Here is a 288,358-nt window from a genome sequence, read left to right on the forward strand (position 1 = left end):
ATAGGCTTCAAGTATTGTTGAGTTGTCTACAATTCTACGAATTAATTGCCGCCTGTAATTCTGCTTGAACACGGAGATGACCCCCTGATCTAGGGGCTGGATCTTGGATGTAGTGTTCTAGGGGAAGTAAGAAACTCAGATCTTTCTATCGCGGCTTACTAGGTTGGCAGCTGGCGGATGAGCGGGACAGTTGTCAAGCAAAAGAAGATCTTTGGATTCTAGCTTTTGCTTGCACAAATGAGCACGGACAGCAGGAACAAAAGTTTTGTGAAACCAATCCTCAAAGATGACACTTACTATCCAAGCATTGCTGCTGTGCATGACCTCGAATAAGAGCAAAGAACAAAGAGCAGCACAGCACAGGAAACAGGCCCTTCGGCCCTACAAGCCCACACTGCTCATTTTAACACTCAGTGAGTGCCTTATTCAAGTCTTTCGTCAATCGTTGACATTTTTGTCTATCTCTAGTGGAACTCCACAATAAAGCGGGTGCAAATTTAGGGAATTATATGTGCGTCAGATTAAGGGAGATCTAATTCAGGGACAATTTATTGACACCATTATTAAATAGTAATGATTTCATGTTGACATGGTGGAAACAGTGGGGCGAGCGAGATTTGCCAATCATGAGTGGTTTTAATTTATGTGTTCCAGTCTTGTTTACATAAAGCAACAACGTCACATGATCTTTGCGTTGCTTGAACCCCTCACGTCAGTGAAACCATTTAAACCGGTCTAGCCATCCATTGTTAGCTTTGAACTGTAAGGTTTCTCTGTTGATCTGCTTTAATTTAGTACAGGCTAAATGGTAGGACTCTGAAGAGTGCAATTAAACAGAGGGATCTGGGAATACAGGTACAGAATTCCCTAACAGTGATGTCACAGGTGGATAGGGTTGCAAAGAGTGCTTTTGGTATATTGGCCTTTATAAATCGGAGTATCGAGTATAAAAGTTGGAGTGTTATGGTAAGGTTATATAAGGCATTAGTGAGACCGAATTTAGAGTATTGTGTACAGTTTTGGTCATCTAGTTACAGGAAGGATGTAAATAAGGTTGAAAGAGTGCAGAGAAGGTTCACAAGAAAGCTGCTGGGACTTCAGAAGCTGAGTTACAGGGAGAGATTAAATAGGTTAGGACATTATTCCCTGGAGCGTAGAAGAATTAGGGGAGATTTGATGGAGGTGTGTAAGATTTTGATGGGTATAGATAAAGTGAATGCAAGCAGGCTTTTTCCACTGAGGTTAGGGGAGAAAAAAACCAGAGAGCATGGGATAAGGGTGAAAGGAGAAAAGTGTAAAGGGAATATTAGGGGAGCTTCTTCACGCAGAGAGTGGTGGGAGTGTGGAATGAGCTGCCAGATAAATGCGGGGTCACTTTTAACATTTAAGAAAAACTCCGATGGGTTCATGGATGAGAGGGGTGTGGAGAGATGTGGTCCAAGTGCAGGTCAGTGGAACTAGGCAAAAAATGGTTCAGCACTGACAAGAAGGGCCAAAAGGCCTGTTTCTGAGCTGTAATTTTCTATGTTTCTATGGTTCTATGCTTGTCAAACTTCTCGGCTTGAGCTTTGCGAATAGGACCGGAAATTGGAAGGCCTTCTGAGCGAGCTTGAACGAACCATTTGTACAGAGAGCCATCGAAGCTGACATCTTTGGCTGTCTTCAGGCATTTGGCTTTTAATCCTCCTTCTTCTTCAACTTTGCAAAGCAACGCGCATAACTTTTCTTCTTGAGATTTCCAGCCACCGAGTATTGACTCCGGTATCCCGAGGTCTCGTGCAACTTGAGTTTGACTTTTAGTCTTGATCACATCAAATGCGTGAAGCTTATCTTTCACAGAAAGGGATTTTCTTTTTCTAGCAGTTTGTTCCATTTTGATCTAAGAAAACACAAAATCAATTCACCAAAAACTTTTCAGTTCCCTGGAAAGAGTGAAAAAAGGGTCCGATGATTCATCACGTTATATTGGAATTCGCGCTGAATTGGGGCACGTAAAATCGGTGTTTCACTGTAGTTTAAGAAATTGCCTTGAAAATTTCTAGGACTTCTACTGACCTTTCTTGTTACGGGTCAACTATTTCAGAAACCCACATTACAATATAAAAGCTTCTTTAGTTGCCCCTTATTCACATATACAAAATGAATGGTAAATAAAGTAAGCCAGGAACACATTATCAGTATAAATATTCCAGCTTTTTAAAGTTTAGAATCAATTCTATTGACGATAGAAGATCTAGGGTAACACAAGTTGATCAGCATCCGAAAGACAATGATAGGGCATGACCCTTTATGATACCTGTCATAGGAACAAAGAGAGAAGGAGAAACAGCAGACAGAGGTCAAATTAATGCAGCAATGTTTGAGCAATTTATTTTCTAACTCCTAATAGTGGATTGCTCTGGTTGATAAGTTGAGTTTGAGAAGAACGGAATAGAATTACTTTGAAAGAAGGATCAATGAATTTTAGTGGGAAGGCTGTCTAATTAGCAGCACTTTAGCCAAAGATAATCTCAGAGGCTTTGTGAAAATTCAAGACTACTGACTGAGCTAATCTTTGAAGAACTTTACCAAATGCAACATAGTTCAACAGATATTTACTGATTCCAAAGCTTTTAATCTAGTTATATAAAGTTGCACTTTTCACTTCAGCTTCTTTTAGTAAAGGAAAATGCAATTCCATAAAATTGGTTTAATTTGGTGTTGACTGAAATTTATTTGAAAATGGAGGAATGCTAATATTACCACCATGTTGGACAAGACTGAAAATCACCCGTGAATGGGTTTGTGATGTTTCTTGTTTGTACGGTTAATCTTTTTAATTATTGCCATGCATCAATAACACCATCAGTGTAATCCTATCAATGTTCTTGGAAAGGTAAGTCTGTCTGGGAGATGGTTCAATTTTATTTTCAAGTATGTTTTTTTCTTGGCTTTTTTCAACTGCAGTGAAAGCTGGTGTGGAGCTGGGTTTACAGTTACTCACCGAGCAGTACGGGGCACATAAAACATGACAGTTGGTAGCCCTCTGTCTTCTCACCGATCCCCACGTTTATCCTCTTAAGAAGTGTGTAAAGCACCCAATAGTCCACCTGCTATTAGGCCTTCAAATGTCCCATTAAATAGCTATAAAGAGCCTCAATCTGCCATAATATGCTGGGCCATGGAAGGCAGGTAAGAGTGAGAAGGCTGTTTTTTCATCAAAGTTGGTGAAAAGACAACAAGGAAGAGGGGTGCATTCTTTGGGGTGTGCCCTGTGTGCAAAAGGGAGGTACTCCATTTGTGCCTCCTGGTTGGACACTACAAAAGCCCAGCACCCACCCACTCCACTCCCTTCCCTGGAATGTCCAATCCCTCTCTGTCCAAAACGTTATTTAGTTGAGTCCAGTCACCAGTGTGCTTCTTTGAGGAGGTGTTTGCAATTCCAGCAGTGCCCACTACTGAGTTCTGCCACTGCTGGGACCACAAGAGCTGCCGGCCAAAGAGACTGGCTGACAGCCTTCAAGAGAGGGACTTCTTTCCACTGAGGGTGGAAGTCCCACTCTTTGCTTGATAAGGCCACAGACAGCATCTGTGTCTGTGGGGCAGCCTTTCTTGAAGTTTGCATGGGCTGTGGTGGGCAAGTAATGCACCTTCCTCTCTGTAAAATCCGGTCCAGTCACAATGAGTTTTCCACATTGCAATCTGTACTGATAATGACATTGACATATCTTTTTGAGGCTTCCCTTCAAATATAATGTTTGTCAGCTGTGGCTCAATTGGTAGCAGCCTCTAAATTACAAGGTTCATGGTTCTAGTTCAGCTTCAGGTTTGTTCAGAAAAATGAAGGCTGATAATCCAGTACTAGATTGAGGGAGCACTGCACTGTTGGAAGTTCTGTCTTTTGAATGGAATGTTAAAGAGCAAGGCCCCACTTGCCTGCTTGTGTTGATCTAAGAGAACCCATGGCACTTAGAGCAGGGAAATTATCCCTGGTGTTCTGGCCAATATTTATCGCTCAATCAACATCACAGAGTTATGATGCGGAGATGTCGGCGTTGGACTGGAGTGGGCTCTGTAAGAAGTCTCGCAACACCAGGTTAAAGTCCTTCGCGCTTATTTGGGATCACAAGCTTTCAGAGCGCTGCTCCTTCCTGAGGTAAACCACTCACCCGGTGAAGGAGCAATGCTCCGAAAGGTCATGATTCCATATAAACTGTTGGATTTTAACCTGGCCTTGTGAGACTTCTTACTGAACATCACAAAGGCCAGATTATCTGGTCATGATCAAAGAGAAGAACAATATAGCACAGGAACAGGCCCTTCAGCTCACCAAACTTGAGCCGATATGCAGTTTCTATCCCTCTATTCACCTCCCATTCATGTGTCTATCAAGATATGCATGGAAAGTTGCTAATGTACCTACTTCCACCATCTCCACTGGCAGTGCGGTCCAGGCACCCACCACCCTCTGTGCAAAACTTTCCCCGCACATCTTCCCTAAATGTACCCCCTTCACCTTAAACCTGTGCCCTCATGTGGTTGACCTTTCCATCCTGGGAAAAAGCCTTTGACTATCCACCCTATCTATGCCTCTCATATTTTGTAGATCTCAATCAGGTTGCCCCTCAGCTTCCATCTTTCCAGTGAAAACAATCTGGGTTTATCCAACCTCTCCTCATACCTAAAACTCTCCAGACTAGACAGTGTCCAGGTAAACCTTCTTTGCATCCTCTCCAAAGCATTCATGTTCTTTTGGCATTGTGGTGACCAGAATTGCATGCAACATTCCAAGTGTGGCCTTACTAAAGTTATATACAGCTGTAACATAACATGCCAACTTTTATACTCACTGTCTAGCCTATGAAGGCATGCATGCTGTATATCTACTTGACTATTTTACGTACCTGTCTTACCACTTTCAAGGGTCTGTGGACCTGTATGCCCAGATCCCTCTGTATGTCAAAGCTCCTAAGGGTTCTGCCATTTAGTGCATAATTAGCATCTGAATTGGATCTTCCTAAATTCATCACCTTGCATTTGTCTGGATTAATCTCCATCTGCCATTTCTCTGCCCAAGTCTGTAATTTATCTATATCCTGCTGTATCCTTTGACAATCCTCATCACCATCTGTAACTCCACCAATTTTTGTGTTATCCGCAAACTTACTAATCAGGCTACCTACATTTTCCTCCAAACCATTTATACATACTACACATAACAAAGGTCCCAGCACTGATCCCCGTGGAACACGACTAGTTACTGATCTCCGTTCTGAAAAATATCCTTCCATTACTCACATTACTCTATGTGGGAGCTTGCTGTGCACATAATGACTGCACATAAAGTGCTTAATTGGCTGTAAAGCATTTTGAAGCATGCTGCGATCATGGAAAGCGCTATATGAATGCAACGCTTTTTTTGAACTGGGTCAGTAATTTACACAGTAAATGGACCATTTACACAGTAAAGCTCCCACAATCAATCCCTGAAATCTGCTGAATTATCTGATTTTACTTTGGGCAGTAAAATAAGAGTTACAATTAGCCTTTTATTAGGGAGAGGAACATTGATTCAGGTTCCCATTATTGATTACCTAGTAACACCTGCTGATAATGTATGTCCATGAATGTTGGTTCAGTGCAGGATTTCAAATCATAGAATCCATTCAATACAGAAGGAGGCCATTCAGTCCTTCAAGACTATACTTACCACATCTTACCTGGCTCTATTCCTGTAATCCCGCACATTTACCCTGCTAATCTCCCTAATGCTAAGGTCAATTTAGCACGGCCAATCAACCTAACCCGCACATCTTTGGACTGTGGGAAGAAACCAGGGCACACAAATGAAACCCACACAGACACGGGGAGAATATGCAAACTTCTCACAGGCGATTGGGCTTGATTGTGATAATTTATGTCGTTGAATAGCTTGCATGAAGAATGAGCATCATAGTTTGACTACCATGTAAGTCACCTTGCTATCACATTCCTTTTTATTCTTTTCAATGAGATATTTAAAGCTTTATTTTACTACATTGACAATAGACACCATGCTACTCCCTTTGTTGGATTCCAAGATAGTAAAAACTACTCAATAAACTGTCTTTATATTTAATATTTCTGACAAAAATACACCATGTGAATGAGAATGGGTGGCAATGTTAAAATGCTACATCACTCTGTGTTGATAGTTGCTGATGTGTTCCTATTGTTCATTAACATTGAATTTAATGATGGTGAATCTAAAAATCTCAGTAGCTAAAGGGTTTGATTTGAATGCAGATTAACAAACATTTGCATCACTAATTGAATTTCTATTCATTTCTTCCTTTTATATCATTGAGTAGCATTGGGTTGATAATAATAAACCTCAGCAAGATTCATTTCCCTCTGTAAGATTAAAGGAGATCAAATAAACTTGATCAATTCTTCTAAACCTCAAACACAAATTAGAGGAAAATATTTCATTACAAAATTAACAAAGAGTTCTTATGGTAACTTTATCGTCTGGATTCCCATTTATTGACAGGTTGTTTTTTTATTTTTAATACAACACAGTGAAACAGTGATGCTGAATACATAAGATATATAATAGTATAAAAAAGATATTTAACCTTCCCGATAAAAGACACTTACAGCTGACATTAAGAACTGTCTGAAAATAAATATGAATCAATAAATACAAAACAATCACTGCACAGTCCTTAACTCTTTGATTGCTAGGGTTGTGTGGGGGCAAGGAATGCTTTGATTCAATGCTTGATGTGCATTTAATTGATTGTGACCACCCATAGCAGTCAAAGGGTTATAGCAAGTAAATAGAAACATGAATAATCCATTAAATGTGACCAGTTATGTCTGGAGTAACACTCTCCTCCTGCTTCCTTGACCTCTGTGTACCACCAGTTAAGAGGGAGAAATCAAAAGGTTCACTAATTAGAAGCAACTACAGGAAGAATTCTCTATCTTTGTTCAGTATGTTAATACTCATCAGAACCATGCATTAAGCTGAAGAAATAGCAACTGAGGAACCATAATATCTTGTATTTGTGGGAGAAATAGGTTATGTTTCCTTAATATGAACAAAGGACCTATCTGGGCCGGTTAATTGCAAAACCTTTTATGATCAAGGAAGCCATTTGTTTTAACAGTTTACTGAAGCCACATACAATGTCTGACTGGAGATACTGAAAAAAATAGGTGCAGTGGAATAAATCTAATTATGATGGACAGAATGTTTAAGATTGAACGAAAATCTCCTTTGAAGATGTTTTCAAATTGCATTTGGAGTACTCCAGCGTAATATCTCGACCATAGTCCTTATTAAAAAGGACAATTATGTTTAACTGTAGGTAATAACAGGAAACAATAGGTCAGGCCAATTATGTGAATTTAATTTCTTTTCCTGTTACTTAATTTCTTGGTAGTTAAAGGTCAGAAACAAGAGACAGGAAGAAAGAGGAAGCTCTTTAAGGTTGTGGAACAGTAATATTTTCTAAGTAAAGACATTAAAAAAATTCAGTAATTACAACATACTGAAAATGCATTGAGCAAAGTTAAAGGCAAATCTTTAGCTATTATAAAAGTCACTTATCACTCATGTTTCTATACAAAAAACAAGTTCTGATTTGTGAAAGTTAATCATTTTGGTGAAGTGGCTATTTGTTACATCAGTGCATAACTCAATGACAACTTGGCCCCAAGGGGAAGCAACTTTTAAAATGATTTCTGATAGCTGATGAGTTTTAAAATACTGAATTAAATAATCTATGCTGCAGTTTCATTTGAAGCCAGAACAAACCACAGTAGCTCTGTAATTAAAAGGTGAAAGCTGAAAGAAGCCCATCTCTGAAGATGAAGATTGGAGCATCCATGAGGAAAATTTTGAAGCAAGTTTCCATCCTCATGCTAATGAATAATCTCTGTTCTTCACTTGAGTTTCTGGTCTTCATAGCAGTAGAGACAATGCAGAGGTGAAAATGGGAGTTTTAATGCACAAACACCAATAACTGATCTCAAAGTTCAATGCAAAGACATACAGAACTTCAAACATGTTCTTTCAAATGTGGGTTCTACTAGCTTCTACCATGTTTGTAATATTTAACTTAGGGTTAATTATGGACCACTGTAACTTTATAAATTGTTAACTGTACATCTAATCCATGTAAAACTCCAATGTTTAACGGTGGCACCTTGGAACTGATGTTATAGTGGATCGCTAGTGCCTGTTGGTACCAGGCTTTATATAATAGCAATAACCAATGAGTATACATGGATTCACTGGCATTTAAGACATGCCAGATTCAATTTCTTATTCAATATCCCTACTTAAAAATATCATATGAACATTAAAATGCAATTGACTGAGAAATTAACCATATTTTGGAGTAGTCCATTAATGCGGATTTCTTCAACCAATCAGGAATTTAACCATGATATTATTCAAGATGTAGATTAATGCTGATGTGGCTGTGGCAACAATTTCAGGTAAAAGTCACACTTTGTTCAATATTTCCATTTCTGGCATTCTACTACAATTCCAAGCCTTCAAAGGTAATCCCTCTTGTTGGGTTCACAGAGGTTTGAACAGCCCTGTGTGTGTGTGTGTGTGTGTGTGTGTGTGTGGTAGCAGGAAAACCAATGTATAGGAACTCCCTTACTGTAATTCTATATTCCCATTACACAGCATTTAAATCTACATGGACAATAGCTATTGAAAGCTCCACACATTGACTTTGCTCAGAACTGCTTTAACATAACAAAAATGAACAACATATTTAAGGCTGTCAACAATATTGCAGATATTTTGGCCCCTGTTACTTAGTCACAGAACAGTCCAATTTTCTACGTTTTATAATCCTGGTCTCCTACTTAAAAGGAGCAAGTGCAGCAATATTTCCTTATTAGACAGATAGTGATCCTCTTTGGAAAATGAATGCAAAAGGAGAAGGGTCTCTCTAGTTCAGAAAAAAATGTCAGCAAAAGGATTCTCAATTAGATCCTCAAAATAGGGAAGAGACCAGGTTCATTAATGAGTTAAAATACCAGTCTTGATAAAGATTTTGAGAAGTATTTTCTTGCTTTTCCTTTTTGAAATCTGGATTCAAAAGTTCACTAGGGCATCAAGCGTGCAGCTAAAAGGCCTATACGGAATGGCGCACCAAAGAAAGACAAAGGACCGAAATACAGATGATACCGTGTATCATGAAAGCTTCCCCCTCATTTTATTATAATCTCCACTCATGCTCAGAACGAACGACTCTGAGAAAATCAGCCATGATTCACATGTCACAGGCAGAGAGAGATATGCCTGGTCATCGCTGGGTTCCAGCATTACAGCCCACTTGTTGAAATCTCCTGTTGCTTTGGCTACAATCACACCCATTCTTGCATGGACCGCTTGCAGTATAGTATGTGGCGTGGCGTTCCTTTCCTCTTAAATTGAACCACTGTGTAAATCAACACCAGAAAGCACAAGGCCAGCGTACAAGGGATAACAATGGCAATGGCATTCACAGTGCTGGAAGTGTTATCAATTTTAATCACTATGTCAACATCATCTTGAGTATCGTGCCTGTGCTTGTCTTTGGTCTTAGTTCGGTCACATCCCATCCATTCTTTAAGTATTGACCTTGGATAGTTAGGCTCCACCCTGAGTTTATGATTATTGAATTTCCAGTACTCCTTCCCTTTGTAAAAAAATGTGTACCCTGGAAATACAAAAACAAAATTATTCAGTCTCACGGCTTAACACAAGGAAAGGTAACTCAAATAATCTGAAACCGCTGAAAAGATAACATAGGGCAGGAGATGCTGTGGGTGGAAAGGCAACATGTCAGGCCAGTTGTTTGAGCAGAACAATCAAAGCAACAAGGAAGGCTCCTTGCAGGTGTGAAGTGTGTGAAGCTTCTGTTATTACGAGAGGACACAGGTTTAAGGTGCTGGGGAGTAGCTACAGAGGAATTGTTGGGGGTAAGTTTTTCACTCAGAGGGTGGTGGATGAGTGGAATCGGCTGCCGTCGGTGTTGGTGGAGGCGAACTTGCTGGGGTCTTTTAAGAGACTTCTGGATGAGTACATGGGATTTAATGGGATTGAGGGTTATAGATAGGCCTGATGGTAGGGATATGATCAGCGCAACTTGTGGGCCAAAGGGCCTGTTTGTGCTGTAGTGTTCTATGTTCTATTAAAACTTCAGTGGTCTGTTTAATTGAAATGTTTATAAGGTTGTAGGAATGCTAGTCTTGTTTTTAAAGAATTATGAATGGGCGTTCTTTTCTCTAAGCTGCTCCACAAATTGTTACTATAGGGTTCACTGATTCTGTACATGTCCTATACTGGATGAATGAGCATGGAAGGGCCAGAGTTGGCATGAAGACAATGAAAGACAATTAGGGATGAATGAGGGCAAGGGTTTGCATGGGGGCTACAGCAAGCCATGGGGATGGATGGGGAGGCATGGGTTGGCATGGAGGGGGCATGGGTAAGACTGATGATCATTCTCCAATAAAAACAGCTGCATTGGGGTAGATCAGGAACCAATCAGTGTTGTCAACCAGGCCCTTTGTAACTGAAGAACATATTTGTTTTCATTAGAAGAAAGATTGCTTTTCATTTTTTTGCTCACAATTCTTATGAGATCTGTCCACTGTGTGGTAAGTCATTAACTTAGAATCTGGTACATCTTTTGGGAGGTAACATTTAAAACATTATACAAACCCTTCCCCATTTTGGACACACTCTATCATTGTTCCAAAGCTGAACTGGACACTTACGCTTCAGATGGTGGAGACTGCAATTCCTACAGGAAAATGGGATTGGTCTTTCGTGGCAGTTACTGTCAGTGCAGACTCAATGGGCTGAAGGGCCTTTTCTGCACTGTTTGCCTCTATGACTTTCTCTATATGGTTAGGATTCCACCCAATTGGTGTTTGAAGAGCTAACTCACTCAGTGTTTCTTCTTCAAATTCTTCATCCATAACAGCAAAATGGACTATTATTTAAATGGTAAAAAATTACTCAAAACATTTCTTTCGTTTTAGTTCCCACCAAAGCTATGAAGGGGATGATTCCTATGAATGAATTCTCTCCCTTTGGGCAGGTTTTTCCACACAATTTGCAACACCCATCGTGCGATGAAATAAAGTTCTGAGGTGTCCATTGATGAATTCACCATTAAAAACAAATTTGCTGAATAAAATCATTGGGAGCGATTTTCCCAGCTCACTGTGCTGCTCTAGCTATTCAGTATGATCATGCCTGATCTAAACTTGGCCTCAACTCCACTTTCCAGCCCGTTCTTCCTAACTCTTCAACCAATTACTAAATAAAAATCTCCAATTCCTCCTTAATTTTATTCAATGTCCTGGCATCACTGCACTTTGGGGTCGTGAATTCTGCAGATTCACCACCCTTTGGGAAAAGTAATTTCACCTCATCTTGATCTTAAATCTGCTATCTTTTAGCTTGAAACTATGACTTCTTGTTCTAGGCTGCCCCACAAGATGAAACATCCTCTCCACATTTACCCTGTCAATCCCCTTATATACATAGAACATAGAACACTACAGCACCAACAGGCCCTTCGGCCCACAAGGTGCACCGATCATATCCATACCTACCAGGCCTATCTATAACTCTCAATCCCATTAAATCCCATGTACTCATCTCTTAAAAGGCCCCAGCGAGTTTGTCTCTACCACCACCGACGGCAGCCAATTCCACTCACTCACCACTCTCTGACTGGAAAACTTACCCCTGACATCTTCAAATCTTAAACATCTCAATTGGATCTCCCCTCATTGTTCTAAACTCAAGAGAGTATCGGCCTAAACTGCTCAACCCCTCTTCATAAGGAAAACCCTTCATCTCTGGAATCAATTCAGTGACCCTCCTCTGAACTGCCTCCAATGTAACTACATCCTTCCCCAAGTAAGGGGACCAAAACTGTGAAAAATACTCCAGGTGCGGTCTCACCAAAGCCTGGGGCATAGTGCCTTTAACATAGAAGTCTACAAGGGTTTGAAGTCAAGTGCAGACTCTAGTTTATGTTGATGAAAAACTCTTTTTAACATCATTGACTTGAAATTGATTTAATGCATTAAAATGTTTTAAGTGCTCTTACCACTTTCTTTGCTGACAAAGGCCCCTTGTGGAGACTTGGGAATTCCTTTCCATATTGAAATGGATTTGGGATAACCACTGTCTACAACGTGTGTTTCTTCATTGTACCTCCAGTACCTAGAGATAAAGAAACAACAGTGAACAATGTGATACTCTAAAGCTGATTCTAATAATATTCTCAGAGATTAGAGTCCTACTCAAATTTCAGAACTCTGTTACAGTCCCATTGCCAGGGACATAAATTGAAGTTCTCCTTGTGGAGCTCAGCGCAGCCAAGTTCAGTTTTCCTAGCAGAAAATAAAAACATGGAACACTGGGGATGCTCACAGGTATGGCATCACCTTTGAAGAGAAAGACCCTTTCATCAGTTCTGCGTGATAGCAAATGAACTTTTAGAAAAAACTGTTTCCACCTCTACTGTTCTTAATTTGAACAAAACCTCCATTGTTATCAGTTCCCTAGTACCAATTGCTTCTTCATCCCATCAAGTCCTAGGTGTACAAACTTCCAATTAGTTGATCAGATCAATTGGTTCATTCTCTCCTCTACCTAAGCAATCCAGCACTGTGGAGCAATCATGGGGAGCCAAGATAACTACACACTTCCTTTTCATATAGCACCTCGCTCCTTAAATTCCTTTTCCCATCCACTTACCTTGAACATCAAGTGCCAGGAGCTCATCCCGTTGGTTGAGAGTGTCAATTAAGCAGCTTCTCCCACTTACCTCTGCCTACTAAGCAAAACATTCTAGTCCTATCCCACTTTATCCATCTTATTTCTTCTGATTCTACCCCCATGCCTTTTATTCTTATCCTTGCTCTTTCAACACCATTTCCACTAAACTCTTGATCACCTTCTGGTTTTAGCTGAGAATGTAAATTGCTCCCTTAGATTAGCTCAGTTTCTGTCACTTTGAGTCAAATATTTGTGGAATCACGTCTCACTGGGAAACATGATTACATAATTCGAGATGGCATGTTAGTACAACACTGAGAATTTCTGTCTTTCAAATGATAAACCAAATCCCTGCCTGCCAATAAAACAATACGTGGTGCTCTTCAAAGGAAGGCAAGTAATTCTCCAGGGGCAAAAGCAGGAAATGCTGGAAAATCTCAGCAGGCCTGACGGCATGTGTGCAGAGAGAATACAGCCAAAGAATTGAGTCAAAGCTCTGACGAAGGGTCATCCAGACTTGAAATGTTGGCTGTATACTCTCTTCCCAGATGCTGTCAGACCTGCTGAGATTTTCCAGCATTTTTTGTTTTTGTTTCAGATTCTAGCATCTGCAGTATTTTGCTTTTATGCTAATTCTCCAGGGGTCCTGGTCAACATTCATCCTATCACAAAAGAAAGATCAACTGGTTATCTATCTCATTGCAGGGCCTTTTTTTTATATAAGATGGCTATCATGTCTGTATAAAATAATCAAGCACCGAAGAAAAAAGAAAACTAATGAAGTAGCTTGGGGTGAAATATCAGTAAGTAACGAGCAAAGAACTAGCTTTTGCAGAGCACACGAAGGTGAATGAATGGATTGCCTGAAAAACAACAATGCTTAACTTTAAATGTAATTGATTCGTTGTGAAATGTTTTGATTAGATCTCAGGCCGTTGGTTGATCGTGGACTTTTTTTCTTTTTAACAAATATAGTCCCCGGATATGATCCCTGGAAGTGTAGAGGGTTTTAATTCAGACGGGCAGCATGGTCAGTGAAGGCTTGGAGGGCCGAAGGGCCTGTTCCTCTGCTGTAATTTTATTTGTTCTTTGTTCTATTCTTGTGCTTTTTATCAGGGTGTAGTTTCCAGTCTCAAATTAGAACAATATATGTCCAACAGCAGAACCAAAGTTTACAGTTCACCACCAAAGGTTTCTCATTTATTTCCACTGTATCATTATGAACAGCTGGAACTCTCACCTGCTGGGTGAGCTATCAAAAATTTGGACAGTGTTATGTATTATAAAACAATGTATCTCTCTGTGATTAGTCACATGATATGCTGTCATGAAAGCAGAGGCATTCACATGTTTTTATTTCTCTTCCATGTTGGACTTCAATCAGGCAACAGCTCCTAAATAGATCAGCACTGAGTTGGTTCAAAATCCACAGCGTGGCACTTTTATCATCTTTTGTCTTGTTAGTAATACTGGTCAAAACATCTAAAATCTAATATAAAATATAACAGCTACTGTGCATGATTTTCTGACCGTTTCATATTAATGGGAGACGAATGATACCAAGTATGCCCCATGTTTTCAATCTGGAACATAAAATCGTCAAATCACCTCAAATTGGCCACCTTTGCCTACCATCCCATTTGAGTTGAAGCCCTATAATAGCTGACACCTTGCTGGATTATACACTTCTCTGATAAGTGCAGGTCTCTTGGCAAGCTTTCCATTTGCCAGCAGCCTACTCAACTCAGCAAAGTGAGTGCAAAGTATTCTCTGAGCTACTGGTGTGGATGAGCTTGCACCATCAGTCAGCTCGAACTCTGGTTGGGATTTTCCGGCTGCCCTCGCCCCAAAACCGGAAAATCCTGCCCGAGGTCAACGGACCTTTCCATGGTCTACCCCTTGCCCGCCCCAATTCCTGTGGCAGGCAGGATGGGAAAATTCACTCCTATTTGTGAAAAATCAGGATGCAATTATTGTCATGGTTACCTCGTAGCTTCAAACTGTCAAATTATCATTTTAATATCACATTTTTGTACACATTTTTTAATCTTCATTTATTTTCTGTTCACAATTTCTCAGGTTCTTATTAATGTCTTAAGTCCATTTGTCTGCATTGCATGTTTTCATTCTTCTTGGTTTTGCACTTATTCCTTTGTTTTGCCTCCTTTGGCCTTTCCTTTTTTAATGCATTTCCTTCTTAAATTATTTCCTTTATCCTTACTAATCTCATTTTCCTTTCTCTGGTCTGTTTTTACTTCAACTCAACTTTAACTATTTATGCATAACATTGCCTGATTCGCACAAAACTACAATATTAAAACAACACAACAGAGCAATAACCCAGAGCTTTTGCCTTCTTTTCAATATTGCTTTTCATAGTGAAACTGATGTGACAAAAAGGTTTATTAAAAAAAATCTAAAACCACAATGGTCTTTTGGTACGCTCAGAATCTTGAAGTAACATCTATATACAATCCAGGATGAATTAACATTCTTGAGTTAAAATTTCTCATGTTGATCATTTAACAATAATGTCAGGCCAAGTACAAAACGGGATATCCTGTTGTGTATTTACTGATTTTTTTCCCAGCAAACTTGCTGACAAGAAGAGTTTCTACCCTTTTGTTTCCAGTGATAAAGGAGAGCTGGATCAGGAAACAAAAAGAAATCAAATAACACAGCAAATTGGATTACTTTGTATTTGCCACAATAAATCCTGCATGTCCATGAAGTTAGAACAAAGAAAATATAGAGCAGGAATTTTCTCCCCTGCTTCTTCCCTTAATTTTCCCAGAAAACGCTGCTTGTCCATAAATGGGATTTCCGCTGCACCTCTGATGAAGGTATGGTGACAGACAGGAGCTGTGGTGGAATGTCTGGCTTGAATGCATTTTGTCGATTTGAAATTTATTTTATGAAGTAGTTGCCAAAGGGGTAGTGGTAGAAGTCTCTATCATATCCACTACAGCAATTCAATAGTGTGAAATAGCCAATTTGCCTCCTGCCCGTCTGCTTCTGATCAGATCAGCCTCTGGGTACAAAAGACAAATAAGGAACTGAGTTTCATTAGCAGATGGGCAAGGCACAAACGAAAACGAGGTTATAGTCTTGTTGCACATGCTTTGATCAGATTGCCAATTTGCATTCCATGTTCAGTTTGGGTCACCTGGCCAAAGCAAGGATATGATGACATTGGAGAAGGCATGGAAGAACAAGCAAATGATTCTGGTTCTCAGGAATTGATGTTATGAGGAAATGTTAAGTTGGTCATTTATTGGGAAAAGTGAAAAAAATTAGACAATAACAAAATGATCAACAGCTTGCACGTTTGCTACAATCTTACTAAAAAAGATGCTCTAACGCACTTTGCAGTGATGAGTCATAGAATCCCAATGGTGCAGAGGGAGGCTATTTGACTCATCGAGCCTGCACCAACAACAATCCTACCCAGGCATTATCCCCATAACCCCAAGTATTTATCCTGCAAATCCTCCGACACTAAGGGGCAATTTAGTATTGCCAATCAACCTAACCCGCTCATCTTTGGACTGATCAAATAAAATTGGACACCAAGCTACATGAAGAGATATTTGGAGAAGTGACCAAAAGCTTGGCAATGTGCTCAGCTGCAAAAGATCACCTGAGAGGCCCAAGTTGAACTGAAGCACATGTTTAGCCCACTTTAAATATAAGACAAAGGGGGCGATTCTCCCAAAAATATTCAAAGTGTCGAATTTGCATAAAGACTGGAATAAATCCCACTGGTTTTTCAGCAGGATTTTGAAAATGAAACTCCCACACTCTATGCACTGCAGAATGCAAGAGCATGAATCACGCTGAAAATCCAGAGGCAGGGCCTATTTCCACTGAAGAGGCCGGCAGCATAGCGCAGAATGGGTAACATCGCATGCGCCAATCTGTCAGCTTTGAGATCGGTGCATGCGCATTAACCCCGCACTGCCAGCATTCCAATCACTGGCCAGTTCATTTGCTAGCCAGCACACGAACCTCCCCCATCGCTGCGCCTCCGATCCCCCCATGGCCCGATCACTGGCCTCTCCCGGACGTGTCCAACCAGCCTCGCGGCACCACCACCACCCCCCCAATCTGTCCCCTCCCCCTCATCCCCTAAACCCCCACCACACAGCCCCAACACTCATGGCAGGCCGATCACCTCCCCCCGCCACTTGAAGGCCAGCCCTGACGGCTAGCCTCCCTCTCTCTGTCACCCAGCCCAAGTGCACACTGGCAACGGGACCTCCCACCCCCTCTGATCTCCTAATCTCCATTAAGACCCACCTCATTAGGCCTTGCCCCTTGGCACTGTCCAATGCATGGTAGGCAGTGCCAAGGTGCCCCCTTGACATTGCCATTTTGCACGTTGGGCAGTCCTCAGGACCAGGCTGGCACTGCCAAAATGGCAATGCCCAGGGAGCAATCCACCTTACTCCTGACCTCCTGGAGGTCCTCCATGGGAGTCCTTCACTCCAGCATGTGTTTAGGCTGCCAGCTCCCTGCAATTGGGGAGCTATTGTAAACCCCGCTGGAGTGAAATACCCCTGATGGGAGTGGAGACTCTAGCAGGCCCGGTGACTCTAGTCCTGGGCCCGCTAGTCATATGTTAAATTCAAATTAAGGCCAATCATGCTCTCTATCTGAGGAACAAACCAGCTCTAAGCTGACAAGACAAGACATTGCATCCCATCTTGGGCTCAATCAAACAAGATCCGAGCTGACAGGATGAAGCACTGTATCCCCTCCCAGGCTCAATCTAATGTTTCATCTTAGCCAAAAGGTCGAGATGGTTTTGAAAAATTGCATCAGCTATAGCCTCGGTTTGACCTCATTGGCTACACTGATCCTTTACTCCACCCTAGCTTAGACAAACAACCATTGCACATATCTGCACACCCCAAGTGCAATGGGCTAGCTTCACTCTCTACCTGATTATGGTTTCACCTCTGTCAGGTAAGTAGAGTTTTTTTCCCCAAACAATAGATTTATTTGTTGTGTAGATACACTGGTAGTTGATGCAGTGCTAGAGGAAGCCATTGTGGAATGCCTGGGCTTCGGGGTGGTCCCTTCACGGAATCTGGTTCTGAATACACCACATTCAGGAGCCTTACGTGGCCTCTACCAGTTGTGTTTCTCCTTTTGCCCTCAGCACTTCAGTTATACTTCCTCTTTCTCTTGGCAGGGTAGACACATTTATTGCAGGTTGATTTCTGCAGGTGAAATGCTTATGCCCCACATCACTGGCAGAGTGTGTGGGTCTTGTTCCGCCTATTACTAAATGACGATGTTCCTTTCGCCATTGTCACTGCGTTGAAGCCTACATTAGCAGCAGCTGCCTGCAAGCTCTTCAAGACTCTGATTGTCACTTAAAATGCCTTCTAGCATTCATTCAGGAGGCTACATGCTATTTTGATGGCAGTTGCTTGTCCTTATGCCCTCTACTCAGAGCAACAAGCTGCTTGCGAATAAACAAGTTGTTGATGTGGGTTACAAGTGCTATTTAAAGAAATACTTGCCACTTCATGTCCACTTATTGGAACTGTGAAAAGTACATTGGGAGACTTTCTAGGGTGCTTTGTCAAGACTTCATTAACACTTCATAACAATATTGTGAAGAATTTTCAAATGATAGTCACTGGTGAAATGATGGGACTGTAGCAGTCAGAAACTAAGTGCCAGCAGGCAACGATATCAGCAGGAGCAAGCTGAACAGCTGGTCAGACATCTGCTTTCCACATGGCCCCAATATGACTGCTCATCTAAGCTTCAAGGATGACTTTTAGACTCAGCCCAGTAGGGGGTTGCTCACACAGCAACAAATGGGAAATCGGTTTTCGTTTGAGTGACAGTTTTATGAGAATGTAAGAGAAGCAATTGTGTTCAAAGAGAATGTCACATGTCTGATTGTATTTCAAAGATTCATCAATGTTTGTTTTTGCTCCTTTGGTTGTGTACCTAATGGATACTGGAAAAGTGCTTCAAAGGCTAAGATGTAAGGAAATTAAATCAGGACGTTGTGGGAGGCTAGGGAGGAAATTGCGGGTCCCCTTCCTGAGATATTTGAATCATCGATAGTCATGGGTGAGATGCCTGAAGATTGGAGAGTGGCAAATGTTGTGCCTTTGTTTAAAAAGGGCTGTAGGGAAAAGCCTGGGAACTACAGGCCAGTGAGCTTCATATCTGTGGTGGGTAAATTGTTGGAAGGTATTTTGAGAGACAGGATCTACAGGCATTTAGAGATGCAAGGACTGATTAGGGATAGTCAGCATGGCTTTGTGACTGGAAAATCATGTCTCACAAATTTAATTGAATTTTTTTGAAGGGGTAACCAAGAAGGTAGATGAGGGCAGCGCAGGTGATGCTGTTTACATGGACTTTAGTCAGGCCTTTGACAAGGTACTGCATGGTAGGTTGTTACATAAAGTTAAATCTCACGGGAACCAGAGTGAGGTATCTAAATGGATACAAAATTGCCTTCCTGACAGAAACCAGAGCATGGTTGCTGAGAGTTGTTTTTCAAACTGGAGGCCTATGACCAGTGATGTGCCTCAGGGATCAGTGCTGGGCCCACTGTTATTTGTCATTTATATTAATGATTTGAATGAGAATATAGGAGACATGGTTAGTAAGTCTGCAGATGACACCAAGATTAGTGGCATGGTGGACAGTAAGGAAGGTTATCTCCAATTGCAGTGGGATCTTGATCAATTGGGCCAGTGGACTGACAAATGACAGATGGAGTTTAATTTAGACAAATGTGAGATAATGCATTTTGGTAGACTGAACCAGGGCAGGACTTACTCAGTTAATGGTAGGGCACTGGGGAGAGTTATAGAACAAAGAGATTTAGGGGTACATGTTCATAACTCCTTGAAAGCGGAGTCACAGATGGATAGAGTGGTGAAGAAGGCATTCGGCATGCTTGGTTTCATCGGCCAGAACATTGAATACAGGAGTGGGGATGTCTTGTTGAAGTTGTACAAGATATTGATAAGGCCACACTTGGAAGACTGTGTGCAATTCTGGTCACCCTATTATAGAAAGGATATTATTAAACTAGAAAGAGCTCAGAAGAGATTTACCAGGATGTACCAGGACTTGATGGATTGTGTTATAAGGAGAGGCTGAATAGACTGGAACTTTTTTCTCTGGAGTGTAAGAGGCTGAGGAGTGACCTTATAGAGGTCTATAAAATAATAAGGGGCATAGACAAGGTAGATAGTCAATATCTTTTCCCAAAGGTAGGGGAGTCTAAAACTAGAGGGCATAGGTTTAAGGTGAGAGGGGAGAAATACACAAGTGCCCAGAGGGGCAATTTTTTCACACAGTGGGTGGTGAGTGTCTGGAATAAGCTGCCAGAGGTAGCAGTAGAGGTGGGTATAATTTATCTTTTAAAAAGCATTTAGATATTACATGGGTACAATGGATATAGAGGGATATGGGCCAAATGCTGGCAACTGGGATTATCTTAGGGGTTTTAAAAAAACTAAGGGTGGCATGGACAAGTTCAGCTGAAGGGACTGTTTCCATGCTGTAGTCCTCTATGACCCTATGATTCTCGTATAAAAATCACACATTCATATCTAATTCTCTATGTTATAGAATGCAGAAGAGGCCTTTATCCATTGGAGAAAGGACTCTTACATATCTGAGCTCTTATATACGCCAATGTAATAGTCTTCTTTCTTTTAAGGACAGAGCTCTGTGAAACAATCATTGCATTGAAAACATACTTAGAGCCATACAGAAGCCTTAAAGTAATACTTAAGTACTTAGAAAATGCTGCATCATACACCATCTTAAACACCATTTAAACTTACCTGTCAAAAAGTAGCCCAACTCCAAATAAAAGTTCACCAATTGTTCTGACTCCTCTGAGGAACATTGAATCATGCCAGCTCGATTTCATCAAAATGCCCACCCTGGAATTCTTCATGCAGGCTCACTACCCACACCCTCTTGCATAAATTGCCAGGGAAAGGAATGGGGGCCCTTGATTCCTCATCCCTCATATTTCCTCATCCGCCAGCTACAATGCCTCAAATAACCTACCTGCAGAGGCATCTGTCTGAAGGAGTGTTCATACTTACACCCAGGTAAAACCTTGCAAACAATGGCAGATTCAGGTTATATACAATTATCATTCACACGTTAATCCAATGCCAGTTGTGAAGCCTACAGGCAACACTATGACCATTGCTGTCAGTTTGACAATTACCAATTCAGAAATTTTACATTACAAACATTTGTTGAGGCAAATTCGAACCAGGGCAGCTCTGGAATTATCTGCATAACGTAAATCATTCTCAAAATAAGCAGGTGGTGTGTCAAATAAAATATTTAACACTGACGATGGGAAGTCGCAATTTTTTAAACTTGTAAAGCCTGAATCAAACAACAATGATTGATATGGGTATGTGATGTGCTTGAGAATTCTCCAGTGTTTCATATCATAGCATAAGAGCTTGACAGGAGGAAGCCTGACAAGCACAAACAATACCTAAAGCAACTGCACATACTTGTACAGTGCAATTCCATGGGGATTCAGCTTTCACCAGAGCTCAGTCTGCGCACTGAATGATGAGTTCAATAGACAGAACTCTAAAGGGTAATAGATTGTTTAGGCACCATTTTACCAACAGTATAACTCAAACTTGCCTAATGGGTTTGTGCAAAATACTGGCATGCAAGGGGGACCTTCATCTTTACTCTCCTATTAAAGGCTTCTCACATATTTCATAAGTCATCTAGATCAACACTGAAAAAGCACATCAATCACTCTGATTTATCACACACAGACCACAGGCAGAGGCACTAACCTGTCTCCTTTGAAGAAGTAGGTTTTACCGACATCTTCCCACCACACTGCTGTGTCAATCCCCTGAGAAGGCACTCCACTTCCGAGTTCCACCACGTTCTGAGGATATCCTAACTCCAAGGTAGCTTCCTTAAACACCCAGTATTTATTCCCTTCAAGAAAATAATTGGTGACATTCTTAGTTTAGCTCTACTGAGTAAATGATTAAGCTAAACATACCAATCTCCTAGGTTAACTGTCTTATTAAAAGAGACGGCCTTCATTTTGCTGTGTGCCTGATTTATTCACAATCATATTAACTCATGCATTTTAAGCTCTAAAAGCTTAGGATAAACTTCCACTTCCTCATTGTAGCGTTTTCTAAACCACTATTAATACCTGAAAGAAGGGTGACTAATAGATATTTGTGTATAATCTGCATTTTTGTTTCCTATGTTATAGCAACAACACTTGACTGGAATAAAGACAAGTCAAATACCAATATGCAGAAAACAAATTGAATCTCGTGTAAGCTGTGTAGCTGATATCTGTCAGACTGGAGGAGATTGGTGATCATGAGATGCATAATGAGGCAATATCTTGCACAAGGTTTTTTTCCCAAAAGTAATTTGACAAATAACTAGGGAAGAATTGCAGCTTGGATCTTTTATTTTCCACCGTATTTATCGTATCTGGGCTGAAATTATGATGGCCTCATAAACACTATTTAACTCTTGGCATTATCATGCTATGGAAATGCCACCATTTGCTGGTATGAACATTGTTTACTTCAGGTCTTCTAAGTAGGATTCAGATTTTCAAATTACTTCACCTACTGTAATAGGTATGAAGGATCAGAAGAAACCAAAGTATCTCACTGAAACAAATGTTATAGGTATCAACACAGCTAACAAAACCAGTTATTCCATGAGCCAATTCTTTCATTGGGATGGGTCGTAGACTATCTTGACAATTAGTCAGGGTCCTGATGTGATCCCATCTTTTTCAGGCTTTTCCCAGGGTTGTGTTGTGGCAGTATCACAGCATGGGTGAACTGGAGGCCCAGGCTAATGCCCTGAGGACACAGACTCAAATTCTGCGATGGCAGGTAATGGATTTTAAGGCCACAATTCTCCCGAACTGAGGCTGGAATTTTATTGGCACGTCGCAATTCCGGAGGCATGCGAGACTCAGAGAATGGCATTCTCCATTGGCTTTGGGTGGGATCGTATGAACCTTGGGCGGATGTGCCGGTAAAATTCCACCCTAAGTGCCTACATCAGCAGGAAACCAAGACGACTCCCACTGGTGTTAACAGCAGCTATCAGGTAGGAGAATCCCACCTGATAGATGTGAATTTATTCATAGTGGATAACCCACCAGCCAGACCTGCTGTTCCAAGAGCTCTGGCGAAGGGTCATCCAGATTCAGAAAGTTGGCTTCTCCAGAGTCTTCAACATATCATTGATGAAGACAAACATCTCGCCAAGGCCATCCCCACACTCCTACTTCTTGCCTTCAAACAACCGCGCAACCTCAAACAGAGCATTGTCTGCAGCAAACTATCCAGCCTTCAGGAGACACTACACAACCCTGCCACAGCAACCTCTGCAAGACATGCTGGATCATCGACACAGATGTCATCATCTCACATGAGAACACCACCTATCAGGTACACGGTACATACTCTTACAACTCAGCCAACGTTGTCTACATGGTATGCTGCAGGAAAGGATGTCCCGAGGCTTGGTACATTGAGTAGACCGTGCAGACGCTATAATAATGGATGAATGAACACCACTCGACAATCACCCGGCAAGACTGTTCCCTTCCTGTTGGCGAACACTTTGGTGGTCGTGGATATTCGGCCTCTGATCTTTGGGTAAACGTTCTCCAATGTGGCCTTCATGACATATGACAACGCAGAGTCACTGAGCTGCAACAGATAGCCAAGTTCCACACACATGAGGACGGCCTCATGTGGGATCTTGAGTTCATGTCATACTATTGGAACTCTCATGACTTGCCTGGGCTTGCAACATTTCACTTACTGTCCGGTCTAGAGACAATACGTATCTCTTTAACCTATGCTTAATGCTATCTCCATTCACACTGTCTGCACCTTTAAGACTTGATTAGCTGTAAAGACTCGCATTCTGATCAGTATTCTATAAACTGAGTGTGTGCCTTTATAAGCCCTGTTTGTGATCAGAACGGCCCGCTCACCTGACGAAGGGGCAAAGCCCCGAAAGCCTGTTGGACTTTAACCTGGTGTTGTCAGACTTCCTACTGTGTTTACCCCAGTGCAATGCCGGCATCTCCACATCTATTCTCCCCCCACAGATGCTGCCAGACCTACTGAGATTCTCCACCATTTTCTGTTTTTGTTTCAGATTCTAGCATTCACTGCATTTATTTTTACCCTTAATTTTTAAATTAGGCATTGCCCTTTTAGATTGGAGATAGGGAGAATTTTTCCCTCAGACGGTTTTGCAATTTTGGAACCCTCTGCCTCAAAAGGCAGTGAAGGCAAGTTTATTGAGTATTGTCGAGATGGAAGTAGATGGAATACTGTTTGGAAAGATATCATTTTATCAGAGGGGAGAGCAGGCTCAAGAGGCCAAATGGCCAATTTCTGTTCCTATCTAGTATGTTCATATGTTTTCCCCAAGGCAATTCCTGTGTGCCTTTCAAACTAGCAGTATAGCAATGGGAAATGGCTTTGATCCCGTCCCAAATAACCCTGTAATAAGATTAATGTTATTATTTTCTGTTCTTGTTTCTTGACTTTGCACCATTGAATGTTTATTTCTTGCTGCTGGGTTTGAACTTTACTGTTCCAACCATTCAAAGACTTTTCCTGACATGAGCTAACCTGCTTGTCCCCTGGGCTTTCATCTTTTTCCTGATCTCCGCACAAGACAAGTACGAAACACTGTTGTCAACAGGAAGTGCGGACACCACTTTAAGAGATTACTAGCTTATGTCCCTTTGTTGAAGGTATCCAGACACACTGGCTCTTCCAGGGGACAACTGCACCACTTGTACTTAAATGAGGGGTCGTTGGAACAACTGGGGGAGTTTACACAGCGATAAAAACAGAAAGCACTGGTTAAACTCAGCAGGTTTGGCAGCACCGTGCATAGGCACAGCAAACTGTGCTGGGCAAAATGATCAGGTGCAACCACTTTGTGATCTCTTTGTCCAACTCTTAAGCTGCAGCTCAGAGATGTCTGAGACTAGTCCAAGGTGACTCACCGACTAATTTGCTCTCCTTCCCTTTTGCAACCCTGCTGCTATTCTCACAGCCTGATAAACTTCCTATGATGGCAGAGACCAGAGCAGAAAGTGATCCTGCTGTGTGGAGAATTGCTGTTTCCAGTTCTCAGTGCTACCAAGCATCACAATTTAATTGAGCTTATCAAGAAGGTGCAGTCAGTTACGCATATTTGTGACGTCACATAAGGCCACTTTCACAGATGCTGGGTAGATTTATCTTATCATTAGAATCTAAAAACACTTTTTCAGCCTTCATTAACAGATGTCAGAAATCGATCAAATGATATCATCAGGCATAGGTACGTCTCATGTCAAAGATCATAGAATCCTACAAGTGCAGAAGGAGGCCATTTGGCCCATTGAGTCTGCACCAACCACAATCCCACCCAGGCCCTATCCCCATAACCCTATGCATTTATCCCAGCTGGTACTCCTGACACTAAGGGCAATTTAGATGGCCAATGCACCAAACCTGCACCTCTTTTGGACTGTGGGAGGAAACTGGAGCATCTGGAGGAAACCCACGCAGACACAGGAAGATTGTGCAGACAGATAATGACCCAAGCTGGAAACTGAACCCAGGTCCCTGGTGCTGTGAGGCTGCAGCAATAACCGCTGTGTCAATGTGCTGCCCACTAGTCAACAAGTCAATCCTGACTCACGAGTTATATTTTTAAAGATCATTTGCGTGACATGGGTGCCGCTGTCTGGCCAGCATTTATTGCCTATCTCTAGTTGGCCTTGAGAAGGTGGTGGTGAGCTGCAGCTTCTTGAATCTCTGCAGTCCACGTACCGTGGGTTGACCCACAATGCCATTAGGGAGGGGATTATTAGGGATAGGATTTATAGTTATTTGGAGAGTAATGAATTGATTAGAGATAGTCAGCATGGTTTTGTAGCGGGAAGGTCGTGCCTTACTAACCTTATTGAGTTCTTTGAGAAGGTGACCAAAGAGGTGGATAGGGGTAAGGCAGTAGATGTGGTATATATGGATTTTAGTAAGGCGTTTGATAAGGTTCACCATGGTATGCTTCTGCAGAAAATGCAGATGTATGGGATTGGTGGTAATTTAGGTACTTGGATCAGGAATTGGTTAGCAGATAGGAGACAGAGGGTGGTGGTTGATGGTAATTATTCATCATGGAGTTCGGTTACGAGTGGTGTGCCTCAGGGATCTGTTTTGGGGCCACTGCTGTTTGTAATCTTTATTAATGATCTGGATGAGGGTATAGTTGGGTGGATTAGTAAGTTTGCTGATGACACCAAAGTCGGAGGTGTGGTAGATTGTGAGGAAGGGTGTCGAAGTTTGCAGGGTGACTTGGACAGGTTGCAGAGCTGGGCCGCGAGGTGGCGGATGGAGTTTAATGCGGAGAAGTGTGAGGTAATCCATTTCGGTAGGAATAACAGATGTGTTGAGTATAGGGCTAACGGGAGGACTTTGAATAGAGTGGAGGAGCAGAGGGATCTAGGTGTATGTGTACATAGATCCCTGAAAGTTGGGAATCAAGTAGATAAGGTTGTTAAGAAGGCGTACGGTGTCTTGGCGTTTATTGGTAGGGGGATTGAATTTAGGAGTCGCAGCGTCATGTTGCAACTGTACACAACTCTGGTGCGGCCGCACTTGGAGTACTGTGTGCAGTTCTGGTCCCCACATTACAGGAAGGATGTGGAGGCTTTGGAGAGGGTGCAGAGGAGGTTTACCAGGATGTTGCCTGGTATGCAGGGGAGGTCCTATGAGGAGAGACTGAGGGATTTGGGGTTGTTTTCACTGGAAAGAAGGCGGCTAAGAGGGGATCTTATAGAAACATATAAGATGATTAGAGGTTTAGATAGGGTGGATGGTGATAGCCTGTTTCCTCGGATGGAGAAATCTAGCACGAGGGGGCATGGCTTTAAATTAAGGGGGGGTAGTTATAGGACGGATGTCAGGGGTAGGTTCTTTACCCAGAGGGTGGTGAGGGACTGGAATGCCCTGCCTGCTGCAGTTGTAAATGCGCCTAGTTTGGGGGCGTTTAAGAGATTGGTGGATAGGTTTATGGACGAAAAGGGATTGGTTTAGATTAGTGGGTCAATGTTTTTTTTAAAAAAATAAGACTGGTTGGCGCAACATTGTGGGCCGAAGGGCCTGTTCCGCGCTGTAATGTTCTATGTTCTATTCCATGATTTTGACTGCAAAGGAACAGCGATATATTTATAACTCAGGATGGTGAGTGGCTTGGAGAGAAACTTGCGGATGATGGTGTTTGTCATGTTGGTCAAGGCTTGTAATTAGACGAAAGAAAACACAACGGAGTTTTCGAGGGGAATTTATTTCAGCCGCTAGAAGCAGCCAGAGCACGATCATTGAATGTTATGAAAAGCCCTCAAATATTTGGAAGGATTTTTTATATTTATCACCGCCCCATTCTGTTGGCAAGGCAGCTGTATGAGAAATAATCTTTTTAAAACATGCTGAACCGAGAAGGCAGTCCTGCAGGTATAAATACTGAAATAAAGCTCAATTGGGGGGAAAAAATATTACTTAGCTTGAAATAAATTCCTGTCAAAGCAATGTGAAAAGGCTGTAGAACTGAAGAGCCCAAGAGAAAAAAAACTGAATGTGTGGAATATAATTTAACAAATATATAAAATGCGAAGAACTAATAAACTCTGATTCAGTAGCTTCATGAAGCTTTGCAAAGGTTCATTTTTTTTTTAAAGGTTGGTTTATTGTCTGAAGCATTTTGGCTGAAGTTCCTACTGCGCTCTTACTCCTTTCAGTTTAGGACAGTTGTTTACAGACCACCCCATCTTCAAACCATTCACTGCTGGAACAGCCCCTTCATCAGTCACAGCTTCACTGTAACTCACAAAGTGCATCGGTGGACTTCAGCCATCTCTTCTCCCAGGGGCTTTCTGAGTTGCTGAGCTCTTCACGTCTCCTGGCATCAGCATAAATTGGATGTCTGACTGTTCCCCGTTAGCAGTTCCGCAAGGAATTTCCTGTCATTCTACCTGACTTTGCTCATACTCGCTCCAGCCCATTTGTTATACTGGGCGAGCTCTGGTTTCCTATTACAGGGGAAAGAGCTGCAGTATGTTTCCATTCTCTCCCACTCCTCCAGTACAAAGCAGTTGATTAATAGCTTAAAGCGGTTTTCTGTTTTGTCTAACAGACAAGACAAAAATTTCATAATATACTAACCTGTAACTTAGTAACAGGCTGTACTTCGAAGCCCCTTTATTGATGTATGAACATTATATCAAATGGTCTGTGTGGAGCTGCAGACCGCTCCGCAGCCTAATGGCCATTAAATTGGATGACTGATGTGAGTGGCAAACAACTTTCAGTCTCATTGAGGAAGCCTTGTTATGGAACGGATGCTGCCTAAAAAGGATAAACCCTTTCAGCAGCAGATTTGAAAATGGAGAATATAAGTAGTCAATCTATGGTAAATGTAAATGTGTGATAGAACAAAATAAATGCTGACTTTGGGCTCTTTTCAGTGCTCTTTCCAGCAATTTGCAGCAAAAGTGATTTATCGCGATGTTTCAAAATATATATATTAGTTTTTTTGTACCAGTCCCTTTACTTTTATATTGATGAATACTAATTACTTGGAGGCATGTTGCCATGGGTTACTATGTTGAAGCTTTGCAGATATGCAGTAAAGCTATTAGTGGAAAATGATACCATAGGGGTCTCAGCCTTTGTTAACTGTCCACTGGTTCTGGAGCAGAAATACCGCACTCACACAGATTACAATCCTTTAATATCTCTAACAATAGTAAGAAGAGTAGTGTATGACCCTACACACACAGTGAGATGCTATTCTGTATAAGTATAGAAATGTAGAATCCCTACAGTTCAGAAGGCGGCCATTTGGACCATTGAGCCTGCAGTGACAACAATCCGACCCAGGTCCTATCCCCAAAACTCCATGTATTTACCCTGCTAATCCCCCGATACTAAGCGGTAATTTAGCATGGCCAATCAAACTAACCTGCACATCTTTGGCGTGTGGGAGGAAACTGGAGCACTCAGAGGAAACCCACGCAGACATGGGGAGAATGTGCAAACCCCACACAGACAATGACCTGAGGCTACTTAACCCCCAGTTATTTAAAAAAAAAACTTGTTATTAAAAAGTTGTTAGTGTCAGTTTTAGTCTGAACACAGGCATTTAGGGGAAATGGAATTTAATTCAGGTTTTATTTCAGGAGTACCAATAGATGAATATTAGTGGAGAAAATGGACAAATACATATTTATATAATCCTGTTAAAATAATGAAACATCTCAATGTGCTAAACAGAAGCATTATTAAAGAAAATATAACACTGAGCAATACATTAGGTTAGAGGACGAATAGCTTGGTTAAGTATAGATATGGCCGTCAGGGCGGTCAGCTATGATCTCACCTGAGGCCTATAAACTCAGGCAGACCCTTTCATACTTATTCCCATGAGTATTGGAAAGAGTAACAGAGTGATAAGATAGAGAAAGGCCCTACCCAGAAAGGAAGGTGAGACAAGCCTCCCCCTATAGTCCGAAAGAAGAATTCCTGGAGGCCAGTGTGTTCTCATTGTGATAAAATAGGCCATTCCAGACCTGAATGCAGGTGATTGTGAGGCAAGCCAGGTGACCTAATAAGGCTTCACATGAGTAGTTCTCGCAAAGGATTCCCTAACGGGTAGTGCCACAGAACCTCTTGCTACAGAAATGTGCCCATTGAAGAACATGGCACAGTGCACATTTGATCCAGACAAACTCTCAGAGAGCTTCTGGAGTTTTGTCCCTTCAGGAATCGTGTCCACCTGTCTGACCCAAATGTGAGCAAGTCCATGGTGCTGCTCTGGGACATAGGGACCACTCAATCCTTATGCTAGAAGGAAACCTAATCCTCAGCTCCCATCCAATATCTCCACCCCCCCCCCCCCCGACTTACTGAGTCCTCACTGAAAGTCAAGTCCTGATAAATGGAGTGAGAGGAGGAGCATCAGTGTTTCACCCCTCCATAAGGTCCATCCAGAGTATAATCTTCTTTCAGGCCCTGTTACAGTAGGAGCTGTCTGTAAGCTATCCGTAGCAGGAACTGATTTCTTCTTTGGGAACAAGATGCCTGGGGCAGCCAGGTGCCAACAAGCAAAAAGGGAGGCCAAGACCAAGCAGCAGAAAGCTGCAGAGGGCCAGGAGGCTTGATATGGTCCACAGGCCCAAAACGGTGGATATCACCCATCCATCTTGATCAAGAGCTATTTAAGGGTGGAGGAGTCAATTACTAGGGGGCATAGGTTTAAGGTGCAAGGGGCAAGGTTTTAAAGAGATGTACGAGGCAGATTTTTTACACAGAGAGTAATGGGTGCCTGGGACTTGTTGCCAGGGGAGATAGTGGAGGCGGATACGGTAAAGACTTTTAAGGGGTGTCTTGATAAGTACATGAATAGGATGGGAATAGAGGGATATGGTCTCCGGAAAGGTAGAGGGTTTTAGTTAAGTCCGGCAGCATGGCCAGCGCAAGCTTGGAGGGCCGAAGGGCCTCTTCCTGTGCTGTAATTTTCTTTGTTCTTTGTTCGGTAGCAAGGCCAAAGCCAGGCAAGTAAAATTAAACACAGGGTCCAGACAAGGCCCCTACAGTTGGATATAAATTGTCTAAGTTAAATAGAGGCCAGAGAAGTCCTAATGCAGGGAAAGAAATAGTGACGGAGATGTCCCACGTAGCCAAAGAGCCTTAAATACGTCAGTTTATTAAGCCTGGGAAAGGCTTACCTGAAGTATCACTCGCAGAAACCCTCTTTCTGTCATTATATGGGCCAAAGGGAGTTCCCAAAGCACTAAGCCAAGAGGGAGGGAGATGCCTCCCATGTCAAAAATCCACCAGGGAGGGTATCTGGAGCTGCACTGCCACTTGAGGGCCGTGGTGCTCCGGAGGACATGAAACATGACAGGAGAGTGTCCCCTCCAATGCCAAAGGCCCCAGGCAGGAGTCCAGTGATTGATTTTGCTGACACTTCATGGCAAATCCAAATGTGAAGGAAAATAGTTCCCAAATTGGCCCAGGAGTGAGTGTGATGCCTCATGTAGTTGATAAGACACCTGAAAGCCTTCACAAGCTGACTGGTCCCCAAAGGGCAATAGTGGCCCAAAGACACTGAGCCTATCATGCAACTGGCCAAGAAAAGGGACCCCACCCTGTCTGGACCCCATGCCCATGCCACTATGCCAACTAACTGCACCTAGCACCAGAAGTTGGAACTCTCCAGTCTGCTAGCACCTGAGCCGGACCCTGAACTGGAATCCCCGAATGAGACTGAGGTCTCTTTAGAACACTCCACTCTCTTGAGTCTCAGCTGTATTCCAGTCTCTGGGCCCAAACACCTGAGCCCATAGGTTACCAAAGTGGACAGCCGGGAGCTAGGCTGGACAACAGCAGTTCAGTCCTATGATCCCAGGACATGGCACCCACAGAATGAGATGTCCAGCACTGCCTTATGAATCACGCAGAGCAGCTTAACCATCACTCACCCCTGAAAGCTAACTACCCTCTAAAACCTCCAGACCCTTTTTGAGGGTATTTAATCAAAAGGCTGCAAAGCCTGATCCCCAACAGAGGGAAATCAGAACTCTAGCACTGAATACACTTCCTCAAGCAGCGTGGAACTGTCACTCTCCTGCTTGCTGCTGTCTAATGTGCCAGTATGAATGAGAATGCAAGTATACTTTTGCATTTCCTATTCCTCCTTCCCTAAGACCACACAGAAATATGAAGTGACATCGAATTCATCTGATTTTTCTCCAATGGGGAGGTGTGTCCCATCCAGAAGACAGAAAGGAAAATATATATCTACTTCAACCTGGCTGCTTTATAACGTTATGATTTTATTTACAAAATGGACAAAGCCCCCGGACATCCCTGGCCAGCTACAAGTCACATCAGAGGAATTTCTAGTCTTCAGAAAACCAGCTAAAACCTTGTTATCTTTAAAGCGACACTAATGCCCCTGTGACTGCAAAAAATCAAGCTGGAAAGAATTATACCAATACCCTGCACATTTCCAAGGCAGAGGTCTGGCTATGGAGATGGTGGGTGGGATCTTATGGCCTTGTTCATCCCAAAACTGTAAAATCCTGCCCGAGGTCAACGGACCTTTCCAATGTCTGCCCTTTGCCCGCTCTGATTCCCGTGGCAGGCAATGCGGTAAAATTCCAGCTGGTGTATCTGCAAGGACAAAAGTGATCTTAACCCCTCTATTAAACCTCTCCAGCTTCCAAATCTGACAAAATCTTTTATCCAAAATCTTGGAGAAAATGTGGGAGGAAGTCCCATGACCTCCACCAAGTTTAGAACCTGTAATATAACTGATTGGAACTGAATCCAGGCAGTTTACCAATTTATCATCTGATAGGTAGCAGCAGAATGAGCTGTCCAGGTAAACTGCCTGGCCCTGAGCCACACTGTGTACATTGGAACTCCTGTATCAGTGCCTATAGGACTCAATCGTTTCTGTGTGCGTTCTTCTACCGTGGAAATCCTTGCTTCTGGAAAGGGGGACCATGCTGCACCAGTTTCAACCCACTAATCTTTGAAGGAATACACCACTGGACTTTTGATTCTGGATTCTGACCTCACATGAAACCAAAATTCTTTGTTGTGCTCTGCACGCCTTCCTTTCCCTTTATTTCTCTCTTATTGCATGAGTGCAAACTGGGTGCCGCATTATAAAATCCCTTCGTGTGTTGTGTGTATGGAGAATAAATCAATCCTCTTACTTTACCTTATCCTGAGTTGTTATCAGGGTTATTCATAAAGGAATCCTTCACTCCAAACTGAAGGGTTTGGGAAAATATGGCACTCCTTATAAAGGGGGAAATCAAAAATAATGTTGGTGGATTAATAATATAGGTGCATTAATTTGTAAAGATTAATCTTTACAAATTAAACCCTTGCCTGTCTGTAACACACTATATCAATATACAAATCATAGTCTTTTCAGATGAAGGAGCATGATTGGCAGGTTTAAAATATTAAAGGTATTATCAAGGACAGATAGGGAATTTTCCTTCATGGAGAAGGTGCAGATTCTTAGAATTCAAACAAAACAAACGAAAATTTTTGATACATTGTGTTGTGACAATGGAGAATGTACCGTGTCACAAGATAACAGATGCAAAATTACTGAAGGTATTTAAAGAGAAGCTAATTGCCTGGGCAGTAAGTGCATTAAGGGATTATGGGGAATAAAGAGTAAAATGGAATTAGCTTCCGTGACTAATAAAAATGACAGCCTGGGTTTATGGGCAGAATGGTCTGTAAACCTTTGTAAATTCCTCTGTAAATTCCTTTTAAATTCTTGTTAAAAAATGGGTTTGTGTTAAATTCAATTCACTAGATTATCTTGCTAAAGCTTCATATAGGCATTTGTGCAAATGTTACATTAAATGCCATTTAATAATTTTACAGGCTACCTTATGTGCACAGTCTCAATATTAACGTAACACAGCCAGTGGAATCCGGGAAGCTTTGGATCAGATGTCCTATTCATACCTGGACCGAATTTAAGCTCCATTGAAGCCAAAAAAGTGTAAAAATCAGATGGGCCTAAAATTGGCGTCTGACTCAAACACTGAATCAGGTGGGTTAGGTTGAAATTTGAATTTTTATTTAGGTAATTCTTGGAATCAGTGTTGAATTGCTTCTCTCTGCTCCGTTACCTTTGTGGTTTTCCTTCCGTGCCTATCTTGTCCAACCTTCTGACTCAGGCCAGGTGAGTTCCAGGTAGCGGAGCTGTCCCTGAGGCCCAGTGTTACAGTCCCTCTCCGTCAAAGTGAAGTGGGACACATCCCCATTTTTGAGCAGGAGTTGCCACCAACCAGATAAGTTAAAGGTCCCATTGAAATTGGCAGGCCAGCGAGTAGTCCACTTGAATAAGACTAGCTGGGGAGTTGGGACAGGTCAGGTGGGGATGGGGTCAGGCCTGAGTGAGGGTGTTGAACCTGTTTGGGGGAGGGCCACGCTGGGTTGAGCCCGCTGAAGGGGGTGCTGGGCCAGGTCCGGTGGGGTGTGGGGAGGAGTCCCATGAGGGTGGGAGAATCCTATTGGGAGCAAAGGGGGCAGGAATAGTTAGTTAGGGGATGGGTGCTGGGGGGAGTCCTGTGGGAGGCGGGGGGGAATTGCAGGGGCTGTTGGTCTGGGTCTTTACAATAGTTACCCACAAGTTAGAAGAGGTTTTAAATCTTCTAAGTCTTTGAGTAACTATAGGTGTAACCCTGGTGGAACCATCCGAAGTTTGCGATTTAACTCACATTTTTAGATGGTTCTCAGCACAAGACAATTGCCCAGATGAAAGTTGTGCTTCTGGGCAGTTGCCATGCAAACCTGAACATGTGAACATCTGAGAGAGATTTCCACACCCCTCGCAATGGCACACGGGGGGAATGTGGAGGCTATGGCCCTTTTTTTGTAGGCCTATCACAGACGTTTGCTCCCTTCAGTGAGTGAATTTATCCTATAGAGGAGCCAGATGCACACAACATGAAACTGGTTTTTTAAATTTCATTATATAACTATAACCTCATCAGGAAAACAAACTAAACTGGAAGGGGCAGAAAGAGATCTCCCATGTCTCTTCCTTTACCTCAGATTTCTTGCCTTTTTTCCTTAAAGTCTTCTGAGACTATATTCTACTGGCATTGGCAATCTTCTTGTGTTAGCCCAGACGATGGAAGTGATTTTCATGTCACAACCACCTTATTTGGACTACGGCAGTATTGGGATCAAGATAGAGTGACTTGTTGAAAAGCCAGGAATCTGAGACTTCTAAAGGTGTTGGAAGCAAGTGGGCTCGTAATTTCATAGAATCCCTACAGTACAGAAAGAGGCATTTGGCTCATCAAGCCTGCACTGACAACAAACTCATTGAGGCCCTATCCCCGTAACCCCATATATTTACCCTAATAATCCCCCCAAAACTAGGGGCAATTCAGCCTGGCCACTCAACCTAACCCACACATCTTTGGACTGTGGGAGGAAACCAGAGTACTCAGAGGAAACCCACACAAACACGGGGAGAATTTGCAAGCTCCACACAGACAGTGGCCCAAGCCAGGAATTGGGCCCAGGTCGCTGGCGCTGTGAGGCAGCCGTGCTAATCACTGTTAACCATGCAGCCAGCTGATGTGCCATTTTCCTACCACAATCCCAGACATATCTGGGCCATTTTGAAAAGCTCGCTCTGGACTGAATCACCTGCCTGTTGGCAAACATTAGCTAACCAATTAAGGCTAATTAAATTTAATTAATGGCCTATTTAGGTGCTCCCCAAATTAACCTGGGCATGGTCCATTCCAACATTGGAATGGACCATGCCCAGGTTAATTTGGGGAGGGGAGTCAGAATGATAGTGTGACGAGCACAATTGACCAAGAAAGGGGTCCACCAGCTAAAACCATTACAGCCTCTGATCCACAGTTTGCCCTTCCAGGATGATAATCAGGCAACTGTGGAAATTAAAGTTAACTTATCTGTTCTTGTGCCTCGGTGTCTGCAACCTCACAATGGCAGCTCTCACCTTTGTTTGATTTGATTTGATTATTGCCACGTGTATTAGTATACAGTGGAAAGTATTAACTCTTGCACAGTATACAGACAAAGTATACCGTACATAGTGTTATAATGTAACCAATTGAGTCCTATTTTATCACTTTGATTCTAAGTTCTGGCGGACTTGAAACTGGGAGTGTTTCAGATCTGACTTTTAGACCTGTTCTCAGGCACCACGATACGAACTCTGCCTGCAAACATATCAGTGATTCCACTTGCGCTGCAGAAGCCTGCGGGTGGAGCTTAACGCACCCAAAATCCAGCAGCTCCTATTGACGCCTCCAACTCTGCATGTGTAGAAAAAAAATGATAGAATGCTGCTCCCCTGCCATATCGCTCCCATGGTGGAAAATGCTCTCCCCTGGCCCCCACAGACACTGCCCCACGCCCACAACATTACTGACCCCCTTAACCCTCCCCACACTCATGACACTGAGACCGATCGTGGGCCCCTCCCCCCAAACTAATCCCAGACAGAGTGGCAGCAAAGCCCCCTTCCCCTCCGCTAATCACAGGTAGAGTGGCAGCGAAGCCCCCTTCCCCTCCACTAATCACAGGTAGAGTGGCAGCGGAACCCCTTCCTCTCCACTGGTCTCAGGCAGAGTGGCAGTGGACCACTCTGCCCCTCCACGAGTCTCAGACAGAGTGGCAGCGGACCCCACCTTCCCCCCCACCAATCTCAAGCAGAGTTCGAGCGGCCCCCTGTCTCCCCCACCAATCTCAAGCAAAATGGCAGCAGGCCCATCTCCCCTCCCCCCACCAATATCAGCAGAGAGCTGTCGGATGCTTGGCACCTACCTCCTCTCTAACTGGAGCGCCCAAATCGGACTTCTATGGAGCATGTCTGTTTCGCGTTGATTCTGAATGGGCAAATGCGGTGGTAAAGGGAGAAGTGCCAGTAAAGTTGGGTGTACAGCTTTTTCAGTCAATTTAAATGCATGCAAATGCAAAAACTTTAAAAGAGCTAAAATTAGAGGGCGGTGTCATTAAATTCCCAGCACTGGGAGACATGAAGCTAGTTGTGTCTAGTGATGCTTCACATGCTAATCTACCAGATGGACATTCAAGCAGTGCCGGATTCATAATATTCTTGGTAGGTAAGGAAGGAAAACGTTGGCCCTTGGCCTGGGAAGCAAAGAAAATAAAAACGACGGTCAAAAGTACATTGGCGGCTGAAACCTTGCATTAGTGAAGGCAGTAGGTATGGGGACATATCTTTCTGACACATTAATAGTGATTTTTTATGGCAACGTTGGGAAAGTAGGTACCAATTGAGTGTTATGTGGACAATGTTCATTTGACAGAAAAGCGACAGAATTGATTTGGCCAGTATTAAACAAATGCTGAAAAACAAGGAGGTTTCAAAGCTCAACAGGATTGGTGCAAATCTACAATTATCTGATTACTAAACGGGGTGCAGGTACTGGAAAGTTGTTAAGAATACCGGAGGACGGTTACTTAAAATTAATTTGAAAGGAGGTGAAAAGGAGAGTCAATTATAATGTAACCAATGGGAACTTGGTGTAAAGATCAGCTGACCCATTAGACAATGCAACCAATGGCAAAATGGTGTGGTGGTCAGCTGACCCAGTTTAAATAAAAAAGCGATGAGAATTGTGGGGAGCTAGAATGGCCCAGGGTGTGGCCTGAAGTGTTGGAGTAACTTTCTTTATTAAACCTTTTTAATAAGCCTTTTTCTTTGATTTACTTTTTGAAGTTAGTTCTTTTATCACTTGCAGTTGAAGTATCCCTACTGCCAGATGAATACATAGAGAAGTAAGCGAGAGAGTGCAGAACATAGCTGGGGGGTAGAGAAAGATGAACTTAATATGAGGTAGTCCCATTCAAAAGTCTGGTGGCAGCAGAGAAGAAGCTGTTCTTGAATCAGTTGCCTGTACAGCTGCCTATCAGAGTGTTGGAGGCCCCCCATTGACCATTCAGTGTATGGACCTTAATCCCTGATTGGATGACAAACTGGTTTTGTGGTTTTAATTGCCTGATGCATCGCAAATTGCAGTTGATGGGGAAGGTATTTAAAGGAGGCCATGTGGGATTGGGATCTGGAACTAGCCCACATGGCTGATTCCCAATCGCAAATGCTCCTGCCTCCTCCAATCTTTGGGAGATTTTGATCTGGATGGTTTAAGCTCTGTGCAGAAATAGGTCTGGGCTTGAAGTTAATAAGGGTGGAATGATATAATTACAAACAGCATCCCCTCCAGCCTGTACCTCACACAACATTCCTTTCATCTCTGCATATGAGGGGACTTTTCAGTGGTCAATATAGGCATCACTAGCTGTAGTCAAGCCAAGCCAGATACAGGGTCCCAGTTGCTCCCCCTCCAGGCTCCAGGATGACATAATGGACAGGATTTTGAGGCCTCACTCTTCCTGAAATTGTAAAATCCCGCCCAATGCCAAAGACCTTCCCACTGTCCGCCCCCTCGCACTCTCCAATTCACATGGTGATAAAATTCTAGCTATTCTTTTTGATACCTTCAAAATTAGGGCCAGAGTTCCACAAAGTTGGGCCAACTTCAGAGGTGGAGAAGAACAGCATGTGGGGCCTGAAGGACAAGTCAAGTCCCATATTCTGGCAAATTCCACTTTTGCTGATGGGGGAAGGAGTCAGAGCATGAAACACTCCAGTAAGAAATCTGATCTCAGCAAAGCCATGAAATTAGTGCTGACTACAAAACAGAACAAGCTTCCAGTGTTCCAAGGGTCTTTCCCACAACGTGGGAGTCATACATTTTATGGAGGAGGTAAAAATGCTTGTGATGAAAGGAAATCAGTTTATGTGTCATGGTTTGAAGTTATTTAAATCCCCCACCCTTCAGAAATAAGGATAGGCTGCAGCAGCCAGCTACAGTGAAAAGCAAACACCTGCTACTGGAGTGCATTGACTGGCCATCTGGTGTAGCTGAGAGAAAAAAATGCTGTCTGTTCCTGAAGTTTCAACAGACTTGTCATTTCCCAAGGGCTGTTATCACACCTGAGTTTATTATGAATGCTTGGCTATGTTTCAAAAGCTCCAGAAACACTTACCTCAGTAGCGGGGGTGCAGTTTCTATTTTGATTGACAGTTTTAAGAGGGCATTAAAGGATTAGTTGTCTTTAATGTAGTTGATGAATGGAAGTTTCTTTGTTTTTAATAACACTTGAGAGGACCTAAAATCTGTGAGTGGGTTTCATGAATTAGATTTTTTTCTACTATGAGTCAGAACTCTGTGTTAAAAATTCATTTTTTCCCCATATCCATCGGTTCTAGAGGTTTGCGGATATTCGGTGAATGAATATGGGAGAGGGGTATGAGAGTAATGGAGGTGACATGGGGTGAGAAAGAAGGGTAATATACACGACATGGGGATTGTGAACTGACATGAAGGTATGATGTTATATGGCAGTGAAATGGAGTCTATGAGGGGGCATGTAGGATACATGGGGGTGAGAGATGTGGGCTCTGGGACCTAACAGCCTCTTATACAAATAGATTGAAGTTACAGAGTACCAACCACCTGTTGGCACTCGGCCTCCTTTGTGGCTACCTCCAAACTCCAGAGGCGGCAGGCCTCACTTGATCAGATCCCCTGGAGTGTAAATCGTGCGTGCAGGGGTTAATTCCAAGGAGACAAGTCTGCTGAATTGGGAGATGTCCCAATTCCAGTATCTTGTTTCAATGACATAAGTATGGCCCTTAAAATCCTTGCTCTATATACATTGCAGAAATGTTCCTGAAAATGGTGATTCGTTTCACTAGCTTTGCTTCTACACACACATCCCTAGAAGGGATCATTTAAGGTCCTTCGCAAGTGGCTGCCTTCCAGGTGTCCTGTTGCCAGATGGGAACATTTCATGCTTCCAAGTTCCTCAATTCTTGGAAATGAGGCTTGGCTATGAAAATGGAAGAATATCAGCATCTTCTTTGAATAGTGTTGAGATCTTTTACTTTCACCTCAGAGAACAGATCTTAATTTAATGTCTATATCAGAAAGACGAGTGTATTGCACAATATCATCTGATTTCATGCATTAAGACACCGAGCCAACGCAAAAAAACTCATCATTTTTTCTGATTGTATCTTGCAGGACTCAATAAGATGATGCAGTACATTAGTTTTACGTAACGTTCAGTTCTGAATATAAATAAGTTTTGAAAGTAGCAATAAAGGACGACTCAAAGAATCAATAGTTTGATTGATTCCTCAGCTGGAATTTATCAACTGGCTGCAGTCTATTTGATTTATAAATACATTTCATCATATTCCTGTAGATGATCATCTTTTATGATAGCAGACCAAAGCTAATACAAATTTTGTTCAGCACATCTGTTAACTGAATTATGTTTCGCATATGTCATGTTTAAATTCCATCATCGAATAAAATGGGACTAATCCAAAATTAAATACTGAACAGATACTAGATAGGAAAATCTTTCTGGAGTCTGCAACATTTAAAAAGAAACACTTCCTTTGCATTGTAGAAGCACAATCATTTTTTTCTTTCTGCTGACAAAAATTCATACTTACCTTTAAAAAACACAAACTTCCCATCGGGCCGTTCATAGACTGCGTCAATGTTTGAAGGCAGACCTCTCCAGAAATAAGCAATTTGCATGGGGTAACCATCCAGAACTTTATTGTTTCGAACACGCCAAAACCAATGGTCCTGCAATTAGACAATTTGCTAATTAAATTTTCTTTAGAATTTCTATATACTATTTACATTTGTGTACATTTACACACAGGAAATTAAGATTGGAGTGGATGTTAAATAGGTGGTCTACCATAACACTGTAGCATATAGGGACAGGAGTAGGCCATTCTGACCACCGAGCCTGCTCTGCCATTCAATGAAATCACAACTAACCTGATATCATAAGCCCCAACTCCACTTTCCTGCCTCATCCCCATAACGCTTGATCCCCTTTTTAATAGACAATTAAAAATCTGTCTATCTCAACTTTAAATATACTTAACAACCTTGCGACCACAGCTCTCTGTGATAAAGAAATCTACAGATTCACTATCATCTGAGAGAAGAAATTCTCCCTCATCACTGCCTTTAATGAGTGACCCTTACTCTGAGATCATGCCTTCTGATCCCAGACTCTCCCATAAGGGGAAACAACCTCTCAGCATCTACTCTCAAGCCCCTTGTGAATTCTCTTTGTCTCAATATGATCACCTCTCATTCCTCTAAACTCCAATAAGTATAGGCCCAACCTACTTAACCTCTTTCCATAAGTAAATCCCTTCATACCTGCGATCAACCTAGTGAACCTTCAAAGCTTGTTGCTGGGGCAAGTTAGGTTAAAATCACCTGAAAAATAGGAAGTACTCGAAACACAGTTTTTAATTAAAGAATTGCAAGTTATTTAACATATTAGTTGCTTTCTGGGCACAGAATATCTCTCATAAAAAAATTGAAAGCGCTGGTTTGTTTCGCATCTGTGGAGAGACAGAAACAGAAGGTAACGATTTGGGTCGATGACTCTTAATAGAACTGAGGATATCTCATCTTTTCGCCTCTCTTCTTTCCACCACCCTTATTAAAATGCTGGATTATCTTTCAGTTTTCATTTTAGATGGGGCGGGGGGTGGTTTAGATTTGAAACATTAACAACCTTTACTCTTTCCAGAGTCTTTCTATACAATTCTACTATTCTATTTTTATGTCACTTTGACGAGAGTATTTTGCTTGTCACAAATCCTGACAAAAGATATGCCAATAATTTGTGCCAATTATGTAAGCATAAGTTGAAGCTCCAATGACAAATGACAGCTACTAAACTGTAATTTTGCGCCTTAATACCCTTTCACATTGACAAACTACAAGCAAGGTTCATGCTGAATTGAGAGGGATTTATATTCAAATTGGTGTTCTTTCAATACTTCAATTTTGACTTTGGGTGATAATGTAAAAACATGTATTATGGATTCAGTCCCACATTATATTATATTATATAGTTCTTCTGAGTTTCATTTCCATTAATGCCCCAATTTTACACAGTCAAAACTACCACCTTCAATTTTATGAAGCTTTGGCAGAATTTTGAAGATTTCTTAACTGAGATGTACAATTTGCAAGCAGAAGCTACATTTACAAAAGAACACAAACCACTTTTTAATATCAAATTCGGTCATTAATGGCTGATATGGAGTTTTTACAACTTATTTACTCATTTGCTACAACAAGACTAAATAGCCCTGCAGTATTATTTTAGTACTGCAAGTGATGATTTTATCATGCATTTTACCGTCCTTTCACAAGTTAGAATTTGCCACAAATCTTTCAAAAATGCTTTCACAGATTTGTTAATGAATTCCAATAGGCTCAAATTTTTTCTATTCCATAATTTATAACTGAATTCTTCTCTCTTATTTTTATCCACTGTAAGACAGTCACCACCACATTGCCTCCTTCAATGAAGAGAACAGGAAGGGCTGGGGAACCAACAGCTTAGTGGCCACTATCAAAGCTTTTTGGAGATGCACTTAAACCTAGTTGCCTGACTGTGGAATTGAGAAAATTCAACAAATACAATGGAACATATTTGTTGACATAACAGCACTTCAATAAGCACTATGCACATGATGGGTAGAATTTAATGCCACTCTCCGGAGCAGGCTTCGAGGTGGGGGGTTTGGGGAGACATAGAATAGGAAAGTTAGATGGTAAAGATGGAGTGCCTGATGCCTCCCTGACTCCCTCTGATTACAGTAAGAAGTCTCACAACACCAAGTTAAAGTCCAACAGGTTTATCTGGTAGCAAAAGCCACTAGCTTTCAAAGTGCAGCTCCTTCATCAGGTGAGACAGCATTCCTGTCCACAAGTCGCAGCTCTAAAGCAATCCGACTGAAGAGAGGAATTCCAAGTACAGATCATGGCCAACCTGGGAAAATCTTCACATATTCAACTCAATTCTAGGATAATAGGGTCAAATAAAATAATCTGTACTAGATTCCTGTGCCCAGTCCATTGGGTTTGAGCATCATTAACACCAGGTCCAGTTAAGTGCAAACAATGCTGACATACGTGATCTCCTGGAACAAAAATGAGTGTCCCTCATTGCCTGGCAGAACAACCCAAGGTCACACCTCAAGAAGGCAGCATTCTATCAGCAGTTCAAGGCTAACATCTATAGATAAAGGATATGCAGTGGGAAGAGAAAGCCCAAGAGATCCAACAATATGCTGATATTCATGAGCATTGCTTTTTTTTAAAGCTATTAGAGCCATCTATAGACCAAATGGACACAATTGTTCACATGATGGTGTTTCTCTTCTTAAGGATGACAATTCCACCTGTCAACACTGAAAAGGACATTATGAACAACCAGGAATCGATAGTGCCAGCTGATACTCACCACGTTTCCCCCAGTACTCTGAGGCAGAACCCGTCAGTGAACCACCAGTGAACCACTGCAAATAACAGTGAAACAGATGACAAATAACTAAGCCTGTGGCTCTGATGGTATTTCAGCAGAAGTCTTCAAAGCTGATGACGTTTTGCTCACATCAAGACTTCATGGACTTATCCTATGGATATGGGGGGAAAAAGACTCACCTCGATTTCAGGAATCAAAGATCAGCTCTCCTCTGATGCCAGAATTAAATACTGCCTAGTTGAAAAGCACTTTAATCTCAGAGGCCACCATGCCAAAATTAAACTGACCGCGTGTTGTAGGGGATAACATATAAGCGTGGACATAGGATTGGTTGGCTAACAGGAAATATTAGGGATAACTGGGTCTTTTTCTGATTGGCAAGCTGTAACGAGTAGAATGCCACAGTGATTAGGGCTGGGTCCTCAACTATTTACAATCTATAACTTGGATGAAGGGACCAAATGTATGCTAGCTCAATTTACTGATGACACCAAGATAGGTAGAAAAGTAAATCGTCAAGAGGAGGTGGCGAAGGGATATAGGCAGAGTAAGTGAGCGGACAAAACTTTGGCAGCTGGAGTATAACATAGGTAACTGTGAATTTATTCACTTTGGCAAGAAGAATAGAAAAGCAGTACATTATTTAAATACTGACATAAAGTGATGTAGGTATCCTGGTCCATGAATCATATAGCTTGAATGCAGATACAGTAAGTGATTAGGGAGGCAAATGGATTGTTGGTATATTTTGCAACAGGACTGGGATAGAAAAGCAGGGAAGTTTTACTGGAGTTGTACAAGGCCTTGAACTGTGTGCAGTTTTGGTCTCCTTATTAAAAAAATATATAATAGTTTTGAGTTAAGCAGTTCAGAGAAATGGACTCATTTCTGGGATGAAGAGTTTGTCTTATGAAGAAAAGTTGAACAGATTAGGCCTATACTCGTTGGAGTTTATAAGAATGTGAGCTGGTCTTATTGAAACATATAAGATCCTGAGAGGACTTGATAGGGTGGATACCCAGAGAAATTTCCTCTTGTGAATCACAACTAGGGGACATAGTTTAAAAATAAGCCTTATTTTTAAGACAGAGATGAGGAGGGTATTTTCTCCTAAAGGTTCATTGATATATGGAATTCTCTTCCCCAGTAAGCAATGGAAGCTGAGTTTCCAAATTATTCAAGATTGAATTGGATAGATTTTTGTTAGACAAGTGAGTTCGAGGGTTACAGGGAGCAGACATGAAAGTGGAGCTGAGACTACAACCAGATCAACCATTATCTTATTGGATGGTGGAGCAGGGTTGAAGGGCCAAATGGCCTACTCATGATTCTATGTTCTTACCACAGACATATATAATCTACAGTTTGCAGATGATGGCACTCTTTCCAACTCTGCAATTGGCGAGTCACTCTTCCATTCTGCACACGAGAAACATGCCTGTCCTTGAGTGTTGCCAAAACAAAATCCTTATCTACTCAGCCAAATATTCCACCTTTCTTATATTTTGAAGGGACTGTGGAAGAGATTGAGTGCTTCCTATTCCTTGGCAGCCGCCTTTCTCTGAGGCCACCATTGATCAGGAGGTTCAATACTGGATCAGCTACATCAGCTCAGCCTTCTACAAACTGCAGCATTTGACAACACAGATCTCAGCGCTGGAAATCCTAGTGTACAGAGCAGTTGTCATCACCATACTCCTGTACTGCAGTGAGACCCTGGACTGTGTATCAGTGGCACATAGGAGTGCCCGAAAACTTTCATCAACAATGCCTCCATTGCTGGGTTAAGGACTGGCCTTGGCAACAATATCCACATCCATAAAAATGATTCAACAAAAGAAATCCTCCGGAATCAATGGGGGGGATCATCGAACAAATGTTCGTATTCTCCTTGAAGCCAGCCGAATAAGCATTTCGGCGAGATTCCTGCTAAGACAACTTCAATGGGCTGGAGCCTGTGTCCAGGTGACTGGAAGCCTTCTTCCCTCACAGGTTCTGTTTACCAAACTCACAAATGGCCAGTGTTCTGGGGAAGGACAAAGAAAGCGCTTCAAAGACTCTCTAAAGTGTGGCCGCATTGATTAGCAATGATCGGGTGCAGCTTGTGGCCAATTTTTCAGAACGGTGACAACTTGTCTATCCAAGTGCATCGGGCTTTGCATCAAAATGTCTTAATGACGAGACAGAGCTGTGCAGAGAAGAAAAAGAAACCAATCGTGCGTTTCGGATCCCACTACCTCATGTGTCCAGAGTTCTGTGGGTCAGGAATCAGCCTGTTCAGTCACATGAATATCCATGGTAGAAACCTGTGACCCTGAGGAGACACTATCCTTAAATTGGGGGCACCTGACAATGTCTTATTGTGATGAAAGTGTACTCACTTTCACATTTATGAGGATAACTGGCTTTTATGATTTTTTGCCCTTTCATCAGCAGTCAAGTGTTCAACCATGCCCAGCCCTTATTCAAACACATTTTTCCGTATCACCGAGGAAATTCAGAAGGCGAGCCATTTCACTTACTGATTTCGACAACTACTTTGACTAACTGATGAAACATGAAAATTTCATGTAATCATGAAAGAATTTTCCTCAATGTTATAAAAGACGTTATGCAGAACAGCAAAATGGCATTGAATTTGTAATTGCATTACAATGGACTTTTCCCTCAACTCTTTAAGCTGTGGAGAAAACTTAATGTGGCGCTGCCAGTTTGCTTCCCAGTGCAAGCATTTAGAAAATCTGATGTGCAGAAAATCTTGTACTACATATCCCTCTAAATAATTCATCATCTTGCAAAATTTGCCACCTACGTGTTATGAAACCAGATACTGATGTCAGTTGATCCTGTAATCTCCAAAAACCTAAAAGGGTATCTTTCATAATATTTCCTACTTCAAATGCCAGTTGGAGCGGAGTTAAAATAAATATTCCGATTATAAATTGCATCTGCTCATTCACTTTGTCAGTAAATATCAATGTGTTTTGCTGTTACACAGATCACTCTCCCACAATCCAAAAGATGTAAACACTGTAATGAGGGTACAGTTTCAACATTAGACGCAAACTTGATGATATTTAATTCCATTGACAATACCGTTTCACTGATAGAAATTATGCCATGATCTCTATAGCTAGTCACACATTAGTTTTTATAATTCCAGAACTTTCCTAAAATGACTTCCACAGTTTCTGTTTAGTGTCAGGTTCTCAAAAACATATGGCACAAATTCTGAACAGCAGTTGAACAGCCAGGAACTCTGGGCGGAATCTTTGACCATTCATGCTGGTGGGATTTTCTGGTCCCGCTGCAGCGAATGGAGATTTGGCTGGGCACCAAATTCTCCATCCTCAGTGGCAGCAGAATGTAAACAGCCAGTAAGGTAGCGCTCTCTGGGTGGCAATCCTGTTCAATTCTTTTGGTTAAATGAATTCTAGTCTAAAATTTTAACTAGTTTCAAGTAAAATTAGAAAAAGAACAAATGTAAAGTATAAAATAAAAGGTTTGCTATGAAAGCAGAATAAAATGATTTTGATTTATTATTGTCACACGTATTAGCATATAGTGAAAAGTATTGTTTCTTGCGTGCTACACAGACAAAGCATAGTATACATAGGGAAGGAGAGAGTGCAGAATATGTTACAGTCATAGGGTATAGGAAAAGATCAACTTAATATAAGGTACGTCCTTTCATAAGTCTGATGGTACATGACCTCAGACTTTGTGTCTTTTTCCATGTGGAACAGAGTACGTCTAGTTTGCATGGGTCCCTTGATTATGCTGGCAGCTTTTCAGAGACAGCAGGAAGTGTAGACAGTATCAATGAATGGGAGGCTGGTTTGAGTGGTAAACTGGGCTTCACTCATGACCCTTTGTAAGTTTCTTGTGGTCTTGGGCAGAGCAGGAGCCATGCCAAGCTGTGATACAACCAGAAAGAACGTTTTCTACGGTGCATCTGTAAAAGCTGGTAAGATCTGCCGAAGGGATCTTCTGGTCCCACTGATAACAGCCCCCTCCCCCACTGCAGGTTCTCCTGTGGTGGAGTGTGCAAACAAAAAAACCCGTTGACAGCAGTGGAACTGGAAGTTCTTGCCTTCAGCCAATAGTGGGCCACCTCTGTAATTGCAAGAAACACTGTGGGGTTGGCGGGGGGAACAGGAAGTCCCACCCACTGGGCGCAATCTTAATCTAACAGATCTGCATATAGCAGGGAATGCTGGCAAATGGTTGGGAACCTGTTTGTAAATGAAACAGACTTAGGCACAGCTCTTTAACTCAGCTAAGGTCTTAGCATCCTGTTTCTGGGCTCCCCAATGGGCAGGCATGCCTCAATCCATCACATGAAGGGTTTCTAGGTAATGGAATTGTTGAACAGTACATTATTTGTTGAAGCAGAAATATTGTCCCCAAGAGACTTACTGAGGCAATTTTAATGCAAGATCTGAGGATTTAAGAATAGTTGTTGTTTCCAAAGGATGGGAGGAGTTGCAAGTAACATTCATGGGAAATGTGTGATCTCTTAGCAACAAGTTTGATTAATCTCGGCACTGTTATTTGTGACTCCTGTGTGGATTTATGTGTCATTAGTGAATCCTATTAATTGTTTTTCAATGGTGGCTTTCTTAATTTCTCAAAGTGCTGCTCAGTTTGTTCCTAATGGAGATTAGTCCCTGGAATTTCTCCATCACCAATGTCATTAATAAGTACTTTGCAGATGTTGCTGTAGATGTGGCGTCTGTGGGCTTTTTCCAATGACTGACATTTTGATCAGTGAGGAAACCTCCTCTGACCTAACCGGGGGAAGTCTCCCAAGAGCTACTGACAGTTAAACCTGGAAAGTCAACTGCTCCAGATGGAGTTCAGCCAAGCTTATTTGAGTCATTACCTACAAGCTTAGTGCTTTATTTTGCAATGTCTCAAATGGTTCCTTTGCTAAGGCAGTAGCTCCGTGTCAATGGAGGTAAGCAATTATTGTTACACCGCCAAAGCAACAAACAGCAACACTGGAGAAACAGCACCCCAGTTCCCTGGCTGACACTTTGCTAAGATTGCGGGGAAGTTGGTGACTAGGTAGTTATGATCAGGCATTCGTTCTCTACTTGACTGCCTGGTAACCAGGCTGGAGGATTGACAACCTACTGGCTGATTGATGTTGTAAACTTTCTTTGTTAAAATAAGCTGGCAATTACCTCAACAATAATTAGAACAGATTTTTCAAAGGCATTTGACAGGGTTGATCATACAGTTCTGGTTAAGAAGTTAATCAAGTTAAGTGACATGAGATTCTTGTTCAGTGGACTTCAAGCTTCCTCACTGACGGCACTCAAATGTATCAGTTACTGTGACTACCTATTCAAAAGTGTTTAATTAACTGTGGATGTGCCTCAGAGCACACAGCTGGAACCAATTCTTTGTCTAATCCTTATTAATGATGCTCTTTTCTAGTCTCAAATGCTGGAAATACATGGATGACCTGACAGTCATGAAATCAAAGCCACAGGGTCAGTGAGTTTCAGGGAACTCTCAACACCCTCAATGAATGGTGCAGGGAAACAGTGTGCACTTAAATGCAAATAGGTTTAGTGCCATGTGAGTGGATTTTGGTCAACATGAGCAGATGTTCCTTGAAGTTAGACAATTAAACCCTGGCAGAGATGAAAGCCTTGAAAATTTTGGGTATACACATTCCAGCTGACTCGAAGTGGGGTGGCCAAGAGGCCAGTACCAAAAAAAACAAATAAGCGGATGTTCATGCTAAGGTTCTTCATTCCATTCAGAATCCCTGTCTATGGCTTCTTGTTGATCTACACCGGCTACATTTATTAGAGAGGGGTGGCAACGGCATAGTAGTATTATCACCAGAGCAGTCATTCAGAAAACTAGGGTAAAGCTCTGAGGACACGGGTTCAAATCCCACCATGGCAGGTGTTGAAACTTGAATTCAATAAAATCTGAAACTGTTATAAAAAAAACCCATCTGGTTTGCTAATATCCTTTTAAGGAAGGAAATCTGCCATCCCCCTGCTCTGGTCCGACTTAGATATGACTCCAGGTGCATAGCAATGTGGTTGGCTCTTAACTGCCCACTGAAATGGGTCTAGCAGGCTTCTCAGTTCAAGGGCAATTGGGGATGGGCAATAAGTGCAGGGCCAGCCAACAATGCCCACGTCCCATGATTGAATTTTAAAAAACCGTCCCTTTGTCGAATCTGCTTTGCCTATGTGGCACTCTGGCCTCATGCCACACAAGCCACCTGTGTTGAAGGAATACAGATGTGCCCTGAGAGAGACTGAAGGCCCACAGTCATGCAACAATACCTTTGAAAATCTAGAAATGAAACAGGTGAAATTTGTACTAAGTTAAGAAAATCCATATGCAATCTAAACAATTTCAGAACTGTTTACCCAGACCAGAGCAATCAACTCAAAGGTTGACCTAAATTAACACTGTAAGATGCAGAACAGGAAGACATCAAAGTTGCCCTATTGTTTGCATGGTTCAGATCCTTAATTAAATTCTTAAATAATGAAATCTATTTGTATTTCAGTGCCTGCGATGTAGAAATGGTATATTGGATTGCAATTTTAATATAATTTTAATTCAATACTCCTTTCAATTTCTGTCCACCACTTCCTTTTTACCTACCGAATTGATCTATTTTTGTTATTGCATGAATGTCGCATGTATCATTGTTTATAATTTGATTTCTCAATCTATAAATGAATCTTTCAATGCAAGTTACACTGCAATTCAGCCTTTGGGCGGTGAATGTGTTTCCTGAATAAAATACCATTGTTACCATTAGTGTTGGGCAATCATCATCTTATCAAAGAGAAAGTCCAGCCATTTTCCCTTGACTCTCATGGAAACATAGAAGATTCATGGAATAGAAGGATATCACTAAACTAAAAGTGTCTGTGCCAGTGAAAAAGCCAAATCCCATTTCGCAACTGTTGATCAGATGGAAACACAGAGGATGGGGTTTTCCAGCTGCACTTGCCCCAAGGCTGGGAATTCCCACCCAAGGTCAATGAATCTTTGCATGGTCTGCTGAATTTTCTGTCCTGCTGCTACGATTCCCATAGCCAGCAGGATGGGAAAATTCCACCCAGAAAATTCAATGGCAGTACTATTGTCAAAGTTTTCTCCATCAGCATTGTGGGCTTAACATAGCCAGGAAATTAGCCGGACCAGCCACATAAATTGTGTGGCTGCAAGAGCAGGTCAGAGGCTAGATATTCTTCCGCTAATATCTAATCTCTTGACTCCCCAAAGCCTGTTCACTATCTACAAGGCACATGTCAAGAACATGATGGATCCATTTGCATGGATATGTGTTATTTGAACAACACTCAGGAAGTTCAACTTCTTCTAGGATAAAGCTGTCCACTTAACATCAACCACCACTTTAAACATTTACTTCCTTCGTCAATGACCCACAGGAACTGCAATGTGTTCCACTACAGGATGCACTGAAAAAACCCACCAGGATGTTTTGACAGCACCTTCGAAAGCCCCAACCCCTATCAGCTAAAAGACCAAGAACACTGGAATGCCACTATCAGCAAAGTTTCCTTCCTCTCCAAGCTACATACAATCCTGACTTGGAAATATGTTGGCCAGAATTCTCCTCAAAAAATTCGAAGCATCAAATTTGCTTGAAAATGGGAGAATTCAGAGAAGAATCTCCCACACTCTACACTGCAGAGGTCATTAGCGTGTATATCATAGAGCTGGGGATGGGGCCTATTCCCACTGGACAGGCTAGCTGTATTGCGTGGAGCAGGCCACTGCACATGCACTGATCTGTCAGCGCTGAGATCGGTGCATGTGCAATGGACCTACACTGCTGGCTTCCCGATTGCTGGCCAGCTCAATCACTGGCCAGCCCCACAACCCTCACGTTGCCGGCTCTCCTAGTCCCCTCACAGCCCAATCACAGCTCCCCCCAGCCATTCTCGGGCCTGCCCTGATCTCCAGCCCCGCTCCTACCCCCAGCACTGACCTCCTCACCTCCCTGTAGTGACACAACCCCCACCTCCCTCACCCAGCCCGCCCCGATCATTGGCCTCCTCCTTCCCCTACCGATCCAGACGGCAGAGTGGCAGCAGGGACCCCTCACCCCCACCAATCATTCCATGCCTGGTGGGCAGTGCCAAGGTGCCTGGGGTCCAGGTTGGCACTGCCAAGGTGACAATGACCAGGGTCATCCTCCGCCACACGACCCACTGGGGGGGGCCTAATTGCTCCCCCTTCACCCCAGCAGGGGCAGGTCCGCCAGTTCCCTAAAAATAGGGAGCTGCTGTAATCCCCACTGGAGTGATCCACTCTGGCGGTGAGGGAGATGCTAGTGGGCTGGAGATTTCAGTTCTGGGCCTGCTAATCTCATTTAAATTACATTCAAATCAGTATGAAAATAAGTTCCCCACCAATTACCGGTGTGCAGCTGATGCTGCCGGAAATCCGGCATTAAGAGACGCTATGGCGGCGGGAACGCCTGTGCGAATACAGCAAATCGGCTGACACGAGTATCTCCCAGCCCGCTGCACTAAATAAATTAGCACAGAGGGATGGGAGAATCGCAGCCATCACTGTTCCTTTATTGCCACTGAACCAAAGCCCTGAACCTCCCTAAGCTAACAGCACTATGAGAGTACCTTCACTATACAGACTACAGGCGTTTAAGGTGCTTGTTTCACCTCCATAATTGGGGTAATAAATACAGGCATTTCCAGTGAATCCCACATCCCATGAATGAATTTTCCAAAATGCTCAGGAAAATAACTTAACAACCTTATGTTTAAATACCCAAGCTATAGCATCCCACTGTCTCTAAACTGAAAGTACACAAACTCATATTGGCAGGACTTTCCATGCCTCCCCCATTCTAGTTTAGGGACATGCTTGTCTCTGAAACAGTGCTGGGCAGGTCCTGGTACAGGCTTGCAACCCTAACAAGCCTAGATCCATTAAAAGGCATTCCCAAAGACTGGAAAACCCAGGAATCATAGAATCATCCAGCATGGAACAGGCTCTTCAGCCCATTGAATCTGGTGTCGACAATACCTGAATCGGGTCTGGCAACCATTTTTAAAAGGCTCCAAGTCACCTTGACATGGTGAAAATACATACTGAAAATAAGGCTCTCCATTGAGTTTGGAAGGACCTGAAGGAAAGGCATTCTTACATAATACAGTCCCTACTGAGCTCTCTCACTGGCTCCAAGTTACTCTGGGGTCATGCTTTCTTATTAATATTCATGTAGCTTCATGTGCCATGAAGTACATCGCAGCTTTCACCCAGCTGATCACATTTGCAAAGCCGAAACAAGATCTTGAATGAACTCGTGCCATTTTGAGTGGGCTGATTTGGGAATTCACTGCCAGTTAGGGGTAGATAAGAAAATAATCACTCAGATTAACAAGAATTTGTTTAAACTGAAGAATTTTATGGGGATTAAACTGTCTTAAATATTTTAATGGAACTATCTTTTCAAATGCGTTGAGACTTGGGATGAAAACCTGCTTGTGTGAGATCAGCTTCGAGGGTAATTGTTACTGATGACAATTGAATTTAGCTTCTTTTGATCTTGAAGCTTGGAATCATTAAAATATTAACCAACACAGTTATCACAGCCAAAGTAAAAGTGGATTTTTTTTCTTTAATAAAAAGAATAGCTTATCTTTCTCTATATCATAAGCGATTACACTTCAGAACTCCAACACAAATCTTCTTCTTAAGGATTCCAAAGACTCATATTGGACTCGAACTATTATCCATTCTTCTCTCTCCACAGATGCATCGGACATGGGGCACTGCCAAGGAGGTGGGGTGATCGATGGGGGTGAGGGGTCCGTGCTGACACTCTGCAGTCAGGATCGGTAGGGGGAGGAGGAGGCCAATGATCAGGGTGGGCTGGGTGAGGGGTGGGGAGGTGGGGGTAACGTCATAGCAGTGAGTGGGGAGGTCAATGCTGCGGGTGGGGCGGGGGCTGGAGATCGGAGCAGGCCCAGGAATGGTCGGGGAGGCAGTGAGTGGACTGTGAGGGGGCTAGGAGAGCCGGCAATATGAGGGTTGTGGGGCTGGCCAGTGATTGAGCTGGCCAGCAATTGGGAAGCCTGCAGTGTAGGCCCACTGCACATGTGCCAATCTCAGCGCTGATAGACCAGTGCATGTGCAATGGCCTGTTCCACATAATATGCTGGCCTGTCGAGACCCGCTGAGGTTTCCAGCACTTACTGTTTTTATGCCAAGTTTCCAGCATCTGCAGTAATTTGCTTTTACAGTTGAAAAACTCATTGATTTGTCTGCTTTTTGAGACGTCAATGAGGCGAAAGGTGTTTTATAAATGCATGTTCTTCTTTTGAATCATTCAGCTATTATATATTATTACAACATCAATATTGTTTGTGAAATACAAGAATTATTCCCCTAGATTATAGTCATTTATGTCACTATCATTCGTACTTCAGTAATCTATACAGTCACCATTTGATTGGTGTAAATGGATTTGCGATTAAAGATAATGACATCTGCCCCAAGTAAACCTGCAAAGGCGTGAGTTCAAGATATATTACATGTAATGCCATCAATTTCTTTAAACAAAATGGCAATATATTTCTCCAGAAAAGTAATTTTCCCTCTGCCAAAACACTTCACCCATATAAATCATTATATGAAAATGCAAATCAAGTTTTATTAGTTAATTCTCTTCAGATATTTTAAAAATGTCAAAGAGACATACTGCAAATGCTCGTGCAGAAGTCAAATTTTTGAGTCTAAATTTTCGGTGAAATCTTGGTCAAAAATTTATGCCTTTTACACGGATAATGATATTGACATGCTTGCCTGAATTGGGACCAAGTGAGATCCAAAAAGGACTGTTACGGCAGAACAAAATAAAACCAAAACCATTAAAGAATTCAAATAATTATCATTCATAATGTGATCACTTCAATACTTTCAATAAGTAGAAACAAATCTTAAACATATAAATTTTATAAGCATTTATCTACCTATACTCATTTTCAGTAGTACTTATACTTTTTTTTTGTTTGTTCATGGGATGTGGGCATCGCTGGTTGGGCCAGCATTCATTGTTTATTCCTAATTGCCATTGTACTGAGTGGCTTGTTCAGCCATTTCAGAGGGGCATTTCTGTGGTTCTGGAGTCACATTAAGTCCAGACCATGTAAGGACAGCAGACTTCTTTTCCGAAAAGGATGTTACTGAAACAGACGGATTTTTACGACAATCGATTCATGGTCGTCATTGGACTTTAATTTCAGGTTTTTCCCAGATTCGAATTTCACCATCTGCCACAGTGGGATTCAAACCTGGGTTTCCAGGACATTAGCCTGGGTCTCTTGATTATTAGTTCTGTGACTATAACACTGTACAACCGCCTCCTAGTGGCAGGTGGCCATTTTGCTGAACTTTGTGAATTTATTTAGATAGACAGAGTACCACATTTGAGAGGTAAGGTATCCCTTTGGATATGGTCACGGGACACCTCTGGGAGTGATAAGGCACCATTTGGGATTGTTAAAAGTGAACATGATTTTACAGAAAAAAATCACAAACTCATTTGAAGGGTCAAATTTCATTGGAACTGACAGTTCTGTCAATGGATTTTGACTGTGCTGGGCTCTAAGTGAAAAGAAAACAGACTGGAGTTCAAAAAAATCGTTACTTGATATTTAATTTTGTCTATTGACGTAAGCCTGAGGACTATCATTATAGGATTTGTGTTGAAATGACTGATCTTATCAACTAACATTATCACAGAGGGGTGCTTGTTAATAGGGCAATTTCTTTGCCAACTACGAATTGTTACAGAATAAAAATTTTTGCTTTCTTTCATAATGGATCAGTTGAACAAATTAAAGTATTAAATGGTTGTTTTTGCATCAATGAGTGTTTTTTTGTTTCAAATAATGATGTAATCAATAGACATATAGCTTAATTTTATATCAGAATGGCTCCTAATGTCTGTTCATGGTGGATGTCAAGTGAGTTGGCATGGAAGGGGTAAGGGCAAAACATGGTGGATGGGAGCATAGGTAGGCATAAAGTTGGAATTTAGACTACAAGGAACTCATGGGGCTGTGGGGGGCATTGGGGATATGATGGGTCATGGGGTTGGGCAGAGCGTCATAGGTTGCCATGGGAATATGAGGGACCACGAGGTTGGATACAGGGGCATGTATTGGCACAGAGAGTGTGATGGACCATGGAAGGTGGGTGGGGGCATGAGGTGACATAGAATGGCACAAATGGAGCAGGGGGAATGTGTGTGGGGGTGATGTGGGTGAATGTTGGAGGGCTGTATTTTGTTTCAATAATTTTTAAAAATTTAACTCAATAAATTGTTGAAGTGCAGAGGCAGACTTGTTCTGGGGTGACAAGGGGACAATTATTTAGAAACATTTCTTCAGTCAAAGAGTTATGAATCTTTAGCATTCTCTACTTCAGATGTTTGAGAATGCACCATCACTGAATATTTGTAAGGCTAAGACAAACAGATTCTTTCAGGAATCTAGGGATAATAGGAACAGTTGGGAAAGTGAATTTGATATCCAAGAATGGTGAAGCATTCTCACAGGCTGCCTGCTCATCTTCTCCTGTTACTTATATTCTTAGTCATAGGCTCACAGAGATTTACAGCCTCAAAGAAACCCTTTGGCCCACAGTGTCTGTGCCAGCCATCAAACACCTATCCATTCTAATCCCATTTTCCACATTTGGTCCGTAGCCTTGTATGTGATGGCATTTCAATTGCTCTTCTAAATGCTTCTTAAATGCTGTGAGGGTTCCTGCCTCTATCACCCTACCAGGCAGTGAGTTCCAAATTTCCACCACCTTCAGGGTAAAAAAAGATTTCCCTCAAATCCTCTCTAAATCTCCTTACCTTAAATTTATACCCCTAGTTATTCATCCCTCTCCTAAGGGGAAAAGCTCCTTCCTATCTATCCTATTGATGTCCCTCACAGCTTTGTACACCTCAGTCAGATCCCCTCAGCCTTCTTTACTCTAAGGAAGACAATCTCAGCCTAACCAGCCTCTTCATAGCTGAGACATTCCAGCCCAGGCATTATCCTGGTGAATCTCCTCTGCACCCTTTCTAGTGAAATCACATCCTTCCTATAGTGTGGTGAATGGAACTGAGCACAGTACACTAGCCATGGCCTAACCAGTATTTTACACAGCTCCATCCCTGCTCTTCTTGTATATTATTTGGAAAACGATAATTGAAAGCAACTACTTTTTCATTTTAGGACATTTCCAATGCATCTGGGCATAATAAGATAGATCCCTGAATGCACCCATTTTCTGCACATTCCCAGGTTGGTGAGTCTGATTAAATTAATCAAATCCAGAAAACTATTAGAGATGATCGCTCAAGAGACCTCATGAGGAGTGGGCAGAGGACAGTTTGGAGTGGCAGATCATTGAGGTAAGTGGGTGCCCTGGCATACCAAGATTTGACATGGTTCTACTCTATTGGAAAAAGAAGTCACAGCCAACAATGGAAATAGGAGCCGAACAGTGAACAAATGGCTGCAGTTTTTCATGAAGAATAATACCCAAATCATAATATTCTGGCTGGAATTTTACTGCCTTGCCCGCCACAGAATCAGGGCACGTGAGGCTCGCAGAACAGTATTCTCCATTGGCCTCGGGTAGGATCTTACAAGACATGGGCCAGTGAAGTGGTAAAATTCCGGCATCTGTCTCAAACAATGATCATGTCTGGTGTGTTTTTCTTTGCCAATTTATTTTTTTTATACAGTTGAGCATGCAATGTGAAGTCCTGATTAGATCTGAAAGCAGCAGATTGTAAATAGCACCCCCCCTTCCCTTAACGTGTCAACATGTGAGCCTAAAAATACATATGTCTTCAAGATCTGTTATTTTGTTTGTGCAAGAAAGAAATGGCACGCAATAATACTTTCCCAGAAAAGATGGAGGAAGTGAACTCAAATCTCAAGAATGTTCAGAATTTATGTTGGAGGATGGAGCCTTACCGACAGTGAAAAGAAATGCGCATTTCTATATCACGTTACACTTCTAAATCCAATTTTTGGGTAACAATATCTTGTGATGAATGTCCAACTGTATCACTCCAGCCAGGCTCTGCATGCCTATGCTGCAGGCTACATTAGCACAGGGAAAGGCTGTTAAAACCAAACAGAATCTAATTCACAATTTTCCATCACGCGTCAGGGAGAGACTAGTAACTGCCAGCAAGTTAATAATTCCCAAAATTGTAAGTTAATTGGAGTGTGAGGAACTTAAATCACAACAAAATATGCAAATTTGTTCTGCAACATGAATTAGCACTTCGTAATAGATGGAAGGGAAGAAGTATTTCACTCGGGGATTCTGCACCCTCCATCAGAGATCAAAATTCACAAGTTATGCCAAATGCTTTTTTTTTGCAAACCATACAGGAGTTATTTTTAATGACAGATTCGCTCACATTAAATCATATTTTAAACTGGAATGTCAAACACGTGTCTAAATTTGATTGCTGCTGAACAAGTTTTTTCAAACATTGATTTCACAGAAGATATCATCCTACCCCACTCAGAGAAAGATTTTAATAATTAAAGTACCCACAAATCTACATGCTGAAATACTCAACGTGACTTTTTTTTAATAAAGTGTTTTGCAGTCCAAGTGGTATGAACCAATGCTCAATCGCTGGAATGGCCGATACCTAGTTATTTTGGAACCCTTGCTGTGTTAAATTCTTCCACAGCTTATACAGTCATTAATGCACAAATCTTGTTTTGCTTACTGGAGATATTCTGATGAATCTGCAGCCCTCCTGCTCCAGATGGGTCATTTACGTACAAGATGATGTGGAGATAATCTCATCACGTACACTACATTAAGAAAGGGCACTGAGACAATGTTTACAAATTCGATCCTGACCAGCTCTTAGAGATCACAGGTGGAATTTTTCATTCTGGTGACTAAATGCTGTGATAATGGGCAGGATAGTCAGTGTGATTTCTCAGTGTGGAGTGTCAAATTTATCCATCCGATTTTCTGCTTTACAGCTCACACATAATGCATCGAAAAAATTAAAAGTAAGGTTTATTTATTAGTGTCACATTAACACGCCAATGAAGTTACTGTGAAAATCCCCTAGTCGACACACTCCGCCTATTGGGGTACACTGAGGGAAAATTTAGCGTGGCCAATGCACCTAACCAACCCATCTTTCGAACTGTGGGAGGAAACCGGAGCACCTGGAGGAAATCCATGCAGACATGGGGAGGACATGCAGATATGCACAGGCAATGACCCAAGCCGGGAATTCAGCCCGGGTCCTTGAGGTAACCACTGTGCCATCGTGCTGCCCAATGAGGAGCTTGTCGCATGTTGGGACAGGGTAGGGATTCGCCTGCCTCCTCTGTTACCTCATGTGGCTGAAGATCCTGGCGCCATGTTTAAACAGCACCCACAGACGTTCACTCATCGCATCCCGAGTGTGTTTTGAGCTTCTGCATTACCACGGCACCCAAATGTACCAAACCTTCAGCTCCATGGTTTAGCAAGGCCAGAATGGTGATTCTGCCCCAATCCATCCAGGAAAGGCGGGAGGTCCTCTTTCCAAGAGATGGGAGCAGGAGGTGCACCTACTTAACTTAGCCACCTGGGAGGAAGTCACCAGAGAGGTCAGCACACTTGACTAGCAGAAAAGGACCACCCTGCAGTGCAAAAAGAGAATGAATAATTTTGCACGCTCCGTCAAGATAAGTGAACCTGCTCCTCACTCCAAACTCACATTGCCATAAGGGCATCAGAAGGTCTAAGGATTACAATCCACAGGGATGACATACACGACAAGCAGATGGGACATCAGCACTGATTGTCTGCCAGCCACTTTAAGCTCATCATCTCATATGAGACCCTACACAAAAGGCAGCTTAATCCCTAACGGGGGATGGCACAACAAACACAACAGGCATGTGTGCTTCTGAAATGCTCTTTTCATCTATCCTGCTCATCACAGTCAATCCATCTGTTTCTGTGCCGATTAGGACACTATTCTCCCACAAGGAGTAAGTGGCAGAGCTCATTGCCAAGGACAGAAATCACTCCAACATGGGGCAACATCAGCCTCCCCAACAAACTAGTGAGAGTCCATCCAGTCTTCCTCTGTCACATGTGGACAATGACTGTATGACTGTATCATAGCAGCCTCTCAAGTCAATCATTAATTATTGCTTCTCTCTATTCCAACCACCAGCGGGAAAATGTGGAGGAAGATCCTAAGCAAGTACCTCAGCCCCAGCCCTCAGAGCACCTCGGATGAGGCAGAAGAAACATTTGAGGAAGACCGGTCACAGCATTTACTTGTACCCTCCAGCGGTGCAGATACATGAAACTTGGTGGATCCTAGTTTTAGAACAGGGGTAAAGGCAGTGACAGCTGAGGTCTCTGACACTGGAGTCCAGTCTGGGTCCAAAGATGATTCTCTGGAATCTGCCCTAAGAAAAATGTTGGAGGAAGGGGAAAATAAGGCAGAATTGCCAGAATCCGTTACCAGACTGAAACAGAGGATGGAAGAGACCGTCTACATCCTGTCAGATGTTGTGACTCCAGCAATATCAGAAATCTGCATCAGAAGATTGGGGGTCACCTTGGAGTCCAAGTTCCCTCCGTTTCTGCTGTGTTTGTACTCGGAGCTGTACACGATCACTTTAACCATTGATGCATTCCAGCAGTGGCCAGGCAGGAGTGGGATCTTCTCTTCGAGGAATCAGGGAAGGGCCCTTAGACACTTAAAGGGAGGAAATCACCAGCCATTCTCCCTGAGAGCACCCACCCAGGACAGTCTAAGGGTGCCCTCCTATTCAAAATCCCCCCTGTTTGTGACCATAAGCTGAGGAGGGTGCACCTACCCCAGAGCATGAGACCTTTAGCAGGCCAGGACCATCTAGGTCTCAAGCCTCCTGGGGGCACCCACCATAGCTGTCTCAGACAATAGGGCATAGCAGTCAGCCAGCTGCCTCCACCTCTGCTATCTGGATGGCAGGGCTGCACTGAGATGTAGTGCTAGTGTTGTAAAATTAATAAGTTTTGAATGCACAATGATAGTTCAGGTGTTCATTCACTGTATATAATCTACAATATTGTAAATATATTTCACATTTATCTCTCGCCAAGTCTTCGGCATTGAATCGCTAATCCAGATGATGCAAAATCTCTTACCCCCTCAAGGGGATGAAACAGCTCACCCCCACAACTATCCTTTTGACCCTACATCCAACCTGATATATCCCTGTAAGGATCAGATGCCAATTAATGTCTTATGCAGCACAGTAACTAAACTGAATAGGTTGTTGCCTGAATGTACACCATTTATTCATTGTGCATTAGATCTGCAGGACAAACACTCAGCTGAACCCTGTTCCCTAATGTTCACAGTAAGAAGTCTCACAACACCACGTTAAAGTCCAACAGGTTTATTTGGCAGCACAATGTTTCGGAGCATTGTCCCTTCATCAGGTGAATGGGAGCTGTATTCACAAACAGGGCATATAAAGACACAAACTCAATTTACAAGATTATGGTTAGAATGTGAGTTTTTACAGGTAATCAAATCTTAAAGGCACAGACAATGTGAGTGGAGAGAGGGTTAAGCACAGGTTAAAGAGATGTGTATTGTGTCCAGCCAGGACAGTTAGTGAGATTTTGCAAGCCCAGGAAAATTGTGGGGGTTACAGATAGTGTGACATGAACCCAAGATACTGGTTGAGGCCGTCCTCATGTGTGTGGAACTTGGCTATCAGTCTCTGCTCAGCGACTCTGTGTTGTGTGTCGTAAAGGCCACCTTGGAGAACGCTTACCTGAAGATCAAAGGCTGAATGCCTGTGACTGCTGAACTGTTCCCCTACAGGAAGAGAACACTCCTGTCTGATGATTGTTGAGCGGTGTCCATTCATCTGTTGTTATAGCATCTGCATGGTCTCCTCAATGTACCATGCGTTGGGTAAGCGTTCTCCAAGGCGGCCTTCACGACACGCGACAATGCAGAATTGCTAAGCAGAAACTGATAGCCAAGTTCCGCTCACATGAGGATGGCCTCAACCAGGATCTTGGGTTCATGTCACACTATCTGTAACTGCCACGATTTGCCTGGGCTTACTGTCCTGATTAGTGAGAAAGAAATCCAAATGGAAGAGGCTTAACACAGCATTAGACTGCTATTAATAAAGTATTGATATTTCCATTTGAAAAGTTTTTAACTTTTAATCCAAGGTCTAAATTATATATAACATGGAAATGCTGGCATTGGACTAGGGTGAGCACAGTTAGAAGTGCCCTAGTGTTGTAAGACTTCTTACTAAATCATATAGGTCACGGAGACATATATCTAGTGCAAAGTAAGTTTGAGTGTCTTTATAGTATTTGGCAAGAAACGACCATCTATAATTGGGAGATATTTAATCAAATATCAACACTGAATGTCATTGTCGCGTGCTGAGCATTCCACTCAAGTTCTACTCAACTGGCTTCACAGCAAGCCAGATATATGACAGGGAGTGAAGTAAAATCTAACAACAGATTCTTTTGGCTTTAATCCATTTTTTGGAGACTTCAGGCTGTGAACAGTTGCTCCACCTGAAGTTCAGCACTTCCACCATCAGATCTACCCTCAACCCCTCAAAAAAAAATAGATTTACTTATGATTTACAAACAGTAACTGTGCAGTTGGAGGAATTAACAATTTTAGACCCATTTGGGCCCTCTGGGCTTGTTGCAAATTATAACGAGAATGGAATATTATTTGTTAAAACCAGGAAAGAATCAGTATTGGTGATTGTTTAACCAAGAGGGGTTTGGAAATCAAAATGGAGTTTTTATTCTTTGTTTAGATGACAGTGCTCAAATGAGCAGAAATACAGGTGGATTTAGATGATGTCAACTAGAGTACACTATTGTTGTGATCCACATTAGGCAATACTTATTTTCTTCTTGCTTCCGCAGGCAATTTTTAAAAAATCGTTTACTTAAGACACTTTCCTTTCATTGGCGCTACTACTTCTTAAGACACACCAAATGCTGCAGAATCCTTTGCATGCTCACCAAAGCCCAGTTTCTCTAAATGGACTTAAGACAGGGTCCTAACTAAGGTGCATATGGGCTAAGATTGTCAGTTTTAGTGGTTGTTAGGAACTTCTGAAGTGTGGCCTGGCACAATGGATGTTGGTCCAGAAATTGAGCCTTGTACATGTCTAAAGCCATCAAAAGTACAGTGTTCAATGATCCATGCATGTATGTTTATATGCAACTGCAGTAACTGGGGCACAGTGAGTGAATCAGCAACTAATGACTGAGCCAAGGAGCACTTGTTATAAATAAAGGCTAAAAGGATGATTATTCTGAATTTCCAGGTGGGCAGTCTCACCTGCCAGGCACACGTAGCAGAAACTCAGGCATGCACTGCACAACATTTCTATGCATTCATTTAAATTAATATATATTCCCGACAGGCAAGGCTGCCTGCCAGGGCTGCAAGGCCAGAAAATTACTCATTCAGAATTTGTTTGTAAAGCAGTGTGAATCCTGCAGAATGTTTAAACAAAAAACCAGCACATCATATAATATCAAGAAGTGATATAAAGCAGCAATGTGCCTAATAACTGGGGAAATGCAACCCTTGCCTGTTAGATTTATATTTCTAGGCACTTTATCCAACCTTCCAAGGACATTTTGAGGCACTTCTTCCACAACAAATTTATTGAAGTGCATCTCCTGGATGGGTGGCAGGGGAGGGCAAGCATATATTTATATATTCAGTCCATCGTGTCTGTGTTGATGTCAATTAATCCTATCTTTTGACCCATTCTTCATACATCTGTAAATTTTCTCTCTTCATTTCACCTCAGCTGGAATATTATTTACAGATCTGGATGCCACATTATAGGAAGGATGTGAACACATTGGAGAGAGTGCAGAAGAGGTTTACAAGAATGGATCCAGGGACGAGAAAGTTCAGTTATGAGGATAGATCGCACTGCTCTCCTTAGAGAGTAGATAAAATAGATAGGGAGAATCCACTTCCACTCTTAAAAGGATCAAGAATGAGAGGGCAGAGATTATGGGTGGGATCTTCCACCTGTGCTTGCTGCAAAACCGTAAAATCCCATCTGAGGTCAATGGACCACTGTGTGGTTCCCCCCCCCGTCGCTATGATTCCTACGGCGGGCTGGATGGAAAAACTCCCCTCCTTTATGTGATTTGTAAAAGAAGTCAACGTGAGTTGAGAAAAAACCTTTTCAGTCAATGAGTGGTTCAGGTCTGGAATGCACTGCCTGGAAGTATGGTGGAGGCAAGTTCTATCACTGAGGCATTCAAGAGGGCAAATGACGATTATTTGAATGTGCAGGGGTACGGAGAAAAGGCAGGGGAATAGTACTAAGTCATTTTGCTCTTTTGAAGAGCCAGTGCAGACATATAATGTGTAATTATTGTTCCCTCATATTACTTTGGGTGACTGTTATGCGATCTTCCAGTGTCTGCGTGGGTTTCCTCTAGCTGCTCCGGTTTCCTCTCACAGTCCAGAATATGTTGATAGGCCATGCTAAATTGCCCCCTGGTGTCCCAAGATGAGTAGGTTAGGGGGATTAGTGGGGTAAATGCACAGGGTTATGTGGATAAGACGGGGAGTGGCCTGGTTATGATGCTTTGTCAGGGAGTTGGTGTAGACTCGATGGGCTGAATGACCTCCTTCTGCACTGTCGGAATTCTATGATACCTCTGATTCTTTTGCCAATTACCTATTGTACTATCAGCTTTAGTTACTGACTCACCTGCCACTTATATTTGTCCTTATTTACTCTATGAAAATCAATTATGATTTTGAAATTTGCAGCAAATCTTCCCTTAAAATGTTCCCTGCTTTAAGGAAAATAATTTGAGTTTCTCTAGTCTCTCAGTGTAGGTGAAATCTTTCATCCCTGGTACCATTCCAGTAAATCTTCTCTGCACTCTCTCTTTGGCATTGACATTCTTTTCAAAGAGATGTTCAGAATTAGTGGCATTTCAGCAATCAGTGATTTATGGAGATTTAGCGTAGCATCCCTGCTTTTATACTTTAGATCTTTATTTATAAAGCCATGAATTCTGCCAGTCTTTCCAATAATCTCAACTTTGTACACTTGCAGCATCTTTGCAGTGCACAAATACCCTTAGATCTCTTTTTCTGTACCCTCTTTAAAATTGTACTATTTACATTCCTCCTATCAAAATACATTAATATTTCACTTCACATTTGCCACATAACTGCCAATTTCATCAATCCACGCTCCCCAAAAGACACCCTACCCCTCCTGTCTGAACAGTGACCACTCACCACTGCTCTCTGTTTCCTACCCTTTAGCCAATTATGTATCCACACAGTGACTGTCACGTTAATCTCACGAGTTTTGATTTTGCTAATAAGTCTATTATGTGATACTTTATCAAGCACCTTCACACAACATTACCTGTATTACTCTCATCATTTTTCCCCTGTTACTCTGTTAAATAACTCGATTAAATTAACCAAACTCTGTTTGCCTTGAGTAATTCTGAGATGTCTTTCATTTATTAACCCAGATTTTCCAGATGTTAATTAATTTTCTCCTGGATTGTTTGTTTCCCCACCACAGATGATCACGCTACCTGATCACGCCTGCCATTTTGAATAAGTGTGTAACATTGGCCATCCTCCGTCCTCTGGTACAACTTGCATATTGAAGGTGAATGATAGATTGAGGTGGAAGTTTTCCGGTTTCCATCTTTACTTCCCATAGTAACCTAAAATAATGCATCTCGCCCAGACCATATGGTTTTCTACTATGAATGCTACCACCTTTAATTGCCTCTATGTATCTATTTTTATTTTAGCAAATGTCTCCATTACCTTCTCCTTTACTGTCACATTAACAGACCTTTCTTCTTTAGTGGAGGCTGCAAAGTACACACTCATTACTTTAGATGTGCTCTCTGCCTCCAGAAGAAAATCTCCTTTTGGATCCAAATAGGCGCTAACCTTTCATTTGCTACCCTTTTGTATATGTTTACAAAATACTTTTTGTTTTGGTTTTATGTTACTCCTTAATCTATTCTAATTCACTCACTTTGCTCCTCTTTTCCTTTTTTTATGTCTTTTAATCAGTTTGGTTTTCTGCTCAAGCTACTTCATTTTAATCTCATCTCGGGAGTTTGAGTTTTGGGTGCCTTTCCTTTCCTCACTCATGGGAATGCATATCCAAGCCATCGCCTTTGTGAAAGTCCCACATTGCTCATTTGCTGCCTTACCTATAAATGACATGGTCTGGGCAGCAGGGGTGCTTCCTCAGAAAAATATATGAGCAGAGGTGGCAGACAGACTTCACAGAGGAGCACTCTGGGAGAAGTCGCTGCAGTCACCCTGATGGTATAGTGGATAGAGGAGGAGCGTGTGTCAAGGAGGAGTTAAAGCTGAAACACTACATTAGTGTTTCCCTCTCTCTTCTAACCAAAAAGAGGGCACTGTGAGGAGGATAAGCAAGGTAAAAGCAAGATGTGGTCTTGCCTTGCTGCAGTAGGAGAGGACACAAGGGAAAGAGCTGATTGGTAAGCAGAAACATCGGCTAAGTATTTAGTAGTTTATCACTTATAGTCTCAGAAGCAATTTCTATGGTTTATAGTTTATAAAGATTATATACGGTAATGAGGAACAGGAAAGGACGGCCCGAGAAAACTGGAAATAATCTGAAACAAACATCTTTCAAAAGATTAGTTTAAAGGGGAAAGACATGACAGGAGAGCTCTGAGCCGTGGTCTGCTCTTAGTGCTCCATGTGGGAGGTAGGGAACGATTCCAGTGCCCGGGGCCAGCATGTGTGCAGGAAGTGTCTCTGGTTGTAAACAATGATGGAAACCAAACATTGAGGGCTATTCAGTGTTTAGGAAGGACAGATGGACAGGAAAAGATGGTGGAGTTGCACTGTTGATTAAAGAAGATATTGATATGATATTGAGGAAAGATATTAGTGTAGATGATGTGGAATCTGTATAGGTTGAGTTAAAAAAACAAGGGGCAAAAACATTGGTGGGGGTGGTATACTGACCATCAAACTGTAGTGGTAATGTTGGGAAAAGCATTTGACAAGATGTCAGAGATACATGTGTTAAAGGAATATCTGTGATTATGGACTACTTTAATCTGCATATAGATTGGGAGAGTCAAATTAGTCATAGTACAATAAAGGAGGAATTTCTGGAGTGCATACAGGATAGTTTTCTGGAGCAATATGTTGAGGAACCAACATGGGAACAGATCATCTTGGATTGATGTTGTGCAAAGAGAAAAGATTAGTTGGAAATCTTGTTGTGAGAGAACCCTTGAGGAACGAGTGATCATAATATGGTAGAATTCTTTGTCAAGGTGGATGACGATGTAGTTGATTCTGAGACCAGGGTCTTGAATCTCAATAAGGGTAACTATGTTGGTATGTGGCATGAATTGCCATGATGGACCGCGAAACATTACTGAAGGGAAAGTCAGTGGACAGGCAATGACAAGCATATAAAGAATGAATAGATGAATTTCAGAACTTGTTTATTCCTGTTTGGTGCAAGAGTGTAAGGGAATTGTGGCCAAACCATGGCTTGCTAAGGAAATTAGAGATAATATCAGATTCAAGGACGAAGCATACAAATTGGCAAGAAAAAGCAATAGGCCTGAGGATTGGGAGCAGTTTAAATTCAGCAATGGAGGACAGAGGGATTGATTTAGAATGGCACAATAGAGTATGAAAGTAAGCTAGTGGGAAACATAAAAACTGACTGTGAAAGTTTCTATAGATATTTAAAGAAAAAAAATGGACAAAAACGTATGTGTGCTCCTTATAGTCAGAAACAGGAGAATTGATAATGGGGAATAAAGAAACGGCTGAGGAATTAAATTTGTACTTTGCTTCACCCTTCACAAAGGAAGACATGAATAATGTACCAGGAGTGCTGAGAAAAAATATGTTTTAGTAAGGAGTTGAAGGAAATCAGCATGAGTAGAGAAATAGTTTTAAAGAAATTGATGGGATTGAAGGTGGATAAACCTCCAGGTCCAGATAACCTTCATCCCAGAGTACTTAAGGATGTGGCCCAGGAAACAATAGATCCATTGGTGGTTATTTTCCAAAGTTCTTTGAACTATAGATCAGTCCCTTCAAATTGGAGGGCAGTTAATGTAATGCCCATTATTCAGAAAGGGAGATAGAAAGAAAACAGGGAACTATAGACTAGCGAGCCCAACATCAGTACTGGGGAAGTTGCTAGAGTCTATTATCAAGGATTTCATAATGTGGCATTTGGATGGCAGTGGCATAATCAAAGAAAGTCAGCATAGATTTACAAAAGGAAAATCATGTTTGATGAATCTATTGAAATTTTTTGAGAATGTAACTGGTAGAATTGACCGAGGAGAACAGTGGATGTGGTTTATTCAGCCATGATCAAAATGAGTGGCAGAGCAGGCTCAAAGGGCCAAATGGCCTACTCCTATGTTTCTATGTTTCTGGTTTCCTCTGGCTGCTGTGTGGGTTACTGTCAGGTCAATGAAGACTTTGAGATTTTTATTTAAATTGGCAATGTGACTCTGGCATGTCAGTTAAGCCCCTGGCTGGTGTGGGTGGCCTCCGCTGTATGTTTTCATAGAACAAAATCCCTACAGTGCAGAAAGAGGTCATTTGGCCCATCAAGTCTGCCCTGACAACAATCCAGCCCAGGTCCCATCCCCATATCCCCACATATTTACCCTGCTAATCTTCCTGACTCGAGGAAGCAATTGAGCACGGGCAATCAAGCTAACCCGCACATCTTCCAGTGTGGGAGGAAACTGGAGCACCTGAAGGAAACCCATGCAGACCTGGGGAATGTGCGCAAACTCCACACAGATAATGGCCTAAGGCCAGAATTGAACCTGGATCCCTGGCGCTATGAGGCAGCAGTGCTAACTACTGTGCCACTGTGCCACCCCTGTCAGTTAATTTGGTGGTGGAGGGCATGTACATTTCAGGAACATGATGCAACAATATGTAATCCACACCCTTCAACTAAATTGTAAACTCACACCTAATCAGGCCAGGCAGACAGGATTAAAATAAACCTTAACTTATAGATTTCTTTGGGATCTGTTTCTCCTCTAGTCTGTGACTAGACTACAAGAAATACTCCTCCATTTTCAGTACAGATGGTCTAAAGTCAATCATGAACCCAAACATGATGAATTTTGATTTTTCTGAAGTCTTCCGACTTGCCAAAGTTGTACGTTCACACAACCTCTTGATTAAGCACAGCAAAATCACTGCAAATTTCTGGAAAATGTTCTGGATTAAGAATTTAAACAATCTCATGAACCATTCAGATTGGCCTAGTAATCCTCTATACGTAATATATTCTCAAATCAAGCTCTGCTAACGGATTGATAGTGTGGCACGGTGGCAGTGGTTAGCACTGCTGTCTCATAGTGCCAGGGACTGAGCTTCTGGCCTTGGATGACTGCCTGTGGAGTTTGCACATTCTCCCTGTATCTGCGTGGGTTTCCTCCAGGTATTCAGATTTCCTCCCACAATCCAAAAATGTGCAGGTTAGATTGATTGGCCATGCTAAATTGCTCCTTAGTGTCAGGGGAATTAACAGCGTAACTATGTGGGGTAAAGGGACAGAGCTTGGGTGGGATTGTTGTTGATGCAGACTCAATAGGCTGAATATTCATAAGTTCATAAGATATAGGAGCAGAATTAGGCCATTTGGCCCATCGAGTCTGCTCTGCCATTCGATCACGACTGATATGATCTTCGTCCCTGATAGAGATGTATAAGATGTTGAGAGGAATAGATCAGATGGATTCTCAGAGGCTTTTTCCCAGGACTGAAATGGTTGCTATGAGTGGACACTGGTTTAAGGTGCTGGGGAGTAGGTACAGAGAAGATATCAGGGGTAAGTTTTTCACTCAGGGGGTGGTGGGTGAATGGAATCGGCTGCTGTCGGTGGTGGTGGAGGCAAATTTGACAGGGTCTTTTAAGAGACTTCTGGAGGAGTACGTGGGACTTAATAGGATTGAGGGTTATAGGTAAACCCAGTAGGTAGGGATATCATTGGCGCAACTTGTGGGCCAAAGGGCCTGTTTGTGCTGTTGTTTTCCTATGTTCTATCTCCATTTTCGTACCTTCTCCCCATAACCCTTCAACCCATTAACAATTAAAAATCTAACTCCTCCTTAAATATAATGGCCTCGTTTTGCACTGTTGCGATTCTATGGCTGACCCAGAAAACAGCATGTAGCATTGGAGAACTCCAATTCTGCAGGAGAACTCTGTTATGTTATTTGGTGAATTATTAAGAGCTGAAGAAAAATGAATAGCACAACAAAGTATTCCTGGACAGGCTGACAATGTATATCTCCTTTTTTTCAAACAGAAAGCTGGTTCTGTCAGTCTCTCATGTGGTTACACCTACACCTGAAAACATAGACATTGCATTCATAGAATTCAATACATCAGAGCTTATCCTTTCAACAGACTGTTGTGTCCCACTTCAGCACAGTTGGAGACATATTATATGAAGCAAGAATAATTAAATGAGCAAAGTTTTGTATAATAAAATAGTTAATTATGAAACTTATCTTTCTCCCAGCCATCTGGACCCAACTGTAATGATTTGTTGTATCAATATATTGTCCAGCAACAAAACCAGCAATCTATAAAATATGCACTCCTGCTGTTATTAATGTGAAAATTCAGCTTTATAACTTACAGAAGCTTGTGGAGCTACTTGAGTGGAAAAAATTTTTGATTTAACACTTAGAAGTTGTGCGCTCATTCTCTCTCTTCAGAATTGTCACTAAGTCACATTGGAACTAAGATACTGTGTGAAGAAAAATTAGCACACAACTGTTCATCACTTATGAAAATGGATTTAAAATATAAACAATAACAACAGCTTATTCATTGAGTGGCTAGTGTCATAGGTCTGGATTTTTGTGAAGTTGTGGAGAATCCACAAAATTGCAAATGAACCTGGATCCAGAAGTCCCAACTCTAAATCCAGCAGAAACCATTTTCTCCGGGGGAGAGAAGTAATCCTAAATGCTATCATAATGGTATTATTAATGATGACTACCTTTTGCAACCTATAATTATCACATTGGCGGGGGGGGGAGGGGAGGGACTGTAGATTCACAGTTCGATTGACAAATATGTTAAGAAAGGCTTAGCTATCTTTGATGAAGGATTATAAATGTTTGTTTTTAAGAAGGGATTAAGTACTTAAAGGGATTTAAATGTATTGAATAATGAATTTTACTTTAAATAATGAAATTTGTGATGGATATTTATATCTTTAATTTATTTAATCTCAGCATGATCCCTGAAATCTTCCCTAGTGAGTTAGCATGGAGCAATTAAGAGGTAAGGGTAGGTCAAAGGGGAGATCGTGGCATAATGGTATCATTACTAGATTTGTAATCCAGAGCTCCAAAAGCTCCTAATTCCACCACAGCAAGGATGGAAATTTGAACTCCATAAAAATATGGGATTGGAAAGCCTAATGATGAACGTGAAACCTTTGTCGATTGTTCAAAAAACCCATCTGGTTCACAAATGTCATTTGGGGAAGGAAATCTGCTGTCTGGCCTACATGTGATTTCAGATCCACAGCAACATGGTTGACTCTCAAATGTCCTCTGGAGGGAAATTAGGGATGAGCAATAAATGCTGGTCCAGCCAGCAATCCCAACATCCCACAAATGCAAAAAAAAGGCACTGATTTGGCATAGGGTCTATAAACAGATTGGGGTTGGGTAGGGTGATGTTTGTCCAGAGAGTATTAAAGACCATTGGGATTGTTAGGGGTAAAGGTTGGCATGAGTTGGCATATCTATGCATGGGGATTGAGTAATGGATGAGGGAATCTGAGGAGTGAAGGTTAGAGGGCCTAATGTTTAAGAAAACAAAGTCCTAGAGAACTGACATATGTCTTTTAACAAGCCTGCCCTAGCACTGGGCAGCCCTTACAGCCATCTCCGATTGGTATCTGGAGGTGCTGGGCCTGAATCCATCCCGCACCACACCCTCTCCCTCTAATAAAACCCTGAAATGAAGAGATCATCGATTGGGCACTTTTCACGAGGCACGTACCTATGAATATTGTGAGAAAAATTCATTCCTGCCAGTCAATCCCTTATACCAAAAGTTAACCAAACGTGCAGAGTCTCATTTTCTTCAGGTTTCAATTGTTGTTAGAGATTTTAAAAATATACGATTAAAAATGTGCTTTCCTCGTTCTTTCTGTTCCTTTTTCTCACTCACTTAATCCCAATTTTCTATCCTTCTTCTGCACCTGATTTGGTATTTGATTCTCTCACTCAACACTTCTTTCACCATCCTCATAGAATCAGAGAATGGTTAGCTAAGAAACATAGAAGCTGGAGTGGGCCATTCGGCCTTTGAGCCTGCTCCGCCAGTCATAACAAATTCCTCAGCTTCGCCACTCTCTGGATGAAGAAATTACTCTTCACCGCAATCCTAAAAGGTTTAAGGGTTGCAGCACAGAAGGAGACCATTTGGCCCATCATACCTGTGCTGGATCTCCAAAGGAACAGTTCATTTCCAAGTGAACAATTTCACAATTCTTCATTTTGATTGGTTAAGGAGGTTGAGAATAGCTTGCCCAGTTTACTCTGGTCCCCGATGCCCAGTTTCTATTCTTCCATCATCATTAGCTCGCTCTTTTAGCAAAAGATGTAAAGATCTAAACATGCAAAGGTAAGTTTAACTAATTACACTTGCGACGTGGCAGCAACCTAAGTGTTGGAAAATGGGATTAGAGTACTTAGGTGGTTGTTTTTGACTGGCGCCAATGCACTGGGCCAAAGGGTCTTCCCTGTGCTATGGACCTTGTAGATCATAGAAGAGTATAGAATCCCTACTGTGTATAAGGAGGCCATTTGGCCTGTTGAGTCTGCACTGACTCTCTGACAGAGCATCCCACTCAGGCCCTTTCTTGTGATCCCACATATTTACCCCATTAATCCCCCTAACCCACACATCTTGCGACCCTAAGGGGCAGTTTAACATGGCCAATCCCCCTAACTTACACATTTTGGGACCGTAAGGATCAATTTAGCATGGCTAATCCACTTAACCTGCACACCGTTGGACTGTAGGGGTGAGCATGAGCACCTGGAGGAGACCCATGCAGACATAGGGAGAATGTGCAGACTCCATACCTCTATGACTCGACATTTAATGTAAAATTTTTAAACCCAATCCCAAGTACTGACAAAAATAAATACTTTCTGAAAGGGGACATTGATTACTTGAGTCATAAATGACAGTGTCAAAGAAGGCCAGTATGCTCAGACGATTCTAGTCCCAGTTTTTACTGCACCATTTAGTTCTATTGCTTCCTCCACCCACTCTCTCTCGTAAAATTTTGAAAATTAACCAGCAAGTGAGTAACACGCTCTCCATGCATGTAAGCACTGAAGTATGAAGCTTCTTCGTCATTAATCTCAGTAGAAGGCAGAGTTGGCAGCGTAACTTGATGCTGCACATTGACTTTCTGCTACATACGCTGGCCCGAGGTTGATAGGTGCAGCATAATCACAACCCAGGGTCAAGAGAAGCTGCCTCTTCTGCTGAGGTTGCTTTGATCACTGAGTGGGAAATCTGTTGCTCTAGTCTAAAGCTTACATGTAAATATACCAGAGTATAAATTGAATGACTCTTACCTTGAAAACAAACATTTCACCCCGCAAGATAGCCAGCGTGTTGAAATTTCCATCACAGATGTTGGGCTTGACATCTGGAAAGGAAGGTTTATCCCTAGTCGGAGGTCGAGGAGGTCTTGGTTGTCTGTTAGGCTTTCTTGGATCGGATGGTGGATTGGAACGATGTGGTGGTATTGTTGGTAAGGGTTTGGTCGGATGTGTAATCTTATCTGGTGGACCTATTTAAAAATGTAGACAGACACCTATTCAATCAAGAATAATAGCTATTAACTTCCAGATATTAAAAATTTGGGTTAGATTTCCAACTTGCCACCTGAGTATAAAACTAGGATTAAAAACCATCGGGGTGGCAAGATGGCACAGTGGTTAGCACTGTTGCCTCTCAATGCCAGGGACCTGGGGTTCAATTCTGGCCTTGGATGATTGTGTGGAGTTTGCACATTCCCCCCGTGTCTATGTAGGTTTCCTCCGGGTGCTCCGATTTCCTCCCACGCTCCTAACAGGGTAAATACATGGGATTACTGGGATAAGGCTTGGCTGGGATTGTTGTCGGTGCAGGCTCGATGGGTCGAATTACCTCCTTGTGCACTGTAGGGATTCTATGATTCTTAATGTTACGGAGACCATTTAATTATCATTTCCACTGAAATCAATGGGCAACATCAGTTTTGTGCTGGGATGGCAAGCTGGAAGTGAAAGGCAACTACAAACCATATATCTTCTGGATGCCTTGTAAGTCATCTTGAGGAAGCTGGAAGTTTTCTGTATCCATATATTGGTAAAATGGGGCCATGATTGCACTGGGATCATTGGAATGTTCCAAGCCTAGTGCATGGCCAAGCTCATGAACGGCGACCAGAAATAGATCATTACCTGAAGAAAAGAGGAGAAAATATCTTAATTGAATGTAACGCTTCATTTGATAAAGGCAGATGCTGAATTTGAAACCAGAACAGAAAATGCTGGAAAATCTCAGCAGGTCTGACAGCATCTGCAAAGAAAGAAAAGAGGTGATGTTTCGAGTCCAGATGACCCTTTCTCAAAGCTAAAAGGCATTGAAAGTGGGAGATATTTATACTGCAGGGTGAGGGAATGAAAGATGACTCACAGCCACAGAAACCAGGGGAAAAGGCTGCGAATGGCAGTCCACAGACAGAATAAAAGTTGTGAATGGCCAAAAGCTGAAATCAGAGGATAAACTGTGACAGATGAAGATATAGGTTAGGGCAGGGCGGGGTGGGGGAATGGATGGGAGAGAGGTAAAATTTGAGAAAAAGGGGGAAAAAGGGAAGCAAAGTGGGAGAAAAGGTAAGGAAAGAGGGATAAAGTAGGGGGAAAGAGTGGGGTAAGAAAAATGAAGAAAGACAATAAAGAAATAAAAGTGAGAAAACAGCAAAAAATGAAATAAAACGAAAACAAAGAGATTGAGGTTGGGTCGAGCTTATCATTTGAAGTTGTTGAATTCAGCGTTGAGACCGGAAGACCGTCAAGTGCCTAGCTGGAAGATGAGATGCTGTTCTTCCAGTTTGCACTGAGCTTCACTGGAACATTGCAGCAGGCCATGGACAGACATGTGGGCATGGAAGCAGAATCGTGTGTTAAAATAGCATAGCAAACAATTGGAAGGTTAGGATCCTAACTGCACACAGACCAAAGGTGCTTCGCAAAGTGATCACCCAGTCTATACTTGGTCTCTCCATTATAGAGGAGACCACATTGGGAACAGTGAATGCAACACACCAAATTGAAAGAGGTGTAAGTGAAACGGTACTTAACCTGGAATGAATGTTTTGGATTTTGGATGGTAAACCTAGGAGAGATAAAGGGACAGGTGTTAAACCTTCTACGATTGCACGGGAAAGTGTCATGAGTGACAGGAGAGGTACTGGGTACAGTGAAGGAGTGGACTAGGTTATTCCGAAGAGAACGCTCTCTGCTGAATGCTGACAGAGTGAGTGAAGGGAAGATATGTTTGGTGGTGGCATCACTCTGGAAACTCAACCCAGAACGGAGGAACAGCATCTCATCTTCCAGCATGGCACCTGACATCTTTCCGGTCTCAACATCAAATTCTACAACTTCAGATGATTAGTTCTGCCCCACCTTTCCCCCTTTGTTTTCATTTTATTTAATTTTTTTTACTGTTCTCTTCTTTTATTTTGAAAGTTTAAAGTTCATGTATCAGTCAAAAGTAAGGCTTACCTTAATACTGCAGTGACCTTACTGTGAAATTTCCCTAGTCGCCATAGTTTGGCACCTGTTTGGGTCAGTGTACCTAACTAGCAGGTCTTTCAGAATGTGGGAGGAAACCAGAGCATCCGGAGGAAACCCATGCGGACACGGGGAGAATGAACAAACTCCACACAGACAATGACCCAAGCTGGAGAATCGAACCTGGGTCCCTGGTGCTGTGAAGAAGCAGTGCTAACCACTGTGCTACCATGCCGCCCCTTTATTTTTCTATTTCTTTATAATCTTTCTTCACTTTTCTTTCCCCCCCCACTCTCTCCCCATACTTTATTCATCCTTTCTTTATCTTTTCTCTCTCTTTGCTTCCCCTTCCCCCCCTTCCTCAATTTTACCTTTCTCCCATCCATTCCTTCCTCCCCTCCACATCTCCATCTGTCACAGCTTACCGTCTGATTTCAACTTCCCTGCCATTTGGCCTTTAACACCCTTTATTCTCTCTATGGGCTGCCATTAGCAGCCTTTTCCCTGGTTTCTGTGGCTGTGACTCATCTTTCATTCCCTCACCCTGCAGTATAAATATTTCCCACTTTCTATGCCTTTTAGCTTTGACAAAGGGTCATCTGGACTCGAAACATCAGCTCTTTTCTCTCCTTACAGATGCTGCCAGACCTGCTGAGATTTTCCAGCATTTTCTCTTTTGGTTTGTAATGCTTCATTGTTTCAAGGAAAAAGACAAGTTAAGTTGTGGTAATTTGTAGGAGAAAATGATACTAGTCAAGAGAAAAGGAAATAAGAGAAGTATCAAGAAGGATCTCTGTCATAAACACAGACATATTCGAAGGTTATTTCACATTTATTAAGCACATTTCAGAGGTGATTTAACATTCAAATTGGTCAGGAGTAACATTAGTAGAAGATGCACATGTCTCTTTGGAGAGTTTTGGTGGCATGGTAGCACAGTGGTTAGCACCGCTGCTTCACAGCACCAGAGACCTCGGTTCAATTCCTGGTTAGGTCACTATCTGTGTGGAGTTTGCACGTTCTCCCCATATCTGTGTGAGGTTCCACCGGGTACTCTGTTTCCTCCCACATTCTGAAAGGCGTGCTGGTTAGGTGCATTGACCCAAACAGGTGCAGGACTAGGGGAATTTCACAGTAACTTCATTTGAAAACATCACATTCCAAATATTTCACACAAACTTATTTAGAACGTTAAAATTTATCATATTAGTCCAGATAACGTAGGTATTTTCCGGCATAACTATGTTTAATTTTGCCTTTAGAATGTATAGCTGTGAGTGTCACATTTCAGCAATTTTGACCATATTTCCCTAAAAATATCGCAAATGAGAGCTACATACTTTGAATATTTGAATATTAGGACTAGAGGGCACAGCCTCAAGATAAAGGGGGGGTGGTTTAGAACAGAGTTGAGGAGGAACTTCTTCACTCAAAGGGTGGTGAATCTCTGGAATTCTCTGCCCGTTGAAGTGGTGGAGGCTGCCTCGCTAAATATTTTTAAGACGTGGGTGGATAGGTTTTTGATAGGCAAGGGGATTAAGGGTTATGGGGAAAGGGCGGGAATGTGGAACTGAGCCACAACAGATCAGCCATGATCTTATTGAATGGCGGGGCAGGCTCGAAGGGCTAGATGGCCGACTCCTGCTCCTATTTCTTATGTTCTTATGTAAGTAAAGTATATTTCCACAAGTTTTAAAAAACAGCACCTCAGCAAAAGATGATTAATATGGTAAATGGAAGTCATTCTCCTCACAGATTAAAACAAAAGTAATTCATTCCCTCACCGGTGGGTTTTCAGATAGGGACTCGGGACTCGGGGTGGGGTGGGGTGGGGAGGGAATGGTGAGAGAGAGAGTGAAAGGAACAGGATTCCCTCTGGTTTAGCACCCACCCCAATCCTGCAGTGATTTTTACACTGGTGCGGGTAAGGACTCAGACAGGACACAGGATAAAGTAATGTGGATAAATGCAAAGTTATCCACCCTGGACAGAGAAATAAAATGGCAGAGTATTATTTAAATGGTGACAGATTGGGAAACGTTAACATACAAAGGGGCCTCGGTGTCCTATGGTATGTTGGCCTTCATTGCAAGAAGACTTGAGTAAAGAAGTCTTACTGCACCTGTACAGGATCTTGGTGAGACAATACCTGGAGTAGTGTCATAGAATTCCTACACTGCAGAAGGAGGCCATTTGGCCCATCAAGTCTGCACCAAACTCAATTCCATCCCAGCCCTATTCCCGTAACTTCCCTGCTAATCTCTTGACACTAGGGCCAACTTAGCACCACCTATCAACCTAACCCGCACAGCTTTAGACTGTGGGAGGAAGTCAGAGCACCTGGAGGAAACCCACACAGAGACACAGGGAGAATGTGCAAACTTCAGACAGACAGTGACCCAAAGCCAGAACTGAACCCTAGCACTATGAGGCAGCAGTGCTAACCACTGTGCCACCATGCCGCCTGGAATATTGTGTGCAGTTTTGGGCTCCTTGGTCTCCTGTTCACTACATTGATTGCTGGGATGGCAGGATTGTCATATGAGGAGAGACTGGTTTGACTGAGCTTGTATTCATTGTTATTTAGAAGAATGACAGGGGATCTCACTGAAACGTATAACATTTTTGTCTCATTTGTTAAGCCTCAAAAGCTAACAATTCAAATGTCTGGAGGAAAATATTTGAAACCACCTCTCTTCTGGGAATTTTGAATAAGATTTGATTTGAGAAAATGCTTGGACTTTGAGTTCCATGACGATTGTTATTACTCCATTGCAATTTATTCTGTGTCATTACACAAAGATAACTTGCACTGGATTGTTGGATTGGAGGGTTATCTTAAAGATGGGCATTGGGCAATCCCTCTCTGAACTTCACAGGTAAGCAGTTACACAGCAATTGTCCAGAAGTGCAAACTTCCCTGCACTATGAAATGTTCAAAAAGTATGGGGGGGGGGGGGGGTGCAATTCTCTCCAAAAAATTCTAAGTGTCAAATTCGTGCAAAAACTGGAATAAATCATGCTGATTCTTTTCAGCAGGGTTTTCAAAATGAATGTCCCACACTCTGTACTCTAGCACGAATCACATTGAAAATCAGTGGGTTGATATTCCCACTGGTGAGGCTGACAGCATAAGCTGAGTGGGCCATTGTGCACGTGCCAATCTGTCAGCATCAAGATTGGCACATATGCAGCAGCCCCTCTTTGCTGGCCTCCTTATCACTGGCCAGCTCCGCAACTTCCACATTGCTGGTGCTCCCACCCCCCACGGCCCAATCACTGGTCCCCCGAACATGCCTGGGCCAGCCTCGAACACACCCCCCTCCCCCCACCCCAAACAACTGGTAGCCCTGATCATCCCTCCACCCTGATGGCCAGCCCTGATTGCTGGCCTCCCTCCCTCTGTCACTCAGCCCAAGTGCAGAGTGACAGCAGGATTCCCCCACCCCTCAACCACAGAGGCCCTGCCCCACCCATTAGGCCCAATCCTTTGGCATGACCCAATGCCTGGTGGGCAGTGCCAAGGTGCCCCTCCTTGACATTGGCACTTTGCTCATTGGGCATTGCCATGGGGCCCAAACTGGCACTGCAAGGTGGATATGCCCCCTGGTACCCAACACTCTGGGGGCCTTGACTACATCCCCCTTCACTCCAGGGATGCAGGCCACAGCTCTCTGCAAATGTGGCGCTACACTAAACTCTAGACAATCTGAGTGGGTGGCAGCTCTTCAGTCATAGAATCTGCAGTGAACAGGACTGAGGCCGCAAGCAGTCTCCAGAGTCAACATCCTGGGACTCTAGAACCAGATAAGTAAATAGTGGGGGAGTCTCAGGCTGGTGTGGGGAAGTGAGGCCACGGGGGTTGGGGGGGTGGGGCTTAGAGGTGGGTAGGGATGTTGGTGGAGAGGACGATGGTAATGGGGAACCACACAGGCCCAACATTTTGAGATAAAACACGGTGTTAAAAAGAGGCCATTGATGGGGCCACCCTGAAGCCTGAACAGGGTTACTTTTTGGACTTCCCTGAACCTTGAATTTCTCCTGCCAGCAAGAAAATTGTAGCTGGGTAGGAAATTGTGCTTAAGTTGTTATAAGTAGACTATTTAAGGGCCTCAGCTAGGGCAGGGATGGCAATAGGATTGACTCGCCCAGGCCTCACCTATCCAACATAAAGCTGCGGAGGAGTCACGGGAAGGGAGCTCAGTTGAAAGGCCATTCAAAGAATTCTATGGTGATTCTATCCCACCCCATCTCATTTGCACCCCCATCCTGTCCCCCAACTACAGACCACAATAAAATTACTCCTGTAAAATAGAACAGGTCAGCCAATCGTGTCAAACTCCACCTTGTCAAGTATTGGCTGTGTCCACCTTCAGGGAGGTTGAAGGGGGCATTTATGCAAAAGACACAAATATCTGTTTCAAATCATGAGGGGATGCTATTCCACCACTGTTCATATAGGGCAGTGTGGGTTAATTATTATATAAATTAATAAACTGAGATCACATAACTAAGTTTCATTCCAACCCCAAGAATGGCAGGGCTGAATTTGTTACAACGATGTTGATATTAATAGAACAAAGAAAATTACAGCACAGGAACAGGCCCTTCGGCCCTCCAAGCCTGCACTGACCATGCTACCAGACTAAACTTAAACCCCCTATGCTTCTGGGGACCATATCCCTCAATGTCCATCTCATTCATGTACTTGTCAGGACGCCCTTAAAAGTCACTACTGTAATCGCTTGCACTACCTCCCCCGGCAACGAGTTCCAGGCACTCACCACTCTCTGTGTAAAAATTTGCCTCGTACATCTCTTTTAAAACTTGCCCCTCACACCTTAAGCCTATGCCCCTTAGTAATTGACTCTTCCACCCTGGGAAAAAGCTTCTGACTATCCACTCTATCCATGCATCTCAATCTTGTAGACTTCTATCAGGTCTCCCCTCAACCTCTGTCGCTCTAGTGAGAACAAACCAAGTTTCTCCAACCTCTCCTCATAGCTAATGCCCTCCATACCAGGCAACATCCTGGTAAATCTTTTCTGTACCCTCTCCAAAGCCTCCACATCCTTCTGGTAGTGTGGCAACCAGAACTGAGCACTATATTCCAAATGCGGCTTCACTAAGGTTCTATAAAATGTCAACACGATCTGCCAATTTTTAAACTCAATACCCTGGCCGATGATGGCAAGCATGCCATATGCCTTCTTGACTACCTTCCCCACCTGCATTGTCACTTCCAGTGACCTGTGTACCTGAACACCCAGATCCCTTTGCCTATCAATACTCTTAAAGGTTCTGCCATTTACTGTATATTTCCTTTCTGTATTGGATCTTCCAAAATGCATTACCTCATATTTGTCCGGACCAAGATGCATTACCTCACATTTATCCGGAAAATGGTTACCATCATTGATTATCATTTCTCAAACCTAAAAAGTACTACACAACTGGCCACATATGTAATAATTTCCAAAATATATTGACTCTAGTTTTTGGTAAGAAAACAGTTGAGTGCTACTTGCTCATCCTGCAGTCATTACAACACAAATGTTAACCTTTGAGTGTTAAAGGCATGACTTACCAAGAACTAAGCACATTAATTTTACTACTCCACTGCTCGCAATCAATGCAGATACAACCCAGAAACAGAATTTATCAAAACCACATAAGTCCACAGCATGACCCTTGTGAAAAGAATAATGGTTGTGAGAGCAATTTAAGGTCCCCTTTGGGATTCGAAACCATGCACTTGCATGGTTTCATGTGTCACCAGAAGCCTATAATCAGAGTGATCACTCACTGGCAATCATTTCTTAGCATGATAAATATTTGGAATAAACAGACTGACAGTGTAGTAAAGGGAAAAGCATTTCATTGTTAAAAATACAATCGGCTGCTCTGATGGGAGTTACTGCACTCGCCAGATGAGCTTTGATGGGTTCAGAGGCCTTTTTCTCAGGCCTGAATTTTCTTACATTGTGTTCTCATCATTTCTAGCCATCCAGCATTCTTTTAACAGAGGAAATAGTCACCATTGTTTCGCAATGTGCTTAAATGTGAGATTCCTTTCTTCCACTGTATCAGAAGTGATCGTGAATTGAGTGCTTCATTATTTTGGGTGACAAATGGAATGAAAATATTTTGATATTTTCACTGCTAAATGAGCTACAGTAGAGGTTATTTTAGCATTATTAACCGTATCCAGACACTATGGAGTTTGGCCTGTTACTTGAATATAAATTAGTCTGTTTAAAATTTTAGAGATTTTGCTTCTATGGAACAGCAGCAATAAACTCTTTAAAGCTACTGTAACACAAAACTACTTTTGTCTGCATGTCGGGTGCACAGAGTTAGGAGAATTCCTAGCTCTATGAGCCTTAATTTTAACACCATCTGTCCATGTGTCAGATTTTTGTCTGTTGGGGGCAATATTGTGAATTGAGATGGGCAATCCTGGAATTAGGAAGAGATCAGAGGAGGTCTAGCATGGGCTGGGTGACTTAGGTTCATATAAAACGTGGACCTTCAGAAAGAGGTTGGCTGAGAGATTGTTTGTTCCTGGATAAATTGGTTTGTCTCAGAGGCAATGCCATTGTCTTGTCAGGTGAATGTGGATATTGTGCATGTTGTCCAACTGACCCTAGAACGGATGGTCCATCATGGGCATTCCCTCCGGGAGAACTGTCTTTATGCTGCCTCGTCAAAGTGTTCTCTACTGAACCACTGAAAGCATGGAGTGGATTCACAAGGCACTGCCATGGAGATGGCACCATCTTGCCATCACTACCTGGTACAAATATTCTGCAGTGATGTAGTTAGCTGTCAAGACTCAGTGAATGAATGGTGAACAAAACCATACTCATTATCCCATCCACTTGCCCTTTGCCACTCATCCATCAGGTTGCACCCACCCACACTGTTGACCCTTGACTAGGTGAGAAGAAATTTATTCACCTAGGGAGTGGTATATGTATTAAATTCACAACTACAGGAAGTAGTTGAGGCCAAAACATTGTGTGATTTCAAGAAGAATTTAGATATAATTCTTGGGCTAAAGGCTCAAGGGATATGAGGGGGAAGATGGAATCTGGGTATTGAATTTGATCATCAGCCATGATCATAATGAATGGTCGAAGGGCTGAATGTTGTTAGCGTGGTTATGATAGTGAGGGTTGCATCAATTTAAATGTGATTGACTCAAAGTCGAGCTTCCTCCGTTGTGGGGAATGGGCAATCCTTGGAGTAACTCTGATTTCCAGGGGATTTTCACAGAAACTTCATTGCAATATTACTATAAGCCTACTTGGTGACACCAATAAATAACCTTCTATGTACAAGGCTCTTTAGGTGGCAGTTGTTCACCAGGACTAGTTAATGGCAACTGTGAGATCAGAGGACCTTATACAAATCAATTTTGCACAAAGGTGAGTAGGGCAATTATCCCCTTTTACACTGAGTCAGCCTTGGCCACATGTCCATGTCTCCCAGCTTCTCTGCTCTTGGTGGTCTCCTCATGGGAGCCTGAATTGTTAGAATGGACAGGATTCCCTCCTCCTCATCATATTCCTCCTCCTCCGAGGTTGGAGCTTTGCCCATGGCCCATAATCAATGATTTGTAAGCCATTCCACTACACAATGTTATGCAGCAAGCAGCGTACCACGACTTTTCTTGATACTTTTGCTTAGGCATTTTGCAGGGCTCTACCTACGCAAGTAAGCATTTTTAAAATGCAAATGGCCCACACAGTTACTGTGCTTGTGACGATAGGGCTACTGCAGTAGTTGGGAATTATAGGCCAGTTAGTTTAACATCTGTTGTAGGAAAAATGCTTGAATCCGTAATTAAGGAGAAAATAGCGAGGCATCTTGAGGAGAATTGTTTGATAGAGCAGACGCAGCACGGTATCGTTAAGGGGAAGTCGTGTCTGATGAATTTATTGGAATTCTATGAGGATGTGTCTAGTGCGGTGGATAGAGGGGAACCAGTGGATATGGTGTTTCTCGATTTTCAAAAGGCGTTTGATAAGGTGCCCCACAAGAGGTTGTTACAGAAGGTTAGGGGGCATGAATTTGGAGGTAGGGTGTTAGCGTGGATAGAGGATTGGCTGTCAAATAGGAGGCAGAGAGTGGGGGTCAATGGGTGCTATTCGGGTTGGCGGTTGGTGACTAGTGGAGTGCCCCAGGGGTCGGTGCTGGGGCCTCAGCTATTTACCATTTATATAGATGATCTGGAGGAGGGAACCAAGTGTAAGGTGTCGAAATTTGCTGATGACACAAAGATTGGTGGAACGGCAAAGTGTGTGGAGGGTGTGGAAAGTCTGCAGAGGGATCTAGATAGGCTGAGCGAGTGGGCGAGGACCTGGCAGATGGAATACAATGTTGGCAAGTGTGAGGTGGTCCACTTTGGTAGGAATAATAGTAGGTAGGACTACTACTTACATGGCGAAAAGCTGCAGCATGCTACGGTGCAGAGGGACCTGGGGGTCCTTGTGCATGAGTCGCAAAACCCAGCCTGCAGGTGCAGCAGGTAGTCAGGAAGGCAAATGGGATGCTGGCCTTTATAGCGAGGGGGATTGAATATAAAAGTAGGGAGGTCTTGCTGCGGCTGTATAGGGCACTGGTGAAGCCGCAGCTGGAGTACTGTGTGCAGTTTTGGTCGCCGCACTTGCGCAAGGATATTTTGGCCTTGGAGGGAGTGCAGAGGAGGTTTACTAGGCTGATACCGGAATTGAGGGGGTTGAGCTATGAGGGGAGGCTGAATAAACTGGGCTTGCACTCATTAGAGTTTAGAAGGATGAGGGGAGATCTCATTGAGATGTACAAGATGATGAAAGGGATGGATAGGGTAGAGGTGGAGAGGTTCTTCCCGCTCAGAAAGGACAGCAGGACTAGAGGGCACAGCCTCAAGATAAGGGGGATGGGCAGTTTAGAACAGAGTTGAGGAGGACCTTCTTCACTCAAAGGGTGGTGAATCTCTGAAATTCTCTGTCCGTTGAAGTGGTGGAGGCTACCTCGCTAAATATATTTAAGACACGGGTAGATAGGTTTTTGGTAGGCAAGGGGATTAAGGGTTATGGAGACAAGGCGGGAAAGTGGAACTGAGCCACTTCAGATCAGCCATGATCTTATTGAATGGCGGGGCAGGCTCAAAGGGCTAGATGGCCTACTCCTGCTCCTATTTCTTATGTTCTTATGTTCACTCGGTCTCAGTTTGAGGACTCTTGAAGGGGCTCATTAGCCAGGTTCTTAGGGGTTCACCCTTGTCCCCTGGAAGCCAACAATGGACCTGTGAAAGTGACTGAAATAGCTGAGGGGGTCGGGAACTACTTAATGTAAAGGAGTGATGGCAGCTGCCAGGGAATTTTGCACACATATATAAAGGAAGATCGCATAGTGGTCACAAATCACTTAGGTATTGAGTGAGTGAAAGATATTCCAATTATCAAAGATGCTGAGGTGGGCCCTTTATAGCAACATGGGTCCAATCAATAACACCCTGTTCCTGAGGGAAGCCTGCTAGTTGGGCAAAGACCATGGTTCTCTGTGACTTATCTAAAGGGAAAGTAATTTACCCTCTGGGGATAAGTTTCCTGCTGGAGGCCTGGACAGATCCTGAGGCATAGAAGTTGAGAGCAATGGTTAACTTTACAATACAGCCATTGGCAGGGTGTGGGGGTTGATGGATTGTAGCTGAAGTTGCTGCTGGACCATGTGATATACGTCTGTCACTCATGGCTTAACTTCAGTCAACCTTGGCACTGGTTCTCTATCATGTTGAAGTAGGAAGTTCTAGGTCTGTTCACCCTTCCCATGGGTTAGTACTTGCTTATCATGTCTCTACTCTTCCTCCTTCCAGGTGCATGTGCAGCAGCCTTTTCCTCCTGACCTTCTGCAGTGCCTCTGGGTCCTCTCATTGATTGGCATCTATGGCCTCTATGTGCAAGGGTGTCATGCACATCTTCTACCTTCCTTCACACAAAGAGCACTGTACTTCTCCAGCACAATGTTCTTCCTGGTATCTGGATGCACCAGTCAGATGGAGCAAAAATAACTGTCCTGCAAGTCCACCAGGCCAAACATTTTACACCCTTGGCTTAAGACAAGACAGTTGGTATTGAGTTTATGCCAATTCTGGGGCAGCAAAGGCAAATTTAAAGCTAATTCCACAGGGGATTCCACCTGCAAAGCAACATAAGCTCAGGGGAAACCTCTGTTCCATGTCTCTGAAGTAAAAGGGGAAAATTTGGTTATGGTTTCCACTCTTAATCAGGGCTGCATATACAATGAACCCACGTGGACATTAAAGACATGGTTTGGCTCAGCTGCAATGTTCCTCATGGTCAAACCGTTGGCAGACATTCATTGCTTAGACTTAGATATGAAGAAAGGCCTGAGTGCCGAGGTTCTGAAGGGTACTCAGCATCCGCTGACCCATACCAAAGCATGAGTAACTGCCTTCAGGACAGACAGTGAGAAAATAAAATCAGGAATGTGCATGAGTGACCATGAATTACTCAGTGAACCATTATGAATATTTGTACAGAATCAGCCAGGATGCTTAATATTCATGAATCAACCAGGAAAATAAGTCATGCTCATTTCAGCCTGTAAGAGCCCTTGCCATTACAGATGTGCACACAATCCTTCACGCATACTCACACACGTATAGATATGTGAGGGATGCTTGAACAAATTCACACTGCTGCCTCTGAATGCACAAATCGAGGAAGCGTAAAATGTCAAAGTTCCAGGAACAGCTTAAACTGAAGAATCACAGACAAAGGCCACTCTCATTTAAACATAGTTCCAGGACATAACTTGACAGAGCAATGGAATAACAATAAACATTTCAAAAGACTGATAATGGCTGACGTTGTACAGAACTGAATAGGTGTATTAGAGCAGAGATTCAGTGGGCTTTCAAACAACCCATCTTTCGGATAGAAATTCATCTTAGGCAGAGAAAGATGTTATCAGATTGGTTATGGGTTAGTTGCAAAGCCTGATATTTCATTCCACTGCTTACGACAGAACTGAATATTAGGTGCTGCGTATAATATGTGACTGATTTGATACTACCCGTTCTGCAGCAACACTGAGGTGCAATTATTCCTCTTTACATTTCAAAAAAACTTAGCACATACATTTTCAGATTTTAGCATCCCACAGACCTAACAGGGTAGTAACGATGGCACAGTGGTTAGCACTGTTGCCTTACAGCACCAGAGACCCTGGTTAGATTCTCAGCTTGCGTTATTGACTGTATGAAGTTTGCACATTCACCCCGTGTCTGTGTGGGTTTCCTTCGGGTGCTCCGGTTTCCTCCCACAGTCCAAAGATGTGCAGGTTAGGTGGATTGGCCGTGCTAAGTTGCCCCTTAGTGTGAGGGGGTCTAGCTAGGGTAAATGCATGGAATTATGGGGATAGGGCCTGGGTAGAATTACTGTCAGTGCAGACTTGATGGGCCAAATGGCCTCCTTCTGCACTGTAGATTCTATTCTATAAAAGAAATTGACTGGCTTTACGATATTTTTTCCTCAAGTGTTCACTTTGGACTGAACGGGTGAAGTGCACATTGAGGTCCCATGGAGGTCAGAGTTACTTGTTTTGTTTTAGATAAATGACGTGGACTTGAGGTTCGGGAATACAGATTTGGAATGTGTGAATTCTACCAAACTTGACAATGCAGTAAACAGTGAGTGTGTAAGTAGCAGGTTACTTCAACAGATCATTGACAGACTGATGAAATGGGCAGACGCAATATAATGCAGTTAAACGTGAAGTTCTCAGCTTGGGAGAAACGATGGGTGAGATTTTCTGCCCCCTCCCCAAGGCAAGTCTCTCAGTGGCGGGAGGCAGCTTGCCATTGGCTAGCAGCGAGATCTTCTGGACCTGCCACTGTCAACAGATTCCCCATTGAATCTGCACCCTGTTGCTGGGAAACCCACGGTGAGGATGCATCATTGGCGGGGTCGCCCAGAAAATCTTGGCCATCATGGAGATGTAGTATAACCTAAATGGTACTGTTTTAAAGTGGAAGAGAGATCTGGGTGTAAATATTCACAAATTCTTGAAAGTGGCAAGGTTGGTTGATCAGGCAATTGATACTTAGTTTTGTAAATAGGACATGGTGAACATTAAAATATAGAAGTCTTGCTAAAACTTTATAAATCACTGATTGAGCCTCAGCTAGAGTTTTGCCCACAATTTTTTTTCATTAATTTATGGGATATGTGTGTTGCTGGCAAGGGCAGCATTTATTTACCATCCCTAATTGCCCTCAAAAAGTTTACAATGAGTTACCTTCTTGAACTGCTGCAGTCTAAGTGGTTTAGGTACACAGACTGTGTTGGTAGGTAGAGGGTCCCAGTCATGATTAAGGAATGGCAAGATATTTTTGAGTTAACATTGTGTGTAACCTGGAGGGGAACCTACAGTGGCTGTAGGTTTGAAAGATGAATATTGAGATTATTAGAATGATGAGGAGTCCAAGGAATCGGAGGAAGCTCAAGGGACCAGATGGCCTATTCCTGCTCCTGGTTCTTACGTTCTTATGAGATGAACAGGTTACTTTTTACTCTTTGGGCTTCATCATTGCCCCTGAACTCCTCTCACCAGCCTGAAAATTGATGCTGGATGGGAAATAGCCTTTAAGCAGTTAATAATTGACCACTTAAGCGATTCCACTGCAGCAAGGGTGGGTGGGCCAGCCTGGTCTCGCTCGTCCCATTATAAAATTGTGGCGAGGTCAGGTTGGGCAGGAACCTGGTGGGAAGGCCATCTGAAGAATTTTACAGCCAGCACCCACCTTACAGACCCATCATGGGAGAATATAAAATTCTGCCCACTTGTTGGGACCCTTGGTGAATTGCTGGAGCTCAGCTTGGGTTTTAGGGATGTTGTGAAGATTGCAGCAAGGTTGCAGAGAAGGTATATTTGGACAGTGAGTCACATCGACAGATTGGGATTAATTTCCTTAGCTGCAAAGAGGGCTAAGGGGAGACCTCATGGAGGTACTCAAAGTAGTGAGTGTTTTGATAGAATAAAGACGGAGAAACTTTACTCTGGCAGAGGCCATGGATTGGAAAGCATTGAAAAAAAAAGAGCTCTGGACTGAAAGGGTGGTGAATTAGATCACAACTTTCAAAAGGCAATTTGACATCAATTTGAAGGATTAATTTGTGGGTTGATAGAAAAGGTTAGCACGTGACCTAACTTTGACGAATCTTTCAAAAAACCAGCACAAGCATGATATGCCGAATGTCTCACTCCAATGCTGGAAGATTCTATGATATATTGTTGCACTGCAAGTAAAAACAAGGGGCAGAATTTTCCCGTCCCGCATAGTAGGACGGGACATTGATCATGCAAAGGTCCGTTGACCTTGGGGGGGATTTTCTGGTCTGGGGCGAGCGTGACTGGAAAGTCACACAGTGACACAGTTAAACAGCAGTAGAAGATTTCTACTGACCACTGGGTGCAGGGAAATTGTAACACTCCCTTTGCAAATGGATTTAAGATTTTGCTACGCCTAGGACAGAAACAAAATCTTTTCCCATTGATCCCAAAGCAAATGTTCTGCTTTAAACCCTGCCTGACCAAGCTGCTGCGGGCTACTGAAGAAGCAGGGCGTCGTTCCAGTGAGATATCAGCTTGTTGAAGAGTTTTCTCTCCATCCACACCAGGCACTTGCAATATAAAGTGGCAGCTGGAAAACTTACATCAGCCGTTTCCTGGGCCTTCCCCAGAGCTTTATAATAAATATCACTTTAATTAGAAGCTGCTAGCTTGAAAATCTCACTGTAAATTAGAATAGACTCATCAACCGAACTGCTCTCCATAGAATAATGAATAAGTAATATATTCCCAAATGTTTGTTTTTCCATTTTGGAGGGACTAATAAGTTCACTTCCCACAAGTAAAAATTCCTACAATGAAATGTGAAATAAAACATTTATGATTTAATAACATTAATATCAAAGTAGCCCCGGTAATGGGCTAATCAGCCAATTACCAGCCTTCTACTCCTGCTGTTCGAGAAGACTATGAAATGGTTTGTGACAGTGATACAAGGTAACTTGTGCACTGAATTTTCCCTGCTGTCTGTGTTATTCTTTGGCTTCCATCAATACTCCTCTTTCTTGCCTTGCCAAAATCACAGTAATATGAAATTGTGCAAACATTTTTTTTGCTTGTGAACAAATAATCTGGCTCTACTTTGTTGCAGGATCTCAGTGAAGCCACCCACTGTATCCCCACACACCCTACTAATCTTTACTTTAAGGGCACAATCCACCATGCAGATTGAAGGTTTGTCTCATCACTTATATGCCTGCTTAAAGCGACCTCTCCTGTATAAAGACATTATATGGGGACGATTCACTGGTTCCGCACGCTCGTGCTCATGAATTAAATAAACATACTAACAAACACCAGAACATGGAAGGTAATGGTTTTTTTAACTATAGTATTACAAACACGTAGAAAGTTGGAAAAGCTAAGCAGATCTGGCAGCAACCATCAGGAGGGAAAACAGCGTTAACATTTTGAGTTCACATGACCCTTCTTCCACACTAAAGAGAGGGAAAGCTGTACAAAAGGGTGCGGGGGGGGGGTGCGGTGTGGAACAACTAGAACAGTGATTAGTGGGAGCTGGGAGAGATTGCAACAAAATGTAAGAACAAGTGACAGTGACCCAGTGGGGGAGGAGGAGGGCAGGTTTCTTTGCATAGGAACAGAAAATATTTGGGATATAAAAGAAAAGGTTAAGATGCAGGAGAATCGGTCACAGTCTAAAACTGTTGAACTCAATATTGAGGGCTGTAACATGCCTGGTTGCAAGATGAAGATGGGAAGCAAGATGCTGAATTGAAATGGCAAGCAACAGGAAAGTTAGGGACGTCTTGTGCGCTAAGTTTGTGTTTACTCATCCCCATGTAGAGACGACTGCATAGTCTGGTCCAGGGTTCCTCCTAGTATCACAGTGCTTTGCTATATTTGTTTATTCTGTCTACAGCACCAGAAATAAATGCTGTAGCATATGGTAGCATAAACAACCTACAAAGATTCACCATTACACCTTTTAGGAAGCAATACTGTTGATGTAAAATATGACCCCACCCACCAAAGCTGAAGAAAGCAATTTAAAATACAAGTGGTACGTGATGACTGGAAAGTTGTAAAGTAGCTCTTTTCTGAAACGCTTGTCTTTCTCCATTCTCTGAAATTTTCTCACTCTAGGAGTTGATTTCTTGTACTCGAGGCCCCAAAGTTATTTGGCATTTCCCCGGATGTAAGTTGCCCTGAATAGGTTCAAAAAACAATGTTTTGCTCCAATGATGGTTCAGTGGGTTTACACAGTGGGCAGCTGTGCCACACAGACCAGGAATAAATATTCTGTTCGGTGTGGAGTCTGTGCAGTTAACGGACCTCAGCATGTGTGATGTTCTATAGTTCCTGCTCCTGACCACAGTCAAGGGAAATTTGCAGAATGTGTATATGTGGATGTTCAGTGACGACATGATCAGCTGTACTGTAATTCTTCCTCCAGTTAAACATCCCGCCAACACTCAAACCTGGATTTTAATTGCCACCTTCAAGGTGGCAAGTCAATTTTCAATCTCCTTGTGACGAAATGGGAGCTGGCCTACCATAATGATGGCTTCCTTCTTTCAGGAAAGGGGAAATCTGGGTAGAAGAGGCCTATGTTTTCCTTAGAGTAATAGAATCCCTACAGTGCACAAGGAGGCTTTTCAGTCCATCAAAACTGCACCCACAATCCCACCCAGGCCCTATCGCCATAACCCCAAGTACTTACCCTGCTCGTTCCCCGACACAATTTAACATGGCCATGCCATTTAACCCACATATCTTTGGAGCATAGGGGGAAACCGGAGCACCAGGAGGAAACCCACGCAAACACAAGGAGAACTTGCAAACTCCATACAACGTGTGGAGCCTGGAGTAATGGTTGTTTCTCCCTCTGATGCCACAAAGAAAAGCAGCATTTGTCAACGTTTTCTGAGGCTCCCTTTCAAATTATTGCTGCAGAGATTATCCAATCTGAATTAAGACTGCAGTCAGGTACCAGTGATGTCACGGAAACATGATATACATATGTAAAGCAGCGCACTTGCTTTCAGCAGGTGCCCTTGCCACCCGATCAGATGATCACGGACTCTGAGATCTTAGCAGCTTCATGGCATCATGTAACATGGGCCCTGTTTAATTATCTAGCTGCAGACTCCACCGGGCAAGTCAGATTAAGATCGCCTCCTCACTGTTGGATCACACTAAAGTAATATAAAAACATAAGATCATAGAAGTTAACAATAGGAGTAGGCCATTTAGCCCCATTGAGCTTGCTCTGCTTTTCAATAAGCTTGATAATTGATCTGATTGTGGGGTTCATTCCCCTTCCCTGCCTGCCCCCATAACCCTTCCTTGCCTCACGTGTAGATCAAAACCCGTTCTAACTCAGATTTGAATATATCCAATAGGCCAGGCTACACTACTCACCAAGGTAGAGAATTTCAAACATTAATGACTTATTGAGAGAGGAAATTCCTCCGCTTCTCCATCTTAAATAGAAGATACCTTGGATGGGATTTTCTAATCCTTCCCACCAGCAGGATTTCTGGTCTCACCCAAGGGAAACTCCCCCTCCCCACTGACCTGTGGTGGTGGGTTCCCTGCTGGCAGGATGGGTGAGCCATGCAAAATGATGTATCAATGGGTCTGGAAGAAGAACTACTGCAAATGTATTTCCATAGGCCTTCGATCCCACGTAGCCAGGCAACTTGGTACACGACCATCTTAGGCTTGTTAGGGTAGTGGCTGAGCGGCACAGTCTCCTCCTTGCCACAGATTAACCCTGCGTCCTTCAGTCACTTACACAAGTTCACTTTCTCCAAGGGCTTAGTTCAAGTTTCTCCTCTCAAATCATGATTTTGGTCTTTAATGCAAAGCCACATCCTGAGGTAAATGGAAATCCCCTGCGTAGGCTTTCTCTACACCTGTGTCTACCTGCCTTGGAAAAGAGCAGTTGGAGGCTTTTCTCTTTCATCACATGTCAGAAGATCCTAGGATAGGCAAAGATGAGGCACATTTTCTTCTAGGTGGCAAAGTCATTGGATCCGCCAGAGATTTCCAGATCAATGATGGGCACGAGTGTAACACTTCTCTCATTGATAATGTTTTATCAACTAATGAGTAGTTTAAATGGACAAGTTATGTACTATTCAAACTTTTTCTCTTTCTATTCACGCAACAAAATTGCCAAGAAACCCTGCAATCTCTCCACATATTTCTTGTCACTACAAACTGTTCTTAAATTTACCGAAATGATATTCTTAGAACCCTGCACTGCTGATTTAGATTACTGATAACTAAAAGGTAAATTGTGTGATTTTCATTAACAGCCTGGCACACACCAGAGGGAGCCCTTGATTCTTGCATCTGTCATTGAAGTCAGAGCCAGAGCCACATTCCCATAATAAATTTTATCATTTCATAACTTCATACATTACACTTCAGAAACTTACAGATGCTTCATACACCCAACACATCTTAGCACTCAGGCATATTCTACAACTGTATTGAATATGAAGCTTTAATGCACTTTTCTAGATACCCTATAATTAGTCAAGTTACTTAACCCCCCCATAACTACGCTGTAACTGTGTGCGGTAGGACCCTGTCCGAGCATATCCCTGTTTGGATGAAATTTCACATTGATCCTAAGCCCAGACCTTCCATCCCTGGTCTCGCATCCCACAGTTTGAGCTGCCTCATGGAAATGCTCCCCATGTCCTTTTCCAGTGTATGGAGGGATTTCCTGTATGGGCTGCTGCTGTATAACTCCCACTACCATGCCTTCACCTGTCACTTGTACACACCTTGGGAGGTGCCTTGTTGCTGCCAAGCGGCAGAGGTCCCTCTGCAGAGGGATCCTCTCCCAATATATTCGGGACCTGGGGTGTAGGCTAGTGCATGCAGCAGTTCCATACAACCTGTTCACAGGCTCCCCGGAAACTTGCCTTTTTTGTGACTTTGCGAAGTCTGTGGACTATGTCTGTGTTTTGTGTTATAGACTGCATTCCCTTTTCAGTTATTTGAAAAACTTCTAATTGATGTTTTGTTTGCACTTCTGTCTCACGCTCCTGATCTACGGGCACCCTATGTAGACGGGGGCGGGAAAGGCGGAGAACCTTGTCAAGAACCTGATCCTGGGCCTGGCCAAATTTACCATGAACAGGTCCAGGAGGTGGGCAACTGAGGGGGCCACCCGACCCAACTGTCTGCCCCTCTACTGCAGCTACATTCGCGGCCGGGTATCCCTGGAGAGGGAGCATGCGGAGTCCACGGGCACCATCGAGGCCTTACGTGTCTGTTGGGAACCGCAGGGGCTGGGGTGTATTACTGACCTTTTAATCACATTTTGGTTTGATGTTTTAAGTTTTCTTATGCTTTGTCTTTTGGTTTGGTTGGTTCCCTCATTTTTGGGTGACTTCTTGCTTTGACCCTGAGTATGATCGATTTAATTTATTGGTTTTGCATTAAAAGAATTGCAGAAGACTTATATTCAGCAATTGAGCTTTCAATTTGGCCATTAAACTTAGATATTGAAAATGATCACGTAACACCAAATACTTGAAAAATAAAAATGATTTCCAGGGCTTTGCTCACAAAATTGAACATATTCTTTGCTCTTTACAACCCCAACACTAGACTGACAAGAAACACACAATTCCTTAACAAACGGCTCATGGATGTATGTGTGCCTCCTGTCACATTGTCAGGGACACTGGCTGGTTTTTTACGACCTCGCTCGGGCGAGGCTAGTAAAATCTCGCCCGAGGCCTACGGAGAATTCCAATCCACAAGCCTCGGCCTGCCCTGATTTCGAGGCGGGCATGCCAGTAAAAGTTCTGTCCATCTCCATTTATCTTTGAGTTTATATCTATTTCACAGGAAATGGACAGATGATTTGTAACCTTCTCCTTGACTTTGGCCCAGGTTATCCAGTAATGCTGCAATATATTTTCAAAATCCTGCAAAACCTTTCACATTTGACAAATGCTATAGATTATTAAATGTAAATTCAGTTGGAGTTACGGAATCACCATAGCTCATGCAAATGTGTGACTCATAATCCAGCTGCCATGAGGGGTTGTTATGGTACAATCATTCTTCTGGATTTCCATTCTGTGTGACAATCTTGTGAAGGGTACAATTTTCAAACTTTGTTTTTGCACTTGCTGATATTGCTAGGCTTGGGACAGCAGCAATTCAGCTGTTATGCTTGTGGTGTAATTTGCATAGATATTTCAAAATTCCTTGAAGTGTTTCATTGAAGACACCCACACTATAAGCTCTTTCAGTGTGACAGATCACACAGTCTTTGAAAGTGTCTCTTTTTGTTCCATATCCAAAACTGTATTCACGTCAGGCTCAGTAGAGATTAGTTCCTTCAAACTTTGCTCTGAAATCTGTTTCTTTCAGTCAATGACAGAGAAATTTCAAATGTACCCAAAAATGTGAATACAAGGGGCACAGGTCCCTGCGTCTGAATGCCTAGGCCTGAGACATGTGTATTATCAGGACTTGGCCCTCATTCCCATCAGAACAGCTAGCTACAGGTAATTAATAAACATCTCCAGGAGGCCTGGGGAACTGCATTGTCAGCAGAGAGTCCTGAATGGGTACTGGAAAGGAAGATGACTGGGATAGAAGGCAGCAGTCATTATGACTGAGGATAGCAGAGACTGGGAAAGCCAAATGCTGTCCTGACTGAGCTGTGTATTACTCATTAATATAAAGATGTGTCTGCATGTTCCCAACTGTTTCCCTGTTCAGTTGCCAGGGCACAATTTCATCTGTGAAAATAGTCACAGCTGAGCACCTTACAATTGCTAAAATACGACCAATGAAGTAATGAAAAGCAAGAGGAGTAAACTGTTCCACACCCCGTCCCCATACAGCACAACACAATGCATAGCAATTAATCTCCAAACATATTAAAACAGAAACAAATGCTGAAGTATTGGATTGTGCTCCTGATCAAAAAAGTAAATATGATTGAGTGCTGTACACTGTTAAAATTGTTACATATTGCTTCTAATCAGATCTGATGTCCATGTTACATAACATCAAATCTACGAGTTTAGGAACAATTGTAGTTAAATATTTTACGTTTATCTTACAGGAATTCGTGCCCTTTATTAGAACATCTTTGATACTTGCCCTCAGTGTATTTCTGAAACATGTTATAATAATGATCCTGGATTTTCCTCTCCCATTTATGGAAGGCATCATGGTGAGTGGCAGTGGAAAATATCGCGAACGGGCCAAAAACTGGTTCTCTCTCATCATAAACTAGATCGTGTGCTCCAGTGGTAAGTGACAGGCCGTTTTCTCCCACTGTCAGGGAATGTCAGTTCAATATTTTTTCAAATCCTCACCAGAATCCGCCTTACGCTACATCTTTCGGGAATGTCGACTTGTAATTAGACAGATGTGTTTTACAACGGGATGTAAGTGGCCTACACCTGGTTGCCTGCACTTCACTCGTGACTCCGAGGTAGTTATCCTACCTGACATTGCATACTGCTCACAGTAATCAGTGCCAGGCCTCGCAGGCAGCACCGCATTTCTTTCAATGGCTTGTCTCAGGCAAGTCTCTACACACCGGACCAGCAGTGAGGCAGGAGTGGCTTTTAATGGGTTGCAGGGTGAGGACTCCACTGGGGAACATGGGAGACTGGTCTGCAACGGGAAAACAGGCAGAGTCAGGATCAGGCCTGTACTTGGGCCAATAGCCAAGCCTAAACAGACATGTGGCAGGAGTACAACGAGATCAAAGAATACAGGCAGGTGGATGAGCAGGTCGGTGCAGGAGGAAAACTCGAACCTGAATCTTCTCCTCCCCAGCCCCAGGGCTTGGCCCCCATCATCTGAAAAGTCCTGCCGATGCCTACAAACCTGCTGCCATTTTATGCTCCAATGGCTGTTGATTGGCAGAACACGGGACTTACATTCTCACCCGGAGGAAGGTTCTGCCTTGGTGAGCTGCTGACAAATCAAACTAGCCAGCAGCTCCCAGCCCCTCCATGCACAATACTGAGTGGTTTATCGACATCAACACTTACAAGCAGCAGAGAGGAAGGGGAAGATTGTAGCCGAGGCACCTAGCTCCTAAAGGTAGGAACAAGAACCACAAGACTAAGGGCTAGCAGGGCCCCTGCCGGACACAGGAGGTGAGGCTCACAGAAATGGCAGTATAGGCGGCTCTCAAGACTCAGATGTGTTGGCTTCAGATTCCTGCAAAGAGAAGATACAATGAGGATCACAGCACTAGCCAAGCACTGATGGAGCACACCACCTACAGATGTGATTTCAATGCTGAGACAGGCAGATCACTCCAGTACAGCTCCCAGATGGTTGTACGGAACATTGTGGCATGCCGTACATTGCACAATCTCTTTCTCCAAAGGGGGAAAGGATTTGCAAGAGCCTTGAAGAATATGAGAGGTGAGCTTGAGGAAGCTGTGGCTTTTTTTTAATTCACAGACATGGACGTCCCTGCTGGTCAGCATTTATTACTCATCCCTAATTACCCTTGTACTGAGTGGCTTGCTAGGCCAATTCAGAGGGCAGTTAAGAATCAGATTGCTGAAGCTCTGGAGTCACAAGTAGGTCAGACCAGGTAAGGATGGCAGATTTCTTTTCCTAAAGAGCATTAGTGAACCAGATGGGTTTTTCCAAAAATCGACAATGGTTTCATGGTCATCACTAGATTCCTAATTCCAGATTTTTTTTATTGAATTCATATTCCACCATCTTCCATGGCCAGATTTGAACCCGAGTCTCCAGAACATTAGCTGGGTTTCTGGATTAATAGTCTAGTGATAATACCACTCGGCCATCACCTACCCATGAGGCCATAGCACAGATCCAATGAGGCAGACCTGCACGGGAGGTCTTCATAGCCACCAGATTCCACCAGGAGGATGACAAGGTGTAGTCAGTTCCCTCTTGGACAAGAGTCTGCCATCATGGGCCAGCATGGCACCAGCATTGCCATTCCACCTGTTTCACCCATGCACTTATTCCAACATGAGTGCAAATAATTACACTCTATCCTCACACTGTCTCTTTGAAGGATGGTGAATCTTGGCAGTGTGTATCCTTACTGAGATGAAGTGCTAATGGAGGGAGTTCTAGCATCAGAGTGCTGCTCTTCAAACATCTCTCCAGCATCTCAGTCTGAGCGGCATCCTATAAGAACTAGGAAACCATGCTTTCAATGTGACAAGGCTTCTCTGAAGCAACAGACTAACGCACTCTGTGTAACACTGATGGTGAATTTGAAAATTCACACTTGGGACCCGGCAGCTGATGACGTTCCGCTGCTGTGAATCCATTTAGTGACGTTATCTGTGGTGTAATCTTCTAAATCACACTGACACCTACACACTCTAAAAGGAGTGTCTATAAGGGAGTCTAAAACTAGAGGGCATAGGTTTAAGGTGAGAGGCGAGAGAGAGAGACAAAAGGGTTCAGAAGGGCAATGTTTTCACTCAGAGGATGGTGAGTGTCTGGAACAAGCTGCCAGAGATAGTAGTAGAGGTGGATACAATTTTGTCTTTTAAAAGGCATTTAGGTAGTTACATGGGTAAGATTGTATACAGGAACATGGGCCAAATAAAGGCAATCAGGACTAGCTTAGTGATAAAAACTGGGTGGCATGGATAAGTTGGGTCGAAGGGCCTGTTTCCATGCTGTGAACCTCTATGACTCTGTGACTCTCAGATTGGGATCCTGGGCTGCAAAATGACACCCACCCACGTTCTCCCCCTCCCTCCACCCCTTTACGTATCTACAACGATGCCACCAAGGGCTACAGTCATGGAGTGCAGCTTCTGCAACTTCGACGTCCTAGATTGTATTCTCCATGAAGGTAGCAAGCTAGTGGTGTTAACCTTGATGTGTTGCCATGCCAGCATTCCGACCTTAGACTGAAGGTGGACAGATTCCTCCATTTGTCTGTTGTAATCTGAGGATGCAACTGACAACTGTTCCTGATATTCCTGACAACACTGCAGCAGTTCCAGCAACTGATTAAGGGCTGGGTCCGGAGGCTCATCTGACTCAGACTCAGCAGAATCTTGGGTATTCCTGCCTCTGCCTACTGTGGACCAGACTGTGACCCAGAATTAGGTCCTACTAGTTATGTATCTCTGTGTGGGTGGAGGGTGTAGGTGAGTGCTGTGACGTGTCTTCACAGATGCTGTCCTCAGATTCCTCTTTGGAGGTTTCCTCGGGGCTTGCCGAGGGGCTGGCTGGCTGAGGGTCTTGGGCCCTTGGCAGAGGTGCCTATGAAAGAGAGATTATTAGTGCATTGCAGCCAATTAAAAAACATGACCGTGCACTCACGGTTGACTGAGGGATGAGCTGGTGCAGGATCCACACGTGGATGTTTACCGCCAACCTCAGTATCGCCACAGGCGCAGTCCACACCCTCTCTGGTGAGTTCATGGCACGACTTTAAAGGGAGTTCTGAAACTCCATCCTGGTCTGGGATCTTTCCCTTCTGTTGTGTGCTAGCTGGTCCTGCATAAAGACAGATGGAAAGAGTTCAAGCGAGGTACGTCATCCCAGGGCAGATGATAAAGATGCCTGGCATGTGTGGGCGGTGAGTGCAGTCACAGGCCCAGCGAAGATTCAATCATCAGGGGAGATGAGGCCAGATGGAGATTTGAGTGTGTGTGTGTGACTGTGGGTAGCAATATCCCTCGAACTGGCAGTGAGTGTGAACCCTTGATTGTCTGATGAGATTGTGAGCGTGTGAGTTGAGAGTGACGCAGTGCTCGACTGACTCTGACAGCACAGATGAGACCAATCATTCTCTTCCTGCACAGGTTGGCTGTGACGTCTCACAGGGAGTGTTGGTGCTGACCACCACTGCATCCCAATCCGGCATGGTGAGGATGGTGGATATCCTGCAGCCATCATGGGGATAGAGGAAAACATGGCAGACTCCACAACGTCTAGCAGGTCCTCACTGAACTTAGGAGTTGCTGTCCTCTTCCCTTCGGGGCCAGCTGTGTGATGTGTAGCAGTTCTGGTCATCAGTGATTAACAAAGCTGGGCACGGGTGCCATTTAAATATGGTGCCCTAAGTGAGGGAGCGATGAATTGACGGCAGTGTGGGTGAATCAGAGTCCGGCCACCAGTGATCTGACATGTTTCCTGTGCATATGTAATTAACTAGGTGGGACAGGGGCGATATGGCACGAAAACCCACCATTGCAATCGGAAGGAAAGGAACAATTTTTTTTACGCTTGCTCCCACACTTTGTGCAATGGGGGCAAAATCCCGGCCAAAAGACCTACTGAGTTTGGAGATTAGAATCCAACTAGCATTGTGGATTGTGTATCAGTGCAGATGAGAAGGGAAAGTTGTTCTCACAGGCCCAGCTGTACACTTGATCCAAATTCCACGCTGCCCTTTTGTTGGGATACACGTCAGATACTGAAAACTTATGCCCTACACACTGAACCTGCTTACGTTTCAAGCCTGACTCTGATGAACAGTGAAAGCAAGCTGCAGGCAGGATTTGTGGAGAAGGACAATGTGCTTCAAGGCTTGCATCCTTTTCAGAGGAATTGCTTTGTAGTTATCAAAGGTAAACAAAAATGAAACCATTAGCCATGTCACCCAACAGTCTTGGGAGCAGTAGGGTGCCCTGTTCCACAGATGGGACAGTAAAAATGTTATTAGATTAAGTGTGCTGGAGGAGGTGGTTACCAGATGGTCATCTGGTGCCCTGAAGAGTAGATGATGGTGTATGACATGAGGTATTAATGCATGTCAATGGAAGCGGCCCTGCGTCTCTGCTGTGAGGCCGCAAGACATTTAACAACCTCAACAGCTGTGCCATGTGAAGACCCTACTGCGGCCTTATTTTAATGCAGTTTATTCACCATTCACAGCACGAGTAATTCCCTCCCACCCACACAGCCCTAAAGCATTTTGATAGCTTCTCATCATTGTTCATTATGCTCCAGGGTACATTTTTGCAACAGCTTTCTTCCACAACAGCAGTTCATTCCTTAACCATCATTTGTTTCCTAACAAACCCTTTCATCCACAGTAGCGCAATAGTGTGTGTTTCTCTCCTCTCAGTCTCTCTGGGCAGCTGGTGACTCCATGGGTATCCATGTCTGACCTCCTGCCAATGTGAACTGTAAAACCCTTTCTACTGTTTTTATTTGCAAGAGGCATCACACATAACTAAAGGAGAAGAGGCTGCATAGAAGGGTTTTTGGATAGACATCAAGTGTATATATCAGAGATGTTGCAGCAGGTAACAGACCACTTTGATAAAAGTGCCACATCATCTCTGGATAAGTTGAAGCTTTTAGGAGTAAGTAGACAGTGGTAGCAAGATCAAAGGTTGGCTAAGTGACAGGAAGCAGATAGTTATGGTGAAGGGCTATTTCTGGGCTCTTGGGATGATACACCGTGCAGTTCCTCAGTGTGAACATGAAGTCCAAAGCTATTTTTGGTATATATTAATGACTTGGGTACACAAGAAACCATTTCAACATTTACAGATGACATGAAACTTGGAAACATAGCGATATGTGTGCTTCCAGGCAAAGATCTTGGACTGCTGTGGAACCCATGCTACAAGTAAGTGAGGAGGGGGATATGATTTGCGGATTGAGGATTGAGCAGGTGAGGAGGGAGGGGAGTAGTTCAGCAGCAAGGGCACTGGGTGGCTTGTAGCAGACCCAATCCCCTTCCTGATGATAAGTCTCTCAATCAAACACTGAGTGTTGTTCAGCAAGGGATAACACCGCCGCCCCCCCACCCCCCAACCACCTCCAAGCCTCGGAAGTCCACAAGCATTCCAGTTCGCTTTTGGGTTTCCTATGTGGCGATTGCCCTGCCTGCTACTGCTTGACTATTAGCAGTGGTGAAACGAAGCCCTTAAGTGGGCTTCATCTGGGCCTCAATTGCTAGCATGGCAGGAAGGCCACTAGCTTTCACACCTCAAATTTAATTGGACAGAGACAGGAAGGCACTGTAGTCCTCATCTGCCCCACTGCCCCATTCCCAGCCCTGCCTCCAAATTTACCTTAGGGGAGGACACTAAATTCCAGCTTGCCTGCCATACCACTCCTGTCTTTTATTACTTTTAACTCTGATGGCGTCCTGTCTCAGAGGCCTTGACCTTTCAGCTTTAGTTCCTCAATTTAAAAACACAAGAGCAACTCTAGAGTATTATAATATTTCATTCTTTTTGTAGCTGCCCAGCAGAGATTGTACAGAAACCGCTGAATGCTTGAATAATTGCTGAACAGACCATGTGATATTTACATTGCATTTACCAAAGGAGAAGTCAGGGCTCTGCTCTCTCAATATTTCCTGCCTCTGGAACTAAGCAAGTGACAGAATGGATTGCTGTGTTGAGCAGACACATGTTAGTAACACCTCAGGCACTCCTCGATCTGCTTCTGTTGGTGGTTTCTAATCTCTCAATTCATTCGGCTGACCTACATAGGGTTTGATCAAAAACAAAAGGGATAATGACGGCCTCTCGAAACAACAAGGAGACTCTGTTAAAAGGATTCTTTTCTAGGCAAGTGGTAAACCTTTCTCCTTTTTAAACCCACAATGTAGACATGCAAACCATATTGAAGCACCAATGCAACAAGTTTTGAACATTTCCAGACAATGAATGTTTTTGCTGAGTACTTTATCATTAAGAAAACACTTCCAGAGGCATGCATTTTTCTGTTCTTACCGGTGGATTCCACTGATTATGGAAGTTTGAAGGGAAATTTACAATGTATTATTTTACCTAGTAAAGATCAAATGATGACACTCCAACACTATCCTACCTCTTGCTGGATAATGACTCCACTACTACAAGCCAGTGTGTTCTGGACTGTCACTTATCTCATCGCCTCTTGAGATCCTCTGATCCCAAAGACCCCCAACCCTGATCAGACGGCCTTTGCTGACCCGTTGTTTCAACCTGTTCCTGCTCCATTCAAGGTATTTCTTCCTGCCTTGAGTCTATGTTTCCTCCCCTTGTGCAGTCTGAATTCTGATTAAAAATCATTGAATTGAAATGTTAACTCTTGTTTCTCTCCGCAGAACAGGGATGCCTGCCCTGTTGAGTATTTCCAGGTTTTTTTTGTTTTTATTTCAGATCACCAGCATTACAGTTTTTGCTGTTGGATCAGTCAGTGGGCTAATTGCAGTTAGGTGTGACTTGGTATATCAGTCTCCATAGATTGCAAATAGAAACAAAGGGGTGAATTGTATCCCACTGACTGGATGGAAATGAGATGGGCATGCAGGTCTAGCCATGGAGAACCTCACCGCCCTATCCTTCCTCGATTCCCACCTGCCTGCCATCCTTTATCTCAGACAGCCTTGGGCCTGGCTTCAGCAGAAGGCCCATTAATATGTTCAAATTATTGTAATGTCATTAGGAACCTGATGGTATTTTCATGGCTGATTGAGCAGGGCACCTAATTTTAACTTTCAGGCTTTCTTCCCAATTTTTGTTAGCAAGTTGGTAAGTGATAGTTTAAAATAGACTTGGGCATTAAAATAGTCCTAGACCACCCACTGCCACTGCACTCTTGGCAACGCAGTCAGTGTCTGCAGAGCTGGGAGTTAAAATCTTCTGATTAATTTAACTCCCTGAAATGAAAATCAAAGCAATCTTTTTCTTCATTCAGTTACCCTTGTACTTGTTAATTGAATAGCATTTAATTCACTTTACCTGATACGCTCTGATTCCCCTGCAACACTGTACAAATTGCCTCACTGCTCCCAATCTTTATGAGTCTGGTGCTGTAGCTTATAACAGTTAATTTTGGCCATTCAACACCAGGCAGGTAATGGCAATGCAATGTTCAAACAACATGTGCTACATAACAACTTGGTGCTATCCGTCTTACTGGCAAGATGCTTCAGGCTTTATTAGGACTCCTCAGGCCGGAGTGAAAACCAGCTCTGTGTTGTTGCTCTGGTGGTTGTTGTGGGCAGAAAGGTGGATAGCGCATGTGGGGAAAGTAAACCTTTCCTACCTGACTGACCTAATTTATTTTTTGCATTGCGATTTTCAATCGATATTTATTCAGCATATCTGCTACAGGAGCAGGGATGTATTGTTGCAATTATACAGGGGCTTGGTGTGGTGACATCTAGAATGTTGTGTGCAGTTTTGGTCTCCCTACCTGAGGAAGGATGTTCTTGCTCGAGCGGGAGTTCAGCGAAGGTTTACCAGGCTGATTCCTGGGATGGTGGGGCTAAGTATGAGGACAGATTGAGTTGGTTAGGATTGTTTCCTGAAGTTGAGAGGAATTATGGGGTTCTCATTAAAACCCATGAAATTCTAACTGAATTAGACAGGGTTGATGCAGGGAGTGTGTTCCCAATGGTGCAGGTGTCTGGAACCAGGACGAGAGAGTCCAAGGATACAGGGTAAACCTTTTAGTTCCTTCATCCAGAGAGTGGTAAACTTGTGGAATTAGTTATCACAGAAAGCAGTTGAGGCCAAAATATTGTGGGGGCAAAATTATCATTGCGCCCCACCAGCCGATGGATGGGATGAACCAGGAGGGTCGTGGACAGCCGAGAAATCAGTTCACACCCATTTTCTTGCCTCTTGGGATCTTACCGGCACTGGACATCCAACAGGATCAGCTGCGAAGCTGAATAAATAATGTCAATTTAACCTCAATGTCATTTCAAAAGAATTAGTGAGCCTGGAACTCAATCGTCCAGTCTCACCTATGTGGCTCTGTTGGGGGAGGTTCCCTCTGGCAAGAATCTCAACTGGGCCCCAGCAACGGGCAACAGGCATGATGGCCTCGCCAGTAGAAGCAGAGGCATTGAGATCACCTGGGAGGTTGGGAGCAAGGGTGGCGTTCCCATTGGACAGTGCCAGCCTGGCACCTTGGCAGTGCCAGTGTGGCACCCACTGGACACCAGGCAGTGCTGGGGTGGGGCTGCCTGAGGGGACATGGATTACTGGGGGTGGAGCCAGACTGGAGACACCACCAACTGAGGGACGGAAGAGAGGGGGACCACTGCAAATCTGCAGTTGTGACTGGTGGGGAAGGAGTGGACTGTTGCCACTCTGCAGATGTGACCAGAGGGGGGCCTACTGCCATTGTGCAGTTGCGATCAATGGGCTGGGGGAGTGCAGGGTTCGACCGGTTCAGCTGAGGTGGGGCGGAGCAGGGATGGGGGAACTGGGCATCAATACGTCCAGCCGGGAGGGACTCATGATCAGATGTGCTGCCCCATGATAGTGTGAGAGGGGTGGATGTGTGCTATGTTTAGGCCACGGGGGTCAGCTAAAAGCAACAGAGGCTTTGTGACAGGTCTCTCTGTTGCTCAGAGTAGAGAGATCTGCACATGCGCAATGGTGCCCTCTGCTGCTATCAGCAAGCTTTTTGGCGACTTAAGTCCTGCCTACTCCCCGTACTGATGGAAATCCGATTTCAGGACTTTTCTATCTCAAAGTATATAAGATACCAGATTTGGACTTGCCCAAAAACCAGATGTGAAACTCTCCTGTTTTCACGCTCATTCTGCACTTAGAATTCTTTTTGGAAGATCTCCACCTGTACGTTTTCAATCAGTTAAATATAGCGTATAGGACAAAGAGGATCAAAGGATATGAGGGAAAGGCACGACAAGGCTATTGAGTTGAATCATCAATTTGGATCATAATGAATGCTGGAGCATCTTGAAGGACCAGATAGCTTACTCCTGCTCCTATTGTCTATACTTCTTTACTCTCAAAGGGTGATTTTTAAAAAAAAATCCTGTGGTCCATTATGAAGAGTTTCACAAAAAACTAAGTCAGGTGACTCATTCATTTTTTTAAGAGAAGATGGATGAGGTTAGAAAGATTGCTCACACAGTAAACGAACAATTACACAAGACTGCATAAACAACAACACCAACTTACCTTTATATAACATTGGTAAGATGGTAAAACATCAGAAGATGCTTTACAGAAATATTATCAAACAGAATGTGATGAGAAATATTAGGACAGGTAAGAGACAGATTTTATCGAATATCTGGCGAAGGGGAGGGTGGGAGGGGGGGTGCGGGGGAGGGGGCGATTTTTTGGCCCTGTTCTTCGTGGATGCAAATTCCGTTATGGCTGCTAACTCTGGTGAGATGCCAAAAATGGAATTCATATCAAGGGGAGCTTTGGGGCCTTCCTGCTGATGTAATCAAACTCACGCCCAAAGAGGACAAGAACCTGCTTTGAACCCATTTTAATCTCAGTAATGAGCTTAAAGTCAGATATTCCAGCCTCACTGAATTTTCCCAGCAACCAGAGGGATGTCACATGGGCAATAATTACTACTGCTCTCTAAAAATGTGAACGTTGTGCCATGGACTCCAGGAGGGAGGAAGGAGGCATATACAACTCTCCACTTAGTGCCAAGATGCACATAGGCAAAGTAACCACTAGCTGAGGGGAAGAGTCCTTCAAAGGAGCTGGGGGTTGCAGTTTGGGCTGGAGTTGAGCAAGGTTGGGGATTTCCCTTTGGATGGGGATTGCAATTGGTTTGTGTAGCCTTGAAGCCTGCTCTCTTTCAGGTTTCAAACCATGTAACAACCCTCAGCAAATCTGCAGCTTATATGTCCTAAAACCTTCTCACAGGACTTTGTTAGTCAACAACTTGTCCCTTGGGAAAGCATTTCACGCCCCATTAATTTTGAAGAGGTTCACAAATGTGGTCGGGCCTCATAGAAGCTCTTGAAGTTGTTTGTTTACAGAGCATTTTAAAAATTCATTCTAGAATCCATAGAATCCCTACAGTACAGAAGGAGGCCACAAGACGTCTACATCGCCAGCTGGGTCAGCATTTATTGGTCATCCCTAATTGCCCTTCATTTCAGAAAGCATTTGATAGTCAGCCACATTGCTGTCGAACTGGAGTGATGAAGACAGCAGATTTCCTTCCCTAAACGATATTAGTGAACCAGATGGGTTTTTACAACTATCAACAATGGTTTCATGACCCAGATTGCTATTGAATTCAGAAATTTCACTATCTGCCATGGTGAAATTTGAACTGTGACGCCCAGATCTTGCCCTGGATCTCTGTATTATTACTCTATTGACAATACCATTTCTGCACCTCTGCATCTCCACCCTCACCCTTACCATATTTCAAACCCCATAACTTTGAAAAGCCTCAGCGGTTACACACCTGTGGTCTGGCTTCATAGAACCGCTTGAGGTTGCTTGTTTACACAGACTTTCACACCCCATTAACTTTGAAGAGTCTCTGCAGGTACACACCTGCCTTCTAGCTTTTCTTGAATAAGGTTTTTTCCAACCAGCCTCATCCAAGCACTCAGAAATTCTGTGGAATAGGGTTTGGTTCAAATCAACAGCTGTCAGCCTTCAGAGATTAGTCTGAAAGGGTTCTTGTCTGAAAAGATTTTCACTGTCAATGTTGAATGTGAATTTTCTGGCTCTGCACCAAAGAAATGAGAAGAAGCTGATAGATATTGCCTGCTAATGGCCTGGGGGTCTGGTGGAGTGGGAATCATGATGTTGGTGGGGCGGGGGTGCGAAAAGGAGGCATCATATTGACTAAGAGACTGGCTACTTGACCCCCAGAAAGAGATGTAATGTTCAGGTTGTGGGGGAGTGGTGGTGAGAAATGGGAGGGAGAATGGGATACACCATAGTGCTTGAAGTAATTGGTAATGCAGTGGTGCCCAGGTGTCTTAAATGTAAAAGCATCATAGCAATTAAAGTTTATTTATTGACAAGTAGGCTTACATTAACACTGCAACGACATTACAGTGAAAATCCCCTAGTCTTAACACTCCAGCACCTGTTCAGGTACACTGAGGGAGAATTTAGCATAGCCAATCCACCTAACCTGCACATCTTTGGACTGTGGGAGGAAACCAGAGCACCCGAAGGAAACCCACGCAGGCACGGGGAAAATGTGCAGACTCTGCACACAGATTCCCAAGCCAGGACGCTGTGAGGCAGTTGTGCTAACCACTGTGACACCGTGCTATTCCATGCCATCCCAATTAAATCATGGGATGACAAAGCCAAAGTATTAATGGTACCTATTAGTGTTGTCTTTCTCTGCCTCAGAGAATACTTATGCCCTCTAGCATTCCTGAGCGTCTTGCTTCTCCAACAATTGGCTAAATTCACTTAACACTTACCAATGTCAGCCTCCACATTTATCAAATTAAAGCAATAGGTTGAATCTTAAAGTGTCAAGGATTGAAGCTGGGTACTGGGCATAGGCGGGACAGGGTAGCGCCTCTCAGCTGTGACAACTTCAGGATGCCCTCAAGATACACATGGGCATCCATCCGTCAGAACACATGATAAACTTCGCTGTCATTGATGTGAAGGGAGGAAGCAACCAGACAGGAGGTCATGGGTGACCATGAAGGGACATGGACAGTGATTGTTGCCAGTGAAGCAGTGTTGTGCGATGGGAAACGGAGAATTCAGATAGAGCTGGCCTGCCAGAGATGGCATACACTTATCAGCCTTCCGGATTATGTGGACAAGGGTGTTGGAAGGGACTGAGGGTCATGGAATAGATCACCTAACTGACCGTCTCTGTCTCTCTCTTTCTCCCTTTCGTCCCAAATTAGATTTATCTCGGTATGGAGCCAGTGCAGCTGGCAGTAATTCTGATTACAGTACTGGAGGAGAACAGATAATACTGACACCAAGAAGCTCAACCCAGGGAACAGCCTGCACCAGGAAAACAGGGGGCTACTGGTCAGGCTGAAGACTGGGCCACACATCAGGCCGAGGAGGGGTGGTGGGGTTGGGGGAGAAACTGGAGAAGGAGACCTTGGGCTTACAGGTCCTGCATTTCCATTCTGAAGCTGTCAGATTCCATGTGCAGCCAAAGACTCCGTCTGAGCAATGAGACAATGTGGCATCTCCGCCACTTCCTTGCAGAGTTAGCACCACATGGAGGAGGAGGAGGCAGCCATTCCCTGTGGTCAAGTGAATCAGGCGCCTGGTGAGTATGGAATGGTGTGGAGCTTCATGTGGGGGAGGGGGGGAATCATTGGGCTAAGAGGGATAAAATCATGATCTGTAACGCACTGCTGGCAAAAGCATACCGAATTTCACAACTAAAATAGCACTTAACAATGTTGAGGGAAAGTTCCATGCTGAAAAGGAGAGAGACACTTTGATTGCAGTAAACATATCAATGATCCACTCGTGATTTTTTAGAGCAACTTATATTTGTCATGAGGCCTAACTGATCCAAAGTTCATAATACCAAAATTGCATCCCTAGCCATAAGTGATTGCTGTTCAGTATCTTGAGGGCTGGAGTCATAGACAGGAAGGACATGTCTCTATGGCAATTGAAGGACTAAAGACAATCCATCTCTGAACAGTATAGTGCACAAAGCTGCAGATGCAGCAACTGCTACTGATTGAGAATCAATTTGACATTGCTCCATTCTCTCTTACACAGTATCCAAACTACATTCTTCATAATGTCACAGACATGTTGGGGATGAATTTCTACAGCAGCTTACCCACTCATTCAACACAGCCTCAGCAAATGAACCCCAGAAAAAAAAGGCATATACTTGAGCTGTAGTATACCTTGCAGAAATCCATCTCCTTAGAGTTGATTCAGAAAATGCTGGATTCAGTCCTTGCTTTGTGTGGGAAGTGACCATTCAGTCAATCATAGAATCCCTATAGTGCAGAAGGCGGCCATTTGACTCATTGAGCCTACACCAATGATAATTCCACCCCACCCTTACCCCTCGTAACTCCACGTATTTACCCTGTTAATGCCCCTAACACTAAGGGGCAATTTAGCATGGCCAATCAATTTCACCTACACATCTTTAGACAGTGGGAGGAATCCAGAGCACCCAAAGGAAACCCATGCAGACACAAGGAGAACGTCCAGACTTCACACAGTGACTCAAGGCCAAAATCGAATCCAGGTCCCTGGCACTGTGAGGCAGCAGTCCTAACCACTGTGCCAACATGCCATCCCAAATAAAGTGCCCAAAGAGGGATTTGAACTTGCACTCTCCAATTAGTCAATCTGATGTTCTCCTGACTGAGATACTGAGGCGATGAATGATAGACTGATACTAGCTATGGGAGTTGAAGATAGTTCTTGATGGTAATATGCATTCCAAAGCAAAATAAGTTGTGAATTGAATATTTTTGAACCTGTCTGATGACAGTTGAGAGATCTTTTCCCAAAGAAACCAGAGCTATAGATAGCAGTGGCATCAGTTCTCTCCCCCATCTCAGGCCTATGATTGTCTGCTTACTGCAAATCACTCAAAAAGGAATGTGCTTATTTATATACCAGAATATACTGCTGATTTTTTTCGACAATTATGTTGTCAAATGTAAATAGCACGTTTCAAAAAACATAAAATAGATTGGGTAATCACAATACGTTTAGGAGGAAGTTGGATAAGTACAGGAGGGTGAAAGAGATAGGATATGTTGATATGGTTAGATGACATGAGGTGGGCAGAGGTTTGTGTGGAGCATAAACACCAACAGAGACTAGTTGCATCGAATGGTTCGTGTGCTGTAAATTCTGTTACACTCTCTGATCCAAAAAACTAAGTAACCATACAAGATTTGTTCACTCGCATGAGATATGGCTCCTGCTCCCTGATTCAGAAAGTTGGGCACAGAGAGTTACCACGGCCAACCAAACCAAGGTTGTGTTATTATTTTTCATATGAACCCTTGAAACATGTCCAATGCCAAATGAACATGTTAACAAAATGTTTTATCATTTAAGTGGGTTTGTTCACACGCCAATTACCTGACATTGCGGGAGGTGGTGGAGTAATGTCACAAATCTGGTAATGGACTAGTAATCCAGAGGTCTAGGCTAATGCTTTGGGGTTCAAATCCCACCATGGTAGCTGACTGAATTTAAATTCCATTAAGGAAATATGGAATATAAAGTTAATTGCAGTTATGGTAACCATGACAGCTATCACCAATTGTTGTAAAAACCCATTTGGTTCACTGGCACCTTTTAGGGGAACAAAATATTCCATCCTCATTGTTATGCAATGAGGTGGGTAGAATTAGGGACCTTGTGGTGAAGGATCCTCTTGGGGAGAGTGATCATTGTATGGTGGAGTTTCTGGTGCAGATGGAGGAGGAGAAAGTGGGTTCCCGGACACGCGTCCTTTGTTTGAACAGAGGGGAGTACGGTAGGATGAGAGAAGAATTGGCAAATGTGGACTGGGGGAGCGCGTTGGAAGGTAGGTCTGCTGAGGAGCAGTGGAGGATCTTTAAGGAGATCTTTCTTGGTGCTCAGCGGAAATTTATTCCGATGGTCAAAAAGGACAGTAGGAGGAGAGGTAATAAGCCGTGGATACCGAAGGAGGTGAAGGAAAGTGTTAAATTAAAAGCAGAGGCGTTTAGAGTAGCTAAGAGTAGTGGGCGAGAAGAGGATTGGGAGAGGTTTAAATGTCAACAAAGATTGACAAAGAAGTTGATAAAGAAGGGTAGGAGAAACTATGAAGCTGAGCTAGCGCTTAATATAAAAAAGGATAGCAAGAGTTTTTATAAATATATAAAAAGGAAGAGGCTGGCTAGGGTGAACGTTGGTCCCTCAGAGGATGAGAAGGGGGACTTAGTGGTAGGGGATGGGGGTATGGCTGAGGTCTTAAATAACTTTTTTGTTTCTGTTTTCACGGAGGAGGACGTGAATAATTTGCTGGGTGTTAGAGATGGAAAGGTGGTAGGACTGGAGGGTCTTAATGACATTACTGTTACTAGAGAGGGGGTGCTCGACAGACTGGAGGGGCTGATTGTGGACAAGTCGCCAGGACCGGATGGAATGCATCCGAGGGTTCTGAAAGAAATGGCGGAGGTGATAGTGGATGCCTTGGTGGTTATTTTCCAGACGTCGCTGGATTCCGGGGAAGTGCCGGAAGATTGGAAAGCGGCTAATGTTACGCCATTGTTTAAGAAGGGTGCCAGGCAAAAGGCAGGGAATTATAGGCCGGTTAGTTTAACGTCTGTTGTAGGTAAAATGTTAGAATCAGTCATCAAGGAGGAAATAGCGAGGCATCTTGAAGGGAATTGCTTGATAGAGCAGACGCAGCACGGTTTCATTAAAGGGAAGTCGTGTCTGACAAATTTACTGCAGTTCTATGAGGATGTGTCTAGGGCGGTGGATAGAGGAGAGCTGGTGGATGTGGTCTTTCTTGATTTTCAGAAGGCATTTGACAAGGTACCTCACAAGAGGTTATTGCAGAAGGTCAGGGGACATGGAGTTGGGGGTAGGGTGTTAGCGTGGATAGAGGATTGGTTGTCAAATAGGAGGCAGAGAGTGGGGGTCAATGGGTGCTATTCGGATTGGCGGGTGGTGACTAGGGGTCAGTGCTGGGCCCTCAGCTATTTACCATTTATATAGATGATCTGAAGGAGGGAACCAAGTGTAGGGTGTCGAAATTTGCTGATGACACCAAGATTGGTGGAACGGCAAATTGTGCGGAGGGTGTGGAGAGTCTACAGAAGGATCTAGATAGGCTGGGCGAATGGGCCAGGAAATGGCAAATGGAATTTAATGTTGGCAAGTGCGAGGTGGTCCACTTTGGTAGGAATAATGGTAGGAAGGATTATTACTTACGTGGCGAAAAACTGCAGCAGGCGAGGGTGCAGAGGGACCTTGGGGTCCTTGTGCATGAGTCGCAAAAACCCAGCTTGCAGGTGCAGCAGGTGGTCAGGAAGGCGAATGGGATGCTGGCCTTCGTAGCGAGGGGGATTGAATATAAAAGTAGGGAGGTCTTGCTGCGGCTGTATAGGGCATTGGTGAGGCCGCAGCTGGAGTACTGTGTGCAGTTTTGGGCGCCGTACTTACGCAAGGATATTTTGGCCTTGGAGGGAGTGCAGAGAAGGTTTACTAGGCTGATGCCGGAGTTGAGGGGGTTGAGCTATGAGGACAGGCTGAATAAACTGGGCTTGTACTCGTTAGAGTTTAGAAGAATGAGGGGAGATCTCATTGAGACATATAAGATGATGAATGGGATGGATAGGATAGAGGTGGAGAGACTCTTCCTGCTCAGAAAGGATAGTAGGACTAGGGGGCACAGCCTCAAGATAAAGGGGGGGGGGTGGTTTAGAACGGAATTGAGGAGGAACTTCTTCACTCAAAGGGTGGTGAATCTCTGGAATTCTCTGCCTGTTGAAGTGGTGGAGGCTACCTCGTTAAATATTTTTAAGACGCGGGTTGATGGGTTTTTGATAAGAGAGGGGATTAAGGGTTATGGGGAGAGGGTGGGAATGTGGAACTGAGCCATGACAGATCAGCCATGATCTTATTGAATGGCGGGGCAGGCTCGAAGGGCTAGATGGCCTACTTCTGCTCCTATTTCTTATGTTCTTATGTTCTTATGACCTGTCCTACATGTGATCCCAGACCCACAGCACTGTGGTTGACTCTTAACTGCCCTTTGAAATGGTCCAGCAAGCCACTCAGTCCAAGGGGAATTAGGGATGGGCAACAAACGCTGGCCTTGCCAATGAAACCCAAATCTCATGAGAGTATTTTTAAAAATACTTTCTTCTGTTTGGTGCAGCCTTTCAAAATTAAAAGAAAATGTTGATCATGTAACACATAAATACATTCCAATCAACAGCATTCACTTTACTCTTGAAATCTTGTCTTTGCACATTAAATGTAAAGATTTACCAGACAGCCCTCTCTAACTGTCATGTAAAGGCAATCAATAGCTGACCTTTTCCTTCCAGTCAGAGGTCATCCATTTAGCACTGAAGTGAGAAGAAATCTCTTCATCCAGGGGCTTTTGAACCTTTAAAGTTTTCCACTCTGGAGGGCTCTTGCTATCCAATCAATGAATATATTCGAGACTGAGATCGATAGATATCGGGTCGCTAAAGGAATTAACAAACATGGGGATAGGCCTGGCAAGTGGAGATGAGACAGAAGATCATTTGGCAAGCTTGAGATGCATTATGACCTAATCCTGATCTTAATTCTTATGTTCTTATATCAGGAAGCTATATTACTTTAAAGCAGTTTCAAACCTTGCTCACACAAGCTAACACCTGACCTTAGTATTGTTACGACCTCAGTTGATAGCATAACTGGAGGGGAAGATCCCAGAATGGAATGCTGGCTTATAAGACCATAAATTTTACCCTGTATCAAGTATAGAGGAACAGATCACTGATTAGTTTTACCCACAAGGAAAGCATATTTATTAAGCATGAAAAGCTGGATTATTATATAATACTCCTTTACTCCCACTCATCTTAACAAATACATTCAGATTGTAAGATTAACACGGATGACAAAATACATCTGAAACTACAATGGCCTCATTGACACACACAAAATGCATGTGGTCAAACACACACTCCACCCTGAAACCCCAAGTGAATGTCAGTGGATGCCTCCTCAGAATTCCCCCAATTGATTGTCAAATTCCGTATTCTACACTTTAAAACCTTCTCTCGTAATCATGATTTCCATTAGTGGTTTGCATTCCATAATTAAGCCCACATTTTCCAAAAGACTCAGCTAAACGGAGCTTCCACTCCACTTTTACCAATGAAGCCAGTGCAGGATTTTACACCAATCCCTTTAGAATTCCTTTGTCTTTACTGACTTCCACTGTTATGCGAGCTGTGATATTCAGCTAATACTGTATCCTAATTACTTTAAAATTTGTTTCACAGACTATAGTAAGAAATTCCAAAGTTTAGGATTACTTTGGAAATCTTTAGAAATGTAACTTCTCACCAGTTGATTCCTTCTCAGCTTTGTTTGTGATGTCCATGAACAGTACACTGTTATATTTCCAGGTTTCTAGAACCAGCCATCTTTTAATCTCTCGGGCGATTGCTTTCTTGCACATCACTGCATTGTACAACTTTTCCTACTTCAAGCAGAACTGAGAGATATTTCCTCTCCCACTTTCTGCTTGCAACTGTTCTGGCTTTCAATTAAAAATACTGAGAACGAAGGGATGCTTTCTGTCTCTCTATGGAGTGGCCTCCTGTTGCTAAGCAACACCTTACTTCTATTTATTCTTCACACATGTAGCTCTCTCTCAGCATGATAGAATCCCAGTTAAAATTGAAGCCAGCTCCCACACATATAGAAACACCTTTGTCCAGCATAAAACTGGCTACAGGTCCTTTCCAGTCACAGAAACATTAAATTAACCCAACCTAAAGCTATACCTTATTTCTAATATTTACCTGAACAATTATAAATCCCTTAAAACTACCTTTGTTTTGGCAACAGTTGAGGCACAGCAGGAGCTAGCTCCCCATTTATAGTGCAGACTCACCAAGTTAACGATCACAAAAACATCTTAAATTTGTAGTGCTTTAACACAAGTCCCAAGTCGCCTCACAGAAGCATTATTAGGTCAAATTAGACACTGAACTACATAAAGTGAAACTAACAAAAGCTTAGTCAAACAGGGATGTGTAAAGGAGTGTCAAGGAAGAAAGGGAGGTAATGGCACAGAGATTTAGGGAGGGAATTCCAGATCTTAGGTCCTAAGCAGCTGAAGATATAGCCAGCAATGGGTAAAGCAATTATAATCACCGGTTCTCAAAAGGCCAGAATTCGATGAGCACAGATATCGCAGAAGCTTGTGGGGCTGCAGCAGAATACAGAAATAGGTAGTGGGGAGACCATGGAGAGATTTGAAAATACAGATAAGAATTTAAAAATCAAGGCTTTGCTTAATTGGAAGCCAATGCAGATGAGTGGGCACAGGGATGATGGGTAAATGGGACTTAATGTGATTAAAAATAAGAATAGCAGTTTTGGATTATCTCAGACAGAGATTGGAATGTGGGAGACCAGGCAAGACTGCATTGCAATCATTAAGTCTAGAAGTAATAAAGTAATGAATAACTGTGGCCTTAGAATACTTTTTCAGTTATTTTGGGATGTTGCTTCTTCATTCCACTGGCATTTGTAACAGGATTACACTTCCTGTGCCCCCTCCTCTGATGGGAATTTACAATATGAAGCACATATTCCACAGTAACATTGGAATGAAGTAGCATCCTCATGATCCCAGACAGCAGCAGTAGCAACATAAGTGCATATTTGATGGTTTTGCACTTAATTAAAGAGTAGGAATAAATGGATCTTTTTCTAAATGAAGGCAGTGACTAGTGAGGTACTGCAGGGATTGGTACTAGGACCCTAGCTAGTCACAGTACATGTTAATTACTTACACGACAGAACTAACTGCAATATCTACAAATTTGCAGATGACACAAAGTTGGGTGGGAGGATGAGCTGTGAGGAGGATGCAGCGAGGCTTCAGTGTCATTTGGACAAGCTGTGTGAGTGGGCAAATGCATGGCAGATCAGTGTAATGTGGATAAATGTGATGTGAGGTTATCCACTTTGGTAGCAAAAACAGGAAGGCAGATTATTATCTGAATGGGGATAAATTGAGAGAAGGGAATGTGCAATGAGACCTGGGTGTCTTTGTACACCAGTTGCTGAAGGTAAGCATGCAGGTGTAACTGACAGTAAAGAAGACAAACGGTGTGGTGGCTTTCATAGTGAGTGGATTTGAGTACAGGAGCAAAGATATTTTGCTTAATTATAGAGAGCCTTGTTATGGCTACACGTAGAATGATGTGTGCAATTTTGGTGTCCTTATCTGAGCAAGGATATTCTTGCTATAGAGGGAGTGCAGAGAATGCTTACCAGACTGATTCCTCGGATAATGGGCCTGACATATAAGTAGAGATTGAGTCGGTTAGGATTATATTCACTAGAATTCAAAACAATGAGGAGGAATCTCACAGAAACCTATAAAATTCTAACAGGACTAGACAGGGTAGATATGGGAAAGATGTTCCTGACTGGGGAGTCCAAAATCAGGGATCAAAGCTTAAGGAGATGGATAAACCTTTTGGATTGAGATGAGAAATTTCTTCACCCAGGAAGTGGTAAGTCTGGGGAATCCACTCCAAAGAAAGCAGATGAAGCCAAAGCATTGTATGTTTTCAAGAAGGAGTTAGATATTGCCCCTTTAGGCAAAGGGGATCAAAGGATAGGGGGAAGATGGGATCAGGCTATTTGGATGGTCAGCTTTGATGAAACTAAATGTCAGAACAGGCTTGAGGGGCTGAATGGCCTACACCTGCTCCTGTTTGCTATGTTTCTATGTAGACCCCTGGAGCAGCTCCACACATTTTCAGACTCAACGTGTGAAACAGCCATTCAATTAATTCCAACATTGGCTGTGCTTAAATGATTTTACTCAAACATTATCATTCCTTTTGTACTTAGCCACTCCTGACTGTCACCCTATCACAGATAGCCTGCTTTCGTCCTTGCCCCCCCTCTTCACAAGGCTCGATACCCATTTAAAAGCTGGTCTAACCTGATACGTTAATTCTATTTTTCTGCACAGATATTGACTTGCTGAGTGTTTCCAGCAGTTTCTCTTCATCTTATGAATAGATGGTATCTGTTCGGAGGTGGAGATACAGCAGCAGAAAGAACAGGAAGATGCCGAAAGTGGACTGCAACAAACAGGGAGAGGATGTGGGACGGTGAAGAAACAGAAATAAATACAGAGAGTAACGCTAAAGGCAGAAAAATATCCAGCCTTTCCTGATGGGGAAAATGCTTCACATGCCATGAACATTAAGTTGCTGTCTGAGTTACTGTCATTGTCAAATCCTTCGACATTTAAGAACCAAAGTTCTTCAATCTTCAAGGACAAAGACATTCAGTTCTCTCTTATTGATGCGACTGCATTAATACACATCAGACAGAGATTTATATCAGCAGCAAGAATGTCCATGACCTTGTGGCAGCAATGTGGTGCTGCTGGTTGAGAAATTGGTTTGTTAGTGGCTTCAAGTGCCCTTATAGAGCCCTATGCTATTTAAAAGGATTGTTAACTACTTACAGGTAAGTTGCTGGTTGATTTCTTCTAGCTGTTTGCTGCTTTCTATAGTCTAAAGTCTACAAGGAGTGGTGTGGCAGATGTTAAAGGACTTTCAAGGTTTATGCTTTCAAACTTCTGCACACTGATCAGGGTATACTCATAGGTATTTGTGCTAGGATACAGCACGACTTGGTGCATGACCAGAAGCCATGCAGAAAAGGATATGTTGCTGGAAAAGGGAGGTAGAGGAGGAGGAGAAACGTTCACAGTCTTAGGCCACATCCACCAAGGGGGTATCCAGAGTGCAATTCCCCAACCTGAAGCTTATTGAGGAACAATAGGATGAACTTTCCTGTTCCACTTGTCATGGGAATCATTGTGGTTGAGGGGTGGACCATGGAAAGATCTGTTGACCTCAGGGGCAGACTTTCCAGTTTTGGGATGAGTGCAGCCAGAAAATCCCACCCAATGTGTCTGATGTGTGCACTTCCCTACAAGTTCATCCTTTAAGCATCTCAGGCACTCCGCCAAGTATTATTCCTGCGTGTGACATGTCAGCGTTCTCATCAGTTCTAATTTTCCCTTTAGAAACTCACCTTTCGTACATGAAAATTGCTTCTCTATGCTGATCAGTTCTTGTTTAGCACGGCATAACTGCTCTGTGCTGTCCCTCACATTCTGTAATTGCACATCTGCCAATTGTTTTCTGAGACTCTTCTCGCTCTTTTGTTAGAGATTCTACTAGCTCTTGCCATTCTAGGTTCTTAATTTTCATCTCTTGTCACATATCTTTGGAAATGTAATGTTTTCCCAAATTTTCTTTCAAATATACAACCATTTTCTTAGCTGTGTGGTCTCTTTCTTGTGCCTTCTGGAATATAGAACATTCCCGGGTATTCTCTGCCAACCGGTTCTTCAGTCCTTTCAAAGCTGCAATTTTTTTGAGTTCCTTTGCTGGTGTGCCGTGCTGCATTTCTGGCTGAGTTTCCCCACTCCAACTTTAACTTGCCAACAATGGAATTCAGAGTTGTTATTTCCTCCTGGTACGTCATGTCACATGGAAATTTATTTCTTCAGATCTTGATCAGGTTGGTTCATTTAGTTTATTGTGTGTTTTTTAAAGTATATACTCAGCTTGAATTTTGTGTTTCAAATCTTACAACTCAGCTTTGATGCGAACATTTTTCAAATTTATTTTATTTTCCTTCTGCAGGAATTGTGTAGTTTGGACTTCATCAGATAGCTTTCTTTCATTCACAGTCAGCTGCTTGCTCTGCACTGCCACTTGCTATTGCAGCTTGGGTAATTTGTCGTGGTTTCCAAATGATATATTTTTGGGACTTCTAGTAAGTCCCTTCTACTGTACTTCTATGATTTTCTCAGGTAATATCATTTACCTTTCATTGCTTTCCTGAAGGTTTCTAACTCTCATTGTTTTGCCCTGTGCTCTCCATAACTTCATAGTTAAAGAATTTGACCTTTGTTTCGTCAAAGCTTGTTGAGGACTCACCAATGCACTGAATTAAGATTACTTTATCAGCAAGTGCTCCAATCTGCCTGTAAAGTTTTAATTTGAACTTTTTCTGACTCTCTACTCAGACCTGATTTACTCCAGTAGTGTAGGAATTCTCTTCTCTAGGATGCCCAACTTTTCATTCAATTTGACTCTCGGTTAAGTCCAAATTGCTCTGGTGTGGAATTCTGATCCACAGTTCATTTCTCTGAGCGCAGATTCTACTTTAAGAACTTTCTTAATTTTAAGATGGCATCACCGTTTACTTAGAGACGAAGGGATTTACCACTCTTGCTGGTTCTGTGGACCTCACTACAATAATGATACTTTAGTGACTGCAGCATGGCTGGTGGAAGGCTGCTGACTTCCAGTGTTGGAGATCTCACATGGTCTTGGAGGACAATGTTGAGCAGCTCTGGACTGCACTACCTTGGCATGGGCATTGGCAGTCTGAGCTGGCTGACTGACAATCAATAACAACACTGGCAGAGTGGCAGTGGCAGGAGGACAAATACTGTCAACATGAGAGGTCAGTGCACTTGTGCTCCAAGGAACCACTGCCACTCCTTTGAGACACACAGAGCATCAGGGTTCCTTGTAATCCATTGCAGGGCCATAGAATCACAGAATCCCTGCAGTGCAGAAGGAGGCCATTTGGTCCATCGAGTCTGCTCCAACAATAATCCCACCCAGGCCCTATACCCATAACTCGATGTATTTACCTGGCTAATTCCCTCTGACACTAAGGGGCAACTTAGCATGGCCAATCTACCTAACCTGCACATCTTTGGACAGTGGGAGGAAACCAGAGCACCCAGAGGAAACCCAAGCAGACATAGGGAAACTCCCAGCATTCCAAACAAGGGCAAACTAAATTTTTGAAATGTTTAAGCTACAGCAAGTCCTGAGAAATCTTTAAACAGTTCAGTTTGTAAAAAAAAACCATGACTAAAATCTGATTCTTAAGTCAGCGTTTGAACACAGATGGGTGGCATGGCAGCACAGTGGTTAGCACAGCTGCTTTACAGCACCAGGGACCTGGGTTCAATTCCTGGCTTGGGTTATACTATCTGTGTGGAGTTTGTATGTTTTCCCCGTGTCTGTGTGGTGTGCTCAGGTTTCCTCCCACATTCCGTAAGAAGTGCTGGTTAGGTGCATTGACCTGGACTGTGGTGACTAGAGGAATTTCACAGTAACTTCATTGCAGTGTTAATGTAAATCTACTTGTGACACTAATAAATAAACTTTAAACACGTGCCCTCTGTTTTTGTTCCATAACAGAGAAAAAAAAATGAACTGTCATTTCGTAGTACTCACACAGACAGTCACCCAAGGCTAGAATTGAACCTGAGTCCTGGCGCTGTGAGGCAGCAGTGCTTACTGCAATGCCACCATCTGCCTTCTTCTATAGGCAATCAATCTCCTCATCTGAGTCCTCTGCTGCAGATCCCATGTATGACCTCACATTTTTAGCACTTGCTCTAGTTATGAAGCACCTTTCCTTGCATTGCAACTAATGGGCTAGTTGACCATTGTGTCCGCACGCCTGTTTTCTGGGGATATCCAAATTATTTCTTTATTTACCATCATTGCCATACAGCACGACGCAAAAACACAATATAAAAAATAAGAACACTAACAACAACAGCGCTCTGACAAAGAATCGTCCAGATTTGAAACATTAGCTCTGTTTTCTCTCCTCAGATGCAGTCGGAACTGCTGAGATTTTCCAGCATTTCCTGTTTTTGTTTCAGATTCCAGCATCCGCAGTAATTTGCTTTTAACAGCAACAACAACATCAGACAATACAAGCGTAGAAATCATATTATGGATGGGATTTTATGGCCTCGCTCGTCCTGAAACTGTAAAATCCCACCTGAGGTCAATGAACCTTCTCCTAGCCCGTTCCGATTCCTGTGGAGGGCAGGGTGGTAAAATTCTGGCCTATGTTTCTGACAAATCTTATGAAAGTCACTACATTTTCAGCACTCACAACAAAATCAGGCCAAGTGTTCCAAACATCGATACTTGATGAGGAAGAAATTGTGAATATTAAGATGTGAAGTAAGTTTCTATAGTTTACACTGATGGTCAAAAGAAATACTGTAATTGCCCATAAAGAACTTTGCAGCCTTTCTGGTAGTAAGGCCAATCAACCCCCATTTACATGTATTTCAGTGAAAAACCATACAGCTGCAATTCAGAAATGCCAATGAACTTACAGGTGTGGATTTTTTTAAATGTAATGGCACCTCTGACTCTGCCACAACTGCAACCTCTTTTTTCTGAGCTAGGCTCGTTTTCCAATCACAGCACAATCCCAGCGAGTGCATAAACCAAAATGAAGGTGCCTGCTGGTTCCTTTTTAAACCTGGGCTCATCCACTCTGAACGGTCCTGAGATTAATGGTGGGAATGATGCATGACAGGGATACCTGCTGGGAATCAGGGTTGGCAGCAATTATATTACCACAAAGTGGGAAGGGATGGCCAACACTCTAATGCTGGGGATGGGTGAGGTTGGACAGGGTGCCGATGGTAAGCCACACACTTCCTCTTTTCCTAATTGCTCTCTCACCTGATCTCAGACCAATGGAGGAAAATCCAGTCCACATTTTTCTTTCATAAATAACGTGATGCGCAAGTACTCTGCTAAACTTTCTTTTTGTCTTTTCATATTACATTCAAGTGTAGTAGTAATACACACATGTTCCAGCACATTTGTATTACTCACAGTAATACAAGAACATTTCTTTTAAAGCTAATATAGCCCAAAGTCCAAGGATGTGCGGGTTAGGTGGATTGGCCATGCTAAATTGCCCATGATAAATAGTCCCTTAGTGTTGGGATGGGGTTCTGGGGATAGGGCCTGGGTGGGATTGCGGTCACTGTAGACTCAATGGGCCAAATGGCCTCCCTCTGCACTGTAGGATTCTATATATAAATAAAATCACCCAGGTTTTCAAGCCATCCAATCTTGGGCTGAAAATGAATTATATCTCCTGTCTTTTACATTGTAAAAAAATCCATTGCATTTCTCCAAGGCCTGATGAACACAGAAGCAGCTTTACTCCTTACAGTTAAAAAAAATGATTAACTGGCCGAGGAGTCGGAGAACATATTGGAGCTAATATTACAATTTACTGCAAGTAACAGGCAGCACTCCAGCTAGCAATCGTTTTAATTAGGAATGGCTGCATTATGTTATGCGCTAAAGCCATAAAAGTTGTTTGACATGGTCCAAGAGAATTCAAAATCTACTGGGTGCAATTGGTTTAGTGCATGTTTAACCAAGCCAGACAGATAAAAGACACTAGAGGCTTCAACACACTATAGCATCATTAGCAAGCTTCTACCGACTTAAGCTCATTAAGTGCACAACTCAGTGGTTTTACTACAGGTGTGATAGAAATGATTCGAAAGCAAAATATTACAGATGCTGGAAGTATGCAATAAAAACAGAAAATGCTGGAAAGACTTTCCCAGCCTACAATTACTGAGAATATTTATAACAAAAATTCTGGTATTTGACAAGTGATCTAATTTGTGACGGTCTGAATGAATTGATTGCTTTTGGCATTAACTGTGTTGCACAGGTTTGATATTGATTTTGATTTGATTTGATTTATTATTGTCACATGTATTAACATACAGTGAAAAAGTATTATTTCTTGCAAGCTATACAGACAAAACATACTGTTCATAGAGAAGGAATGAGAGAGTGCAGAATATAGTGTTACAGTCATAGTTAGGCTGTGGAGAAAGATCAACTGAACGCAAGGTAAGTCCATTCAAAAGTCTGACAGCAGCAGGGAAGAAGCTGTTCTTGAGTCAGTTGGTGTGTGATCTCAGACTTTTGTATCTTTTTCCCAAAGGAAGAAAGTGGAAGAGAGAATATCCGGGGTCAAAGGAGTGAATGAAAAAAAGACTTAGGCTGGGATTTCCAGTCCTTCCTGCCAGTTGTATCTTCCAGCCCTGCCAAAGTTGGTCCTCTGTGACAGGTTCCCCGGTGGTGTGGCTGGCGAGCAACATAAATGGCCATTGACTTTCACGGGACTGGAAAGTCCCACTGGCGGTCAGTGGCAAACCATCACCGCTGCCAGAAAACATGCCACAGGAGGCCGGATAATGAAGCATTGGATGACCACATCATGTCTCAAAGTATTTTATAATCAATGAAATGTGGTCACTATTGTCATAGGGGAAACACATCAGCGTAAGCTCCCACAGGCAGCAGCATCATAATGATCAGGTAATTTGTTCAGTTGGGGGATAAATGTTGTCCAACTCATCTGCTTGTCTTAAAATTAGTGCCATGGAATCTTTTACCTCTCCCCACTGGGGCATCTTATCCAAGACAACACTTCAAACAATACAGCATTTCCTCAGTACTACACTGGAGTTTTATGCTCAAGTTTTGCAGTGGGATATGAGGTCTTACGAAGAGCATGGGGGAGAGCCAGAACAAACCACAAACTCTGAATGAGTTGACTAAAGCCTTCGAGACCTTCGAAAAGAGTAAAACTCTTTAACATTTGTTTAACTGCATTGAAGCACCTCAGAGTGCAACATGATGCATGTAGAGAACCTGAATATTATTGTACTTGGTGTGACGGCAAATTTGAAATGTTTGTAATGTTCTTTCAGATATTTTATGAATAAAGTATATTTTTGCAATAAAGAAGAGCTCCATTTTCTGACTTGGATCTGAATGTGCTCTCAGCTAAGCCACAGTTAACAGTATAATACTCTAACTGAAAATTCACAGTAACCTTTCTTAAAATGGATATTTTTACAAAACTTTTGGCAGAGTCACCTTAATTAATTTGGTTCGGCCAGTTCCATTAATTTGGGGTTTTTCACCCATAGTTCAGATGTGATAAAGGTTCAATGAGGCAGTACATCATATCACATAAATGAACATTAAAAGTGATAGGTTTCTAAACATAATAAACAGAAATTTAGAATCATACAGTGCAGGAGCCCATTCAGCCCATTGAGTCTACGCCAACCACAATCCCACCCAGGCCCTACCCCCATAACCCCATGCATTTACCTTAGTGTCAAGGGGGCTAGCTAAGAGGCAATTTAGCATGGCCAATCCACTGACCTGCACGTCTTTGGACTATGGGAGGAAATCCACGCAGTCACGGGGAATTCCACACGGACAGTGACTCAAGCCGGGATTTGAACCTGGGACCCTGATGCTGTGAGACAGCAGTGAGAGTAAAGGAAACTCTGATTGCTTATTTTGAGAATGAAGCAGAATAAATTGAACAACACTCTTGAGAAGCAGTTGGGTACAGCATTCATTGACATCAGCATGATAGTGTTCATGAGCTGCAGGTTTTGATATTCAGAAAACAATATTGCCAGGTTCAAATATTGAGGCAAACTCCTTTGTAAACATTTTCAACAATGCTTCCTCTGACTTCCAGCGTGCTCCCTCCCATGGTCTTTATATAGAGTCAAACTTAATCATCTTAGTCAGTATCTGCAATACATTCAAGTCACCAGCAAAGTTAAAAAGGAATGAAACTTGACTGACCACACAGCATTGTACTAAGTGTTGGAAACTACAATGGCAAACCCAGCCCTGTCGACTGACGAAGAGTCATCCAGACTAGAAACTTTGGCTCTATTCTCTCTCCACAGATGCTGTCAGACCTGCTGAGTTTCTCTAGTATTTTCTGTTTTTGTTTCAGATTCCAGCATCCACAGTATTTTGCCTTTATGATATGACTTATTGATGTGTCTCCAATCAAATTCATAATGATACTGGCTTTGTTTATTATTATATACATATAATATGCACAATAGAGACTTAACATATACATGCAAAAACATACATATGAGCACACACACACATTGGGTGGGATTTTCTGGCTGCGCTTGTTCTGAAACTGGAAAATCTTGTCTGAGGTCAATGGACCTTGCCATGGTGCACCCCTCACCCGCTACGGTTCCCGTGGCAGGCGGAATGGGAAAATTCGTCCCATTATTTCTCATGATAAACATCTCCCTACCTTAGTATTTTTTTCACTTTTCTTCTGATATTTGCTTAGTGATTGAGAATTAGTTTCATATTTAACTAAAACAAACAAGGATTTCAGACTTATAATGAGATTAATAAAATCAATCAATTGAATGACATTGCAAATAAAACAATAAAAAAAACACTGGATTGAATAAACCTCAATAATATCTAACCTAACTATCCTTCTTTCCTGTAGCTACAAACAAAACTCACCAGGGGTCTGATTAATTTCAGGAACATGCTGAAGATCTAACTGAATGGTGGGACAGACTTCAAGGGCTACTGCAACTTCTGCTACCATCTTTCGAAATTTAATTTTTGAGCAATGAGAAACCTTATTGGGGAAATTCTTTGCCTTCTCTGATAATCTGGCACCCATTATACCCTGTTTTCATTCTGTTCATTACAAAGGAATAAAGTCTGGGTGAGCTCTATAATGTAGGATTAAATCTGACCCAAAAATGGCAAATTGTTGTCTCTAGTGAGAAGCCAGAGAAACAAGTTGTTTTACGCTCCAGATCTTATGACACTGCCAAAAAAAAATCAAAGGTGCGTGTTTCATGCCGTCATACAGAGAGGTGGGACCTGAACATGCCAGCAAAATCTGGTTGCACAGAGATCGGGATGCCATCTTTAAATGGCACCCCAATCATAACATGTATAAACCACCCCCAAGCCCACTATGGAGGCATCAGGGACTCCCTCTCCTCCAGATCATCAATCCCTTCTCTCACTCCCAGAGACTCAGCAGGACCCACATTCCCCCACTCTTGCTCCACAGTCTCAGCCAGCACCCACCTTCACCAAATTGGCATTGCCAGACTGGCATGGGCATGATGCCAATCTGGCAGTGCGAACCTGTGCTCCGGGACAGTGTCAGGGAGCATTGCCAGGGCACAACCTGGCCATGTCTCTCTCCCGTGAAGAGTATACTTACTTTTATGCCCTCAGGGAGACTACCATGGTAGATTTGTGTCTGTGTGAACCTGCTGTAAACCGAGCTGAGTGAAGTCACGTTGGCACAATGTCAATACATAGCAGAGGGTCACTATCTGGTGAGGGGGCGGATTAATAACGTTTAAACATATTCAAATGAATGTAAAGCAGGTCTATGCCCATTGTGGAAGTGAACCTGATGCTGCCGCCAGCGAGGGGCAGGGAAGATTTGAAATCGCATTCTCACTGGCAAGAACTACAACTTCTGGAGGTGCCACCAGCACTTGTAAGAACACCAAATGCAGGCTCAAGATCGCACCCCCCCCCCCGCCTACCCCCCCCCCCCGCCGCCGCCTCCCCCCCCCCCCCCCCCCCAATAGAAAGTGATTCTGTCAAATTTCTGGCCAAGTGGGGAAGATAGATATTGATGCCGTTATGTTTCTTCTGCTAGTATATTTTGTTCCGCATGTAAAATTATAGAAAAACAATTTTATTAAAGTATCATTAAAATCATTTTCAAAATTCACAATACATCCAAAGAATATGAAGTTGAATTTGCAAGGTTAGGATAGTGGGGGGGAATGGTGGTCTTCCGAACTTCCTGGGCAATGTAGTGAGAGAACCTTGGGCACTCACTAATCCCTTTTCTCTAGAATTCTCACTGATCATGCATCAAAGTTATGGCAGGCAACTGGAAGCTAGCGGAATGTGTCTTTAAACTTACACAGTGCAAAACTGTTTTAAGTACATGAATCGCTTTGAAAGTTGCACCTTAAAACATACAATTGTTTCCCGTGGCAGAGAATTCTAGAACCAGGAGACATAGATTCAAAATGAGTGGCAGTAAGTGTAGAGGGGACATGAGGAAGAACTTTTTTATGCAGAGAGTAATGGGTGTCTGGAATTTGCTGCCTGATTTGACGATGGAGGCAGAGATCCTAAACAGTTTCAAAATGATTATTTTAAAAAGTACCTTAAGTGCTGTAAGCTATAGGGCTATGGGCCTGGTGCAGGAACGTGGGGTTAGAAAGAGCACCTGGGTGGCTGACATGGACAAGGTGGGCTGAATGACCTCCTTCTGTGCTGTAACTTTTCTGTGCTTCCAAGATGTGTAAAATGAACAGTTTGTAATATTGCATCTGCAGTATTCTGCTTTTCAAACAGTTTATCAGACCTAACCCTTCATTGTTCGTTACAAATGAGTCGATACTTTGCACTTTGGGCCTTGGCCCTTCATCACTTTAAAAGCCTGGCTTTTATGTAGCACTCTTCACGACTAATGTTTTACACCAAATAACCTTTATTGAAATGTAGCCATTGTCGTAATATAGGAAAAACAGCAGCTGATCTGCACTCAGCAAACTCCCACAAATTGCAATCTGATAATGACCAGATAATCTGCTTTTTTGTGATGTTGATTAGGGATAAACATTGGCCAGGACGCTGGGGATTTTGTGAAAGGGAAATCATGTTTGACTAATTTACTGGAATTGTTTGAAGAAGTCACAAGCAGTGTTAACAAAGAGAAACCTGTGCAAGTGGCGTACTTACATTTCCAGAAGGCATTTGACCACGTGCCACATCAAAGATTACTTGATAAAATAAGTGCTCATGGTACAGGGGGTAACATATTAGCATGAACAGAGGATTGGTTAACTGACAGGAAACTGAGAGCAGGCATTAAATGGTTTCTTTTAGGCTGGCAAATGCAATTAGGATTAATGTGAGAGCCTTAACTATTTAGAAGCAAAGAATCCCTACAGCACAGAAGAAGCCATTTGGCCCATCGAGTTTGTACCAACAACAATCCCTCCCAGGCCCTATCCTCGCAACCCTACATATTTACCTTGCTAATTCCTCTAACCTATGCATCCTGGAACACTAAGGGGCAATTTAGCTTGGCCAATTCAACTAACCCCTACATCTTTGGACTGTGCGAGGAAGCCAGAGCACCAGGAAGAAACCCATTCAGACATGGGGAGAACATGCAAACTCCACAAAGCCAGTCGCTCAAGCCAGGAATTGAACCCAGGTCCCTGGCGCTGTGAGGCAGCAGTGCTAACCCACCGTGCTGCCCCAAAAATTTACAATCTATATTAATGGCTTAAATGAAAGAACCGAATAAACGGTAACTAAATTTGCTGATGACACTAAGATAGATAGGAAAGTAATTTGTGAAGAGAACATATGAGGTGGGATCTTACCAGCTCACTAGGCTGTTGATCAGTGTGGCAAGCCAGTAAGATAAGGCGAGAGTGAAAAATCAATATAGTGTCAAGGCGCCTTTCACATCCATCCGAGCAGGCATATGGAGCTTCAATTCAATGTTACATCTGAAACGTATCACCTCTGACAATCCTTCAGTACTACATGGAAGCCCTGACCTTTGTGCTCAGGCATTGGTACAGGACTCATACCCACAACCTTGTGATTGGGGGGTGAATGTGCTACCAACCACTTACTGTAAATTAGAGGAGCAAGTTGCATCTCCCACAGCACAGTCTGCAAATCACCCAGTCCCCCCATAAGTTTTCTATAGTGCTAGTCATTTATTAGGCAAAGTAAACTGTGGAAAATATAGGATTTGGTATATCTTGTATGTAATATCTTGTATGTAATTATTATGGAAATGTCAGAGTAATGCAGCTTTAAATTACAGTATCCTTTGAAAGGAAACAGCTGTGGCCTCGATTCACTGTTTATTTTAGTGTTCTCTCTAAAGAGTCAAAGCAATAATGTCAGTGTCTAATGTATTTATAGTATCAGCTCCTATAATAAACTATCTGTTGATAAAAGCGATTTTTTTCCCGGATCCAGGTATTGTCGATTAGCATCAAGAGGGTTTCAAAGCAAGATGAGAAGAGTCATAATTGTTCCATACGCTGCAATAAGTTTTGCATGTACATGGAACTTTCAAACATGCTACAGATTAGTTTTGTAAATAAAAGTGCTTACCATCATGATTTGGGTTTCCTAATGTCCATGGCTCATCAGAATCGAAGTGAGTGTCCCCCCCAATGCCAAGTCCTGGGAAATAAGCATGTGCAAGGAAGCCCCCCTCTCCATCAAAGGGTGAGCTGTCACCATGGAAACCAGAAGCAAACATAATTGTAATGTCCACGTCCCTCTTCTTGTTCTCTAACTCCACATACGGTACTTCTTCAAATGTCAGAGGAGTTACATTCTGCCACACATCAAAGGCACGCCGTATCGCTCTGTGTGTTTCTAATTTTCCTACTTTAGGAGTGAAGTTCTTAATGCTGTGGGCAAAATCAGAAAGAAAATGGCAACATTAGTGAAAGGCCTGTGGCATTGTTAAACCATAACAGCATTTTTTATTTATTCCTCTCAGATAGTCGACAGTTGGCCTGGATTATCGAAAATCATGAATGGATATAACCTCGTAAATATGCTTATTTTAATTTTGGAGATTTTCCTTCCCCAGGAAAAGTTGTGTCTAGCTCCACAGAAGATTAGGAAATGGCATAATTACTGTGGAGACTTCTGAGTTTTCCAGCAAGATTGAGGTGCCTTAACTTTAAAACTTAAAGTTTATTTATTAGTGTCACAAGTAGCCTTACATTAACACTGCAATGAAGCTACTATGAAAAATCCCCGAGTTGCCACATTCTATGACTCTGCACAGTCGGTGACCCAAGGCAGGAATCGAAGCCGGGTCCGTGGCAGTGTGAAGCAGCAGTGCTAACCACTGTGCCACTATGGTGCCCCTTATAGTTTCTTCATTTTCAAATAAAAACTATGAAAATTCAGACAGCAGTTTGATGAAGATATTTGAATGTCCTTATTAAATATAATCACTTGCTCTATTGGTTACCATAAAATTAAAACATATCTTTATGACATCAAGGCATCTCAAGTCATTTCATTCTATAAACTGCAGTACCCATTCTTTAGGTAGCAAATACAATATATAGCGCATACCAGCTTTGTTCCACAAATACCAATGAGAAAATATGCAGTTAAAATACTTTTTTCCCTTTAGCCAACAGAAAAGCACTGCCAGAAGGTCCAAGAACTCCTCACTCTTCAAATATTGGCAAGGAATCTTTAAATTCAATTGCAAAGTATGTTTGCTTAGTTTTTGTTCAACCTTTCATTGAAAGGTCATTGACTTGAAACGCTGAGCTTAGTTTTCCCGAGGGTATCAGGTTTCTGGTGTCAGGAAAGGACTGAGCTTGCACATGGCCTCAATGCTCACGATGTGGAGATGCCAGCGTTGGACAGTATCTCCAGTAAGAAGTCTCATAACACCAGGTTAAAGTCCAACAGGTCTATTTGTAGCTCCCTCTCACCTGACGAAGGAACAGCCAATTCCAAAAGCTAGTGGTGTTTGCTACAAATAAATCTGTTGGACTTTAACCTGGTGTTGTGAGACTTCTTACTCAATGCTCACTAGAGCAACATTACATGAGGCAGCCTCCAACTTGGCCACCTCCATCCACATTTGACACCTAATAAAGGATGGTGGCCAGAATCACAATGTTTGAAGCCCAATGGCAAGGCCTGCAGCCACAGGGAGAGGTGGACATTTCAGAGGGAGGTAGGAAAGCAGGCAGGCACCTCAAGATGAAGACACGCTCTGATGTTTGCAGAACATGTTTAAAAGAGGCAGCCTCAGAGGTATTAGGCTCAATCAGTGCACAGCAGGAATGTTCATGACCATGACAGTTGGTACAATGGCACGACAGCTGTGACTCTTTCAGCCTTGTGGCTCTGCCATGAGGCACTGAAGAGAAGACCCAGGAGGTCCTCTGATCGGCCACCCAGAAGTCACTTCTGTGCAGTTTCTGGTCTCCAGACTCCATGGGGAGCCCATTCAAAGCCAGGAACATTGAGTCATTGTGGGATAATGGCCATTGAGCATGGCCTTTACTGGCTACCTCGGTGGAGTGGGCTGTCAACTCCCCTCACCGCCCATCCCTGGGAAAGCTGCTGGAAGGTGCATCAGCATTATGGAGCTGTCCCGAGGAGGTTTCCCACTGCGTTCCTGATTTGCCCCCTCACTCTGCCCCCAAATCCATCTCCAAGATGTCCGGAAAATTCAGTCTGTTAACTGTTTCTCTCAGATGCTGCCTGACCTGCAGGATACTTCCACCATTTTTGTTTGTTTTTAATCTTTGCTCAACTTCCTCTTGGATGTCCACACCTTCATAAAAGTCTCACTTCTCAGAATCACATTGAAAGGGCAGCCTAGATTTAAAGAACAAATGCTGGTGTTGTTCTTGAATCTGCAATTTGCAGAATTAGGGTTGAGATTACTAACAACATAGCCAAACTTAGCGAATTCTTCTGTGCCAGACTATATAACGTGAAGCTGACTGATAGCACAGCTTGTCAATCCTTCTTATCTTCTATCAGGGAGGTCTTAAAATGACAGCACAGAGGAGGCTGGGCAAATCATTGACCGCTCTGATTTGGTGTCCCATTTCACTGCTTAATGTGACCTACAAAATTCTGTCTGAGGTGATTGCCAACCAGGTCAATACTGCTTGGGAGTTGGTGATCCACTTTGATCAGACCTGCATTGTATGCAGCAGGAAGATTTCTGTTAGCCTTGTACAATCCGGTATACAATCAGCTATGTGCAGGACAATGGAGTGAAGTCAGTTTGAGGATAAAGAGTAAACCTTTTATGACTGAGGTGAGGAGAAATTTATTCACCCAGAGAGTGGTGAAAGTGTGGAATTCACTACCGCAGAAAGTAGTTGTGGCCAAAACGTTATGTGATTTCAAGAAGGAATTAGGCATAGCTCTTGGGGTTAATGGGATGACGGGATGTGGGGGGAATAAGGGTATTGAATTCAATCATCAGCCATGATCATAATGGATGGCGAGGAAGGCTTGAGAGGCCGAATGGCGTACTCCTGCTTCTAATTTCTTTGCAGCTGTTTGGATCAGGGGAGGACCTTTGACAGGATATCACAAACACCAACATGATGGCTGTGCTCTCCAAAGTGGGGTCTGGGGACAGAATCAGCAATTGGATTCAACTGTTCTAGACAAACATCAAACAGTTTCAATCAAACCTGGAGACAAGCAGGCAGGACTGCCCCTCCACCTTGCCTTGTTTGTTTGCAATGTTGAACCTTGTGCTGAGTTCATCAGGAAGGATTGAGGCAGAGGATGGGGTGAGAATCCCAGGCAGCAGAGGCACTCAAGACAGAACCTTCCTGTTTATGAATAATATCACCAATACTGCTCAGACCCATTGTTAGCTTACCAAAGTGATGCTTCCTCACATTGTAGGTAAGAACCTCATTATTAGGTGGAAGACATTATTGGTGTTACTAAACTTGGCGTGTGTTTGAACTGGCCTTGGGAGATCAAGTGAATTGCAGAAAGACTGTGGCCATGTACTTTTGGAACTGGGCTGAGCAACTCTTTGTCTCCTCCACCATCAGGTCAAAGTACCTGTAGGTGCTGGGGATGTGGTCTGCAGGGGCTAGTGTGTGCACCAAGGACTGGACAGAGTGTAAACTCATGGGTGAAATAGAAACTGAACATGACAAAGTGATGCTTCCTTGCCATTGCAGGAAAGAACATAATTAGAGTCATAAAGTCATAGAGATTTACAACATGGAAATAGGCCTTTCGCCCAACTTGTCCATGCCACTTTTTTTTAAAAAACACCTAAGCTAATCCCAATTGCCTGCATTTGGCTCACATCTCTCTATACCATTGTACCCATATAACTATCTAAATGCTTTTTAAAAGACAAAATTGTGCCCGCCTCTACTACTACCTCTGGCAGCTTGTTCCAGACGCTCACCATCCTCTGTGTGAAAAAATTAACCCTCTGGACACTTTTGTATCTCTTCCCTCTCACCTTAAACCTATGCCTTCTAGTTTTAGACTAGTTTTTCTTTGGAAAAAGATATTGACTATCTAGCTGATCTGTGCTCCTCATTATTTTATAGACCTTTATAAGATCACCTCTCAGCCTCCTACACTCCAGAGGAAAAAGTCCCAGTTTATCCAGCCTCTCCTTATAACTCAATCCATCAAGTCCTGGTAGCATCCTAGTAAATCTATTCTGCACTCTTTCTAATACAATAATATCCTTTCTATAGGGTGAGCAGAATTTCACGCAGTATCCCAAATGTGGCCTTACTGATATCTTGTAGAACTTCAACAAGACATTCCAATTCCTGTATTCTGACTGATGAAACCAAGCATGCCAAATGCCTCCTTCACCACTCTGTTCACTGTGACTCCACTTTCAAGGAGCTATGAACATGTACACCTATATCTCTTTGTTCTGTAGCTCTCCCCAGCATCCTACCATTAACTGAGTAAATCCTGCCCTGGTTCAATCTACCAAAATGCATCACCTTGCATTTGTCTAAATTAAACTCCATCTGCCATTCACCAGCCCACTGGTCCAATTGATCAAGATCGCGTTGCAATTGGAGATAACTTTCTTCAATGTCCATATGTCACCAATCCTGGTGTCATCTGCAAACTTATTGACCGTGCCTCCTATATTCACATCCAAATCATTAATATAAATGACAAATAATAGTGGACCCAGCACTGATCCCTGAGGCACACTGCCGTGATGTGGATGTGCCGGCGTTGGACAGGGGTAAACACAGTAAAAAGTCTGACAACACCAGGTTTTAGTCCAACCGATTTATTTGATAGTAAACTCACAAGCTTTTGAGGTTTCCCTCTTCGTCAGGTGAATGGAGAGTTCTGGCCTCAGACAGAGCATATAAAGCACAGACAGTCTAGAGATTACTGATTAGAATGCGAATCTTTACACCTAACCTTCTTGAACAGTAGGTTAGGTGTAAAGATTCACATTCTAATCAGTAATCTGTAAACTGTCTGTGCTTTATATGCTCTGTCTGAGGCCAGAACCCTCCATTCACCTGACGAAGAGGGAAACCTCGAAAGCTTGTGCGTTTACTATCAAATAAATCGGTTGGATTAAAACCAGGTGTTGTCAGACTTTTTACTGCACACTGACGTCACACGCCTCCAGATTGAAAAGGTGGAAAGGAGGATACCTATGCAGACACAGAGAGAAATGAACATGTCCATTCTATTTCCCAAACTCTTTCTCCTCCCTCCAAGAATTACAATAGGGTTCCCCATGTCCTCACCTTCCACCCACTAGGTTCTGCAGACAATGGATCATTCTCTGCCTTTCTACACCATCCAACATGATGCCACCACCAAGCACATCTTCCCCGGCCGTCCTTCCTCAGCATTCTGAAGGGACCATCCTTCCCCATGATCCAGAGCTTCAGGTTGCATTTCATTTTAATTGTCCACCTTCCTGATTTTGGCCTATTGCAGTGTGACCATGAAGCGTAACATGAACTTGAAACGCAGCACTTTAGTTTTCGATTAGGCCCTTACCTCACAGCTCACTGGGTTTAAATATTTCAGATCTTCAGGCCATGTTCTCCCCAAAACCATAAAATCTCGCTGAGGTCAACAGACCTTTGCATGATCCACCCGCACCCACTACAACTCCCATGATAGGTGGGATGGGAAAAATTCCCCCCATAATCTCTAACCCCATATTGCATTTCTTTTATTTTTGCATGTTTCGATCATATCCTTATTTTTGTCTTGTTTCTGCTTTTAGGTGTCATTCATTATTTTGCCGCCCACAAGTCCGCTAGACACATTGTTTGTTTCTTTCTTGGCTCATCATCATATCCTTTAGTCGGGCGCTTTTTCAATTAATCTCTCCTGTCTTCCATCATATCACAGATCTTCCTTCTTCTTCTTTTTCTCACCCATCCCCATTTCATTTATTAAAACCTATTATATTTCTGACTTCTTCCCTGTAAAAAGTAAAAATATTACAGATGCATCAAATCTGAATGAAAATAGACAGTGCTGGAAATGCTCAGCAGGTCAGGCAGCATCTGTGGAGAGAAACTGGGTAAATGTTTTGTGTCGATGGCGACCCTTCATCACAACCAGAAATGCAAAATCTGTTTCTCTTTACAGATACGGCCTGGCCTTGCTTAGTGTTTCCAGTATTCTTTGATTTTATTTCCAACTTTTCCCACTTCTGATAAAAAGTCAAATGCTAACTCTGTTTCTCTCTCTCTGGCTGTAGCCTGTGTGTTTCCAGGATTTCCTGGTTTTATTACTTCAGCTAAACATAGCTATTAAAAAATCCTCACTGTTTGAAGTAGTTTTTGCAAAATTAAACAAAAAGATATTCTTAGTATGATGTGGACTGAATGTGTGAGGTCAATGCAGCATACTTCCCTGGATCACTCTGATCCTCTGGTGAAAAATTGGTGAGTTACTCTTAAGTTGCAGCAGAAGATTTTCCACGTCTCATATTTTTATACTTTCGCCAATTAAATGAATTGTCATTTGACAGATGATTAAAGCAGCAGAAGTGATGCACCATGTTGTTACGCTGAGAAACTGTGTTGTAAAGATGCTAGCAAATGAGATCTGGTTTTAGAGCATGCACACAGGGCCAAATTTTTACTAATGAGGCAGGAAGCTCAAGTTGGCAGACTTCTCCATGTAAGTGGCATCCACACACATTCTTTTCACTCTGGAGAGGTAGGGTAGGATCAAGTCAAGCCCATCATTCCCAGAAGCAGTTTGAATGCGGCCACTGAGTCAGGCAAGTGCTGAAGCAGGCTAGTTAGAAGTCAGCCTCCATTCTCTGTAACTTCATTCTAGTTGTATTAGAGTGTTAGGCCCTCTAGAGCTCAACCCTCTCATCTCTTCAGCATCCTCTTTCCATGTCCTCCATGCTCCCAAGCCACCACATAGGCATATGCCAACTCCATGACCCCATGGCTCCCTGCATTCTCCATGCCCACTCAACCAATATGCCTCATACAAATAGTCATATAATAAGCCTTGAAATACATTTTAATTCTGTTTTGGAAGAACTTCTGCTGTTATAACTCTATAAGCATGTCAATCAGACAGAGCCATTATGGTGTCAATAATGGAAGCTTTACCTTATTTCACACTTTTAATCTTGACCAAATAAACGCATAGTCATTGAAAGAAACATTTCAAAGAATAACTTATTATAACATCCCAATGATCTCAATTAATCAAAGCAAACACTTCACTTCAGTCTGTGAAAACAAATGCTTGCTCACATTAGTGCGCATTGGAGTTCAGCCAAACATTCATAATATGCTCACCTGGGGAAACAGATGCCTTGCCATCTGTTTTTGTTGATATAGTTCACAGATAGCCTCATTATGAATGCATGGCATGGAGGTCATTAGGATGGACATGGGTAAGACTTTTTAAACATACCGTTGAAAAGGTTCTTGAATCCAGATCATGGTTTAGGACTCTTCTGAGAAGTTGTGAACCACACCCTCAAGAAGCTGACCCTACTCCAATAATGTGAAAATTCCTACATTCACAATGGAACTGGCTAGGTCATGAGTGCATTGTGTGGGCTTGCTTCTATACCCTTATCCCATGCCAGCAAAAACACTGGTGCTGTAAATGGGCATGGGAATCTCAGAATCAGATCCTGCCCAACTCTGTGAAACCGCAGTATCACAATTGTCCAGGTGGAAAATGCACTGTTTACTATGGACTGAGCCAGATAGACCATTTATGTCCCATCTGGATTAATTGATCTTAACCATGACAAATGGAGGACTGCATTTATTAACCTCAGTGTTCTTGAAGTACGAGTAAAATCAGTACCAGTTCCCAGTTATGATTAGTATACAATGAACCTTCCTAGAGAGGGCATGTTGGTGCATACTGAATGAGGCTTTTTGTAGATTTGGCTGTGATTGCTCCTGGCATATTCCCTTTCTAGGCTCACACATGAAGTATGAAACCTTGGATGAGGTGCTGCAGGATAGCTGGTGACTCTGGAACTGTATCTCAGCATGATTTTACACATTGAAGAGAAAAAGGGGAAAATAAACAATATCCACTGAGGAGTCATAGACAGCTTCAATTTCTACATTTAATCCATTCTGGCAGCGTGTATCCCTCATTACCACCAAAAACAGATTAAGCGGCTCAATTTCTGCTCACGTGCAAACTAACTACCATGTTTGTCCACTTAACAGCAGTAAATTTACTTCAAAAGTAATTATATGTTGTGAAACAATCAGGGGCATTCTAGGGATTAATTTCTCATTATTGGGCAATCTTTGAAATTGAATTATCTTTAAACTAAACAGCATCCAACATCAGAAAGTGCAGAAAGCATTATCTAACTTTCCCCTCTTAAATTGCATCAGTTAATAAGATTGGCCATGGTGAATTCATTGGTTTGCAATTCTGTTGTGATATTAGTAGCAAGTTTATTGAAGTCGTCTACTAGATGTTGCTTTTTTCTTCTATTTTAATTCATTTCTAGATGAATATCTTTGTTATAATAGAAGATAGAGAAATTTCATGAGAACATTCAATCATGTTTGTTGCCATTATTGTACAGCACAATCCTTATCCATAAGCGATTCCGCACTAATCTGCTTTTGTGTCTGATGTTACTGAACTGAAGGATCTCAAATGCTTGAGAGCTTTCATCATTCCCCGATACTGGAAATATCTTGAGCTGGGTGAGTTAAAAAGATATGCCTGACATGTCTACAGTTTGTACATCATCCAAAAAAAATGCATCTGCTGCTTTATAAACTACTATGTTCCTTTTTGTAATAAGTTACTGAACCAGACAGACTATTTTTACTCTACATCCGAGGTATGCAAGTGGATTGTGTCCCACCTGTCAAGAAATTTGGCTCTTCCCTAGCCAGGTTGGACTGACAGTTGATGCATAACATTATGCGATAGTTAAGCACCTCTATACATTCAGTATTGCTTCCCTTTCAAACTAAATTATGCAAAGCCATCCATCCAAATTTCAGATATGCACCAACATCAGGTTAGGCTTCCTCCCAGGAATACAAAGTGAGAAAATTACCCTACGAGTGAAAATCTTTGCATTTTGCCACAGCTTCCAGTCTTGAGATGTTACTCATCATTATATCTTCGTGTCAAAATTATGTTCAAAGGATTTTAGTCTTGAACAACTGAATGTAAGTACAGACTGCTAAACCGGGCAGCAGTAATGTATATATTTTCACCAAACAATTAATCCTGCTTTTTCACTCCTAAAATAGTAAATATGTAATAAAGCTTGCTAGCATAGATTCTGGTTTGCACATAGCCTACAGAAAATCAATTTTTACTGGTCAGTGACAAATAAGTTGCAGCTAGATTTCTAGGGAGTAATATTTCATGGATCACTGAATATAAAAGAAAAAATCGGGGTGGGAGGGGTGGTCAATGCCTAAAAGTTTAACCTTTGTCTGAGATCTTTCTCTTTCCTTTGCAAACAAGTTGCACATTTCCAGAATTCTCTGCCTACATTTCATATCCACAGTATTCAATTTTTTTTAAATTTTCCACCTTTACAAATCCCAATGAATATCACATGAAACTGCTTATTCGATGATGTGTGAGTATAAGTACCTGTAGGTGATATGTTTATGATGCCACTTCTGCCCAGTTAATGCATAACGCTTTCTTCTAACACTAAATCTAACGTTGCTGCCAAACTGGTCGGGTACACCACAACGGGGCTTCTTCATCCAGCTGTGAAAGAGAAAAAGAATAACTTTAAACTAGGTGCATTTAACAGTGAACGATATTGCTTCATTTCTTCTCAGTGCAATGTGTGCTTTGAAAATAAAAATCTCCACTCTAGAGCCCATGGTGTAATTCCTTCTGGCTCCTCAACAGACCGTATGAGGTCAATTTCAACTGTTCTCACGAGCATGAAACTGGCAGTAGTGGGCTGACTGCACAGTTTAAACATCAACCAATCACCCTTTCAAGTCAACAGATAGCCGGCCTTTATGCTACCATTTCCCAGCCAGCAGGGACACTTACAATTAACCCCCACGACTCCTAACACATTGCTAACTGTCATTCCTTTTCAATAAATCTGATTGGATTTTAAGTCCCTTTTTAAATTAGGCTTTAGTTTTTATCTCAGGGAGTCCCCAGAGTCAGATTTAAAATGAAAATGACACAGGTGTAATGGCCCTGAAAGTAATTCAATTGTATTTATCAATGGATTATATTTGGCCATTTAATCAGTAGATTAGAACTTCATGATCCATTCACTACTCATAAATTCATTCTCCAGTCTCCATCAGTTGATGACTGTCTGTTTAATGCTGTGGTTGATGGTGACAGTTTTAGTGCTTTGTTTCATTTCACTAAATTAAACCCAATAATCAAAGACCTTTTTCTTTTAATGCTCTGATGTCTGTGACACATTCTTTTGGTGTAATCGGTAAGCCGCAGGTGGATATACTTAATAGGTCCAATGTCGTGTTAATGAATGAAATGTAGAACAGAATAAGTCAAAAGTTCCATTTTCAATTATCAGCTTTTGAATAATAATTTGGCAGGAACAATCCTCAATGTAATGTAGAACGTTTTCAGTTAACAGCATGATCAATTAAGGATAAATCCTTGCTGATCTTAGACGGAGTGCATTAACCACTTACTGATGTATAGTTTCCGATTCACAACTGCTAACTGTTTGGTATGCTTAACCGTTTTATGAAAAAAAGATCACAAATGCTGGCATGCTATATTAATGTAGCACTCTCACCCTCATTCCATGACATATTTGTTTGATTTTGCAGCTCTATACAATTCTGAAATATGCCTATTAATTTTATATAGATGATCTGGAGGAGGGAACCGAGTGTAAGGTGTCGAAATTTGCTGATGACACCAAGATTGGTGGAAAGGCAAATTGTGTGGAGGGTGTGGAGAGTCTGCAGAAGGATCTAGATAGGCTGGGCGAATGGGCCAGGAACTGGCAAATGGAATTTAATGTTGGCAAGTGCGAGGTGGTCCACTTTGGTAGGAATAATGGTAGGAAGGATTATTACTTACGTGGAGAAAAACTGCAGCAAGCGACGGTGCAGAGGGACCTCGGGGTCCTTGTGCATGAGTCGCAAAAACCCAGCTTGGAAGTGCAGCAGGTGGTCAGGAAGGCGAATGGGATGCTGGCCTTCATAGCGAGGGGGATTGAATATAAAAGTAGGGAGGTCTTGCTGCGGCTGTATAGGGCATTGGTGAGGCCGCAGCTGGAGTACTGTGTGCAGTTTTGGGCGCCGTACTTACGCAAGGATATTTTGGCCTTGGAGGGAGTGCAGAGAAGGTTTACTAGGCTGATGCCGGAGTTGAGGGGGTTGAGCTATGAGGAGAGGCTGAATAAACTAGGCTTGTACTCGTTAGAGTTTAGAAGAATGAGGGGAGATCTCATTGAGACGTATAAGATGATGAATGGGATGGATAAGATAGAGGTGGAGAGACTCTTCCCGCTCAGAAAGGACAGTAGGACTAGGGGGCACAGCCTCAAGATAAAGGGGGGGCGGTTTAGAATGGAGTTGAGGAAGAACTTCTTCACTCAAAGGGTGGTGAATCTCTGGAATTTTCTGCCCGTTGAAGTGGTGGAGGCTACCTCGCTAAATATTTTTAAGACGCGGGTTGATGGGTTTTTGATAAGAGAGGGGGTTAAGGGTTATGGGGAGAGGGCGGGAATGTGGAACTGAGCCACGACAGATCAGCCATGATCTTATTGAATGGCGGGGCAGGCCCGAAGGGCCAGATGGCCTACTCCTGCTCCTATTTCTTATGTTCTCATGTTCTTATAATTTTCAAAATACACAACAATATCTGGAGGGCCACATTTATTGTGCCATAGACAGTCATTACAATTTAAAGTAATTAATTTCACACCACTGCAAAACTGAAACACATTTGATAATGAGGAGATATTTAAACAAGACAAGCAAAACAGATTCTCACCTCAAGGTGATATCACTATATCACATGAAGCACAGAACAAAAAAGAATGAAGCTATTAAGGTGTCATTATTCACATAATAAAGCAAATTAAAACAAACTCTATATGTACCAAAATTACATCAAACCAATACCTGATATTTACATACCTTGTGCTACATCTGCCTTCGTTTGGCAAATTTTCCTGTCCATTTTGATAAGGAAACAGCTTAAAAATTTGACTCGATTAATCCAATTTTAAGGGCACATACTTATTTTCAGTAAAATGGACAAAACAATCATTTTCTCACCAGTAGATCAAAAATTCCAACCCATTCATTCCCTTAGTGTTGGGGGAGGTATCGACATATTATTCTGATCTCATCTGCATTTGGAAAACTGCGAATTTTCTCGTTCACTTCATGTTTCTCTTCACTGCAGCACGTACAGTGTCAAAGTCATGCACTCGTTCCATCATTATGTCAAATCCAATATCAGCTCGTAATATGACATTAGATTGGTTGGAGTTAAGTCGGATTGCATGTAAGTATAATAATTCACTAATAATTATGCAAATGTAGTTCAATCTAAATTATGAGAAGCTCTCAGACAATTTAACACTTGTATTAAGCACTCAAAGTTCTGTCAAATGGCAAATTGTCAGCAGAGTGAGTAAATTGTGCAATGCTAATCAGATTCAAATTAGTAAATTTGCTCCATTCCACTGGAGGAACAGTGAGTGGAGAAGGGGCCCCAGTTGGTTTCTGCCACCCTCAACATGGAAAGTGACATCTGATTGTCAGCTAATGGTTTCTGCAAAGTTGAACTCAATTGCAGTCAAGTAGCCTGCCAACAATCACATGAAGAATGGCCACTTTGGTCAGACATTAGGTCACAGAGCTGAGCCTCAGCTAAGTTTCCGCTTCCACAAAAGGAGCGGAGGAAATGAGAAACTTTCTTGATCAGCAAGTGTATAAATAGCAGCAGAGTGTGAAGCACTGATCTGACCACGGGTACATTACTTCCAGCAGATTTAAACAAGTAAGCTCAATCACAGATCATTCTTCTACACATTGACATAAAGCTTTATGGAACAGTAACTTACATGTCTAACAAAGAAAGCTGAAAGAGCCTCTGCTGTGATCAGTTTAACATTAACATTAATTTTGATTTCATTCAGATAGGCCACATTAAGATGAATCTTCCTGTTATTGCACATGGGTACAAACAACTAAGTATGCAGAGGAAAACTAAGCAGGAAGGTCACATGGCGATTATGGAGCTTTATTTAGCGACCCAAGCCCATCACACCCCCACTCCATCAAACCAAATTATCTATTAATATCAATGACCCCAATGTGAATAAAGTCCACTTGAGTGAGGTACAGAAGGCTAAACATCATCCTTTTGATAATACCATTAAAAATAGGAAGTATTTATTTCATTGCCAGTTTACTGAAATAGATCCAATTCTCAGCCTATTAGAATATTTCCATCTCTTCCTATAGATTTCATGATGACCTTATGAAAGATAGTACTGCCAAATACTGTGTTCACCTTTCTCAATGTTTTACGAGATGTCCAAAAATTCCTCAATATCTGCTACACTATGAATAAAGAAGGACAAAGAACAGGAACAGGCCTTTCAGCCCACCATGCCTGTGCTATCACATGACATCTTTCTAATCTAAAGATCTTTTGTCTCCACATGGTCCAAGTCCCTCCATTCATACATATGTTAAGATGCTTTTTAAATCATAGAATCCCTACAGTACAGAAAGATGCCATTTGGCCCATCGAGTTTGCACTGACCACAATCCCACCCAGGTCCTACCCTCACACATTTACTCACTAATCCTCTAACCTACACACCTCAGGGCACTAAGGGCAATTTTAGCATGGCCAATCAACCTAACCCACACATCTTTGGACTGTGAGTGGAAACCGGAGCACCCAGAAGAAACCCATGCAGACATGAGGAGAATATGCAAACTTCACACAGACAGTGACCCAAGCCAGGAATCGAACCCAGGTTCCTGGAGCTATGAAGCAGCAGTGCTAATCACTGTGCTACTGTGCCATCCACAAATGTTGCTGTTGTATTTGTTTCTACCACCTCCTCCGGCAACGTATTCAGGGCACTTACCACCCTGTGTAAAAAAAAGTTGTCTCTCACATCTTTAAACTTTGCTCTTTTTATCTTGAACCTGTGTCCCCTAGTAATTGACATTTCTATCCTGGGAAAAAAGACTCCTTCTATCCATTCTATCCATGCATCTCATAATTTTGTAAACTTCTATCAAGTCACTCCTCAACCTCCAACATGCAAGTGAAAACAAATCAAGTTTGTCCAATCTCTTCTCACAGCTAATACCCTCCAAAACAGGCAACACCCTGGCAAACCTTTTCTACACCTTCTCCAAAGCCTCCATACATTGGTAATGTGGCAACCAGAACTGTGAGCAATATTCCAAATGTGGCCTAACTAAAGTTCTATACAGCTGCAACAGGATTTGCCAATTTTTATACTCTATGCCCTGATCGATGAAGGCAAGAATCCCATATGCCTTCCTGACCGCTTTATCCACTTGTGTTGCCACTTTCAGGGAACAATGGATCTGTATGCCTAGATCCATCTGTATGCTAATGCTCCCAAAGTTTCTGCCATTTACTGTATACTTTCCTCCAACATTAGAACTTCTAAAATGCACCAGCTCATAGAATCATACAGTGCAGAAGAGGCCCTTTGGCTCATTGAGTCCACACCAACACATTAGAAACACCTTAACTCAGTTGCCAGCACTTGGCTTGAATGTTATACCAGGTACTTTTTAAAGGATGTGAGGCAACCTGCCTCTACCACTGTCCCAGCCAGTGCATTCCAGAATGTCACCACCCTCTGGGTAAAAATGTTTTTCCTCACATCCCCCTAAACCTTCTGCCCCTCACCTTGAACTTATGTCCCCTCATAACTGACCCTTCAACAAAGGAGAGTAGCTAGCGAATGATATAACTTTCCACTGCAATGATGTGGAGAGTGAGGAGAATTGCCAGAGGACATAGGAGTGTACAAATATGCTGGAGAGTTGGGCGAAGAAATGGTAGATACAAATTTAATCCTTATTTGCTCCTTATCTACTCTGTCATCTTTCTCATAATCTTTTCATAGAATCCCTACAGTGCAGAAGGAGGCCATTTGGCCCATCAAGTCTGCACCAACTACAATTCCACCCAGGCCCTATCCCCATGTATTTACCCTAGCTGGTCCCCCTGCATTAAAGGCAATTTAGCATGGCCAATCCACCTAACCCACATATTTTTGGACACTGGGAGGAAACCGGAACACCTCGCGGAAACCCACGCAGACAGGGGGAGAATGTGCAAACTCCACACAGTAAAGAGTCTGACAAGACTTTTTACTGTGCTTACCCCAGTCCAACGCTGGCACATCCACATCAAACTCCACACAGACAGTGACTCAAGCTGGGAATTGAACCCGAGTCCCTGACATTGTTAGGCAGCAGTGCTAACCACTGTGTCACCATGCCACCCTGTTTGTCCAAATTAAATTTCATCTGCCATTTCTCCACCCAACTCTCCAGCCTATCTATGTCCTCCTGTATCCTCTGGCAATCCTACTTACTCTCTGTATCACTGCTATCATTGCAGTGGAAAGTTATATAATTCATTAGCAGAGGAAGCTTTCAGCTAAATGGACAAAGCTGTTAATTAGTATAAGAACTGTCACTAGCACAGTTCACACATAAAACAATAGTAAGCAGTTGAACTCTTAAAGATCTTCACCAATGGTGTAACTATTCTAAAACTTGACACAGACAGAGTCTTCACCATAACCCTGGGAAGGTTTTTTCTTTCGGTTCTGGTCAAATAAGTCCCGAACCTCAACAAAGTTTTAAAGTTAAAGTTTATTCATTGGAGTCACAAATAGGCTTACATTAACACTGCAGTGAAGTTACTGTGCAAATCCCCGAGTCGTCATACTCCAGTACCTGTTCGAGTACATTGAGGGAGAATTTAGCATGGCCAACGTATCTAACCAGCATGTCTTTCGGATTGTGGGAGGAAACCAGAGCGCCCAGAGGAATGCCACATACACTGGGAGAACGTTCAGACTCCGCACAGGCAGTGACCCAAGCCAGAAATCAAACCTAGGGTCCTTAGCACTTTGAGGCAGCAGTGTTAACCACTGTGCCACCATGCTGCCCCAATAGTCCACATCTTTATTCTAAGCTGGCAGGAAAGTGGCAATGCAAATATCATTTGTGCCCACTCTGAATAAGCAGACTGAAGCAATGGGGACACATAGCAATAATCTTCGAAGAGGAGAACACAGATGTTCTTTTAGGCAACACTGAGAAAAATAAGTGATTCTTCTTGAGACAGTACTCTTCCGAGCTTGACAAAGAGTTATTCATGGTATCTGAAATGAGGTGGTAATGACACTGTCTTTTCCAGCACAGCAGAGTAGTGAAGAATAAAAATTAATGATCTCACCACCTCCATCCTTCATGTATAAGGGCATGTCCTTGCCATTACTGTGGAGGTAGCAGCTATTGGTGTCATTTGCCAGGGCTAGTAGGTAACTCAACATCTGTGTCTACATGCCAGCACTAAATCAGTGGGGCTGCAGTTCCAGGCTCCATGACTAGTGGTGCCAGTCTGTACAACTAATACTGCCAGTTTTTACACACCAAGTCTCCAGCAGCCCTTGCCAAAAAATCGTTAGGTGCAAAGGGGAAGCTTAACATTGAGAAACATCAGCAAGTTGTATAATTTTGATACCAATAAATTATGTTTATGAAAATAAATTTTGTTAATTACAGTGCTTATCACAGAATCATAGAACTATTAAATCACAGAGGCCATTTGGCCCATCATGTCTATGCCAGCTCTCCGTAAGAGTAACTTACCTCGTCCTACACCCCCGTCTTTTCCCTTTAATGCTTCATTTTTTTGTTCAGATAATTAGCCAATTCTATGTTGAAAGATATGCTTGAATTTGCTTCCATGATACTCACAGTCATTGCATTCCAGATCGTCACTACAGTCTGTGCAAGCATTCTTTCCTCTTGCCAACATTGCTTCTTTGGTCGTTCACCTTAAATCGATGTGTTCTGGTGTTTGATCCTTCTAGTGCTGTTACTTTCAGGAAAGGGAGCACTTGTATGGTGTATCCTTTGATGACAAAGTCATGTTAGGACAAAGTGTTGGCTATGGTGCCAGCTGATAAAGCAGGTAGAAGGAGGTGAAACTGAGAAGCTACCAATGCAGATGAGCGGATGATAAAGAAGTTTCTGAATCTCTGCTTCTCCTGCCTGAGGATGATGCCCATTTGAAAGAATTTAGTTGCAGTGACACACAGAGAGTCTGTGGCAGTTTGGAGGGAAGTGATGGCAAAAAGTCAAGGGCTTTTGTCACTTTTATGTACCAGAAGTGTCGAAAAACATCCCAGGTGAAGCCATCAGATGCACATTTCAAAGACGAGTTCCTTGTTGGACCAATACAGCCTATACACATAGTGAGGATTGCATGTAGTGGGCTTCTGTTCTCTGGTGCGCTGTTTGATTCTCCTGGCCTTGACATATGTTGCTGGCTGCAAATCTTCTCCTCCATTCCAACAACATGGAATGACTGTCCCAGCCATCCATTATCTGATGTTAGTTTGCATGTGGTTTGGGGTTGGGGGTGCCAACAGCTTTTCAGGAAAAAGGTTAATGCGCTACATGCACTAATGCATGTGCCAGTGACCAAAGGTTTGCAGGAGGGGGGTTAAAGAAAATGTTCTTCAAAACCTGACTAACTGTGATCAAGAAGGTCCACTGGTTAATTTTTAGATCATCTATATTTTTCAAACTGTTTTACTCTGTAAGAACAATGTTATACACAGATATTAACATGCTCAGTGTGATAGTCTGGATGTTTGGTTCCCTGGAAACTGAAAATCACGAATAGGTGTTTGCAAAGTTGTGCAGAGTTGCACACCATGACATACTCATCTTCCTGTGTGAAGGTAATCAAATAAACATGATGGTCCACTTCAATCATTTTCACTGAAATTAATCAGATGGTTTTGTGCATTTGAGATAACAGTCACACTACATCAGAAGGCAAGAATGTGTGATGACACCTCCTTTAGCTGGTCTCACACTGAGTGCAGTATCCCAGATTTTTGCAAATTAGTTTGCACTTACGATTCTAATTATGTGTGAGTTGCTTCATAGCAGTGCACACTATACAAGACAATGGCAGGATTATCAGGAGGCTGTAACTGCCACATGAAACAAATGTGGCAGAAATATTGCTTAAGCTTCAGGAATGAAAGGTTAAATGGTATTCATTTCAGAAAACTAGCTTTGTTATAAGAATTGAAGGGTTTTCATCTTTAAGGCAATTGCAGTTACAGGTTTTCAGGTAAATTCATTGAGCCACAGCTTATGTCAAAGTTAGCATGAGGCTATTGACGCTCATCATTATTTATGCATATGTAATATGGCAAATCCAGGCAATGAGAAAATGTGGGGCAAATGCAACTGTCCAAAAATTCTTGTTGGAGTTGCAGCACTTTGCCATTAGTTTTATGAAAATGTATTTCGTTACCTGCCTAATTCCTGATGTCTCACAACACCAGGTTAAAATCCAAAAGGTTCATTTGGTAGCACAAGCTTTTGGAGTGTCACTCCTTCTTCAGGTCAGTGAGGAACTGTGTTCACAAACAGGGCATACATAGGCACAGACTCAATTTACAAGATAATGGTTGGAATGCAAATCTTCACAGGTAATCAAGTCTTAAAAGTACAGACAATGAGTGGAGAGGGTTAAGCACAGATTAAAGAGATGTGTATTATCTCCAGCCAGGACAATTCGTGAGATTTTCAAGCCCAGGCAAGTCATGAGGGTCACAGATAGTGTGACATGACCCAAGATCCCGGTTGAGCTGTCCTCGTACTTGGCTATCAGTCTCTGCTCAGCGACTCTGTGCTGTCGTGTGTCGTGAAGTCTGCCCTGGAAAATGCTTACCCAAAGATCAGAGGCTGAATGTCTGTGATTGCTGAAGCGTTCCCTGACAGGAAGAGAACACTCCTGCCTAGTGATTGTCGAACAGTGTTCTTTCATCCGTTGTCGTAGCATCTGCAGGGTATCCCCAATATACCATACCTCGGGACATCCTTTCCTGCAGGACCTCCTCAGAAGACAAACACGGGACACAGTGGACAGAGAACCCTTCATTGTCCAGAACTTCCCTGGGGCGGAGAAGCTATGAAATCTTCTCCGGAGCCTTCAACGTGTCATTGATGAAGACAAACATCTCGCCAAGGCCATCCCCACACCCCCACTTCTTGCCTTCAAACAACTGCACAACCTCAAACAGATCACTGTCCGCAGCAAACTAGCCAGCCTTCAGGAGAACAGTGACCACGACACCACACAACCCTGCCACAGCAATGTCTGCAAGACATGCTGGATCACCAACATGTATGCCATCATCTCACGTGAGAACACCATCCACAGGTACATGGTGCATACTCTTGCAACTCAGCCAACGTTGTCTACCTGATACACTACAGGAAAGGATGTCCTGAAGCATGGTACATTGGGGAAACCATGCAGACGCTACAACAACAGATGAATGAACACTGCTCGACAATCACCAGGCAAGACTGTTCTCTTCCTGTTGGCGAACACTTCAGCGGTCATGGGCATTCGGCCTCTGATCTTCGGGTAAGCATTCTCCAAGGCAGCCTTCATGACACATGACAACGCAGAATCGCTGAGCAGAGACTGATAGCCACGTTCCACACAAGAGGATGGCTTCATCTGGGATCTTGAGTTCATGTCACACTATCTGTAACCCCCACGACTTGCCTGGGCTTGCAAAATCTCACTAACTGTCCTATCTGGAGACAATACACATCTCTTTAAACTGTGCTTAACCCTCTCTCCACTCACATTGCCTGTACCTTTAAGACTTGATTACCTGTAAAGACTCGCATTCCAACCATTATTTTGTAAATTGCGTCTGTGTCTATGTATGCCCTGTTTGTGAACACAATTCCTCACTCACCTGAAGAAGGAGCGACAGTTTGTGTCATCATATACCCTATTTGTGAACATAACTTCCACTCACCTGACAAAGGAGCAGCACTCCGAAAGCTAGTGGCATTTGCTACCAAATAAACCTGTTGAACTTTAACCTGGTGTTCTGAGACTTTACTGTGTTTACCCCAGTCCAACGCCGGCATCTCCACATCAAGACTAACCAATGGCAGAGACTGTTTGATGTACTGCTGCAGCAAAATTAGTCCCATCATTCTCAATTATTTATACAAGGTTTTAGAAATGTGTGTTGCAGTAAAACTGTTCAAAAGAAAAGAAAATAAATGCACTGTCGCTCACAATCTTGTGCTCGTCACAGAACTGCCACAGTGCAGGAGGCGATTTGGCCCATTGTGTCTGCACCAGCTCTCCAAACGAACATTATAGCTCACTGCCATTCCTTTGCCTTTTCCCCATAACCCTGCACATTGTTCCTATTCAAATAATCATCTGATGCCCTCTTGAATGCCTTGATTAAACCTGCTTCCACCATAATTCCAGGTCATGCATTCCAGACCCCATCACTCATTGTGTGAAAAAGTTTTTTTTCTCACATCATACTTGCTTCCTTTACAAATTACTTTAAATCTGTGCTCTCTCATTCTTGATCCTTTTACAAGGAGGAATAGTTTCTCCCTATTTATTCTATCCAGCCTCCTCATGATTTTGAACATCTCTATCAAATCTCCCCTCAACTCTCTCCAATCTATCCTCATTAACTAAAGTTTCTCAGCTCTGTAACCACTCTTGTAACCCTCTTCTGCACTCTCTCCAATGCATTCACATCCTTCCAGCTGAGGTACACAATCTTCCAGCTAAGGTCTAACTATTGTACAGGCACCAATCATGAGGTGTCAAGCCCAGGAGCCAAAATGCCAATCAGAAACTATAAATGTGGACATCAGACATAAAAATGTGGGGAGATAAGAAGCAAAGGGGAGATAGTGGGTCAGTAGGATCCGTTTTGGATTGTTCTAGCAGAATCAGCACAGACATAATGGGTTGAATGGTCTCCTACTTTAAAATTCTTTGAACTCTATGGAATATGTTTTTGTCTGGAAAATACTCAAGTATGCCTTTCATATACATTCTGCAGAAGCCATTCTGTTCGATCAATTCAGGCTTTTTCAAGGTAGCACAATTTAACTTACTTAAAAGAATCCAAGTCTGTACGCTTCACAGGCAGGCTACAATACTCTTATAAAATTCCACCTTTATTGAAAAAAATGAAGAATGCCTACGTTATCCAAAAGTAGTAACTTGTTAACTATGTTGTGGTCACACTATCTTTGAAAAGTGCGATCCTGTGAAGACAGTTTTATTCATGGGAATTACAGAAACAATCAGAATTCCTAATCAAGGAACTACGGGCTGTTTTATTTGTTCCCTCAAAGAAACCCTGTACTTCAGCAAGTCAGAATTAAGCACTGTTGAATATTGAAAGAGAATCTAAAGCTTGAAGCAGTTACAAAGTTGCCGGGGGCTACCATTATTAATGCTACAATCATGAATGTTTAAACCTGTACTTGCTTACCTCACGTAAACAATATATAAGAGCAAAATTCAACTGCTCAAAATCAGAGTATCTGAGTGTACAAGAGGAGATTATTTAGATCACTATTTTGGTAGGATGGATCTAACTTCTTTAAAATTATTCTGCATCCTGTCATTGTTTTCCTCATGTCATAAAGTACAGATGGATATGAAAACAGGAAGTTGCTAATTTGCAGTGACTGAAGCCTCTGATTTTTTATTGTTCCCTATGGCCTTTATTCCTCTTGAATGTGTCAAGTTGTCAGTGGATGTGAAGTAGTGTGACTGTGGACCAATGTCAATCATGCTACCAAATAGTTGGGCTTTAGTGCAGTGCATCACGACAGTGCCCTTGACTTCCCTTCCAGCATCAGGCAGGTATGTTCTTGTTGCTTGGTGCATCAAAATGAGTTCAACTTGATGCATCAACTTTATTAAAGTGCAGCACTAATTCAAACTCAGAGATTATATTAATGGTGATTTTGGCAAAAAGCCAAGTGCATACATCTAAATCTTGTTTTCACCGCGCAACTCAATGACTTATTATGCTCCATACACCATGTGGAAGGCAGCATAAGGTGCACAATATAATTGACACCCATAAGAAAAATATTTTATTGTTGTTTTGTAATAAATAAAAATTAGTACAGCTGACTTTTTCCCCATTTCCTTCCTTTTTTGGACAGTCAGCTATATGTCAAAATACGCTTTCATTTTTGCTTTGAATAGCACAACTAAGGATTCTATTAGTGGTACTGCTAATGTCACACTCATTATTATGGATGCCTCTTCTCGTATTCTGAAGCAGCTCTGTCACAAATGTCCATTCAGTTTTGGAATCTTTTAAGCTTGCAATTGCATTTGTCAATTAAACATTTCCAATGTAAACTTTCAGGCACCAAGAAATGCTTTATTAAAATTCAGTTAAGAGAACCACCTTGCTGTACTGTTGACTTTTAAAAATGACAATGGATATTGCCAATTTTTACCTTTCCCACAGGCTCACAGTTAATTTTTTTTAATCCTTGTTCAATTAGCGATAAGGGTATTGAATCAGTTCCAGGGCAGTGAGAGTAATTAATGTCTTTAGGGTATATCTGGTCTATTGCAATCTTTAACACCTCCTAAACTGAGATTATTGAATCAACTGTTAAAGTGTATTTTCACACTATGACATTTCTCGAGCAAACATCAGCTTTAACTTTTAACTAGTTGGACAAGACAGATTCAGGTTCAATTCCAGGAGTTAAAAACATTGAATGAGGTGAATACTTGACTCTGTTTCAGTGACAACCGGGTTCATGTATTTCTTGCTTTGAAAACCTTTGAAAAGGTTTACACATCGGCTTTCTTGTAAAAAAAATTCAAATTTTCCTCTCTTGAATGCAGCTATTCCCAATGCAACCTTGGGCCGGAAGGGATCAGATAATATAAGACCCCTTAGATCTTAGACTGCTGTTCTGACTGAGACAAGGCATGTCAAATACAAGTTTCTTTCTGCTGTTCCCCTGGTCAGGTTACTGCCATCCTATGCGTAGCGTCGAATGGCTTGGCCAAGACGTATGGAATGTGGACCTCAATGTGGAAAATAATTTAATCCACCACCATCTTCTGGCTGATACTGTGGCATCCAGAAACTAGTAAGAAGTCTCACAACACTAGGTTAAAGTCCAATAAGTTTATTTGGTAGCACAAGCGTCTTGCTTTCGGAATGTGCCCCTTCATAAGGGAGTGGGAGTTCTGTTCATGTAACAGGGCATATAAAGACACAAACTCAATTTACAAAATAATGGTTGGAATGCGATCCTGCTCACCTGATGAAGGGGCAGCACTCTGAAAGCTAGTGACTTGTGCTACCAAATAAACCTGTTGGACTTTAACCTGGTGTTGTGAGACTTCTTACTGTGTTTACCCCAGTCCAATGCTGGCATCTCCACATCCAGAAACTAGTCAGCTTCCCACTGATCAACGTGTAAAGGAGATGGCTAGCTTGGAATGTTAAAAGTAGCAAATGGAAAAGGAGTCCAACCATGAGCTTTCAAAATGGCATTTTGGGCAGTTTGTTTATGCTTGATCTTCAGTAATTCCAAAAAATTTTAGATTAATATAAGAGGCTGTTCAGTCCATCGAGCTAATGATGTGCTGGTTAGGTTGACTGGCCAAGCTAAAATTGCACCTTAGTGTCGCCAGATTTGTAAGTAAAGGGGGAATTAGTGGATAAATACATGGGAGTATGGGGACAGGGTCTGGGTGGGATTGTTGTTGATGCAGAGTCGATGGGCTAAATGGCTTCCTTCTGCACTGTAAGGTTTCTATGAGCCTGCAACCACAACAATTCCACCCAGGCCCTATACCCATAACCCCATGTATTTACCCTGCTAATCTCCCTGACGCTAAGGGGCAATTTAGCATAGCCAGTCCACCTAACCCACGCATCTTTGGAGTGTGGGAGGAAACCCACGCAGACTAGGGAAAAAGGTGCAAACTCCACACAGACCTGAGGTTGGAATTGAACCGGGTCCTGGCACTGTGAGGCAGCAGTGCTAACCACTGTGCCACCGTGCCGCCCAATAGATTGGAAACTGTCCTGAAAGACCCTTATTGTTAAAGTCGAGTTAAACTTTCATCAATAACTTTGGATTCTCAGGTTTGGCCTGATCATTGTGCAGCATTGTTATTAACCTCACATTATCTTCCTCAAAGGTTGAAAATTATCTTTAAATTGTGTGCATCTGCAACTTCCTGGTGTTTTTTTCTATTAGGGCGTAGGCCTGCCTAAATAACGGCTATGCACAACCATGGAACAGAAAAGAAGCAAGACCTTAATCTGTATGAATGGGACGTGTGTACTGAAAGTAAATGATTATTTTACATTTCCTGCAACCTCCAAACACGATAACTACAACATTAATAAGTGACATCTTCCCTCAAGGGGCAATGAAGAAATCATAGATTTGGTGCCCTTATTGAAAATGACAGCACTGTTTTCTTGCTCTGTGAATTACAAGTACGATCAACTTCATCAAGCAGGCGTATGCAGCACTTGTGAGCTGGTGCTGGTTAAAGAGGAAAGCAGATGTTCCTTACTCTATTGTGTTTTCATCCAAAGTCCCCGTAACTTTAATTCCATAGAATTGCTGCATAGCAGCTACAGCTGAGTACATGGACTGTGAAGAACGCAATACTGACATTCTGGGTTCACTAGCTGGAAGATAGCCGTACTTCTGTAACCATATCTGGAAAAAAAGAGATGCCAAATGGTCAGTCCAATGTCTCCACTGAAAAAGCATCCAAATAAATGTTTCCAAAACACACAAACATATATTTCTGAGTAATGGTGGTAATAGCTTTTCAACACAATATATTGTTGGATGGCCAGAACAGACAAACTGTTTCAACAATGGACTCTTGAATTCTGAGGAAGGGTTGATACCCTAAGGGTGGGATTTTCTGGCTGTACTTGACCTGAAACCGGAAAATCCTGCCCGGAGTCAACAGACCTTTCTGTGGTCCGCCCCCTTCGCCTGCTACGAGTGGAACAGATGTTTTCTCTTTTACCTCCATTGATGCCTGACCTGTTAACTGTTTCCAGCATAATCTTAGAATCAGAAATAAGAACAAACCCAGAAAGTAATTCTTCACACAGTGAGCAGCAGTACTCGCTCTCTCTCAGGCCACAGTGGAGAATGAATTACATTGTTAAATAGGGAATGACTTACTTGAGAAGTAAGGATATAAAGGCTAGTCAGAGGGCTGGGGTTAAAAGGTAAAACACCAAAATGGGGCAGCAGGAGTTCCCTAAATAATACAAAATTATTTGAGATGAAACTTCAATTGTACATACAGCTTCTAAATCTAACCTCTGTGTTCTTCAGCCAGCATATACTGCACCTCTGAGATCAGTAACTAAGCTCTAACGACTCAATGCATTTATACAGATTCAAATTGCTTCACATGTTTTGACTTCCAATCTCAATTTCAGTCTTAGTTTCCTTAGTAACTGGAAGGGTCAGTTTCCTTTCTCAATTAGGATTTGTCTCAAAAAATACACAAGGTGTAGATGCTGGCGTTGGACTGGGGTGGGCATAGTAAGAAGTCTCACAACACCAGGTTAAAGTCCAGCAGGTTTATCTGGAATCACGAGCTTTCACCTGAGTGACTCACCTGATGAAGCGGCAGCGCTCCAAAAGCTCATGATTCCAGATAAACCTGATATTTTTCTTTGTACCTGTGTTCAACAGTGTAAAAAATCAGCATGATTTACCTCTGCTTTGCACCTGGGGGTTGCTCAGTTCTTGTGCGCAAAATCCCAGGCCCAAGCACCTTCAACTGCTTCATCTATGCCCTTCCCTCCAACATAAAGTCAGAAGTGGGGATGTACCATAAGACCCCATGGTATCGGAGATATAGGAGCAGAATGAGGCCATTCGACCCATCGAGCCTGTTTACCATTCCATCATGGCTGATATTCTTATCCCCATTCTCCTGCCTTCTCCCCGGAACCCTTGATCCCCTTATTGCTCAAGAACCTATCTATCTCTGTCTTAAAGACACTTAATGACCTGACCTCCACAGCTTACTGCGGCAATGAGTTCCACAGATTTGCCACCCTCTGTTTGAAGAAATTCTTCCTCATCACAGCGCAATACTCAGCACTTTAAACAACTTATGCAACATGACCTGGACAATATCCAGGCTTGGATAAGTGGCAAATGACATTTGCACCACACAAGTACCAGGCAATGATAATTTCCAATAAGATAGAATCTAACCATCTTCCCCTGACATTCAATGGCACTACCCCACCATCAACATTCTTGGGGTTACCACTGACCAGAAAGTGAACTGGAACCAGCCACATAGGCATTATGACTACATGAGCAGGTCAAATACTAGAAATTCTGCAGCACTGTGCACCATCTACAAGATATACTGCCGTAGCCCACCAAAACTCCTTCAAAAGCACCTTCCAAACTCCAAACGCCGAGAAGGACAACGCATCATGTACATGGGAACCTCAGCACTTGCATCCTAAATTATATATCATCCTGATTTGGGACTAAATTGTGTTCCTTCACTGTCATGAGGACACAATTCTGGAACTCTGTCCCTAACAAGAATGTTACTTGCTGCTTATCAGCCCAGACCTGAATGTTGTCAAGATCTTGCTGCTTGTGGGTACAAAGTGCTTTATTATCTAAGCAGTCATGAATGGAACTGAAAACAGACCAATTATCAGTGAACAGCCCACTTTCTGATCTTACGATTGAGAAAAGGTCATTTATGGATAGCTGAAGATGGCAGTGCCTAAGACACTAACCTGCTCTCATATTCTGGGGTGATCTTCCTTTGTGTTATACATGACTTCAGAAAAATTGAAGGGCGTTCCCTTGTTTCCATTTTACTAGGGTTCCTTGATTTCACACTTGCCTGTGTTGCTGTCAAGGGTAGTCACTGTCACCTTGAGTTCAGCAAATTAGTCTGCATTTGAATCAAGGCTGTAATGAGACATGAAACTGAGTCGCCCCGGCAGAACACAAACTGGCATTAGTGAGCAGTTTGTTACCGTATAAGAAGTCCTGTTGACAACACCTTCCATCATTTTGCTAATGATCAGGACAGTGGAGTGGTAGTCGCCTCGGTAATGGATTTGACCTGCTTTTGCAGACATGACATATCTTGGAAATGTTCCACATTGTTGGGTAGATGCTAGTGTTGCAGTTATATTGGAACAAATTGGCTTTGGGCACAAGTCTTCTGTACAACAGTGGAAGATTGCTGGGGCCAATGGCCTTTTCAGTATTCAATGCCTTCAGCCGTTTCTTGATATCATGTGAAGTGAATTGAATTGGTTGAAGGCAGGCATCTGTGATCGTCAGGACCTTTGGGGAAGCAAAGGTGGATTATCCACTTGGCATATCAGGCTGAAGAGGACGGCACGCTTCAGCATCAAGATGAACAAAATAGTTTCTGTTTTATTGATGTCCAACTCTAAGACACTGGATCTCATCCAAGCCCTGGCATCACCCAAATAACAAAACCATAGTGGGAAATCACTGGCTGCAGTGGAGGCACAGAGTTAGAACCCATATGTACGAGTGATTAAGCTGGCACGATTAAGCCAAGGGTCACTGATGACTGGAGGGTATTGAGCTTGGAGACCTGAAGTGCTACAAAGATATATGGTTGCGAGGAGAAATCTTTAGAGAGGATGCATTCTGCTCCAGTTTGCGCAGTTGATAGCATTCTCTAATTTCAGAAAGCTGCGGATTCCAGCTCGGATGGGGCACCAAATCCAAACCGATACTTTGGTACAATCTTGAATTATTAGAGGTGCCACCATTCACATAAGATCTTAAACAGAAGGGAAAGTGATGCCATAGTCTGGATTACAGAGTGGAGGAAATGGAGAACAATGCTATGGTTAACTGCATTGAAGGTGATGCACAGGTGTGGATCAGTTCGGACCACAGATAACCACAGGCGTAGATATTTGTCACTTTGCCCTTATGTTTATTCGCAATACTGAATGACGTAGTTTGGAGAATTTGAAGAACCTCGGATGCAGTCACATTCTAGAGACTATACATTTCTTGTATCTCTGGCACTGTGGAGCTGGATGTTTATCTGACATCCCTACAGACAGTTCTCCGCAGAACTCAGAGAAACTGTATTTTTTGCAACTGATTCAGGGCTAGACCGTGGGGAAGTAATGTGCCTATAATCTTCTGAACCAAATTTGTTCACACGTTTAAAGCAGATTTATTGATTTTTTTTTCATTTTCACATCATCTAAAATAATAACTTAAATTGGAGGGATGCCACAGGCCTAGGACAAATTTGGGATTCAAAGATAATATCCAGCACAAAAAAACAGATTAATTCATATTAACTTATAATCACACACAGGCAAATTGCCTAATTAAATATTCTGCAAACAAAATTTCCTTTTTGCTGTTTATTCTAGTGTGAGTAATTCTGGCAATGTTACAGTATTCACCGTCCCTTAGGTGCTGGGAAACACTTTACTGAGTCAACCACATAGAGGGGAATTTATTCATAGAGATAGGAGTCTCACTCACCTTTTTGAGAAGATCCACCACATTAAGTGCCAAGTAGGCCACATAAGTGACCAGTAGCTGGCTTTTCTGAGGATCAAGTTTCAAGGAGAGGCCGGCAGCTCTGCAATGCCAGCAGTGTCAATGGGGGAGGGTGTAGCTGCTGGCGATGTGCTGGTGCCGAGGGGCCAGGCCACTGGTAAGTAAGCAGGAATATGAATGGCAAGGAGAGGGACCACTTGATGGGGGGAGGGGGCAGCAAGGGTCATAGGAAAAGGAGTTGATTCTGAGTGATGCCCATCCCACTCACGTTCCAATGTTGTGTCCCTCAATCAGGCACAATTTAAGAATAAGGGGTCGATTTTTTTTTCTCTCCGATGGTCATGAGTCTGTGGAATTCTCTTCCCCAGAGAGTGGAGGAGACAGGGTCATTGGCTATTTTTGAGGCCGAATTAGGTAGATTCTGGACTGATAAGAGAGTCAAAGGATATAGGGATAAATTGAAAAGTAGAGGCCACAATCAGATCAGCCATGGTCTTATCAAATGGCAGAGCAGATGTGATGGGCTGTTTGGCCTACCCCTGCTCCTAATTCCTATGTTTGTATCTATGTTGTGCATGCTATCAGAGGCCCATTGACTGAACCACGTTGAGCTCAGAACAATTCTTCCTTCTAAAAGAACATAACAGAAATAGGAGTAGGAGACCATTTGGCCGCTCAAGTCTGTAATGCTATTCAATAAGATCATGGCTGATCTCATTATGGTTTTAACTCCATTTTCCTGCCACCCCCCAGCCAGGCCCTATACCCTGAACACCACATGTCTGCCCCACTAATCCCCCTAACCTACAATTCTTAGGACACTAAGGAACAATTTAGCATAGCCAATCAACCTAATGTACAAATTTTTGGCATGTGGGAGAAAACTGGAGCACTCAAAGGAAACCCACGCAGATACAGAGAGAATGTGCAAGCTCCACTCAGAATCACCCAAGGCTAGAATTGAAGCCAGGTCCCTGGCACAATGAGGCAGCAGTGCGAACCAATGTGCCACCTTAGAATATTTATTTATAAACGCAACCATGCCTTTATTTTCCAGAACTGGACTCTGTTTCTCATCCTGATCAACCTACCTTCTCCTTAACTTTTATAAATAAATGAAAGATATATGTCTCCATTTTAAGACAGCCAGTTTAAGTGACATAATAATAGAGCATTGGAAATATTAACAAAGAAATGCATTGAAAATGCACAAACAGATAATTATTTTTTTTTACCCACCACCAGATAGCCTATCAATCAGCTGATTATTTTTAACCAAAAGAGAAAATGCTGGAAAATCTCAGCAGAGCTGGCATCATCTGTAAGGAGAAAAAAGAGCTGATGTTTTGAGTCCAGATGACCCTTTGTCAAAGCACACTCCAATTTGAGCTTTGACAAAGGATCATCTGGACTCGAAATGTCATCTCAAATATGCATACAAAGTGGCAAAGATATGTGGAAACTAGAGCATTGGGAACTCTTTAAAGGTCGACAGAAAGCCACGAAAAAAGCAATGAAGGAAAGTATGATGGATTATGAGAGTAAACTAGCTCAGAATATAAAAACAGATAGCAAAAGTTTCTACAAATATATAAAATGAAAAAGAGTGGCTAAAGTAAACAATGGCTCTTTAGAGTTTGAGAAGAGGGATATGGTAACTGGAAGTGAGGAAATAGCTGAGGAGTTGAACAAGTAGTTTGTGTCAGTCTTCACAGCGGATGACACAAATAACATGCCAAAAATTGATGACATGAAGGCTATCGCACGTGAGGACCTAGAAACTATTATTATCATGAAAGAGGTAGTGTTGGGCAAGCTAATGGGGCTAAAGGTAGACAAGTCTCCTGGCCCTGATGGAATGCGCCCCAGGGTACTAAAAGAGATGGCATGGGAAAATAGCAAATGCATGAGTGTTAATTTACAAAAATTCACTGGACTCTGGGGTGGTTCTCGCAGATTGGAAAACAGCAAGTGTGACGCCACTGTTTAAAAAAGGAGGTAGACAAAAGGTGGATAACAATAGGCCAGTTAGCTTCACTTCTGTGGCAGGGAAAATGCTCAAATCTATCATCAATAAGGTTAAAGTCCAACAGGTTTATTTGGTAGCACAAGCTTTTGGAGTGCTACCCCTTCATCAGGTGAGTGGGGAGTTGGGTTCACAAAAAGGGCATATATAGGCACAGACTCAATTCACAAGATGATGGTTGGAATGTGAGTCTAAACAGGTAATCAAGTCTTTACAAGTGTAGGCAATACGACTGGAAAGAGGGTTAAGCACAGGTTAAAGAGGTGTGAATTGTCTCAAGCCAGCACAGTTAGTTAGACTTTGCAAGCCCAGGCAAGTCATGGGGGTTATAGGTAGTGTGACATGAACCCAAGATCCTGGAACTTGACTATCAGTTTCTGCTTGGCGATTCTGCATTGACGTGTCTTGAAGACCACCTTGGAGAACGCTCACCCAAAGTTCAGAGGTTGAATGCCCTTGACTGCTGAAGTGTTTCCCCAGTAAGAAGTCTCACAACACCAGGTGAAAGTCCAATCAGTTTATCTGATAGTAAACCCACAAGCTTTCGAGGTTTGCCCCTTCATCAGGTGAGTGGAGAGTTCTGGTCTCAAACATAGCACATTAAAGTCACACACAGTTTACAGAACACTGATTAGAATGCAAATCTTTACAGTTAACCTGCTATTCAAGTCTTAAAGATGCAGACAATGTGAGTGGAGATAGCATTAGGCACAGGCTAAAGAGATGTGTATTGTCTCCAGACAGGACAGTAAGTGAGATTTTACAAATTCAGGTAAGTCATGGGGGTTAAAGATAGTGCGACATGAACCCACGATCCCTGTTGAGGCTGTCCTCATGTGTGCGGAACTTGGCTATCAGTCTCTGCTCAGCGACTCTGCACTGTTGTGTGTCATGAATCGTTCGAGATGGATGGAGTTTAAAAACAGCAAGGTTATGTTGCAGCTATATAAGGTGCTGGTGAGGCCACACCTGGAGTACTGTGTATCATTTTGTCTCCTTACTTGAGAAAGGATATACTGGAATTGGAGGGGGTACAGAGGAGATTCACTAGGTTGATTCTGGATTTGAGAAGGTGGGCTTATGAGGAGAGACTGAGTAGACTGGGGCGATACTCATTGGAATTCGGATGAGTGAGGGGATATTTTACAGAAACATATAAGATTATGAAGGGAATAGATAAGATAGAAGCAGGGAATTTGTTTCCACTGGTGGACAAAACCAGAATTAGGGGGCATAGCCTCAAAATAAGGGGGAGCAGATTTAGGACTGAGTTGAGGAGGAACTTCTTCACACAGAGGGTTGTGAATCTGTGGAATCCCTGCCCAGTGAAGCAGTCGAGGCTATCTCATTGAATGTTTTTAAGGCAAGGATGGATAAATTTTTGAACAATAAAGAAATTAAGAGTTATGATGAGCGGGTGGGTAAGTGGAGCTGAGGCCATGAAAAGATCAGCCATGATCTTATTGAAAGGCGGAGCAGGCTCGAGGGGCCAGATGGCCTACTCCTGCTCCTAGTTCTTATGTTATCTTCTCATCTCTTTTCCCTCCTTACAGATGCTGCCAGGCCTGCTGAGATTTTCCATCATTTTCTCTTTTGGTTTCAGATGCTAGTGTCTGCAATAATTTGCCTTTTATCCAGCTGATCTTTTTTTAACTCTCGCTGACAGTTTAAAATTAAGCCTGTGGTTTTTTTTTCACATTTTCAAAGCAGAAAAACAATCATGACAATTAAACAGACTTTGGGAGCGATTCTCCCGGCCCACTGCGATGCGTATGTGGTGCAGTGGGCAGGGAGACTCGAATGGACGCCATTTTGCAGGCTCCCCGCTGAGCGCCATGGACTCTGCGCATCTCTTGCAGCCGGATTTCCAGCACCATCATTTCCATGCCGATTTGTAGTGTACAGCTGCAAATTTATTTAAATTCTCCTTTGAATCAGTTTTTAATATTACTAGCAGGCCCAGGACTAAAATCTCTGGGCCCGATAGCAGCTCCCTCCCCCTGCCCCTGCTCCATGCCTTCCCACCAGCAGTAGGTCATTCCAGTGGGGTATCTGGTTGTGATAAAAGTAATAATTGTCTGTTCATGCATTTTCAATACATTTCTTTGTTAACATTTCCAAAACACTATTGTTGTGTCATTTAAACTGGCTGGCTTTCAAAAGCAACAGTTAACTCAGCAGGAGTTTCTGAATTCGCATTTTGATTCACAGATTAAAGAAGCTATCAAAGGATTTGCTTTCTTTGATGCCGGTTCTTGTGTATAAGTTTGTTTTTGTTAGAAATTGAACACTTGAGATTTAAAAGCTTAACATAGCTCCTCGACCCCATTGGAATGAAGGGGAAACCATCAAGGCCTCCCAGAGGGTTGGGCACCGGTGGGGGGGGAGGTGGGTATCACTTGGGCATTGCCACTTTGGCAGTGCTAGCCTGGGCCCCCGGCACTGTCCAAGGGGCAAAGTGCAGTGCTCAAGGAATATCTTGGCATTGCCCACCAGGCATCAGGCAGCGCCAAGGGGGCAGGGCCTGATGGGGGGCCTTACTGCCACACTTCATTTGGGCTAAGTGACAGTGGGAGGAGGCCAGCATTTGGAGGCGGCCATTAGGGCGCCGGGGCGGGGGGGGTGGTTTGGAGGTTAGGACTGCGGGGGAGCTGGGTCGGGGCTGCTGGTGGGGTGGGATGGGGGGAGGGGTTCGGGGCTGCGGGGGGTGGGTTACATCGAGGCAGGATGGGGGTATGGGGGAGTGGTTTGAGGCTGACCCGGGCATGTTTGGGGGTGGCAGAGATCGGGCCATGGGGAGATGGAGGGCCAGTAATGCAACAGTCTTGGGGCTGGTGCGCGATTGGGAGACCAGCAGTGCAGGGCCACTGATTTTGGTGCTGATGGATCAATGCATGTGCAGTGGCCCACTCTGCGCTATGCTGCTAGCCTCTCAAGTAGGAATAAGCCATGCCCACTGATTTTCATCTGGATTCACACTAGTGCACTCTGCAGTGCACAGACTGTGGGAGGCTCATTTTGAAACTCCTGCTGAAAAAAACAGCAGGATTTATTCCAGGTTTTATACAAATTCGACACTTAGAGCTTTTTTGGGGGGGTGGGGAACATAGAACATTACAGCGCAGTACAGGCCCTTCGGCCCTCGATGTTGCGCCGACCAGTGGGACCAATCTAATGACCCTCTAACCTAAACTATTCCAGTGTTATCCATATGCCTATCCACTGACCATTTGAACGCCCTTAAAGTTGGCGAGTCCACAACTGCTGCAGGCACGGCATTCCACGCCCTTACTACCCTCTGAGTAAAGAACCTACCTCTTTACTCGTGCCCTTTATTTTTTCTTCAAACAGCTCTTCCATCTTCTCCATCAACTTATGACCCCTACTTTTCAAATTTCAAATTAAGGCCCTTGGTCCAGATCTGGCCTTGCTGAGTTTGGGTTTCCTCCCTGTGATTCACGTCCCGTCCCAGCAAAAAGGGAGTCTGTCAGAAATGGGACAGCGACTTCCAAATACAAGTTTTTTTTAATGTCTACGGAGTTCTTCCAAACTCCACTAAAATCTAGCTCTGGGGCAGTAGTATGGATCCAGTAGATAGGAAGACAAGATTTCCCAGTGAAAATACACGCACTTTTTGTAAGTTGGCTGTATCTTAGGCATTTTATTTCATTTAAAATATTTGGATTGGATCACCATTTGTTTCTAAATGTTGACTTTTCCATTTATTATTGATGGCGTAGCTTGCTCATTGCTGATAACACGAAATTATCTGATCAAAGGCTATGATGAATGTAATTGAATTGGTCTCACACACTAATAAAAACGGTTATATTGAGATTTCCAGAAGGACAGGGCTGGATTAAATCTAGACCATTAAGTGTCGGAAATAATAATTAGCCTGAGAATTTACCACTTCAGATCACTATAATTCCTGGGAGTTTGCTAACATGCCACAAATAAATTTGTTGAGGTGCAATTAATCAACATTGGGATCTTCCACTCTTCAAGATAAGATCTTGTTTTGTACATTTAAGTATCACCAAAATCCTGTGTGATAGATGGCTGTGGGTTAACCTGCCAAATCAAGAGCAGGTTCAACTTAGAATTTCTGGCTGAGTTGAAGGGAGCCCCAATGCATTGAACAGCCACTTGTAGTGCTGAAAACGTAAATGGAGATCTAGTAGCCATAACAACAGTGTTTGGTACTATCAACAGAAAAGTTTTTGCATTTAAATCCATGGTGAGATCCGCTACACACAGAAGGAGGCCATTTGGCCTATTCTCTGAAGGAGCAACTCACCTAGATCCATTCTCCCCATAACCCTGCACATTCTTCCTTTTCAGAGACTAGTCTCATTCCCCTTGAATGCTTCAATTGAACCTGTCTCCACCACACTCTCAGGCAGAGCATTCTATGCCCAAACTACTAGATGTGTGAAAAGGGTTTTCCTCATTTCGCTACTGCTTCTTTTACTCATTACATTGGGTGCAATCTTGCAGGTCTTCATGCTAGCGGGACCCTCTGGTCCTGCCGATGACACACCTACCTTGCCGCGTGTTTCCCTGTGGTGTGCGGTGGCTTCAATGGGAAATTCCATTGAAGTTGGCAGCCAAGGGCATGCTGTCTCCCGCCACTGAGAAAAATGCTGCAGGGAGGCCAGAAAACCTTGGCGTTTAAATCTATCCCTTCTTGTTCTTGATCTGTCATGAGTGGGAACTTTTTCTCCCTATCCACTCTATCCAGACCCCTCACACTTTTGAATACCTCTATCAAATCTCTTCAGCCTTCTCTTCTCCAGGGAAGATAGTCCTAACTTCTCCAATCCATCATAATAACTGAAGTTCTACATCCCAGGGACCTTTCTTGTGAATCATTTCTCAGTCTCTCCAATGTCTTCACATTCTTTCCAAAGTGGTGTCCAGAACTGGATGCAATGCTACAGCTGAGGCTGGATGAATGACTTACACAAGTTCAACATAAACTTATACTCTATATTCCTATTAACAAAGCCCAGGATGCTGTATGCTTTAATAACCACTCTCACAACCTGTCTTGCCACCTTCAATGACTTATACACATATACACCCAGGTCTCTTTGCTTTGGCACCAACTTTTGAGGTGTTCTTTCTAATTTACACTGTCTCTCCATCTTCTTTCTATCAAAACTAATTGCTCCACATTTCTCTGCATTGATCTTCATCTGACCACTCCAACAACTTGTCAATCTCTTTCTGAAGTTTTTACTGCCCTCCTTTACTGTCTGAAAGGCAGTTCACAATGCTTCTTAGTTTTGTATTATCGGCAAACGTTGAAATTATACCCTGTACACCAAGATCTCGATCATTAGTAGATATCAGGAAAAGCAAGAACCCCAACACTGTTCCCTGGAGCACTACATGACAAAACTTCCTCCAGTCCAAAAGAAATTTATTAACCACTACTCTCTGTTCCTGGCACTCGGTCAATTCTGAATCTATCATTTTTATTCATTCAGGGGATGTGGGCGTCACTGAATGGGCCAGCATGTATTGCCCAATTGACTTTGAATTGAGTGGTTTACTTGGCCATTTCAGAAGGCATTAAGAGTCAAGCACATTGCTATGGATCTGGAATCACATGTAGACCAAACCAGGTAGGGGCAGCATATCTCCTTCTTTAAAAGGACATTAGTGAACCAGATGGGTTTTTACAACCATCGATAATGGTTCGTTCCATTCGAAATGTAATTCCAGATTTTTATTGAATTCAACTGCCATGGTGTGATTCCAACCCATATCCCCAACACATTACCTGGGTCTCTGGATTACATATCCAGTGACAATACCACTACGTTACCACCTCCCCTATTAAAGGTGAAGATATTGCAGTTGGGAAGGTATCGTTAGGGAAGATAATTCTAATAGAACAAGCCTAAGAGATTTGTTGAGGGACAAGTGGAGTTTTGGGTTATAATTTTAGACAAATTATATTTGTGAATGCTTCTGTTCTTAAGACGGCAAAGGCATGGAGTAAAGTTTTTTTTTCCAGTGGATCAGATGTGAGGTCTAAAAATGCTCTGTTGAGTTTGGGGTGGCATGGTGGCACCACGGATAGCATTGCTGCCTCACAGTGCCAGGGACCCAGGTTCAATTCCTGGCATGGGTCATTGTCTGTGAGTAGTCTGCATTTTCTCCCCATATCAGTGTGGGTTTTCTCTGGGTGCTCTGGTTTCCTCCACAGTCCAAAAGAGGCGCATTGGCCATGCTAAATTTTCCCTCAGCGTATCTGAACAGATGCCAGAGTGTGGCGACTGAGGGATATTCACAGTAATTCACTGCAGTGTTAATGTAAACCTACTTGTGGCATGAATAAATAAAATTTAAAAAATTGATATTGTACACCTCAGATTGGTTATTCAAGAGGTTAAGGGAGTCAGAGCTGGAATCAAATTGATGTTTCCTAAGCATTTAAGAATGGCAACAAACTCTGAAGATACAAATGACTGATGATATTGAGAAATACTGGTTCTGGGAATCAAAGCGCTTCCCATAGATTCCTAAGGGTCAAGAATGCATCGTCAAGCACCTGCGGGCAGATGATACTAAAAGTTTTTGAAGGTCTCAGCTTTTATTTAAATTCAAAGTGTACATGGCTACATTCACAACATGGTTACAACCACCTATGCAACATTCCAAACTCTCAGCGTCATTTTGTAAAATATGGAAGTTATTAAAGTCAATGTTACGCCAAATGCCCAAGAATAAAATTAGCACTGTGACATGGACGTTGATTTAATCCCTTGGCAAAATTCCTTAATTTCTTTACAGCAAGGGATTTAATCATGTGGCACAGTTCGATAAAACCAAGGACAAAGATTAATGGGTTAATTTTTCACATAAAAGAGACTTTCTTAAGATGGTTGGATCTACTCCCCCGCCGCGGTGGTTCTTCTAATCCACTGCTGTAAATTTTCAGAATGACTGGCAGAACCTTTGGTCCTGTCCAATAGATAAGGTGTAACAAGGAAAAAAACTGCAGGGAGGGCAGCTAAACTCAGACCTAGGAACTGTGGCTCAGTATACTGTCCAGAGGAAGGGGCAGAGGGCAGGTGGATGGAGTGTAATAGAAATGTGACAGTAACGTAAAAACATAGAAACTAGAAGCAGGAGTAGGCCGTTCGGCCCTTCAAGCCTGCTCCACCATTCATTTTGATCATGGCTGATCATCAAATTCAATATCCTAATCCCCATTTCCCTATCATATGCATTGATACCTTTAGCCCCAAGAACTAGATCTAATTCCTTCTTGAAAGCACTCAACATGTTGACTGCAACTACTTTCTGTGGTAATAAATTCCACACATTCAGCACCCTTTGGGTGAAGAAATTTCTCACCTCAGTTCTAACAGGTTTACCCCTTACTCTCAAACTATGACCCCTCGTTCTGGACTCCCCCACCATCCGGAACATTTTTTCTGAACCTACCCTGTCTAACCCTGTTACAATTTCATAAGTTTCTACAAGATTCCCTCTCACTCTTCTAAACTCCAGTGAATACAATCCTAACTGATTTAATCTTTCTTCATATGACAGACCTGTCATCCCAGGAATCAGCCTGGTAAACCTTTGCTGTACTCTCTCTATAGCAAGGACATCCTTCCTCAGATAAGGACACTAAAATTACACACAATACTCCAGATTTGGCCTCATCAATGTCCTATGTAATTGCAATGAAACATTCCTATTTCTATACTCAAATCCTCTTGATATGAAGGCCAACATACCATTTGTCTTTTTTACTGCCTGCTGGACTTGTGCGTTTACTTTCAGCAACTGATGCATGAGGACACCAAGACCTTGCTGAGTATCAACCTCTGTCCATTTACACCCATTCAAATAATAATAACAGAGAACATTATAATTAGGGGGACAGATAAATCTTCTGCAGCCAAGAATGAGAATCCTGAAGGGTATGTTGCCAACCTGGTGTACGGGTAAGCAATATCTCATGGCAGCTGAGGGGGGTGGGGACTGGGAATGGGAGAGGCTAAATCCAGTTGTCATAACCCCTGTTGGATTAAATCACTTAGATAGGAACAGGGAGGAGATCCTGATGAAAGAGTATCAAGAGTTGGGCTCTAAATTTAAAAAGCAGGATGCTGAGGGTAATAATCTCTGGCATGTGCAAATTGGCATGGACACAGAAAGATCAAAAGAATTAACATGTAGTTAACGGGCTGATGTAGAAAGGGGGTAGCACAGTGGCACAATGGTTAGAACTGCAGCCTCACAGCGCAAGGGACCTGGGTTCAATTCCTGGCTTGGGTCACTGTCTGTGCAAAGTTTGCACATTCTCCTAATGTCAGCATGGGGTTTTCTCTGGGTGCTCTGGTTTCCTCCCACAGTCCAAAGACGTGCAGGTTAAGTTGATTGGCCATGGCAAATTGCCCCTTAGTGTCAGGGGTTAACAGGATAAATAAGTGGGGTGATGGGGATTGTGATCAGTGCAGACTTGATGGGTCAAATGGCCTCTGTCTGCACTGTAGGGATTCTATGATTCCTTTTCATGAGATATTCACATTCTGGAACAGGGAGGAGCATTCCCAATGATATGAGCTCTACTTGAATTGGATAAGACCCATGACCTATGGAGTATAAATAGAGCAGCGGCAAAAAAAGCTTTAAATTAGTGAGATTGAGGGAGATGTCTTCTAGAAACGCAAGCAGTCTAAATGTAAACAAAGCAACGTAGGAGATCATAGGAGAGAATGAAGTAAGACAAGACATTGATAGGGAGTGAATAAATTGAGTGTCTAAAAAGATTACTTAATAGAAAATGAAAAGCACTCTTATTAAAATTAGTTAAATTTATGTACAGCAATGCACATAGTGTCTGTAAAAATACTGGGGAGCTGGAGGCAATTATCCCTTGTGAGGAAACAGACATAACAGTGATTACCGAGACATTGTAACAGCAAAGGTTGGACTGGGAATTAAACATTGTAGAGTAACTGATTTATAAAAGAAAGAGAGAGAAAAGGGGAAACTGGAGTAGTTTTACTTATTTGGGATAACTTAATGGGAGTAGAGAAAAGGGATACAGCCTTCAGCAAGCCAAAAACAGAATCCATATGGAAATAGATAAAAGGAGTAAAGGATAAATCAAACGAACAGATGTAATCTACAGACCACCTATAGTGGAAGGGAAGTGAAACATGATATATGCAGACAATTTAGGGAACTGAGTAAAAAAAAATGATAACCTATTGGGATTTCAACCACCTTGATATGATTTGACAGAAGAGGGAGGTAAGAGGCACAAGGGAATGGTGTTCCTACAATGTGTACAGAGTTCCTTTCCAACCCAATATAAGGAAAGATGGGGTGGAGGAACAAAGGGATCTGAGAGTACAAATACATAAATCACTGAATGTTGGACACAGGTTAGCAAGGCCATTTAAAAGCAAACCATGGATTCAGCTTTATTCTAAAGGGAAACAATTGTTATGAAGGGAAGTTATGCTAAACGTATATCAAATCTTGGTTAGTTCAAGGGTACAGCATGCAGTTCTAGTTGCCACATGATAAAAAAGTTATAGAGGTACTGGAGAGAATTTTAACATGCCAGAAATGTGTGGATATTCATATCAGGAAAGGGCTGACAACTAAGGTTTAGATTTCCATGTCACCACCCACATTGGAATGGAGATGGGCATGAATTAAAAGTGGCAGCTAGGGTTTAATTCTGGGTTTCCTGTTCTCATTCCTGCCTGTGGGATTTTTATGACCCCAGGATAGGTGAGCAAGTGGTGAGTCCAAATTCAGCAATCCCACCCTTGCTACTCCATTGCAGGGTATGCATTTTAGCATCCCTGCTATTTTCATGAAGTCAGGCTTGTTTTGTTAGGAAATGTGGTGGACAATGGCTCAAATGAGTCATGAACCTTGGAGGAGGGTTGTTGCAGAGGCAGAAAATATTTGACAGGTAAGTTTGAAAGCAATTTCAACTAGATACTGTTTGAAAAGTTGAACATTAATTTAAAGTAGTCATTGATCATAAGGCTCTGTCCTTAAAAGGTAAGTAATTATTAAATTGACCAGCATGTTGAAAGTGTTTGCATGTATGAGAGTACTTTATACAGTGGATAAAACAATTCCCTACATTCAACAATATTTAGAATTTGACATTAACCTGTCCTCTGGTAGTTTCGTCTCCTCATTGATTTAAAATCCAAAGATTTGTTCAGCCTTTGAAGCATTCTTCCAAAGTTCAGTGGGCAGAACTCATGAATGTTCTAATAACACTGACAAATCTTTGAATTGTTCAGAAAATTGTTAAGAGGCTTAATCCTATGAAATGTGCATTTAGCATATAAACAGGCTTTCTAAAACCCCCTTCAAAGACACATAATCCTCTCAGAGCTCATGAAACTGTCATTCAAAAAGCACATAATACCCTCCACAGGTATAAAAACAACTGTCACAGAACTAAATTCATTAGGGGCAAAATGCCAATGCCCAGAGGTCACCTTGGCACTGTGTCAAGGGGGCAGGGCCTATTGGGGCAGGACAAGTGGTAGGGGTTTGGGGCCCTACTGCCACTCTGCAGACAAGGTTGGTGGGGTAAGGAGGGAGGCCAATGATCAGGGTGGGCCAGGCTGCGGGGAGGGAGGGAGGAGGAGCTTTTGATACTGAGTCAGGAATGGGGGGGGGGTTCCCATATTGTGGGGGGGTGGGTGTGGGAGCCGGGAGATCTGGGTAGGCCGGGGACGGGAGGGAGTTCAGGACTAGCCCAGGAATGGCTGGGGGGGCCAGCAATTCGGGGATAGTGGGGCTGGCTAACAATCGGGAGATTAGCAGTGCAGGGCCAGCAATTGAGCTGGCCAGTAACCAGGAAGCCAATGGTGCAAGGCCACTGCTCATGCACTGACCTCGACGCTGAGAGTTTGGCACATGTGCAGTGGCCTACTCAGCGCTATGCTGTCAGCCTCTCCAGCGGGAATAGGCCACACCCACTGATTTCTAATGATGTACACACTGGTGGCCTCTCCACTGCAGACCTCTGCAGTGGCCTCTGCAAATTCGACACTTATAATTTTTTGGGGAGAATTCCAGCCTTAGTTTTTCTTTTTTCTTTCCTTTTTACTGACACTATTGAGATGCTTTCTTATCTTTTAGATCTTAGTTCTGACAAAGGGCTACCTCCAAAATGTTAACTTTTCTCTTTCCAGGTATTGACTGGTGTCTGCTTGCTTGAATTTCTGTTTTTGTTTCACTGTGGAATATGACATGTTTCTATTCCCCGGATGTGTCATGTGAGTTTGCCAATTAGTTCTGATCTAATTTTGTGCAGGCCTACCATGGGCTGAGAAAGCCAAAACACATTTCAACCCTTAAGGCTATCAGAGAGAAATGACTCGAATCCCAGTAATCTCGACTGGCTTCGATCTCAGGTCCTGAAGAAAGAGACCGATCCACGCTCTACCTGTTTCTCCCTTGCTAAATAATTCAATTGTGTAATAGTAGTGCACCAATTCCTAACTATAACTGACTCTCTTAATTATAATATTTAATACATGGATTTGCTTGCTAAATAATTGCAGACTGTATAATAAATACAAGTTTTCTCTCTCTCTGGGGCAAAATTCTGATCTAACTCTGAATATTGGATCAGGGTGATCGAGAAATTTTCAAGATGAAACTGGATAGCATAGTCCTGATTTTAACTCAGGTTACAAATTAGAAAAGCAAGGGTGTTTGTGGCAACTTCAAAGCAACCCTGCCCTCCCTGCCCCCACTACCACCCCAGCCTGAGGCTTGGCCCATTTTAACTCTCGGACTTCTTCTGATTGTCCCTGGTCATTTTCCCATCAGAAACTGATGGAAAGTTGAGGCTGTCCGGCAAGGGGAGTGCATCACCGGCCGGCAGGATGCTTGCGCCAAAAAGTGCAATCGCCAGCACTCCGGTTATTCAGGAAGAGAAGTTTATGATGAGGCCTCATAATCAGTGATGATGGGAACATGGGGCAGGAAAGGCTTACTTTTCCTTGTAGGGCCCAGAGGAATGCTCCTGCCTTTTGCATGCCTTAGCCTCACAAGCTAACAGGAAGCAACTCAGATGAAAAAGATACTTACCCCTTTGTACTTCAATTTGCCTTACTTCTCCTGCTGATAAGTTGAGCTACCCAAAATGCTACAATTGCTCCCTGTTCAGGCTCATAGTTAAAATTACAGTTAGGCTGTGGATGGAAGAGAAGCCCTTTCTGACTCAGTGTTTCAAGATGGACATTCAACCAGCATGCTTTGGAAAGATGGGAACAGTGTTGAAGTTGGGGGGGGAGGGACGAAGTGGTGGGAATATTCATTTTAAAATCAAATCCTGCTGGGTTGCTGCAAAGCAGTAAAACCTAGTGCTATCAGGAAGCAAGAAAAGGAGATATCCACATCAATGAAACCTTGACAAGATTACACAGTACTCAACAGGCCTCCTCAATAAACAATTCTTGTCAGGAATCATTGTCAGTTGAGATTTCCATGGCCTACCCACTGTTACTGCGGTCGTCCCATAATGAAATGTAGTGAAAGGAATTTTAAGTAAAATCATGGAGACTTTAAGTTTTAAACAAAAACAAGATGTCAGTCGTCGTGACTTAAAGCTATCGTAGACAGGTCAACAAGGCCTTTGGCAATGTAACATCCTGTCCAGCATTGAAAGGAAAAGATATAAGGAAACTGTTGAGGTAACCTTGTGATTGCAGATAGAAAGGAGTGCTGGAGTCAAGAAGAAGGCAACCTGAACAATGGTGAAGAAAGAGCTGCAGTCAATGAAGAGACAAACCAACCGATCATCCAAAGGACAGAGCTGCAGTCAAAAGGATCACTGCTGGAATGATTACATGGTCATGTACTTAGAACAGATCTGGCCATTGCATCACTAGAGTTTTTTATTACTAGAGTACTCTGCATTGGCAGGTAAACTAAAGGAAGCATTGTGCTGCCATTTAAAATTTTAAACTTTTTTTTCAAACTTCTTCCTTTAATAAACAATCTGGTTTAATTTGGCATGTTCAAGAAAGGACCTTATATTCGTAACTTTACACATGGACTGAGCTCACAAAGAGGCTTCTAAAGCTGTCTTTTATTTGTTTAAAATACACATGATGAACTGTCAAGATGGTGCCAAGTAGGCATGGCCAAGTTTTCGGAAAGATCCAAATTGAATAACCATAATTCAGGAGCACCCCTTTGAATAGAGGGACCAAGATGAATGTTATCTGCAGAATTCACAGCTGCCATTGCTCAAAGCTTTCTCAAAACACAGAGTAAATGGACCGCTAGACTTTGATTCAACATGAGTTAAGTGTGAAAGGCCATCACCTAGCTCCTAGTGTATATCAATGGCCTTCACCTTAAGGCATTCAGTAATTGACTACATGACTGAAACTGGCTTCCAATATGAGGTGTTTTATTATACCAAGATTCAGAGGAGACATGGGCAGGGTGCAGTAGAGCACTGACAACTAAAGTAAAGCAAAGTTTATTTATTAGTGTCACAAGTAGGGTTACATTCACACTGCAATGAAGATACTGTGAAAATCCCCTAATCACCACACTCCGGCACCTGTTCGGGTATACTGAGAGAGAATTTAGCACAGCAAATGCACCTAACCAGCACATCTTTGGACTGTGGGAGGAAACCGGAGCACCTGGAGGAAACCCACGCAGATAAAAGGAGAACATGCACACTCCGCACAGACAGTGACCCAAGTCAGGAATTGAACCCAAGTCCCTGGCGCTGCGAGGCAGCAGTGCTAACCACTGTGCCACCATACTATGAAACGAGCTGCAACTCATCAAGCAGCCAAAGTACATAAGCTATTTCAGTTTCAAAGTTCACCTGTGAGCCAGTGTCCTGGATATTCAACTACAAGAAACCTCATGATCTGTTGTGAATCTTTTGTTTTACAAGGTCCTAACTTCAACTTCAAACCATCAAATCTATTCAAGAAACCAGATGCCTTTCAGATGGAAGTTCAGAAATTGTAAAGCAAATACTGAATCTGTAACCTGTAAAAGTGCACTATCTTTGTATCCAATTTTTGTGTGTGTATGACTGTGTGTGTGTATATATGTGTGTGTGTGTGTGTGTGTGAGTGGGTGAGCGTGAGAAGCACATGACACTAGATAAATCGGGGTACCTTCTTTATTTTAAATTCAGAAAAACTTGCTGCTGAGTTAATTAATTAATTAGAATACACATTCCAAGAATAAGTAAAAACATCAACAAACTGTGCAGAAAAGCCTACGAGGAGAAACACCAAACATATCTAAAAATGGGCCATCACCTGGTGAAGCTATAACACAGGACTAGATGCATAATTAACAGCATAAAGCAGCATGCGATAGGCAGAGCTAAGTGATCCCACACAAAACAGATCAGATCTAAATTCTGCAGTCCTGCCACATCCAGTTATGAATGGTGGTGGACAATTAAACTCACTGGGGGAGGAGATTCCATAAACAACCCCATCCTCAGCGATGGAGGAGCCCAGCACAACAGTGCAAAATATAAGGCTGAGGTACTTAAAACAATCTTCAGCTGAGTGGATGTTCCATCTCGACCGCCTGTTAAGGTCTCCAGTATCATGGATGTCAGTCTTCACTCAATTCACTCCACATGATACGATGAAATGGCTGAAGGCACTGAACACAGCAAAGGTTATGGGTCCTGACACTATTCCAGCAACAGTACTGAAGACCTGCGCTCCAGAATTTGCCGTGCCCCTGGCCAAGAAAATTGCCCAGATACGTCCTGTACACAAGTAACAAGGCGAATTCAGCCTAGCCGATTACCACCCCATCAGTCTATTCCTGATCATCAGTAAAGTGGTCAAAAGTGGTCAACAGTGTTATCAAGTAGCACTTGCTCAGCAACAACCTGCTCACAGACACTCAATTTGGTTCTGCCAGGGTCAATCAGCTTATGACCTCATTAAAGCCTTGGTTCAAACATCATTCCTTCACTGTTGCTGGATCAAAATCCTGGGATTCTCTCACTAACAGCACTATGGGAGTACCTATACCTTAGGGACTGCAATGATTCAAGAAGGCAGTTCATCATCACCTTTCCAAGGACAATTAGACAATTAGCACTATGGGAGTACCTACACCCCAGGGACTGCAGTGACTCAACAAGGCAGTTCATCACCACCTTTCCAAGGACAACCAGCAACATCCTGTAAATTGATAAAAAAAGCCTCTTACCATACAAAACATACTGATTACAGGTTGTAAGAAAGCAAATATATCCTGTCTGTGACAAATTTAAGAGCTTTTGGTGATTCATTAATGACCTCCTTTGTAATTTTCAGGTCAAAATGAACTAGGATGCCTGAGAATAGACAGTAAAGCTCACAGCTCTGATCACGAGAGCATCTTTGCACATTTAAAGGAGGATGCTATCAGATTCTGATGGATATATTTCCAGCTTGCTCAAAAGAACAAATTAATATCTCAACCGGCACTGCCACTAATGACATGACGCTGTGATTGAACTACTTTGGAAAAACTGTCCAATGTAATAGTTAGGTTTACAAACATATCTGCACCATCACACCTGCTGTCACAATCTATGCTGAGAGTTGAAGTTTCTGAATGCACCAATTATCTGGTGAAGTCAAGTATGTCACCTCTCGCTGTAAAGGAGGGTAAGCAGCTGCCAGGAGGTGGGTGGAGAACACCCCGCTGCAGCCTGACCTGAGTGACACCCTCTGCTGCTGATACTCTTATTCCACCCAAAAGCAGGCACTCCCTTTGTGGCATCAATGGAGCTATAACAGGGAGAAAGACAGCAGAGCAATTACCAGGATTGGCTCTGGAAACCTAGAAAGCAGCAGAAATAAAAAGAAAATTAAGAAAACCAATTCACAAATGATCATTAGCCGTAAAATGAATACTTCTACAAAAGAATTTAGAACAAACTTTCACTGGCAGTTGTTCCTCAGCTACCCCTATGAGGCTGATGGAAGCCTGGCTCTGTATCGGGTTGATTGGAAAATTATTGGGAGGCATTATCTCAGCATTTAATTTAAATATTTTATCCTCCCAGCCCATCAGAAATGTATGTCCATAGGTTTGAGGTGAGAGGGGAGAGATACAAAAGGGTCCAGAGGGGCAATTTTTTCACTCAGAGGCTGGTCAGTCCCTGGAACGAGCTGTCAGAAGCAGTTGTAGAGGCAGGTACAATTTTGTTTTTTAAAAAGCATTTGGACAGTTACATGGGTAAGATGGGTACAGAGGGATATGGGCCAAATGTGGGCAATTGGGACTAGCTTAGTGGTAAAATCTGGGCAGCATAGATAAGTTGGGTTAAAGGCCCTCTCTCCGTGCTATAGACATCTATGACTCTATTCAGGAGTGGCATAATGGGCATAAATGCTGATCAAAAATGTGAGATTGTTCACTTTGGCAGGAAGAATAATAAAGCAGAGTATTGTTTAAACTGGGGGAGACGGTAGAACACTGCAGAACAGAGGGATCTGGATGATTTTGTACTTGAACCCCCAAAAAATAATCAGCATGCAATCAGATCAACCATGACCGAGGGGTAGGCTTGAGGGATTGAATGGCTTAATCATACTCCTAATTTGTTTGTCGGAACTGCAAGTAATTCAAATGGCATTCGGAATGTTAGTCTTTATTACATGGAGGATGGAGTATAAAATAAATCTTGCTGCAACTGTAGTACTGTGTACAGCTTTTTGGTCACCTTACTTAAGGAGGGATATACTTGAATTGGAGTCCATCCTGCAAAGGTTCACATGGCTAATTCCTGGGATGAAGGGATTGTCCTATCAGCAAAGGTTATGATCATTGGCGTTAGAACAATGAAAGGTGATTTTATTGAAATAGAGAAGACATTCTGAGGGGACTTAACAAGGTAGATGTTGAGAAGGAGTTTCACCTCATGGGGTCACATTTTCAAAGAAGGGGTCTCCCATTTAAGACTGCAATGAGGAGAAACATCTTCTCTCATGAGGCCACTGATATGCCCAGTCCAAAGACGTGCGGGAGAGGTGGATTGGCCATGTTAAATTGCCCCTTTGTGTCAGGGGGATGAGCTAGGGAAAATGCATGGCATTATAGGGATAGGGCCTGGGTGGGATTGTGGTTAGTATAGACTCGATGGGCTGGACAGCCTCCTTCTGCCCTGTATGACTCTCTGGTGTTTGAAATTGTCTTTCCCAGTGAGCAGTGAAAATTGGGTCACCGATTATGTTCAAGGTTGAGTCAGGCAAATTTTTATTGACAAGAAAATCAAGGTTTATGGGGGACAGGCAAGAGAGCAGACTTAAGGCTACATCAGATCAGCCATGATCTTACTGAGTGGTAGAGCAGGTTTGAAGGGTTGAATGGTCAAATCTTGCTCTTAGTTTTTCTGTTTTATGTTCTTATTGAAATTGGCCCCAAAAAATCTGATAGTAAATGAACAATTCCATTTTGTTTCCGCACTCTAGCCTCAATAAACAAATGCCCTAGATTAACTGCAATGACTAAAAAATAGCTTAAATTAATTTCAACATGTACAGAGAAAACATCAGGACTCACACCACAACTGGAATTCTCCCACAAAAATTCTAAGTGCTAATTCGCCTAACAAGTGGACTAAATCCCACATTTTTTGCAGTGCAATTTTCAAAATGAATCTCCCACACTCCAGGCATCATTGAGCGTCTAGCATGAATCAGGCTGAAAATCAGTAGGTGGGGCCTATTCCCACCCAGGAGGCCGACAGCACAGTGCTGAGTGAGCTACTGCGCATGCGCCGATCTGTTACATAAGAACATAAGAAATAGGAGCAGGAGTAGGCCATCTAGCCCTTCGAGCCTGCCCCGCCATTCAATAAGATCATGGCTGATCTGAAGTGGATCAGTTCCACTTACCTGCCTGCTCCCCATAACCCTTAATCCCCTTATCAATCAGAAACCTATCTATCTGTGACTTAAACATATTCAATGAGGTAGCCTCCACCACTTCAATGGGCAGAGAATTCCAGAGATTCACCACCCTCTGAGAGAAGAAGTTCCTCCTCAACTTTGTTCTAAACTGCTCCCCCGCCGCCTTATTTTGAGACTGTGCCCTCTAGTTCTGGTTTCCTTTCTAAGTGGAAACAATCTCTCTGCCTCTACCCTATCTAGCCCCTTTATTATCTTATATGTCTCTATAAGATCCTCCCTCAGCCTTCTAAACTCCAACGAGTACAGGCCCAATCTACTCAATCTCTCCTCATAATCTAACCCCCTCATCTCCGGTATCAGTCTGGTGAACCTTCTCTGTACTCCCTCCAAGGCTAACATATCTTTTCACAAATATGGGGACCAAAATTGCACACAGTACTCCAGTTGCAGCCTCACCAGTGCCTTGTACAGTTGCAGCAAGACCTCCCTGCTTTTATATTCAATCCCCCTCGCTATAAAGGCCAACATTCCATTCGCCTTCATGATCACCTGCTGCACTTGCAGACTGGGTTTTTGCGACTTGTGTACAAGGACCCCCAGGTCCCTCTGCACCGTAGCATTATAGCAGAGATCGGGGCATGCGCAATAGCCCCGCACTGCTGCTCTCTCAATCGCTGGCCAGCCCAATCACTGACCAGCCCCACTACCCTGCAACCCTGCAAGGCTGCCTTGCTGATCCCCCACTTCCTGATCGCTGGCCTCCTGGACATGTCTAGGTCAGCACTGACACCCCCATGCCTCAATCTCCCCCACACCCCAGCCCCCAACCCGGACCACCCACCCCCCACCCCAAATCCTTGAAGTCCCAACCCCCCCCAACTCCAACGCCTGTTCCAATCAGCCCTTCCATCCCTCTATCACCAAATGACAGCGGGACCCCTGCCACCACCGATCTCTGCCACTGATATACCCCCACCCCACAGGCCCTGCCCCACAATAGGCTATGCCCCCTCTGGCCCTACCCACTTGGCACTGCCTGATGCCCGGTTGACAGTGCAAAGGTGCCCCCAAGGCATTGCACTTTGCTCCTTAGGAGTGCTGGGGGGGGCTAGGCTGACACTATCAAGCTGACAATGCCCAGGGGGCATCTCACCCTTATCCCTGACCTTCTGGAGGACCTCTGTGCCTCTTTTCACTCCAGTGGGATCAGGTCGCCAGCTCACCAGTCGTGGAGAGGTGTTGTAAACCCCACTGGAGTGAAACACTCCTGGCGGGGGTGGGGAGGCTAGCTGGCCCAGAGACGTCAGTCCCGGGTCCGCTAATAAGATTCAATTGCCGATTAGTATATTTTAATCTGTTCTGCGCTGGTTTCTGGCACAGAGCTGATGATGCCAGAAATCCAGTGATCGGAGAGATGCAGAAACCATGGTGCCCAGCATGAAGCTCACTATACAGCCTCTGCTTATATCTCACAGCCCGCTGTGCTGCTGTAGCCGGAGAATTGCCCAACACCTACCCCTGCACAAGTCCACATCCTGTTCTGCTCCCATTCTGTCTTCCATCTAGTTTTGGATATGGGACAATAAGTTGCCTCTTCAGGTGAATTTTTTTTTAATTCATTCACCGAAAATGAGCATCACTGGCTGGTCAGCATCTATTGTCCATCCCCAGGTGGCCTTGAAGGGCAGTTGTGAGTCAACCATATTGTTGTGGCTCTGGATTCACATGTAGGCCAGACCAGGTAAGAATGGCAGATTTCATCCCCTGAAGGACATTCATGAACCAGGTGGACGTTCATGACAATTAACAATGGTTTCATGGCCATCAGTAGATTTTTAATTCCAGATTTTTTTTTATTGAATTCAAATTCTACCATCTGCCGTGGTGAGATTGGAACCCGGGTCCCCAGAACATTAGCTGAGTTTCTGGATTAAGAATCTAGCGATAATACCACGAGGCCATCGCCTCCGCCATGCATGCGTTGACGCATCCCCACACACTAAGCTTAATTAAAACCATCATTTGATAATGCAGCAATATTTGTGTTAACAGCTGGTATGCTGAGGTCTGGTGCTGTTGTATGAATCCCTCTGTATGAATCATTGTCAACTTCCGTCAGTCAACCAGCTCGGGCGCTAATATTTCACACACCAGCTGTGCTCCTGCACCTGCTACTGCACAATCCGCATTGTGAGAATAAATACAGAGACACCTGATTGTGCGCGCAATGAAAGCTGAAATGCTAAATTCAGTTAAATAAATAAATACTTACAAATAAATAAGCTGACTCACTTCATTTTATCTGAAGCAGATCATAGTCAATGACGTTTCTACATATAATTCACCTCTGAGCAAACACAAATTCCAATAGTGACTGATGGAGACACTGGTGGAGTGTTCTTCATTCAGAAAGAGATGTAGAAATGCCAGTGCTTAAATGTTCCTGCAGTTATTCTGCCCCTGTCCACTGGGGAAATTAGTAATATTTTTATAGTTTTGCACCAAGCAGAAAATAGAAGAAATCTTCCCTCAAAGCAGCATTGTCTGAATTTTCCAATGATTACTCAAAATGTGCTGCTTTTTAAGTTCAGAAGAAGTTGTCTTCATATGGATTATTGGGAATGCAAGAGTCAGCAACTTTCAGCTAAAATATTGACTATAAGTTATGGACAAAGTCTCAGAGTCCTTTACAAACAGCAAAAAGTCATTATCATTGAAGAGCAGATTACCAGATAAATCTTTGTTAAGATACAGAAAGAATAGAAACACTAGGTTCAACTTTTCCCAAGCCCAAACATCAAGTCAGAGGCAGCCCTCGGGTCAATGGAAGATAGAGTCCTATGGCGCCCCCCCCCCGACTGTGGAGGGGTAGACAAGCAGTACAGCCACTGAGTCAGGCACTTATGCTCCTCCAGGCCCCAGAGAAACAAAGAGGAACTCAGCTGAGGGGTTCTTTTGTCAGACTGCCACCCCTTGCAGGTCACAGCATGCATGTTGCATGCTCCATCTATCTCAGGCCATGGAAATTGTAGGGCCTGAATGGCCATTTGAAATGCTCCTACCACCTGACTCTGACCACCCAATAGGAGGCATTGGTGAAGATTGCTGTGGCTGTCAACAAGGCATAGGATCATTGGCCATCATTTTTAGGGTGTTACTATCCTGTTTCCATCATGCGGGAGGTCTCAAAAGTCACCCCACCATTTTTCAACTAAACTACAAGTTGGGATATAAGGAAGGGCAGGTGACAGAAGTGTTAGTGAGCGATTAGTTTGGGACCAGTGACCATAATTCCATTAGTTTCAAGATAGCTATGGACAACACTAGGTCTAGTCCAAAAGTTAAAATTCTGAATTGGAGCAAGGCCAATTTTGATGGTATTAGACAGGAACTTGCCTAATATTATCAAGTTGATTGGAGGAGTCTGTTGGCAGGCAAAGGGACTGCTGGTAAGTGGGAGGTTTTCAGAAGTGTGTTAATAGGGTAAGTGCATTCCTTTTAGAGTGAAGGTCTAGGCTAGTAGAAGTAGGAAACCTTGGATGAGTCGGGATACCAAGGCCTTGGTCAAGAAGAAGAAGGAGACATATGCGTAGGCAGCTGGGATCAAGTGGAGCCCTTGAAGAGTATAGAGGGTGTATGAGTAGAGTTAAGAGAGATATCAGGAGGACAAAAAGGGGATATTAGATTGCTTTGGCAGGTAAGGCAAAGGAGAAACTAAAGAGCTTCAACAAATACATAAAGGGCAAAAGAGTAACTAGGGAGAGAATAGGGCCTCTTAAGGATTAACAAGTTCATCTATGTGCAGATCCACAAGAGATGGGTGAGATCCTAAATGAATTTTTCTCATCAGTAGTTACTGCTGAGAAAGACATGGATGTTAGGGAACTTGGGGAAACAAATAATGATGTCTTGAGGAGTGTACATATTACAGAGAAGGAGGTGCTGGAAATCTTAAAATGCATCAAGGTAGGTAAATCCCCAGGACATGATGAAGTGTATCTCAGGAAGTTGTGGGAGGCTATGGAGGAAATTGCAAGTCCCCTAGAAGATATATCTGAATCATCAATGGCCACAGGTGAGGTGCCTGAAGAATGTATGATGGCAAATGTTGTGCCGTTGTTTAAGAAGGGCTGCAGGGAAAAGACTGGGAACTAGGCAGGTGAGCCTAACATCTGAAGTGGGTAAGTTGTTAGAAGGTATTCTGAGAAACAGGATTTACAGGCATTTAGACAGGCAACGGCTGATTAGGAACAGTCAGCATGGTTTTGTGAGTGGAAAATCATGTCTCACAAATTTGACTGAGTTTTTTGAAGGGATAACCAAGAAAGTAGATGAGGGCAGTGCAGTTGATGTTGTCTACATGGACTTTAGCAAGGCCTTTGACAAGGTACTGCTTAGTAGATTGTTGCACAAGATTAAATCTCACAGGATCAAGGGTGAGGTAGCCAATTGGCTTGATGACAGAAGTCAGGGGATGGTCGATAAGAGTAGTTTATCAAACTGGCGGCCTGTGACCAGTGGTGTGCCTCAGGGATCAGTGCTGGGTTCACTGTTATTTGTCATTTATATTAAGGATTTGGATGAGAATTTAGGATGCATGGTTAGTAAGTCTGCAGATGACACCAAGATCAGTGGCATAGTGGATAGTGAAGAAGGTTATCTGGGATTGTAATAGGATCTTGATCAATTTGGTCAGTCGGCTGATGAATAGCAGGTGGAGATCAATTTAGATAAATGCGAAGCAATGCATTTTGGTAGACTGAACCAGACAGGACTTACTCAGTTAATGGTACGGTGTTGGGGAGTGTTATAGAATAAAGAGATCTAAGTATACATGTTCATAGCTCCTTAAAGTGGAGTCACAGGTGGACAGGGTGGTGAAGAACGTTTTTGGCATGCTTGGTTTCATTGGTCGTAACAGTGAATACAGGAATTGGGACGTGTTGTTAAAGTTGTACAAGACATTAGTAAGGGGAGACTTGGAATACTGTGTACAATTCTGGTCACGCTAATATAAAAAGGATATTATTAAACTAGACAGAGTGCAGAAAAGATGTACTACGAATCTACTGGGACACGATGGTTTGAGTTATAAGAAGAGACTGGATAGACTGGGACTTTTTTCCTTGGAGTATTGAAGGCTTAGGGGTAATCTTATCAAGATCTATAAAATAATGAGGGGTATAGATAAGGTTAACATCTTTTCCCAAAGGTAGGTGAGAGGGGAGAGATACAAAAGGGACCAGAGGGGTAATTTTTTCACACTGAGGGTAGTGAGTATCTAGAACAATCTGCCAGAAGTAGTAGTAAAGGCGGGTACAATTTTGATTTTTTAAAAGCATTTTGACAGTTATACGGACAAGGGACATGAGCCAAATTTGAATTAACTTACTGGTAAAAACTGGGCGGTGTGGACAAGTTGAGCTGAAGGGCCTGTTTCCATGTTGCAAACTTCTATGACTCACAGGCCTAGACATTTACCGATAAGCTGTCAGAGACTGATTAAACCAAATAACCTCATTAAAATGATAATCTCACTCACATTTCTAATAAGTGATTAGCTGTTTAAGATTTTCAGCCAACAGACATTTAGGATAACAGAAAAGGCTGTGTAAACAGTGAGATAATGAGATTAACATATAAATGTTATACAGGTATTTCAAATGGACAGCTATTAGCAATAAGGACAGAGAAGAGTAAATGCTAATGTTAAACTGAATCCCAGATACAACAACATTTTACTGTGACACACTGCAGCTTAAAATTGAACTGAGCATGTCCATTGACACAATTAATCCAGAATTTGATGGAAGGCAGCCACTTACAGGATTCGGTTATAAGTTATTACTGAATTGGAGTTTAGTTGATAATGCTAAAGTAATTATTTTGAGCAGAAGATTGGACTGCGACAATAATACTTCATCCTGAAGGCACCATTTCCAGCAATCCATCACTCTCTTGGTGTAGTTGTAACTCCAGACTCTGGGAAGACTTCAGTCCACCACACTGTGATGCAGAAGACAAGAGTGCTACCTAGGTGAACAAGTTTGGCAGTATAAGATGTGGGGGCTGGGGGAAGAAAATGAAATGGAAGAAGGAGTGGAAATGAGGAGGATGAAGGAAAAGGGGGAATGAGGATGGGTGAAGGGGACAGGAAGGAAGCAGTGAGGATGACCATAAGACCACAAAGCCATAAGATGTAGGAGCAGAAGTAGGCCATTCGGCCCATCAAGTCTGCTCCACCATTCAATGAGATCATGGCTGATCTGATATAATCCTCAACTCTACATTCTCACCTTACCCCCATGACTCTTGATTCCCTGACTGATTAAAACGTTGTCTATCTCAGCCTTGAAGATACTTAACCACCCAGCCGCTATAGCTCTGTGAGGTAAAGAATTCTACAAATTCTCTCTGAGAGAAGAAATTGCTCCTCATCTCTGTCTTAAAGGATGGGATGAAAGGAAGTAGAAGTAATGTTGTTGTGGTGGATGGGACTAACCGGGTAGTAAACAGGAGCTGTCTTTTGAGATGGGGAAGGTGCCAAGCGGAACTTTCACTTTGCCGGGAAGAAATTGTGAACAATGGTTTGGTGATGGGAAGGTGGGGTGGGGGGGGGGGGGAGGTGGGGGGGGAGGCGGGGGTAACTGTGACCAGTGCTTTCAAGATGAGAGGTGCCAATTTGATTTGGAGAAGCAGGATAAGATATGAACGGGTACTGTACCTCTCTCTGTGAGCTAGGTCCAAGGGCGATAGACTACTTCTGGAAGCGTGGCAGGATAAGAGAATGATTCTGCTGAAAAGCTAAGCTGTCACTTTGTTTTTCTTCCCTTTCTCATTAAAAATCCATTAATTGTGAATTATAAAATAGCACAACAATTCTCAGAACCTACAGTGTTTAACACCAACTTTTCCCAGGGAAAGATGCCTGGAGGATCTGCCTAGAAATGCAACACAAGTTGACACAAGAACAGAAAAGTGGTGGGGGAGGGTCAGTGGGGTATCACATTTGGAAGTAATATGTAAACTTCTACAGCCTGAATGATCTTCGGTCAATAAAACTGGATTGACATCTCCTATTTGTTATTTTCTTAATGTCTTTCCTTTTCAAATCACTGATTATTTGTAGCTGAGTGAATTTTTTCACTGTTATTTTAATGAACTGGATGTTACGATAAAATGTAGCTGAAGTCCCTTTTTAGATACTTTCAAAGTACTGGATAAAATACCATATAAAATGTCAAAACATAACATTACTGGATGGAAGCAGACCCTCAGACGATCCCCCACCAGCCGTCACCTCTTTCCATCCCAGAAACTACACTTTGAGCTTTTTACGCATGCATTCACCTTTCACCGATCCTGAAGAATACTTTCTTTAAAATAGTGTTGGGTATAACAGTAGCTTACATTACTCTACATGTAATTAAATGGTCAGCTGACCCACTGCCTGCCCAATGAGAACAGTTAAAATCAAGTTCTAAGTGTGAGAAGGTTAGTCGGTGTCACTTGATGGAACTATTGATGACTCCTTCCATTACTTCACCGATGAATGAGAGGAGGCTTATAGGGCAGTTAATGGCTTGTTCTTTTTTTCTTGTGCATGGGTCATTGTTGAGGGAACTTCCAGATTGTTGGGAACTTGCTGGTATCACAGTTGTACTGGACCAAATTGGCTAGGAAAGTGACCAGCTCAGGTGTACATACCTTCAGCAGGATAGGTGGGATGTTACTGAGACCACAACTGTGATGATGCCAAGACCAGACAAACAGCTTTGCACAGATAAAGCTTAACCTCCTGTTAATAATGCAAATGGCAGAATTGCCAGGAACTCCTTCCTCCTCCAACTGTTGTTCTGTATCCAATGCATGCCTCCCAGTATAATAAGATTGTGTAGGATTCGGCAGATACCTCTGTTTAGGGATCTCTCTGAACTGTCCAAATGCCTGAACTCCTGGATGGGATTTTCTAGTCTCGAATGCCCCGAAACTGGAAAATCTTGCCCGAGGTCAATGAACCTTCCCATGGTTCGTCTAGCGCCGCCTCCTACTTCCGTGGTAGGCGTGATAGTAAAACTTGTCCCTCTGAGTCACCAGTCCTATGGTGTGATCAATGATAATGCTGTGGTCCAATGACAATTACTACAATTGTGCTACTTATGAATGATGCGGTTGCCATGGGAAATTCGGAGACATGTATTTAGAGAATATTCCTTATTCTCCAATAGAATATACCATTTACAAGATGTACTGCTGCAACTCAGTAAGGCTCTTCTTTCAACCTACAACCTCTTTATCAGTTAGAAGAACAAGGGCAGCTGACGGATGGAAACCCAGCCATCTTTTCCTGGTTCTCCTCTTGACTGGTACCCTATCTCGCTGGGCATGGCCTCCTATGAGAGTCACCCCTAACCTGCTGCGCTCTTAATAGGCCCAGTTGCTCCAGTTTTCTAAAGCTTGTTGCTGCTCTTCTTCCTCTACCTTCCATTATCCAAATGAAACTGGCACTAACAGCACCCATGCTAATCAGACTGATCTTATTGGGGTATGTAAGGCATGCAAAATATCAGACAGAAGCAGCCTTGAAATTTTAAACACTAGTCACAATACAAATAACACAATGGCACATACATCCTCTGGTCCAGAGGGCACAGTGGTTAGCACTGCTGCTTCACAGTGCTAGGGTCCCAGATTCGATTCCCAGCTTGGGTCACTGTCTATGCGGAGTCTGCACATTCTCCCTGTGTCTGCATGGGTTTCCTCCGGTGCTCAGGTTTCCTCCTACAGTCCGAAAGATGTGCCGGTTAGGTGCACAGGCCTTACTAAATTCTCCCTTAGTGTACCCGAACAGGGGCCAGAGGGTGGCGAGTATGGGATTTTCGCAGTAACTTCATTGCAGTGTAAGTAAGCCTGTTTGTGACACTTATAAATAAACTTTTGTTTTTAAACTTTACCTGTGCATTTTATCTGGGGATTTAATGGACCAATCCGACTAGGTTTTACTGGCACGTTGGTCAGTGGGTAGGACTTCTACAATGTTGTATTAAAATGGCATTGCATATTCAGAACTCCAATTTGCATGTTTTCAGTAGCTTACTCTCCACGTCTCACAGCACTTGCCTCTGCCAGGTGCACCCACCAACTCTCAAAATCACACAGTTAAAAAGACAGCCATTAGGAATGGGGTGTTAAAATCATTAAAATCTTTTGTGATTTTAATGTCCCGTCCACTACTGGGGAAGCAAAAAAGGTTAAAATCACCCTTTTATAGGTGCTATTAACAGCTTTTTGGCAGTGCATTGCATTCTAACTGCTGTATCTGTTGGTTAAAACAAAATGTTTCCCATTAATCCCCAGAAAATAGCCTGCCAGGCTATTATCCCCAGCAAAAGAAGAAATCACAGAATGGCAAGCAGTCAGGAATAAAATGATAAAACCATGAGATTGTATCAAGCAACCAAAAAATGTCAGAATGACTGCACTAATTGGCAACATAAGCAGCAAGGTGCTGTAGGTAAGTTTCAGTTTGAGTCAGATGAAGACAAGATGAATACTGATGCTGCCCTCACTGTTGTGGAACAACTTTCTGTTCGAAGCAATGATGGAACCTGTGAGAAATATATTTCTACCAATTGGTAATAAGAGCTAGATAAAAATAATTACTGAGTAAAAAGTCTACCTTTGCACCTTTGGAGCATGGTGGAACAGAACTTGTACCCAGTTATTCTCTTGTCTTAGCAGATAAATAGAGGTTACAAAGAGATAAATAGGGGTTACAAAGAGATAATTTGAGGTTACTAACAAGGAACTGTGTAGAATAGCATACAAAACAATGATACAAATAAAAGACTTTCACAGGAATTAAAATGAACATCAAAAATCTTGCATTAATATACGTCCTTCCTAGGGAAGGAAGTCTGTTGCCCTTACTTCGTCTGGCCTATATGTGGCTCCAGGCTCATAGTAATATGGCTGACTCTTATATGCCCTCTGAATGGTCTAGTAAGCAACTCAGTAGAGTGCAGTTAGTGATGGGCAATGAGAGATGCCCATATCTCGTGAATGAATAAAAGGTAAAAATGGCTGGAATTCTCCCATCCCGCCCGCCACTGGAATTTTAGCAGGGGGGTTGTGGAGAATGTGAACTCCATTGACGGTTGGGTGAGAATTTCTGGCTTTTAGTCAAGTGCAGCTGGAGAATTCCACCCAATATATATCAACAGCAAAACGGCTGAAAGAAATGAGTATCAAAGATTGCCTGCTGCAACTCATCAAGATTTCTTTGATCTTCTAAACCCATAACCTCCACCACCTAGACTGACAAGGGCAGAAGATGCATGGGAACTCCATCATCTATAAGTTCCCCTCCAAGCTGCATACCATCATAATGCGGAACTATATCACCAATGCTTCACTGCGATAGGGTCAAAACCTTGGAAATCTCTTCCAATAGCACTGTGGGCATACCTAGACCAGATGGACTGCAGCCGTTCAAGCAGGTGGCTTACTACCATCGCCTCTTAAGAAAAATTGGTAACAAATCCTGGCCTTTCCAGTGATATTCACATGCCAGAAATTGATTTAAAACATGGAATGCAATTGCTTGTGAGAAAAAAGAAAAAATGAGAGAAGAATCCTCTGAGATCCTGAAATGTATTTGAATACTGTGGAAAATATCATGGCAGAAAGAAAGAAGACTGTTCTGGGGAATTTGTGCACAAAACTGAACCAATTCTCAGCCAAATGTCCAAAGTCCAGAAGTCAGATCAAAGACAAACAGAGGTTAATGGTGACTCTGATGAAGATAGCAGGAGAGTGGAAGACCAGTATACCAAACAAAAAAAGATGTAATGTGTTCATAAGCAGCAAGTTAAAGTTCAGCTGGACTGCATTGATGTCAGCAGTCTTCTATCTAAGAACGAATATTTGGTTTGTGATCCAATTACGAAGAGTTTCAGGATTAGCTGTTCATATTTATATTCAATCAAATAGGAATGATGCCACTGAGGAATAGAAGGGTCATTGTTAAGACCTAGACAAAAAAATCTACAGCATGGAGTTTCTTCTTCATCAGTCATTATCAATTATTGACAACAACAACATGTATTTATATAACACTTTTAACGTGGAAAAATGTTAAAAGGCTACTCACATGAGGATGATCAGACAAAATTGAACATTAAATCAGAGAGAGAAATGTTAGAAGGAGTGACTAAAACCTTGGTCAAAAAAGGTAGTTTTTAAAGACAGTCTCAAAGGAGAAGAGTGATGTGGAGATGGGAGAAGGTAAGGATGAGAATTCTAGATTGTAATGTCTAGATAGCTGAAGACACAAACCAGAATTCTCCAATCTCACGCACACTACTACCGCTGTCAGCGAGAATGGAGAATGTGGCGTTCAGCCAAGTCTCCAGTCACTGCAGCGGGACTGGAGAATCCCAGCTGCAGGGGAAGCCAGGAAATGCTAGCCACAACTACAAAGAGTGGAGAGAAAGAAAGGAGGATACACAAGACTTGGAGGAATGCATATATCACAGAGGATTGTAAAGCTGTATAATCCAGTAAAGAAGGAGCAAGACCATGAGAGGATTGAACTCAAGGTTGTCAATTTAAGGAATTGGGCACAGTAAGAAATCTCACAACATCAGGTTAAAGTCTAACAGGTTTATTTGGTTGCACAAGCTTTCGAAGTGCTGCTTCTTCATCAGGCACTTGATGTTGTGAGACTTTTGACTGGACCTACCTTGCATTAAGTTGATCTTTCTCTGCACCCTAGCTATGACTATAACATTACATTCTGCACTCTCTCCTTTCCTTCTCTATGAACAGTATGCGTTGTCTGTATATGCAAGAAACAATACTTTGCACTGTATACTAATACATGTAACAATAATAAATCAAAACAAATATTTCTACTTTTTATAGTATAGTCACAATATCCACTTTCATAACATGATTTGACTCCACCTCCAGGTGCTGTCAAAATCCATATCTATGCCTTTGTATAGATATGGTCCTGCTCTTGGTGCTAGAGTCATCCAGCAGTCTTGTGCCAGTGACTCACGAGAACATTGCAATCATGGGTGATTTATCAAATCAGAGAAACGTGTTGCATCGACCAAGTACCAGGAAGTCTTCAGCAGAGCAGGAGGTGAGAAGGCACCCTGTAGCTTCAAATTAATTGCAAAAGTCTAAACTCCACAGATGCCAGCCAGAAAACTACCTCCAGCTGTGAAAGACCTTGTCAAAATGCATATTAGCAAACTCACTCATGCATATGTTCTTTCACCAGTCAGCAATCCTGGCTAACTAGACCTGTCCTCTGATGCCAGTCATGAAAGAAAATAATAAAATCCGCATGGTGTATTGATTAAAAAAAGCTGCTGAGGAATGCCCTCAAACGTAATCACTGCTTACTTATCTATCTGAAAAGTTAAAAAAACCTGTGCTCTGGTTATAGACAGAATGGATTTTAGTCAGCAGTATTTGCTAAGGAACTGAATCAGTTGACTATCTTTTCAGGGTTGTCTGATACACCAGGTTGAGGGTAGCTTTTGCCATCATTCTAGCCCCTGATGAATTTGAGGGAAGGCTTCACTCGGCATTTAAAATCTGAAGGGAGTCAGTGTCAGTTTAGCACATGTTACAGAGGAACAAGGTCATGATCAGAAACTAGAAGCTCCGATAAAACAGTATCAACAAAAAGATGTCAAATTACACAAAAGAAAAGTAGTTCAGGGACAAAAATTGAAGTAAAGCTTTATTGCACCTTCACCAGTGTCTCTCTGTCCTTTTTATAAGAGACTGTTCACATTCACTCCAAGTGTGGTTGAACCAAAGTTCCACACAAGTTGAAAATAACTTCTCTACACTTTTTGAAATGAATCCCACTGCTTTGCTGTATTCTATGATCTCATTAACCTACAGTGAACATTTATTGACCTGTGCACAGGAATCAACAAAATGGCAGTGGCTGAAAGAAGGCACTGAGCAGATGGAGAGATGGAGCCCGTATGGTGGTCACGGATGTTGGGGCAGTCTTGTCTGGTTTGGCTGCATCAACTGAAGCTCGGGAGTGCCAAATACATCACTTGTCTCCCTATTATTATTTTTCCCAGGTTGGTTCTTAGGCCATCACTGAATCTGTGAGTGTATGGCCTTGTAGATCAGAGGCGTTATGTTGGAGCCATTGCTGTTCAATAGGGGTTGGAATATCTCTATACAGCGGCGTGTTGGGCCAGCAAAGTGGGTGGTCGCCTTGACCTGGAGAAATAGCAGGATATTAAGAATAGCCAAGTTTCCACCAACTGACTGTGATCCTCCAGGATCAGAGAGCATTCTTAAACTCCATATTTGTATTATTTCCATTCCCTGCAAAATATCATCGCTGTCTGGTATGACAGGGTGGCACGGTGGCACAGTGGTTAGCATTGCTGCCTCTCAGCACCAAGGGCCTGGGTTGATTCCCGGCTTGGGTCACTGTCTGTGGGAATCTGCACATTCGCCCTGTGTCTGCATGAGTTTCCTCCGTATGCTCCAGTTTCCTCCTATAGTCCCGAGAGATGTGCTAGTTAGGTGCATTGGCCATACTAAATTCTCCATCAGTGTCCTCAAACAGGCGCCCGACTGTGGCAAGAAAGGGATTTTTGCAGTAACTTCATAGCAGTGTTAATGTAAGCCTACTTGTGACACTAATAAATTTTAAAGCTTTAAAAAAGGAAGACAATCTGAAGGATGCAGTTATATCACCAATAGAGACGTGGGGGCGATCTTCCAACCTCGCTGCACCTAGCGCAGATCACGCCAATCCCAGAAAATAACATGTGGGCCTAAAGATCAGTTCCACGCCTGCTGCCAAAAGATGTCTGGTCTCTTTCTGCTGGCACTAACAGGACAGCAAGTTATAAGGAGAGGCTGGATAGACTGGGACTTTTTTCCCTGGAGCGTAGGAGGTTGAGGGCTGATCTTATAGAGGTCTATGAAATAATGAGGGGCACAGACAGTCAACTTCTTTTCCCAAAGGTAGGGGAGTCTAAAACTAGAGGGCATAGGTTTAAGGTGAGAGGGAAGAGATATAAAAGGGTCCAGAGGGGCAATTTTTTCACATAGACGGTGATGAGTGCCTGTAACAAGCTGCCAGAGGTAGTCGTCGAGGCAGGTAAATTTTGTTTTTTAAAAAGCATTTCGAACAGTTACATGGGTAAGATGGGTATAGAGGGATATGGACCAAATGGGGACAACTGGGACTAGCTTACTGTTAAAAACTGGGTGGCATAGACAAGTTGGGCTGAAGGGCCTGTTTCCAAGCTGTAAACCTCTATGACTCTAAGATTAAAAACTATTGAGGAGCAAAAGATAGGCTGATGCAGGTGCCATCCAATTTCTTTGCACTTCAATGTTGAGACATGAGCTGAACACAAAGAATGGATGTAAAGGAGAACAGTTGTACTGTTAGGAGCATGAAGACTCATTGAAGACAAGTCAGAATCCAAGACTGATTTTGACCAACATGAGAATTACTTTAATGCCATCTAATAAAGGTCAGTGAGAAATAGAAATGAAACTGAGAAGCTGCAGCAGCAGGGGAGGCTGGTATTAACTATTCAATGCCAATAAAACCTGGGAGAAAAGTAAAGTATAATCAGTTTGAAGCAGCTGGATGCAGCCATCCCATAGGTTTTGACCATGAGTCTGAATTCTTTCCAACTGGCTCACTGACTGATGAAAAATTTATGGCTCATTTGCATGCTATGATATTACAAATGAAGTTATAGGAGACAATGGACCACCATCTAACTTAGAAGTAGTTGTACAGCCTTTCTCGTCACAAGATCATTAAGCTGTCTAGGATATGAAATTGGGCTGGTGCCAGCGCAGTGGCTGCCCGGATGTGAAAAAAAGGCATATGCAGTACTTCAGGCCACTTGCCAAGTGATCCAAGTGGCATCCCGTGCTGTACATGGTGCTACCATGGGTGTGCCATGTGTGCGTGCGGCAGAAATTTTCACAGTAGAAAGATTGTGATGTCAAACAGCTGTTCCAGCTGCACTGTGATGCAGAGCAATGCCAGCAGCGCCATAATGGCTGAGATTATTTGTGAAGGCCCCATCTTTTCAACCTTCTCCCTCGCCTGGGTGTGCTGATCCTCAGATTAAACCACCACCTCGAAGGGGACAGCAGCCTACGGTCAGCTGGGACTATGGCAATTTTACCTTTTTTATCAGTTGCATTGATGCACGTCCTGGAAAATTGGACCCTGGATTCAGGCATCCAACTTACAGATAAAGGAGTCGATTGTCCCAGCCTGCTGAGCTGCTTTTGTAGTGCAGCGGGCTGGCACTCACTCTAGCGGAGGCCGTTTCCTGGGCTCCCCACTGGGTGCCACGGCCTCCCGGAGATTCCGACAGCTGGATTTCTATTGCCGTCAACTCTGTGTTGGAAATCAGCGCGGAGCTGCATAATGTATGCAAGCCCTCATTTTGATGTAATTTAAATGCAATTAGCAGGCCTGGAATTGAAATCTCCAGGCCTTCTAGCCTCTCCTCCCATCACCAGGAGTGCTTCACTCCAGTGAGGTTTAGTATAGCTCCCCACTTGTGGGGAGCTGGCAGCCCAATCCTGCTGGAGTGAAGCAGGGGAGCAATTGAGAGTCCCCAGAGTGTCCAGCACCAGGAGGGGGGTGCCCCTGGGCATTGCCACCTTGGTCATTCCAGCCTGGGCCCATGGCAAGGGTCAAAGTGCCAATGTCTAGGGGGCAGCTTGGCATCGCCCACCGGCATCGGGCAGTGCATGGAGCCAATGGGGATGTAGCCGGGGTCTTTGGGGGCTAATCTGTGGGGATGGGTGGTCCTGCTGCCACTCTGCATTTTGGGCTGAGTGATGGAAGGAGGGAGGCCAGTGGTCGGGATTGACCATCAGGGTGGGGTAGGCAGCCTGCTCAGAGAGGTGGGGGTCAGGACTGCAAGTGGTGGAGATCGAGTCTGCAGGAAGAATGGGAGTGAGGAGGGAGGCCGAGGTTGGCCCGGGCATGTTCAGGAGGGCCAGTGATTGGGCCATGGGGGGAGGGGAGGTGAGAGGGCTGGCGATGTGGGTGTCACAGGGCGAGCCAGCGATTGAACTGGCCAACAATTGGGAGGCCAATCTGACAGATCGGCGCAGGCACAGTGGCCCCTTGGTGCTATGCTGCCAGCCTCTCAGCAGGATTAGGCTCTGCCCACAGATTTTGGTCTGATTTGCACGCGTGCACTCTGCAGTGCACTGAGTGTGGGAGATTCATTTTGAAAATCCCACTGAAAAATCAACGGGATTTACTCCAGTTTTACACAATTTCGACATTAGACTTTTTTTGGGAGAATCGCCCCAAAGTGTCTTTGACGTAATTCTGTTCTGGAAACAATTTAGTATTATAAAGTCTTTTTGAGGGTGTTTTGGTGAGTTGATGGATTTGGCATCCAGACAGCAAGGAAAAGGGAGTTTTTTCACCTATCCACCATGATGACCAACCATCCTGTCTTGTTTATGGGATCGGTCCATAATTTCACTGATTGTTCCATGTCCTGTATTTTTTTCTTCCCGGTGCAGCATTTGTCCCGTATTTTTAAAGCTTTGCTTGGGCAGAGATCTAGGAGACTCCTGGAGCCTCATCTTGCAGCTCCAGGGCTCCTTGTTATTTGGGTATTCTCTCTGTCCTTCTCCTGTCATTGGAGCCTCCAGAGAGCAGCCCAAATGAAGGTGGCAGATTTGAATCCAGCTACAGTGTAAGGAATTTAATCCAAATGATTTAACATTTGTTTGTTTATGTTTATCCTTAAATATATTCTTGCTACAGCTCACAGGCACTGCAAATACTTTTACAAAGTATATTAAGCTCCCACCGCACCCCTTTAGGTGTTACCAAGGGGAGGTTGATTCCTTCTCTGAGAACTAACGCTCAAAGAGGAGTACCTCACCTCATAATCTGTTAAAGTATGTGAGAAATATTATGATCTGCTCTTCAGCAACTTTTAGTGGTTAAATCAAAATAACTACCTGAGACACTCTATAAAATCAACAAGTAGCACTTTATTTATCTAACTAACAGTGAACAGGTTACCTAAAGTATTAACAAACTGAATAAAACACAATTCTAATGGAATGTTGTTTAGATAAATACAATTTCCATTCATTAAAAAAAAGAATATTTAGTTGCTCTAAATTACAACAAGATTTTATCTTCCAGAATCTTTCTGCTATCTAGAACCTGTGTCTTCTTTTGCTATCTTCGCTATCGAGATGAAGCTTTCTTTTAAGACATAAATGAGCAGTGGCAGAGAGCAGTTGCTGGCTGTCCCTCTCTCTCTCTCGCCCCCTCTTTAAAGCTGTGAGCTGTGGCAAGTGCTTTTCTCCAATTTGCGCCACTGCCTCGCATCTCTTATATCCCTGATGACATACCAGCATCCCCACAATAGAATTTGTTCCAGGTTACCAAACATCAAATTTAAATCTAATAGGTTGCTGGTAGCTAAGCGCCTAGTTTAAAGTGATTGGGCAAAATTCAAAAACAGCCTGTTATCTTGGCAACACTACTGCCTGGCCTTTGGTACAGTGTTTCACTTTGGGCTCTGTGTCCTTGGTAGAGAAGGCAATTTTAGCAGGCAATTTTACAAATACCAACTTCGCAACACAACTCCAGCAGTATGACTTATCTGGAAAATCTTTCCCACACAGGACTTCAACACAAACTCCACCTGGACAAAAGACAGAAAATCACTGGACATGACAAACAAGTATTTGGTTTCAAACTCAATCCAACAGCTACCTGGTTTGAACCTTCCAAGGAAAGAGTAATCCACTCTCAACAGGTTCAGGACCGGTCACAGCCTTTGCTTAGCCAATCTCCACAAGTGAGGCATTAGTGCCAGTCCCGTGTGTGCCTGTGAGAGAGAGCAAACTATGCACCACATCACGGAAGAGTGTCTAATTCACAGGTTCAGCGGAGGCCTATCCGCACTCAATATAGCAGGCAGAACAAACTGCTTAGGGACTTTGTATTTGCTAAATAAATGTTACAAATGGCCATTGAGTCAAATGACAAAGGGGCAAACACTGTTTAAAAATGCTGAAATGTAAAAATAAAGCAACAGGCCAGCAAGATAGTAATTCTTATTTTTCTAAACTGCTGCAATACCCCAAGTGAGAAATTGGGCAGCATACCAGTAGAACGACAGATAAAATAAGGTACTTTCCTCTTGAAAGCTGACTTCTCAGCAAGGGGTAAGTAATGTAAAAGTCAAGTTGCAGTTGATAAAAGACAAACATGTTCAGAAAAAAGGAACAGTTGTTAGAATTCACCCAAAAGAGGAAAGGAAATGGATGCGATGAAAAAGCACAACAGTAAGTGGATGTCAAATCCTGCGATAATAACCTTTGTCTCATTCCATTCTCATTTAACACTCACTCTCACACACAGTGCATGACACATTACTGCTGTTTTCAGAAGAATCTATTGTCACTTGCACAAGTCATCTGACATTGGTTCTTTTAAAAACAAAACATTCTGGAAATACTCAGCGGGTCAGGAATCTGTAGCGAGAAACGGTTAACAGCCAGAATGTTCTGCCCAATCAAGGAAGGACCTGAGCAGGCCTGAAAATCTGGTGAGTTGGCCCCTGGATTGATGCCCGACACCTTACCACCTTCAACAGAAGTGAATTCTGACTGGGAAGGCCCATGGCTGATCTTCTTGCTGCCTCCACTGGAGTGCCTTAAGTGACCAATTAGTGACTTCCACTGCAAGCTTCTCAGGTCCAGGTGGGCCTGCTGATATGCAGCCTCCATGACTAATAAAATTGTTGAGTTGCATGTCAGCCAGAGATAGAGTGCGGTTTCCTCAATCTACACTGATCTGTGCGTGACTGAGGACATGAGACCGGGGAATGGCCGCTGACAGCCACCCCCTGCCTTTGCTGCCAACCTCCAATGTCCTCCATCCCCCTGCAACCCCCAACCCAACAGCACATACCTTTTTCCCTCGGTCGTCAAGCTATCCTAGGACTCTGGTGAGTGTTATCCCAGAAACAGCCATGGTCTCCTCCATGGCACTGCCAAGTGCAAAAGATGCCAGCCTCTGATTGGCAGCAGCTCTTGGCAGGCCTTCTCTGGGTCCTCAGTCTGGAGGAAGGCCAACAGCTGTTCATTTAATTGCCTGATGGGCAAAAGACACAATGGTCCTTCCTCCTCAGAGACTGTGTAGTCTCTCACTGCTTTATCAAGCAGCACATAAGCACCCATCATAGAATCAATACAGTACAGAAGATTCACCCAACCTTTCAGTGGCGCTGGCATGGAAGGTGGCATCAACAGATACAGAGAGACTGAGAGAATGGAATGGTGTCCTCACAGGAAGCAGGGTGTGAGCTAACTAATCATTATGAATGTGAAAATTGGCCAGCATTTTGTGGAAATGAGAAGATATTCCTCGAATAGCAAACATATCAAGTTGTTAGCCAATTTGCACTTCTTCGCTGTTGGTTTCAGCAGCTTGCATTTAATCTCCCCATCAGTTTCATCAAGTTGCTTCATTTGCACATTAATTGCCAATTCAAGTTACTACAGAAAGTGAAGTTTAGTGATTAACAGAGTAATTACCTTTCAACAATGTGGTAATTAGTGATGACTGCCAATCAACCTCTTCGTCCCAGAAAAATGAACTACTTAAAGAATGGAGGTAGGGAATTGTTGTTGGAGATTTTTTTTTGAAAAAAATATTCTTGTTGTTTCATTTTTTTTAAACGATCTCTCATTCTCTTTCAATGCCTTTTAGCTTTGACAAAGGGTCGTCAGGACTCGAAATGTCAGCTTTTTTCTCTCCTTACAGATGCTGCCAGACCTGCTGAGATTTACCAGCATTTTCTCTTTTGCTTTCACTTTCATTATTCCTCGTTTTGTTCCTGATTTGTCATTGCATTCACTCACTCTAATTCACCGCCCTCAGGCCTGCCTCTATTTGTTTCACAGCCACAGGTTAAGGACCTATCCCACTGATCCTGCCATTCACCAAGGTCACTGTTCCCCTGTTGTTATCAGCTCACACCACAGGCAGCTTTGCAAGCTGAAGGATACATGCTGTGGTGGCCGAGAGGTTATGGTGATGGGCTGTTAATCAACTGTGCTTTCCGCACGTGTGTTTGAATCTCGTTGGGAATCTATTGTGTCTCTGCATTGATCCACTTGCTGAAGGAATCTGACAACTTTCCATATCTTGGTTTAATGTTTTGAGTCTCATTTGTCACTTGATTTTGTTTCGGATGGTTTCCCCTTTAAGGGGCTGCCCCTGTAATTTTTGTCCCTCAGTTCATTCCAATTGCTTTATCTGATCTAATTCAAAAAGAGTTGCAAGTTGAATGGCACAGAAATCTTGTCTAACTAAGCAGGGACATCACAAAGTTACTCTACAAATTCTTGTAAGCTTGCATCTTATTCTCAAGTAATTCATTTCAAATAATTCACTCCAAAGGTGTGTGAGCTAGGTTGATTGGTCATGCTGAATTGACCCTTAGTGTCAGGGGAATTAGCAGGGTAAATATGTGGGGTTATGGGATAGGGCCTGGGTGGGATTGTTGTCAGTGCAGTGCAGACTTGATGGGCTGAATGGCCTCCTTCTGCGGTGTAAGGATTCTATGATTTGGCCTGAGTTTTTAACAAAAGGCTGCTCATTCTGTGTTAAAGGAAACAAGAGTAATAGTTTCCTACTATGTCTCAAAGTAAAATTGTAACTGTCCCTTAACTAAGTACTGTAATTCACCAGAATTCAGAGAATAATAGATATATTTTTTAAATGTACTTTATTAAATGCGTTTGGTGAAACATTTTTAGGAAAAAGATTCAGAATGTTTTGCATCATTTTTGCCATGGCTGGAATATTTTAATCTGTTTTCATTGCCACTTGTATACTTGTAATGATAAAAGATTTTCATGAAGGTAATCTTTCGTTTTAAGTAATATCTAAATTGGCTATACAAATATATAAGGTGTCGTGTTTACATGAAATTTCCTTTGGAAAGTCTATCTATGAATGATGGTGATGCAGTTTCGAAAGTAGCCCAAATACATCAGGAGGAAGAAATCAAGAACTATTCTATTGGAGTCACAACACCACAATGAGTGGGAGCAGGCAGGCGGGGGGGCGAGGAGTTAAAAATCAAACACATCACACAAAATAACCACGACCATTGTGTACATTCCTGCCACATTTTTACAGCACTGGGTTGCATGGTGTGTCATCTTCTGAGGGGTGGTACAGTTCATTACAATGTTTAAATCAAGGACTCTTACAGTGCACTCGGGAATTCCATTTAAATTTAGTGGTTGTCCAGCAGCCAGGTTTCCCAAGGCTCAGGAAGCTTCTTCTTCCATTCTCCAGCCACAAGCACATGTGGCCCACACCGCCACGATAGGACAATGAAGGCGGATCTAAATTCATCTCTGGATCAGGGATTGAACCCAATGCTGTTGGCACAAACTGATTCACACTGCTTCTCCAGGAAATCGTGTTCGAAAAGCTTCAATCAGGTCCTGCTGTTAATTTCCAGATACTCCTCCTCCTTTTCAACCTCTTGTAATATCAGGGCCATTGATACATTTAAATTTTTTTAAAGTTTATTAGTCACAAGTAAGGTTTACATTAACACTGTGATGAAGTTACTGTGAAATCCCCCTAGTCACCACACTCCGGTGCCTATTTGGGTCAATGCACCTAACCAGCATGTCTTTCAGACTGTGGGTGGAAACCGGAGCACCCAGAAGAAACTCACACAGACACGAGGAGAACATACAAATTCCACACAGACAATGACCCAAGTCAGGAATCGAACCTGGGTCCTTGGCGCTGTGAGGCAGCAATGCTAACCATTGTGTCACCGTGCTGCCCACAAAGTGACCCTCAATGAAGAATAACATGATTACTATCATCAAGGACTTGCAGGGATCCAATTTAAAGAGTTACAATGACCTTTGCATCCTGTTGGAACTGCCATTGATTTACTTTAGCCTCGGTGTTGCACATACATTTTTACAGAGGTAGGAATAATGGGCAGAATTTTACAGAGCTTGAGCAAGTGCACCCGATCAGAACTCACGTGGAATTGCACAGGGTGCGTGCTCCGACAACATGGCATCCACATAAGTTGTTTTGGTTGGCGATAACATGCAAGAGTCACCTGCAATTATAAGGGCAATGAACACATTCAGCATGTAACTGGCCCTAACATTATGGAGTCCATGCGCCAAGTGTAAAAACACACGGGCCAATCAATTAGGCAGTGTTCACAGTATTTCAATATTCTTGATCCAAATGGGATAAAATATCTGGGATGAAATAGAATTTTTAAAAACTACTTGATCGTTGAGGTGGTAACGTGAGTAAAGTTTAGTATATCAGTATCACAATTAGGCTTACATTAACACTGCATTGAAGTTACTGTGAAAATCCTCTGGTTGCCACACTCTGGCGCCTGTTCAGGTACACTGAGGAAGAATTTAGTGTGGCCCAATGCATCTAACCAGCATGTCTTTCAGACTGTGGGAGGAAACTGGAGCACCTGGAGGAAACCCATGCAGACACAGGGAGAACGTGCAGACTCCACACAGACAGTGACCCAAACCAGGAATTATACCTGGGTTCTTGGTGCTGTGAGTCAGTACTGCTAACCACTGTGCCACCCCAATTGCTTGATTCTGCACTTTAGGGAGTTTGTAGCATTTATTGCAATGAATGTCACTGGAGCAATACTGTAGCCCCTGAGGCAGCTGTCAGCCTTCAGGGCTTGTATTAGAATCACCCACCTACACCATCGTTTCTCATGGTGCCTACTCTGCCCAACCTGATAGCACTCAGTCTTTCTCAGCATGTTTTTCATACTGGACGTCCATTCATTGGGCCATCCGGGCTGATCGAGCGCATGGGCCTAACGACTGAAAATTTAAGGCCAAGGTGTATGAAGAAAAATGGAATTAGACGATTGAGGCCCAAATAGTGAATAAAAATGCTGAGTGTCTGACTTAAAACAGTCAGGTCCATTTGATTTTGCTAAGCTAAATTCATGGTAGTTGGAGAGACGTGAATGGATTAGTCAAGCCTTGGGCTGCCGGATAAAATGATGAGGGACACTGTTGGGAAGGAAAAAACAGGGGAATATAAATGGATCAAAGGTTTCAATCAGTCTCACTCCCCTGCAAAAAATGCTTAATTTCAAAACAGTGTTCAATAGCCTTGAGTATAATTTTTCATCCTTCTGTCTATAGCAGCCAGGCACATGGTCTATGGAGGATACTGAAAGCATTTTGTGAAAACACACAAGTGAATTGTAGTCAATCTCGTGAGTGGAAATGAAAACCACATTTCACTGGGAGGCATTCAGAATTTCAAGTGGCTTTGAAAATTAACCATTTCTTGATGTTTTAGGAAAGGATCAGAAAGGATTATGATTTAGTGATGTTGACCACAGGGGGCAGTTTTCACCAAACAGTAGTAAAAAAAACACAGAGTTTCATCTCATGGAAACAATAATCAGTTGAGGGGTCTGGCAAGTGGCCAGGCCAATATTACACTTTATCAAAACATCAAAGCTGCCTGAGTCTAAATAACAACGCAAACTACCTAAATTCAAGCACTATGAAAAATCCAAATTGATGGACTGACGAAGTGTGTAGCACAGTGGTTAGCACTACTGCCTCACAGGGCCAGGGGCCCAGGTTCAATTCTGGCCTTGGGCGACTGTCTGTGTGGAGCTTGCACATCAGAACAGAATAGAATCGTGGAATCCTTACTGTGCAGAAGGAGGCCATTTAGCCCATTGAGTCTGCAATGACAGCAATCCCATCCAGACCCTACCTCCGTAACACCATGGATTTACTCTGCTCATCCCTTGATACAATTTACCATGGCCAATCTACTAATCTGCACATCCTTGGAGTGTGGGAGGAAGTCAGAGTACCTGGAGGAAACCCTCACAGACTCAGGGAGAATGTGCAAACAGTCAAGGCAGGAATCGAACCTGGGCCCCTGACGCTGTGAGGCAGCAGTGCTAATCATTGTGCCACCCTTTATCTGTCAGAGTTTCTTCGGGGTGCTCTGATTTCCTGCCAACTTCCAAAAATGTGCGGGTTAGGTGGATTGGCTGTGATAAATTTCCCCTTAGCGTCAAAAAAATTAACGGGTTAAATATGTGGGGTGGTCGAATGGCCTCTTTCTGCACTGTCAGGATTCTATGACTATCAACACTTTAAAAGGTTATGTCGCTATGAATGCAAGATGACAAAAGATTGTGATGTTTTAAACTGTTTAATGAAAAGTAAAATGGAGTGGTGAAGGGGGTCATGTGACCTATCTGACAATAAATCTCTTCGCTGTTACTGGAAGCAGAGGTGTTCCAGTCAAGGGTCTTGCCGATCGAAGTGTGAAGTTCTCAACTGGAAACAGAAGCAAAGACTGACAGTGAATAGACTTGTAATCTGCAGGCTATCTGAGGCAGAAGAGAAGAGAGAGACAGGGGAGGAAAGCACGGCAGTTACTGTGGTCGGCAGAGGTAGGAGAAGCTGCGAGTTTTCTGCCAGCTCTAAAGCAGGATGAGGGATGGAAGAGGGCCTCTAGTTGAAGAGACATCTTTCGTAGCCACCGAAAGAATCTGAGAGGTTCACCCTGCCATGGCCGCGGGGAGGAAGAGGAATCATCAGAGCAAATGTTACTGCTGGTAGTGGATTTGGAAACTCTGGGAATGGGAAGCACCTTTAGACAGTCACATGGAGTTAATACTCAGTGAAACCGGGAATCATAAACCCATTGGAAACTGGCAGGGACTGTGTACTGGCTGCTATAAGAACTGAACTGATTACCCATCTCATTTTACCTGATTCCCCCACCCACCCAACCTGACCAACCCCCCTGCCCATTCCACTACCCCCACAACCGGATCTGATCATCCCCAGTCACTCAGAGCCGAGATGACCAGCCCTGCTACCCAACCTGATTCCCCATTCCCCATGGAGAGTGCTGCGCAATGGCTCGGGGTTACTGGTCGCATTAAATCATTAGCAAGGTGTCATCACCACGTAGAAGGAATTTCCTTAACGTGGTCCCCGAGCTCCCAATTTGAGAGTGTGCATAGCATCTCTTTTACTTTATGAATGAGTTCATTTAAAAGCAACCCAGCAGATAAGCTTTAGTCTTAAGCAAGATCAAGATTATTTCCTTTGAAAATTATTTATGTAAAAGTGATAAAGGCCATTAGAAAGTTTACAAACAAATAAAAGAAAAAAATTCTGAAAGATGCAATTTCAAAGGGAGATATCAGGCCCATTGCTTGAAATGCTTCTTTCCAAAGTGAATGGGTTGAAGCTTGAGGTTGTTGTGCTGCAAAGACTTCTGCGGTCAAGTATTGGCCTTTTCAGGTGGACTCAGCTGGTCAGCAGCTTTTTGGGCAGTTATGAAACGACACATTGCCTAAACTCTTTTAGCATAACAGCAGTTGATTTCTTAAAACCTTCCTCTTTGCCCTCCCTCGATCGAGAACCCTTTCAGAAGATGTTTTTCAGAGTTCTTCCTGGAGTCCTGCACACCAGAATTAAGTTTCATACAGGTAATGGCTGGGTGCAGGGGAATAATCAAGTAATCCATGCATAGTCCTGTTTGGTCATGGAGCCGTAGCCAGGTTGTTACGTCGAGGAAAGGGGTAATTGGGTTGGATCCAATTGAGAGGGTTATCAGATCTTCACATTGGAGTTGTAGTTGAGGAATCAGGTCAGGCTGGGGGCTGTCGTGTAGCGGGGCTGGTCATCTTGGCTCTGAGTGACTGGGGATGATCAGATCTGGTTGTGGGGGTAGTGGAATGGGCAGGGGGATTGGTCAGGTTGAGTGGGTGGGGGAATCAGGTAAAATGAGATAGATAATCAGTTCAGGAAGGCAGTAGGATCATGTTGGTTGGGGGGGGGGTTAATCATAAGAACATAAGAAATAGGAGCAGGAGTAGGCCATCTAGCCCTTCGAGCCTGCCCCGCCATTCAATAAGATCATGGCTGATCTGTCGTGTCTCAGTTCCACCCTCCCGCCCTCTCCCCATAACCCTTAATCCCCTTGCCTATCAAAAACCCATCAACCCGCGTCTTAAATATATTTAGTGAGGCAGCCTCCACCACTTCAATGGGCAGAGAATTCCAGAGATTCACCACCCTTTGAGTGAAGAAGTTCCTCCTCAACTCCATTCTAAACCGCCCCCCCCTTTATCTTGAGGCTGTGCCCTCTAGTCCTACTGCCCTTTCTGAGAGGGAAGAGTCTCTCCACCTCTATCCTATCCATCCCATTCATCATCTTATACGTCTCAATGAGATCTCCCCTCATTCTTCTAAACTCTAACAAGTACAAGCCTAGTTTATTCAGCCTCTCCTCACAGCTCAACCCCCTCAACTCCGGCATCAGCCTAGTAAACCTCCTCTGCACTCCCTCCAAGGCCAAAATATCCTTGCGTAAGTGCGGCGACCAAAACTGCACACAGTACTCCAGCTCCAGTAATCAGGTCAGGTCAGGGGAGCAGGGATTGACAGGTGAGTGAGGAGTTGTGTCGGATTAGCAGGGTAAATCAAATGGTCAGGGGAGATGATAGAATAACTGGATGGGAGAGGGGTGAGGGTGCTCGTTGCAGAGTTATCCAAGTGTTAGATCCAGTTTTAAACTGTCTAATATTTCCTGGGTAACTAGGTAATTAATCAGGATCTGTCCCAAATTTCTGACTCTAGCTCATTTGTGGAGGTCTCATACATTGGGGGAATTGCCCACTGGATCTTTAAACTTTTCTGGGCAATTCCCATGTAGGTTCATGCATCAGGGCTTCAGTAGGATCCTGAGGCAATCTTCCATTTTGCATCCAGTTTCCAATGATCCCAAGACAGAAAGATTTGTGCCTTTTTTTCAAAAGTGTGAGTAATTTTTGGTCATGATGAAGAATTTGACATTGCACAATATAAAGTTAGCTTTTCAGGGCCAGTGATTATCAGTAATTATGAACATAGCACACCATTAAAAACCCAGTTACACTTAATTCCAGAAAGTGTAACCTTTTCAAGGGATTTGACGATGAAAATAACAGCGTAAAACAAAGATGGACTTGCATTCATATAGCACTTCCCAAGACCACTGATCTTCTCAAAGCACTTCACAGTCAATGAAGTATGTTTTGAAGTGTAATCACTGTTGTAAAATTAAAGTTAATTTATTAGTGTCACAAGTAGGCTTACATTAACACTGCCACAAAGTTACTGTGAAAATCCCCTAGTTGCCACACTCCGGTCTGTTCAGGTACACTGAGGGAGAATTTAGCATGGCCAATGCACCTAACCAGCACATCTCTTGGACTGTGGGAGGAAACTGGAGCACCCAGAGGAAACCCACACAGACTCGGGGAGAACATGCAGAATTCACACAGACAGTGACCCCAGCCAGGAATCAGACCCGGGTCCATAATGTTGTGAGACAACAGTGCTAACCACTGTGCCACAGTGCCACCTTAGGGAATGTGGCAGTCAATATGCACACAGCAAACTCCCACAAACTGCAACAGGAGAATGATCAGGTAATCTGTTTGTGTCATGTTTACTGAGGGGTGAACTTCCGCCTGGTCACCCTGTTCTTCTTCAAAATAGTATCACAGAATCTTTTAAACTACCTGAAGAAATGTCTCATCCAAGAGACAGCACCTCTGACATTGTAGCACTCAGCAAGCACTGCACTGAATTATCAGCTTTGATTTTTGTATTCAAGTCCTGGAGTGGTATTTAAAATGTAGAGATGTCAGGGTTGGACTGTGGTAAACACAGTAAGAAGTCTCACAACACCAGGTTAAAGTCCAATAGGTTTATTTGGTAGCACAAGCCACTAGCTTTTGAAGTGCTGCTCCTTCATCAGGTAAGTGAGAGTTCTGTTCACAAACAGGGCAAATAAAGACACCAACTCAATTTACAAAATAATTGTTGGAATGCGAGTCTTCACAGGTAATCAAGTGTTAAAGGTACGCTCTTTAATGTGAAACTCTACTCGCATTGTCTGTACCTTTACGACTTGATTACCTGTAAAGACTCGCATTCCAACCATTATTTTGTAAATTGAGTTGGTGTCTTTATTTGCCCTGTTTGTGAACAGAACTCTCACTTACCTGATGAAGGAGCAGCGCTCCAAAAGCTAGTGGCTTGTACTACCAAATAAACCTATTGGACTTTAACCTGGTGTTGTGAGACTTCTTACTGTGGTATTTAAACCCAGAACCATGTGATTCAAGTGCTAATAACTGAGCCAAGCTGACACTCAGAAATATGGACGTTTTTGCCAGTACACTGATGCTGACAGATTGCATTTTAAGAGGATCTCAAGGGCGCACCCTCTGTTGGGATGTAGAATTACTGACAGCAACTTCATGATTTCCACATTATTCAGTACAGATGCTGACGCCTGAAGTTATTGGTTTCTGTGAAGTAATGATGACAAAACTACAGTTCCTTCATTATTTCCAGTCCAGGACAATAGTGAAACCAAGATTGAAAGGGCTATGCAATAAAACAGTTTTGACATGAGATTAACAGCAAGAACTGTATTGATGGTTATATTTTCCAATTGTGTTCTCTGACAATACAATGGAGACTGCTTAAGGTTGCAGCAGAAAATTAGGGGCCACACACATTTGATTTTCCTGATATTTACTCTCGGCTCATTATTTTTATCAAAGTTAACTCCTGGAATGTGGGCGTCATTGGCTAGGCTAACACTTATTGCCCATCCCTAATTGTCCTTGAGATGGTGGTGATGAGCTGCCTACTTGAACCACTGCAATCCCTGTGGTGTAAATAGAGCAAGTCCTGTTAGGGAGGGAGTTCCAGGATTTTGACCCAGCGACAGTGAAGGAACAGTGATATATTTCCAAGTCAGGATGGTGAGTGGCTTGGAGGGGAACTTACATGTGCCGGTGTTCCCATGTGTCTGCTCCCCTTAGCATTCTGGAAATTAGCAGTCATGGGTTTGGAAATATAGTGTCTGAGAAAGCTTGGTGAGTTCCTGTAGTGTGTCTTGTAGATAATACACACTGCTGCCATTGTGTGTCAGTGGTGGAGAGAGTGAATATTTTTGGATGAAGTGCCAATCAAGTGGGCTGAGCTTCTTGAGTGTTGCTGGAGCTTCACTCACCCAGGCGTGGAGAGTATTGCATCACATTCCAGCCTTGTAGATGGTGGACAGGCTTTGTGGAGTCAGGAGGGGAGTTACTTGACACAGGATTCCTAGCTTCTGTCTGCTCTGGTAGGAACAGTATTTACATGGCTAGCTCAGTTCAGTTTCTGGTCAATGATAACCTCCCAGGACTCTGATGGTAGGGGATTCAGTGATGGTAATATCATTGAATGTTAAGGGGTGATGGTTAGATCTCCCCTTGTTGGAGATAGTCATTGCCTGGCACTGGCACAAATGTCACTTGTAAACCCAAGCATGGATATTGTCCAGGTTTTGCTGCATGTGGACTTGGACCGCTTCACTATCTGAGGAGTCATGAATGGTGCTGAACATTTGTGCAGTCAGAAGCAAACATCCCCACTTCTGATTTCATGATGGAAAGAAGGTCATTGATGGAGTAGTTGAAGATGGTTGGACCAGGACATACCGAAGAACTCCTGCTGTGATGCCTTGGAGCTGAAATGAATGACCACCAACAACCACAACCATCTTCCTTTGTGCCAGGTATAACTCCAACCAGCAGAGAGCTTTCCACTAATTCTCACTGACTGCCGTTTTGCTACAATCGACTTGACCCTAGATAACTGCTACCTTGATGAAAAGGGCAGTCACTAGTTCTCCTCACTCTGGAGTTTAGTTGTTTTATCCTTGTTTGAACCAATGCCATAATGAGATCAGGAGATATCATCTGTTGGCTGTGGGATCACTTAGCTCTATCTATCACTTGATGTTGAGGCTATGTGGCACACAAGTAGAATCCCTACGGTGAAGAAGAGGCCATTCTGCACATCATATCTGCACCGACTTTCTGACAGAGTATTTTACTCAGTCCTTTTCCCCCGCCTTACCCATACCACACCTTTCCCATGGCTAATCTAAATAATTTAAGGAGCAACTTAGCATGGCCTATCCACCAAACCTGCACATCTTTGGATTGTAAGGGGGAAGCGGAATACGCAGAAGAAACCCACACAAACATGGGGAGAATGTGCAAACTCCACACATTCACCCAAGACTGAAATTGAATCCGGGTTCCTGGAGCTGTGAAGCAGCAGTGCTAACCACTATGCCACCCATAGTCCTGTTTTGCAGCATTACCAAGTTGACACCTTATTTTGCCTGATGTTGCTCCTGGCATGCCCCCCTACACTTTTCATTGGACTAGGCTTGATCCCCTGGCTTGGTGGCAACAGTAGAGTGGGATAATGCCAGGCCACGAGGTTATAAGTTGTGGTGGAGTACAATTCTGCTGCTGCGCCTCATGGATGCTCAGTCTTCAGTTGCTATATCTGTCTGAAGTCTATCCTATTCAGTACAGTGGTACTGCCACACAGCATGATAGAGGGTATCCTCAATGTGAAGATGGGACTTCATCATCACAAAAACCATACATTGGTCACTTATCCTGATACAGCCATGGACAGCTACAGCTGCAAAAAATAAGTTAGTAAGAGTGAGTTCATGTATGTTTTTCCCTCTTGTTGGTTCTCTTACCACCTGCCGCAGACCCAGTCTAACAGCTCTGTCCTTTAGCGCTTAGTCTGTGATGGTGCTACCAGTCTTGGTGACAAACATTGAAGACCCTGCGTACATTCTGCACTGTTGTCCCTCTCAGTTGTTCAATGGGTGTTCAACATGGAGGAGTATTGATTCAGCAGCTGATTCATGGTAATCAGCAAGAGGTTCCCTTGCCCATGTTTGACCTCAGTCAATGTCAAATGGTCTGTCCAGTTTTATTCCTTTGTTTACAAATTATTAAAAAGTGGTTTGACACAATTAAATGGCTTGCTAAAGAGTAAATCACATTGCTATTGGCCTGGAGTCACATGTAAGCCAGACCAGGCAAGGTCGAGAGATTACCTTTCCTACAGGGCATTAGTGAATCAGTTGGGTTTTTATGACAATTGACAATGGTTTAATGATCATCATTACACTAATAGATATTACACTTTTTTAAAAATTGAATTCAAATTCCACCATCTATCCTTGTGGGATTCAAACAAAGGTCCCCAGAGCATCATCCTGGGTCTCTGGATTACACGTTTAATGACAGTACCGCTGTGCCATCACCTCCCTTATTATCATCCCATTCACCTTCTGACTAGTTGTTTGATCTGTTAAAAGATGCTGAACAATAGCAGCCCTGAAAGAGTTAAACTAAGTAACAAAGACTAGATCTATGTTAAATCAGCTGGGAACTTTTCAGTTTCTGTTGAATATGGCTCTTGGCACAAATACAGTGACATTTACCTTTTCTTTTGTCTTCAGCCTCTAGGGACGGTAATACTCCTTCTTGATAGACTGTCTTCTCTACAGTGTCATGGACTTAATATTTGTAGAAAACCTTACACAGATTCTCAGCAAAAAAATTTTAAATTACAAAACAGTTTAACTTTCTATGACACTATTAAAGTGACAAATCTACAGAAATGCTAGGAAAGGGATTTTTTTTTTTGGAAAACATTGCAAGCCATCAACCATTCCGCTCAGCGCTGTGCAATTGTGTAAAACATGCATGTTCAAATTGGAGCCACAATATCCAGACTAAACAGATGAGATCGCTGGGAACCTGACTCCAGTCAAGTCATTACGATGTCATCCTGGGGCTCTCTACAATTACTCATTGGACCATTGGTGCGATTTGTTCCCCCCCCATCCCCCACAATATGTTTAAATAATTCAGCATTGCACACAGACCCAACTGAAGGCAACAGGCCAGTGCCAAGGTCATCCTGAATAATAAAAGACATGTCATTCTCCACTACAAAATCCAGTTCAGATACTGAGGTGCTAAGTGTGACTGCTGTTTAGTGATGGCATGAATTGTACTTACCATCAAAATTGTCAGCATGCACCCTTTCCATTCCCAGGGCCTATTACACTTCATCCAGTTCTGCTGAGGTAATATTTCCACTATATGCACTTCAAACACAAACATGACTTTTCTGTTCAAACTTTATCCATTAAGATAACGCCAGTGAAATTGATAGTGGGGAACTGGTAGTGGTCAGCATATCAAAGGTATCTTTTCTGAATCCAGACTGGCAGACAGGTGGTCATGTCTTAACAATGTAGAGGGATTTTTCTTCCCAGTTTTGACTGTGAACACTTAGGCTAATGTATATGTATGCAAAAACAGTGTATATTGTCCTTTAAAAGTTGGCATTTCTGTCTGCTAAATTAATTTTGATTTGACTTCAGTATCAGAGTGTAAACACTCCTTAATATTGTCATAAAATGCAAAATCACATGGAAAATACACTGGCAACAATATCACATCTATAAAGTAATGCTCCAACAGAAATGGAAAGAAAATATTTCCATTTGTATAATGTGTTTTGTCTGACTTAGAAACATCTAAGCAAGCCTGCCCCACTAATAAAGAATTTTGTATATAAAACACCGCTTCATGTCACTCCGAAACATGCCAAAGCGCTTCCCCTATAAGGAATGACTTTGAAGTTCAGTGATTGCTGTTACATCCATAAAGCTAGTAACTTCCTCAAAAAGTCGAGTTACATTGTTAAGACATGACCTTCTTTTCCATCAAGCCATGATGAAAGTATCTAATAACACTTTCTCTCTCCATATGGTCTTGGAGTATATCAACTGAACCCTTCAAGCAATTTTTTCGTTTTTGCACAAATTCTCTATTTCATTTTGAAATACACATGGGAAATGGAAAAGTCTACGAAGTTTTGCTTTGACTTTTAGTCTGCTTCTTGGACGCTGCTTAGTGGCATGTGAGTTCCTGAGTGAATATCTTGGTAGCAGTAGAGGAAAGATACTGCACTGATACACAGGCAATGTTACAAAAAGAAAGCAAGCTATAAAGAAAATTGGCATGAACTTCCACGGGTTTAATGGCAGTGCACTGGATCAGGCCTAAATGTTTAGTTCCATGGATTCAGTCGATGGGGCTATTGTGTTTATATTTATTACATTTAGTGGCCTCAGTAAAGGAAAATACTTTGTATATCAAAACATAGGCAACAAAATACACATTAGTAAAATGAATTCCATTTCAATTATAATACAGCACAAGGTTAAAACTACATTCCTGGATTTTCTAGTTTGTCAATGTTCAGTTTCCAAACACTAAAGTTTCCAATATGCCCCTGCAAGAAGAGTTTGTAGGTTCAGACTCACAATTATACAGAAGAGGTTTTACCAAGGAACCTACAAAGCTGCTGTGCTTGTGCCAGCTTGTCAAAGAGGAACAATTAGCTTTACTGATAGTTAAATGGATAAAGTTACTATTTTGGGGAACAGAGCAAAAGTTTCCAAGTTCAGCTCATAGTCCATGCTGAGTTTGTGATTTTAGCCAGGCTAACAGATAGTTCAAAACTACCATTTAGGCCTTCAAATCTACACTTTTCTTTCAATGAGACTTATCATTCAACCCTACTCTTGGCTCACTTAAAATATGTTGAGGTTAGCCCTTTCAAAAAAAAACATAGAATTGGTAGCTGTAACCCTGGTGGAAACTCCATCTCAGTAACAACTGTTTGCATTTATATAGTGCCTTTAACATGTGTAGTAAACTATCTCAAGGCACTTCACAGAGCATTATCTAACAAAATGTAATACTGATACCTCAGGAGACAGTAGGCCAAAGAGCAAAATCTTGGTCAAAGAGGTAGGTTTGAGGAGTGCTTTAAAGGATAATAAAAGAGGTAGCGAGGTTTAGGGACAGAATTCCAAAAGATTAGGGCCAAGGTAGCTGAAAGTAGAGCCGGGAATCGTGGATTAAATAAAACTGTCAATGCTCAAAATGTCAGAATTGGAGGATTGGCAGCACAGTGGGTAGCACTGCTGCCTCTTAGCACCAAGGACCCGAGTTCAATTCCGGCCTTGGGTCACTGTCTGTGTGGAGTTTGCACATTCTCCCTGTGTCTTCATGTGTTTCCTCCGGGTGCTTAGTTTCCTTCCACAGTCCAAAGGTGTGCAGGTTAGGTGGATTGACCATGCTAAATTGCCCATTAGTGTCCAAAGATGTGTCGATTAGATGGATTAGCCATGGTAAATTTGCAGAATTACCAGGATAGGGTGGAGGAGAGATTCTGTTGGAATGCTCAGCAAGTCAGTGCAGACTTGATGGGCTGAATGGCCTCTTTCTGCACTGTAAAAGTTCTATGGCTCTATGTGGTGATCTCAGAGGGCTGAAGATATTTATGGTACCAAAGATAATTTAATTCTACATTAAGTCTACTGCTGCATTTTGAATCTTCAGGTAGTGTTTTGACTTTAATGACCTTTCTTTCTAATACATGACCAAAATGGTCTTACATGTGAATGAGATGGGGTGTTAATATTAACAGGAACACTGCATTTCCCAAAGGAGATATGTTTTAAGAGCATCTTGCAAAAGAGCACTGACCCTCTAAGTGATTTTTCACTGGCATGAATGATAGTTTTTAATTTCAGTTCTGTGGCTCACATCAAAAGCAGTGCTTTATTTTGTTTGCCAGCAATTATTTGAACACTAATGGCCATGCCTGTGTATGCCTGCCAAATTGAGCACAGGTCGAACAACTGAAGGACAAGACCAAAGGTCTAGCCCGTCTATCATCCAGGCTATCCTCGGTTGGAAGGGGCAGCGCACACACAGTCCATTACTGGTACTTCAGTTTCAGTCTTTGGAACTCAATCCTAATTATTCATTTTAACCTGTTAACCACATAATGATTCCAGAACACCCCCACAAACTATGGTTGAGTCTAACATGACATCAGGACAGCTTGCATTTTATGACATCCCTAATCAAGCTGCACCATTCTCCTTCAGAAATTGAGCATGTGCTTCAGGCAATTATCACTACTCAAGTGAGGTGTGATTATATTACATTTAGGTTAGAGAATATTAACACATCCTGGGGCTAGAATCCTGACTGCTTAAAATTTGGTCACTTAAAATGAATTAATTTTCACTGTAAGAAATCTACAGACTGAAAGATGGCATTAACAAGAAGGTTAGTGGGTTCTCAAACACTTGCCTGACAGAAACTGGAGTTAATCCAGAAGTAAGTGATCATAATGACAACAGTCCATTGTTAAGACCCTTGCAATTTTGTTGTGCACATTATTAGTTGAATATTACCAAAACTAATATGACTGCTGCGGTGTTAGATTTGGATTTTTCTCAGTACCAAGCCCCCAGGAATCATAAGTTGCTACTCCCCCAACACATATAATATTCTAATAATATGTGGGCTAAACAATGAAATTAGCTATTAACATTTTGTACTTACAACAGCCCCATAACTCTGCAGCATCAATACTCTGTAGCCTGTTATTGATTGTAGCAACCTGCCTATTATTCTGTCACAATCCAGTTCCAGGCTGTGACTACCTACACATTTGGGTCGAAATAAACAAGGCAACTTATTTTCAACGTTAACATTTTAAAATTAGTTACAACATCTTTAAACAATAAAATGCTTTATATTGGGTTTGATTTATCTCTGAGGGGATCACAGGCGTCGTGGAAACCTTTTTTGGCTCTCTTTTCTCTATTGATAATTCAATTCCATCCTTAATGACAGCATTTCCCTCTGAAAATCTATTTACTGGGTCCTCACCTCTCCATGGATCATGCTATCATCCAGGCCTCAGCTGAAAAACTACCTGCGCCACTGCAAAGCATTGCAACAAGAAAGTGTGGTTCAATTTACGATACATGTCATTGTTAAAAACAAAGAACTGCCTTAATTCTTTGAGATGGGCAGTAGCACTTTGATGAAACTTATCAGTTGAATGATGACAGCTCTGAATTAGGGATATCTTATAGCGTGACCTATTTCTCAAAGCCTTCTCAGCAGTATGGATCATGATAAATGATAAAAAAAATCATCTTGACTAAGATTTGTCTGGAAAGATAGCTTTGCACACTTCAAAAGTTTAAAGGCCTCTTAGCCTCTAAAGCAAAACTAGTGAATAATCAGGCAATGAAAGGTTGTTCACAGCAATAATAAGCCGCAACTGTAATTCTATCTGACTACTTAGATCTCAATGCCTATGAAACTAACACTTGCAGCACTCGCTTCAGGTGGCACATCTGCAAAATCCAAGCAGAAATGACTTGAAATTCAAATAATATAACATCTGATTCTAACGAGAACAGAAACACTCAATTAAAAAGGCTCCGTTCAATGATTCTGAAAATAAAGGGTTTTCTCGTGGGATCAGCCTTAAGTCTCACTCAAACTGTTAAAATGGAATCCTCCAGAATCTGATGACTCTATGAGTCTCTTGTGCACATCTCTGCAGTGGCACGCTAGTTGCGAAAGCTGGGGGGTAATTTTCTGGCTGCGTTGTGTCCGATGCCAATCATACTATCCTGGGATAGACCTGAAACAGGATTCACGTCAGGCACAAAACAGTTTGCAATATCCCTGGGCCCTCCCAGCAGACATAATCAGGTTTATGCCTGAGACAGATCACTGACAGAATTACCATTCATTTAGATGTACTTACATATTCAAAATTGAGTTAATGTTGAATCTTTTGATTTGATGTGATTGTGACATATATTAACATACAGCAAAAAGTATTGTTTCTTGCACGCTGTACAAAGCATACCATTCATAGAGAAGGAAATGAGGCAGCGCAGAATGTAGTGTTACAGTCATAGCTAGGGTGTAGAGAAAGGTTAACTTAATGCAAGGTAAGTCCATTCAAAAGTCTGGCAGCAGCAGGGAAGAAGCTGTTTTTGAGTCGGTTTGTACATGACCTCAGACTTCTGTATCTTTTTCCCAACAGAAGAAGGTGGAAGACAGAATATCCTTAATTATGCTGGCTGCTTTGCCAAGGCAGCAGGAAATGTAGACAGAGTGAATGGATGGGAAGCTAATATCAAATGTCCCGACCCTCCAGCCTGACAAAACATTGGCGGGAATCATTACTAATCTCTACAAACGGACGCCAGAGATGATGAACATGCTGGGGGGACTCAGAGGCCATTTTAGCCCCCCAGATGGTAGGGGGCATGGCAATGTAGTACCTGGCACAACCCCGGCATCATGGCAGTGTCAACCAGGTTGACACTGCCAATTTGGCACTGCCAGGTTAGCAGTGCAAAGGCCTGAGGGGGACAGAGACCTATTAAGAGGGCCCCAAGCCAGCATTCCATGGGTGGGTTCCTATGTTTGCAGTGGGCGGGGAGAGGGGGTCCTAAAGTCCATGCAGAGGTGGGTGGAGATCAGAGTCTTTTAATTCAAGTTGAGTTTGGGTCGATCTCTGTGAAGCCTGGCTTGCCAGTGTCGTTCCCCCCTTACAATTTTGGTGCAAAACACGTCCCCCTCCAAAGAAAATGGCTAAGTGTGACAAAATCTTGGAGAGAAACATACCAGTTTTCTGACTGCACCTAATACTCTGCCATTTTTCTGGAAAATTCTGCCCCATACTATCTAATGAGAATGGCTGCTAAGTCAAAAAGGAGTATTCAGGCAAACGCAAATGTGGAAAAGAATAAAAATGTTGAAGTATACTGTTGAAGAAGAGTCAGGGTGCTTCACTGTACATCCATTCCTGAGCTGAGAATGTCCAATGCTGACACTGGGCACAACATTTTGCAGTGGGAACGGGGACAAGGTGTAGATGCAGAGAAGGATGAAAAACCCATTCCTCAACACTAACGTTCTGCGCCACCTACTGAACGCATTAACTAACAATTTCGACAAATAGTCAAAATAAAATGACATTAAAGTAAATTTAGGATTCATGACACTAAAATATATCCAATCCTATTTCTCACTTGCAAAAATAACTTGAACAACTCCCATTATGGTGCCTGTTTCTCACTCAAAGCCATTGAAACTGAGAGTGAATTTCCATTCAAAATAATTGAAATTCTTCAATAGTATGAGTATGAAAGAGTTATCACCGCTATCTCTAAATATAACAATCAAGGAAGAAAAATTGCTCCAGTCTCTGAGCAGAAACATCATAAAGCATTTACTTAAGCGCTTACAATTTCACTACACATTGACTTGGGGCTGTCCTTCTCTCCAGGTTACTATATGTTCATGAATAGCTCCTCAGAATGAGCAATTTTGCCAAAAAACATACCTTTTGATGTCTTACATTTGCCATGAAGCATGTTCCTCTTCCATTGAGGAATAATGGAAGAACACAGCCGGATGGATTTCTAGATTGACTATCAATCACTTCAGCAATCCCAAGAGTGATATTCTATCTAATTTCCCACAAAAGTGGTCTTTCTACTTAATGCTTATTTCACCCAAGTCCATTTCTGGTCAGTTAAGTTTGACATTTGAGCCTGAAGGTGTGACATAACTTTAAATGTTTTAACATTACCAGTCAGTTCAGTAAAATGTGAGACACCAGGTGGAATTTTATCAGCATGTCTGCCCGAGTTTTGTACAATCCCGCCCGAGACCAATGGAAAATTCTGCAAGCCTCGTCCGTGCCAGGAATTGGGGCGGGCAAGCCAGTAAGATTCCAGCCACCTTGTCATAACCTAAATATTGCCCCAATTTATACTGATAGGAATTGTACCTGAATTGCAAAGGGACAATCTGTTTACCATTTATTTTTAATGAGATTAGAAATCAGATAAACCACTGAAGAAAGGAAAGTAAACAAAAAGATTTTGCAATGCTTTATGTTTCTAGCGTCAGAACCAATGATATTTGAATCAATTCATGTGCCACTTTTTAGACCCTGAAGAACACACCATATGGCAATATTTTTAGTCCTATCATCCTGATTAATATAATTTAATTTGAATATGTTTCCATGCGCATTTAGTAGAATACAACTAAAGATGTTCCTACAGAAAGGCAAGAGAAGTGCCAATAAAGAAATCTCCATGATTCCATATTAATAATGAATGGAAATATTGAATAAGCAATAGTAATGTCAAAAGTAATCTTTGGGGCATTTTCATTAAGAGTGACATCTTTATTTGTAAACTTTTTTGTACAAAAACATGCAATCTTTAGTTTTATTGATAAAAGGTAAAACTTCTACAAATTACTGATAAAAACACCCTGATCTCCTGTTTTATGTCATTATTAGGGATCGGACAGTTGTCCTGTTTGACTGGTCAAAAAGACGCACATCTGCATGATCTTACACAGATCATTGTTTCGCAGCAGAACCTGGTCTCCACTCATCTTTGAACCCTCTGGAAATTGGACTACGAGCATGCTATTTCCACACTATGTGGTAGTTGTTGTGCAATGACCACCCCATGTGAAAAGAAAATAATGCACAGGCATCTTCCACTCATCTAAATCAGGTCTGGGACCTGGAATGTCAGGACGCTCATGGCCGACCCCAATGGGTGGCAGACCTGAGATGTAACTGTCACCATAGCTCAGAAATGCAAAGATGCTTTCTTTTTCAAATTTTTATTTCATCCAGAAAACCAAATTCAAATTGAATCCAATTCATTGACCCCACAAGAGAGACAAACAAGATCCAAGATGGCATTGCAACATCTTCAGCTTGATCTGATGCTTCATCTTAGCCAAAGGGCCAAGTTGGCTTTGAAAAATTGCATCAGGTGATGCCTCAGCTGAACCTCATTGCCTACCCTGATCACTGACTCTACCCTAGCTGGGGTGATCATTCTCCCCTTCAAGGTGCCTCAACATCGACACTGACATCCTAAGTGGGAAACAATGTGCAGAAGGAGGTGTACTGAAGGAACAACGCAGTGGATATACCTTTTTTATGAAAGGAACTTCCAGTAGAATTACAACACCAAAGGGTGTACTCTACCTGGCACCTTAGTGACCCCACCCTGTAACTGGACTGCAATGACATTGTCAGGCCATTGAGGTTGGCCTATTGGAGCATGAACTCACTGATTAAGGAGCCACAAAAAGATGTAAAAAAAATCACAAAAAGATCTCCCTGATTAAGGATCCAATTGATGGACCAATTAGGGAGTCTTTGCCTTAAACTTAATTAGGAGTGTCAGTTCCCTGGAGATAGACTGCTAATGGAAAGCACTCTGTGTACTGCTGTTAGAATTGTAAATAAAGGGATTTTGGTGAAGGGACTCCTGCCTCTGCAGGCTTATTACATAGATTGCCTGGCTCCTTCTAACAAGGAATCAGCCAATGTCAAAAGCACATACATTCCTACACCTGAGGTAACAGCTGGGGACCAGGAGGTATTCTACACCTGCCTTGAGCAATCCCAAGCCTCAGTCCCAGTAAGTGATCCTCCTCTGAGATTTCAATGTCAGAATTGGAAAGGATGCAAATCTCTGGAAGGGTGTGATTGGCGAGGATGGAATAGGAAAAGCAAACTCCAATGCAGGCTTCCTCCTGACCTAATGTTTCAAACACGATGTTATCATAACCCACATCCTGTTCGACTCAGGAGACAAACACAAAACCTCATGGTAATATCCATGTTCCAAACACTTACACTTGTGCCATTGTCCAAGCAAGCAACTGCAGAGATGTCCACATTATCCATGCCACAACAGGTACAGGAAATTGCTAGATCAATTGCCACCTTATCTGATGTACCATCTCGCATCAGCCTGGCCCACAAACAAAGGAGGCAACAGAGGAAATGCAGGCAGAAAATTTAGCATCAAAGGCCTGAAACATTTGACTAACACAGCCCTTTTTACCCAACACCTTGCTTCCAACCTCTTGATCGCCAACCACCAGGAGCTATAGTGTCCCACAGTGTCTGGATGACCCTAAAATTCACCATAACAGGGACCTGTGAAGAGATCCTTGCTTTCTCTACCATGAACCATCATGACAGTTTGATGGAAATGACCAAGGAATAAAAGGCATACGCATACTGGAAACTTCACCACACCAACAATCCTACAGGTGGCTGAAGGCAGCGACACAGCATAAAACTCTTGATATAAAGAACAAATAATGGGGGAGAAATAGCACGGAGATCCAAAAACTCAGCGACAAACAATGTACACAGTTTCTTCAGCACTGTCCAAGACGATCTGTGGGCCAAGCCACAAGGGCCCTCCAACCGAGAGCCAAACATGGAGGGGACCTCATAAAAGGCAGGGAGGCAGTCTGCGCTTTCTGAACAGAACATTTGAAAACCTCCTCAGCCGAGAACCTGTCTTCAATTTGAACGCCCTTAATTCCACTCCTCAATTCCCTCTGATTCAGTCTTCACCTGCAACAAAGTCAAAAAACGATTTGACAGCTGAAAAGCAAACAAAAACCTCTGGAATAGATTAAATCCCTTCTGACATTCTGAAACACAAAATACACACATGTAACAGCTGCACAGCCTCACATCCCTCATCTGGAGAGAGGGATGCTAGGAGATCTCAGGGGAACCCTGACTGTGAACATATTCAAGAAGGAAGACAGGTCTCCTTTAACTAAAGAATCATGCATTTTCACCTCACAAAAAATATTTGACTCTGTCAAACATCAAGGTTTGTGGAGTATCTTCGTCTAATTTGGCTGTCCTCATAAATTTGTCACCATCCTCTCGCTACCCCTTGATGATATACAAGCTGTAATCCTCGCCAATGGAAGCAGCACAGATCCCATCTCAATGAAGAGTGGGGTTAAACAAGTATGTCTCATCATACCAACCCTTATTTCCATTTTCCTCACTGCAATACTGCACCTCACCCACAGCAAACTACCCAGTCAAAACCAAAGACACTCCAGCTTTGGTCATTGTGCTCCATTATGCAGTTGAAGCATGTGACATTCATTCAGAAACTGAGCTCCAGGTCACAAGAGGTTATTGCAGAAGGTCAGGGGACATGGAGTTGGGGGTAGGGTGTTCGCGTGGATAGAGGATTGGTTGTCAAATAGGAGGCAGAGAGTGGGGGTCAATGGGTGCTATTCGGATTGGTGGATGGTGACTAGTGAAGTGCCCCAGGGGTCAGTGCTGGGGCCTCAGCTATTTAGCATTTATATAGATGATCTGGAGGAGGGAACCGAGTGTATGGTGTCAAAATTTGCTGATGACACCAAGATTCGTGGAACGGCAAATTGTGCGGAGGGTGTGGAGAGTCTGCAGAAGGATCTAGATAGGCTGAGCGAATGGGCCAGGAACTGGCAAATGGAATTTAATGTTGGTAAGTGCGAGGTGGTCCACTTTGGTAGGAATAATGGTAGGAAGGATTATTACTTACGGGGCGAAAAGCTGCAGCAGGCGACGGTGCAGAGGGACCTCGGGGTCCTTGTGCGTGAGTCGCAAAAACCCAGCTTGCAGGTGCAGCAGGTGGTCAGGAAGGCGAATGGGATGCTGGCCTTCATAGCGAGGGGGATTGAATATAAAAGTAGGGAGGTCTTGCTGCGGCTGTATAGAGCATTGGTGAGGCCGCAGCTGGAGTACTGTGTGCAGTTTTGGATGCCGTACTTACGCAAGGATATTTTGGCCTTGGAGGGAGTGCAGAGGAGGTTTACTAGGCTGATGCCGGAGTTGAGGGGGTTGAGCTATGAGGAGAGGCTGAATAAACTAGGCTTGTACTCGTTAGAGTTTAGAAGAATGAGGGGAGATCTCATTGAGACGTATAAGATGATGAATGGGATGGATAGGATAGAGGTGGAGAGACTCTTCCCGCTCAGAAAAGATAGTAGGACTAGGGGGCACAGCCTCAAGATAAAGGGGGGGGGGCGGTTTAGAACGGAGTTGAGGAAGAACTTCTTCACTCAAAGGGTGGTGAATCTCTGGAATTCTCTGCCCGTTGAAGTGGTGGAGGCTGCCTCGCTAAATATTTTTAAGATGCGGGTTGATGGGTTTTTGATAAGAGAGGGGATTAAGGGTTATGGGGAGAGGGCGGGAAAGTGGAACTGAGCCAAGACAGATCAGCCATGATCTTATTGAATGGTGGGGTGGGCTCGAAGGGCTAGATGGCCTACTCCTGCTCCTATTTCTTATGTTTCTTATGTTCTTATGTTCATTGCCGACTCCTTCTCCGAAGCATACAAGAGAACAGGCCTTTCATTACATACCTCGATTAAGATCAAAGGTGAGATTCTGGAAAATGTGGATCATTTTCTGTATATTGGGAACTTCCTCTTGACGAAAGCAGACATAGATGACAAAACTTATCATCACCTCCAATGTACCAGCTCAGCCTTCGGCTGGCTGAGGAGAAGAGTATTTGAGGAACAGGATCTCAAACCACAGACTTGGACAGCCTACAGCTGACACCTCAAAACGCTGGAGAAGTGCCATCAGCAATACCTTTTCAAAACCCAGTGGCAAGAAAACTGGTCATCTCCCAAGCCAACCTACTCAGCATTGAGGTACTAATCATACAAAACCAGCTCTCCTGGGCAGGACATGATGCTCATCTACCTCAAACCAGACTCTAGAAGCATTTGAATGACTAAATTGATATGGGACAAAAAGATGTCATTTGGCCCAACATGTCTGCACTGGCTCTCTAAATGACTTAGTGCTATTCCCCTGCCTTTTCCCCATACCCCTGGACTTGTTTACAAAAAACATTTATTGCCCATCCCTCGTTGCCTTTGAACTCGGGGAGTTGAGAAATACGGGACATAGTTTGAGGCTGAGGGATAAACCTTTTAGAATTGAGGTGAGGAGAAATTTCTTCACTTAGAGGGTGGTGAATGTTTGGAGTTCACTACCACAGAAAATAGTTCAGGCCAAAACATTGTGAGATTTCAAGAAGAAATTAGATACAGTTCTTACAGCTGAAGGGATCAAGGGATAGTGGGGTGGAGTGGTGACCAGGATATTGAATTTGATGATCAGTCATGATCATAATGAATGGCAGAGCAGGCTCAAAGGGCCAAATAGCCTTCTCCTGCTTCCAGTTTCTACGTAACCCAGTGGCTCACTACGCTATTTTAAGAGTCAACCAAATTACTGTTGATCTGAAGTCACATAACAAAATTCCTTTCCTAAAGGGCATTTGTGAACCAGATGGGTTTTTACAATAATGGTTTCATGTTTTTTAATAAAATTGAAACTTCACCATCTGCTATGTTGGGATTTGAACTAAGGTCTCCAGAGTATTACCCTGGGTCTCTGGATTGCTAGCTCAGTGACAATACAACTACTCCCCCACCCCCCCCCCATCTGCTGGAGACTCCCAGAAGAGCAACAAGCTGTAGAGATGTCCTCAAGGCAGTGCTGAAGAGATCAAGTGAGCCCACTGACTCATGGGAGTCCCTGGCTTGTGACTCACCAAAATGGAAAAGGTCCATTCAGGAAGGCACCAAACACATCAAAAGTGAAGTAACTTCTGAGAGGCTGGCGTCCCTTCAACAAAACTGATCTGTTTACAATGGTACTCAAGCTCTGCTACAGAGTATTTGCCCCCAAGTGCCAGTGACCTGGGTACGCCACATTATGTCTCCAGAGTTCCCTGATTGGACAACCTTAACAAGCCTCAATTAAGAGCTCATATTCCAGCAGGTCCAACTCATGGGCCTTGTTGAAGTTATTACAGAGAGATATGGTTGGAAAGGTGCAGAAGCAAAGTCAAGGTGTCAGAGAGAGTGCTCAAGTCTCAAAACAACCCATATAACCAATCTTTGATGCACCATCTGTGATCACTATCTACACTAGAAGACTGTCAGAAGTTTCAACTTTTGGTTATGTAGAGGTGAAAATAGAAGTACCATTCTCTGAGGAACCTGCAGTGATCTAATGTCTGTTATTTACATTACAACCATCAGGCTTTCTGTGCCAGAAACAAAATTATTGAATTATCAGATGTTCCCCCATAGTTCTGTCAACACATTCATGGTGTATAATCTCCCATATACGCCATGAAAGATGGTGATTTAATGCTGAGGTTGATCTTAGTGTTCCTGCTCCTGATCACTATGCAGTGACCCTCTCCTCATTTCTTTAAGATGGTGAACAGGTTTGGATGCTAGGTATGATATTTTTCTAGCTGGCCCATGGTGCCACCTGCAGCTAGACCGCTCACTAGCACTCCCATCCACAGCATTCACATAATGAACAGACATTTAAATTAAAGAAGAAGAAAAGTGGGAAAATGACAACTGAGAGCACGATGGCAAGTGAAGAGCAATCTCAAACCAATTTATAGATTCAGAGTATACTTGTCACAGCATCATCAAGCTATTAGGGCAGCAATGAAGGCCACTCAGCCCATCAAACTGTTGTACCACAGCCGAGTGAATTTGTGGGTGGTGAATCTCTGGAATTCTCTGCCCGTTGAAGTGGTGGAGGCTGCCTCGCTAAATATTTTTAAGACACGGGTTGATGGGTTTTTGATAAGAGAGGGGATTAAGGGTTATGGGGAGAGGGCGGGAAAGTGGAACTGAGCCACGACAGATCAGCCATGATCTTATTGAATGGCGGGGCAGGCTCGAAGGGCTGGATGGCCTACTCCTGCTCCTATTTCTTATGTTCTTATGTAGCTGCGAGACCTCTGTAGCTGTTGTGGAGTGACTTGCTGGAGAATTATGAAAATGTGCAATGTACTTGTATTCCCCTGAATGCCTGATATCACTGTAAGGTAAAGGCCCAGTGTTACAAGGTAAGCAACTCTCCTCAACCTTCAGCATGGACAGATGCCTGGGCGCAAGTTACAAGCCACCACAAAACAGCATTAATCCATACCACCATGCAGTTTCCAATCTTTCCTGAATGACCGGGACTTTACTGGAATTAAGGCTGCCTCTTCTGAACTCTTCCTCCAGTCGCACAGGAGATCAGTGTGTCCACTATCTTCATTCCTCAACCCCTGCTCAATGACATCATGGCAGCTGTGGAAACCCCTGGCTCAGCCATCACCACAGAGATCCAGAATCGCATAGAGCAATTGGCCAGACAACCAGGAGCTGAAGATTGGCAAATGTCCAATAGGGGAGTCTTGGAACATGAGAGCTCTGAAGTTGGGAGGATCTGAAGGGGTCTCTGCGATCAAGAGCAGGGGTCGCGTGGGGGGGGGGGTGCGGGGGGATGGTGTTGGTGATGGTGGCTCGTGAGTGGGTGGGAGTGAGGAGAATGGGGGATCAAGGGACGGCTGAGGAAAGAGGATCAAGAGCAAAGATGCACATTGGAGATCAGGGGCAAGATGGAGACGGGGAATGAAAAGTGGGAAATGGGGACTTGAGGGAGAAAGACTGAGATCCTGAGGGATGAGGTCAGAGGGGGAAGATCTAGCCATTGCACCTCACCAGCTGATGGGCAGAATGAGCCAGTAATATCGAGCGAGATCCGAGGAATCAGGTTCATGCCCGATTTCTCTGCTCTCAAGATCTTACCAGCCCTGGATATCCAGGGGTCAGTCTGGCGCCCATTTCCAGCGTGAGGCTGAATAAATTATGCAAATCTCATTTTAAGATATTTTACATGTGATTAGCGAGCCTAGGATGCCTCTGTGGCCTCGTTGGGAAGAGTTCTCTCAGCGAGAATCACAGTTCCCAGCAATGGGTACAGATGTAATGGCCTTGCTGATAGAATCAAAGGCCACTGAGACCCCTCTGGGAGGTCAGGGGCAAGGAGAATGGTGCCATTTGGGCAGTGCCAGCCTGGAACCCTGGCAGTGCCAGCCTAGAATGCACTGCCCATCAGGCATCAGGCAGTGCCAAGAGGCATAACCTGATAGGGTGGTGCTTACTGGGGAAAGGGCCAGACTGAGGGGGGGGGGGGGGAGGGCGGGGGGGGGCAATGGGAGATGGGGGGTGGGCTGAGAAACAGCTGCGCACTCTGCAGTGCAATTGGTGGAGGATGGAGGGGGTATCAGTCTGTGCAGGCAGGAGGGATCACAGCGGTTGATTGGTCCAGACAGGAAGAGGTTGCAATGGGCTACCGGTCCCCTCGGTAGCTTGGGGGGGGGGGTGGTTTGCTTTAGGCCATGGAGGCTGGGTAAGAGAGACAGAAGCTAGGAGGCAGGCCTCCCACCTACTCCCCCTTCGTCGCCCACACTCTCCCCCTTCCCCGCCCACACTCCCCCTTCCCCACCCACACTCCCCCTTCCCCGCCCACACACCCCCCTTCCCCGCCCACACACCCCCCTTCCCCGCCCACACTCCCCCCTTCCCCGCCCACACACCCCCCTTCCCCGCCCACACTCCCCCCTTCCCCGCCCACACTCCCCCCTTCCCCGCCCACACTCCCCCCTTCCCCGCCCACACACCCCCCTTCCCCGCCCACACACCCCCCTTCCCCGCCCACACTCCCCCCTTCCCCGCCCACACTCCCCCCTTCCCCGCCCACACTCCCCCCTTCCCCGCCCACACTCCCCCTTCCCCGCCCACACTCCCCCTTCCCCGCCCACACACCCCCCTTCCCCGCCCACACACCCCCCTTCCCCGCCCACACTCCCCCCTTTCCCGCCCAGTCTCCCCCTTCCCCACCCACACTCATCCCTTCCCTGCCCACAGTCTCCCTTTTCTCCACCCTCCTTCTCCACCCAGTCTCCCCCTCCACCACTTTTCCTCATTCCCCACCCACACTGCTCCTTCCCTGCCCACACTCTCACCTTCCCCATCTACATTCTCCCCATTCCCCACCCACACTCCCAACCCTTCCCCACCCAGTTTCCCCCTCCCCCACCCACACTTTCCACTCCCCCACTCTCCCCCTCCTCCATCCACACTCTCCCCCACCCACACTCTCCCTCTCCCTTGTCCACACTCGCTTCTTCCCCCACACTCCTCCTCTTCCCTCCCACACTCCCCCCTTCCCTCCCACACTCCTCCTCTTCCCTCCCACACTCCCCCCTTCCCTCCCACACTCTCCTCTTCCCTTTGACACTCCCCCTCTTCCTTCCCACACTCACCGCTTCCCTCCTACACTCTTCCTATATTGAATCTCCTCACTTCCCACCCTCAGTTTCCTCTCTCTGCACTCAGTCTTTGCCAGCTCACAGGGGGATCCTGGTTATTGAAACTTCTTGCACAGCAGTTGCTGCACAAAGCCAATACGCTTGGGTATGGAAAAGGCAGGGGTATTGTTTTAAATCTTGATGTTCATTTGGAGAGCCAGTGCAGATGCCATGGAATAAATGGCTTCCTTCTGTGCCATAGCAATCCAGTCAGGTCATGTGATCAGCACGTCACATGATCAAGCCTCCAGGATTGCCTCCAAGCTGAGCTGCCAGCCTCAGCAACATGGTGCCAGTATTGGTTAATCACATACCAGGCAGCTACTCACTTTTGATTTCCTTTCTGACACAGATTTACACCATGTACTCTGAAAAAGCAAACAAACCAACAATTGATTGCTAGCATGGTGCAAATCATGTCAGTAAAGATTTATTTTCAGTGAACATAAGTAATTGTAATAAAGTGCAGAAGCAGCATTGACAACATGTTGCTTGACAGGACTGAAGTATCCGAGGGCCTTCACTTTGTCCTGCCTCCACTCAGAAAAAGAGATGGTTCCTTAAACACAATGCACTCTCCGGCCATTCCAGCTCCCACTCCAGAAATGTACTTGTGCTTGCAGACTGGTTTATCCCCCTCCACCCACCCCCCGAAAATGCAAACCATTTATTGTCTGAGAATGCCTACAATTATCATGTTTTCATGCTCAGAAAAGCAACCTTAGCAGAGATTTACTGACTGCGATTATAATGAGAGGAAAAGCCTGCTATATATATCTATATACCTACTACACCCAGCAATCTCAATTTCCTTTCACGTGGTCACTGATAAACCATGAAAACGGCATCAATTTCGATGTGTGAAGACAAATTCAGCAATCTCAAACACAGTGCTATTCCAAAACTACCATGCTCCAAATTCAGCTCTTGACATTAACATTTGAAAACTCCAAACTTATTGGGAGGGAGGGAGGAGGAGCATATCAATATATTCGAATAGATTCTTCAATAGATCCTATCTAACTTTCCTTTGGCGGGGGGAGGGGGTTCTGATTCACCCTCCATTACAACTGTATGGTCAAACCGGCCAAATATAAAGGCGATGTTGGGAAACACTGCTAAATGCTGCCTGTCCCTGTAAAGTCACACTGGGGTTGCTGCTCACTCTTTCTTAGAGGTAACTCCAGCTGGCAGCGCTGCTTCACACTCACAATACCGGGCAGGGTGGATACAACCTCCAGCCTCATGGTCTGAATAGTCCATCCGGGGAGAGGGGGGCGGGTGGTGAGAAATAAAGAGATACATCGCTCAAAACCAAAGCGAAAAGGCAGTGAAAGGCGGAACCTCCTAACAGGGTGCATCTGGATGGAACCATCCAAAATCCTAGCGCCGTGTGTGCGACCAGAAACTCACTGGAAGAAAGGGGGCTGAACTGCAAGTGACCCGTCACTTGGCCATTTATCAAACTTGGGGTGTATTTTTTTTAAAACAGATGGGTATAAGGTGAAAGAGGTGTAAAGGGGGCGGCCGGGCTGCTAACATTGGCAGGGGTAAACTGGGGCATTTGTCTCACGAACTCAGTCAGGAACATAAAGAGAGGTTCCGCAGGGAGCCAATAAAGTTTGCCCAGTTAAATCATCACCGTTACATGTGTGCTAATGGCAACTGGTCTCCCTCTGATGTCTGCAAGCAAGCTTCAGAAATCCGGGCAAGGCAGACCAACTCGTAATAATCTGCTGGGGAAGGAGCGCTGCTACACAGCGACTGGAGGAATGTCAGAAGCCCAGGAGCAAGGCTCACAAAGACACTGGGGCTGAGGAGCGGGCAAGTGAGACTGGGGCACACTGCTGCCTCAACTCTGCCTTAAATACAAGGTAACCGGCCCCCCTCAAACACACTGGTCAACAACAAAACCCCCTCTCCACAAAACTGCTCAAGAAAGCGGCGTACACCAAGTCAGGGGATAAAAAATCTCTCCCAGTAAGTCCTTTCACAATGCAATAAGACTGCCTTCCTCTAAGAATTACAATAAACTGCCTATCGTTGTACTCAAATGAACACTGTTCTACACGAGATCCTTTTTTCTTTAAAGGAATAACATTTTTTCTAAGCAAGTATACACAATTTGTAAAGCTGGAGAAACGTGTTTAGTTGTTACTTTAGTAATTTATGGAGATCCCAGCAGTGTGTGTGAGTGTGTGTGTGTATCATACTGTACGGGAGCGTCAGCGAATTCAAATCTAATACTGGAACCAGAGCAGAAAAAAAGAAGTCTCCAAAACTTACCTCCACGCTGAAGGGCTGCTCCTCTCCGCAAACGGAACAAATAATCCAAAGCAAGGTTTGCAAATAAATCGCACCGGGAGATAGAAAGGCAAGTTGTCTTCCTTTGTACAGTGTGGCTAAAGGCTTGGTGAACCCGTTTGCCATCTTTCAGAGCAGGAGCCGCTCATTTGGTAAAGGGAGCTTGTGTGTGGCTGGAGACAGCGGGCAGACTGTGAATCAGAGGGGGGAGGCAGGGAGCTGGAGAGAGAGAGAGCCGCCAGAGCTGTGGGCTGCGGAGCGCTCCTGAACAATTTCACTGGCTCCAACCACTGAACTGGAGTGTAACAGTCCAGGGAACCTCCAGCGAGTCTGCGCACTCCCTGTCAAACTACCCTCTCCAAACTGGCACAGTCCTCCCTCAGAGCTGTATCACGGTGAAAAAGCCAGTAAGCTGAGGCTGACACAGGCACTCTCCCTTCATTATGCAGACGTTGTATTTATCTGTCTCTTGGCAGGGAAGATAGACAAAGTGTAATTAGTTTAAACGAAATGCTTCTTCCCTGTGCTCTGGTGGCTCAAGAATGTGTGTTAGTAAAACAAATGCTGTTATCATTATACGCTGATATTATTTCTATATCAGTGACCATTTGGATAACATTTTTTGAAAGCCCTTATATCTCTCACTGTAATTAAAGTACACTAAGACTTTTCTCCGAGAGCAAAAGTTTTTTTTGCATTGCCCCTTCACCATGGAAACAGAACAGAATGCCATTCGGCCCGTCATGTTCATGCCAGTAGAAAAAGTGCAATCCACACAAATGTCACTTTTCAGTTCTTGTTCAATTGCTCTGTAGGCGAGACGGCTCAAGTGCATATTCAATGTTTTTTTTAATGTTGCGAGAGTTCTGCCTCTACCACCTTTCAGGCAGGCTCCAGACCCCTATTCGCCTCTGAGTGAAAACCAACTTTCTTCCATTCATGGATTTACATTAATGCCCTCCAGTCATTGGCCTCTCAGAGAATCCCTGCAGTGCAGAAGGAGGCCATTCGGCCCATCGAGTCTGCACCAACAACAATCCCACCCCGATCCCATTCCTCTAAACCCACATATTTACCCTCTAATCTCCCTGACACTATGGTCAATTTAGCATGGTCAATCAACCTAACCTGCACATTTTTGGACTGTGGGAGGAAACCAGAACACCTGGAAAAACCCCACGCAGACATGGGGAAAATGTGCAAACTCCACACAGACAGTGACCTGAGGCTGGATTTGAACCCGGGTCCCTGGCGCTGTGAGGCAGCAGTGTTAACCACTGTGACAGTGTGCCGCCCTTCTCTGCTAAGGGAAGTCTTCCCCCTATCTAGGCTCCTCATAATTGTATACAATTAAATCATTCCTCAACATCTTTTGTTCGCAAAGTTAACAACCCCAGCCTTTTAGCATAACTACAATTCTCTATTCCTGGCAACAGCTTCTTAAATCTCCTTTGTACCATCTAGTGTTATCAGACTTTTCCTGTAATGTGACCAGAACTGAACATAGTACTCTGCCTACAGTCCAACTAGTGTTCTACACAGTTACGGTATAGCCCACCCTGTTTTTATACTGTATGATTCAATCAACAAAAGAAATATAGCACATGCCTTTTTGAACACCTTATCTACTTGACCTGCTACTTCAGGAATCTGTAAATATGCTGGGACAATTCTCCCGGCCTGTTCTGTTGTCCAAGTAGTACAGCAGGCTGGGAGATATCAGCGGGACTTGCAACTGGCATCTGGCCAATCATGAGTTTCCCAGGCCATGCATTTCTGATGTAATCAGCCTTGCACCAGAAATCAGCGTGAGGCGGATTACAATATGGAAATTCACATTTCCATATCATTAGCGAGCCCGGAACCGTATTCTCCGGGCTTGCAAATGTCTCCCATCCCACTGTGAGAGGTTCCTACCAACGAGGATTGAAACTGGTCCCCATGAGCAGGGGCCGGGTGTGATCATCCCACTGGTGCCCCCCATGAGGTTGGGGATAGGGCAGTATCCTTTGCCAGCCAGGCACCCTGGAAGTGCCTATTGTGCATTTGGGCGACTGCCAGTCAGGCAGCCTGGAAGTGTCAGCCTGGCACCCTGGTACTGCGACTGGGCACCAGGCAGTGCCAAGGTTTGGAGCCGATCAGTTGTGATGGTAGAAAGCGCTGCACACACTGCATTCAGGATCAGTGGGATTGGAAGGGAGGAGGGTAATTGGGGCTGGACATGGTGAGAGGGGGTGATTGGGGCTGGACATTTGCGGGGGAGGAGGACTGGGTTGAGCACATGGGGGGGTGGTTAGGCTGACTATGGGGAAGGTGGCACGGGCTGGCAATGGTGGGCTGGTGATTGGAGCTAGCCCGGTGAGTGGGGCAGTTGGAGAGGCTGGAAATCAAGGAAGGAGTTGGGAAGCTGGCAATTGGGATGGTGGGGGGGAGCTAGGAAGCAACCAGGAGGCTGTGATTGGGAGGTCGGCAATGGGGGGGACGAATGCATATGCACTGATCTCCCCACTGACAGATCAGCACATGCGCAGTGGCTCACTCAGCACGCTGATGCCAGCCGCTTGGCTGGTAAGCCCTGCCAAGGAGTGAATCATGTTAGGGTTTCAGTGATGCAAACAATCCCAAGATTCATTCAACTAAGCTCGCCCAAAGAATGGGCAGGGAAATTCCCATTTTCCTACCTGTCGGACATTTAGTTTTTTTGAGGAGAATCACCTCCCACTGTCTTTGATCCCCTGATTTATCTGCATTTCTCAGCATCGTATCAACTATTGGCTATTCCCTTGCCTTGTTTACCACTCCACCAATTTTCGTAACATCCGTCAACTTACTGATCAATTGTCCTGGATTTAAGTCTAAATGATTTATACAAACCACAAACAGCAACGGCCCCATCACAGATCCCTGCGGGACTCCACTGGACATAGACTTCCAGTCAGAAAAGTATTCCTCAACCACCACCCTCTGCTCCCTGCCACTCTTCCAAATCTGGATTCCAATTTCCTTCTTCCAGATTCTCAACCACATAACCAGTTTTTGTGACATTTTCTTAATCATATCCGCTAATTTAAATCATTTATGCATACGACAGAGAACAAAATAATAAGCCCTGCAGAAAATAACTAGAAACAATCTTCCAGTTCCAAAAACATCCATTGACCTTTAGGGGGTGATTCTCCCATCCGGCTGTGCTGCTTTAGTGGGTCAGCGAACTCAAACGGAGGCCATTTTGTGGGGTCCTTGCTGGGCGCCACAGCCTATGCGAATCTCCAGGGTGCCGGATTTCCAGCACCATCAGCTCCACGCCAGAGATCAGCATAGAGCTGCATAATTCATTCAAATCGCCATTTTAATATATTTTATGTCTAATTAGCAGGCCCTGGACTGAAGTTTCTGGGCCTGCAAGCTTATTCCCCCTCATGGGGTTTACGATAGCTGCCCATCTCTGGGAACTGGCAGCCCAACCCCGCTGGAATGAAGGGAGGCCATTGAGGCCCCCCCAAGAGGTCGGGATGAGGGAGTGACCCCTGGGCAATGCCAGCTTGGCATTTTGGCCGGAATAATGTGGGGGGGAGTTATATGGTAAAGGGTAAGCCCGTAAGGAGTATAGAATCTCAGCGAGACCTGGGGGTGCAAGTGCACAAGTCTTTGAAGGTGGCAGTGCGAGTGGAGAGTGTGGTGAAGAAGGCCTATGGTATGTTAGCCTTTATAGGAAGGGGTATAGAATATAAGAGCTGGAGTCTAATGTTGCAGTTGTACAGAACGTTGGTTAGGCCGCATTTGGAGTACTGCGTCCAGTTCTGGTCGCCTTACTACCGGAAGGACATGGGCACTCTAGAGAGAGTGCAGAGGAGGTTTACCAGGATGTTGCCTGGTATGGAAGGACTGGGGTATGAGGAAAGATTGAAGAAATTGGGGCTCTTTTCCTTTGAAAGACTCCGACTGAAGGGGGGATCTAATGGAGGTATATAAGATTATGAAGGGTATAGATAGAGTAAACAGAGGTAAGCTATTTCCTATGATAGAGACATGTAGGACAAGGGGCCATGGACTTAAGGTGAGGGGGGAGAGGTATAACACAGATATTAGAGGGAGGTTTATCACACAGAGGGTAATGGGGGTATGGAATGCTCTGCCAAGTAAGGTGGTGGAGGCAATCATGCTAGAGTCATTTAAGAGTAACTTAGACAGGCACATGACTGGGTTGGAGATGGGTGGATATAGGAGATTGTTTTAAATAAGGGTCATTAGCATTGGGGTGTCCCTGGTAATGTAAATGGGTATAGTATGATAATAATGTTTTTCTTTTATCATTCACAGGTTTTAAGTCGGTCCACCTCGTGTCCAACGAGGGGCATACACGCGATGGGTCGTACTGGGGCTGCTCTTGGTTGTTCAGGATTTGCCTAGTGCTTCATGTCGTTAGTGTGTGCTTAAACTGGACAAGATACTGGGCAAGACGACAGCTCAGTGACTATCGCTGATTGCTGTGCAGACACATGGATTTGGGCCGGTGTCTGTGGGAGTTTGCGCATTCTCCCCATGCTTGCATGGGTTTTCTCCAGGTGCTCCGGTTTCCTCCCACACCCCAGAGATGTGCTGTTAGGCTGATTGACAGGAATAAATTGTCCCTAAATCAGTTTCCCTCAATCTGGATGGCCATAAAACATTAGACAGGGGTCATGGGGGGAGAGGGAGACTGGTGGTGTTGAGATGGCAGCGCGGGCTCGTTGGGCCGAAGGGCCTGTTTCCCGGGCTGATTTTGTTCTTTGTTCTTTGAGAGATTGAGGCAAGCTGGAGGTGGGGGGGATGTTGAGGCTGGCCCAGACACAGGGGGCTAATGATTGGGGGGAGTCACACGGCCAGCAATGGGAGTGACGGGGACTGGCTAGCGATCAAGCTGATTCGATTTGATTTGATTTGGTTTATTATTGTTGTATGTATTAGTATATAATGAAAAGTATTTTTGCTTGCGTGCTGCACAGACAAAGTATACTGTTCATAGAGAAGGAAACGAGAGGGTGCAGAATATAATATTACAGTCATAGCTAAGGTGTAGAGAAAGATCAACTTAATGTGAGGTAGGTCCATTCAAACATCTGATGGCAGCAGGAAAGAAGCTGTTCTTGAGTTGGTTGATATGTGTCCTCAGACTTATGTATATTTTTCCCGACAGAAGAAGTTGGAAGAGAGTATGTCCAGGGCGCATGTTAATTATGCTGGCTGCTTTTCCGAGGCAACGGGAAACATAGACAGTGTCAGTGGATGGGAGTATGGTTTGAGCGATGGACTAGGCTTCATTGATGACCCTTTGTAGTTTCTTGTAGTCTTGGACATAGCAGAAACCTACTAATCTGTGATACAATCAGAAAAAATACTTTCTATGGTCAGCTTGCCAGTGATCGGGGAGGCTGGCAGCGTGGGGCTACTGCACAAATTTCGGCACTGACAGATTGATGCATGCACAGTGGCCTGCTCAGTGCTATGCTGCTGGCCTCTCCAGTCAGATTAGGCTCACCTGCAGAATTTCCGTGTGTATCTCACTTGTGCATTCTACAGTGCACAGAGTGTGGGAGATTTATTTTGAAACTCTCAATGAAAAAACCAACAGGATTTACTCCAGTTTTTACGTGAATTCAATACTTAGAATTCTTTTGGGAGAATTTGTCTTTGCTTCCTGCTATTGATCCAATTTTGGATCTAATTTGCCATCTTCCCTTGGATCCCATGAACTTTTAATTTTCTAGTCTGCCTTGTGGGACCTTGTCAAAAACATTGCTAAAATCCAAATAGAATGCATTAGCTATGCTACCTTCATTGGCATGACCTGTTACCTCAAAACAATTAAATCAAGTTTGTCAGACACAACCTTCTCTTAACAAATCCATGCTGATTTTCTATGATTAATTTGCACCTTTCTAAATTGCAATTTGTACTATCTTATTTTTTTCCAATAATTTACCCACCATCAAGATTAAGCTATCCGCAACTCTTTTTATAACAATGGTACACATTAACAGTTGTGCAGTACCATGCCTGTAGCCAAGCAGGTTTGGAAATTGATTGTCGGAGTCTCTGCTATTTATTTGCTTGCTTCTCTGTGCAAGCCTGGGATACATTCTATCTGGGCCTGGTTATTAATCCACATTCAAGGATATTAAATATCTTAATATTTCTTCCCTCACTGTGTTCAATCCCATTCAATATTTCACATTCCTCCTCCCTAACTACCACCCTGCTTTATTTCCTCTTTTTTGTCATCACAGATACAATGTTTTTGTTAAGAAACATAGCCATATCTTCTATCTCCATACACAAGTTCCCTTTTTAATGTCTAACTGACCTATTCATCTGCTCCTCTTGCTTCTGTTTATATATAAAATATCTTTGGATTTTAACTGCTATTATTATTGATGCTCCCTCATTACTTTTGAATTTCTTTTTTAATTTCACCCCTGTGTTTCCTATTCCAAGAAGTCTCACAACACCAGGTTAAAGTCCAACAGGTTTACCTGGAATCTCGAGCTTTCGGAGTGCTGCTCCTTCATCAGTTGAGTGGAGAGGTAGGTTCACAAACACGGCATATATAGGCAAAGACACAATAGCAAGAGAATCACTGATTGGAATGTGAAGGTATATTTATCTTACCTCTCTCCTCACCTGATGAAGAAGAAGTGCTCCAAAAGCTCATGATTCCAAATAAACCCGTTGGACTTTAACCTGGCATTGTGAAACTCCTTACTGTGCCCACCGCAGTCCAATGCGGCATCTCTATATCTTCCCTATTCTAGGCTTTCTGCCTTATTGAACTTTTAAAACTTCTTTTTTTTACCTAATCCTACTCAATATACTTTTTGATCTAGATTTGGGAGTATTGCCCTGTTTCTTAGTGGAATCATATTTGATCTGAACCTTCTTTGTTCTCCTCCTTGCATGCTTCCTACTGCTCTGATATTGATTTGCTTCCAGATAGCTGTTTCCAGCCCACTTCTGCCAAAACGCATCTGAACTTATTGAAATTGGCCTTTACCCAGTTTAAAACTTTCATTCTCAGCCTATCTTTACCATTTTTCATAACTGTTCTAAATCTAAAAGAATCATGATCCCCATCACCAAAATGCTCTGCCACTGACACCCCTTCTACATGCCCAGGTTTGTTCCCTAAAACTAAGTTCAGAACTGCTCTTTCTTTTGTGGGGCTTCCTATGTATTGGCTAAAAGTTCTCCTGAATGCATTTTAAGATTTCTTCTCCTATATTTTCACACTGAATTTATCTAACAGGGTTAGACAGTGTAGATTCAGAAAGAATGTTCCCGATGGTGCAGGTGTGTGCAGAACTAAGGGTCATAGTTTGAGAATAAGGGGTAAACCTTTTAGAACTGAGGTGAGGAGAAATGTCTTCACCCAGAGTGGTGAATGTGTGGAATTCACTACCACAGAAAGTAATTGAGGCCAAAATGTTGTGTAATTTCAAGAAGAAATCCGTCTTTGGGGCAAAAGGGATCAAAGGATGTGGGGGAAGGCGGGATCAGGATATTGAATTTGATGATCAACCGTGATTAAAATGAATTGCGGAGAAGGCTCAAAGGGCCTACTCCTGCTTCCAGTTTCTATGTTTCTATCTCGGTTAATATTGGGGTAGTTGAAATCCCTTATTATTACTGCCCCATTGTTTTTACACTTCTCAGCAACTTGTACCACATATTTATTCTTCTGTCTCCCTCTGACTGTTTGGGAGGTCTATACAATAATGTACTCCTAGCTGTGTGATTGCCCCTTTCTTGTTTCTCAATTCAAACCAAACGGCCTCTTTTGATGTTCCTTCTCAAATATCATCCCTCCTCACAGCTGTGATTGTTTCTTTAACCAGTATTGTGACCCCCTTCCTTTTTCTATTACCCTCTTGATCCTATCTGAAGACATTGTAACTAGTTGTGTTGAGCTGTCAGTTCTGCCCTTCTTTCAATCACAATCTCAGCTGTGATAGCGTATGGAGGGCCAAGCATGAGCATCTCCTACCATGTCAATGAAAGTCATGTTTTGTGAGGGGGCATTGGAAAAAGAATCAGTCTGGGAACATTGAAATAAAATTAGGAAATGTCTGCAGGCTATTTAACCCATCAACTCCCTTCCTGGTTGCACTGTTGGTTGTTTTCCATTTTCTATTTTAAATCCTAGCAAGAGGCATTCTTATCTTTCACTTTTCATTTCTGATGAGGTTTATAGAAAAGCATTAATTCACGTATTCCCTTTGCAGATAATGACAGGGCAAATTGCTTTTCGGTTTTTAGTTCAGGTCTCCTGTTTTCATCTTGAAACCTAATTCCTGTTCAGTCAAATGTCTCTGCATTTGTTCATTATGTCATTTTGTTCCATTTAGTAGTCTTATTGAGTTGCTGTAATATGTCTTTTGACCAGCTTAACCATTTTCGCAGGATGATGCTCTTTCCTTTGTGAATTAAACTCTTTTGGGCTTTCTGGGCTTCAGGCAGCCCACATTCAATTAAAACTTACTGATATTTCATGCAAACAAATAAACCCCTGGATTCTGCCTTTACAATAAACTGCCTGTGCCCAAATCTTTCATTCTTTCATGGGATGTGGACAGCGCCGGCAAGGCCAGCATTTGTTGCACATCAAATGAGGGACTTGCTCGGCTATTTCAGGGGACAGTTAAGAGTCAACTACACTGATGTGGATCTGGAGTCAAATGTCAGCCAGACCAGGTAAGGATGGCAGATTTCCTTCCCTAAAGGACATTAATGAATGAAATGGCTTTGTATGACAATGAGGTTAGATTTATATTCCAGATTTATTCATTAATTTTAAACTCCAACAGCTGCTGTGGTGGGACTTGAACACATGTTCAATGGGTTCAGGGATCCCCAGTGCTGGATTACTAGTCCAGTGACCGTGCCACTGTCTCCATTATGCCAGCAGTTTTGATTTTCTTTTTGCAGTATTTGATTCTGCCTTGCACAGTTGTTTTCCTAAGTTGAATAGCTTGTGCTTATCTTTGTTATATTTGTTTTTGCATTTGGCACTTTAAGGTTGTATTCTTAAATTTGATGAATTTATGCTCCCAGGACCAATTGATAGATGGAAAATCTTATGGGAGTCCTGGCCTCTGTGGTTATTTTTTAGTACAGGCTTCCCACTGAACTGTGAGTATAAATTAATAAAATATTTTCCCTAGCCTATTTCCTTCTGACTTGTGTGAAGACAGGAAGCACCTGAGCCAATACTGTATAACATTTATTTCACAATAATGGGTCTCCTGTGGTGTTGTTATATCTATGTAATAAACAAAAATTTACTAAGGTCATTGATTTAGGATGATTATCAACTAATAAGTTGCATCTCTCATAGTCAGTTAATGAATGTATGTCCTTCTATATACAAGGTGACAATAGCATTTGGAGAGAGACTTCAAAAGCTTGCTTCACAGAGTGACTTTATGCTTGTGAGTTCAGTTTAAGTGCATACTAGAGAATCCAAGGGAACAAAATCTTGGGAGGTGAGATTGAAGCCCTACGAGGCTGGCTGTTGTTGATGCAGTCCAATTTGGAGCAACTTGTGAGGAAAATTCTGGATTAGATCTTTAAAGGTGAAGATCAGACTCCCTTATGAGAAAGACAGGGGTGCTATTTTTCTCCATCCTCACTGGCAGTGGCAGCAGGATGCGAACAGCCAGAGAATTCCAGCCATTAGCTCCATTTTCTCTCTTCACTGCTGCTGCCAGAGTTTTTACAGCATTTTTTGTTTCATATGAGATGAATAAACAAGATAACCTGACTCTTGTAGTATTGGATGAGGGATGAATGTTGGCCAAGAGATCACCCTGCTCTTCTATCATTCGTGCCATAGAATCTTTTCCATCTATCTGATAGGGTTTCACTTCAACATCACATCTGAAAGTTCGTACAGCTGTCCCTTATCACTGAAGTGTCAGCCTAATTGAGGCGCTCAATTCTCTGCAAGGGTTTGAAACCTCTATCTTTCTGACTCAGAATCCAGGGCGATATCAGTGAGTCATGGCTGACTCCCAGAAAGATCGGGGGCGGGGGCAGGGGGCAGAGTGACAAACTATCAAAAGGGATATGAAAATGTCAAGGAGGCTGATACCTGGCAATATTTTCAGGAGGAATGGAACAAAAGAAATGAAGGTTGCAAGCCTAAATAGATTTCTGTCATCCAAAAGTTTTACAACAATATTTTCTGTGGGTAGACTTATAAGATAAATAAAATGTTTGGTCCGCTGATAATGCAGTTACCAACCATAGAAGAAAAATTTAATATAAGCACTAAATAGACTTTAAATAGCTTAAAACAGGCTTCCAAATTCAATATTGGGAAAAGCCTTCCAGGAATTCCACTTCCACGGTCAGAAAGGATATTCACAGCTGAATACTCAACCATCACTTGGCAGCTTGTTATAAATTGTCCATAGCATGGCATATCCGGATATGAATCCTTCTGAATAATCTGTGGCTGAGGAAATCCACCCAGAATGTGGCTTTTGACCTTCCAAAGGAACCTCCAACACAGTGCTGGAAATGTGGCTGCTAGTGCAAGGGGAAATGCTGACGAGGTCCAGCAGAAGGAAAAGGAAGGAGGTGAATAGGAAAGGTCGGGAAAGTGCATTTCCCATCACACAGAGAACGTCACTTAATGACTTCTCTTAGGAAAAGACTTGGAGGACCCACGTAGTGTAACTTTAGTTAATTAACCAAAAGCAGATAAGCATTGCAGAAATAGTGTGATGAATAAAAATCATGAGGCAAATAGCAAGTGTTGCAGGAAGTAAATTTTCCATTTGCAACATGTATATGGAATTTCAAAGTGTTTTAGTATATTAGGGAAGCAAGAAAAGGCCCAGAATGGGCAAGTAATTACTAGGAATACAGTGAAGATGTGAACGGGGTGAAATTTTGCATTGTAATCCTTCATTGGGCACTATAGAGTTGGTAACTGAATTCCTTTAAACAACTTAACGTCTCCAATAAAGTAGCATCAAATAACTTCATATCAGTACTTTATTACTAATTGTACAGTGTGATATTAGACCAACAGAACAATGATAAGGCTAGCTGTTAATACAGCTGGGACAAGCACAAGGCTTTTTGCCATCCTAGGTGAACTTCCAGCCTGGCACACCACACACAATTACTTTCACCACACTGACAGATACAACACAGTATCTGCCTCTTTTATAAATGTAAGAAAGCTTTGTTAGATGTAAACTTTTATAGAACATTCAATTTTATTGATTCAATGCTTTGCAGTCTTCTGAAAACTTGGTAAAGTACCTTGGGTGGCAAGGTGGCTCAGTGGTTAGCACTGTTGCCTCACGGTGCCTGGAGCCCAGTTTCAATTCCTGGCTTGGATCACTGTCTGGGCAGAATCTGCATGTTCTCCCCATGTCTGCATGGATTTCCTCTGGGTGCTTCGGTTTCTTCCCTCAGTCTGAAAGATGTGCTGTTAGCTGTGTTGGCCTTGCTAAATTTTCCCTCGGTGTATCCAAACAAGTGCAGGAGTGTGGAGGCTAGTGGACTCTCACAGTAACGTCATTGTAGTGCTAATGTAAACCTACTTGTGACTAATAAATTAACTTTAATTTTAAAATAATGCAGGCAAACTAAATAGATCCATCATGCTGTAATAGCTCTTTCAAAGACTGGTTCTGTATTAAACTGTCAAACAGTTGTATATATTTCTACATTGAAGCTTTTCGTACATTTTATCACTCTGTTTCCGCCAATGTTCCAAGAATACGATTTTGAGTAAAATTTAACACAAATAATAATAACAATTTTCTAATCTAATTGAGTTTTCTGATTTTCAGTGCAAATTCATTTCCATAAATGATGGAACATCAATTTATTCCCAATAATTTCCCATTGTTATGACAGAGTTTTCAAAATTAAACCCTCTAATAAAATAATGAGTACGTTTGCTCCAAAAAATTATCTTGTGGGCAACACTTAATTTCCTTGGTGGCCATGCAGCTGTAATAAACCTATCATTGCAAAACGATTTTGTTTAATAATTGAGATTGATGGATGGGAGAGACCAAGATGTGATATTAATGAATGATTCTGAGGGAAAAAAATGGACTTTGGTATTCTGATACTGTATGAAATCATAGTCCGACATGTACATTTATTTCAACAATTTGTAATTGTGATTTTAACAAAGACAGAAGTGTTGTCGATGTAATTGTCAGTCTGGAATAATGAGATTAAACTATTAAAAGTAAAATGTCCAGCATCAAGTTGGTTGGACTAAATTTATATTTCGCTCATAAACTTGAGAAATTATTTTCACTTCAGAATTCCAGATGGCTCTATTATTCTTCAGGGTAAAACATGAAATTTTAAGAAAAACCTAAGTTATTTTGATAAAAGGAATGAAGTGACATAAGCACAGATAGATATGGGGCACAATTCTCCCATCCTCTACAGGCCGATTTGTGGGATTGCTGTCAGTGTTCACGCTGCGCTTGTGCCTTACAGGCCCTCGAGTTTGGGGACGTCTGCACGGCACTGGAAACCGGCTGGGGTGTGGAGCTAATATTTAAAAAACAATTTAAATGTAATTAGCAGGCTCAGGACTGAATTCTTTGGGCCCATTAGCATCTCTCACCCTGCTAGGAGTATGCAGACTAGCTCCCCACTTTCAGGGAACTGACACCATTGGAGTGAAGGGGGGGTAATTGGGGCCCCCCCAGAGGGTCGGGCAGCGGCTGTGATGCCCCCTAGACATGGGCCTGGCAGTACCAGATTGTGCCCCCTGACACTCCTCAGGGGCAAAATGGCCATGCCCGTGGGCATGGGGCAATGCCAAGGGGATGGGGCTTAGGGGATGTTGTCAGCTGGGGGCAGGGCCAAGTCGGTGATCCACAAGGGTGGGGAGGGGTCCTGCTGCCACTCTGCATGGGTATTGGTCAGAGCTGGAGGGAGGCCAGCGATCGAGGTGGGCTGGGGGGGAGTGAACAACCTGGGGGGTCTCCTGAGGTGTGGGGGTCTGCCGGGGGGAGTTGGTCTGCGTGGGGAGGGTCCTAAGAACATAAGAACTAGGAGCAGGAGTAGGCCATCTAGCTCTTCGAGCCTGCCCTGCCATTCAATAAGATCATGGCTGATCTGAAGTTGATCAGTTCCACTTTCCCACTTTTTCTCCATAACCCTTAATTCCCCTGCCCATCAAAAACCTATCTACCCGTGACTTAAATATATTTAGCGAGGTAGCCTCCACCACTTCAACGGGCAGAGAATTCCAGAGATTCACCACCCTTTGAGTGAAGAAGTTCCTCCTCAACTCTGATCTAAACTCCCCCCCACTTATCTTGAGGCTGTGCCCTCTAGTCCTGCTGTCCTTTCTAAGCGGGAAGAATCTCTCTACCTCTACCCTATCCATCCCTTTCATTATCTTATACGTCTCTATAAGATCCCCCCTCATCCTTCTACACTCCCAAGGGGGTCTGTCTGTGGGGGTGGATGGAGGGTAGCACTGCAAGGGACCTGGGCTGGTCAACAAACTGTAGGTAAGGGCCACTGCACATGTGCAGAGACCCAAAACTATCAGCCTCCAGTGTGAATAGGCTCTGTCCACCCCGAGCTTTTAATGATATTCTCGATTGTGACTTCTGAGTGCGCAGAGTGTGGGAGATTCTTGTCTGATATCGCACTGAAAAAAACAACATAATTTACACTAGTTTTCCAGCAAATTTGACACTTCGAACTTTTTTGGGAGAACCATGACCAAGGTGTATGATATGGAAGTTTATTTATTGGTTACAAATAAGGCTTACATTAACACTGCAATGAAGTTACTGCAAAATTCTCTTAGTTGCCAAACTCCAGCACCTAACCTGCACATCTTTGGACTGTGGGAGGAAACCGGAGCATCTGGAGGAAACTCACACTGACACAGGGAAACATGCAAACTCCACACCAGACAGTGACCCAAGCCAGGAATTGAACCTAGGTCCCTGACGGTGTGAGGCAGCAGTGCTAACCACTGTGCCACCATATCACCCAATTTGTAGCATGCAGCAAGCACATCTGACCAATGTTGTGCGTTCAGTATCCAGACTTATTGTCTAGACCTAAGTAGGACTGCAAGAAATCAGTGTATGTGGAGAATTCCCTGGACATCATTTAAACCTTATAATGTGTGAAGCAGAAGATGCCGAGAAGTTGAGTAAACTGTTCACAATTTTAAGTATGTCACTTCTGAAGACTGCATCGTGTGGAAATCATGCCATCTAACAATTAATTGCTGAACGCTCCCTGGAGTGATACAAAATGACTGCATAATTCATAATGTTCAGATTCAACGCCCCTGTTTTCTATATGTGAAGAGCATCCGTACAGCACCCTTGCTGCTTTGAATGACTTAATTTATTGGGGTTCCCAGCAACTTCTCCCCACCTGTCTACAAACATATTAGGCTGTGCTGTAAAAACTTTCATGTTTTCAACAATGTGACCTTCATGAAGCTGGAAAGAATGACATGAACAAGCATGACATTGGTTGTAAAACTGGTAAAAGAACCTACGTAGTATCTTTGGGCACTGTCACTTTGGACTGATTGTCAGCCCTTCCAGCAAGTGTCAACCACAAGCTCAATTGAATCAAACCACACAGAGTCAGACTCTTTTCATAGGATCCTTACAGTGCAGAAGGTGTCCATTTGGCCCATCGAGTCTGCAGTGACAACAGTCCCACCCAGGTCCTATCCTTGTAACCCCATGTAATTCCCCTGACAGTAAGGGGCAATCCCACCCAGACCTATTCCCTGTCATGACAAGTATTTACTCCACTAATCTCCCTAACCCACACATCTTGGGACATCAAGGGGCAATTTAGCATGGCAAATCCACCTGACCTGCACATCTTTGAAGTGTGGGAAGAAACTGGAGCACCTGGAGGAAATCCATGCGGACACAGAGAGAGTGTGCAAACTCCACACAGACAGTCACCGAAGGCCAGAATTGAACCGGGGTCCCTGGCACTGTGAGGCAGCAGCACTAACCACTGTGCCACTGTGCTGCAAGGTAGTTGGGTCTGTTAATCTCCCTTTCTTTCTCAGCCAGTCAATGAGCAGCAGCTCCTCCAATCACTAATCTGCAGTCATTTCCTACACTCAGCAGTTGTCACAAAGTGACAGGGGGAACGGCTGCTTCTGACCTTCAGACAGTTTCCTTGATTTCCGGTTGCCTTATAGTTTGGAGTTTTTTGAAAGCCAGCTAATTTTATGCTTTCCCCCCTCAACACCCTGAATGCAGCTGCTCCTCATGAGTGGTAATGAAATTGTGAAAATGAGGAATAGGCATTGTTCAGGTAGTCATCGTCTCTTCTTTACAGAGACTGCCTTCATTTTCCTTCAGGAATTCTGTCCTGTGTACAGCCCTCATCCGTTTCTTCTGTTTAATTGAGATCCAACTTTTCTTTCTCTAGTGTGTAATTAATGTTTGGTTTCCTGTGCATACAATTTATTTACAATGGGCAGAGGCTATGTGTATGCGACCAAACAAATGGATCATTATGTAATTACAATCAAATGCATTTGTCCATGTCCACGACAAATCAGTAAACAGAGCATGGGATCTCCAGTGCCTTTAACCAGTTTTGTCACGTGCTGGAGTATGTCGTCCAAAAATAAATGATCACACACAGACAAACACTTGAGATGCAGCTCATGAAAAGAACAAATACTGGTTTCACTGTTTCCCACTTGCCTTTTTTCTCATTCATGCTATTTATGTCTATTCATTTTTTACAGTATCTGCTTGTTCTTAACCTCTTGGCATGAACTGAGCGCAAGGAAATACATCGACAAAGTTATTCAAATGCTATCATAACTCTATGCAAACAAAAGCTAACCATAGGTTTTACAAAGTAGAATGTGATAAATGGATTCAAATTAAAACAAATGCACCATTTTGGTTCTAAAATAGTATTTCTTTTGGCAGAAAATCTGAGCACTGCTGTTTGAAAATATGGAATGCATATCTCAATCCTGCAGGCTGGCTCCTTCTATCTTTTTTTCACAAATTGTCTCATCCTAATGAAGGAATTAACTGGATATTTATTAAATATGAAATAAATTAGAGACGGGATATGGTGGCACAGTGGTTAGCACTGCTACCTTACAGCACCAAGGACCCAGGTTCAATTTCTGGCTTGGGTAACTGTCTATGTGGAGTCTGCACATTCTCCCCGTGTCTGCATGGGTGTTCTCCAGGTGCTCCGGTTTCCTTCCACAGTCTGAAAGATGTTCTGGTTAGATGAGAAAATGCTGGAAAATTTCAGCAGGCCTGGCAGCACCTGTAAGGAGGGAAAAGAGCTGAGGTTTTGAGTCCAGATGACCCTTTGTCGAAGCTGACATCTGGACTTGAAACATCAGCTCTTTTCTCTCCTTACAGCTGCTGCCAGACCTGCTGAGATTTTCCAGCATTTTCTCTTTGTGTTTCAGATTCCAGTATCTACAGTAATTTGCTTTTATGCTGGTTAGATGCATTGGCCATGCTAAATTCTCCCTTAGTGTAACACTGACAGGCGGTGCAGTGTGGAGACTGGGAGATTTTCACAGTAACTTGATTGCACTTTTAATGTAAGCCTACTTGTGACATTAATAAATAAACTTTAAACTTAAAATTTACATATAGGTATAGTCTTGTGTGGCATTTTTGAGGTTACGGAAACATGTTTATGCAGAACAGTTACATTTTAACCATGCATCCTTCCCAGAATGCCTGGGTTAAGATTTCTTTGTCTACCTTTTTAAAAGGCTTTCTATAGGGAGTGGGACATTATCCCACACACCAGTCTCCTACTTCAGCAGACTTTCCAGCCTCAGGATTATTGGTCCTCCCCAGGCCACTGCTGCGTAGAGGGGGCAGTTCCAGCATTTCTAGCCTTGGGTCCTGCTGCAGACACAGATTAAGTCAGTCTACATTAATGCACATAAAACTGTTTTGTAAAATAAAGATCAGAGTCCCTTCACTGGCCTGCACAAGACAGCGTTCCTTGAATGCTTGCCCTGGCTGCAAGGAGAAATGTATTCTTCCTTCCACTAAGCATTGAACATTGGGTGCCTGGGCCAAAGATATAATGTTATATTCAGCATTCAAATAGAACAATTGATAAAAAAAATACACCTAACATATCTGCCCACATATTATTTGGCATATTCTGCCTTCTTTGAGCCAACACTCCAGACATGGTACAAAGTTGAAGATACTCCAACCAACCCAAGATCCACTGCAAGTCAGAGGGGTAGCTGTGTCAGTACATCCATCCATCCATCCATCAATGCGTCCCTCCCTCTGTTTGTCCCTCCCTCCATCCATCCATCCATCTGTCTGTCAGTCTGTCGGTTCCTCCCTCCCTCCTTCCCTCTCTCCACCCTTCCCACCCTCCCTTCATCTGTCCTTCCCTCCCTCCCTCCATCTGTCCCTCCCTCCTTCCCTCCCTCCTTCCCTCCGTCCCTTCCTCTCTTCCTTTGTCCCTACCTCTGTCCATCCCTCCCCCTATCTGTCCATGCCTCCCTCTGTCCGTCCCTCCCACCATCCGTTCATCCACCCATCCACCCACCCACCCATCCATCCATTCATGATGTTGTTTTGACTCAGTGGTCCTTTTATCATTGCGCGTTGAGAATAGCTTTGATCAATCAGAGTTCTTGAAAGAATTGCTATACGACTGTGATCTCCACCTGCTTGAGATTTTTTTTTGTAATTCAAGGCCTTCAAGTCTCTTTGAACTACATTGGGAACAAGAGGCCTTCATTACTAGCCTGGTACATTTAGATTCCAGAGTCCAGGCAGCTAATCATTTCATGATTGCTTGGAATTTGTCTCATCATCAGGGTTGCATCTGGGAAAATCCTGGCCGTTGTCGCCTGCTGCTTAACCCAGTTCCTAATCAGGCCAATACTTTGCCCTCAATTGCGAGTGATTCAATTTCAATTCACGGTCACTTCTGAGGGACTTTATCAATGCCTCAGAAAATTCAATCAACGGATGTTATAATTGATTATTTATATTAATCATTCACACACATTACTAAAGAATAAAATGTAAACAGGGTTAATAGCAGACCAACTTGATACCTAACCCCGACATGATTGTTTCACAGATAACCTGTCAATCATCGATCACGATGCAAATGCAGCTTTCACTATCTGTGCCCAAAAGGAAACATTCGGTTGGTCTGATTGTTGGTACAAGGGTCACAGGAGTTGATATTATTTATGATCTGATCATGAAGAAAGTCAGGTATATTTTTGGAGTTGTATGAATTGGAACCATAATCCCAAAGCAGATGTAATAGCATTTTCCTCTTGAGTTCACTGATCGCGCATGAATACACAATAAAACTTCTCTTAGTTGAGTATCAATGATTCATTTGTGGCTTGATTTTAGATTCCACTTTGAATTGTCTTCAAATTGTTAGCATCATATTCCTAAAAGCTATTGAATATTAGAAATTTCCATTTTCCAGTTTAGCTTGGAAGAGAAACTTAATTAATACTTGTGGACATTTCTCTGCCCACTTCCACTCTGTCCCAATAAACTTGTTTGGACTTTACACTGGTGCTGTGGGATTTCTTTCTGTTTTACCTCAGTCCAACGGTGGCATCTCCACATCATCACTCCCACTCTGGCAGTTTTGTTTTCATCGGCCTCCTACTCTGTCCCAATGAAGTTAAATGCAAGTTTAAAGAACAACACTGCGGATGGGATTTTCTGGCCCTTCTCACTGGCAGAATCCTCCAGTCCCAGCAAAAGTGACTCCCAACAGTGTTTTCTGGCAGCAGGAAGGGTGAGCCATGCAAACCACCATAGATTTTGATAGAAATGGAAGATCCCACCAGCGACCAATGGTGAGCCACCTCTAGCACTGGAAAACACACCACAGAATGGGTGGGGGAGGAGGGGTGGTGTGCTGGAAAACCTCATACTGCATCTTTTGGTAAGGTATTTTACAGCTTACCTCACTCAACACTGGGTTAATCAATTCCAAACCATAACCTCTACCCTGATTATTTCTTCTGGATGGCAGCTAATGGCAACAATTCTGCTATTCCTATTTACACCTCCTCTGGATCCGTCTGGTTCTTTCGTCACTTGTTCCATGATTATCTCCCATTGCCTTGCATCATTTTCTCTTTGCTAATTTCTCCTACCTTGCACCCAATCACAGACCTTCTCTCTTGTTCCATCCCCTTTCCCTTCTCTTCGCCTCTGCACTTGCTTAAAACATTTAACATCTCTAATTTTGTCCAGATCTGACAGAAGGTTGTTGACCTGAAATATGGGGCGGGATGTTCCAGCAACACACACTCGAAGACCACAAATTCCTGCCTGAGGTCAATGGATCTTTAAACAGTCCACCGAATTTTCTGTCCCACCATTTTGGACAGCACGATGGTATAATGGTTATCATTGCTGCCTCAAAGCGCGAGGGATCTGGGTTTGATTCTGGTTGGGGTCACTGTCTGTGCAGAGTCTGTACATTCTTCCTGTCGCCAGAGTGTGGCGACTAGGGGATTTTCACAGTAACTTCATTGCAGTGTTAATGTAAGCCTATTTATTACACTAAGAAATAAGCTTTAACTTAAACTTTATATATAGGTGTAGTCTTGGGTGCTATTTCTGTGGCTGTGACACTGCTAAATAAACTTTAACTTAAACTATGACTACTGTGGCGGGCGGGATGGGAAATATTCAGCCATTAACTCTGATTTCCTCTCCTTAGCTCTCTGCTGAGTATTTCCAACATTTTCTATTTTCATTTTGATGGTTTTCCAGCTTTAAATCATTGGAACTATCCTCATCATTTGAAGTTCTGCATCGCACCAACCAAAATCACAATTTTCTACATTGACCCACTATCATTATTAGATTAAATTAAAAACAAAATACTGCAGATGCTGGAGATCTGAAACAAAAAGAGGAAACACTGGAAAAACTCAGCAAGTTTGACAGCACCTGTGGAGAGGGAAGCCTCTGAAAAAGTCATACGGATTCTCTGTACGGATGCTGCCAAATTTTCTATCATCATTAGATTCCGCTTCAGTTTCAGTATTTCTCCATTGTAATTTCAGTCATGGTAACTATACGGTCACTCTGTTCCTTAGTGCTGCAGAAATTGCTTCCAATGAAATTGGCTCAGGAGACCGGCATGGCGTTGCTAACTTTCCTTTCTCATTGTAATTTTACAAATATTTCTGGACTTCATTGAAGTTTTTGGTTCTAGTTATACTCTTCAGAAACTCCCACAATTTCCAACATCAGTCATTTTATTTTTTTTTCTCTGTGTTTAGTCTACTTGACTATTGCTGCATATGTTGAATATTAAAGTTAATGAACTAAAAAGCCTAGCAAAAGTGAACCTCCAGAAAGACTGTATACAAGAAAAAGCTCTAAGACCACAGGCTTATTTGGAATAAAAAGGGACTTATATAAATACCACAGTAATACTTATCTTTCCATCACACTTGCATTAAATTATCACATTTACAACACTTTATTCAGAAAGAAAAATGATTCTGATTATAAGATTTTCCTCAAAGCTATTAATACCTAATCAGTTAGGTGTCTGCCTATGTACTGTTTCTCCACTCTTATATCAGGTCTAATATTTGGTTATTAGCCTGCCTTAGTAAAATCAAGCTATTACAGAGATCTCCTGCTCACCTTAATTATTTCTGCACATAGAATCCCTTCAGTGCAGAAGAAGGCCATTCAGCCCATCAAGTCTGCGCTGATTTCCTGACCGAGCATCTTGCTCAGAGCCTATCATCCATCACCCACATATTTATCCCACTAATCCCCCTAACATACACATCTTGGGACACAAAGGGGCAATTTAGCACAGCCAATGCACCTAACCTTCACATTTTCGGAGTGTGGGGGGAAACCCAGAGCACCCAGAGGAAACACATGCAGACATGGAGAGAACATGCAAACTCCACACAATCACCCAAGTGCTGGAATTGAACCCAGATCTCTGGTGCTGTGAGGCAGCAGTGTTAACCACTGTGCCACCGCGTCTGTGTGGGTTCAACTAACAAAGGGTATAAAATGACCAATAATGAAAAGGCAGACAACTTTATACTTCAAATGATTGACTTTGGTGAAATATCATTCAAAAAGAAAAATGGTAAATTCTTATTGCCTATCCTATTAACTGATATTTATTGAAAGAGTGTTAAGAATACAATCGTTAATCTTCAAGTGAAGGAGAGTGAACAGCCACTCAAACATCCTCGCCCTTAATCCAGTTATTGTTCCAGGAAAGTGTGAGTGTAGGTGCTGCTGGATAGTCTCAGCTCCATCTGTATGGTTCCCATCATTAATTAATCTATTTGCTGGCAGCCATTGCCTCAGCTGACACTTGTTGCAGAAATGGAAAGATTGTTAACATCTGTGGACTAGCATTACACAGACAAACAATATAGACACATCAATGGCATGCAACCAGATTTCCAAAAGATAAAGAACAAAATTTCTCCACTATTCTTCAGTTACTGTCCACTCTCATATACATATAATCTATTGTCTAGGAGGAATAATTATCACATTGTTATAGTTACCTCTTTCTTTCTCTTAGTTTTTACAGTCAATTTTTGCTCCTCCATGAAATTTGAAGGATTTTTTTTAATGCAAGCACAGTTCTACAAGTATAGAGTTTTACAGAGGTACAGTTCCACATAGGAACAATCCTACAGTGATACAGCTCTACAGAGATATAGTTTAAAGTTTATTTATCAGTGTCACAAGTAGACTTACATTCGCACTGCAATTAAGTTACTGTGGAAATCCCCTAGTCGCCACGCTCCAGCACCTATTTGGGCATTGAGGGAGAATTTAGCATGGCCAATGCACCTAAACAACACATTTTCTGGACCATGGGATGAAACTGGAGCGAACCCATACAGACATGGGGAGAATGTGCAAACTCCACACAGTGACCCTAGCCAGGAATTGAACTCGTGTCTCTGGTACTGAGAAGCAGCAGTACCAACCACTGTGCTGCAGTGCTGCCCCAGCTTTACAGAGGTACAGCTTCATAGCAATAGAGTTACAATTCTACAATGTTACAGCATTACAGTGTAACAATTCTACAATGACACAGCTTTACAAAGGTACAGTTCTACAATGATACAGCTCTACAGAGGTACAGTTCTGCATGGGTATGGCTCTCCAATAACACAGTTTTACAGAAGTACAGTTCTACAATGATATAATTTCACAGAGATAAAGTTCAGCAAGGGCACAGCTCTATTATGTTATAGCATTACAGCAACACATTGCAATGATACAGCTTTACATAGGTACAATTCTACATTTATATTGCCCTACAATGATACAGCTTTACAGATACACAGTTCTACAAATGTTCAGCTCTATAATTATACAGCTTTACAGAGGTACAGTTCTACAAGAGTACAATTACACGATGTTGCACTTTTACACAGGTACAGTTTGGCGATGATACAGCTTTATAGAGGTACAATTCTACAGTGATACAGCTTTACAGAGGTACAGTTCTACATCATTACAGTTCTACAATGATACAGCCGTATAGACGTTCTACATCGGTACAGTTCTACAATGTTACAGTTTTGGAGTGGTACAGTTCAGCAAGGGTATACCTCTTCAGGGTGAAGATTTATCGTGATACAATTATGTACATATGAGCATATGAAATAGGAGCAAAAATAGACCATTCAGCCTCTCAGTCTGCTAAGCCACTTAATGGCTTATCTGTTTGTGTTTCAAGTTCTATATTCCCATCTATCCCAAATAAACTTTGATTCCTTTCCCTAACAAGAATCTACATTGACCTTAAAATGTTCAGTGACCCTGCCTCCACCACATTCTGAGACAGGGAATTCCCAAAGTTGCACAACCCTCTGAGAGAAAAGAATCTTTTCCTCATCACTGTTCTAATAGGGCAATGTCTAATTTTAAGACAGTTGCCTCCTAGTTCTGGATTCACCTGAAAGAGAAAACATCCTTTCTACGCCCACCTTGTTGAGATCATTCAGAATCTTGTATACTTCAATCACGTTACCCCTCACTCTTCTAAACTTCAGTGGAAACAAGACTAGTTTGCCTAGCCTCCTCTCATAGGACAACCTACTCATTCCAGTCATCAATCCAGTAAACGTCCTCTAAACAGCTTCCAGCATATTTACATCCTTCCTTAAATAAGGAGGCCAAAATAACACACAATGTTCGAGATGTGGTCTCACCAATGCCCTGTATAACTGAATCTTTACTTTTATGTTCAATTCCTTTAGTCATAAAGGATGATATCCCATTAACCCTCTTACTAATTTGCTGTAATTGTGCACTAACTTTTTTTGACTTATGCAGCAGAACAGCTGGATCTCTCTGCACCTTAGAATTCTGCAGTTGTTCTGTTTAAACAATACTCTGCTTTTTTTTAATTCTTTCTACCTAAGTGAACAACTTCACATTTCCCCACATTATACTTCATCTACCAAATTTTTATGCATTCATTCAACTTATCTATGTTGGTATGAAACCTCCATGTGTCCTCTTCACAACACACTTTCCTATCTATTTTTATTTCATCTGCAACTTTAGCGACTATGCCTTCACTTCCCTCATCTACGTTATTGATATAAATTGTAAAACGTTGAGGCTCCAGCACAGATCCAACATATGGATCTCCACTCTCTGGTCCACATGGTACAGCCTAACAGACAACAATTACCCTCAATTATTTAGTTTTCCTATGCTGAGTCTTGACAGACTGTTTAACTGCAAAGAACAATCTAAGTAAGCCCGATCCTGCTCTCACACAATGCTAATGGACACTTACGTTTAGCAAATTTTATAATGTACCTTATCAGGAGTGATAATTGACTTTGTCTACACTTCCCGCTGCCTCAGCAAAGCAGTCAGCATAAGTAAGGACCTACGCACCCCAGACATTCTCTCTTCCACCTTCTTCCGTTGGGAAAAAGATACAAAAGTCTGAGGTCACATACCAACTGACTTAAGAAAAGCTTCTTTCCTGCTGCCATCAGACTTTTGAATGGGCCTACCTCGCACTAAGTTGATTTTTCTCTAAACCTTAGCTATGACTATAACACTACATTCTGCACTCTCTTCTTTCCTTCTCTATGAATGGTACGTTTTGTCTGTATAGCATGCAAGAAACAATACTTTTCACTGTATACTAATACATGTGACAATAATGAATCAAATCAAATAAAAAAAAGTACTCTGGCATGGATATTTCCCTTTCCACTGAGGGCAATTCAATTGTTCCTACTGGCACCCTAAGTATAATCGATTGGTATTAGCTAGGTCAGATGGGGAAGACGCAGAATAGTATTGATATTCATGGTTCATGTTGTTACAACTTCAACCAGTTGGAATATAAGGGGAACCCAGCTGAATATTCTTCCATTGGCAGCTGGTTAAACGATTGTAAATATCTCTCATGAGTCAACTGGAAATAATTTTGATCCAAAATACAATATCTCAGGCGCACTATCAAACTGTATACCGTTAAAGCACTTATCCATATTTCTACTATTACACATGCATAAATTAATTTTGATTACATCTGCCCATCACAAACCTTTCCAGATCTTTAAGGAAATTCTAAGATTTTTAAAATCATCAACTTGGATATCCACTGTTCGTTAAGATACAAATACAGACCATTGAATAATGAACAGATAATGATAGACAGTTCATAATCAATGCTTAGATAAGAATACATTAGTTAAAGAATCGTGCAATATATATTTTTCATGAAAAGTTATATTTTTGATTAGTTTTGATTTATTAAACCAAATATGATGAATTATATTTCATCAAAGAAAAGGATCAATTTAAGAATGATTCCAAAATTATTATATGAAATTGCCATGATTTTGAGATTAAATTTTATACCAGCTGGCTCACAATATTCTAAATGAATATCCACTTTAAAAGAGCCAATGGTTCGATTTGAATGTCAAAAATCATAAGACATATTGATACAATTACTTAATGATGCCTTTGGATGCATTCTTACCTTTATCATTTTTGACAAGACTTGGAAGATCTTATACTTGCATTTTCAACATAAGAACTAGGAGCAGGAAGAGGCAATTCAGCCGCTCAAGCCTGTTCCACCATTCAACACGATTATGACTGATTTGTTTAGTGTTGTGGCATCCACTGCACTCTGGGTAGAGATATCCACAGCTTCACGACCCTTTGAGTGAGGTAATTCCTCCTCACCTGTTTTTCCAACATTAGTCAGAAGCCCTGAGTTCAGGAGTCTATTTTATGGCCTCTCCTTTCAGCGGGATATTACAGTCCTGCCAAAGTTAACGGGGATTGAAATGACCAACCATTTAAATGGCAGGAGGCACACGGCGGTGGTGGTTGTAAGATTTTGGCTGGGCTGCTAGCTCTGGTTCAGTGTTAGTTAAACCAGCCTCCCATCCATTGACTGTGTCTACACTTCCCACTACCACGGCAAAGCTGCCAGCATAATCAAGGACCCCATGCACTTCAGACAGTTTCCCTTCCACCTTCTTCCGTCAGGACTATGATTGCAACACTACATTCTGCACTGTCTTCTTTCCTTCTCTATGAACGGTGTGCTTTGTTCGTATAGCGTGCAAAAAAAAATACTTTTCACTGTATGTTAATACATGTGACAATAATACATCAAATCAAATCAAATCAAAATCAAAATAGTATTCTCATCTCTCGGTTAGAAGGTTGTAGAATAAAATCCTACCCTAGAGGTAAAACCTTGGCTTTCACTCCAATGAACCCCAGGCAAATGTTGCACTGGTGGAGGTATCACCTTTCAGGTCAGACATCAAACTAAGAGCCCCAAGCACTTTTTGGGTGGTTGGAAAAGCTCTCATGTCACAATTTTGAAGGAAAACAGGGAAGTTCTCCCCAGTGCACAAGCCAATATTCAACCAATATTTCTAAAGATCATCAATTTGTTGTCAAATTGCTCTTTATGTAACCTTATTGTGTGAAAATTGCAGCCACATTTCCTACATTGTAAGAGTGACAACACTTTTACAAAGTAGACAATTGGCTGCAGAGTGTTTGCGAAATCCTGATGTTGTGAAAGGCACTATATATATGCAATTTTTTTGGGGGAGAGGAAATCTGCTCAGAGCATTTGACCTTTGAGCACTATCGACTTTACTGGAAGTGCCTTGTGTAGGTGTCAGGAGTGCTCAACATTGAGTTTGAATCTGATGCTTCATCCTGTTAAATAGCCTGACAACATTCACAGTCAAAGAATTGCTACTTGATTGGGATACTGGAAGCTGCCTGACATATTGGGAGTAAATGTTTTCAGAAGTGAAGAAAGGGAGGAGGGACAATTAGTGTGCAAAAGAAATAAAAACGACCAGTCTTTTTACTTAATCTTATATTATCAGTATTGCTGACCAACCGGCTGCCTATTAAAAATGAGGCATATAATGGTCAGTCAATCTGCTACCACTGCTGTCTGTCCATGCCAACGTTGAAAATTACCCCTCTATCTCCTTTACTTCCACCTGTACCTTGTTTGTTAAAATGTCAACCCTTTAAATTGACTAAAAAACGATAGGCATCTTGATATAATTGCAGTTAATACTTGTTTGTGTTCGTGGTAGTGATATTATTCAACCTGAAACATTGATTACTTCCCTCCCCACAGATGCCACCAGTCCTCTGAGTATTTCTGTTTTTGTTTCAGATTTCCAGCAGCTGCAATATTTAACTTTGTGAGATTATTGATATTACTTTGTATGCTATGTTCCATGTCAGTATAAAAACTTATCTGCACAAATTTTGTTTCCTTCAGATTTAGGAAATCAGATTTACAGTATGAATATGAATACACAGAGAATGTTCATACTTTTGAAAGTGCTCCTCAGTGGGTTTATTGAATGGCTGACAGCTGAGGTCATATTGTCAGCCATCAGTCAAAGTGATCTAATGACAAGGGCAATAAAATGTCCATTATTTGCCCCCTGGGATAGAATAGCCAGGGTGGTGTTGTGATAATGTCACTGGATTAGTCATTCACAGGCCCAGGTTAGCTCCCTGGGGACATGGGTTCAAATCCCATCAGAGCAGCTGGTGGAATTCAAATTCCATTAATGAAATCTAGAAGTTGAGACTAGTCTCGGTAATGATTATATTGATTGATATTTTTGGTTCTTAACTGGCCGATGAAATGGCCTAGTGAGCCATTCAGTACAAGATCAATTAGGGCAATAAATACTGACTTGCCAGTGATACCTGTATCTCATAAAGGAATGTATTAAAAACCAAAGTCCTATCCAATTCAATTTCAATGTGACAGATTCAATTCTGCTGGCCACAGGTAAACACTAATACTCATCATTATTTTACTTTTGAATTGTAACTATGCTGATATAACATTCTAAATGTAATTTATTGCAACAATTTAAATTGCAGTTATAATTTCAGTTTTTAAATTTCAATTCCTCCTCTTTAGCAGTCACACCTTTACTAGCCTAGGCCCTAATCTCTGAATTTCTCTCCCTACATCTCTCTGCCTCTGGGTTCAAAGTTTGCTCCTTCATGAATCACACTCCTTAAAAGCAACCTCCTTCATTAAGTTTTAGGGCATTTGATCAAATATCTCCTTACGCAGCACGGTGTCACATCTGTGAAAGGCTTTACAATGTTTTATTATGTTCAAGGTGTATTATAAATATAGGATGTCATTCTATTCTCATATGAAAACGCATTGAGTAATTGGAGTAACAGCATAGAACAATCCACCATTCAGTTATTGCCAGTAGCAACATGTGATTTCAGATGTGGCTAAGATGATATTAGGCTGGGTATTCATTTTAGGTAGGCTCTTTTCACTTCTAAACTGGGAGAATTGTGTAAGTGTAAGAGCGAGATGATTCAGATATTAGCTTTGAATAAATGGCATGTAAAATTATCCTAAGGAGATGAACTGTGGATTTCAATAGGACACAGAAGAAAAGTTTAAGAATACCCAGTCCTGTGGTCTGTTGGGGCAGCAATGCACGTACAGGACTGTACTGAGATTCGACCATTCAGCTAACACAGACAAAAAGAATCCATTTAATATCAGCCACTAGGGGGCATCAAAATACATAGGGTCTGACGACCACGTGGAGACTAATGTAATGAAGATAAACTACACGCTTTGGCCTGGGGTTTCTGCTTGGTTTGTCCAAAATTGTTCAAACTGTCACAAAAGATTCAGGAATTTTAAGAGCAATTTATAGCAGCACAAGTTGAATTGCCATCTCTTGCATTGTTTTCAAAACATCACACCAGAAGGCAGTCCCAAAACCAAATAAATCACCTTTGCAAATTTCTGCGAATAATAATATTGGTGTTTTATTCAAGCAACATGTTCACAGCCCAAAGGCGCAATTGCACAGTAATTTACATCAAAATATGAAAAATTCACACATTGACCAAATATTCAAATTAAGCAAAAACACAGAGCTGAGTTTTACAGGGTGCCATGTTTCCCAACAGCTGCACCACCCATTAAACAGTCAGTCAGGAGCTTGTCCATTAATAAGCCAGCTTCTCCACAGTCACTTTATACTCGGTGGGGTGTTCGTTGGTTTAAGGGAACACCTCCACCTCAAAGAACAAAGAAAATTACAGCACAGGAATAGGCCCTTCAGCCCTCTAATCCTGCACCGACTATGCTGCCTTACTGAACTAAAAACCCCTACCCTTCTGGGGACCATATCTCTCTATTTCCATCTATTCATGTATTTGGCAAGATGCCCCTTAAAAGCCACTACCATAGCCGCTTCCACTCCCTCCCCCAACAGTGAGTTCCAAACACCCACCAACCTCAGTAAAAAAAAAATCTGCCTTGTACATCTCCTTTAAACCTTGCCCCTCGCACCTTAAACCTATGCCTCCTATGCCACCTATGACTCTTCCACCTTGGGAAAAAGTTTCTGACTATCCACTCTGCCCATGCCTCTCATAATCTTATAGACTTCTATCAGGCCACCCCTCAACTTCCATCATTCCAGTGAGAACCAAGTTTCCCCAACCTCTTCTCATAGCTAATACTCTCCATACTAGGCAACATCCTGGCAAATCTTTTCTGCGCCCTCTTCAAAGCCTCCACCTTTCTGGTAGTGTGGTGAGCAAAATTGAACACTATATTCCAAGTGTGGCCTAACTAAGGTTCTATAAAGCTGCAACATGATTTGCCAATTTTTAAATTCAATGCCCTGGCGGATAAAGACAAGCATGCCATATATCTTCTTAACTACCTTCTCCAGTTGCATTGTGTACCTGTACACACAGATCCCTTTGCTGTCAATACTTTAAGGATTCTGCCATTTACTGCATATTTCCTGACTGTATTAGACCTTCCAAAATGCATTAGCTCACATTTGTCCAGATTATACCCCATCTGCCATCTCCCTGCCAAGTCTCCAACTGTTCTGTATCCTCTGATGGTCCTCATTGCTATCTGTGAATCCACCAACCGTTGTGTCATCCGCAAACTTACTATTCAAACAAGTTACATTTTCCTCCAAATCATTTACAAACAGCAAAGGTCCCAGCACTGATCCCTCAGGAACACCACTTGTCACAGACCTCCATTCAGAAATACACTCTTCCACTGCTACCCTCTACCTTCTTCGAGCAAGTTAGTTTTGTATCCATCTTGCCAGCTCACCCCTGGTCCTATGTGACTTCACCTTCTGTACCAATCTGCCATGAGGGATCTTGACAAAGGCCTTACTGAAGTCAAAGAACAAAGAACAACACAGCACGGGAAACAGGCCCTTTGGCCCAACGAGCCCGCGCCGCCATTTTAACAATGTGCTTTTCCTCTTCCACCCTTGACCCATGTCCATGCAGACAACATCCACTGCCCTACCTTCATCAATCATCTTCTTCACTTCCTCGAAAATCTTGATCAAGTTAGTGAGACGACCTCCCCTTCACAAAACCTCTCACTAATAGTCCACTTATTTCCAAGTGGGAATAAATCCTGTCTCAAAGAATCCTTTTCAATAATTTCCCGACCACTGATGTAAGGTTCAAAGGTCTGTAATTATCTGGATTATTCTTGCTACCCTTCTTAAACAAAGGAACAACACTGGCTATTCCCCAATGCTCTGGGACCTCCCCTATAGTCAGTGAGGATACAAAGATTTCTCTTAAGGCCCCAGCAATTCCCTCCCTCGCCTCTCTCAGTATCTGGCGTATATCCCATCAGGCCCTGGGAACTTGTCTACCTCCATCTGAGATGGGTTCTACCTGTGGGAGCTGCTGGCTAATCAGCTTCAAGTGATGGCCAATGCTGGGACTGCAACCAGAACCCAAAGAAGAGGAAATTATGGAGGCCAGACTGAAGGTAACTCTGGGGTATCAGTGGTAGTTGACTGGCTCCAGTGTGGAGGTTGGAGATGGGAGGGGGAGGAAGAGGGGTGGGCCAGAGGTTGGGTTTGGGAAGAGGGGGAAGGTTAAAGGGGAATATAAAACTTTGAGAGATGGTTTCCAATGATCACCGAAGACCCTCAGAGGAAGATATTTCCCCCCTTCTAGTTACCCAGCCTCCCCTACTAATCCCAATGAAAGTTGCCAGGCTACCCACTTGGTGTGGGCCTCCTGCTGCTGTGGGTAAAATAACAGTGGAGAGGGGGGCAGGTGGGCCACCCAACACTTCCGCTGTCTCCTGGGAGACAGGACAGAGGTGGGCAGGAGGACAGTTAGTATGCCAAGTGCTGCTCTTTATAAGTGCCTGTCTTCAAACACTACAGAGGAGGGTTAAGTCCAGCTGATGGAAACATGTGACAGTGATCTAGTACTAAAAATAGACAAACAAGTTCGACAGGTAACAGGGATGTAGTGGATGAATCATAGAATCCTGAGGACCATTCGGCCCATTGAATCTGCACCGACCACAATCCCATCAGGCCTGATCCCAATGATCTCATGCATTTACCCTACTAGTGCCCTTGACACTAAAGGGCAATTTAGCTTGGCCAGTCCACCTAACCTGCACATCTTTGGACTGTGGGAGGAAACCAAAGGTCCTGGAGGAAACCCACGCAGACACGAAGAGAATGTGCAAACTCCACACAGACGGTGACCCAAGCTGGGAATCAAACCCAGGTCTCTGACACTGTGAGGCAGCAGTGCTAACCTCTGTGCCATCGTGCCGCACATGGGGTATGAAAAGAAAAAAATACCAAATTAAAACTATATTAAAATTACGAATCAATACACGATCCCCACACTACAGGCACTGATACTCATTTAGATTTCATCACTTAAGTACTTCAAGTGGGACTTCAAGCAGGATCAGAAAATTGAAGTGTTTTTTAAGATGGAAGGCACTAACATTCATGCTTCAAAAGTTTTTAAATATTAGATTTTTAAAAGTTTACTGAGAAACCAATTCCTGTACACAGATTAGAAGCAACAGTATCATAAAAACCCTAAAGTACAGAGAGAAGCCATTCAGCCCATTGAGTCTGCACCGACCACCATCCCACCTGGGCCCCACCCCTCTATTCATACATATTTTACCCACTAACCTATGGTCAATTTAGCATGGCCAATCAACCTAACCCACACATCTTTGGACTGTAGGAGGAAACAGGAGCACTCAGAGAAAACCCACACAGACACAAGGAGAATGTGCAAACTCCACACAGACAGTGACCCAACCTGGGAATTGAACCCAGGTCCCTGGAGCTATGAAGCTACAGTGCTAACCACTATGCTACCGTGCCACCCAGTTCCAGTTGTATACATCCCGATGTGTTACCTTTTCTAACTCCAATTTTCTAAGAAAAACTAATGACTGGAAAAATCTTCCACAAACTTTAAACTCCAGGCTCTCTAGAGATTCGTACCTGGAAAATTTGTTCAACCATTTTCTTACTCCCCCATCTCCCCGCACCCCCCATGCCTGCCTCCCACCGCCCCTCCACTACTTCCCCGCCTCCCCTGACTACCTCCCAATCCTCCACAGAAATCCTGGCTAACTGCATGTCCCACTAACTCACCCATCCCCAACTAATGCCCCAATCCATAAAAGGGGCAGGCACACTGACTAATCTCCCCAACCCACCCCGTCTATCCTACTCACCCCCCCATCTGCCCTCCCTACACCTAACTACATCTCACTTCTCACTACCCTCTCCAGACTTCCGACTACATCCTCACACCCTGACTACCCTCCCCCATCCCCTGACTACACCCTACCCCCAGCTACACTGCCAACAACAACCTCCAGTTGCCACTCTGCACTTGCGTTCCACGCCTACCCTCTACACCCCTGACTACACCCCACCCCCAGCTACACCGCCAACAACAACCTCCAGTTGCCAAACTGCACCCCGACTACACCCACTTCCCACAACTACCCTCCACCAGCCCCTGACTACACCCCATCCCCAGCTACACCTTCAACAACACCCTCCCAGTTATTGGTCTGCACCCCGACTACACACGTTATCCCTGACTACCAAGCCCCAACTCCTGACTACACTTCCAACCCGCCCACTACTCTCCCAGTCCCGACTAAGCTGCAGCCTCTAACTGCCACGTAGTCCCCACTAACTCCCACTGCCTGGCTCCCATCCAAACTGACACCCTTCACTCATGACCACTCCACACTGACCTCTCCCTACTGACCCTCCCACAACTCCTAACCACTCCAATCTGGACCCACCCGCTATCCACCAGCCCTTATCCCGTCACACTCTCTATAGGCTTCCAAATCACCTCCCACTCACCAATCCTGCCCACTTACATAGAAACTAGAAGCAGGAGTGGGCCATTGGACCCTTCGAGACTGTTCCACCATTTATTATGATCATGGCTGATCATCAAATTCCCCTCCATATCCCTGATCCCTTTAGCCACAAGAGCTAGATCTAATTTCTTCCTGAAATCATGCAATGCTTTGGCCTCAACTACTTTCTGTGGTAGTGAATTCTACACATTAACCATTCCCTGGGTAAAGAAATTTTTTCTCAACTCGGTTCTAAAAGGTTTACCTCTTATCCTCAAACTATGATCCCTAATTTTGGACTTCCCCACCATTGGGAACATTCTTTCTGAATCTACCCTGTCTAAACCTGTTAGAATTTTATAAGTTACTATGAGATTCCCTTTCATTCTTCTAAACTCAACTGAATACAATTCTAACTGACTTGGTCTTAATTTATTCTTGTGCCATCTTCCTGGCTACTCATCATGGCGTGAGTTGTAAATTGAACTGCTTTATGATAGCTGGTGCCGTAAAAAAGTGGGGAAGGCTTTCTTATGTCTGACCCAGCTGCCCTCACCATAAGGCCCAGTAACATACTGTACCTTTCCCACCTGGCCCGTGTGGTAAGGCTGGGCGAGAAAGATGTGAATGTGTTTCAGAGTAAGTAACTCAGTGCACAGTGGCAATCCCACTCTGATTTAGAAATTATAGCCATTTATGTTCAGCAATATGCAAATGAGTTTAAATGAGAACCTGAGCAAAAAAAAACACTTTGTAAAGCTGGCACAGATTTGAGTGCAATTTTTGGTTGCAACCAATTTGGAAACTCTTGACCAATGTATAAAGTTCTTGGGCAGCACTTAACAATTCTTATCAACTGAATGGTGACCTTTGTTGAAGCCAAGTTATTTCTCCATGTTGTCATTTCTCTCTGCCCATTTGTTAGTATATTTATTTAATCCTCTTCTTTGATCAGCATTATCCTTCTTGTAAAATGAGATTAAGCACAGTCAAGTAGCTGACGCAACTATTGATTTTCATGAAACGTAAAAGCCCCAAAACAAGGTCGCTTGGGTGAGGCTCGTAAAACCCTGCCCGAGGCCAACAGAGAATTCCATTCCGTGAGCCTGGCCAGCCCCAGAGGCGGTAGAATTCTGGCCGTTATCATCTTTGAAGCTCAAGAAACCCAAAAAGTAGTTCAGTGAAAGAAGGATTCAACATTTTATTCTTGTTCCTATCGTTATCTATTTATGAAGCGTAAATAATAAAATTAATATTCCAAAATTCCTTCAAAGCCAGCACATTTTCCTGTAACAAAAAAGATAACATTTAGCACAAAGTGGAAAGGAAATGGAAACTCAACACATTTCCATTAATTGATTAAAAATAAAACAAAGCACCAATCAAATGGAAATAATGAAATGCGGTCTGATTATTTGATAACACACAAATTGGATTCAAAATTAAGTCTGAAATAACCATCAAAAGGGATTTTTAAATGCAACGTCTCCACTTATAATCTGTGCACCGCTAATCAGTTTCTGATAATAATATTACAGAACAATACCAGAGCATATATTGCTTTCATAGTTTAGACATGGGGGGTTAATTATTTGCATTGAGATGAAGATATAAATTAGGAGCAGGAGTACATCACTCGGTCTATTGAGTTTGCTCTGCCATTCAATAAGATCATGGCTGACCTGATTCTGGTCTCAACTCTACTTTCCCGTCCACCCTCTACACCCTTTGACTTCCTTGTCAATCAAGAATCCAACACTAACTCAGCCTTCAAAAATATTCAATGTGGGCGGCATAGTGGCACAGTGTTTAGCACTACACACAGAAAGTAGTTGAGGCCAAAACATTGCATGATTCCAAGAAGAAATTAGATCTAGCTCTTGGGGCTAAAGGGATCAGGGATATCGGGAGGAGGGGGGAATTTGATGATCAGCCATGATCATAATAAATGGCAGAACAGTCTCGAAGGGTCCAATGGCCCACTCCTGCTTCTAGTTTCTATGCAAATGGGCAGGATTGATGGTTGGGAGGTGATTTGGGAGCCTATAGAGAGTGTGATGGGATAGGGGCTGGTGGGTAGGGTTGGTCAGGAGTTGTGGGAGGGTCAGAAGGAGTGGTCAGTGTGGAGTGGTCATGAGTGGAGGGTGTCAGTTTGGATGGGAGTCACAGCGCTAGGAACCTAGGTTCAAGTCCCAGCTTGGGTCACTGTCTGTGTGGAGTTTGCGCATCCTCCCTGCGTCTGCGTGAGTTTCCTCCAGAAGCTCTGGTTTCCTCCCACAGTCTGAAAAAAATGCTGGTCAGGTGAATTGACCTGAACAGGCGCTGGAGTGTGGCGACTAGGGGATTTTCACAGTAACCTCATTGCAGTGTTAATTTAAGCCTTACTTGTGACAAATAAATAAACTTTAACTTGATCCAGTCTACTGCTCATTGGAGAAAACAATTTCATAGACTAAAAACCCTCAGAGAAAAAATATTTTCCTCGTCTCGTAAATGGCATAATGACCTTGAGAATATGACCTTTTAGCTTGCGGATTTAAAGGACAGTTTTTATGCAGAATTACCTAATAAATATTTCCCAGATTACTCTGATAATTTTCAACAAACAAATATTTCTTAAAAATGAGATTTCTTAAAAATGCGATGATCACTCACAAAGAAATATTTGTATCATTCTCTTCCCGTTTCTTCAATACTTTGTAAACCTTCCTCTTTTTCAGGGTATGCTAAAAGATTTCTCAGCTAATGTTTTATTTCTGGAGTGTGCTCAGCTTCACTATGCAGACGCAACTGCTAATTTGCTCAGAGCAAGGCCCCACAAACAGCGATCAAATTAACAAACAATCAGTCAAACTGCTTTGGTGGCAATGGTTGAGGAATAAAATGTTTGCTGGGAAAAGCTATTTTGCTCAGCTTTAAAGAATGCAGCACCACATGGGTGAGAAAGCCGATATCTCCAACGCTCGCTCAGTACTCCAATGAAGTGTCAGCCAACATTTGTACTCAATTCCTGTTGCACTTCTTGAATCCACATCTACTTTGACTCAGTATCCAGCGCCTTATCACTGAGTCATAACTGACACTCAGAGGGAGGATATTCCCTGGTGGAAATACATTCACTGCCTTTACTTAAGTATTTTCTGCCACGAATTGGTCTGGATTAAGCATCCCTGTTACTATGTTTTGAAAATAAAATGAGTGGGGTAGATAAATGCGTGCCTCTAGAACTTTAAAGAAATTACACTGAAATCCTCATCTTGGGAATTTAATGTGATGGGCTCTGTGGGTTTTTGTGTGAGCAGTAGCATCTGATTATTTTCTGTAACTTTAAAAGCTATTTTACATTTAGACCAAGGGATAGGCACAGTTATGTCAATTTATTATGAGGGAGGGAGGAAATTTTGCTTTGTTTTCCCCATTTCTGGATGGAAAATGGTAGCAAAAGAAGTCAATTTTACAGAGCTATATCCTATATCTCCACGGACACCTGAAGATGTGTCTGACAGCATACCAATTAGAACTGTTTTATGTTCACCACCAAGTAGGATGCTTGTGAGGGTTTTGTTTCTGTTTGAAAAGAAGGAAAGAGGAGCCCCTTGAAGATATAAGTAACAGAGAGAAGCCGAGGTGAAGAAAGAGTGGAATAATTGCCAAAGGACTCTGAAATTTTTGACTTGGCATGATGATGAGAAATAAACTCACTGGGGAGCTGGGAGTGATCTTGGGACTGTTCCTTTAATGCTTCATATCTGCCAGGGTCTAGCATAAAAGGGTTAACAAGGGATTGTATGCAGTACAAGGCACTCTGTGACATAAAGGAACACACGATGCAAGTCTGGATAGCAGTTTTGTACAGCAGGTTTGTCCTGGAAAGAAATATATTTTGAGGCAAGCATGGAACCAACTCCAAGCTTAGACGTTGTATTTCATACATGCATATAGTTAGACATTGTATATATTTATATAGTTGCAAATACTTAAACACTTCCTGTTAAACTATGTAAGACTCAAAACATCTCATAAGATCCACTGAACTGTACACATTGGGTATGATTCACCAAATTGGCTTTAAGCGCCAATGGCAAAACTGGAGTGCTCAATGCCAATCTGCTCATAACTATAATAGTAATCCAGTGATTACTATCTTTATGGTTCTGTTGTTTGATTTGCAACCTAACTGCTCATTCTCCCTCAGGAGTACATATTTCTTACTCTGAGCTGTATAATTGGTATCCACGTGGACCATGACAACTGGTCCATTCCTTCCCCTTTCACTCCAATCTTTTCTCCAGCCCTAAGGAGGTGTACTTCACCTTCACACTAAAAAGGCAAAACAGCTTTGATAAATCATGCTCTTGGGCACAGTGTCTAGCTCATTAACTATACTGTCCCCACTAAACTATATTATCTGAACTCCCTACACTTACATGGCCCCGTGTACCATACTCTCATGGTCAATTTGTTTATCCTCCCTGCAATTCCAGCTCTTGTCCATACAAATTGCAAGAACCGTGAACTGTTGGGTATTTATCATGGCTATTGATCCTCCAGTGCTACCTTCTGGATCACAGTCACACCCTCCTGTCCCTCACAGGCAGGGCGACACAGTGTCACATTGGTTAGCACTGTTGCCTCACAGTGCCAGGGACCTGATTTTGATTCTCGGCATTGGTTACTGTCTGTGCAGAGTCTCCATGTTCTCCCTGTGTCTGCATGGGTTTCCTCCAGGTGCTCGGTTTCCTCCCACAGTCTGAAAGACATGCTGGTTAGGTGGATTGGCCATCCTAAATTCCCCTCCAGTGTACCCGAACAGGTGCCGGAATGTGGCAGATAGGGGATTTTCACAATAACTTCATTGCAGTGCTAATGTAAGCCTCTTTGTGATTTGATTTGATTTATTATTGTCACATATATTAGTATACAGTGAAAAGTACTTTTTCTTGTGCACTGTATAAACAAAGCATACCATAGTGAAGGGAAATAGAGGATACGGAATGTTGTGTTATAGTCATAGCTAGGGTGTAATGAAAGACCTGCTTAATATGATGTAGATCCACTCAAAAGTCTGATGGCAGCAGGGAAGGAGCTGTTCTTGAGTCGGTTGGTGCATGCAGATTTTTGTATTTTTTTCCCAACGGAAGAAGGTGGAAGAGAGTATGACCAGGATGCGTGAGGTCCTTGATGATGCATGTTTTTCCAAGGCAGTGAGGAGTGCAGACAGAGTCATTGGATGGAAGGCTGGTTTGCATGATGGACTGGGCTTTGTTCACAACAGAGCAGGAACCATACCAAGCTGTGATACAACCAGAAAGAATGCTTTTGGTGGTGTATCTGTAAATATTGGTAAGAGTCATAGTAGGCGTGCTGAATTTCCTTAGGTCTCCCGAGAAAGTAGAGGCATTGGTGGGCTTGCTTAACTGTAATGTCGGCATGGAGTGATCTGGACACCTAGGAACTTGAAGCTCTTGACCATTTTCACTTTGTCCCCGTTGATGGAGACAAGTGCATGTCCTCCACTGCGGTTCCTGAAGTCAATGACTATCTCCTTCATTTTGTTGACATTGAGGGAGAGATTATTGTCATTGCACCAGTTCACCAGATTTTCCATCTCTCTCCTGTACTCTGTCTCATCATTATTTGAGATCTGACCCACTACAGTGGTGTTATCAGTAAACCTGATGTTCGAATTGGAGGGTGATTTGGCCACACAGTCATAGTGTATAAGGAGTATAGCAAAGGGCTGGAGATGCAGCTTTGTGGGGCACCAGTGTTGAGGATGATCATGGAGAAGGTGTTTTGCCTATGCTTATTGATTGCTGTCTGTGGGTTCAGAAGAATAGAATCCAGTCAAAGGAGGAAGAGCCCAGACGTAGGCCACAGAGTTTGGAGGTGAGTTTGTTGGAATAATGGTTTTGAATGCTGAGCTGTAGTCAATAAATAGGAGTCTGACATAAATTATCTAGGAGTTTCAGAGTTGAGTGTAGGGCCAGGGAGATGGCATCTGCTGTGAATCTGTTGTGGCGATCGGCAAACTGTAGTGGATCCAGGCATTTTGGGAGGCTGGAATTGATTTGTGCCTTGATTAATCTTTCGAAGCACTTCATAATAGTGGATGTCAGAGCCACCAGGCGATAGTCATTAAGGCACATTTTCTGGCCTATGTTTGGTACAGGGATGATGGCCGTCTTCTTGAAGCAGGTAGAGGCCTCAGATTGGTATGAGGAGAGGTTAAAAATGTCTATGAACACTCCCACCATTTATTGTAACACTATAAATAAACTTAAAACTCATTGTGCACAAATTTGAACCACCTAGCCTGAGAGATGTGATTACTTCTGAAACAATGTGTCCATCTAGCTTTCCATCTGCAGTGTCCAAAGCTTGGACTTAAGCTCATCAACTCTGAGACTTGATGTGCAGACATTTACTGCAGATGTAGATTCTGGGCTGCTGTCCATCAGTCCCACATGCTACAGATGCAACACATCACCTACCTTGTCATGTCGACTGGATTTTATTTGTCTAATTAGGATTTCAAATTTAGAAATACCATTCAATCATTATTTGCAGTTAAGTCAAGCAGTTCAACTCATTCAGCTATAAATTTATTATAATTTACAGCAAGCACAATCATTGAAATGAGTATCTCCCTGATACTTGTTTAAATTACTACCTAGTTTTGAGGAAAAAGAACATTAAAACATAATCAACCAATCACCCACCTCCTTATATAATTAAGGCCTCTGGACTTCAGCTCTCAGTTCTGGTTTCTTTCCCTCATGCCTCTCTCAGTCCACTCTTCCTTCTGTAAAAGATCAGGACTCCCTGACCATATTCCCTGATTTAAGTAAGTACTCTGTTTACCTCAACACCATTTCCAGCAATATCCCCATATCCCTTGATGGCTTTACTATCTAGAAATCTATCGATGTTTGTCTTGTAGATGCTTTATAATGGAGCTTCCACAGCCCCATGGAGTAGAGAATTCCAATGGTTTACAAGCCTATGAGTGAAGAAATTTATCTTGCAATAAAATTCTACATCCTCTTTCTACTGACATCATGTGATAGTAAAACCTCTCTGTTTATATTAACTGAAATTTCAGAGACCTGAGTCACGCCCGACTGGCTAGAGAACCAGTTCTAACCAATCATCCATTTAACCAAAAGATCAGCTGACACTAGCGGACAACTTATTTAGCACCGACGAACACTGATATAAAACAATGAGTGCCCTGCTTAGTTGTGAAGAGAATCAATTTCTTCACCCAAATGGTTGGGGATCTTTAGAATTCCTTATTTGAGTAGGTTGTGGATGCTCCATCATTGAACAAACGTAAGGTTCAGATTGACAAAAGTTCGGTCTCCCAGGGAATCAAGGGAATGAAGAGTGGACTGGAAAGTGGAATGGAACAAGAAGGTCAGCCATGTTCATATTGATTGTGGGGCAGACTTGTCAGCCTGTATGATATTACTGTTCTTCTTTCTAATGTTCTTTAAATGTTTGAAGGTAAGGTGGAGTATTTAAATATCAGGCATGGATTTCTATTGTGATTGGTCAGTGATGGGGATGAAGTTGATAGTGTGGTAGACAGAATATGCCCTTTGAAGTTACATTCACTGACCTTGAACACCTGTGTGAGATCATTGAATATTTTTGGTCCCCGCTGCCAAATTCTTGGGACCATCCTGGAATTGATCTCCATGGCCACCTGCTCCTATTATTTTCAGAGATTATGGCTGGAATTTTACTGCCACTTCCGCCCCAATTCCATGTTGGGCGTGGTTCATGGAACAGATTTCTCCATTGGCCTCGGGTGGGATTTTACGAGCCTCGCCCAAGCGACATCACAAAATAGTGGATTATGCCTTTAGGGCCTCCTAACCCCTCCTCTTGACCTATTAGTGACCCCAGCACCATATCTAAGGAACTGGGAACCTTCTCTCTGGCCTATTGCTCCACTTGCAATTCATTCAGACACTTCCCAACAAAATTCCAGCAGCTGCTGTGGAATGAGTGCACCTCCCCTTTAAGAGCAGGGATGACCTTAAGAAGTACAGGCTAGGTACCCTTCATATTAGCCATGCATGTGTACAGTCACTCAGCAGTCTGTTTCACACTGAGCAGTATGGCATTCCACAAGCATTGAAATGGGAGGCTAGGATGAAGCTTGTATGAGGTCTGCCACAACTTGACCTGCTGCAGGCACACAAGCATCGCAGCCCCTGTGCCTGCATAAGACCTAACAAAATTTTTAGCCCAGAGCATCTTGATGTATTTCGGTATGGGGGGACAGACAAAGCTATGGCATGATGCATCCAGGCTGTGGTGCTTGACTTTTGCCTGTGAAGAGCTTTGAAAATACTAATGTGCAAAGGACTGTACTTGCAACTTTCACTTTCACTTAATGTTTGCCTTCTGGGCATGAATAAAAGGCAATAATAGGTTTGTAAGTTGTGAGAGGTGGCATGTATCAGCAGCAAATATGTAACAGATCATCTGGTAGCACGATATGGCATGAATACGCTCCCTAATAAGTGGAACCTTTACACAAATTAATCTTGGTAACTTCGCTGGAATGTACGAGAGACTTTTATTTGTCCCCAGGAGTTATGCGGAATGCATGTCACGTTGGAAAATATTGCCACCACTTGCCCAGATGTGCCTTACCGTCTGTCGGGGAAGGTAACAAGTCTGTTGAACAGGGAATTTTTTCTCAGAACCTCTCATACAGCAGCATCTCAATTTATCCATCAGAGTGGTTAACTATTGGTTTCTCGGTCAACGAAAGGGGGCCTCATTTTTCTTCTTCATAGATGCTATACTATCCACTCTGGGTTGTTGCCAAGCAGATTCAAATGCACCTCAAAAATATTTATTATATTAGCACCAGTTGAGGCAATTGATGCCTCATTTGGTGCTAATTATCTTTAACGATAAAAGCAAAACACTGTGGATGCTGGAAACCAGATGAAAGACTATTGACCTGAAACATTAACTTCATGGCAGGAAGTTTACCATCCTGCCCACCATGGAATCGGAGCAGGTGAGGGATGGACAATGGGGAGGTCCATTGACTTTGGGCAGGATTTTACAGTTTCGGGATGAGCGAGGCCATAAAATCCCACCCTATTTCTCTCTCCATCTCTGCTGCCTGATTTTCTGAGTACTTTCCAGATTTTATGCTTTCATTACCTTTAGTGGTTGCTATTATCTTTTTCTACCTTTACTAAACATGTTCAGCATCAGAGACCTCTCCTATACATGAGCTCTCATTCCTTATGGACCGGTGTTGAATTACATTCATAGTAAAATGTGGTAATGTAATATTGCTTAAGGGTCAAATGGAAATTTTTGATACTGTAGTTTTTTTTTACAGGAATTGACACAGACTTTCTCATGTTTGTGTAATTGTTAGGTAGCAGAAAAATGCGTACGCTCTCAGGCTATACAAATTCAGGTATAACCTCCAGTTTAAGTATATTAAAATAAATACAATGATAGAAAATCAATACTGCAGATTCATACTTAGTAAACAATTAAGATTAATTCCTGGATTATTTTTCACTGGTTATCCTGTGTAAACTGATTTCCCCTGAGTTTGAGAACCCCACTGCTCTTCTTTGGAATATTGCTGAAAAGGTGAGCCATGGGGCGGGACTTTACAGCCTTGCTTGGGCGAGACCTGAAATTCCCACCCGAGGTCAATGGAGAATTCCATTGTCGGACCCTCGCCTAGGCCAATTCCATGACAGGCAAATGGTAGAGTTCCGGCCAAGTTATAGAATCGTAGAATCATAGAAAGGCTACAGCACAAACAGGCCCTTTCGCCCACAAGTTGCGCCGATCATATATCTACTTACTAGGCTTACCTATAACCCTCAATCCTATTAAGTCCCATGTACTCATCCAGAAGTCTCTTAAAAGACCCTATCATATTTGCCTTCACCACCATCTTTGGCAGCCGATTCCACGCACCCGCCACCCTCTGAGTGAAAAACCTACCCCTAAGATCTCCTCTGTACCTGCTCCCCAGCACCTTAAACCTGTGTCCTCTTGTGGCAGCCATTTCAGACCTGGGAAAAAGCCTCTGAGAATCCACCTGATCTGTACCTCTCAACATCTTATACACATCTATCAGGTCCCCTCTCATCCTTCGTCTCTCTAAGGAGAAAAGACCGAGCTCTCTCAACCTATCCTCGTAAGGCATGCCACCCAATCCAGGCAACATCCTTGTAAATCTCCTCTGCATGGTTTCAATGGCTTCCACATCCCTCCTGTAATGAGACGACCAGAACTGAGCACAGTACTCCAAGTGGGGTCTGACCAGGGTCTTTTGCAGCTGTAGCATTATCTCCCTACTCCTACACTCAATTCCTTGATTAATGAAGGCCAGTACACCATACACCTTCTTAACCACATCCTCTACCTGCAAAGCCAATTTGAGGGTCCTATAAACCTGGAGAAAGTTGTCAAAGCTTTTCATTTTGCTCTCATCAGGACAAATACAAGAATGCCACATTTCAAACAATGACAACAATTTATACCGCCAGAGAAAAGGGTGTTGATTGGTTGGCAAGTCAACTTTGATTGACTAACATGTTGCCTGGACAAAACAACGGGTAAGATAGGCTCCCCAAACTTCTGAGTTCTTCAAAAAAAAGCACAAGGCTCCGAACAAATTTTGTTTCCAGAGAATGTGTCCCAGTATATGAATGAATGTCACTTCCAGCAAGCGTAAGTGACTCACATTATGAGGTCAAGCGGCTATCTGAAATTGGTTGTTAGTGTAGCTATTAGCACAGTCAGGATTTGTTCATGAGATTTGCACATCACTGTTAAGGCAAGCATTTAATTCCCATTCTTAATTGCACTTGAGCAGGTATTCGTAAGGCGGCTTCTTGAATTGCTGATATCCATGTGGTGAAGGTATCCTACAATGGTGTGTGGGAGGATGTTCCAGGATTGTGACCGAATGAAAGAGAAGGAATGATTATATATTTCCAAGTCAGGATGATAGGTGACTCAGTGCAGGAGCAAAAGAATGTATCAGGTGGTGAGTGAGGTACCAATCAAAAAAACTGCTTCATCTTGAATGCTGTCAAAATTTCTTGTGTGTTGTTAAAATTGCATTCAACTAAACTTCATGCCAAACTGGGACAAATATTAGATTGACATTAAGGGCGGTCACCCTCACCTCTGGAATTTATCCCCTTGTTGCACATTTTGACCAGGATTTTAATGATGTTTTGAGCTGAATGCAGCATCCAAACTAAGCATTAGCAAATAAGTACCGCACAGTTGACAACACGTTCCATTGTGAAAGAATGCTGCTATAAATTTGAAGTTAAAAGATTAATCTAGCTGTAAGGAGTTGTAAGATTAAAAACAGTGATTAGCCTGTGAAGTGGGGATTAAAAATTCAAAGCAGAGTTAATACATTGGACAAAGGTTTAAAAGTTTATAAACATGTCTCAGCATAATTGTGTGCTCAAGGACAAAATTATCTTGTAGCATAGGATATGGTACATTCTCGAATATTAGGTAGTTCTGAAAGACAGGAGGCATAGCTAAATCTTGTTACTGCAGTCTAGCAATAGATAAACTTAAGGATGCTCTTAAACAACTTGTTAAATGAATCCTGGAAACCGGGTTTTGCAAAGACATGATCACTATCTGTGCATCTCAGTATCCTGGTTAAGTGAAGAGTGTTAATGATAAACAAATATTATTGTCCAACATAGATGCACAACATGCTTCCTGCTGGTTTAGTTCTTTAAGAATATAAATATTAGAATGACATAGTCTGACCTTTAGATTTGTTGGATTCATTCCAGCCTCTCACAAGGTAAAGGTAACTGCTGTAAGGCAGCAATGCTAGTCCTCTCCTTAATTGAGATAGAGATATCTTGTTAGATTTGGCAGCTTTTTCCTTGGGGATCACAGATAAAAATGACTTTAAATATTGATGGATATCATAAAAAAAAACTCTGCAACATTAATAAGACCCAGATTCTCTATTAGAAAGTTTATACTTACCTTCCCTAGAACTGGTGATGTTGTGATTGAATTATCAACAAAACTAAATTGCATGTTTGGTTCTATGATAAATTCTTTTATAATTTTGAAAATAGATTGTCTCATTTAATCTTCTGTACCCAAACACAAAAACGCATCTCCATATGCTCTTCAGTTGAGAGATACATTGTTAAAGAGAAGCTTGTTAAAATGACTACCTGGAGAACAGTAATATTCTCTAGTTGCTCCTTTCCTTTAGGGAGAGTTAGATCAGTTCTTTGGACCCACCTAAGTGTTTGTGTTCTTGAACCTTACTTAAGAGTGATCATCTGAGGAGTACTCCTGATCCAAAATAGTCCCAAAAAGAGGCTAGAATAATAAACCGTCATTTTGCTGATGATTGAGACTGGACAGCAATTGGCCAGATTGGATTCATCCAGCTTTTTGTTTTCAGGGCATGCGGACAATTTTCCAAATTGTCAAATAAATGCCCGTTTTGTAATTATACTGGAGTAGACCGGATTTAGCACTACAGCCGAGATGCTGTTAGATCCCACAATCTTTACTGTGTTCATTGTGCTGAGCTGCTTTTTCATATCATGCAGAGTGAAACAAATTGGCTGAAGATAGGCAGTTCTGATTCTGGGGATTTCAGGAGGAGGCCAAGATAGATTGCCAATTCAGCTGTTCAAGTTGAAGATGGCTACAAGTGGTTCAGCCCTTTCTTTTGTACTCATGTACAGGGCTCCACCATCATTGAGGATGGAATTTACATGGAGCCTCCTCTCCCAGTTTGTTGTTTGATTGTCTACTACCAGGTATGACTGGGTGCGGCAGGACCACAGAGTTTTGAGCTGATACATTGGCTGTGGAATCGCTTATTGAATAGCTTAAGGAATTTCCCATTTTTTTAATAAAGTCAGACCTCGAGGTGCACTGTTATATGTTAATAGTGTCAAGGATATGATGACATTATTCTCTGGAACTGAATGGATAGTTTACTTTGGCATCAAACTATAGTCGTACAAATAAAAATAAGATTCTGCAGAACCCACTCCAGCAAGTAAAACGAATGAAAGTCAAACACAGATTCCTTCATTTTGTGGGAATTCCCCCATCAAAAAGTTGGTGGGTCTGAGTAAGCTGCTCTTTCAGAGAGTTGGTGCAGACTCAAAGAACAAAGAACAGTACAGCACAGGAACAGGCCCTTTGGCCTGCCAAGCCTGCTTCGATCATGATGCCTACCTAAATTAAAACCGTCTGCGCTTATGGATTCCATATCCTTCCATCCCCATCCTATCCATGTATTCAGTTAGATGCCCCTTAAACGCTACTATCGTACCTGCTCTCGCCATCTCATCGGGCAGACTGTTCAGACATTCACCACCCTCTGTGTAAAAAAACTCGCCTTGCACATCTCCTCTAAACGTTTTTCCCCTTGATGGGCTGAGTGACCTCCTTCTGCACCGAAGGGATTTTTAAGATTTAAACAAGAGGATTTTCTAGAAAACAATATTGAAGGACTTTTGGCCTGAAGTTTCAGGTCATAGCTTATTAAGTAAAATATTTCCCCCCATAATTAAGGCTTGCATAAACTAAATAGAGTTTTGTATGTTTTGTGCTAACAACAGCTTACATTCACATTCTTCTCACATTTTTAAGCGAGGCAGTTGAACGGGAATTATATGCCAGAAACTGTGATGATTTATGTAATGTGGGACAGTGGCCATCATGTACCTTCAGTGTATCCAGGAGCACCACGCATGCACACATTTCACAGTTTTATGGTATATGTTCCATCTGGCTTAGTGCCATTAGCTTCATGCACTATTTGATAAGAATCTATTCAGGGCAACAGCCAACTGTAAGATGCGTTAGGAAAACATAGAATAGTTATTAGAATGGACAGACAGTGGTACATGAAATTTACTGTGGAGAAATGTTATACAATAAATTTTGGAAGAAAAATCAGAAATGACAGCAAACACTGAATGGAAAGAGCTATGATAAAAGGGAAACAGAAATTGCTGGAAATAAAATAAAAGCAAAATACTGCAGATGCTGGAATCTGAAACAAAAACAGAAAATGCTAGAAAATCTCAGCAGGTCTGACAGCATCTGTGGAGAGAGAAATGGCTTCTCCCATCACAGAATCATAGAAATCCTACAGTGCAGAAGCAGGCCATTTGGCCTATCGAATCTGTACCGACAACAATCCCATCCCAGGCCCTAACCCCACAACCCAACACATTTACCCTGCTAATCCCTCTAACCTACACATCCCTGGACACTAAGGGACAATTTAGCATGGCCAATCAACCTAACCCACACATCTTTGAACTGTAGCAGGAAACCCACACAGACACGTGGAAGAATGTGTAAAATCCGTACAGACAGTGATCCAAGCCAGGAATCGAACACAGGTTTCTGGAGCTGAGAGGCAGCAGTGTTAACCACCATGCCACCCAGATGCAATTAGGCCTGTTAAGTGTTGTATTTATTTCTGATTTCAGGTTTCCAGCACATGCAATATACTGTGTTCGTGCTGCAGAAGATCTACAAATCTTATTAAACTTGATGCTACATATGTTCATCAGAGCAAAGCTGGGAGAAAGTGAAATTTAATAGGCAAAGCAGTTGAATATGAGTCAGAAAAATTTATGATCATACTGAGCAATACAACTTGGCTTCTGGTCAGTGAAACAAAAGGAGGACATTCAAGCATTAGTGACAATGCAAAGATGACAGCACAAGGCTGTCTACTGAGTTATAATGGATAGATTAAAGCAATCTGGACTTTTCAGCCTCCAAAGGTGACATCTGAGAGCTCCTCTTAGAGCATGTATGAGATAGAAAATGGTATGAAAAGATAAATCTGAACTATTTCTAAAGTTGAATTGTAGGTGTAAGACAAGAGGAAACAAATTCAAATGAGGAAAAAAGTAACTTTGGGGCTGATGTCAGGGAGCTCTTCACAAGAACACGATTAATACTTTGAATAAACTCCCTTTTTGCTCAGGTAGTGGAAATGAAATCCTGCATGCATTTTAGAAACAATGACATTTGGCAATGTAATTCATTATGAAGAGTTTGATTGATTGAACAGCAATAAACCTTTTCCACAGGTTGGTGCCAATTGATAAGAATTGATACCCAACGCAGTCTCCTGCAGTGACAGGGTTGGCTCATTACCTTGGTCTCTACCCCGGTGGCCAAAGCAATTAAAAACACTCCTGCCCACTTGCACGTAAAGGGAGTTGTTTGAGGCAGTTGAAAATATGTCCAAAATCAATTCTGTATTCCTTGTGCACAGTAAGAAATTTCAAACCACCAGGTTAAAGCCAAACAGGTTTGTTAGGAATCATGAGCTTTCAGTGCACTGCTCCTTCATCAAGTGAGTCACCCGATGAAGGAGCAGCACTCTGAAAGCTCGTGATTCCAAATAGGCCTATTGGACTTTAGCCTGGTGTTGTGAGATTTCTTACTGTGCCCATCCCAGTCCAACACCAGCATCTCCATATCATGTATCCCTTGTGGCACAACTTCTCCTCCCAGGTAGACCTTCCTAGGCTGTATTAGCAGTCAGCATTGTGTAGGATGCGGCTATTTTTCTGCCCTTTCCAATTTCCAAGATCCACAGAAACTTTGGTTTAATGTGCGTAACTGAACAGAGCCCTACCAATAAAGCCCAAATCTCACAATGGCTCGAGGCACAGGGGCAGCAACAACAAATGAACACTGTGATCGCCAAACTCTGTTCTGCACCAGAAGCTTAAAAAGGCTGAAGTATGTGTAAGGGAATAGTTTTGTCCATTTTGCCTCATATATCATTGAACATCAAAATATCTTATCACATTTCTCGTTTAGTGTCAATGTGCAATTTTTCAATATTGAATGGAGCAGATTTTTCTTTACACAAATGCGACATACTTGTTTTCTAAAGCTTGTTTTATAAGTTTAGAAAAAAGAATGGTAAAAATAGCTGTGGTTTTTCACTTCCATTACAGACATTAAAAGAGAGCAAACTAAAGCATCAATTTTCCAGAGTCAGGCACTTAAATTGCACTGTTACTTTGGAGTAGAGAAAAGGATTCTGATAAATAGCTGATATTTACAGACCATATAAATCACGTTGGATATGGCTTCTTCTGGTGAGAGATTTACCGTTATTAGGGTGGCATTTACCTGAGGGACTAATTCTATCTATTCATTCATTTTTGCTTTGCAGGAAAGGCAGAGGGTGGGATATCAGGAAGGGATGGTAGAATCGATCTATTTATTTATTTTAAGCTAGTCCCCCTTAAATAAAATACATTAGAACATTCAGTCCAGACGCTTTGTAATTTTGCAGCTCTTTGTTAATCTTCAGGCACTTCTGTGCGATGTTCCTTATGTGGCCTCCGAGGACATGCAGGTTGTTTGAAACATTCATAGGCCTTGAAGATAGGAGCAGGAAGCGGCCATTTGGCCCTTTGAGCCTGCTCTGCCATTCATCATTATCATGGCTGGTCGTCCAACTCAATTTGATTTGATTTATTATTGTCACATGCATTAACATGCAATGAAAAGTGTTGTTTCTTGCATGCTATACAGACAAAACATAATGTTCATAGAGAAGGAAACAAGAGAGTGCAGAATGTAATGTTACAGTCATAGCTAGGGTGTAGAGAAAGATGCAAGGTAAGTCCATTCAAAAGTCTGACAGCAGCAGGGAAGAAACTGTTCTTAAGTCAGTTGGTATGTGACCTCAGACTTTTGTATCTTTTTCCCAAAGGATGAAGGAGGAAGAGAGAATGTCCAGGGTGTGTGGGGTTCTTAATTACGCTGGCTGCTTTGCCTAGGTCGTGGGAAGTATAGACAAAGTCAATGGGTGGGAGGCTGTTTTGCGTGATGGATTGGGCTACATTCACAACCTTTCATAGTTCCTTGCCGTCTTGGGCAGAGACGGAGCTGTACCAAGCTGTGACACAACCAGAAAGAATGCTTTCTATGGTGCATTTGTAAAAGCTGGTGAGAATCATAGCTGACATGCCAAATTTCCTTAGTCTTCTGAGAAAGTAGAGACGTTGATGGGTTTTCTTAATTATAGTGTCGGCTTGGGGGGAACCAGGACAGGTTGTTGGTGATTTGGACACCTAAAATCTTGAAGCTCTCGACCCTTTCTACTTCATCCTTATTGATGTAGACAGGGTCATGTTCTCCTTTACGCCTCCTGAAGTCGATGACAATCTCCTTTGTTTTGTTGACATTGAGGGAGAGATTATTGTTACTGCACCAGTTCACCAGATTCTCTATCTCTTACCTGTACTCTGTCTCATTATTGTTTGAGATCCAACCCACTACGGTGGTGTCGTCAAAAAACTTGAAAGTTGAATTGGAGGGGAATTTGGCCACACAGTTGTGGGTGTATAGTACGGGGCCGGGAACACAGCCTTGTGGGGCACTGGTGTTGAGGATGATCGTTGAGGAGGTGTTGTTGCCTATCCTTACTGATTGTGGTCTGTGAGTTAGGAAGTTCAGGATCAGTTACAGCGGGAGGTGCTGAGGCCCAGCCATGGAGTTTGGAGATGGGTTTTGTGGGAATAATAGTGTTGAAGGCGGAGCTGTAGTCAATAAATAGGAGTCTGATATAGGTGTCCTTGTTACCCAGGTGTACCAGGATTGAGTGCAGGGCCAGAGAAATGGCATCTGCTGTGGATCTGTTGCTGCTGTAGCAAACTATTGTGGGTCCATGTAGTTTGGGAGGCTGGAACTGATTTGTGCCATGTCTAACTTTCAAAGAACTTCATATTGATGGAGCCACTGGCCAATAGTCATTAAGGTACACTGCTTGTCTTTTCTTAGGAACTGGGATGATGGTCGTCTTCTTGAAGCAGATAGGGACGTTAAATTGTTGTGGAGAGAAGTTGAAGATGTCTGTGAATATCTCCGCCAACTGATCCGTCCTGGATCGGAGTGCAAGCCTGGGTACCCCCTCTGGGCCATTCGCTTTCCGTGGGTTGCCCTTCAAGAAAGTTGCTCTGACATCTGCAATGGTGACCCCATATACAGGTTCATCCAGAGCTTCCAGGGTGGAGGGCATGCTCTCTCTGATCTCTTGCTCAAAACGGGTGTAGAATGCATTGAGCTCATCAGGGAGGGGTGCATTTAGAGCTGGTGATTTTACATAATTTCATCTTGTATCCTGTAATGTCTTGCGGATCTCGCCATAGTCAGCGGGCGTCAGTGTGGCTAGCCTGAGATTCTAGCTTGGTCTGGTATTGTCCTTTGGCATCTTTGATGGATCTCCTTAGATCATACCTGGCTTTCTTGTATAGGTCAGTGTTGCCTGATTGAGCGCCTCAGACCTGGACTTCAGGAAGCAGTGGCTACCCCTGTTCATCCATGGTTTCTGGTTGGGAAACACACAGATTTACTTCTTTGGGCACACAGCCTTCTACACACTTACTAATGAAGTCAGTTGCTGTAGTGGTGTACTCGTTCAGGCTGGTCGCAGAGTTTTGAAATACTGATCAGTCCACTGATTCCAAGCAGCCCCATAGGAAATCATCCGATCCCTCAGACCAACATTGCATGACTTTCTTTAATGGATTCTCCAGCTTCAGATTTTGCTTGTAAGCAGGGAGCAGTAGCACAGCCTTGTGTCTGATTTGCCAAAGTGTGGGCAAGCAATAGAGTGGTAGGCATATTTGATATTTCTGTACCAGCGGCCTAGGATGTTTGGGCCTCTGGTGGAGCAGGAGACATGTTGGTGGTAACTTGATAGTACACTCCTGAGCTTGGCCTGATTGAAGTCCCTGGCCATGATGAACAAGGCCTCCGGATGTTTTGTCTCAAGGCTATTTGTAGTGGTATAGCCTAATCCTACTTTCTTCCCATAGCCTTTGATCCTGTTCATTACGAGTGCTATACCCAGTTGCCTCTTGAATACATTCAATGTTTTGGCATCAACTACTTCCTGTAGTAATGAATTCCACAGGCCTACCACTCTGTGTGTGAAAAAATGTCTCCTCATCCCTGTCCTAAATGGTCCACCCCAATCATAGACAATATAAATTTAGTGTGCTGTCTTGGTTTGTGGCTGAGGTGCATGTAGCATTGGCTTTATTGTGGAGGTTTGAGGGGACATCTTCAGAGGCTGCTCCACCAGTATCATTGCAGGATGTAGCCTCTCTCCTTTGGCCCTGTTGAACAGAGGACTTAATGAGAGAGGTCAAGGAGGCTGAAGATGATGAGAGTGGTGGGGGTGGGGGGGGGAGGGTGGTGTCAAACCAAAGAAAGTATCATTCTAAGTCAATCGTATTCAGGGGTCACATTCATATTCACATGCACAGTGGAGTATAGGGGAATTTGGCTTAACTTCTATATTTTTCACCACCAGTAGTCACCTGTGGTTATGGAACGAGGAAGCAGAAATAAAAAAAAACTGTAAAAATGTTGTGCCGATCACCTCACTCATGGGCAAGAGTAAGAAAGAATGGTCAAGAGCAATAATGGGACAAGGGATGAAGGAGTAAGACGGTCAAACCTGTTACTATCAGACTGTACACTCTTCCATTACGCCTGATGGCAGGCAGTAAAGGTTGACAAATTTTCTGATCAGCCAGACTGCTCAAGCCAATGGCAAACCACTGCAGTACTTTGCCACACATAATCAAGTCCAGGGTATCAATGTCCTCTTAGGTCAGGATTTCTTAAATGTTTTGAACCTTGGAACTCCTAATAGCCGACCAAGAGACTTGGGGAACACCAAATATTCTTAATATCGCGGCAACCTTTTTTTGCTGCAGAATATCTGCAAATACAGAAATCAATGTAAATATCTTTTCTTGCTATATCTATGCATATAATAAATTAGTTTAAATTAATCGGGTAATAATTAAAAGTTCTCTGATTAAAAATATGTAAGTCTTATCCTTTGACATTTTTAATGAGAAGAATGATGTTAGAAAGCTAATTCTAATGTTGGACACGTACACTTCTCGCATGCACACACACACATACACACGCACGTACACACATTCCTGTCTCTCCCTCAGAGTCACACCTCTGTTTCACATTCACATGCACCCTTACACCTCTCTCACAATCACACATATGGTCACTTCTCTCTCTCTCATTCTCACACATGTTCACATCTTTCTCTCCCTTTCACATTCATGAGCACTTACCCTCACACACACGCATCCTTACTTTGTTGTACTCCTGAGGTACCCACGAGTCTTGGCAAAAGAGAATTGGTGAATATTTACAGTCATAACATCACTGAAATTAAAGCTGATTAAACACTGACAAAGAGAGTTGTGGGAGTATGTGTGAAGATTTGGTTATATATTTCCCCATTATTAAGACATTCAGTTGGGCCGTCGGAAGAGATTAATTCATCAAAGAAAATATACTATCACTTCCAGCAAGCAAGCCATGAGATACTGTAAGAAATCAAGACCATTGAACAAAGTTCTTGGTGGGATATATTACAGAACTATGGAGTAATACTGCTGTCCATACTTGGATACGAACCATTTCTCATGTATTTGTTGTTATCCAATTGCTTATTATGTTCTATCTATTGTATGATTTATGTCATTGACATAGATGTGGGAAGCTGAAACAATCGGCTAAAAGCCCATGGGCTGAGCAGAAAAAGCTTATGTACGTGTAGTAATATTCTTAGTAGACCAAGAATAAGCATCAAAAGGCATCTGAACAGGAGACTAAAGGAGAAGGCATGGAAAAAAAGAGTGATGTAACTGAAAAACAATTAACTGGGTTAAATCAAAAACAGAAAATGCTGGAAAAACTCAGCAGGTCTGACAGCATCTGTGGAGAGAGAGGAGAGCAAACATTTCGAGTCTGAATGACCCTGGGGATTGAATTGTCCTTGCCAGAAAGAATGGGTTAATTAACCCTTTAAAAACATTGAATCCGGGTTCTGCTCTTCTCAATGGCAGCAATCTGGACAGAGGCCTTTTTGATTTCAAACGGTGTCGCCAACGGGGAAGAGAACTTCCTTCCTCTCCCTCAAGGCTCCCAACATTTGATTCAGGTCTGTACCAATGAACCAAGGGGTAGCCCTGCTCAAGTGGCAGGCCTCAGGCTTGCCTGTGACAGCTCACTTCCCCTGTGGTGCAATAGAAGACTTTGATGCAAACCACAGATCTCTTCCTCAAGGCAACCTCAGTGTTTCGCAGCTGGAAGGAATCGAATTCAGTCCCAAACATCATCTGAGCTGCCTCCATTCCTTTGACTCTAACTGTACAGGGAAGCTGTTTCCATATCTTTTAAGGGCTAACTTTTGTGAAAGTTGTGATTTTAATCGGTTTTCCACCAGAGCTAGGCTCTTGACTCAAAAACAAACCTTTTCCTGGCTCTGGGGAAATTCCAATTTCAAATTCTGCCATCAACAAACCCTAATTGCTAATGGGAACAGTGGGAAAGTTCTGGCCAATGTCAGAGTATTGATACCGGTGGGATCTTCTGGTTTTGCAGACGGCGCACTCCAGCTGCAGGTTTCCCAGGAATCAGGGTGCATGCAACAGGAAACCTGGTTGACAATCGCAGAGCCAGAAGATCCTGTCTCTGACCAATGGTGGATTGTCTCCGCTGCTGTGATACACGCAGCGGGTTGTGTGGAAAATCCTGCCCAATATGTCTAAATGCTGGTATCTGTTGAATGCTATTCTTTAGCTCCAACCTCATCAGTTACCTTTCTAACCTTATGCTTTGTCACATTTGCATCATGGTCATCGATCTAATGTCGGCTTGTCACATCAAAGGAACTGAGATTCTGAACTCTTCAGCATATTTCGATTAAGAAGATGAATAAATCACAGGCACATATATATCATACAGAAGTAACAGGCACCAGTTGCATGGTGAGCTTTAAAGCAGCAATTTTGCATTAGGTTTCAGAACTTAGTTGTGTTTTCGAAGCCCTCAGTACAATTGCCTTGTAATTCACCAACAGCTGTTGTACAGTATTTCTTCTGAATATATTATATTAAATGTTAAACAAAAGCAATACCTTTATTTGAAAGTTTGTCTGTTTTAGCTATATGTTTTCATTGCTGTACTAGGAATCTGGATGTAAGGAAGCTCCTTACTTGTGAAGAGAATAATAAAGAATAATTTAAAAATTTGCTTTCAATAAATGTCATCATGAAATAGCCTGAATGAATTTACTATCCAGTTCTGATGAACCTCTGAAGAAATAAGAGTGCGGCTGTCGGATCAAAGGGAATAGTGCATTCTGTTATAAAGCAGATTTTTTTTTTAGCCTTGGATTTCATTAGAGCTGTGTTATAACGGGTTACTTGTTGGACGGAGAGGGTTAATATTTTTCTATGCACAGGTTGAATTTTGCATTGATCTTAGCTGGAAAGTGACAGTGTACTTCATCAAGGTTGTGATCCTGAGACAGGCCTGTTTACTGCAACTGAACTGTTCATCAAAATGCGAATCAGAATTGCTTGATCAACTGGCTGTTAATACAGCCGGGGGCCTGATAGAGTGACATTTTAGTGTGGCTAACAAGATTAAGGCATAAATGGTTTGGACTAAATTGAAACATGGGAACTGATTTTCTAAGTGTTGATCATCGGAGATCTGAAGGCAGTAAGCCACCCATCAGAATATGGTATTTTCCAATTAGTAGCATTTTAAGATGGTGCCTGAGCGTGGAGACTTCTTCCAAGCTGTGCCCAGCAAACCCTCTAATTTTATTATTTACTTCATTCTACGCTTTTAAAGTGTATTCTAACTCTTTTAAACTCTGTAACACTGCTTTAGTTTTGACTTGCCTAATATTAAATTAATTTTTTTTACACTCGAGCTATGACTGTAACACTGCATTCTGCACTCTCCCCTTTCCTTCTCCAGCTGCAGTATGCTTTGTCTGTATAGCATGCAAAAAACAATACTTTTCACTGTATTTTAATACATGCGACAATAATAAATCAAACCAAATCCAAAACTTTGAATTGGAGAAAATCTAACTTTTAGGGTCAGTAATGATGAACTTAATTTAGCATCTACACTTCTTCATTCAATGCTAGATCAGGGAGGTGATTATGGATCTGTTGATGAGAAAATCAGAATGAAGTAGCTCCAGGAATCAGACATAAGCATTTCTTGAAATCAGCTTTGGCAACCGTCATTATAAATCAAGGTAGGCCTCAAAATTTACAGTAATGGCATGCCTCTTCCCAACATACATCAGCAAGCATAGCAATGAAGAAACTACAAGGAAAGTGAATAGCCTCTTCATTAGTGGAAAGATTTGTAAGAAAGGCTGAAACAAAAATTTTAAGAAAAGAAAAAGTTGTTTTAAGTTTTTAGGTTTATTTATTAGTCACAAATAAGGCTTATATTAACACTGCAATGAAGTTACTGTGAAATTCCCCTAGTCACCACGTTCTGTGCTTGTTCAGCTCAATGTACCTAACTAGCATATCTTTCAGACTGTGGGAGGAAGCCAGAGCACCTGGAGGTATAGAAAACTGGTTGAGAAAGTTGACCAGGAGTACAAGCCTGGTACACCCATATTGTTTTGTGTGGCAACATAGCTTACATTTTATGAGTGGTGCACACATCTATCTGCTGCATTCTGGAGTCATGTTGTTAATGAATAGCCTTGTTGAACAGCTTTGGTTTGCCATGGTGGCTTAAACTAATTTTTTGTGCATTCGTGGGACATGTGCGTCACTAGCTGGCCAGCACTTATTGCCCATCCCTAGTTGTCCTTGAGAAGGTGGTGGTGAGCTGCCTTCCAGAATTGCTGTAGTCCATATTCTGTGGATTGACCCACAATGCCATTAGGCATGGAATTCCAGGATTTTGACCCAGTGACTGTGAAGGTACAGGGATATATTTCCAGGTTAGGACAGTGAGTGTCTTGGAGAGGAACTTGTAGGTGGTAGTCTTCCATCTTTGTGCTGCCCTTATCCTTCTAATGGAAGTGGTCATGGGTTTGGAAGGTGCTGAATAAGGATCTCTGGTGAATTGTTGACTGTTGCATACTGGCTGGGCATTGAGGAAGTAAAATCACTTCCTACTGTGGCGCAGTTCAGAGTTTATATGCAGCACCTACATTACAACAGAAAGTGGTTCAGGTTCTACCTCACTTTGTCAGTCAGTTTCAGTGTTTCTGGGACCACGTTTGTCTTTGGCTTTCATTTTGTGTCATACTTCTATATTTTTTGCTCTCTCTAACAACCTGTCTTCTCATTATTTCATATTTCTTTTAGCACTTTCTTCTCTTTGGCTAAAGAAAGCAGATGTTGCTGAGTGCATAGAGTCAGTTTTGGAGTTGAAGATTTCTATGATTCACATCATAGGTGGCAGAGCAGGGGGAGGAAGAAAGATATCTTTAACATGTCTTTTATGACTTCCAGATATCTCAAAGCACTTTACATACTTTTGAAGTGGAGTCATTATTGTAATGCAGGAAACATCACAGCCAATTTTTGCACATCATGCTCCTACAAATAGCAATGTGATAATGAACAGATAACCTTTTTTTTAATGCTGATGGAGGGATAAGTATTGACCAGGATACCTGGGATGTATCCCCTGCTCCTCTTTAACATAGGATATTTTATATCCATTGAGAAGGCAGATGAGGCCTTGGTAAAGATGTCACCTTCAATAATGCAAAACTCCTTCACTGGAGAGAGAGTCAGCTGGGATTTGTACATTCAACATCTGAAGTTGGATTTGACCCACAGTCTTCTGATGTAGAGGCAAGCGTAATATCAACTGCTGATACATAGGACTCAGAGGAGCCTTCTTCGAGTGGGAAGGAAAAACCTACAGTTGTCTTTAACCTCCATGATGATTCTGAAATAGCAAGATAATAAAACTATTAATTCTGGTATTCTTCTTGAAAGCAGACCTGTGCTAAACTTCAATAGCGCCTTTGATCAATCTCAAGATTAAAGTCGTTAGATTAAAGCACTATTATCTTACACATTTTACAGTTATAAATTTAGGGGAGATTTTTCTTGCAAGACTGACGAAAATTTGTATTCTGAAACACACATCACAGTATTGACAGCATTGTCATAATAGTAACACTGACAAGCATGAAAGATTATTAAGTCATGAACATCCCACTGCTTATGGGTTAGGAAGGCTTTTGACATTATTGAAATAATGTCAGTACAATGTACTATCAATGCTGCAACTTCTTAATCATTTAATTCACTCTTTATTTTCTTCCACAAAAATTGCTATCCCATTATGACCCTTGGGATACATAAGAAAACAAGAATTAGGAGGAGTCAGCCATTGGGTTCCTTGAGTGTACACTGTCTTCTGATAAGATCATTTTTTTACATCAAGAAGGGAGTCAAGTATTATGGGGGTGGGCAGGAAAGTGGAGTTTGGGCCACAGTCAGATCAGCCATCATCTTATCGAATGGCAGGGCAGGTTCAAAGGGCAGAATGACCTATTCCTGGTCCTAATTCTTCTGTTCTCCTGTACGGCTGATCTGATTGTGGTCTCAACTCCACTTTCCTGTCTGCACCCCCCATAACTCTTGAATCCCTTGTCAATTTAACTCCACCTTGAATCAATTCTGGCTCAATTCTAGGCTCAGGCCATTGTCTGTGCGGAGTTTGCACATTCTCCCCATGTCTGCGTGAGTTTCCTCCAAGTGCTCCGTTTTCCTCCCACACTCCAAGAAGTATGGGTTAGATTGATTGGCCCTTGGTCAAGGGGGATTAGCAGGGTAAATATGTGGGGTTACGGGAATAGAGCCTGGGTGGGATTGTGGTCAGTGCAGACTTGATGGGCCAAATCACCTCCTTCTGTACTGTAGGGATTCTATGTATACCTGCAGTGATCTGGACTACACTGCTTTCTGGGGAAGAGAATGGCACCAACTGACGATCCTCTGAAAGAAAAAAATTCTTATCATCTTAAATGGCAGACCCATAATTTTTAATATGCAACCCCTAGTTGTGGATTCCTCCACAGGGGGAATATTCCTCTGCAGCTTTCATGTTTCCATAAGATCACTTTTTGTTCTTTTTTAAACTCAAATAGGTGTGGGCCCAATTTGCTCAATCTTTCCTTTGAATCTAAATTCTTCAACCCAGGAATCAGACAATTAAACCTTCTCTGAACTGTTTCCAATTCCAAGAATCTCACCCAACAGGCAGAATGAAGAGCAATATACATTTGATATAAAAACAAGTTTGTATGAATTATGTTCGGAAGTAAGTGTTGGATGGTGCGGGAAAAAGTAAAACAGGAAGTATATTTTTCCAATTGCAAAGGTTTGATTATCTTTTTCTTGCTTTCACAATTCATATTGTATTAAGGCTATTTTGAGCAGTGATTGGGAAACACAAGTTCCAAATGGCTCGATGTTATCAATTCCATGCCACCCTGACATAACAATTTATTGTATAGGATGATAAGTATAATGAAGTCATTTAAAAGTTTATTTTTGGGTTATATGATTATAGCTTACTCCAGATTTCCCATCAGGTCTCATGGGTCAGCATTTCGATATCTGGAAAGAAGAGATCTCTGGAGGCTAGGTGACGTGTTTGGCGGTGTCTCCCTGTTAACTTTTAAGCAGCTACGTCAACAGTTTTGATATCCTAAAATGCTCCTGTCACAGATATTTACAACTAAGGGACTTTATTGTTCATAAGACGACTCTTCTTTTTTTTCCATTGGTATCTTTCAGTACTTTATTTATGATCGCAAAAGTCAATTTAAATTAAGTCTAAGCGTGGTCCCCACATGAGGGACAAACCAGATCCAAGCTGACAAGATATTGCATCCCAACTTGGAGACTAAGCAATTAATCAGCAGATGTTATGATATTTTATGCTCTAGATCCTGTGAGAATACATTGGACACTCTGCAGCCTTGGGAAAAAGACCTGGCAGTGGATATTGATGATGAGACATAAGATAATATTTGGGAATGTGCCAATAAAATCTGTGTTTGTAATAGAACAAAGGAGACTCAGCTTAAATTATTGCACTGGCTGCATATTACTCCAAGTTTAAGACACAGACTTGATCTTACTCATTATGCCAGATCTTGGCTCATTGTGCCAAAAATGCAAAGCAAAGAACGGGGGGGGGGGGGGGGGGGGGGGGCGGTTGCAGGTGGGGGTGCTATCTGCATTTCTTCTAGTCTTGTGACTTTTTATTCAGTCATTCAGCATTGCTGGTTGGGCCAGCATTTACTGCCCATCTCTGAGGATAATTTGAGAGGCAACCACTTTGCTGTGGATCTGGAGTTGCATGTAGGCCAGACCAGATGGCAGATTTTCTTCCCTAAAGGATGTTAGTAAACCAGAGGATTTATTTTTATGACAATAGTTATCTTTAGACTTTTCATTCCAGATTTTTATTGAATTTAAATTTCACATTCTCCCACAGTGGGATTCAAACCCGGATCTCCAGAGACCCTGGGTCTCTCGATTGCTAGCCCAATGAAAATAACACGACACCACAGCCACCTCTTCCATTGGTTTATTATTCCTAAAGAGCATGAGAAAGTAAAAAGATCATTGATGCTAATGAGAAGATCTTGATGCACCCAGAAAGAAAGCTTTCTATGCTGCAGCTGTAAAAGTTGCTGAGAGTCATAGCAGACAGCTAAATTTCCTTAGCCACGTGAGAACATAGAACATAGAACATTACAGCGCGGAACAGGCCCTTCGGCCCACAATGTTGCGCCGACCAGTCTTATTTTTAAAAAAAAACATTGACCCACTAATCTAAACCAATCCCTTTTCGTCCATAAACCTATCCACCAATCTCTTAAACGCCCCCAAACTAGGCGCATTTACAACTGCAGCAGGCAGGGCATTCCAGTCCCTCACCACCCTCTGGGTAAAGAACCTGCCCCTGACATCCGTCCTATAACTACCCCCCCTTAATTTAAAGCCATGCCCCCTCGTGCTAGATTTCTCCATCCGAGGAAACAGGCTATCACCATCCACCCTATCTAAACCTCTAATCATCTTATATGTTTCTATAAGATCCCCTCTTAGCCGCCTTCTTTCCAGTGAAAACAACCCCAAATCCCTCAGTCTCTCCTCATAGGACCTCCCCTGCATACCAGGCAACATCCTGGTAAACCTCCTCTGCACCCTCTCCAAAGCCTCCACATCCTTCCTGTAATGTGGGGACCAGAACTGCACACAGTACTCCAAGTGCGGCCGCACCAGAGTTGTGTACAGTTGCAACATGACGCTGCGACTCCTAAATTCAATCCCCCTACCAATAAACGCCAAGACACCGTACGCCTTCTTAACAACCTTATCTACTTGATTCCCAACTTTCAGGGATCTATGTACACATACACCTAGATCCCTCTGCTCCTCCACTCTATTCAAAGTC

General features: G+C 42.8%; 1 protein-coding gene and 1 pseudogene across 3 annotated transcripts; both read right to left on the reverse strand.

The window, feature by feature from the left end:
- Positions 1-6,505: 6,505 nt before the first annotated feature.
- Positions 6,506-227,398, reverse strand: mmp16a (matrix metallopeptidase 16a (membrane-inserted)). Of its 3 annotated transcripts, XM_080194374.1 has the most exons (11): positions 227,138-227,211; positions 212,328-212,428; positions 152,861-153,009; positions 137,789-137,911; positions 128,267-128,571; positions 73,330-73,491; positions 72,619-72,836; positions 39,977-40,115; positions 21,613-21,763; positions 12,105-12,220; positions 6,506-9,692 (listed from the first exon to the last, which is right to left on the reverse strand). In XM_080194374.1, the coding sequence occupies exons 2-11, from the start codon at positions 212,349-212,351 to the stop codon at positions 9,358-9,360; spliced, it is 1,722 nt and encodes a 573-aa protein (XP_080050500.1). In that variant the 5' UTR covers positions 212,352-212,428; positions 227,138-227,211; the 3' UTR covers positions 6,506-9,357. The 3 variants fall into 3 exon arrangements, with proteins under 3 accessions (XP_080050500.1, XP_080050498.1, XP_080050499.1); XM_080194372.1 differs by lacking the exon at positions 212,328-212,428 and having other exon boundaries at positions 227,138-227,398; XM_080194373.1 differs by lacking the exons at positions 212,328-212,428; positions 227,138-227,211 and adding an exon at positions 198,951-199,007.
- On the reverse strand, positions 17,726-18,093 carry LOC145346922 (large ribosomal subunit protein eL37-like; annotated as a pseudogene).
- Positions 227,399-288,358: the final 60,960 nt, after the last annotated feature.

The sequence above is a fragment of the Carcharhinus amblyrhynchos genome, chromosome 8, assembly GCF_965287045.1.
Source record: "Carcharhinus amblyrhynchos chromosome 8, sCarAmb.v2.hapA, whole genome shotgun sequence".
Taxonomy (NCBI): domain Eukaryota; kingdom Metazoa; phylum Chordata; class Chondrichthyes; order Carcharhiniformes; family Carcharhinidae; genus Carcharhinus; species Carcharhinus amblyrhynchos.

Coding starts and splice junctions, on each gene's coding strand:
- mmp16a (XM_080194372.1), bottom strand. CDS start 227,281: ATGGCAAACGGGTTCACCAAGCCTTTAGCCACACTGTACAAAGGAAGA. Junction 128,572..137,788: donor CATAAACATATCACCTACAG/GTACTTATACTC, acceptor TTTTGCCCACAG/CATTAAGAACTTCACTCCTA. Junction 12,221..21,612: donor TACTTCTTCAAAGGAGACAG/GTTAGTGCCTCT, acceptor CTTTATCTCTAG/GTACTGGAGGTACAATGAAG.